Below are 267,181 nucleotides of genomic sequence, written 5' to 3'. Positions count from 1 at the left end.
GCTCCTAACGATGAGGAACATGGAACTCCCTGGCACAGTCAGTGCCGACAGCGATTGTGGAGGGAGCTGAAGTATTGGCACCAGCTGCTTTTATGCCCAGTTAGCAGATTGTTTGGTCTTGTCTCTGCTGGTGTTAGACACTCATACTGAGGCTTGGCATAGACCAAGTGGCAAGGGACTGCCACCTGAAACTGGATGCCCCTGAAATTCAGATGGCTGGAACGGACACACATCTGCTCTACCAGGTATCTGCAGATATTGGGGATAACATGTGGTAGCATCACTACAAACATCACTACAAACAGCTACGTGGCCTTATGACCCGGCCTGAGGATGTCAAGCAGAAGGAACCCCCATGCAGCACCCTGCCAGGGCTTTTGGTTTTGCTTTTGAAATACCATGCAAATGGCAAGTGCAAACAGAAAAAAAGAACGTAGAGAGTTTTCTCATGAGAAACACCAAAGCAGGTCATATGGCCAGGGTCCATCTTTCTGACACGTGCAGAAAAAAAATGGGGGGACATTACGCCCATTTCACCTTTCCTGCCTTCATAAAGAGATGCACTACAAGCCCAGAGACTGCCCTGTCAACTGTGATTACTGAGAGGTTTTTGAGCTCACTCATACATGTCTGCAGAACACAAATGTCAGCAGAATCCCTACAGGTAGGCCCTTCAACAACCACTGCCAGTCAAATCAAAACATTCAGACAGCAACAGTAACTCAGAGTATGCAGAAACGTGAAATTACTACTTTAACTGCTTCCACTTTCAACTGAATTAGAAAAACAAGAGACACAGACAATCTTAAGGAAAGGCTGTGAATCAAAACCCATTACTCCTAAAGTAGGTTTAGGAGGCTTAAGGGTACAACTTTGCAATTGCTTTGAATGAATCTTAGAGCAAGATCCTCCCATTAATGCTTACAAGCTGGAAGTTCATCTTCCCCCTCATCCCCTCGGCATGGCCACAACCACAGAATAAACTGGATCAATTCCTAGACCTGGCTCAGTAAACAAGTGTTGCTGCCAGTATGAAAAAAGGAAACAGAATCACCATTTAAAGCACCTGGAAAACTGAACCTTAAGGGAGGACTGCCTTACCAACCTGTCTGAAAAGATCCTTGCTGGAGGAACACTAATGAACTTACAGGAAGAGCCTTTTATGTTTTTTTTCTCTCCCCCAAGTAAAAATATGAGGTGAGGAACTTGCCTTCATTATCAGCTGTTTTAACATTTATAAGCCCAGGCCACAGACGTCATTTAACTTGATTCCCTGCATAATGCAGACCAGACCTGCGTTAGTCTTCTGCTGCATGCCAACACTACCAAAGAAATCGCACTGCTGTCCGGAATCTGACTGAGACACCATGTCACATTGAAGCTATCCACACTTGGACTGTGGATGGAAAAACAATCCAAGTATAGGAGCCCATTGGAACAGGTGGAAAGGGAAAGACAAATGAGGAAGGGGAGTTCTTCCTTTTTTGGAGGGAAAGAGAACAGGGTGAAAAGAGTGAATGGAAGTATTGAGACAACGCTAACAAGACAGAGGTTTTCAGTTATATTCCCTGGGAATGGAAACTCATGTTCTTACAACAAAACACTCTCAAATACACAATTACCTATGCACTTTCCATTGCCTCTGTACATACCAGAATCTTTTATACAAATTTGCTTTTTAGCCTAGGAGATACTTATTCACTGTCTGAACACAGGTAGGAAGACTAAGTCCATCAAAACAACTGAAATCACTGCAGCTATATTAAAAGAATGCCTTACCCTTTCCATGGCATCTTGGTTGTAAGACAAATAATATAAGCACATGGAGACTCCTGTGGCTGCCATGGAAGGACGAGGAATCTCCAGCAACTTTTGCACTCCTCCATGAGCAACAAACTCCGTCGCAAACTTGTTGTGCAGCAGCAATGATGCCAAATGCTAAAGAAAGATCAAAGCAGATTAGAATGGAATTTTTCAAACCGTAATTAATTCTACATTCCCTCTGCAGAAAAGCAGACTGCAGAAAAAACAAGGTGGACAAAGCATGGCGTGCTTATGCCCTCCTCCCATTATATATAACTGCAGAATGTAATATGTTGCCCATGTATAACTCTCTTTATATGGTTTATAAAGTAATTATGTACCCCTATTACAAATATCATGAGTTTAATCAGTTGTTTTGCTTGACTAATGACTGAAGGGACTGACTTTTTTTTTTGTCAGGGTGCAATTTAAAGGAAGCCAAGATATGAATTTCTACTCTATAGACAGGAATTGAAGAGGCTGCACAGTGCTGAGATCATCAGCAGACCTAACAGAAACTAGTAAATAACCCTTTCTCCTCAACTAATCATCTGTTGCAAATTTGGGGTATGGGTTTGTATGAACTCTGGTCACTAAATATAGTTCTTCCTTTCTAGTGGAGTCTAATCCATCACAAACCTATGCTGTCCAAGTCTTTTCCTTCTTCCTCACTCTACTTCTGCCCCTTCCCTTGCACCAGCATTATCATTCATTAAAGAAGTAACTAAATTAATGCTGAACTGGTCTAAAAAGTAATTGGCGGGGTGGTGGGTGGGGGGAAGTGAGCTACTGAGCTCTAATCCATATTGTTCCTTATTCAGTTCACTATGTGGCTATATGAATGTTATGGCAGGCACAGAGAGGAGAATGATACTGCAGACATAGGGATTAAAAGATAAAAATCCAATCCTTTTAGGATACAGAGCTTTTATTTACTTTCTGAACTGCTACTCATTCAGTGAACTTGAGTTGGCAGTTACAAAAGCTATGACTCCTCTTTTTTGGTCTGAAGAGTTCCCTCTTCAGTACACAGAATTAGAAAAGCTTCTTGGACAAAAACAAATCTGACCTTAAAGTCCACGTGTCATGTTTGGCACATTATCAGTTACAAATAAGGAATGTTACTAGATGCTCCTCGTATGAATTATTTACTCATAACATAATCAAGAAATAAACAAAGAAAGAAAGCAAAGAAGGCAGTTATCACTTAGTTTTACAGATCTTGCAAAAGAAATACAAGAAAAGCAGAGCAACTCAGAAATTATACGATGGGCCACTAAGTCTTCCTATTCTTTCTATATGATCTCACTTTTTATCTTACTATGAAATATTCAAGTCTGCATTCATGCTTTGTATATACCATACTGCTGGCAAGGAGAATTTTGCAAAATCGAAGTTAAAGGCTACTGTTAAAACTGAAGTCTGCAGCCGACTGAAGGTTACTACTCTTTACTTTTCTGTATTATCAACACCTTAGGAGGAAATAAGAACCATTGTAAACTGCACCCCAAGTTGAGGAAACCTACACCTTTTGTAGGAACACTTCTGCTTGGAAATAAATTTGCAGACAAGTGACAATGAAAGGTAGAGAAAGATGACACTGGAGGCAATACCAGAGGCAGAGGAGTTACTGTGAAAGAGTAAAACAGTAAAATCTGAGTAAGCAGAAACCAATAACTTGTGCTGCTGCATTGCAGGTTTGGATTGAAGAGGGTTATTTTTTATTTTTTCTTGTGTTGGGGCAATAACCTGCAATAATCTTGTGCAAGCAATCTGTATTACAAACATTAAGCTCAGAGATGTCATGCAGGAGCTTCCGGGAATAAGATGCTTATGCTTCTTACCCCTGACAAACGTCCCTCGTGAGGACAGGCAGCATAACAACTCAGGAATGCCATCTAAGGGCAGCAGTAACACAAGCACTCGATCAAAAAAGGAATTTTTACCATCTTCAGTTACACAAATGGCAGAGGAAATTAACGGTGCTTCCCCCACAAACAATATCTTTTTACTAACATCCCTCCCCCTTTAAAAAAAACAAACACTCGAGTTATAAAAACAAATACCCAATGCAGTTGAGTCAAAGCCAAAGTCAAAGCCAGAGAACCCCACGATATACACAGGCCTAAAGGAGGTGAGCATTTGTCTTTCATGCATGCAACAGACATACTCAATGCTTTTCCAGTGTTGACAGCACGCTTTTTTTTGGTGCTATGAACATAATTTACCTTAAGGGCTTCAAAAGTGAGCAGCACATCATTGGTTCGCTTCAAGTCAATGTAGTACATCATCAGCTCCCTTGATCCCAGTTGCATGAAGATGGGTAGTAGCTGAGAAAAGTAACATTGAGATGCTAGCTGAATGTTTCATGGGAAATTCAAGGTCTGTTTTGTTTTTGTTTAACTCTCTCAAACCCCCAGTTATCCCCTACTGGCAGATACCTGTTATGAGAGGTCAGTGGTAACCAGCTCCATCCATAGGAAGCAATAAAGGTTAACAGACCTCTTGTAATACATCTGCTGACTGCAGCAAGGTGCATGACAGCTGCCACACGGAAATCTTAAGACACTCCTTCAAGTGCGGCTATGGCAAGTCCACACAGATACCACCCTGGCGATAGGTTCCACTTTCCATCTGTGCAAAGACAACTACCCAACAACTGAACAGAAAAAACAGGAGAGCAGGGCAACAAACCAAAACCCTTTGCACAATTCTTTGTGTAACAGGTTTATGGTATTAATTCCTATTTTTACATCCTATTACAGCTGGCGCATGAAGTGATTCAGTCAGCATGCAAGCTATCAGGGGGATAACGGGTTCTTTAGTTCTCACAGAAGCACGGCACACATGTGCACACACACAACGTATACGGCAAACCAAACCGCGTTGCTTTGTTGCATCTCAAATTAAGTTAAACCACCTAAAAATGATTAAAGGGAGATAAAGGTGGCCTGCAGACTTACGCTTAATTGAGGCTTATGATTTTAAAAAAATGGGAAAAGGAAATACTCTGGTAAATCTTACATGACCCAACTATTTTGTCCAAGTAACAACAGCTCTCAAAAGCATCTACATAGCACAGGCACTGCCATTTCTAATGAGAAATACCGCAGAGGTTATACAAGCCATTTCAGAAAGAATTTCAAAAGCCCACTGTTTCCTCAGATTTTTAATGCTAGAGTCTATTAACTTCCCCAGAGTAATCAGAAAAAAAGGTATGCATTTCAAACAAAGCGACTTATCCTGTATCATGTAAACAATCCCTACAAGTTAACAGAAGCCAGGAATAAAACTCCCAGTGCCATGCTCTAATTACCAGACCACACACCTGCTAAGTTCAGCTTTGAGTATTACCTGCTAGGTAGTATTTAAATTAATGACCTCATCAACTTGAGAAATCAACAACAGCTCAGGAAAGGATCTTAACCACACCAGGAAATATCAACAAGTAGTCCTCAAAACTTTTCCCCAGAATACCACCAATAGTTTTGTCAGGAGAATTCACGCACAGTCCTCCCACCTTCATATGCTCACCTCTTGGTACTCCCCTAAGGGAGTCAGGTATTGAAGAATTAGCCTCTGCTCTATGGCGGGGGTCAAAGGGTAAAGTGTATAGTTAGTGCCAATCACCCACGGGGACATTTCTGACCAGCTGCTGTTGGACAGTTCAACAAACATCCGCTCTGGTTCTGAAGCGGAGAAGCCCAGCTTTTGCTTGGCCTTCCGGAAGCCGTCTCTTTCGTGCTGTTTCCCTGATTTGCTTTTTCTCAGTCCCCCATCGTCTAGCTTTGTAGCAGAGTTGACTCTGCTACTGGTCTTGTGACTTGAATCAAGATGAAAGGAGATCTCCATATCCCCAGCCACTTCTTCTTGCTCTCCATCTACTGCCATCTCCCCATAATCCATATCCACAGCCTCTTCATCTAGAGGCAGCAGAGGATCTGACGGCACTTTCCGAGGACTGGGACGCTTGTTTTCTTGTTTTGTAGTCATTTCAGTAACCTGTAGCTCTCGCAGCCGTCGAAGCACCAAAGCTACCTGTTTCACAAAAGAAGCGTGCATGACAACACAATTCCTGCCTCGATCATACAACCCACATTGGCCATATTTTTGCTGTTACCATATAAACAACTCTACTTCATAGAATACCAGGCATGCTGAAACGCGTGTTTGCCCAGAGAAATAATGATTTCAAAGTGCCTAAGACAATCCCAATTATTTTTACTCTAATAAATCATCACCCACTTTCCCAAAGGAGAAAGAAAGGACCTGAAAGCCATTAAGAGCAGATGAGCTATCATGGTGCTAGAAGAACCACACACCATCTTGCAACATTCTTCCATCATCTCCATGTAGCCTGGGATAAGGGCAATGTTTCCTTGTGAAGCTGCAGCTTTGAAAAATTGCAGGTCTACAAAAGCTAAAGGCTCACTTCTGCTCCAAAGGCCTTAACTGTGCAAGAATTAGAAGAATTAGCCTATGGTTTGACACACTGTAAATGACATGCTGTGCACTGTCCTGAGAGCCAAATTTGCTTAGCCTACCTTCTTCTGAAAGTCATCTCAATTGCTGATAAACATCATACTGGTGAAGGACTTAGAATAAAAACGTCTAATTATAATAAAATTTCACATTAAGTTGTCCCTATGTTGATTTACCTTTCATTTCAATGTCTCTGCTCCATATATAAGCCACCATATGCAATCGTTACGGATGCAAAGTTTCCTCAGCAAATTCAAGGTCAGGAAAGGATGGAAAGCATGAGCTACTGACTCTTACAGATATTAGTATAACCACCACAAAATCATACATTAATTTCTAAACGTGAGCTCCACCACGCACACTCTCAAAGAAAAAGAGGTATCTGTTCTCTAAAGGAAAACATGCATCGAGATATCATTACCAATTGTGAATTTTCATCCCTGTAATTCGCAGCAATATCCTGGTTTTCCATAGCTCCTCCTAATAGCCCTGTTGCGTAGGTCCTTAGTGGCTGATCAGCCTCTCGTGCCCACTTAAAGAGATTTTCAACTATGCCTTCCTATAACGAAGAAAATAAGAAAGCAATTCCAACAATTACACTTCATTTTTCCTCCTTTGGTCCCAGTGTAAGCACCTGTTGGTAATTCTCCCTATCCCACGTAATGACCAAGCTAGATTTCCTACCAATTACGTCACGAATCAAAATTTTAAAATACTTGGAAGCAAAAAAAAAACATTTTAAGATGCATAGAATTATTTCCAGGTATTAGATATTTAGAATCAGGATTAGTGAAAAAACAAACCCACAGCTCCTGTAAGGTTCGCTAATATAGAACTCCAGCAATTTAGTAGATCTCAAAGAAGCAGTGTTGAATTTTCACCCAGTAAAACAGAATTTTGCTAAATTTCTTCCATTTCTTTAACAGCTTACTAGAGCCAAATTGAAAAGTCACTTAAACAAGCAAGCTACCTGGTGCCAGAGGAACTCTTTACATTACTACTCTTTACATTACTACTCACCAAAAAAAAAAAAATCCTCAGTCATAAACCCATAACGGTTGGAGAAGAAAGGAATGCATGCAATTATAACAATCCATATATATGAAAATCATGTTAAATATTGTTTATATTTTTAACAGCGAAACTCAGTGTTTGAACACAGTCTACCACACAATTTTTCTTAACAAGGCTGAGTGAGTGTTAATTAAAGTTAAAACAGGCAATTAAAAGACTATGTGTTAGAATGAAACATGTTTTCCTCCAAATTACTATCTGATTTTGAAACATCATATCATAAGATTCATGTCACGCTAATGAAGTGTTGAGCATAAATTTGGGCCGTGGGTACAATACAATAAATGTTTAAAAATAATGAATAGACACAAATTTCAATGAGACCTATCAGCGTACAGATTTTGAAAGAGTTGCCTGTTCTATATTTGATTAAAATTGCATTATTATTAAATTGCTCTTATGTCATTAACAAAAAAATCAATGAGATGTGAAAGCCATTGGCCGCTAGAGGGCCTCTTTATGACCAGAATAATACACTCTTCAAATAGTGATTTGTTATCTGACCTAAAGCCTCCTACATACAGGAACCCAAAAAAGCAGAATAGAACTATATATTCTCTAGTGAAAAGAAAAGCCCCTAAGTGCGAAACGTAACTTTAAAATTTAATTTCAGTTTACACAGTTTGTGTCTCAAGAAAAAACTATATTCTCCACAAATAAGGAATCTATTATTTTAACTTTTTTTGCCTCAAAGTCTCAAAGCCTTAGCCTTTGGGCAGACCACAAAGACCACACTAAATTAAATTCACTCCTTCAGAAAGGGAGCTCATTATTCCTTCCTTTTACTGTGTCTTAGAGTTCACATTCGTATTTCTAATAGCAAAGAAACTCATTTGGAACTTTGATATAAAGCATTATCTGATTTTCAAACTTGAGAAAAATACTACGCTAGTTTTACAGATGAAGAAAACGGGGCTCAGGAGTGAAATCTACTTCCTCTTCACTTTCAACTCTTTGTGCATTCCTTCAAAAACCACACTTGCCAACATACAGAAGTCTGATTCAGCTGTCCATTGCAATTCCAGATAATCCCTATGAAGCATGTGGATTTTAGACTGCTTAGTTAAAGTATGACTTGTTTATCATTTAGCTCGAATAATGCTATTGCTCTGCTGTAGTTCTGAATTACCTGGCGAGAGTCCTACCAGCAGGTCTTAACATTCTATACAGCCTGCTCCATTCATAGGCCTATAAAACAATTCAAAGTACAAGACTTCCCATAACATTAATCTGCTGTTTTAACCAGTCCTATTTGAACTTACAAGCTGTGGAATACCCAAGATTTGATCAGCTGAACAAGCCGTCATCAAAAAGCCCCAACCCATTACTAAGGCTAAACAGATTGTCTCTCAGAGATAGGATTTCAATGTTCCTTTTTACTGGTTTCTCCTGTGGGAGGAACTGTTGGAGTACATAATACACCGAGTTTATAAACCAAGCATCAGTGTAAACAATACCTTTTCCTGAAAGACGACAGCAGTTTCCAGTCCTGGCATGATATCCAGAAGAAGCCGACAGGCAGCAGTGTTTAACGGAGGTTCTCTGCTTGTCATCACATAAGCATTCACTAGCTAGAGAAGACCAGGAAGAGCATTGGTTTGAAATTCAACTGACCAAAACCAGTGCAGTGAAGTCCTTGCAAACTCCCACATCAGCAAAATGATAGAGTAAGAAGTGCCAGTATGTAAGCCCTGAATCTACAAATGACTAACCCGTTAACCTGGTCTCTTCAGTGCTTCCAAAGTTGAAATAATTCCCCTGACAAACAGAATTCCCCTCTAATCTGCTGTTCACTGACTAAATACCTATCTTGAAGTGATTTGTAAAGACTAATGCCTAAAAAAGTTATAGTTCAATAACAGTGTAAATATGCAAAGCTAATAGCTGAAAAAAAAATAAAAATTAAAAATATCAAAAATACACATCTTTAATGACATCTATGTTTGCTTATCACTCACAGTTTAAGGCAGAAGGCTACATGCAAGCAACCTGGCAGAACCCTTACAGAAACACGTACTGATACAGGTGCTTGCACTGAGGTGAGGGCAACAGAAGTTCTAGCTATTAACTCACATTAGAATACAGCAGCACAAGAGGAAAGACAGACTTGCCTCTAAATCCTCTGCCTGAGCCCCCTAGAGCTGATATAAGCTGCTCTTACAGGCAGTCCAGCATTTCCAAGTGTTTGGAGACAAGGCACTGGAATTAGTGGTATTACTTTCCATTACACAAATTAATTATGCTTTTAAAACTTTCTTTAAAGAGATTGATAAACCTTGAGAAGAACTAATTCAATTGTTACTATGCACATTTCGGTACTCCTGAACAGCTCATGAACTCCCGTTTCCTTGGGTCACTTCAACAGTAGCAAGCAAGTTGCGTTTAAACACACTTCAAAAGCCACTGCTATGGAAGAAATAGTCCCACCACCAGTAAAATTAATATTAAACAGGCACAAATACTGACATCAACTAGCACAAAGTAAACAAAAAACATAAGGTGTTGAGAACACCTGGCAGAGGCAGTTCTCAGAGCAAACCTACCGCATTCATGAAATCATCATTCTTGAAAAGTATCCTTAGTAAGTGACCTAACATGCACTCAGGGTCTGCTCGACCTGTAGAAGAAGCAGGAAAAGACTTATCTATCTGCTTTGGGACTTCGAGATCATTACTAAACTACTGTCTTCAAACTGATTGTGGAATATTCTAGTCAGCAGGACCTTTCTCAGAAAGAAAATGATAGAAGAAGTCATAAATTATTAACCAAGTTAACATTTTTTATTGTAGGCATTACCTCCTCAAAACGTCTACTGGTCAAAGCACAACACATCGAAGTGGTCCAACAGCGTTGCATTGTTAGTTTTATAGACAGTGAAGATACAAACATCAAACTGTCTCAGTAACATGCTAATAAGTCACACACACACAACCCCAAAAGACAACCCACAAATTAACGGTAATAACATAAAAAGCATCAGAAGCTACATGAAACTACTGCAAAGCGCTTATTGAACAACAAATTCAAGATAATCTGAGACAGTCCTCTCTGTCTATCTCACACCCAGTACATCAAACTAACTACAACTTGCTAACACAACTGTACCCTTATTTCATAAGTTAACCCCTGAAATACCCTTCCAAAACTCTACCCAGGGCCCCAAAATATTGCAGCAAACATCAAAAGATGCCAGCTATCACCACTACAGAACAGACTCAGTGAAGAAGCAGTTATCAGACCTTGATCAGCAGTAGACACATTCAAGCTAGATTTTGCTTACTTTTAAATACAAATAACTAGGTACCAGCTGATACTGTGCTAGTGCTGCCAAAACCGTTCAGAATGTCTTACCCGGGTGTCGGTCATCAAATGGGTCTGGATCCCCTTTGCGGTACTCTTCAGTCTCCTTCTCAATCAGCTCAGACATCCTACAGAAGGAACAACATGCAATGAACCTAATCCGCTCTGTCTTGTTCCAGCACACAGATCCTCATGTTAGCCTCTTTGTCAAAGTGTTTTCAAACAGCTCATCAACTTCCATTTGAATGGCGTTTGGTGTTACCAGGGGATTTCACTGTCCACTCAGAAGGGTGAGAAAAAGAGACTTGCCTCTAGTATTTTATTCTTCACCAACCCTCCAAAACATGCTGAACCAATGTCAACATCCCAGTGATGCACAAGCATGATGCTCTGGAGGAACCAGTATCTTTTATTTACCCATGTCAGAATCACGCTGATGTTCTACAACACTTACTGTGAAGAGCTACAAGAACTAAGGGGCCCAAGTAGAACTTCTCACCATCACGGTCCCTCTCTTGCAGTACGGTAACTCCTGAACGGGTGATTCAGTCCTCTTTCCTATTTGGACTGCGTAGAGGCACCCATTTGAACTACTTACGTTGCCATTTGTATCTATTAATTTTTAATAGAAATGTGTAATAATAAAATATTTAATGTAGTATTATGTAATCTCTGTTAAGCTTACCCCTTCAGCTACAAGCTCAACCTTTTGGCATGTCAGTTACCACTAAGGATAGTGCAAGGAGAAACTCATCCAGTTTCCTATTCATAGACCTTCAAAATACATTAAATGGTCCTGTCTACCAGAATCCCATGCTCCAATTCACTTAGAATGAGCAATAAAAAGTAATTCATTTCCTTATTTAAACAAAATCAAGAAGAGGGAGATTATCTAATAGTAAAGCAATAATCCCACAGTCCTCTACCATCTTTCTCCAAGAAGTGTTAAAGCAGAAATACAAGCAGTTTGAGGTGAAATAAAGAGCAGCATTCAAAAAACATGAGCAAATTAGTCTGATTTCCTCAATATAGAACCTGATTCCCTCCCCTCCGCTGAGGTCTAAAGATGGGTGCAGAACTCACAGGCTGCACAGAGGTGAGACCTTACATCAAGGTCTTAGCACCTCCAGGCTAGTGACCTAAAGACAGTGTTGTTTTTGTTTTTTTTTTTTAATAGAGGACAGAAAATTACTGGAATACTGCAGCAATCCCTGGAAAAATATTCATCTTTCACAGCGGATCTCACTTACAGAAGGCCACTGACTTCTGTTTCATTCTTGTTACTTTCCAGAAAAATATCTTGTGATGCCAGGATCAATCGGAGACAAAAACACACTCAAATCCACGCCTCTGTGAACTACACTGACTTGCCAGAAGGGCAGAAGATGTTATAAAGCCTGCGCAGGTTGCAGGAACACCAAATTAGCTTATTGGGGATGAGCACAGAACTTCCTTGCTTGTCTCTGATACAACAATTAACTTTCAAACTGTTTATCCTGTGTGGTTCTAATATTTACTTTCAGTAAGCCTGAATGTGAAGAGATGCAAATTGCATCCCTTGCTAACAGGTGGCACAGCTCGAGCTCTCACGGATTTCTGGCAAAAGCTGGTTACTTAAATACTCCGCTGCCAGCTCCTCTTTTTTTTTCCATGGGAACTAATAGCTTGAGGGGTACCTGCTGACAGACAGCTGGGAGTCGGGAACCCGAATCCTAGATTTGTTAGGTCTTTTCAGGTGATAATCAGCATGCTGAACGTGTGCCAGAAAGGACTGACAAGCAGCACAGAAAGTGAGCTTAACATTCTCATCAGTCCGTCCTGTTTAGGTAGGCAGCCAAGCAGCGTGCCAGCTGAAGCTGCTGAGCGGTTCCAGGGATGACAACATTATCACAGCCTAGACAGAACAGGCACACGAATCACTGATTACAGGGTGTTTGTTTGTTGAGACAATTAGGCACAATCATTTGATCAAAATAAAGCACTGCCTCTTTTAAATTGACTTTCAAAGAGAAAACAAGTAAGATTAAGCTCACATATAATACCTTTCTAGCACACAAAGAGTAACTGTAAAGTGACTTGGATGAATCTGTCTAGATCAACAGCTTATTCAACTCTCCTATCACTCCAGGACTGACAAACCAACAAAGCTCATTCCCACCTCTTAAAAAGAGGCACTTGACACACAGGGCTTTAACAAAAAACAATTCACAAAAACACTGGGCTTTCACTCAGGTTTCAAGATTTCCCCTATTCACTTGATAAAATATTGGCTCTCTACCCACTTGAATCTGCAGACAAGATCTAGGTTCTGCAGGCAGTAAGTGGTCTTCACTCCTGCTTTTGGCTTTTTCAATTTTTTGCCAAACCCTTTACAACTGTCTTCGCAGATAGTCTTTGAAAACTGTCAGATCCTCATCTTCACTTGCCACAAACATAAGGCTCAACTTGGGGGTGAAGAAAGAAGGGGCAGTGGTAGACAGAAGTACACAAACTTTGCAACACTCCTGCTGATGTAAATGGCACAACATAAAGAGCCCTAATGCTGCTCTGCGCCATCATTTGGCACCAACGACCAACCTGCGCCTTTACAACAGGCTACAAACAACAAAAGATGCTCCACAATCCCAGACTGTAGCACACTACGTCCCAAACTTGGGTTGTGGAAGTGAAGCCAGAACATACGATGTTGAGCTGCTGAGTCAGTCCCTTTATGTAAGGGGCTCTTGGGATGCTGGGAAGGATCCAACCCCCAGGACTCTCCAGTACAGTTCAACATGATTTGTGCCCACCCTACAAACCATGGCTCTTGCAGGATTGTTTCAATTCACAATTTTTTGAGAAGTATCTTTATTTTGTTGAAAAACCTGCTGTTTGCTGACACTGCTTCCCAAGCAATTTCTTTGATTGACACACGAGTTTGTTAATCCAGAAAACTAGCTTATTTAGAAGCAACAATTCACCTGTGGCCTATGACCCACAGTGCTCCTGTTCCTGTCCAAACACACACTGCTGCACTCTCACATATGCTGCCTCAGAATCACATTTGAACAGGCCCCCGTCCACACAGGGAAGTTTTTCTTCTAACTAGTTCAGAAGGAAGTAGAAAAAAGTCACTCACCAACAAGCACGACCACAGCTTCCTCTGCCGTAAGTCTAAACCAACATGCAAGAACACCGCTGTGCCTCCAGACACCAGCTAACGTCAGTTCCAGCTGGGGAGGATCCCTAGCACCTCTTCCAGCAAATTCTTTTTAAACATATGCCATATCTAAAACCCAGGACTCCAAACAGACAGACAGCTTCCACTGACACCTGAAGCACTGCAATCCCCTTGTGATCTACCTTAAACAAATCTGCGTTACCTCCACTAAAGCCAAAATACCCCAGCTCTTACCATCCATAGTCACTCTGCCTGCTGCACGTAAACCCTGAAGAACCAAAGGAGAACTATCAGATTTGTTTGGGCATAAATAATGTAGGGAACTCAAGGAGCTGAGGGAGTAAGGAGTGCCAGACTGCTATCAATGGAAGAAAATACATGCTGAATTCATATTTCTTAGAATATATTAAGTTTCTGGTGCTCATGCCTGCAACAAAAAGCCTGGATGTGTCACATATGTTTCCTTCAAGACATAAATCAGATAGCAATACACAAAGAAACACCGAAATGTGTCTTGATTTTTAGGAGACCTACACAGTGTTTAGGATCATCTTTTTGCTGCTCATCTTCCTCTTCCGTGCTGCTATTTTTAAAATACAGTAAAAAGAACAAGATATGACCACAAGGTGAGGAACGACATAGATCCGTGCAAAGAAGCTCCAGCAGATTTCTGCTATTTCCATCCAACGCCAGCCCAGGATCTGTGCACTAAAGTGTCCATCCCAACACCGCAGAGCAGTGTGGTACCGAAACCTGGATCATTCCCCACGGGCCAGTAAGCACAGGAAGTCCTGCTGCGGGGACTAGGCAGGCTACAGCTCTGAGGGCAGAGCGGTGAGGAGGAGTTGGGTGGAACTTCTGTGGATCTCCAGTTGTAGTAAGGATGTTATCAGTTTATCCCAGAGAGGTCTGGCTTGGGAAACTACAAATACAATTGACATTTTGAGTGTTCCTCTGGTAGCAGAAGTTGCCTTCTAACAAATGGTGTTACCGGTCTCTCTCACATAAACCGACCAATGTCTGCTCCATCGCAAACCCCATACCACTGCTCTGAAGAAACAACATTCTTGTAGATTTGTTTCGATCAACATTTCACAAGTTGCAGGTGCGCATACTGAAGTTATTTCATCCATTTAATGATTCCCCAGACTTTTATTAACTCAGAGAATTAAATTCATGTTTTAGAAGCAGACTGTGTAAGATCTTTGCAATATCAAATTCTTAACAAAATCATATGTAAAATTAAATACTGAAGTCATAGTTCAACTTACTGACAAAGAAAGTTAATTACCAACAGTTTATCGGGTATGTAAAAACTTCAAACAAAAACATGGTAAAAGCTGCTCTCCAGTAATTTCTGATATTCAGATTTAGGAATTTATGTAATGGAACTCACCTGGTGAGAATAGGGACCATGTCTTGCCCACTGCCGTGTTCTTTCTCCCATTGCTCCAGCAAAGTAGTGAGCTCAGCCTTGGAGTCCACATGACCAGATCCTGAAGTCATGGCTTAGCCTAAGGTGGCAGAAGAAACAACAACAAAATAAGCAGGAAGATGAGCAAGAAATCCCACACAATTTTACTACATTCGCTGAAATAATCTAAATCAAAGATCAAAAGCCACTTGGAAGAGGCAAGTAAATATTCAGCAACAAGGAGTGAGGAAGAGAAGACTAAGCGCCAAAAAAGCGCTGAACTTCACTTGAAAAGCTGGAAGTTTCCTTTTGGTGCTTTGCCTGAAGAATAAAGAACGCGTGCACACTGAACACAAGTCTTAACTGGTGCACACCAACCCTGACCACGAGGGAAGCACGCACGACTCACCACGCGCCCAGTGCTGAAGCTGATCAACCCTACCTCCACCGGGAGGCCTGAGTTAGGCCCCTGCTCGTGATCGTGATTTATTCACGAAACAGCAAAGCTAGGACAGCAAGTTATGGTCTATGCCGTGACTGCAGGTTATGTGGCCCGCAGGCCAGCACCCTCTGGACAGCAGTGAAAGCACCAAGTGACTTGCGAAGGCACCATCTCACGAAGGGAGCTCTCACTCTGGGTTCTGTTTAAGCCGCTAAATTTCCAGGTGTCAACTTTTCTTCTAGTAGATTTTTTTTTTTTTATCACTGACACATCAACAGATCAAACTAGAACACAATCTGTCTCAAAACAATGCCATGCCCTTAAGCATTCAAGCATTTCATTAGCTGTAACATGGCCAACATCTATCTGTTGCAAGATTAAATATCCATTCGTCACAACTGATGCAGAGAAGGAACTTTCTAAAACCTCGTTAAATACAGATAGGCCATTTTTGGGGCAGTCACATACGCATAAACCCCTGAAATATGTATTCAGGAATCAGCCAAAGAAGAGACAGCCACAGTTCAACATAGTTACACGCACAATTGCAGCAGGTTCATTCTGAAAGGGCTCCCCACGATCAACTGAGAGCTGGATACCTCTAATTCGCTGACAGCCTCTGCTCACCCAGGGAATGGGCGAGCTCCCTGCGGCTCTGCCTCCCGTCCCACAGGTGCTTCCGCAGGAACGTACCGCAGCTGCTCAGCTCGTGTGAGCCTCCAAGGGAAGGCCACCCAGCTGGAGTCAAAATGGGCACAAACTGTGCCAAAATCATCAACCCAAAGACTATGAGAATAACCCCGGAACGGTAAGACAGAGTCCGAAGTACACCGCTTTAATAAGTACTACTTAAAATGAGCGTATGCTAACAAAACAAAAAAAACACCTACTCATAAAGAAAGGTGATGCTTTCTGAGTGATAAGTCATTACAGTCTTATCTAGAGAATTCACTATTTGTTCACCATAGAATTAGACTGGGAAATTTGATGCGCATGCATAAGTTGCCCTGGCAAAAGCACTCCCTGAATGCAGGCAACAAAACATGCTGAGACCGTGCACACACAGACAACGCAACGCCTCCGACAAGGGAAGCTATTCCCAGCTCAGGAAGGTCCGTACCTTTTTTCATCAACGCAACAACACTTGCCAGCAGCATTTCTCAGCTTTGAAGTATCACAGAAAAAACATCTGAGTTTCAGAATGCAAGCGCTGTACCGGTAACTGCATTCAACCACTCCAGGCATCTCCACCTTCATTCTATACCCGAGGCATGCAGAGAAAGACGCCCTGTGACCCCCAGAGCTTGCATAAGGCCGGTACAGGCTCTTCTGCAACCTGCAGAACAGCTTACTCCCCCTAACAACTCTTAATTGCTCCAGCTAGAAAGCGAGAAGCTCTGCTTTAGCAATACCAGCAACAGGTGACCGAAGCTCCAGCCAGGAAGATCGGGGAAACGCTCGCCTTGCCCCCTGGGACACACGGTGCTACCGCAGCCACGCGACAGGAGGACGGGACGACGCTGGGTATCCCTGCAGCCCGCAGCATCGCCTCACTTAAAGCACACCCTGCGTCCAGACAGCCCGTGTTGATACACAGCCGCTCCCTGCAATAAAGCTGAAGCACAGACCTGCCGCCCTCCACACGGGCACGCAGCAGCGGAAGGAGGTGCCTCTCCCAGGCACCTCACCTCTTCCCAAGGCTTTACCCCTCCCGGCGTACCCAAAGAGATCTGACTTCTCCAGGTGGCGCTGCAAAGAGCGGCAACGACAGAAACCTACCTCAGGAGCACCCAATTCCACAGGAGCTGTGAAATATATATGGGTGGAATATTATGGCAGGTAAATGCCTTTTGAAATACAAGAATCAAAGCGACTCCTGCTGCGCTCACTTCTTTCAAGAATGCCATCTTAAACCAAAGTGAAGAACCCTGCAGAAAGGACAAGACCACCAACGGTACGAACTGACCGCTAAATGTCACAGATGTCCCCAGCCTGCTGGCCAGGAAGGCCTGCAGGGGAGCTCTGCTTCCCCTGGACAAGCTGCTGAACTCACGCAACCTTAAACTGCTTTCCAGGAACTAGGAGAACAGGGACGGACTCAAATCCAGGATTTAAAAAAAAAAAAAAAAGTTTTGAAAAATCACACTCTACTACAAATTTCAATTACATTATCCAATAAGCCAGTGGTTGGGATGTTTTATTTTTCCTAAAACTACTACTGACAAAACATCATATTTAGATCCAATAGAACTGGTACAAACAAAACCAAGAAGTTACTCAAGGGATTTGACTTGGACAAAGGACAAACATTTACAACCTTGGCAGTGACTCACTGTGAACACTTCCACTGAAAATCCACACACCTCTGTCAGCGCACAGAGCAGCACGCGGCGCTGCTTTAATGCCAAACACTAGTTAGCATTCCAGTATCACAGCAGCGTTTTTGGGAACATTTTACTCTTCTGAACGAAGATGTAAAAGCTTGACAGAAAAGAGAAAAAAGGATAAAGTGTTACTGAGGCTCAGAAGCACTGACGTGAAGCCTCGGACACCTTGATCAGACACCTCTACACAACTCAGGAATACGGCTCCCAGCGGCCTCTTACCACAGACCTCGATAAGGGCTCGGTACGGATCAAGCAGTTCAGCTTCACCTTTTTGTTCCTCACGCTGACCACAGGAACACCACCTGTCATTCACTTATTGATCGTGTCGTGCTCATGAAAAGGGTTATAAGGTTCTGAACAGACTTCAGTACGGATAAGCATTTTTAAGTGTCCAACTTCTTAGGTGACAATAGATTTATTTGTTAAGTCTGAAAGTCTACAGACAACTTGGTTACTTGGGAAACAAGCTGAAAATCCATGTCTTGATTTAAATGGAAAATAAGAGTCAAATAAGAGTCACATAGCAAAACCAAGAACACTAACTTAGGAAAAAAAAATCAATTTTAATCATCTTCGTCGAAAGAGTGCACATTTGAGTTTATGTGTAGACAAAAATTACAAGAGGATTTGTACACCCGCACATATAAAGCCAACTCAAATTCTAATAACTATAGTTTGACATAGCTTAAATAATCAAGTTCCATATGCTATCTAAATACGAGTTGAAGTACAGTGAAGGAAACAATATAGATGGGAAATCTAATGTAATCGATATAACCCCATATGGGAAAATTAAGAACTCAGCAATAGGAACCTAATTAAACGCACAGCAAGCGAATCAGCAAATCTGTATGTTCTGTCTGTGTTTGTTCTTTAACGCGAAGAATTCTTCAAAAAAAAAAAATTCTCTTCTACTAATTACAGTTATTCTTTAAACAGATGAGGTGCAAGTCAGCTATTTGCCTCAACTTGTTGAGTCTGAAACAACCATGCCAAAGTTAAGGCTGAAGCGTACTGAGCTGTCAACGCTCAAGTTCACTCGCGGAAGGGAACCGGCCCCAATCCGCGGAAGGGAACCGGCCCCAATCCACCCCAATCTTCCCAACCTATGGGGAACAGAAGTCCCGTTTCCTTACTGCACCTGAGGGAAGCTCTGGGGGAAGTCCCCATTTGTTCAGCCTCCCCCTTTAACACCCGGCGAGCTCCCGGCTGGCGGCTATCACAGGACACAGCCCTCACGCTGCTCTCAACGTTTCTCCAGAGAACGCGCACCGGTGTAAGAGCCTTTAGGGCTACAACACTTCCGAGGCCAGGGAAAGCCACCAAGCCCCGGGCCGTGCCGGCCCTCCGCCCTCACAGCAGGCCGTGCCCGATGTGCCGGGGCAGGCACGAAGCTCAGGAGCCGCCCCCTGCTGCCCGCCGCCCGGCACGACGGCCGGGGGGGGACGCGAGGGCCCGGCCCGCGGCGCTGGGGGCCAAGGGGCCGGGCCGGGCCGGGCCGGGCCGGGCCGTGCGGGCAGGAGGCACCGCGCCAAGCCCCCTCCCCCCCACCCCCCCTCATTCCGTCAGGCACCCCCCGCCTGGCCCGGCCCGGCCCGGAGGCCGCGGCCACAGGCCAGGCCGGCCCCGTTTGGCCCGGCCCGGCTCCACTTGGCCCGGCCCGGCCCGGCCCGGCCCCGTTTGGCCCGGCCCGGCCCCGTTTGGCCCGGCCCGGCCCCGTCCGCCCCGCCGCCGCCGCCCCCTACCTGCCCGACGCCCCCCGGGTCGCCGCCGCCGCCGCCGCTGCCCCCGGCCCCTGCGCTCGGCCCCGCGCACCCCGCGGCGGCCGCGACTGCTGTGGCGGGCACACGCTTTGCGCGTCACCGCGCGGGGCGCGTCACGGCGGCGGCGCGGGGAGCGGGGGGGGGGAGGGAGGGGGAGGGGGACGCCGAGGCCTCGCGCGGAGGCCTCACGGGAAACGGAGTTCGCGCGGCGTGAGGGTCTCCGCGCGTGCGCCCCGCCGGCAGCGGCGCCGCGGAGGAGGCTGGGAGTTGTAGTTTGCGGCCCGGCAGGGGCTCCCCAGGCAGACGGATAACGTGCTCCCATAGAACCATCAGCTGATGGCCACAACAACTAGAGGCTGAACCAAAGCTCGAACTTCCTTGGACAAAACAATTGCTTCTCATCTCTCCATCACTGTCATACTTCAGACCACCTCACGATACTGCGAGAAGATCAGCAACGTGTAAGGAGAGGATAAAACCACCTCGCCAGGTTGTAATAAGCTTCTAGACTTGAGGGCTGATTGCTGAATCAGAGGAGGAACAACACTGGCAAGAGAAGCCAGAAAGACACAAGCCGTGTTGCCAGAGCTCACAGCACACCTCAAGTGCAGCTAAGGGCAGAAACGTGTGGCTGAGATGCCTCACCCGCTCCCAGCTGCTGGCAGAGAGCCCCAGCCCGAGCCTCCAGGCGGCAGCTTCACCTTCCTGCCTGCTCAGACCTTTATTCCGAGGGTGAGAACCAACTTTGTGATCAGGAAGGTTATAGCATTTGGAGAGACTCCCAACCTGTGGCTGCTCAACAAGCTAAGGACAAGGCTTTCAGGAGAGTTAATCGCCCACCTTGACCTCCAACACAGATCTATATTGACTAAATTTATTGACTTCCTGCACTTCACCTTTATTAATTGCAGTTACCTGCTTGTGGGAGTCAGTTTGCTCATTAACATGTTTCTACTTGCAATTCAGTTTCTGCTATAGCATAGCTGAGAGAATAGTTACTGACTTAGCAGTCAACGCTGCTGTTAAGTAGTTACTGACTTAGCAGCCAACAGCCATCACCAACCTCTACAGGGTAATTTTGCTTCGTGGCTCACGGCAGGTGAGTAGTAACACCAGTAACAGAGTTCAGTCCTTTCTCAGCACTTGTGTGTATCACACTGCTGCTGCAACTGCACACAGCACCCAGTTCATTCCCTGGCAGCATGTGGAGACGAGCACAGTGCCAGGAACCAAACTGCTGAGAGGGTTTGGACCTGCCCTGCGAAGATGCTCGTAAACCAGGGTGTTTCTCTGCAACTCCCATGCCCCAGGCAGGGGACTACGTGAATCAGGCGGAAGGTCAGACGTCTGGGGACCTGCACCAGGGAATGGAGGACATTTTCCAGGAGTGCAGTGGAGGTCAGTTCAACCATGATGTGCTCTGCTGGAGAGTGCTCTCCTCCTTTGCACCCTGGCACTCACCTGAAGTGCCCGTGGGCCCATGGTGAGTGAGCAGCAGACACAAAGCTCTCCCAGGAAGCCTCAGCTCCAGCCTTGGTACCATCTATCACTCTGACAGCCTTTATCTCCCTGGATAGTTCAGGGGTTGTTTTATGAGGGGTGATGCAGAGCTGCAGCAGTCTGCATCTGCAAAAATATCCCTCGTGCCCCAGGGGCTTTACACACTGTCCAAACTCCCCAGGAGCACTTGTTTGCTATCTATATAATAATGCTACAATTTTACATGCCATGCAAAATATATTGATTGAAGGATTAGATTATGGCCGTGAATATCTGCAAGCTGGCAGGCAAAACATCATCAGCAAATGGTCTGCCCCTGTTCCTTGCCTATACGAACAAGGATGAGAGAAGAGAGACAGAAAGTGAGGTCGAGTAGAGAAAAGCAGTGCAGAGGGACTTCTCTGCCAGGACAGACTGAGCACAGCGGAGGGGTTGCAGACATTGCCACAGGTTGCCTGCAGTGCAGGTGACATGGGCAAATGGGGCCCAAATGTCCGTGCTAGATGTTGTGCAACAGGAGTTGCAGACTTGTAGAGAAGACAACAAGAGTCCAGTCACTAGGTGGCACACCGGCATCATCACACCAGACCAGCATCTTGGGAAGATGGGAAAGAGAGCAAAACAACCCAAAACACAAATTAACAAGCAATTAACTTGGCCTGAAGTGCTGAGAAAAAGACACTCGTGCGCACACACATTGAGCAAAAACGTCCAACAACAGGGTGGAGAAATAAAATGTAGAAGTGCATACAAAATTTGTCCACTCATTCAAGTTCTGCCTGGTCTCCTTTGCCATTTCCAAGTGACAGGAGGCAAGGCAGGGGAGCCCAGCTCATACACGGAGTGTGAAGAAGAAATACAGGGGGCAGCAGAGCTGGAAGCTGTTCTAGGGGATGCAAATACTGCCTCTTTTGAGAGCTGAGCCTGCACCTGTGTGCTGAGAGCAAGCATTTGGGTTTTCTCTCTAGCAGAGGAGGCTAAGCAAAGAGAAGTTTCTTGCAGCAGATCAAGCTTCTCTGCTTCCCAGATAGAGAATTTTCTTTGAGCTGGAGCTAACACAGCAACACAAGGTATTTATGAGGAGGGGCTGGGGAGAGATCTACGTTTTGGAAGAAGCCCAGCTACCATTGTGCATTGCTGTGCTACTGTAGGCCAGTAGAAGCAGTTCACTGCCGAAATCACCGAGGACATGGCCAGCTCTGCTAGCTCTCCTGGGTGCTCGCAGGGTCCTCAGGACTTGCCGTCAGGCACCTCAGGCTCTCAGAGTGTTTATATGGTTTCAGCAATGCAGACACAAGCTCACCAGTCAGCTTCCACCTGAGCAATGGTTTGGCTGAGAATTTAGCCCAGAGAAAACAGATCTGTATCTAGGAACACAGAAATGCAAGAGAATATTGTTCATCAGCACTGATACTAATGAGCAATGAGCAGGCAAACAGCTTTCTTCCGAACAGGCCGGTGCCAAATCCCTTCATCCTGACAGTCTGATGCCAAGAGCACATAACTGCCTAGTTAAGCATCTGAATGGCTGCACACCTGTGTTCCCAAGCTAGGAGCCTACAGGAAAGTTAAATAATACAGACTGACCACTGTTGGGGGAAGTAAAGGGTCATGCGCTGCCACAATCCCAACCGTGTTGTCGTAACGCCGCATGCGACCCGGCACCGGGCAGAGTCTTGCTGAGAGCTTTATCCACAGATTCTCATGGTCATCTAGCAGCTTCAGGCAGATATTCAGACCTCTCCTCTCCCCCAAATCACTGTAAGGTGGGGTTGTTGCTGCGCCCTGTGTTGTGCGGGTTGTATATTGCCCAAAGAGATGACTATATGCACCCGTGATCCAGCAGTGAGGAAAAAAACATTCGGAGAGTGGAAGTGCAAAGATAAACCATGTGCACAAGATATGAAAGGGAGAACATAAAGAAAGGGATAGTAAATATGAAGAAAGTGGCATTAAGGCAATAGCATATGTAGTTGTCTGAGTAAACTCCAACTGAGAATGAATTAAATGTTCATTTCAGGCACCGTATGAAATCCCTTGCTCGTTTTTGTGGTTTTACAAGAGTTTTTCTTTTTTATCTCTTTTGTTACTATAGGAAGCAGTCACTCAATCAGCAAAGAACACTCTTCATACTGAAAGAAGGAAGAAAAGATTATACACAGAATACCATGAGATGCCTGCAAGACACACACTGGGAATATAAACGAATTCCTCCTGATACATTGCAGCAATAGGGATCTTTGGGATTAATCGTAACAACAGCAGCTGACTAGCAAAGACTAAAGAAAACCAGGGAAAAGGATGGTTTTAAGACAACTATCCTTTTAAGAGGAGGGAGAGCTTTTTGTTTGTTTGTTTGTTCTCCTCTAAAGAGAGATTATCAAGCCTTAAGTGCAGGTTCTATATCTGCCCTCTTTTCTCCATGACCTCTCTACAAGAGGTAACTGGGTGAGGTGTCTGTATGTGATAGTTTTGACGCATGCAGAAACAATAAGCAAATCGGTGAAGATGGGCTATAGCACATACAGGCACTGTAGATGCATGTTAATGTTGTTAATATTCATTAGTTGTTTTATCACCGAGGGTCTTAGTGATGGAATATTTGTGATGTTCTGCAATATGTGGTGAGCCTAATCTGTAGTTTCACAGTGGTCGTGTTTGCAGCTCTCAGAGCTCTACCAGCTATCAGCTCCCAGCAGCCACACGGCCTCAGCACCACTGCAGCTGCTACTGATACGTTTGGACCTGGACCACCGATCACTCAACTCACACCTAAATTCAACCACACATATAAAGAAGCCCTGAAGCTGCCCTAGCAGCAGAGAGTATTTAACAGACTTTAAAGTCCAAAAAATTATCAGCTGAAGGGAGGTAATGTAAAGCTACAAAGAGGGACAGGCTGCAGGACCTTGTTCTGTGACTTACCCAAGACACTTGCCTTAAGTTTCCCTCTCCCATGAAGCAGTTTGTGTTTTTCAGCCAAAAGGACTAAATTCCTCTGCCAATACCTCTCTTCATGCTGCCCTGACTCCGTGGCCCCAGAAATGCTGCCAGCAGGACAGGGATGTCTCAGGGCAGCTTACTGAAGCACTGAGCACCACCAAGCCCACCTACCTTGGAGACACAGGCAGGCCTGGTGCAGGACGTTAACAGCCACCAACCCAAAGGATCTTGGGTGACTTCATAAGGTGCCAGTTCTGCTGCTGAACTCAAAATTCCAGGCCAGGATGGCGACCCTGGCCCCAGGGCTCTTCCTCTCCCTCTTCCTCTCCCCCGCACCCACCTTGCACAGACAATGCTGTCTTGTCTCTCCTCCAGCTGCTTCAAAATCCTAGCCCACAGGGAGGGTATACAGCAAGAACAAAACTTCATACATTTATTTGCATGAACAAAACAGAAGTGCTTGAAGATGCACTTGGGGTGGAAGGGGGAGGGAAAAGAGGTAAATTTGTAGGAATTCAACCAGGTGCCAACCCACAAAGGAGAAAAATGCCACTGCCTCACAGGGCACTCTGTATTGTGTTAGCAATTGCAGAGACATACTCATGGGCTTTGCTCTTTGGGGAGCTTCGTTTTGAACATTTAGTTCCATTTATATGAGCGAAGGGATTTTATATAGCCATCTATTCCTCTGGGATGCAGATCCTTATTCTAAAGCCAGAATTGGCAGATGCTAAGCAGAAAAATATCCAAACATATTCTCTGCTTCTGGAGCTGAGTATCTGAGCAGGCAGTGAACGATACACTCCAGCATGTAAACACGCAAATGCTCAGCAGTAAAATGGGCTGTTGGTGTGCATCATTCACAGCCTGCTAATAAACCTGCCACAACATAGCGAGTCATAGTCAAACATAGTTTGCAGGGCACCACTCAAACCTGGCTCTCAGGAACACTGTCATCACTTACGAAGTGGCACCTTACTGCAGGCCACATTGCCATCTGTGAGGTGTACCTGCTGTAATAGGATTGCTAAACTGTGGTAAAATGCAAGGAATTATGAAGCAGGGGTATTTTGGAGGAATAGCTTTGGCATTCCCCACTGAGAAGAATAGACAATTTATTATTTTTTTTTTAATTTTCTTCCCCCTCTGTATTCTTTCTGCTTAAAGTCTTATTCAGAGGAAAAGATCCTTCAGAACTGTTGGGCCTATCAGACCACCAGCACGACTCCTTTCATAGCACTGACAAGAATTTTCCCTTTACTACCTTATTTTACAATTCAAGCCCGATGTATGTTTGTGCTTAATGTAATGTTTGTATGCTTGTTGTAATACAATACTACAATTAATACAGTGCCTGGACAGTAATCTTATGTGCAGTCTTGGATGGAAACACTGCTTTAGCCCAATGAGAAGTTAAAAGGATAGGATGAAGTGATTAGATACACTTATGGCTTTACAGGCTGTTGGCACAGCACAACTCACAAGAGATTTTAGCAAAACAGACACAAAGCTGTGAGCCAGGAGGGAAAAGGGAGGCATGTTTAACCACTTTTGAGGCCAGGATGCTATTTCCTTATTCACATAAAGCAGAGTTATGGCTGTGTGTACTGAGGTTTACATTCTTCTTTCTTTGGATCATGGCAGCAAGATCCCTGAGTCCATGAAATATGAGGGATGACGGTGACTGAGATAAAGACAAGATTTCACCACAGACATTTTGAATCACCTCCGTACCAGCTTCTCTCAGTGTGCTGGCTTGGGACCATTCCCAGCTGGTTTCGTAGCAGACAAGTCCATCAGGCCACGCTACCTCCCTGAGGAGTTGCTGGTGATACACAGTCCTCTCCTAGCTGCTGCTAGCGAGCGTTACATTCTCTTGGACTACAGAATACTGCCCACGAGCAAGGGGAGCAGCAGTGGATGAGAGAACCTACTGAAAGATGAATCTCCATGGGACTGCTGCAGTTGCACAAAGTTTTACCAACACGCTGCAGTTATCTGCCATACAGGAGATTAATATTTAGTGCTTCTATTAGAGCAACATCTCCAGATCTAGCCGTGTAACTCCCATTATCCCAGCACTGGGAGCATCCTGGGGGCTCAGGCAGTAGTTGGGGGGCAATGAAAGGTTACTGGGGGTCCCCAGTAACTCCTTTTAAATATACTCCCAGTGACACATCAGTGATGTCTAGAGCCTCCTAGTACACTTCAAGTGCCCATCAGTGCTATCTAGAGCTTCCCAGTGCCACCAGTGCTGTCTGTCTAGAGCCCCTCAATAATCTCTATGTCCTCTCTAGGACTTTCTACACCCCCAAGGATCATGAAATGAAGATTTGGGCCATCAGAATGGGGATTTAAGCTCTATAAATGAAGGTTTGAACTAAAAAAGGAGGCTTTGAACCCTGAAATGAGGCTTTGGGTCCTAAAATGATGCTTTTTGCACTCAGAATGGGGGGTTAGACTGAAAAGGGAATCTTTTGACTGAAATGAGTCTTTGAACTCTGAAAACATGGCTTTAGATTCTGAAAATGGGGGGTTGAGCCCTCAAAATGGGAGACTGGCCTGAAGAAGGAGGATTTGGTTCCTGAAATGAGGCTTTGGAACCTCCAAATTGGGGTATAAGCCCTCAAAATGAGAGCTTGGACTGAAAAATAAGGTTTGGGCTCTGAAAAAGAAAGAAAGAAAAGAAAGAAAAGAAAGAAAAGAAAGAAAAGAAAGAAAAGAAAGAAAGAAAAGAAAGAAAAGAAAGAAAAGAAAGAAAAGAAAGAAAAGAAAGAAAAGAAAGAAAAGAAAGAAAAGAAAGAAAAGAAAGAAAAGAAAGAAAAGAAAGAAAAGAAAGAAAAGAAAGAAAAGAAAGAAAAGAAAGAAAAGAAAGAAAAGAAAGAAAAGAAAGAAAAGAAAGAAAAGAGAAAAGAAAGAAAGGGAGGGAGGGAAGGAAGGAGGTAGAGAGAGAAAGAAGCACTTAAACTCTGAAATGAGGCTTTCGCTCCCCCCAAATGGATATGGTGGAATGAAAAGGGAGGCTTAAGACCCCCAGAACTGGAGTTTATGCTCTATAAATGATGGTTTGGAGTGAAAAAGTAAGCTTTGAGCCCTGAAATGAAGCTTTAGAACCTAAAATGAGCCTTTGGGCCCTCTAATTGGGGGTTTGGACTGAAAAAGGAGGTTTTGAATCATGAAACAAAACTCTGTCACAAAAATGAGGCTTTAAGTTCTCAAAATGGGGTTTTCAACAGATAAATGAGTCTTTCTGCCCACAAAATAGGGGTTTTGAACTGGAAAAGGAGGTATTGAACCATGAAACAAAATTCCATGTCCTGAAAATCAGACTTAAAGTTCTCAAAACTGGGTTTTTGATAGGGAAATGAGGCTTTGGGCCCTCAAAATGGGGGGTTTAAATTGAGAAAGGAGCCTTTAGACTCTGAAATGAGGCTTTGGGTGACTCATATGAGGCTCTGGGTCCTTCAAATGGGGGGTTGAGACCTCAAAATGGGAGTTTGAACCCTCAAAATGGTGGTCGAGCTGACCTCCCATTTCAATCCTCAACATGAGGTTTAAAGCTTACAAAACGAGTATTTTCACCCTAAAATCAGACTTTGGGTTCTATGAATGAGGCTTTGTACCCTCAAAATGGGTGTTTGAACACTTAAAGAAGGATTGGGACTGTGAATGGGAGGGTTTAGGCCCAAACAACTTGACTTTGGACACCAGCAAGGATTGTTTGGTTAACAAAAAGGAGGTTTTGAACTCTTCATACTACGTTTTAAACCCTAAAATTACACCTCGGGCTTCAAATCGAGGCCACGGGCCATAATGACGGCGTGGGTCGTAAAACAACGCTATGGGCTCTGAAGATCAGGCCTTGCCTGGCTTCCAGAGGCAGCGGGTGTGCGCGGGGCCCCGAGGCACGCTGGGAAATGTAGTCCTTCAGCACGGCGCCCAGAGCGCCCCACCCCGGCAACAGTGCGCGCGCGCACTGCCCCGTGGCATGCTGGGCGATGTAGGCCCGGAAGGGACTCCCCGGCAGCCTGCGCTCCCCGGGTCTCAGGCGCCATTCCATCCGCCTTAGGCCCCAAAAGGAGACTTTGGGCCCAAAAATGAGTTGGGGGCCTAAAAAAGGCGCTTGTGCCCTGAACGTATCGACCATAAGAATGATTCTATAGACCCAAAGCTCAGAGTTTGGCCCCTACAGACACTTGAGGACCATAAAGTGAAGCTTTGGGCTCTTAAAATGGAGAAAGTACCTTGAAGTGAGAAAGGAGGCTTTGGGCCCCAAACGGAGGCTTTGGGCCCTCTAAATGGGGGTTTGAGCCCTCAAAATAAAGCTTTCATTCCTCAAAATAGAGGCATTAAGCGTCACTTCAGGGTAAAGCTTCATTTTTCAGTCCAAACCTTCATTTTAAGAATTAAAAGCCTCTTTGAGGGCTCAAAGCCTCAGCTGAAGGACCCAAAACCTCATTTCAGGGTTAAAATAGTTCTTTTTAGTCCAAGACCCAATGCTAAAGGCTCAAAGCCCCATTTCCAGAGCTCAAAGCCTTGTTTCAGGGTCTGAAGCTCAGTTTTTCAGTCCAAAGCTCAGTTTGGAAGACTTGGGTCTATATTGTGAGGGCTCAGAGGCCTCAGCACCACCAGTCTACTTGCTGGCAGGGTGCTTTGGGAAAGCGAAAAGGCCGTGTCTGTGTAAGCACTGCTCAGCAACAACTAAACCATCGCTGTGGCATCAACACCGTTCTCATCACAAAACCCAAATGTAGCACTATTCAAGCTGTTATGAAGAAAATTAACTCTGTTCCAGGAAAAAAAAATAAATCTGCACCCCTTATTCCATACAATTTACATCATGCTCAGGTCCCCCCCATCCAGTACATCCTCATTGATCACCACCACCATTCCCGTCCTTCAAAATACAGCACTCAGCGGTGCCGTGACTCTGCTCGGCCCGCTGATAGTCCACGTTTACACCTAGCACTGCAGCCTTCCCCTGGGCATCAGCCTCTAGAGGCAACTGGAGATCACACTCTGCTCTCATCACCTGTGACAATAAAATACGGTTTTATTTACTCCTTGGCTCTTGTGTCCGAGCAGCTATGGCTCCGTAAGTGAAACGCACCAGGTGCTGCTCAGCAGCATTTGTCCTGACTGCTGCAGACAGCCAGGCCTGGGGCCCGTGCTGTGATTTCATCACCAGTGCAATCCCAGGCTCCAGTATTTGTATTTCAGCCCCCAAAGACAAGGCAGAAGCAGCTGCTCTACCCTCCATGTCACAGTGATCTCCCGCAGCACCCAGGTGGGATTCTCAGCAATGCACACCCAAAGGCAGTTGGGCTGTGCAGGATGCCTGTGCTGAGGATGCTCTTCCCAGCTCTCCCAGCCTCTCCTCCCAGGAGAGAGAGACTGGTGCCTTCAGCATCTTTGTGGCCCTTCCTTGGGCTCTCTCCAGTCTGTCTGTGGCTTTCTTGCCAGGCCTGGCCTTTGCTGAATCTATCTGTGGTGAAGAGAGGGAATTGTCTGTGCTCCGTTTGCTTTTTTGCCTCATTTTTAATAGGAACAACAGATTTTGGGCTGCCCAGTCCTCAGAGCTGGAGGACCATGACTGCGGGAGCAATGATTTTCCATCTGTGGTCACCAAAATTGAAAGGAAACAGCTTTATGACCACTAACCCCAAGCCTAACCCTAACCTCAAACCCTAACGCAAAGCACTAGCCCTCATGGATAACCCTAACCCTAACACCTATCCATTAAACCTAACCCCCGACCCTAAAGCTAAACCTAACACTAAATGCCAACCCTAACCCTAGTGACATTAACCCTAACCCTAAACCCCATCCATGACCCTAAACCTAAACCTAAGCACAAAACCTAATGCCTTACCCTAAAGCTAAACAAAGCCATAAATATAACCCTAATCCTAATGATTGTGGATACCCCTAACCATAACAGCTAACCACCAAACTTAACCCTTAATCCTAACCTTAAAAATAAACTAAACCATAACCCTAAACCTAACCCCTAACCTTAACTGGAAAACTAAATTTCGATCCTTAACCTAACCTTAAAGCTAACCCTAACCATAACCCTAACCCGCTCCCTTAAACCTAATTGTAACACTAAATGTAACTCTAATCCTAACCCTAGACCCTAACCGAAGCATTAACCCTAATCCTTTCCCCTAATCTTACATCCCAAATCTAAACCTAAGCCTAATTCAGTCCCCTAACCCTAATCCTAACCCTTACTGTAACTCTAATGCTAAACCCTAACAGCAAGCCCTAACCTTAACCATAAACCTGTTAGCATTCATGAAGACACATAATCCACAAAGTGATTATATGAAAGTGCTTTATTAGGCGCCGGAAGTTAGGGCATGCCTGCCCAAATCTAACTTCGTCCGATTTGTTCACTCAGCTCTCTTTTATCTCCTAAAATATTACATATGCATTAGGTTTCATAACACATCTATGCATATTCATTTCCTAGCTCCGCCTAGCCCCGCTTCGTATGCTAATTATCTTATCAGTCCTTCTGCGCTTGCGTATTACTCTCTGGTGGTCGTCCGGGTGGTCGTCGGGATGAAGTAAGATGTCTTCATCAGAGATGAACTTTTTAACCTTTTCTTATGCATGCTCTCTAAGCCCTTTGTCTCATACCAAACCGCAAGGTTGGTTTGATCCAGTTCCCGGGGTCCGAGAGGCCCCAGTTATCTAGATGTCTTGCAAATTGGGCATTCTTTTAGTCCTCCTCCTTACTCCTCATCATGAATCGGTGCGTTCTCTCATGCTATCCCTGCACATATATTTTGTATCTTCCAAGCGCAGCCCCGGAACAGTACATCTCAAATGTAACACATATTAAGCAATATTGTATATTTCATCTTCTATTACCAACAAACCCATCCATAACCCCTAACCGTAACACTAACCCTAACCTTAACCACAGCCCTAACATTAAAGCTAAACATAACGTTAAACACTAACCCTAAGGCGTTGTATCGCAAATGGAGGCCCTGGGCCCTAAAAATTAGGTTTTGTGCCTCAAACTAAGGCTTTGGGCTATTAAAATGATGCCTTGGACCCTGAAAAGGTGGCTTATGGGCTAAAATTGATCATTTGGACCTTAAAATGATGGCTTGAACCCCCAAAATGGGGCTTTGAGTTCTCAAACAAGGGGGCTGGATGCTAAAATGATTCTTTAAGCTTTACAAATGGGTGTTTGGACCCTGGAAGAAGGCTTCAGGCGCTAAGGCTCCACAGCTCTGACCCCCTACCCCCGCCCCGGCCCGGCGGCCATTTCGGGCGCCTCAGCCCGCCCCGCGCTGACGTCACTGCGCGCTCCGGCCGCCAGGGGGCGCTGTGGTGGCGGGGCCGGGGGCGGGGCCTGGGCCGGGGGCGGGGCCGGGGGCGGGGTCCCCGGGCCGGAGCCGCGCGGGAACCGAGGGCGCGGGGCCGGCGGCGGCGGCGGCGGCGGGTGAGCGGCGGGGGGGGGCTGGGGGGGGCGGCTCCTCCCCGCCCCGGGACCACGCAGCGGGGGGGGGGGGGGCGGCGGGAAGGTGCCGCGGGGGGGCTCGGCAGGGGCTCGCCGGGCGGCGGAGGGAGCGAGGCGGGCCGGCGGATCCCCGGGGGGGGCGGGCACCGCGGGGCGCTCCCTGCCGGGCCGGGCCGGGCCGGGCGGCGGCCGGGGGGCGGCGGGGAGCGGCGCTGCTGCATCCCCCCCACCCCCCGCCCCGCCAAGGGCGGCTTGTGCAACCCGGCCGGTCGGTTGGCACCGCGCTTCCTCTTGCCTGCGGCTTCGCCTGCGCAAGGGGGGGCGGCTGCCGGGACCCGCTCCTCTGCCCTGGGCACGGCTCGGCACGGCTCGGCTGGGCACGGCACGGCACGGCTCGGCACGGCACGGCACGGCTCGGCTCGGCTCGGCACGGCACGGCACGGCTGGGCACGGCACGGCACGGCTCGGCACGGCACGGCACGGCACGGCTCGGCTCGGCTCGGCACGGCACGGCTGGGCACGGCACGGCTCGGGGACCGGGGCTGGCGCGACGCGGGGCACCGCTGGCTTGCAGCGCCGATGCCACCGAGCCCCCCCCCCCCCCCTCCGTGGCGGGCGCTGAGCTGCCCCCGGTCGCTGTCCCGGCAGTGCGAAGAATGGGCTCGGTGCCGGAGGAGCTCAGCCTCGTCCCCCTGCACCGGCGGCCGGAGCTGCTGGAGGCCTGCGCCGAGCTGCTGGCCGAGGAGTGGGGCAAGAGCCGGGCGCTGCGGCTCCACGCGCTGCAGCGCTCCTCGGACGCCTTCCCCACCTGCCTGGTGCTGCTGCGGACCCCGGGCCCCGCCGAGCCCCCCGCCGCGCCGGGGGGTCCCTGCCGGCTGGTGGGGCACGTCCGGCTGTCCCGGGTGGCCGGCCAGCCCCACGGCCTCTTCGTGGAGAGCGTGGTGGTGGCCCGGGCGCTGCGGGGCGCCGGCTACGGGCGGCAGCTGATGGAGGCCGCCGAGCGCTACGCCCGCGCCCGCGGCTTCCGCCGCCTGCACCTCAGCACCCACGACAAGCAGCACTTCTACGCCCGCCTGGGCTTCGCCCTGGCCGAGCCGGTGCAGAGCGTGCCCTTCCTCAGCCCCGCCATGCCCGCCGAGGTGCTGCGGGCGTTCGCCGCCCCTGCCAGCCCCGCCGCAGCCGCCCCGGGGGGGCTCCCTGCCCCCCGGCCCCCTCTGCCCCCTCCTGCTGCGCCCCCGCCACCCCCTCTGCCGCCCCCGGCCCGGGCAGGGGGAGGCCAGGCCGAGAGCTGTGGGCAGAGCCTCCTGGAGACCCCGCACCGCGACGCCAGGGGGCTGCCCGTCTTCTGGATGAAGAAGGACATCTGAGGGCGGGGGGGGCGAAAGCCGGTGATTAAAAAGCAAGCGCGGGCGGAGGCAGCTGCCCCCTGTGCTGCCTGGCTGCTGTTCTTACGGGCTGCCTCCGGACCCCCGTCTGCCCCTGGGGTGGGGATGGGGGGGTCCTCGCGCCCAGTCCGAGCTCGGGGCGCTGCAGCACAGCGTGCTGGGGCCGGTGAGCGCTGCCCAGTGCCACCAGTGCCACCGCTGCCCAGGGGGCTCGCCGTGGGGTCGCTGGGGCTGGCCTCCATCCCGCTCGCCTGTCCCTGTCCCTGGGGAAAGCGGGGTGTGCGCTGGCTTGAGTGGTGCCAGCCTGTGCGCAGAGCAGGGAGCAGGGGGCAAGGGCTGTGCCCGTGGGGGTCGTGTCCCCCCAGTACAGACCCCGTGAGGGGGCTGGAGCTCTCTGTGATAGGAGGCCCTGGAGCACGGGCAGCAAAGTGGATGTGGCCCCGAGGTTGCTCAGCCGCCTAATCCCCGGCTGCCGGCCTGACCCCTGCCACGGGCACAGGGTGGGAGCATGCAACCCCCTGCCCGGGCTGGGGGCTCCTGTGGGGCACAGCCCCCAGAGGGGTGCCAGGCTCAGCACCCCATCAAATGGGGATGAGGTGGTCGCAGTGCTCCTGCTTGCAGCAGGGCTGGAAGCCAGGAGGGGAATTGAGGCGGGGGGCAGGCGTGCCGGGCAGGCCCTGGGCTCTGTGGCTGGCAGAGCCGTACCGCGGGAGGGATGGAACGGGAGACGGGAGAGGGGAAGTGGGATTTTTGGGTGGGCAGTGGTGCAGCTGTGCATGCTGCCAACCCCGCTGCTCTCTCCCCACAGGCAGCGCCCCATGGGCATGGGGCCAGTGCTGGCGCTGTGGGTCTGGCTGGCACTGGGGGCAGCAGGTGGGAAGGGCCCAGCGCCCGCACCCCTGGCGGGCGGGCAGCCCTTCGCCGTGGTCTGGAACATCCCCACAGGCCGCTGCCAGCACCGCTTCGGCGTGGGGCTGCCCCTTGCCGACTACGGCATCGTGGAGAACCGGGGCGGCCACTTCGCCGGCCAGAACATCACCATCTTCTACAAGAACAAGTTCGGGCTCTACCCCTACATCTCCCCCGGGGGCGTCGCCCACAACGGGGGCATTCCCCAGCAGGTGCCCCTCCGCGCCCATCTCGCCCGGGTGGCGGACGACATCCGCCTGCGCCTCCAGCCCGCTTTCAGGGGCCTGGCCGTGGTGGACTGGGAGGAGTGGAGGCCCCTCTGGGCCCAGAACTGGGGGGCCAAGCGCATCTACCGGGTGGCCTCGGAGGAGTGGGCGCGTGAACGGCACCGGGGGCCCCGGCTGGCCCGGCGGGCGTTCGAGCGGGCGGCGCAGGCCCTCATGGAGCAGACGCTGCTGCTGGGCAGGAGCCTGTGCCCGGGGGGTCTTTGGGGCTTCTACCGCTTCCCCGACTGCTTCAACGGCAACTGGGCCAAGGTGGCCAACTACACCGGGCGCTGCAGGCCGGCTGAGGCGCGGCGCAACAACCAGCTGGGCTGGCTCTGGGCCGCCTCGGCCGCCCTCTACCCCAGCATCTACCTGCCGCTGCCGCTGCCGCCCGCCCTGCGCCGCCACTACGTGCACCACCGGCTGCGCGAGGCCCTGCGCATGGCCGCCCGCGGGGCCGCCGGCCGCCTGCCCGTGGTCGCCTACTCACGGCTCTCCTACCGCCGGTCACCCCGCTTCCTGGAGCCGGTAAGGGCTGGGGAGGGCCGGGGGCACCGCTCAGTGCTGGGGCACGTGCGTCCCCCCCCCAGCCACATCTCTGCCCGCCCTTGCAGGCCGATCTGGAGCACACGATCGGGGAGAGCGCAGCCCTGGGGGCAGCTGGAGTCGTGCTGTGGGGGGACATGTCTTACTCCCGCTCGGCGGTGAGTATGGGTGCTCGCTACCCCGCCATGGGCTGGAACCGGCTCAGGAAGCAGCTTGGGAGTGGGACAGGCTCGGGAGGGGAGGGGAGGCTGCAGGGACCCCAGGCTGCCCCACAGGGCTGGTCCTCACGGCAGCCTCCCCCCCTCAGGAGAGCTGTGCCAGCCTACGCCGCTACCTTGTGTCCACCCTGGGTCCCTACGTGGCCAACGTGACGGCGGCAGCGCGGGCGTGCAGCCTCGAGCAGTGCCACGGCCACGGGCGCTGCGTGCGTCGGCAGCCCCGGGACCTGGGCAGCCTCCTGCACCTCGGTGCGAGCCCGTGGCTGCCCTTCCGCTGCCACTGCTACCGCGGCTGGGCCGGCCGGGGCTGTGCCCAGCAAGAGCGGCCCGACCCTGCCACCTGCCCAGCACCCACCCGCGCCCACAGCCTCTACAGGCACAACGGCCTCCAGCCCCCCGACGCCTGCCTGCCGCGCGGCCTCTGGGGCTGGTGACCAGGGACCGCCCCAGCTGGAGCAGCCTGGTGCGTCCTACGGTCTCGTTAATTTAAATAAATTGGCGCAGTGCAGCTGGCATGGTCCTCGTGGGCAAAGCTGGAGGGGGTCCTTGGTGCCCCCAGGCCAGGTGCGCCATGGGGCAGAGCCCCCACTGGGGCTGAGCAGGGACCCGCCTCTGCCTCAGTTTCCCTATCCCAGCTACGCCCTGGGGGAAAGGGAGCACGGGGGGGGGGGGGGAGCCGGTTTTCCCTCTGCCGTGCTGGCTCCGCACTGCCGGCGGCCTTGATGCAGCCGCCAGGCCCCCCTCCCCAGGGCTATTTTTATCCCCCCAAACACATTTCATCCTGTCCTATTTTAAGCAGAGCAGTTGGCGCACCAGGAGCCCAGCGCCCGGCTCCTGGGGGCCCCAGACCGCCTCGCTGCCCAGGGGAGCGGGGCAGGGGAGCCATGCCCAGGGAGGCTGCAGAAGGTAGGCTGGGGACAGGCGAGGGGCTGGTGGGGACACTGGCACCCGGGGGGAACCGCGCAGGTTGGAGGCAGCAGCCAAGCTCTCCCCGCACCGCGGGGCTGCGGGCAGGGATGCCAGCCCAGGGAAGGGCAGGAGGGGCGCGGGGGGCTGTGGGGGCAGCAGCTGGCACAGCACCCGGCCAGCTGCAGGCGTGGGGGCGCTGGGTTCCCAGGGGCGGCCTGCAGCAAAGGGCAGGGACCCACAGTGCCTGCGGGGTGCCTTGGGGGCGGCCGGGAGCACCCAGCCCCAGAGGGCACGGCCCTGCCATGCACCAGTGCTGCTGGAGGCCCCCACAGCCACCGCTGACCCCAGGAGCGGGCACGGGGCTACCCTACCGTGCTTGGCCACAGGCACAGCCCACCAGCCCTGCCCCCTGCCCCAAACCACACAAACATCTATAAAATCCCCCTTCCCTCATCCCCAACTGCTTCCTGGGACAGCGTGGACCCAGCTGGAACCCTGCGTGCTCCCCAGGCCCCCTCGCCATCCTCCGGGGGACACGCCACCGCAGCGTGGGGCACCAAGTCCCCGTCCCCACACCTCCAGCTGTGCATCCCCAAGCAGCACCCGAGCGCTCGGGCACAGTGCCTGCAGGGACAGCCAGCCCTGGCGGCAGCCTGGCACGGGGCTGCCTGTGCCCACAGGGAGCCGGAGGGGGCAGGAGCACATTCCTGGCCCTGGGCGGCTGCCAGCCCCACTAACAGGCTCTGGGACCGTGGCCACCAGGCTCCCACTTACTGCTCCGATGACAGCGCGCGGAGGCTGAGGGGACAGCCAGCTCGCCTGGCCCTGTCCCGTCTGCGGCAGCTCCATGCCAAGAGAGCACTGGGTTGGCACCAGTCAGCATCACCACCGGGAGGGGACACGGGCAGGTGGGGGCCTCTGGTCCCCACAGGGGTGCCCGGGCTGCGTTCACCCCTTTCTCTGCTCCTGGCAGACGGCGCGGGCAGGGCGGAGGGCGCTGCACCGTCAGAGCCTGCCGACCCCGAGGGGGCTGATCCCGGAGCCATCAGCCTGCGCCCCGTGGAGTCCATCAGCGACCTGCACTGGGCCTCGGCTGGGCACAAGGGCACCGAAGGTGAGAGCGGGGCAGCGGACACCAGGGCACTGCTGCCTGGGGGGAGCGGGGCCAGGCACTGACCCTGCTCTTCTCCCCACCGCTGCAGGGAACGGCCCAGCTCCATCCGGCACCCGGCTGCACTGCCTGCCCCACAGCCCCCCACACCTGCCCACGCTGCGCCCCGTGCCGGCTACCACCACCTGCCCTTGCCCCGGCCGCCCCCTCTTCCTCGCCCTCCTGGGCCTCCTGGCACTGGCCAGCCTGGTCCTGGCCACGATGGCCATCTACCTGAGCGGTACGTGGGACCAGGCAGGGCAGGGGGAGGTGGATACGGTGCCACACGGCGCCGGGGGCTCGGGGACGGCTGGTGGCCCGTCCCCAGCATCCCCTGTCCTCCCCTGCAGTGCTGCAGAGCCAGTCGGTGCAGGCGCTGGCCCAGTGGCTGGAGAGCCAGGAGGACGCCATGCGTCAGCTGCGGGCTGCCAGCAGGCAGCTCTGGGCTCACCTCAACGCCAGCGCCGAGCGCCGCTGAGCCGCCCCAGCAGAGGAGGAGGAGCCCCAGCATTTATCGCCCCGTCCCGCTCCTCCCTGGCGGCGTCACCCCCAGGGCACACAGGGGCCAGCCTGCCCCTGCCGTGCGCCGTCGGAGAAAGGGAAGGGCCTGCAAGGACGGGCACCTGCCCCGGCCCTTCCTCCACGAGGCAGAAGGCACCCTCCCGTTAATTACCTCCTCTAATCAAGTCTTAGAAAATCACCACCGCAACCACATTCCCGGGGTGGCCAGTGCTGCCAGCAGGCACAGCCCCAGCCCAGCTGCAGCAGTGCCTGGGGAGCGGCGCCAGCCCGACCCCGGGAGGCACAGGCAGCACTGGGGGGGCCCCTGTGCCACCCACCCGGCACTTGTGTTCCGCAAGAGGACTATGCCACGTGAAGCATCTGGCACGACAAGGGGCCGCAGCGGTCCGCTGGCCCTGACACAGAGGAGGCACGCAGCAGCACATCACTAGCTCCCCGCCTCGGCTCTCCTTTTATCCTTTCTTTGGTTAAAAAAATAAAAGAAGGGGCAGCCCCCTGTGGGGCGGCTCCAGGCATTAAATACTCTGCTGTACACGTATAAAAGCCCGAGGGCTGGGGCGCTGGCCCCTCACAGTGCTGGGTCTGCAGTCCTGAGGGCCGGGACGCTGCCCTGCTCCGCCATCACAACACATCCGCACGTTTGTCCCGCACCCGGCTCCGGGCTTTGGTGCGGGCTTTGGAGGCAGCCGAGTTGTAGAGGTGCTGTGAGGAGAGGGGAGGAAGAAGAGGTCAGAGGTGCCCGCGGGCCACCCCTACCAGCACTCACCCAGGGCCCTGGGGGCACAAATTTGAGCAGCGGCGCCCAGCACCCGGCACCCACCTTCTCCAAGCGGGAGACCTTGCTGGCCTTCAGAGCAGCTGCGTCCAGCACCACGGGAGGCCCAAGGCTGAAGATCTCCCGTAGCAGCTCGTTATTCTGCGGGAGGAGAGGCCGTCAGCCCCTGCCAGTGCTGTCCCTGTGCCCCTGATGAGGCTGCCAGCCCCTACCTGGAGGTGGTGGCAGATGCCGGAGCCCAGAACCTCTCTGAAGGCTTGGTACGTCCGCTGGCGTGCCCAGCTGTCTAGGTACAGGCACTCCAGGCCAAAGCGGATGGTCTCCTCCGGGTGCTCCCCGCTCTGAGCGGGCAGAGGGGCATCAGCCACAACCCAGGCATCAGCCACGACTGTCCTGGCTCTGAGCAGGGCGTGGGGAACCAGGCGGTGCTGGGGGCAGTATCTCGATGAAGCGCAGGACATCTCGGAAGACGGAGCGCTGCTTCCGCCGCTCTGTCTTGGCTCGGTGCTTGCTGTTCTCGGTAGCCAAGACTTTGAGCTGGGCCCGCAGGAACTCTGTGTCTCGGTGGCACAAGCCCTCCTACCAAAGAAGGGGGCTTTGGGAGGGACATGGCCCCGCTGCCATCGCCAGGACTCGGGGCGCATGCTGGCGGTGCCAGCCGCAACCCCCGCTCCCACTCCAGCTGCTTGCCTCCGCGCAGCACCCCACCGCACCTCCATCTCCTGGGCCAGCTCGAAGACCAGCGCGATGGTCTCCCCGGCCACGATACGCAGAGCGACGCTATTGCTGGACAGCAGCGGGGGCAGCTTCAGCCAGAGGCTGCGATGAGAAGGCACAGCGGAGGGTCAGCGCACCCGAGGCTCATCGTGCACCCTGCTCAGCGGCCGGGGACCGGGTGGCTCCACGCCTCGTGATGGTGCCCGGGCCGCCCGTCCCTGCTCACCCACCTGTCCAGGAGGCTCCTGATGTGGGACGGGGGGCAGATGGTGAGCAGCAGGGACCAGGCCTGGAGAGCGCTGCAGTGGAGGGGTCCGTGCTGGGTCAGCCCCGAGCCACCCTCGTCTGCACTGGGGTCACTGAAGATGCCTTCCAAGCAGGACAGACATGAGAACAGGTCCTGGAGAGGGAAAAGCCACCCGTCGGACCCCAGCTGACACCAGGACAGGTCCACATGCCAGGTGGGCGCAGCGGAGCCCAGGGCTGATCCCACCAGATATCCAGGATCCCCCGGGGCACGAGGGGCTCGTCCACTCAGGACACCCCAGCTTGGCGGTGCAGCTTCCCACCCCGCCCGCCTCCGTGCGGGGCAGGGGACGCAGTGACAGCCCAGCGCCCTGCTGGCACAGGGGCCAGGCTGCGGGGCAGCCCCAGCGCCGTTACCTCGGGGTCGGCTGCAGCGACGTAGCAGCAGACGCCCAGGGCCGTGGCGCACTGGCGAGAGATGCGGGGAAGGGGCGGTCAGAGGAGGCCGGTGCGGCACCGTCCCCGCCACCCTTCTGCCACCGCGGGGGTCCCGGCCGTCTCCGAGCCGGTGCTGTCGGAGGCGCCGGGCTTACGCTCTGCCGGGCCGGGAGGCCGGCCGCGCCGTCGGTCAGGACGCTGACGAGTAGCGGCTTCGTGCTGCGAAACACCTCCTCCCCCTGCGGGCCGGGGCCCACCTGGAGGCAGAGGAGGGCGAGGACGGAGCCCACCAGCGCCTGCTCCTCGCCCGTACCTGCGGGCGCAGACAGACCCTGCTCAGGGCCCGGCCCCGGCCCCGCCAGCCCCCGGCCCCGCGCCCCGCGGCCGGACCTCTCCTCAGGCTCCTCTCCAGGCCGTCGGCCAGCGTCAGGCGCCGCTCCAGCAGGAAGGCGGCGAGGCTCCGGGCGGCGAGGGCCCGCCGCAGGCCCTGCAGGGCCGCCCGCCGCGTCCGGGCGCTGCGGGGAGAGCGGGGCCGTGGCGGGGGGCCGGCACCCGGCGGGCGGCACCCGCGGCCCGGGGCGGCGAGCCCTCACCTGCCGGCCTGGAGGCCTCCCAGGAGCTCCGCCAGCCTCCGCTCCTCATCCCCCTCCTCCTCCTCCTCCTCCTCCTCCTCCGCCGGGCCGGGCCCCTCGCTGCCGCCGCCGCCGCGCTGGCTCAGCGCCTCCCCGGCCGCCTCCTCCCCGCCGGCCCTGGCGGCCGCCGCGGCCCCTGGGCGGCACCGGGTGAGCGGTACCGGAGGGGCGCCAGCGCCGCCCGCCCGCCCGCGGCCGCCCCCCCCCCGCCCCCGGCCCGGCCCGGCCCCGGCCCCGCTCACGGCGCGCGGCGCGGCGCGATCGCGGCATGGCCGTCACGTGGCCCTCCCGCCGCCGGCACCGAGCCCTGAGGCCCCGCCCGCCCCCGGGGCAGCCCCCTCAACTGCGCATGCGCCCCTGGCGCGGCCCGCCGCGGACTACAACTCCCGGCGTGCACCGCACCCCCCCCCCCCCCCCCAGTGTCCCTGTGCCGCCCCGGCCCGGCCCGCTCGGTGCCCCCAGGACCCCGGCCCCCCTCCAGCCCCGGCCCCCCGCTCACCGGCCCCGTCCCACCCCTGTGCCCATCCCTGACCCGTATCTGTCCCCTTCTCCATCCCGTCCCTGCCCCAGCTCCATCCTATTCCTGTCCCCATCCCTGTCCCACCTGTGCCCATCCCTGTCCCCAGGTCCGACCCTATTCTCGTCCCACCCTCGTCTCCCTCCATGTCCCGCCCCTGCCCTGTTATCGGTCTCCATCCCTGCCCCATCTCCATCCTATTCCTGTCCCCATCCCTGCCCCGTCTGTGCCCACACTTGTCCCCAGCTGTCCCCAGATCCCGGACAGTTGCACCAGATGATCTCGGAGGTGTTTTCCAAATTTAATGATTCTGTGATCCTATGATCCTCTGCCCCAGATCTGACCCTATCCTCATCCCATCTCCATCTCCTTCAGTGTCCCATCCCTGCACCATTTCAGTCTCCATCCCTGCCCCAGCTCCATCCTATTCCAGCCCCATCCCTGTCCCCTCCCCTGTTCCCAGCTCTGTCCCAGCTCTGTCCCTATCCTCATCCCATCCTCATCTCCCTCAATGTCCCATCCCTGCTCCGTTTCAGTCTCCATCCCTGCCCCATCTCCATCCTATTCCTGTCCCCATCCCTGTCCCATCTGTGCCCATACTTGTCCCAGCTCCAGCCCTATTCTCATCCCATCCTCATCTCCCTCCACGTCCCATCCGTGTGCCTGTCCCCATCCCAGCCCTGCTTCCCCCGCTGTCCCATCCCCGCCCAGCCCTGTCCCTGTCCCTGACCCCGTCCCCAGTTTCGGTTTCCCCCTCCCCGTTTTTCCCCGCACCGGGGGCGGGGTCCCCCCGCAGTTTCGTTTCCAGCCGCGCCGCTGCCGCCGTCAGAGACGGAAACCGAAAGCGGAACGGAGCCGAGACCGAAACCGGCGGCGGCTGCGGTTAAGGCAGCGCGGGGCCGGGGGGGGGGCTCCGGCACCCCCGGTGCCACCCGCTCCGCCCGGGCCGCCCGGCCCCGGCGCCACCGGCCCCGCTCAGCGCCCCCCGGCCCCGCCGCCCCCCCGGGGGACGCTCAGCGGGGGGAGAACGGGGGGGGGGGGGGGGGGGATCAGAGCCACCTTAACCGGGGGCGGTGCCGCCGGGGGGGGGGGGGGGGGGACGACCCGGGGGAGGGGGGGGGCCGGGCGGGAGGGTTTAAAGCCGCGGCGAGCGGGCAGCGGCGCTGAGCTGCGGGAGCCGCGATGGAGCTGCGGGACGTGCCCGCCAAGCAGCTGGACGGCTGGGTGGCCAGCACCCTGCAGCCCAGCACGGCCTTCACGCTGGCGGTGAAGAATACGGTGCGGCAGATCTGCGACTTCCTCAAGGAGCGGTGCTTCGAGGATGGAAGCTTCGAGGACAAAATCCGCGTCTTCAAGACGGTCAAGGTGCGAGCTGCCCCCCCCCCACCCCGGGACCCCGTCCTGCCCGTGCCGGGGGCTGAGCGGCCGCTGTCCTCCCCTCCCGCAGGGCGGCTCGGCGGGCAAGGGCACGGCCCTGCGCAAGAACTCGGACGCCGACGTGGTGCTCTTCCTCAGCTACTTCACCAGCTACCTGGACCAGCGGCAGGAGCACCCCAAGATCCGTGACCTCATCGAGAAGCGGCTCCTTGAGTGCATGCAGAGCCTGTCGTTCACTGTCAGGATCAGCCCGCCCCGCTACAAGGGCCGCTCCCTCAGCCTCACGCTCTTCTCCAACACCGAGTCCATTGACGTCGACATCCTGCCCACCTACGATGCCCTGGGTAGGGACTGGGATGGGATGGGGCAGGCAGGGGGCATGGTGCGGGACAGGGGTCAAGGTCCCTTTCTCCCCACAGGGCAGGTGACAGAGGATGGCCCGCCGGACCCACAGGTCTATGTCGAACTGCTGAAGGCGCACAGCAGCCCCGGGGAATTCTCCACCTGCTTCACTGAGCTGCAGAAGAAGTTTGTGAAGCGCTGCCCCGCCAAGCTGAAGGACCTGCTGCGCCTGGTCAAGCACTGGTACAAGCAGGTGAGGGACTGCCCAGCCCCACCGTGCCCACACAGCCCCCACCCCCTGCCAGGGACCCCCCTACCTGCTGGCTCCCCACCTCTGTCTCCCCCCAGATGCTGAAGCCACAGTACCCCCGTGCAGACCTGCCCCCCAAATACGCCCTGGAGCTGCTGACCATCTATGCGTGGGAGCAGGGCACAGGCAGCAAGGAAGCCTTCAGCCTGGCAGAGGGCTTCTGCACAGTGCTGAAGCTGCTCTGCCGGTACCGGGACATCTGCGTCTACTGGGAGAAGTACTACTCGCTGCAGCATGAGCAGATTGGCACCCACCTGAAGCAGCTGCTGCGGAAGCCCCGGTAAGGACCCGCACCCCTGCCCTGTCACGCTGCTCCCAGCCCCAGTTCTGTGCCGGGCTCCCCGCGCCAGCCTGACAGCGATGCCCCGTCTGCATTCACAGCCCCATCATCCTGGATCCCGCCGACCCCACCGGCATCCTGGGCCAGGACAGGCAGTGGGACCTGGTGGCCGAGGAAGCCGCCCGGTGTTGCGCTTCCCTGCCCTGCCTCACCGGCGTCAACCCCTGGAACGTGCAGGTAGGGCTGCCCACACCCACCGGCCCCGCGGCCCCCAGCCCTGCTGCCGCTGCTCACCCGCAGTCTCTCCTGCAGCCGGCCAAGCCCGTGACGGTGGAGGTGAAGGGGCTGCAGGGCGCCAGGCTGCACACCACCGTCAGCCCCAGCACCACCATCTGGCAGATGAAGGAAATGATCGAGCGGGAATGGAGAATCTCCCGCTACCAGCAGCGCCTGTCCCAGCAGCCGGCCGGGACCCCCCTGATCCTGCAGGACAACAACAGCCTGGCCTCCTACGGCATCTACTACGACACCACGCTGGTGCTGCTGCAAACCCAGCCCCGGCAGATGGACATCTTTGTGAAGGACATCAAGAACCAGACGATGACGTACACTGTGCAGCCCACAGACACCGTCTTGCAACTGAAGACAAAGATCAACACCCGCCAGGGTATCCCCGTGCAGCAGCAGCGCCTGACCTACGACTCCAAGAACCTGGAGAACCACCATACGCTGGAGCACTATAATGTCCAGCCCAAGAGCACTATCTTCCTGCTTCTGCAGCTACGGGGGGGAGTGGGGCCCCAACACCCTTGCTGCCAGCCCTCCTGAGCACCCCCAGGCACCAGCCCACTTTGCTGGACCCCCCCCATCCCATCCCATCCCATCCCCTTTTATTTCTCCCTGGAAATAAAACCTTTGAAAGACCCTTGTGCTGCCGGTGCTTTGGGAAGGGGGGACGGGACAAGGAGGGGGGGGGGTGACAGTGGTGCCCAGAGTCAGGGCTGGTGTCAGTGTCACTGCAAGGGAGGGGACAGGTGTTGGGCACGAGTTCATCTCCCTGGGGCGGTGGGGGGGGGGGGTTGGAAACCGCCGCACTTTGGTTTTAATTCTGTGGAAGTGAAAATAGGGTGGGGGGAAGAGCCCTGGTGCCATAGGTGCCTGGGGCTGCTAGATCCCAGGAGCGCCTGGGGGGATGAGGACACGACACACACACAGGGGGCACGCTCACGGGGCCCCTGTGCTGACTCCTCTGCTTTATTGAGCTCAATTAGTACAAGAGGGGGGTGACTCCCACCTGCCCCCCGCCTGCATCGCCCGGGCCCCCCCCTCCGACCCTGCAGTGCGGCTGCCCCCACGGCCCCCTTGCCATACTGGGGCCGCCTCGGCCAGGTGCGCGTCCGCTGCTACCAGCTGTTAATAAATAGAGCGGGGCCCGCGCCCGGCTGGGAGCCCCCCCACGGCCACTGCGGGCCCCTCTCGCCACACGGCAGCGGCAGAGCCAGGCCCGGTCCCCGCTCCTAGGCAGCGCCCGGTGCCCGGGCCCGGTGTCACCAGGGGGAAGCGCTGCGGGGGCCCCGTGGCCCTCCCCGGGTGCGGCGGCGGCGGGCGGCCCGCGGCTCCTCGCCGGGCCGCGCGGGGGGCCCGGCCTGGGTGCGGGGGGACCGCGAGCCGCCCCTCGGCCCCTCGCAGGCCGCCTCCGGCCGCTCCAGCAGCTGGAGGAAGTCCCGGTACCAGAGCGTGCGGGAGGGCGCGGGGGCGCCCGGGGACAGCGGCCCTGCCGCCCGGCTGGCGGCGATCACCTCCAGCGCCAGGCGCAGCAGGGGCTGGGTAAAGCCGTGCTCGGTGGCGCGGCACAGGTAGAGGCCAGCGTCGGAGCGCTGGACGCTGCGCAGGAGCAGCCCCCGCTCTGTCCAAACCACCCGCTCGTCCGGCTGCACCTGCGGCACCAGCAGGACGTCAGGGCATGGGGGGGGGGGACGTAGGGAGACCCCCCCAAGCCCCAGCACCTACCTCTTGCTGGGGAGCATCGGGGCTGTGCTGGTAGGTCCAGAGCACGCGGGCTTGCAGGGACCTGGGCACGCACTCCAGGAAGGTGCTGCTACCCTCCACTGCGTAGAGCTGCCTCTGGGGCACGCGGCCCCGCCGTGGCTCTGCGGGACGAGGCCTCATGTCAGCCCCCAGCCCGGCAGGGCCGCCGTGCCCCACCGGTCCCCCCCTCACCTTCAGAGCAGAGCAGGTTGGGGTCCCCATTGCGGACGTCCTGCCGGCGGGAACGCCTGCGGGAACGGAGGGAAATGGGGAGCTGCGGCGGCAGGGCCTGTGCCTTGCCCTGGTTTTGGGCAGGTGCCCCTGGCGGTGCCTACCTTTTGGTGCTGGGCACGTAGCGGGTGCAGGCGGTGCCGTCCCAGGCACAGTACGGGTCCCTGGCCAGGCAGCACTCGGCGCAGGCTTTGCCGTAGGCACCGCAGCGGTGCAGAGGCAGCTGGGCCACTGCCGTGGTCGAGCCGGCATAGAGCTGTTGCTGCAGGGAGAGGGGGGCTCAGCACCCCCACTGGGGGACACAGGGACCCTCCCCACGGGGCTGGCAGCGTCTCAGCCCCCTTGCCTGCTCCCCTTACCCGCTTGGAGGAGAGTTGCAGGCTGATGATGGGGGACGCATCCTGCCAGGAGAGCAAAGGGTGGGTGTTGTGGAGAGCTGGGGGCTCACTGGGGGTGGGGAGCCCCGAGCAGGCACCCCCAGCGATGGGGGAGGGCAGGCGGCTGCCCCTCACCTGGAAGACCTGCAGCTCCTCCAGCAGCAGCTCCTCCATGCCATGCCACCTCTCCTGGGGCACTGAGACCACCTTCAGCACGGTGCTGACATCTGTGGGGAGGGTGGTGAGGCGGAGGTCCCAGGCATGGCCCCGCAGCTGCAGCTCTCACCCCTTGGCCCAGGGCAGCACGTGCCTGTGCCAATGAAGAGGACGTCGTAGTGGCCATCGGCGGCAGAGACGCGGTCAACGGCGATGCGGGTGAAGGTGTAGGGCACGCCGGCTTGCAGGAAGAGGGGCCGCTGGCCGTGGGGCAGCACCGGGTTGTACATGAGCGGGTGGTGCCGGGCAAACTGGATCACCTCATCTGGGAAGTCCTTGGTGGAGCTGAAGGTGCCGAAGGTTTTGCTGGGGCACTGCAGGAGGCAGCGCTGGGTGAGCGGGGTCCCACTCCCCACATCCAGCCCCCCGCCCCCCCCCCCGGGGCAGACTGGGTGCCACCCGCCCTGCCACGTACCATGCCTGGGCGGGGGTACGGCACACGAGCCTGGTACGGCACCCACTGGTAGTTGGGGCCCTCCTTGTGCGCAAAGGGCCCCAGGAAAGCCCGGCGGATGTCAGCCATGGTGTAGACACAGACAGCCGAGCCCTGGAAGACGGAGCTGGCGAGAGAGACAGGGCGATGTGAGGGGTGAGCACGCCTGGGACACACGGGGGGGGGAGATCAGCTTTACCTGGAGGTGGAGAAGACCGCATAGACCAAAGGGTTGCGCTTGTCCCTTGTCTGCAGCAGGAAGACGTCACCTGTGGGCAGGCAGGAGGAAGGGACAGCGTCAGCGTGGCCACCCTGGCCCTGCAGGGCGCAACGGGGCCTACCTGCTGGCCACCCTGGCGAGTACTCACGGAGCTCGTCGAAGTACGTGTCAGCACCGTCAGCGCCCGGCACGGCACAGACCAGCCGGGCTTTCAGGAACGTCGTCCACTTGTTCACCAGGCTCCTCTGCCCACCCACGTCGTTCTGCCGGGCGAGGGGCAGCCGGTGGGTGAGCGGCGGCGCCCGCACCCCGGGCACCACTGCCCCGCCGCGGCTGCCTGCACCCACCCTGCAGATCTGGCCGATGCGGGTGAAGCTGGTCTTGCCCAGCCCCTGCTGCCGCTCCACCGCCGTCTCACGGAAGAAGAAGTAGATTTTGTCGTCGTCAGGGTTCTCGCTCTCAGGCACCCAAAAAACGTCCACGAACTTGGGCTCTGGGGGCAGAGAGGTGCCACATCCAGAGCCTGCAGGCACCTGGTAGGCACAGGGACCCCCGGAGCGCTGTGGGCAGCGCTCCCACCCCGTCAGGCCCCACAGTAGGAGAGGACGGGTGCAGCGGAGCCCGGTGAGCTTGTCACGCGGACGGCTGCATCCCGCAGCAATGCTGCAGCGGGGTGCCCAAGCCCTCCCGCCCCCTGTGCCCTGTACTGACCGTTGAGCCAGCGGGAGTCGTGCTGCTCAGTACGGACGGACGGGCGCGGACCCAGGCTGCGGAAGATGGTAAAGTCGCGCCCCATCAAATCGGTGGCCACCCCGGAGTAGAGCTCCTCACCTGGCAGGCACCGAGGGCAGTGTCACTGGGAGCCCGCTCCCGCCGACCGCTGCGACAGCCCCAGCTCCTCCCTCGCTCCCCTCCTACCCACGAGAACAGAGGCGGCCGTGTGCCGGGGGTCATAGGGGCTCTTTCCCTTGCCGTCCTCAGCGTGCCGTGGGTCCAGCTTGAAGACATGGTCCTGGGGGAATGGGGTCAGCGCCGGCAGCCAGGGCCATGCCGTGCCATGCCGTGCCGCGCCGCGCTGCAGCTCACCTCCGTGTGCTGGCCGACCTCCACGAAGGCACAGGTGGGGTGGAAGGCGCCGGTGCCACAGGCATACAGGTGGGTCCGGTTGTAGGCGTGCAGGATCTTCACGAAGTTCATGCACTCAGCCTGGGGGGACAGGGGCGGCTCTGAGGCCCCTGCTTCACCGGCACCTCAACCAGCACCCTGCCCGCCCCATCCTGCACTCACGGTGATGTCCTTGCCAGCCCAGTTGCACTCTTCTCTCCACTCCACCGGTGCAGGCCAGTAGATCTGCAGGTGGGAGGGGAATGGTAGCAGCTCCCAGGACCCAGACGAGGGCCACCAAACCCATGGCACATCACAGGAGGCCGCCTCCACCCTGCTCCACCCTCCCGGCCCCGTTACCTTCCTGTCCCGCTGGCTGATGTTGTCCAGGCTCAGCGACACCAGGTGGTTCTTGGCGCCCACGAAGAGGCGGCCGCGCTCCTCGTCCAGCAGCAGGGCCTCGTAGCAGCACGAGCGCTCCAGCTGGAAGAGGCGCAGCCCGTGGCGGGCCCGCAGCTCTGCGGAGCCAGGCCACCCTGCTCAGCCCTGCCCGCTGCAGCCCCTGCGCTGGAGGGCACCCAGGGGCCCCCCAAGCGTGCTCCCATCCCGTCCCACAGAGGACGTGGGGGTCCTGGGGGACCCGCAGCTGCCCCCACATCAGCCCCTCTGCCGGAGCACGGGGGCTGCGGCGGAGCTCAGTGCTGGGTCCCGTGAGCTGCCGCAGCCAACGCGCCTGGAGGCAGTGGGGTGCCCCAACCCCCCGGGCGCCCCAACACCCAACCCAGGTGCAGGCAAGCCCAGGGCAGGGCCGAGAGCCCAGCCCCAGCCCCACGGTGCAGCCGCGTCTCCGAGGTGCCTGGGCAGGGGCCGCGGCCCCCCGCCGCCCGGTCCCATCCCCCAGACCCGTCCCACCGGCTTTCCCAGCTCCGCCGCCCCCGCAGCGGCCCACCATCCATCTCGGCACAGCGGGCGGCGGGGAGAAAGGGCCTTTTCTCTGCCCCGCGGAGCTAATCCCTCGCGGCAGGAACAAACGGCTCTTTGTGATGGCCGCTCACTGGGACCCCGTACCCACGGCTGGGGGCACCGGGGTGACGCCCCGACCCGGCACCCCGGTGCCGGGAGCCAGGGGGCCGCGACACAGGGTCCCCCGGTGGGCCCAGCGTCCCCACGCTCCCCCGTTGCACCTGCACCGCCCCTGCTCGGTGGCTGCGGTGCGTCCCGTCGCCCGGCCCACCCCGCCGGTTGCCCGCACTCACCCGGGAAGGCCAGCCTGAGGCGGGGGGTAGCGGTGGCGGGCGGGGGGCGCCCGGCGGCCGGGCCGCGCAGCAGGAGCAGCAGCAGGAGCAGCAGCAGGAGCAGCGGGCTGCTCATGGCTGGTGCCTGGCTCGCAGCCCCTCGGCTGGAGGCAGAGGAGGGGACGTCAGCTCGGGTTACAGCCCCCTCCCCGTTGGCCCCCGGGGGGCTCCCCCCCGCCCCATGCATGGCTGGCAGCGGTGCCCCCGGCCGGACCCCTCTGGTTTGGCCAGCGCGGGGACACGGCGAGGGCGAGGGTGCCCTGGGCATCGCCATACGGCGAGCCCGGCACAGCGCGGGGGGCTGGCTGAGGGGACCCCCTTGCCGGGTGCCGGTTGGGGTGCGCAGGTGGGGGGGGTGCTGGCCGGCTGCCCGTCGCTCCCCGCATTTGGAAGCCCCGCCGAGTCCGACCCCAAACGTAACGGGCTCCGCGAGCCCTCGCCCTGCCCTGACCCTGGGGAAACTGAGGCAGCCGCCCCGGCAGCACAGAGCCGCCCCGGGAGGGCTCCGCGCTGCCCCGCGGGGACGGGGCGAGCACCGGGGCGGCGACAACCGCGTCCCCCTCCCGTACCTCAGTTTCCCCACCGCTGCAGCCGCCTCTGCCCTTCCCGGGGGGGGGGGGGGGGGGGGCTCCGCCTGGCTGCGGGGCCGAGCAGGTGGCACGGCCCGGCACCGGCACCGGCCCGCGGGGCCCCACCGGGGCTGCTCCCTCCGGGCCCGGCCCGGCCCGGCCCGGCTCGGCCCCGCTGCCGCCGTCCCGGCGGAGGCTGCGCGAGTCGGCGGCGCGGCCCTTGACCCCCCGCCCCCCCCCCCCCGGTCCGGTCCCGTCCCGCCCGGGCGGCGGCACCCACCTGGGGCTCGGCGCGGCTCGGCCCGGTCCCGCACGGCCCCGCCCCGACCCGGAGGGCGGCGGGGCGGCCCCGGCGGGGCGGGGCGGGGCGGGGGGCGGCCCGGAACGGCCCGGCCCGGCCCGGAGGGCGGAAGGGGGGCACGCACGTGCTAACACGTGCAGACACGCGCAAACACGCGGGCACCTGCAAGCACCTGCACACGCACCTGCGCGTGCACGCTCGCAGAGGCGCACGCCGTGCACCCCCCCCGGGCACCCCCCGGCACACGCCTCTGCCCGCAGCAGCAGGGCCCCGGTGCTCCCCGGCACGCCCGTCGCACACGCACACGCACACGCCACGCCAGCGCCGCTGGCACGCACGTAGCCACACGCCGCGCCGTGGCCGGTGGCACCCGCCCGTGTGGCCTGCGGTGCCCCCACCCCACGGCGCCCCCGCCCCCAGGTGAGAGCTGAGCACCGCCACGCTCAGCGCACCCACGGGGGCAGCTGCGGGCGTGAGGGCTTGGGGGGGGGCCGGGACCCGAGGGGGGCCCCGCTCAGCTGCAGCCCAGATGTCTGGCCCGGGCCCAGGCTGCAGCAAACAAAATTCCTCCGCTGCCTCCCATTTTCCAGCCAGCGCTGCCAAGAATAGCAAGTGCTGAGAGGTGCCGGCAGCGGGTCCACGCGCGCCTCGGCCGGCAAGGGGGGCCGGGGAGGGACACGGGGACTGGGCTGCCCTTGGGGGCCACCCCCTGCCTCGTCCCCCCGGCCCGGACGGGTGCAGAGGGCTTTGCTTGTCCGCAAGACTTTGCCCGGGCCGTGAGGCGCCGCGGGACTTCGGGCTGGGCAGAGGGTGGCTCCAGCCAAGGGAAAGCGCCGTGGGGGGGCCTGTGCCTGCTGGCCCTGCCATCACCTCCTGCCTGCCGCACGGTGTCCTAGGGCTGGCCATGGCAGCGGGCACGTGGGGCCCAGTGCCCCCCACCGTCCCTGCTCCCAGCCGGGAGTGGGACGGGACACAGGGAGCAATGGCGGGGGGGATGTCACCCCTCCCCGGGGGCCGGGATGGCTCCCAGCACCATGAGGCCCGGCGGGGACGTGGCGAGGTGGCCCGAGGGCAGCCAGTGCCAGCACGGCCCGAGCCCCGGAGCGCTGCAGGGCCCTGCCAGCAGCGGCTCCGCCTGCAGAAGCCATCAGGCGTCACAAGGGCCGTGGCTCCATCCCGGAAAAACAGCGCCGGAGCTGCCAGGGCCGGGCAGTTGCGGGGGGGGGGGGGGGGTGCGCCACGTTGCCACCAGCCCCCCCTGCTCCACAGCAGCTCCCTGTGGCGGGGTGACAAGGAGCGGGACTCCCAGACAGCCCAGGAGGACACGGGACAGGCCTCCTCCAGTTCCAGGATGAGCACGGTCCCGTGTCCCAAGTGACCCTGGAAGGGCGCCTGGCGATGCTGTGAGGACCCCTGGGGACAGGGTGCTGGCTCTGCCAGGGGGCAAAGCTGGGAGCCAGCCCCATGCGTGCCCTGAGAGATGACCAGGATCGCACAGATTTTGTCTGTGGGGCTGTGCCAGGGCCGGTGCTGTGGGCCAGGGAGACCGTCCCCACGGCCTGGTGTGTCCCAGGGAGCCGTGCGGCCTCACCCCCCCGCTCCTCCCCATCCCTAGCAAAGCAGGGAACTCATCAATTTTCCACCACACTGCTTTTCAGCCCGCGTTTTGTCTCCTGTTCCCAGCCAGACCCCAGCAATGGGCTTTGTCTGTGCAGCGCGGGGGGGCCTCCCCGAAGGACGGCCACCGTCGGCCTTGCCGTCAGCGTGGGGACATGCCAGCCCCAGCTGTAGTCCCCCCTGCCTGCAGGGACACCCATCGAGAGCCCCCCGCCCCAGGTCCTCGGCCACGGCATGGGGAGGCCATGGTGGGGACAGGAGCAAAAGATGGGCTTTGTGCAGTGGGGCAGCCAGGTGGCCGTGCTGCTGTCCCTGTGGCACCGCTTCTTGGCCAGGGGGAGCACACGGAGGCAGGAGAGGCCTCCTGTCACCCACCTGCACCGCAACGCTGGGCACCCCAAACCCCCTAATGCCTTGTGATGGCACAACAGCGGTGGGTTTGGAGCTCATCTGGCACACAGCAAGGGCAGGTGGCACCCCCAGCTGCCATCTCTCCACCTCCTTCCCCCGCCATCCCGAAGCCAGCTCCCATGCCCTGGCTGGCACCGGGCACCTTGGTGTGAGCTTTACCTGGCACCGGGATGCAGACGTGGCCGTCTGCCCCCGCAGCGCGTGGGGGGCTGTGCCAGGGTTGGGATGGAGCCCCCGGCGCTGTCCCTCACCCCAGAGCCAATGGAACAAGCAAGGCCCCCGCGCATTCCTGCCGGGATTAGGTGGCAGCCCCGGCCGCGCCAGCTAATCCCCCCATAACAGCCCCCTCTGTGCTGGGCCGAGCAGGGCCCACGGGGCTTTGGGGCATCACCACCGAGCTGTCCCTCTGTGGGGGCTACGGTGAGCCCTGGGGCGGGTGGTGCCAGTGTCCCCCCCCCCTCAAGGCACAGAGGAAAGAAGTTTGGGTCTCGACCCACCAAGCCCCCACACAGCCGGGGAAATGCACAGGCCCTTTGCCCACTCCCGCAGCCCCACGCTAACGTCAGCCCCTCACTACCTGCTCGCTCGTCCCCCACCCCAGGCCCGGCCGCGGCTACCCTGTCCCTGCGGGACCTGGTGGCTCCCCGTGGGCCTCGCACAGCGCCACTGCGGCGGGGACGGCTGGGCCGGGCGGCCACCGCGCATAAAGCGGCCATTGATGGGCACTGTGGTGGCCGCAGCGGCACAACGGGGCCTTGTCCCGGCCCGGTGCCCCACTGCTGCTTGGGCTTGCCCCGGTGTGGGGCTGAGCCTCTGTCCCCAAGCCAGCACCCAGGGGTGCTCTGAAGCCCCCCGAAGCTGCAGTGCTTGCAGAGCCTGCCCCCCAGCCCCCCTGGCCCCCGGCGCAGCCCCACAGCCGTTGTCTCACCTCCGCCTCCTCGCCCGGGATGTTTTGGGCTGGGGCAGCGGCTGCCGCCCGCTCTTTAAACCCCAAATTGCTGACGGGTGCCAGTCCCGAGGGCGGGGGTGGAGGGAGGGACGCGGAGCCTGGTCCCTGCCGTCGGGACCGGCAGCAACAAAGGGCGCTGTGTCCTCCCCACCCGGAGACGTCCATCGGGACCCGGGGGGCACGGGAGCACCCGGTCCTGGCGGCCAGGCTGGCCCCGGTCCCTTGACCGCAGCGGCCGGGAAATGTCACTGCCCGTGTCCCGGCAGCCCCCGAGCATCTCGGTGACCCCAGGCCCCTGGCACCCCCGGCTGAGGGTACGGGACCGCTTGGGTGGCCACGGAGCATCTGTAGGGCAGAGGCCGTGGCCACCCCACGGGTGCCGGGTGGACACGAGAGCCATCCCAGGCACCCACGGGGGAGGGAGACGGGCAGCGGCGGCGGCAGTGCCGCGTCCAGCGCCGCCTCGCCCCGTCACCGCCACGCAGGCCGCGGAGCAGAGCGCTGCTCGCAGCGGGGCCGCGGAGGGCGGCGGGGCTGGGAGGAGCGGCGGAGGCCCCGGAGGCTGCTGCTGCGGTCCGGGGGGACCCGGGCAGGCCGGAGGCGCGGGCCGGGAGAGGCTTCGCCGGGACGAACGGCGCCGGGCCCCGCAGCCCTGCTGGCCCCCGGCCCGCCCCGTGCCCCGCTGCCACGCGGGGCCCCCTCCGGCACACGGGGGCGACCCTTCCCCGCTGCGCAGCGCCGGGGCGGGGCCGGGGCGAGAGAGCCGCGGGCGGGCCCGGGGGGAGCCCCCGGCCGGGGGGAGCCCGGCCCCGGCCCCGGCCCCGCGGCGGCCACCAGGGGGCACCCGGGCCCCACCGGGAGGCGGCGGGGGCGGGGGGCGCGGCCCCTGCCCGGGGCCCCGGCACGGCTGCGAGCCGCGCTGCCCCCGGCGCGTCCCCGGAGCGTCCCCGCTTCCCGCGGCCCCCTTACCCCCTGCCCACCGCCCCCGGCCCCGCGGGCACTGCCGGCCGCCGTCCCCCTGTTTGCTCGGCCGCGGGGGGGGCCTCGGGGCCGGCCGGAGGCGCGGGTCAAGGCCGGTGCCCGCGGCCAGCGGCAGGCAGGGGGGGAGCGGGCGGCCCCCCCCCCCCCCCCGGCAGCCCACGGGAGAGAGGGGGCGATGCGCACCCCACGGCTGCCCCACGCATCCCCCCCTGCCCCGCACATCCCCCCCCCCCGCCCCGCTAAACATTAACCTGGCGTCCCCAGGGCCTCGTGTCCCGTGCCCGACCCAGCTGCGCTTGGGGACACCTGCGGGCACGGGTGTCCCGCGGGGGCGGGCAGGGACCCCCCCGGCCGGGCGGAGCGGGGCTGGGCACAGAACCGGGGCAGCTTCACCAGGAATTCCCCGAGCGTCCTCGGGGCACCAGGAGCAGTGGCAGGGCTGCGTGGGGCAGGGTGGCAGACCTCCCGCGGGACAGGGGTGCGGGAGGGGTGCTGCCCAAGCCCAGGCACGCTGCTCGTCCCCCCCCCTCCTGGGACTCGGGCGTCCCCCGAGCGGTGCATCCCAGCGGAGCTGGCGCGCGGCGGCCTGGACCGGGTGGCCACTGCCCCGTCCCCTTGTCCCGGTGTCCCTCGTTGCAGCGCCGCAGGACGCACTGAGGGGGCAGGTGATTGAGCAGCGATAAACCCACCCTGCCAGGTCCGGGGAGCCGCGTTCTGCTCCTGGCTTCTGTAAAGTTAATTGGTTTAGAGTTTCCAGGAACAAACGAAGGAGAAAAACACTCTCCCGGTGTGTGGGGCCATTGAATGCTCTCTGGCGAGTTATAATTGCAAATCATGTTTTGAAATCACATTAACCAATTATTCCTTGTTGTTGTTGTGCCCAGCCGCAGGACAGCGTGTGCATGGTGGTGGCGGCCACCGAGGCGAGGGGGAGGCCGGGGAGCCGTGCCTGTCCTACCAGCGGGGCGGCCGGTGATGCCTGGCACCAGGGACCAGAGGCACCCACTGGCTTTGTCCCCAGCAAGGACGAGTGCCTGGAGGCTTCTTGCTCGAGAGGCCGTGTGGCAGCGCTTGGGAGAGCTGCTAGGGCCACGGCTAAAGCCGTCACCTCAGCCATGTGCTCCTGGGATCACCGATCTTGGCCCCAGGAAGGTTGTTCGGCAAGGAAGCCGAGCGTGACCCTCGGCGTGCACCCGGCCAGCCCCCGGCGCCCTGCGCCCGTCCTTCATGGCTGAGGATGCTCAGATCCACCCAGGTCCCCGTTCCGGCCGCCTTCATCCAGCGCCAGGCAGGGCTGGCTCCCAGGGCCGTGGCTTTCGTGGGCTGGCTGAGCCAGGGGACGCGCATGGCTGCGGCTGCACGAGGCAGTGGCTGCGGGTGGCACAGGGCAGACAGAGGGGAACTGGGCGCGGGGAGCCTTGGGGAGTGCTCCAGTCCTGGGGCTTGGTGGCTTTTCTCCCTCTTCTTCCTACTGCCTGCTCCGATTTTCCACAAATCTCCATCTGGGTTTGTGTGCACGGTTTGTGTTCATCTGCCCAGCCGAAAAGGAGGGGAGGGGGAGAAGCACGCTGTGTGTCAGGAGACAAGGGAGGGGATGGCACAGTGGGGCACTCCTTCATTTTGTAACAAAAGGAGACGGAGGATTTGGGGACCAAGAATCACCGGTGGTGTTTCTAAGTCACTGGGTTGCAGAGGAGCAAGACCTCTCCCCATCCCCGTCCCTCTCCCCATCCCCATCCCTGTCCTCGTCCCTGTCCCTGTCCTGCCACTGAGCGCAGCCCGCGGGTGCTGGCTGCTGGGGCTGTGTTTGCGCTCTGGGCGGCTGCTCGCGGCTGCCGTTTACAAGCCCCGGACAAGGCTGTGCGCTGCCGCCCGTCCCCGGGGAGCGCGGTGCCACGTGGCTGGCGGGTGCCCGCCCTCGCCGGGGTGGGGAGGGTTAAGCGGATGGAGCACGGCTCTGGGTGCCCTGACCCCCCCGGCGCCGAACCTGGCCGCCTCGCCCCGGCACGCCGGCCAGCGCTGGTTCAGCACTTACGCATGATGCTGTTATTAGAAATTAGTTAATGGATGTCTCCGGCCGAACGAGAGCGGTGGTAACACGCACGGGAGCAGGGGGCAGAACCAGCCGTGGCTGTTGGTGCGGTATTTAGCAGCTGCCCCAGTGCGCCCAGGCAAGCCGGCACTGCTGCCGCCCGCTGCGCTGGGGCCGGGCACGTTCTCCTCCCCATGGCCGGACCCCGATGCTCACCGCCAGCCGGAGGAGCCCGCCCGATCTGCTCCATCAGGGTTTATGTACATCATGTATATATGTGTATATGTAACCTGCTGTATGTATATGTAGCTGTATATGTAAATCTGCCCCATCCGGGTTTATGTACATCATGTATGTATGTAACATAAATACAGCATCCTAGGAGAGTGTGGGGCTGGGGGGCATGTTTTTGGGGGGGGTAGCAAGGTGCCTCGCTGCTGCTGCTGCAAGCCACAAGGTGTTCAAGGAGAAAACCCCCAGAGTAGCCAGCCCATTGGGTACAACGACACAGGGCTGTTCTGCAAGGGGAGAAACATTCATGGAGTCCCCCATCACCGCAGCGTGGATCCAGCAGATTTTCCCCCTAAGAAAAACCCCGTGGGAACCAGCGGGGCTCAGCATGCCCCAGTGTGGGCAAGGGGGGGGCTGTGCCTCACGCGGCACTCAGGCCCCCCGGCGTGCCAGGGGCAGCGGCAGGCTGGCAACCAGGCTCCCTGGGCATCCCTGCAGCACGCGGAATGCTCCTCAGAGAGAAAAAAAAAAAGAAAAAGAAATCCCCTTTGGGGCTCCTTTGGGGCTCTTTTGGGGGTCAAACCCCACTATTTTGAGTGGAAAAGGCAGCTTCAGCGCGGGTTGGAAAGCTTGGAGGGTCCCGCCCTGCCCCTTTTATCCCCACGGCGGAGGCACCGGCTGCCCCCCTGAGGGGCAGAGGGCTGAAAACGTGCCCTGTTCCCCCTCGGGAGAGAAGCCAGTGCCCAGCCCCTCGCCGCTCTCGGGCCTTGGGGTGGGGTCGGGGCGGCTGAGCCAGCCCCAGCCGTCGGCGCTGGCCGCTGCGGGGGCCGCGGGTGGCCGTGGCCGTGCCCGGTGGCGGCGGGGCCGGCGGGGCCGGCTGTGCGTGCGCCTCCCCCTCGCCACCGGCCTCCCCAGCGCTTCGCACTGACTCTGCCCCGGCTGCGCAGAGATTGGGAGCCGTGGCACGGGGGGCGGGCCTGCGCTCCCGTTTAATCCCCGCTCCGTCGGGATTAGGGCCGGAGGAGGCTCGGTAATCTGCCGGCGGCTCGGCGCACACCCGGCGCCGTTGGCTGGGCTGGCAGCGAGGCGGCACTGAGGGGACGGGCAGGTAGGTCCCGCGGGACCCGCGGCCCCACGCTCTCCCCTGCTTTCTCCCGGCCTTTGCTGGGGTCGAAGGCTGCAGCGGGTCGCCCCCCCCCTCGCCCCCCCCCCCCCCCCCCGTGCCCCCCACCGCGTCAGTTCGCCCCAGCGCCGGCGCACGTAGCCCCCGGCGCCCGCTCACCTTCTCCTCCCCTAACTTCCAAACTTGCTCCGAGCCCCGCTCTCGCTGCCAGCTGTTCTGCTGGAGGAGGACGGAGCCGCTCAGTCTTGCCCCGAGCTGCTGGCAGGAGCGCGCCCCACGCCGCCCCACGCCGCCCCACGCCGCCCCACGCCGCCCCACGCCGCCCCACGCCGCCCCACGCCGCCCCACGCCGCCCCACGCCGCCCCACGCCGCCCCACGCCGCCCCACGCCGCCCCACGCCGCCCCACGCCACGGCAGCTTGCAGGTGGCAGAGCCGGAGCGCAGGGGCTGTTTGCTTTGCCGTTGCCTTCCTCTTCCCTCTCCAGCTGCTGAAACCCTCCCACAACGTATAAAAAAATCCTGCGAATGCTCATAAAAAGGCAGAGCCTGCCTTGCCGGAGCTGAAGCCTAACGCTCACCGCCCTCCGTGGCACCACGCTGCCGGGGGGGGGGCCCTGCAGCCACCCCACAAGTGTTGCCCCTGGCTTTGCCGATAACAGCCACCCCCGAGCTCCCCGTTTTTCCACTTTAATTTTTAATCAGCTGTGGCAGCCGCGTATGTTTGTTACAGCTGGAAAGTGCCGTAGCGGGATCGGGTGTCAGGGCGTCACAGGGGCTCCCGGGCGGCGGGGCCGTGCGTGCCGTGCCGCCAGGGCCGGGTATTTTTAGGGCAGCGCAGCCAGGCGGGAGGCTCACGGCGTTCCCGGGCGTCTTGCGCCGGCCGGGGAGAAACCAGCCGGGGGAAACTGAGGCACCGCGCGGTGGTGGATGCCGCTAGCACCGTGTCCGCCGCAGGGCCGCAGGACAGCCCCGGCTCGGGGGGGCCGGGGGGGTCCCTGGGTGCTGCGCCTGGGCAGGGGGAGGAGACGGGAATTTTCCACTGGCATCTGGATCAGGCCCAAGCAGAGCGGTTGCATCGGCCGGTCCGGCAGCGCGCCGTAACCCCCGGCTGTCACCGCGGGCACAGCGCGGCGCTCCCTGCGGCGCTGCCTGTACCCCCCCACCCAGCCGCCAGCGGCCGGGGTCCGGCAGGGATTCTTGGGCAGTCCGGGGGGGGGGGGGGCATCGGGGTGCTGCCCCCACGGGGAGCCTGGCCGAGGTGCAAAGGTCCCCGCAGCGCCTGGCCGGGCTGCAGCTGCACTCGCACGCTGGGGCCGCGGCCACGGCAAACAAACGGGCCCCGGCAGAGGCTGTTTTCCTTGGCATGGGGGTACTGGGGGGAGGACTGGGATCCCACGGGTTCCTCTGGCTGAGAAAACAGAGGCCCCTGCCCCTGCCCTTCTCGCCGCGTGGGTCCTGGCCGCCCCCGCATCCCCCACCGCCACGGGGCTGCTGACGCAGGGCTGGGGCCAGCTGGGTCCCCCCCAAATCACAGCCCACAGTTTGGGTGCTGAGCTCCTGGTGGCGTCCCGCGAAGGCACGTGTGCTGTAGGGAGTGAGCTCCTGAGAGACATCTCGCTTCCCAGGAGAAAGGCGCGAGAGAAAAGCTAAAATAGTGTTTTCAGGTGTTTTCTGCCTATTTAATCCCTGCGGTGGCGCCGTCCTGTCCAGGTGACACCAGCCCCATCACGGGCTTGGCATCCTTGTGCTGCGCCCCCACGCTGTGCCTCGGTTTCCCCGTTACCTGCCAGAGGGTGGGTGATGTGTGGCAATGTTTGGCTTTGCCTCCCCCTGCTCACGGTGTCCCCGACCCCGGCACATCCACCGCTGCGGGACGGCGCTGGGGCTGGTGACAGCAGCGAGCCTGTCACTTGGCACAGACACGGGGGCTTTGCTGGCTGGAGAAGGGACCTGGGGCTGCTGGCATGGGGCTGCCGGGGGATGTGGCATTTGCGCACCCTGTCCCCAGCTGCCAGCGGTGACGTTCTGCTGCGCTGAGCCCCGGGGCTCATGGTGGTCTCCACCAGAGCTCTCTGGTGAGGGTCTCCAGCAGGGCTGTCTGGGGAGGGTCTCACCTCACCCTGCTGTCCCGGCGCCAGCCTGCGGCCCTGGGCGAGGCCGTACTTGCGTAGTCGGGAGGTGGGAGCGCAGCACGCAGCTAAAAGCAGGGCTGGGTGCTAAATTTAGGAAGGCAGGTCAGGGGAAAAACACAGGTCTGCCTTGTGCCGGGCTGCGGGAGGGAGGCCCGGCTGCGGCGCCTGGGGGGGGCTCTGCTCCTGGCCCCGGGGGGCTGGCGGGACTGGTGGCCGTGCCCTCGCCCCACTGCCGCCGCCTCCCCGAGCCAGGAGCTGTGCTGCGATGCCTTCGAGGCCGGCAGGCACAAGGAGGGCTGCGTAGCCCCCAGCCCGCGAGGCGCAACGCCTGGCTGCCCGTGTGCAGGCCGGCAGCTGCGTCGGGCTCGGCGCTAAAGCCGGATTACAGCCGCCAGTGCTGCATCCCCCGCCCCAAGTGGGGCGGATTAGCCGGGATGGGGTCTGGGCACTGCATCCCTGCCTGGGGCAGCGCCTGCATCCGCGCAGGGCTTTGGTGGCTTGGGGCACCCCTGCGCTTGGGGCCCAGCACGCGTCACTGGGACGTGAGCGGGCTGGCTGGCAGTGTCAGTACCGTGTCTTCGAGCTCAGCGGCACCGGGAACGGCCCCTAGGCAAGCGACAGCTGAGCCCAGGGGGTTTGGTGGCACTGCGGGTGGCAGCCCTGTGCGCTCTGCTCAGTCCTCCCCCTGCCACCGGTCCCCAAACAGGGCACTGTGCCACCGAGGCGCCCACCGCCCCGCTGCGGGGAGCTGTGCGAGTCCCCGACCTGGGGGCCACCCCGGGGACATCCGTTGCGCCGTTTATTTGCTGTTCTGCAGAACCTTATCGCAAAGCAAATAACACCCACGAGGGGCACGACCGAAGCGTCACGGGTCCCTCGCCCCTTCCCCTGGTGCCACCGGGCAGGGACCAAAGGCCGGTCTGGCCGCCGAGGTGGCAGCGAGCGCTGGCGGGGCCGTGCCAGCTCTGCCGGCGGGAGGAAGCCGGGCGCGACGCTCACCGCATAAGAAACAAGCCCGGCCGTCGCCTGGCCGTGCCGGGAGGTGCTGGGGGAGGCTGGCGTTCCCCGGGTTGCAGCCGTGGCCCCTGCAGGAGGAGGGGGCTGCGGAGGGGAGAGCGGGGGGCTTGGGGACCTTGCGGCCTGGCACCGGCACCAGCGAGGGACGTGTCCGTGGCGGTGGGAAGGCGCGGAGCTAACGGCAGCGCTGGGACGTGCTGGCAGCCCCGTCCGTGCCTGGATGCGGCCCAAGCTGAGGCCCAGTGGAGGGGATAAATCATCGCCCAGCGGCCGCCTGCGGTTCACTCTCTTCCCCCGCATGGCTCGGCCTTGCCGGTCTGGGGCTGGAGGACGTGGCCCCCGCTGTGCCTCAGTTTCTCCACGTGGGCAGGTGCCACAAAAGGGGGGGGGGGGGAGGAGGGCGGACGTGTGCCCCCACCCCACGGCTTAGCCTCGCCGACCCCCTGAGGGCTGCCTGTTGCTGTGAGCCACCGCGTGGCCTGGGGTGACCCTGCCAGGGCTTCTCATCCCCCTGGCAGTGGGAACAGGGCGAGAACCGTGGGGGCTCAGGGGTGCTGGAGACCTTCCCCAGTGCAGCCAGTGGGGCTGCTATCCCCGCTATCCCCCCCCCCCCATCCCGGGGTCTCAGCAGTGGGCAGAGCCACAGAGAGAGCCACCTGGTCCCCAGGGCCACCATGGGACCCCAAGTCCCACAGGACTTGGACCGCAGGTCAGGACCGCAGGGACGGCTGCAGCCCCCGCTCCCCGTGGGGACCTGCAGCCCCGGGCTGATGGAGCCGCTGCATCCTCCCGGGGCTGGGACCGCGCTGCATCCCCCGGGGCCGGTGACACCTCCCGTCCCGGTGGGGCTCCGGCACGGAAACCCTTGGGTGGCAGGGACAGCGGGGGGGTGGCGGTGGTGGTGGCAGGGGACGGTGTGGGGCAGCGGGGCCGTGCCCCGGCTGCCAGCCTGCCCCAGAAAGCGGCCCTGTGCCGTTTCCCAGCGGGGCGGGGAGGGCTGGGCTTGCACAGAGGCGGCTTTGTGCCGCTTGCCAAGGCGTCCCCGCTCGGCAGCCCGGCCGCCATCCCCTGCCAAGGACTCGTCTCACAGCCCCGCGCTTTCCTGCTCCGCTTGCCAGCCCTGACGTGCCCCTGAGCCCCCCTGCCGCAGCGCCCGGCAGTGGTGGCAGCGGGGGGTCCCCGAGCTCCCTGCCCCGTCCCACGCCGCCTCCCCCGAACCACCGGTGCTGGGAGGGGAAACTGAGGCTGGGAGCCAAGCCCTGCAGGGGAGGCTGGGCCACCTGAGCCGGGAGGTCCCAGTCACCGCGGGGATGCGCCGGGGTGCCCGTCCCTGCCCAGCCACCCGTGCTGGTGCCGCCTCGCCGCCCTGCTGACGTGGCCCCCGCGGGGACCCCGCCGCCAGGCCCTGCAGCTCCCACCCGGAGCCGGACCCCGCGTCTCGCCCAGCCTCGAGGAGCCCCGCGGCCACATCCCTGCCACCTGCCATGGAGGCCCCGGAGCTGCCCGTGCAGGCAGAGATGGTGGAGCTGGTGCCCAACGGGAAGCACGCGGCCGCGCTCAGCACCACCGCCCTCCCCTCGCTGGCGGGTGACAGGTAGGGCTCTGGGGACAGGCGGCTTCCTTGGCCGGGGCTGGGCACCCCCATCCGCTCCTGGGTGCCTGCGGCCTGGCCCTGCTTGGGGCTGGGGGCTCTGGGGGTCCTGGGGGCTCAGGGAGATTGGGGGCTTGGCGCACTGGGCGTGCAGGGAGCTCGAGGGGACTCGGGGCTCTGGGGACTTGGGGCTTTTGGGGTGCTTGGGGCTGCTCATGGGAGTTGGGGGGGCTCAGGGCGCTCGGTGCTGTTAGGGGGCTGGTGGGGCTCAGGGCACGTTGGGGGCTTGGGTCTCTCGTGGGGCTCAGAGCACTTGGGGTGCACAGGGGGCTCATGGGTGGGGGGGAGCTGCCCCGGCCCCAGCCCTGGCCCCCATGCCCTGGCGCTGCTGGGGGGGCCGTGGCGTCCCCGTCTCTGCTTGGCCTGCCGCTTCCCCCGCTCCTCCCTCCGGCGCCCAGGTTTGACGAGAACCAGCGCAGCGCGGAGATGGAGGAGTTCCTGCCCCACGGCGCTGAGAAGAAGCAGACGCACTTCACCGACGTGAGTGGCGGCACGGGCCCCCCCCCAGACCCCCCCGGCAGCATCCCGCCCGTGTGACCGTCCCCCCTCGTGTCTCGTGTGCGCAGTTTGAAGGCAAGACGTCGTTTGGGATGTCCGTCTTCAACCTGAGCAACGCCATCATGGGCAGCGGCATCCTGGGGCTGGCGTACGCCATGGCCAACACCGGCATCGTCCTCTTCCTGTGAGTGGTGCCGGGCACCCAGGGGGTCCCTGGGTTCGGGTGATGGGAGGACTGGTGTCACCAGAGGCACGGTGGCCAGCGCTGGTGCCGGGGGGGCCGGCTTGTTGACCATGCTGTCCCCCCGCAGCTTCCTCCTGACGGCCGTGGCCCTGCTCTCCAGCTACTCCATCCACCTCCTGCTGAAGTCTTCGGGCATCGTGGGTGAGCGCCGGGACCCCAGCAGCCGGCGGGGCTGTGCCCGGGTCCCCCCTCAGCCCTCACCGCATCCCCTCTCCCCACAGGCATCCGTGCCTACGAGCAGTTGGGCTACCGAGCCTTCGGCACGCCGGGCAAGCTGGCTGCGGCCATCGCCATAACGCTGCAGAACATCGGAGGTGAGGACGGGGCAGCGGGGGGCCCTCTGCGGGGTGGGGGCACGGGGACAGGGGGCACAGGCAGCCCCCACCACGCTGTCCTCGCTCTGCCCCACAGCTATGTCCAGCTACCTGTACATCGTCAAGTCCGAGGTGCCCCTCGTCATCCAGACCTTCCTCAACCTGGAGGAGAAGACCGCGTGAGTGTCCCCGACCCCGCTGCGGCTCCAGCCGCGTCCCCCCTGCGTCCCCGCCCGGCAGGCGCCCTGGATTCCTCTCCAGCTGTGCAGCCCCTGGCGGGATTTAGTGGCGTTAAGCCACTGCTATTTTTGATCGCTGTCAGCGCTGAATAAGCCCCTGGGTGGGATTAGACCGGGTTGAACTTCCAATCCCCGCTCCTCGCCCCCCAGTGGGATCAGCCCACCTGTTCCTCCTCCCGGGGGATGCCAGCTCGAGGGTCCCCAAGGAGACCCGGGGAACCCCGGGGGTGCCAGGACTGCGGTCTCCACGTGAGCACAGAGGTCTCTGTGGCCTCAGGGGACGCGAGCATCCCCGGGGACACCAGCATCCCTGCGGACACCAGCATCCCTGCAGACACCAGCCATGGGGTCCAGAGAACCCAACTTTGGGGTCCCCGTGCTGATGCAGAGGTCTCCGTGGATGCCAGCCTCAGTGATCCCCGGAGGTGCCATCTCAAGTGTCCCCAGGGACGCCAGCACAGAAATCTCCATGGCCTCAAGGGATGCCAACATCCCTGGGGACACCAGTTCAAAGGTCCAGGGATGTCAGTCCAGGGGTCCCTGGTGCTGCCAGCTCAGGGCCCCCCCCAGAAGGCAGACAGGTCCCCCGAAGCTCATGTCCCCCCCCCCGCATCAGGTGAGGCTTGTTCCCCAGCTGAGCGGGGCTGTGAGCAGCCTCTGCTTCCAGGGACTGGTACCTGAACGGGAACTACCTGGTGATCCTGGTCTCCGTCACCATCATCCTGCCCCTGGCCCTCATGAAGCAGCTGGGTAAGTGGGGGCCGGGGGGGGCACGGGGGGCTGGGGGCGGCCCTGTGCCCACCACTGCTCTCCTGTCCCCCCAGGCTACCTCGGCTACGCCAGCGGCTTCTCCCTCAGCTGCATGGTCTTCTTCCTCATCTCGGTGAGCAGGGGACGTCGCTCCGCCACGCGGCACCGAGCACCCCTCCGGCGGCTGGGCCCCGCCACCCCGCTTTTTGCCTGGTTTTGTTTATGCAAGCCCGGGCAGCTGACATGGTGCCCCCCTCCCCTCCTTCCCCAACCCTCCCAGGTCATCTACAAGAAGTTTCATATCCCCTGCCCTCTCCCCGAGCAAGGGGGGAACGGCACGGGCGGCCTCAACTACACGGCAGCCAGCGGCAGCGGGCACTGGGACGGCTCCGCGGGCCTGCAGCCCCCCGAGCCGGGCGCCTGCACCCCCAGCTTCTTCACCCTCAACTCCCAGGTAGGGCTTCGGGGGCTGCGGCGGGGGGCGCCCGGCCCGGGGCAGGCTGCCCGTGCCCTGCGCTCAGCCTCCCCCCCCCCCGCCTCGCAGACGGCCTACACCATCCCCATCATGGCCTTCGCCTTCGTGTGCCACCCCGAGGTGCTGCCCATCTACACGGAGCTGAAGGAGTGAGTGCGGGCGGGGCGGGCGGGGTGCCCGGGGGGGTGCCTGCTGCCCCCAGGGGGCTGCGCTGACACCCACCTCCCGCAGCCCCTCCAAGAAGAAGATGCAGTGCATCTCCAACATCTCCATCGCCGTCATGTACCTCATGTACTTCCTGGCCGCCCTCTTTGGCTACCTCACGTTCTACGGTGAGCCCCGGGCCGGGCGGTGCCGTGACGCCCCGGGGGTGTCCCTGGGCCGGATGTCGCGGTGGTGCCAGCGCTGACCCCGCGTCCGCGGTGCCCCCAGGGCGCGTGGAGTCGGAGCTGCTGCACACCTACAGCAGGGTGGACCCCTTCGACGTGCTGATCCTCTGCGTGCGGGTGGCCGTGCTGACGGCCGTCACGCTCACCGTCCCCATCGTCCTCTTCCCGGTGAGGGGCCCCTTGGGGACGCCGGGCTGCCCCCACGGCCAACCTCCGGCCTCAGCTCCAAGCGCTGCGAGGAGAAACTGAGGCAGCGATGGGGACGGGGGGGGGGGGGGGGGGCGCGGGGACAGGGCTGGGTAGCAGTGGGGCTGTGGGGGTGGGAGGGGATGGGATGGGACAAGATGGGAGGGGAGAGGATGGGGATGGGATGGGATGGGGATGGGATGGGGATGGGAGGGGACGAGATGGGAGGGGATGGGATGGGGATGGGACTGGAGGGGACAGGATGGGATGGGGATGAGATGGGATGGGAGTGGATGGAATGGGATGGGGTGGGTGGGATGGGAAGGGAGGGAAGGGGAGGGGAGCGGACGGGATGGGGATGGGGACGGGATGGGATGGGAACGGGATGGGGACTGGATGGATTGATGGGATGGGATGGGATGGGGGTGGAGTGGGATGGGGATGGGATGGATTGATGGGATGGGACAGGAGGGGACGGGATGGGATGGGGATGGGATGGGGTGGGAGTGGATGGAATGGAATGGGGTGGGTGGGATGGGATGGCAGCGTATTGTTTGGGAGTGTATGGGATGGGTGCATATGGGAAGGGAGCATATGGGAGGGGATGGGATGGGGTGACCCCTGGCTCCACGGATGGAGCGTGACCTCCCCTCCCTGTGCCCATCCCCAGGTGCGCCGGGCCATCCAGCAGATGCTATTCCATGGCAAGAACTTCAGCTGGATCCGCCACGTCGCCATCGCTGTGGTCCTGCTGACCTTCATCAACCTCCTGGTCATTTTTGCCCCCTCCATCCTTGGCATCTTTGGCATGATCGGTGAGCAGCAGCGCTGGCACCCGGCCCGCCCACGTGCCCCCCGCCAGCAGCCCGCAGCCCCGTCCCTGTCACCCCGGGCTGCTCCCCAGGGCAGGGCAGGACCTGGCCAGGGCTGTAGGGCTCACCCTGCCCGCTCCATCGCCGTCTGCCGCAGGTGCCACCTCTGCCCCCTGCCTCATCTTCATCTTCCCGGCCATCTTTTACATCCGCATCATGCCCAAGGACAAGGAGCCCCTGCGCTCCACCCCCAAAATCCTGGTAAGCCCTGGGCCCCCATCCCTGGGTGGTGCTGGGGGAGGACAAGTATGGGGACAGGGTCAGCCCTTGCGCCTCAGGGATGCGCCAAGCTGCCCTCCCCTGCAGGGTGACACCAGGGGCTTGAGGACGGAGGAGACGTGGCTGAGGTCTCCTGAGTCTTCACTGGGGTGGGGGCCCCCTGGCCCCCCTCCTGGCTCTGCCTGGGGCGGTGGGTGGTGGTGGGCAGCCCCCATCCTCTGCTCTGTCCCCTTGCAGGCAGCCTGCTTCGCTCTCCTCGGGGTGCTCTTCATGATCATGAGCCTGAGCTTCATCATCATCGACTGGGCCACGGGGGGGGGCAGGAGTGGCGGCAGCCACTAGCCACCCTGGCTGCCCACCCTGACCCCCCCAACCCTGCCAGGACCCCCCCGGGGCCCCCACCTTTGCCTCCTGCCCTTGCCCTTGGCTGGGGGGGGGGGCACGAGACACGGCCAGCATAGGGGACCCCAGCCCGTGCCCGCACCTCCCTGCTCTGCGCCTCAGTTTCCCCATCTGTGAAACGGGGAGAACAGCGCTTCCCTACCTCACCAGGGGACGGAGGGGTCGGGGGCCAGCCCGGCTCGTGGGCAGCCTCTTGTCCTCCGCTGGCACCAGAGCCCTGACGGCAGTGTCTGCGGGGCTGGTGGCCAGCCCTTGGCAGTGCCCGAGCCACCCGCCCTGTCCCCTGCTGTCCCCGTCCCCTGAGAGCCAGCTCCCCTTCGCCCCCCGTGGCACCCGGCACGCCGTGGCTGGCGGTGCCCAGCTCCTGAGCTCGCCGGGGGATGGCTGGCTCCTGTCAGCCCAGGTACCCAGGGACTGTCCCTGTCACTTTGGGAAGGTGACACACACCGGGGGTGGCTGCCGCTGGCGTCTGTAGGTGCTGCGGTTTGGCCACCGGTAGCCGCCACGCTGGGGACATGTTGCTGCGCCCCGGGGCAGTGCAAGCACCCTGAGCCCCCCCGGGGTGCTGGCCGGGGTGCACGGAGCAGCGTGGCTTGGGGACGGCTTGGTGGGTGGGGGGAAGCTTTGGAGCTGCTCCCTGCACGCATCCCCTGATGCCAGGGTGACGGGCACCGCCCAGCCCGCGCCCTTCTCCTGCCACCGGCCCGTCTGTCCGTCCGTCCGTCTGTCCGTCCGTGCCATTGGGATCGCCCAGCCATGCCGAGGTGCGGGGATAGCTCCCTCCACGGTGGGCAGTGGGGACGTAGGCGGGCAGAGAGTGAGGCTGGGGGCTCGCCAAGTAAATAAGAGACGTATTTTTTTACGGGGGTGGTGGAGGCTGGGATGCTTTTTATAAATACTGTATATAAGAGTAGATCTTTTTTAACGCGTTGCGTGGCTCTCGGTAGCTCTGGGCCGTGTACGGGATCGGGGTGGCTGGCAGGGCACCAGCCCCAGCACCCCTGCCCGTGCCCAGCGTGCCGGGCTGCCCGGGGACGGCGCTTTTAAATTATAAGCGGGGGTTAGCGCTGTGCTGGAGGAGTGCGACCGAGGAAACCCGTGCGAGTAACAATAAAGAGTAAAAGAAGGTGTGAGACGTGCCGGGGTGGCTGCGGCGGGAGGGGAGCTGCCGGCTGCGGGGGCGCGCACGGGGGGACGCGGGGACAGCGGGGCCGTGGGGACATGGGGACAACAGGGACAGGGGGACAGCGGGGCCGTGGGGACACGGGGACAGCGGGGACAGCGCCAGGCTCCACGGGCGCACGGCGGCGCTGCGCCCACGCCGACGGCCGCGGCCGGCCGGGCTCATGCGCGGAGCTCCGCGGGCGCCGTGGGGCGCTGCCGCCCTGCCCACGCGGGCCGTGGGGCTGCAGCACGGCGCGGGCGATCCCCGGCTGCCCTCGGGACGCCGCGGGGACGCCGCGGGGACCCCTCAGCCCCGCGGTGCCAGCACCCGGCCGGGACGCGGCCCCCTCCCCGCGGCTGCCCCGTGGGCCCCCCTCCCACGGGAGGCGCGGGTCCTGGCAGCCCGCGGGGCTGGCACAGCGTGGGACCTCCCACGCGGGAGGCTGTTTTCCCGGAACAATCCCCTAGGAAAGCCCTCGATGACAACTGGAAGCAAATCCGGATCCCTGGCACCAAACAACCTCACCAGTGGCTGCAGCTGGGAGCCACGGGGGTGCCGCAGGGTGGCCGGGGGGGGGGGGGGGGCAGACCCCTGCGCGATGTGTGTGGGGACACGTCTTCCCCCCAGCGACAACGGGGGGGCTAATCTTGTGGGTCCTTGGTTCTGGGAAATGAGGGTCCCCGTGGGGAGAGCTCAGCCTGGCACCAGTGCTCCCCGCAAGCTGGGGGCACTGGCAGTGGCACGTCAGGAGTGTGACCTCCCGTCCCGAGCCACGCGGGGCCCTGAGCAGCAGTGGCCATCCGGCTGTGTGGCACATGGGTCCCCAGGTGCTGAGCCCCACGGCCCGTGACGGGAACAGCAGGTCCCCAAGCTCGATGTTGCCACCCAGTGCCACCCGGTCCACTCTGAAGGCTGCCTTGGGACACGGAGACACGCACTGCCGGCCCCAGGGCCGTCCCTACCTCACTGTGCCCAAAGCACCCCAGCCCCCAGGTGGCCTAAAATGCAGCGCCCAGGCGCTGCCTCCTGCCCCACACCCCCAGCTCCCCCCCCTTGGGATGCAGGCTGGCCCCACATCGCATCTCCCAAGGGAGCTGCAGGGACGTCACAGGATACACAGTCCTCAGTAGCGTCTGCAGGGCCTGGGGCAGAGTTCCTAAACAGGGACAGCACCCAAAGGCTGAGCACCTTTGCACGCATTCTGCTCCCACACATTGCATAGCATCCCTGGGCCAAGCAGCATAGCGCATGGCACCATGAGGACATGGCACCCCCAGGGCAAAGACTGGCCCCATGCAGAGCACCCATGGGACATGGCAAGAGCCAAGCTGGGGCCAGGGCAGGAGGCCCCAGGTCACTCCATGCCCCCTGCACATCCGCCAAGGACACACCATGCCCCGTGCGTGTCTGTTCTGGGGCACAAGGCACAGCGCACATCCGTACTGGGGAATGCGATGTCCCCGAGCACAGCTGTCCCAGGCACACCGTGGCCACGTGCACATCTGTCCCTGGCACACCATGGTGCATTGCACATCCGTCCAGGTGCAAAACACGGATCGATGCACAAGGTCCTGGGGCAAATCGCGCCTCAAGTCACATCGGTCCCGGGCACAAAATGCCCATGTGACCGTGATCCTGTGCACCTCTGTCCTGAGCCATACATGGCCTGTCCTCAGGAGCACGGTGGCCCACTGCATGCCTCTCCCGGGGAAGCGATTTCCCCCCACACCTCTGTCCTGTGCACCCCACAGCGCTGCGTTTGTTTGTCTGGGGGCACCTCACGGCCCCGTGCATTGCTGTCCCAGGGAACACCATTGCCACATGCACGTCTGTTCTAGGGCACACCATAGCCCCCTGCACACCTGCTAAGGGGCTCCCCGTGACACCCCCCGTGTCCTGAGGCACATCGCAGCCCGCACACATCCGTCACGGACACTTCGTGGCCCCCTGCACGGCTGTGCCGGGGCACACTACGGAACAACGAGCAACGTCCTGGGGCACACCAGGGCCCTTTACACGTCTGTGGGGCACACCACAGCACCGTGCACCTCCGCTTGCGCGCACGTGAAGGGTGGTGCGATGCACGACCGTGCTGGAGCGCGCCGCGGCCCGACGCACACCTGTCCCAGGGCACAGCATCGCCCCGAGCCCCTCTGCGCTGCGCGGGCCCCACGCAGCTCCTTCCTTGGGCGCGGGATGGCCCCATGAAGCCTGGCATGGGGCACGCTGGGGAGCAACCCACGGGTGTCCGACGGCCCCGGGCACGGCTGGGCTGGGCGCCCCACGGCCCCGCACCCCACGGCCCCACTACCCGCATCCCGCACCCCGCACCCCACGGCCCCGCTCCGCACCCCGCACCCCACACCCCGCTCCGCACCCTCCCGCTCCCGCCCCTTCCCGCGCCCGTGGCCCCGCCCCTTCCCCATGGCCCCGCCCCCTCCCCAATCTGGCCCCGCCCCCTTCCCTCCAGGCCCCGCCCCCCATCTGGCCCCGCCCCTTCATCTGGACCCACCCCTTCCCTCCAGGCCCCGCCCCCTTCCCTCCAGGCCCCGCCCCCTTCCCTCCAGGCCCCGCCCCCCGGCCCCGCCCCGCCCGGCCCCGCCCGCGCCGCGCAGGGCAGGGCAGAGCCGGCGGAGCGCGGAGCGGAGGCGCCGCCGCCATGGGCTGCACCGTCAGCGCCGAGGACAAGGCGGCCGCCGAGCGCTCCCGCATGATCGACCGCAACCTGCGGGAGGACGGCGAGAAGGCGGCGCGGGAGGTGAAGCTGCTGCTGCTGGGTGAGCGGCGCCCCCCGACGGGCATCACCCCCCCCCCCCCCTTCCCCCCGTGCGCCGCCCCCGCCGGCATCACCCCCCCCCCCCCCCCATCCCGGTACCCCGGGGCACCCCCCCGCTGGCCGCCGCCCCCCCCCCCCCCCCCCATCCCCGGTATCGCCCCCCGGTACTTCCCCCCCCCCTTCCTTCCTCCCCCCCCAGCCCCGGGCATCCCCCGGCTGTGCCCCCGCCCTTCCCCGTGACTCCCCACCCCCTTCCCTCTTTTGGGGGCCGGCCCGCAGCCGCCCTGCGCTTCCACCCCCCCCATCTCCTGGGACCCCCCCTCGCAAAGGGGGCGCTGCCCCCCGCCCCCCTCCCCCCGCCGTGCTGCCCCCACCCCCCCAGCGGCGCCCATCCCGGACACCCCCAATCCCCCCCCCGGCTCGGTGCGGGGCGCCGGGACCCCCCCCCCCCGCGCACCCCCTTCCTCCCCCCGAGCCCCCCGCGGGGCCGCTCCCCTAACGGGACCGGTGCGCCGGGGATGCTGCGTGGGGCCCTCTCCCCGCCTCGCCCGCACGTCGTTCGCTCGCTTTCGGGGCTGCCGCCCGGCTTCTCTCCCCCGGGGACCCCCCCAGCCCCGGGCACGGGTCGAGCCTGGAGGAGAACCCCCCCCACCCCCCGCCTCCCTCCGGCTGCCTCTTGCCAGCGGCCGCCGTCTTCTCGTCGCCCTCTTGGAGAGAGGAAGCCGAGAGCAGCAGGAAGTCATGGTGAAATCAGGCAGCCGCTTATTTGTGCAGCCGCCGCCTGCCCCGAGATGTCCGGAGGTACCGCCGCAAGGCCGGCGCTTCATCGCCGCGATGCTTGGCCCCGCGCGCCCCTTCCCGCGGGGCCGCGGCTCCCGGCTCGCTGCTGCCCGGGGACGGCTCCGGGACTTGGGGGGGGTGGGCTGGGGGCCGGGGGCTGCCCCCGCTCCGTGCGAGCCGGCAGGAGGCACGGGCAGCCCCAGCCCCGCTCGTTTCCGGGGAGGGGAAGGCGCTGGCGGAGCGAAACCCCGCGGGTGTTGCAGGGCGGACACGTGGTGCCTCCGTCGCGTCGCGGCGGTGCCCGATGTGGCCCCCCGTTATCTCCTCCCAGGGGAGAGCGGCGGTGCTCGGGCGGGCCCGGGGCACCCCGCGTGGCTGCGGAGGGCAGCCGGGTGCTTGGCGGCGGCGTGCCCCTGGCGTGGGGTGGGCGATGCGGGAGCGGCGCTCCCTGCTCGCTGCTGGCTGGCCGGGGCAGCGCGGGGTGGCCGAGGGCACGCGGGGCAGCGCCGGGTGCCCACAGCACTCCCCGGGGCTGGGCACTGCGCTGGCCCTGAAGTGGAGCTGAGGAGGAGGGCAGTTACGGGGCCAGTCCGGTTTTCTGATCTCAGTGGGTTTCCAAAGCCAAAAACAGAGTGAAACCACTTTATTATTATTATTATTATTATTATTATTATTATTATTATTATTATTATTATTTTCCGCCTAGCAGCTGTTCAAGTATAAACAGTGCTGAAGCCCTCCGCTGTTATTGACCATTTCTGAACCATGCGCCTGGAAAACGCTCCGGAGCCCGCCGGGGTGGCACCTGCCGCGGGGTCCCGGGTGCTGCGCAGGAGGAGCTGAGAGCCCCCCCCGGATGGGGAGGGCGACGGGAGCTGCCCGCCGCCGCCAGCAGACACCGCGGCTTCTGTGCGTGCTGGCGGGGCTCCCGGCGCTGCGCCCGCAAATCAAAGCCCCTCAGTTGCCGCCTGGCGGCTCCTCAACCGCCGCGTCCTCCTCCGCGGGCGGGCTTCGCGCTGCCTCCACCCGGCCTCTGCAACGCAGGGCGCGAGCCTCTGCCCCCCCCCCAGCACAGGCTTCGTGTTCCTGGCTCGTTCTGCCTGGCGCGAGGCAGAAGTGAAACCCTCGGTGCTGCCGAATCCTCGCTGCTGCCAAAAGCGGCGCTGGGCGTGCGGGGCCACCGGCCCCTTCCTCCCTGATGGCTTTTTCATTCTCCGCCTATTTTTGTGTTAGTTTGGTGAAGCAGACCCGTGTGCGCCTCGGGGCCTGTCACTGAGGGCAGGGCTTGCAGACAGCAGGAGAAATACAGTTAAGAGGGAGACACCCCCCCCCCCCCCCCCCCCCGACCCACCCCTCAAACTCAGCGGGGTTTGGTTTGGGGTTTGGTGGGGAAGACGCATGTGGTCCTCGGTGCTCCTGCCGCCCGTTCCGACGTGTTGCTGGCGGTGGACAAGCGGTACCCCGAGCGAACAGTCCCTAAACCATTTCCTGCCTGCTTAGGATTAAGAAGGAAGAGGGATTTCTTGGCTGCCAGCTCTCAGGCTGTAGCACGGAGGTGATCCGCGCCTCTCGCCCGGGTTTCGTGGGAAGCCCCCGCAGGCGCCGCTGGCAAACCAAAGCCCTGCCCTGTGCCCTCCCCGCTGGGAGCTGGGTGCTCCCTAGCGCCGGCTCTCACTCGGAGGCCTGCGGCGAGCTGGCAGGGGTGCTGCGTGTGGCTTCGGGGTGCTGTCGAGGTGATGCCGTCCCTCGGGGTGACGGCGGCTCCGTCCCGGGCTGGGTGACGGCGGTGCCAGGCCCCGGGTTTGCTCCCCAGCCGGGCCTCGCCGGGGAGGTGGCTGCGGCACCCGGGCTCAGCTACTTCTTCTGCTTGCACAAAAATAGAGGAAGGGAGGGACCAGCTGCGACTTTCGGCGGCGGCGTTTCCCCGGTGCTCACGGGGCTGCCGCTGGCTCGCGTGCCTGCGGGCAGCCGGCCCTGCAGCGCCTGCTCCTGCCTCGCTGCTTTTCCTTCCTCCCCGCCCTGCGCCGCTCGTCGCGGTGTGCGCAGGCAGGGGGAGGCGGCTGGGCCCGATGGGGCTGCGAGCACCCCGGGGCAGTGCCCGCTGCTCCAACCCGCGCCGCTCTGCGACCTGGGGGCAGCGATCGGGGGGCACCCGGCTGTGGGGTGGGGGCAGGCTGGGGAGCGCCCAGCGGGTCTGAGCGGTGCCCCCATGGGTGCTGGGTGCGCCCCGGGCACCCAGCCTTGGCCTTGGTGCTTGCCCACGTCTGCGGTTGTGTTGGTGACATGGGCGTGCAAACCTGCTGCAGGTTACAGAAACCTCCCCGTGCAGCACCCAGAGGTGGGTGCTGGTGGCCCTGACCCTGTCCGGGGCAGGACAGCTCGCTGCCCCACGTCCCTGCAGGGGCACAAAGGACCCGGTGTCACCGTGGCCCCGGGGGCAAGAGCGTGAAGATGCCGGTGGGATGGTGGGAGAGAGTTGCTGTTCTGGGATTTCAGAGGCAGAAAGCAAGAAGGAAAGTTTCTTAGTTCCTGGAAAAAAGGCACAGGAATAGTTCTGTCCGGCTTGTAAACGTCAGCGTCCCTTGTCGGTGGCAGGGGGGTGTTCAGAAAAGCTGTTCCTGGCCCAGACACTCCTCCCCTGCTTGCTCCGAACATCCTTCCCGCAGAGGATTTTTTTTTTGGTGTGCTTTCAGCACTTTTTGCCAGAAAGCCACAGGCTGAGTCGCGTCTCCATCGGCTGCCTGGAAGTGGATGGCGTGGCTGGATGCAGCTGCGGTCCAGCCCATGCTGCGTGTCCAGGTGCCCCCGAGTCGCCCTGCACCCCTTTTGAGCCCCAATTCAGCACCTTCAAAGTCAAGCTCTGGTGCTTGGCCCCCTGGGACGGGCTGGGGGGGGCACGCTGGGGTGCGATGGGGGCACAGGGGGTGCTGTCCCCTCCACCCTCTGCTCCGAGCTCTGTGCAGGCAGCCCCGGCACGGTGCTGTCCCCTCTCCCCTCGTGGCACATGTGTGGGGGGCACGTGGGGACCCCCGGGTGGCAGCACCCACCCGGCTCCCCTGGGGCTGGCAGGGCCCTCCTGGAGAGTGGCCAGCTCTGTGCAGCAGTCAGATGGCCGCTTGGAAAAACACTCGGCGTTGCTGTGGCTTTTTTTTTTTTTTTTTACATGCAATTATTTTTAAAGCAATTTTCCATCTATTTTAGATAGCAAGGAAAATGTCGAGGGGAATCTTTTTTTTTTTTTTTTTTTTAAAGTCTTTTTCTCCCACCCATGGTGACTATGCTTTTAATGAAGAGCTTTGAAAATCCCATTCAGTGGCCAGTCTGAGGGACCAGTCCCTGCTGCCCCTGTCCCTCGCCTGCCCGAGGGGTGCACCCTGGTGGCTGCCCAGGGCTGGGGATGTTTTCCAGCCCTGCTCCCGGTGGTGCCGGGGTCCCCAGGAGTGGGCTCTGGGGCTCTCTGAAAAGAAGCTGGATCCGCAGCTGAACAAGTTTCTTCTCGGCTGGGAGGTTGTGTTTTGGAGCTGGCCATCTGCTTGCTTACTTTTAAAATTTTAAAAGATTATTTTCAACAGGGAAAAGCAGCCCAAGAGCGCGCGCTCTCCTCCTATTTTTGTAGGACGGTCTGGGAACGAGCGCGGTCGTGTCCCAGCGGCCGTGATCCGGGCCAGACCCAGCTGTGACAGGGCGCGGGTGGCAGCATCACGCCTCCGTCCCTGGGGCCCGTAGGCAGCACGCAGGCTTGGGACCCTCTGGAGTGCACCGGGGGGGATGCAGCCAGTGATAGCAGTACGGGGGCACCGGGCAGGCCGTTTGGGCCGGGCAGGAGCATCCTTCCTCGCCGCGAGGAAGCCGCCCCTCTCTGGAAGCGCGTGCGCTGCCTGGCCCCCTGCCCGCTGGTTGTGTTGGGGCTGGCAGCCGGTGGCCGGTATGGTACCTTCCTCGGGGGCCTGGAGCTGTGGACAGGGGGGAGCTCCCAGCCCGGCCCCAAGGCTGGGCTGCTCGGCAGCAGCTTCCAGGGGTGCCCCGAGCCCTTGTGCCGTCCGTGTGGGGTTGCGAGGGGACGGTTTGGCTCCCCATACCTGCCCAGCGTCGTGTGACGACTGCCCGGTGTCCCCGTCCCAGCTGCTGTCTGCACGCTGGCAGCAGCACCCGGTCACACCGAGTGCAGCTCCCAGGCAATTACAGGTTCATTAGGGAAAGGAGGTGATTTGGAAGGGAAATTGGAGGGGGAGACTCATTGCGGTGATCCCGGTGTCCTGCTGGGTGCTGCCGCACGTGTCCGAGGGCTCTGCCCGTGCCGAGCGGTGCCCAGGTCTGGGTGCTGTGTGGTGCAGGGGCCCCGTCCTGCCCAACGCTGGCACCCCCACCTCTGGAGGCACTGCTCAGGCTGGGATTAGGCTGTCAGAGTTAATGAGGTACTAAAGTGCTCCTGCTAAATACAGATTACGAAAGGAAAAAATGCCTTCCCCGCAGCTAACGTGACTCAGACTCAACGCTCGGTTTGAAAACCGGCTCTGCACGTGTGCGCTCGCGGCCGGGCTCCGTCCCTCCCTGCGCTCCTCCTGCCACGGGCCCTGCTGCAGGCAAGGGTCACGTCTGGGGAGCAGTTGTGGGGCCCTCGAGGCCGTGGGGAGAGGAGAGCAGCGATGTGCTGGCAGGGAGCGGGCTGGCTGCGCAGCCCCCGCCACAGGGACACCTCTATGGGCTGCAACAGTGGGCTTCGGGGATGCTCGGGGTCCGTGGGGACGATGCTTGATGCCCTAGGCCAGCTCCTGCTGCCACGGTGTCCCCGCATGGGGCCGGCACTGACGTAGCTCCCAGGACCCTTCTCCGTGCGTGGGGCGCTTGCATGGCCTGGGGTCCCCTGGGGCCGGGCGCTGTCCCTGCGTGGGGACCTGCCCTGCGCCGTGGCCCTGCAGCCAGCCCGTCTGAGCAGGGATTTTCCGCGTGGCGCGGCTGGCTGCGGGGATCCTTTTCCAAAGGAGACGGCCTTCAGAGACGGGGGAAGCTCTGGGTGGAAAGAAAGAAAGAAACCCGATCCGCCTCTCCAAACCAAGTACAGTTTTATTTCCGTCGGGTCAAGCCTGCGAGGTTCCAGCCAAATTGTGTATTTTGGGCCAAATGAGAAACACGTGTCATCTGCGGAGCCCCGTAACCAAAGAAAGATGCTGCAGATGCGTGCTGGGTCCTTCCTTGGGTGCGGGGTGCTGCTGCCTTGTGGCCCTGCAGCACGGGCTGGAGATAGAGGGATGCCCTGCCCGGCAGGTACCGGGGTGTGACCCTCGCTGCTGGCACTCGGCTTAGGGGACAGCAGTTAGGGTTAAGAAGGACGGTGGCTTCAGGGACTTGGATGGGGGAGAGCAGTGGCAGCGTGGGAGATGCGATAGGGGACACCCGGGGCAAGCGCCAAGAAAAGCATCGTGCTTTTTGTTGTGAGCAAGCGTTGCAGGGGGATCGGGGTGCGTGGTCCTGAAGGTAGGCGGACGGGCACGGCGTGACGCTGGCTGTCCAGGGCGGGAGGGGACAGCGGTGGCTACGGAGGGGCGCTGGGCTCCTGCCCTGCTGCGCTCGCAGCCACAAGTGCGGCGCTGCCGCGTTTTCGCAAGAGCGGAGCAGCTGAAGCAGGCAGCGGGCTCCCAGTGCTGCGGCAAGCGTATAACCCCTGTGTGGCCTCGTTGTACCTGGGCTGTGTGGGGCCACGCTGCTCTCCACAAGGGCACACGGCTGTCACCCGTGAAGAAGGTGACGTCTGCCCGTGCCCCTCGAGCCGCCACTGCCTTGCTCCCTGCTGCTGCGTCTCAGCCGCAACCACGAGCTGTGCTTTTGCAGGTTAATTTTAGCATAATCTCCATTTTTTGAGCTCCTCTGTAATCTCTCTTCCCCCTCTGTGGCCAGCGGCAGAGCAGCCCTGCTGTTGGCTGCTTGGGGCCCTCTTTAAGGGCGGCTCTGCGGCCACCGGGACCTTCCAGCAGTGCCCGGGGTGCGAGCAGCCCATGTGGCGGGGGGCCGGGGCCAGGCCTGAAGCGTGGCCCAGGCTGGGGGATCCCCAGGGAGGGCTGGAAGAGGCTGCCCCAGCTGCCGTGCTGCTGGGACCTCGCACCGGAGGACCCCGGGGCTTGCATCCCACCCAGCTCTGCCGTTGGCATCCCCCAGCGGTGCTGCTCAAAGCCCCCGCGCTGGGGGATCGCTCCGGGCGGTTGTCCCAGCCCAGAGAAGGGACAAGGGATGGGCAGCGTCCCTTCGAGCTTCCCCTTTCAGCTTCCCCTTTCTGCAGCCAGGATGACTTCACTCCTTCCGCCCTCCCGGCCCGGGGAGGGACAGCCTGGCGGGAGCTGCACGTCCCCTCTTCTCGGGGCGGTGGCGGAGCTGCCACCGAGGGTGACACATCCCCGGCCAACGCCAGACCAGCCTGGGTTTTCCCCAGCCATGCAGATGACCCTGGGTGTCACGGAGTGGCCCTGTGCTGGGTTCTGTGCCCCCGGCCCTGCTCTCCTGCTGTTGTAGTGCCGCCTCAGCTGCGGGACAGCCGGGGTCCCAGCGTGTGGTGGGGTATCCGCGGTGGCAGGGGGATCCCTGGCTTCAGGCTGCAGCTCACAGCTCGTCCGTTTGTCTGTCCCCTTCCTCTGCAGGTGCCGGCGAGTCTGGGAAGAGCACCATCGTCAAACAGATGAAGTGAGTAGTCCGCAGGCCTGCCCCGTCCCTCCCAGTACCCCAAGGACTGGTTACTGTTGTCCCCAATGTCCCCAGCGCCCCTGCCGCCAGGCTAGTGCCAGGGGGGTTGTTATCCAGCCAGCTGTCCTTTGAATATTTCATCGGGCGTGCAGTTAGAGGAGGCGGTGAGCTCAGGTGCCTGTGGCTCTGCCGGCCGCAGAGCGCCACTGTGAAAGCCAATACCTGGCGGGGAGGAGCGGGGCAGCCGGGAACGTCCCCGTCCCTGGTGGGGCACTGTGGGTGCCACTGGGTTCGTCCTCCTGCCTAGCGCAGGTGGGGAGGCTGGGGGGAGCGCTGTCCCCTCCCGCAGCACCGTGTTGCCCCGTGTCCTGTCCCCAGTACGGGAAAGGCTCCGAGCTGGTGGTGCCAGCCCCCGAAGTGGTGCTGGCCGCTGTGGTACTGCGGCACTGAGCGTGTCCTCGGTGTCTATCTGAGGCGATGCCGGAGCTGGAGCAGCTTCCCAGGCTTGAAGAGGCTGTGGGAAGCCCCCGGCTGCTGGCGCCACGCTCAGGGCAGAGCCTGACCCTGTCCCCTGCCCCCAGGATCATCCACGAAGATGGCTACTCGGAGGAGGAGTGCCGGCAGTACAAAGCCGTGGTCTACAGCAACACAATCCAGTCCATCATGGCCATCATCAAGGCCATGGGGAACCTGCAGATTGACTTCGGGGATTCCTCCAGAGCGGTGCGTGCCCCCATGTGTGCCCCAGTCCCTCTGGGGAGCAGAAGCTGCCAGCACTGGACCTGGGCTCAGGGTGGCCCTTCCCAAGCTCTGCTGTCCCCTGGGCTGTGACCTCCTGGCCCTGAGGATAGGGTGGGGGGACCCGAAGCATGAACAGTGGGAGGAAAGGGGAACGCCACGGGCTTTCTGGGTTGGGAGAGGTGATTTTTGCCAATCTTGTGTATTTTTCCTGCACGTGTCTGCGATGGGCAGCCTTGGCGTGGGGCAGTGTCCCCAGGGCTTGCGGAGGGCGGTGGGGCTGACGCCTGGCCCTGTTCTCCTGCAGGACGATGCTCGCCAGCTCTTTGCGCTCTCCTGCGCCGCGGAAGAGCAGGGCATCATGCCCGAGGACCTTGCCAACGTGATCCGGAGGCTGTGGGCTGACCACGGGGTCCAGGCCTGCTTTAACCGCTCCCGTGAATACCAGCTGAATGACTCTGCCGCCTAGTGAGTACCCTTCTTCCTTCTCTTCCTCTTTCGGTGGGGTTTAGGAGCAGGGTTGGGGCTGTGCCCCCCTGTCACGTACTCACGCCAGGTCCCTGCAGTGTCCCCGCTCCCCAGCCGGGACCCTCCTTTCCAGGCTCGGGCCCCTCATCCCGCTCCATGCTGGGCGCAGGGTTTCTTTGCGCGGGTGCTGCTTCCAGTGCTGGTTCACCTTGCAAAGAGATGGTTAGTGCTGAATTTCTTTCTGGGTAGAGGTTTTCTGTTTTTTTGTTTTGTTTTTTTGCTTTTCCCCCCTTGCTATGGTCCCTTAAATGGGAAGGGGAGAGCCTGGCGAGATGGCTCTGCCATTCGGCGACCAGGGGTTCCTCCTGGTCGCTTTGCCCCCACGGCTGCTTGTCTGCATGGGGAGCGAGTAACCACGCAGGGACAAACCCCAAAGAAACGTGGGGATGCTTGTTCTGAGTGGGATGCACAAGACAGCTTCTTTGGTTTGTTGTTTTTTTTTTTTTCAAATGAGTTCATGTGGGAAAAAATTGGCATTATGCTAGCGTATTAGCTGGCAAACTCGTGCTTAGATAGGTAAATTGACTGCATCTGGTTCAATTTATCCCTAAAGAGATTTAATAAATAAGTTAAGCTGCCTAAAGCATGATTGCTCTTCTGCGCTGGGATCACCGGCACAAATGATGCCTGAGAGCCGACCGCCGGAGCCGGTGCTGGAGGAGGTGCGGTGGCGGCCCCGTGCTCAGTCGCAGGCACCCGCCGCATTCGGTCCCTCTGGCAGAGGCGCCAGGCCAGAGCCTCCCCGCCGTCCCTGCAGCTCCAGGGACGCTCAGGCCTGCAATTCATGCACGCGTGTCTTCCGAACGAGATCGTCCTAACAGCGTTCATGCCGCATCCAGTGTGTTACGAGTGTCGGACTAGTGTTAATTAAGAGGCTTCTCCAGCTCGCGCTAGTGAGCTGCGGTCTCGGCCTTTACCCGGTGGGCCGGGGGCGACGCCTGCAGCAGGGCACCGGGCGCTGCGCCGTGCGGTGCCGCGGGGCTGGGGACACCGCGGGGCTGGGGACGCCGCAGCTGCGGGGCGCGGAGGTGGCGGCAGGCTGGGCGCCGGGTCCGAGCACCGCCACAGCCACCGCCACGGCCCTGCCTCCCCAGCGCTCGTTTCCTGTTTTTGTGTCAGCCGGAGGCCGGGTGCGTTTCCGGCTGTTTTTCGAGCGCGCCGGGGAGGTGCGGCCTGGCTCCGGCTGTGCCTGTGCCACGCTGCCCGCACCCACCCCAGCGCCCCCCGGCCCCGCAGCACGTGAGGACGGCCCCGCGCCCACCGCGGCCGTGGTGCCCGTGAGCTCGGTGCGGCTCTCCCCAGATTACGGGGGGCCTAATTTGCCGAGGGGAAGCCTGCTTATCGTAACCCAATTAACTTGAGCCGGAGCGATTAAAGCTGGCGGCCGCTCCGGCGGGGAGCGGGGACGTCCCTGCCGGGAGCCGAGGCCTGTGCCCGTTTCCTCCGGGGATGAGGCCCTTTGTGTTTGTTTTTTCTTTTTTTTTTTTTTTTTGACTATAAATGGCACGGCGCCAGAAATTGTTTCCGCTGGTGCTGTGGCCCGTTGCCGTGGCGATGAATACTTTCCTCTTTCCGTTCCCCCCCCCCCCCCCCCCCCGCCGTGAGCCGGGGAAGCGTTAAGGCTGCGCGGGCCCCGGTGCCGCGGCCTCGTCTCCCTGTGTCCCCTGTGTCCCCATTGCTGCGTCATCAGGTGGGGCTGGCGGCTCCCCGGGGGGCTGCACGGCCCTGTCCCCGTGTTCCCAGCCTGCAGGGGGTTCTCCGGGGTATGGGTGGGGGGTGTCTCTGTGCCGGGGGCTCAGCGTTGCCCGGCCTGGTTGGTGCAGGCGCCATGGGGGTGCCTGGTGCCACCCCCGGGATGTCCCCCAGCGCGCGGGATGTCCCCTGCCCCACCACCCGGCTTACACAGCGCCCTTCTGCTCCCTCCCCAGCTACCTGAATGACCTGGAGAGGATAGCCCGGGCCGACTACATCCCCACCCAGCAGGATGTGCTGCGGACCAGGGTGAAGACCACCGGCATCGTGGAGACCCACTTCACCTTCAAGGACCTCCATTTCAAGTACGCCCAGCCCTTCCTCAGACACAAGTCCTCCTCCCCTGGCCTCAGAGGGCTGAATCCTGTTTGGGTGCTGGGGCCAGCATGCCCCAGCCTTGCTGGTGTGCAGGGCTGGTGCTGAGCTTCTGGTGGTGGTGATGTTGGGGTTGCTCTGGGATTGGGATGGGAGCACATCTGCCGAAACGCCCGCCTCAACCAAGGCTGCGCAGTGGCTGTTCCACACCGCTGCAGGGCTTGGAGGAGCCAGCAGAGACGGGCAGAATGGGTCTAGGGTCCCTGGGGGGGGGGGGGGGGGGGGGGGCACAGCAGGGATGGAACCCCTCCAGCAGCCGAGCAGTCAGAAAAATCTGTCTGTGGAGGACGCAGCGCTGCCACCAGGCTCTGCTCCATGGAGCCAGTGCATCCTCTGGTGCCCAGAGTGGGAGAGGCACATGGTGCACTTCATCCCGTCCGTCATCCCATAGGTACGTCCCCAGCTCTAGCCCAAACCCAGCAGCACCCACTCTGGAGCGGGTCTGCGAGGTCGTCTCCTGGAGGTGGGAACACGGCTGTGATGCCTTCAGGCACGGGCGGCCTGATCCTGCCCCTGTTTGCCAGGGGGAGCGGCGCTGGCTGGGAAATAGGGGCAACGCTTTGATGGACACCTTCTCCTGGGTCTGCTGGGGAAACTGAGGCAGGGCTGGGGGTGCTGGCGGGGCCCGGGAGTGCTGCCTGCCCACGCTGCCCCTGCTCCGCAGGATGTTCGACGTGGGCGGCCAGCGCTCAGAGCGCAAGAAGTGGATCCACTGCTTCGAGGGGGTTACGGCCATCATCTTCTGCGTGGCCCTCAGCGCCTACGACCTGGTGCTGGCTGAAGACGAGGAGATGGTAAGTGAGGGGGGCTGAGGTCCAGGTTTGGGATGGTCCAGCTTTGGGGTGCCCTCTCCAGGAGCCCGCCATGCAATGCTGGACCCCGTGCTCTGCTCTGGTGGCCACGAGTGTCCCAGCCCAGCCTAGTGGCCAAGTGGAAGGGAGGTGGTGCGGTGCGCGCCCCTGCCTCACATGGTGCTGTCCCCTGCCAGAACCGGATGCACGAGAGCATGAAGCTGTTCGACAGCATCTGCAACAACAAGTGGTTCACGGACACGTCCATCATCCTCTTCCTCAACAAGAAGGATCTCTTCGAGGAGAAGATCGTGCACAGCCCCCTGACCATCTGCTTCCCCGAGTACAGCGGTACGGAGCAGGCAGCAGCGGCTGCGCGGGGGCCTCCTCTGCTAGGGGAGGCTGGCGGTGGGCTCGGCGGCGGTGGTCCCTGCCCAAGAAGCCTTTGGGGCTCTGTGCAGTGAATCCGTAGGGCTGGAGGAGTGTCCCCGCAGTGCGTGTGGGTGGGGTCCTGATGTGGCCATCATGCCATGGGCCCTGGGGAGCAACGCAGTGGCCCCTGGCAGCGTGGGGTTTGGTGGCGTGTGGGGTGCAGTGGGGACGGGTGGGTTTGGGGTTAGCCCAGGCGGGTCTGCGTGAGGGTGGCTCTGCCGCTGCTGTGTGGTGCCGTGGGGCATCCCCAGCCTCACTTTCCCCTCTCCAGGTGCCAACAAGTATGACGAGGCAGCCGGCTACATCCAGAGCAAGTTTGAGGACCTGAACAAGCGGAAGGACACCAAGGAGATCTACACGCACTTCACCTGCGCCACCGACACCAAAAATGTGCAGTTTGTCTTTGATGCCGTCACTGATGTCATCATCAAAAACAACCTGAAGGACTGCGGGCTCTTCTGAGGGTGGCGAGGTGGGTGCCAGCAGGGACGGGAGGAGCATTGCCCTCAGCCCTGCGTCCCGTGTCCCCCCCCCCCCCCAACCCCAGTCCCCAGCCCCGGTCCTGCTCACGGGTCTCTCTCTCCCTCAGGCCGTGCCGACGAAGGAAGGAGCACGCTGCCCAGCGACTTCTGCTTCTCCTCTTTGGTTTCATCCCCCCCCCGGCCCCGACCCCCTAAAGAGACGTTTTGGTGACGACTGTGGCAGTGGGGTGGGAGCGCGCTGCCCGTGGCGCCCAGCCTGGGGCCGTCCCCACCGTCCCCCGCAGCCGCCGGTCCCTCCGTCCTCCCCCCGTGCCCCCCCCCCCCCCCCCCCACCAGTGGGGCCGGGGGCAGGGGCTTTTCCCTCGTGGTTGCTAACCGGTCGCCATCACCCCAGCCCCTTTTTTATTGGGTTCCAGGAAATCACTTCTGCACCGTTTACATCCAAAAAGTCGTGCTCGTGGGATGCTGCGGGGCTCCCACCACCGCAGGGGCCGGTGAGGGGACCCCCCCCCCCCCCCCAGGGAACCACGACTGATAACATTCCTTTTAAAAAACAGAAAAGACAAAAAAAAAAAAAAAACAAAAAAAAAACCACACACACAAAAAAAACCCAACCCACACACCGACAAACACCAACACACACACACAGACACACACACGAAGCTTGGTTTACGTTGCTTTTTAAAGAAACCTTTTTAAGAAACTATTTAAAAGCGCTAAGTGGTCGCGTCGTCTTGGTGCAGGTAATGCCGAAACCGTGTGCCTTGTGGGGGGGCCCCTCCGGCGCACGGGGGGGCTGCGTGCCCCCCGCCCCCCCCCCCTTGTCCGGCGCTGGGCCAGGGGGAGAGGGCGGCCGCCCCCCCAGCCCCTCTCTAATAGAGCCTAGTGCATAGGTCTAGCTGCGCTGGCGGGGGAGACCCTGCTGTACAGAGCGGCCCCCCTCTCTTCCCCCCAGCTCTGTCCCCCCCCGTTCCCCCCCCCGGAGCCAGGCCCTGCTTTTCCCACGGGATGTTTTACCGAATTGTTCACGTGGTTTGAAATAATAAAATGTAGAAAGAAAAAAAAAAAAAAAAAGAATACCCCCCCCCTCCCTTGATGTGGCTGCTTTCCTCCTCCCTGGGGAGGGACTGGGGGGCTGAAGGGGGGGGGGGGGCAGAGATGCAGGAGGGGGCCCCTGGGGGTGGGAACTACGGACCTGGAGCCCCCCAGGTTGTCCCCACGTGGTCGGGGGTCCCCCAGCAGCGCTGGCTGCCGCTTTGCTGGGGGGGTGCTGCCACGGTGCTGCAGGCGCCCTGCGGTGGGACAATGGCACCCAGGGGTCCGCAGCACTTTGGGGACGTGGCTCCAGGGGCATCCGGTGACCTGCGGTCCCCAGGGAGATCCATCACCCCGGGCACCTAGTGCCCCCCCCAAGGACCCCAAGCCCCCAGTGTCACCCATGGTGCTCACAGCTGGGGGGGTGACCTCGGGGAGGGGGCAGGGCTGTGGCCCAGGCCCAGGGGGGCTCTGGAGCTGCGCAGGTCACATCGCCGGCATCTGGGGACGAGCAGAGGCGGTGGCAGAGGGGGGTTAGGGGCACCAGCGGGGTGGGGGTGTGGGAGGGGGTTGGTGGGGGCTGGGGCTCAGAAGAGCCCGCAATCCTTGAGGTTCTCCTTGATGATGATGTCGGTGACGGCGTCAAAGACGAACTTGACGTTCTCGGTATCGGTGGCACAGGTCATGTGCGAGTAGATCTCCTTCACGTCCCGCCGCATGTTCAGCTCCAGGAACTGCAGCTTGATGTAGTTGCCGGCATCGTCGTAGGTGTTGGGACCTGGTGGCAGGCAGGGCCGAGTGTCCCCCCCCACCCCTTCCCAGTACCCCCCCGGCCCAGCCTGCGGGAGGCAGGCCCTGGGGCAGGCGCAGCTCGCGTGGGGTGCTGGGGACACCTGGTGGGTGCCCCTCAAAGGGTGCTGGCACCCAAAGCTTCACCACCCCCCTCGCTGCCTGCACCCGGCGGAGGAGCCACGGCCGCCTCACCGTCATAGTCGGGGAAGCAGATGCTGAGATGGGCCTTCTTGATCTTCTCCAGGAAGACGTCCTTCTTGTTCAGGAAAAGGACGATGGAGGTGGTGGCGAAGTAGCGGTGGTTGCAGATGCTGTTGAAGAGGTGCAGGCTCTCGTGCATGCGGTTCTGTGGAGGGACACGGCCCCATTAGCCCCACGGCAGCCCTGCCAGCCCCCCGTCCCTCCCCTGGCACAGCCACTCACCACTTCGTCGTCCTCCACCAGGACCATGTCGTAGGCGCTGAGGGCCGCGATGAAGATGATGCAGGTCACCCCCTCGAAGCAGTGGATCCACTTCTTGCGCTCCGAGCGCTGGCCGCCCACGTCGAACATCCTGGGCAGGACGAGGAGGGCTCAGCACTCCCCCACCCCGTGACCACCACCATGCTGGAGCCCCGCGGGGGGGGGTCAGCCCCTACCTGAAGTTGAGGTCCTTGAAGGAGAACTGGGTCTCGATGATGCCGGTGGTTTTGACGCGGGAGCGCAGCACGTCCTGCTCCGTGGGGACGTAGCCGGGGGTCACCAGGCGCTCCAGGTCCGACAGGTAGCTGCCCAGGCACACCGTGGGCATCAGACATCTCCCACCAGGGTCTGCGCCCCGGCACCCACGGGTGCCCCCCGCCCCCCAGCACATACTATCCAGCCGAGTCGTTGAGCTGGTACTCGGAGGCACGGTCGAAGCAGGCTTGGATGCCCGCGTCCTTCCAGAGCCGCCCAATGATGTCTGACATCTCCTTGGGCATGGTGCCCTCCTCGATGGTGTCCGAGAGGTGCAGCAGCTTGCGGGCATCATCCTGCGCGGGACAGGGACTCAGCAGGGCCGGGGGGGCTCGGTGTGGGGGGGTCCCTGTGCCCTGCGCTGAGTGCCCCTCACCTGGCGGGCCGAGTCGCCGTACTGGATGTTGAGGGTGGTCATGGCCCGCACGATGGCCAGCATGGACTGGAGCGTGTTGCTGTAGATGATGGCGATGAACTCCAAGCATTCCTCCAGCGAGTAGCCATCCTGGTGGATGATCCTGGCCGGGACGGGGGCGTGGGGCTGAGCTGGGCACCAAGAGGTGGGGGGGACCCATGGGCTGCCCCCCCACCAGCCCCCCAACACTTACTTCATCTGCTTGACAATGGTGCTCTTCCCCGACTCCCCTGCCCCTGTGGAGACAAAGCAGGGTCACAGCGGTGGTCGCAGCGGTGGTCGCCTTTCGGGGGGGGTGCTGCGTGCACAGGAAAGCATCCTGCAGCCCCCGGGTGGGGAGGGGGTCACGGTGGGGTCTGGGAGGACACCAGGGTTGTGGTGATGCTGCAGCCCCCGGGACGGGGCGATGGGAGCTGTGGGGGGCTCAGCTAGGGACATTCTGGGGGGACCGGGGTTGGGGTTGGGGGCACGGTGTGGCAGTGCAGGGAGGGGGGAACACCCTGGGCCTGGACATGGGGAGAGACAGCACCCGTGGGAGCACTGAGCACCAGCGGGGGACCGGGAGGGACCCGCAGAGCTGGGGGGGCACAGGGGGGAGACCCCGGACCTGGAACCGTGGCTGGGGGGGACTTGGGGGTGTCTCAGAGCAGCGGGGGGCTGGGGTGGGTTTGGGGATACCCAGGAATGTGTGTGGGGTGCTTGGGGGGGGGGGGGGTAGAGGGCAGTCTGTAGGGTGGGCTGGGTGAGTTTAAGGGGTGCTGGGGAGCTTGGGGCTGTTGGGGTGGGCTGTTGGGTTTAGGGGCGCCTGAAACGGTGGCTGTTGGGTGGGCTGCGGGGCAGGCTGGGGGGGGGGGGGCAGGAGTGGATGGACGGATGGGACAGATGGGACGGGTGGGTGGGTGGCTGAGGGGCTTTGGGGTGCTGGGGAGCGCGGGCACAGCTGGGGCTGGCCGATTGTGTGTGAGCGGGGCGATGGGGAGCGGGTTTTGGGGTGTGGGGCTCTGAGGAGTGCTGGGTGGAGGTCTGGGCACCCCCCCCCCAACCCTCACCCCCCAACCCACCGCGAGGCCGTGCCCGCCTACCCAGCAGCAGCAGCTTGACGGTCCTGGCATCCTTCTCAGCGTCCTCCTTCAGCTTCTTCTCCAGCTCGCGCGAGTGCTTCTCCTCGGCGCTGGCCCCTGCGCCCATCCTCGCCTCCGCCACCCGCCGGCTCGCCCGCTCGGTGGAGGTCAGCACCAGGACGGGCAGCGTGCGCCAGCCCCCCGCCGCCTCCAGCGCTCACCCACCGCCCGACTGCCGCCGCCGCCGCCGCCCCAAGTGGGCCAAGGACGGGGACAAGGAGCTCGGCTTAAGCCAGGCCCCGGATAAAGCCCCGAAATCTGCCCCGGGCTGAGCTCAGCAATCCCCTGGCTCCCAGCGTCAGCGCTTCTGCCACGGGGGGGGGGGGGGGGGGGGCACCCAGCTGTCCCCTCCGTGGGCATGGGGACGGTGTCTTGCTGCCCCCAGGCCAGCCCCGTGGCTGTGGGGGCCCCGTGGTGGGGATGTCCCTGTTGTCCCCAGGCTCAGGGAGGTCCTGCCCTCCCTCCCCAGGCTCCCTCCATGAGCCATCCGAGTGCCCCCCCCGATGTTCCCAGCACCCACCCAGGTCACCCCACCCGTGTCCCTTTCCAACCGCCCCCAAGCTGTGTTCCCAGTGTTCCCCTGTTGCACTCCCAGTGCCCCCCAGCAGGCCCAGTGACACCCCTCCCTGCCCCTCTCGGTGTCCCCAGGGCCCCATCCTGCACCACCGGGGACGCCCCCATTCCCCCCCCCCCCATAGTAACATCCCCCAGTATCCTAAGGGGAAACCCCAGTGCCCCCCAGTACCCCCAGGGACACCCCAGTGAGCTCGATGTGTCCCCCTCCCCCCTGTCCCCAGCAGTACCCTGTGCCCCGTGCCCCCCAGCCCCGTGCCCCCCAGCCCCGTGTCCCCCAGCCCCGTGCCCCCCAGCCCCGTGCCCCCCAGCCCCGTGCCCCCCAGCCCCGTGCCCCCAGCCCCGTGTCCCCCAGCCCCATGTCCCCCAGCCCCATGTCCCCCAGCCCCGTGCCCCCCAGCCCCGTGTCCCCCCCCCACCCCGCGCTGTCCCCGCTGTGTCCCCCCCTCCCTGCCGACGCCGATCCTTGGGCTCCTGCAGCGCCGATCCCGGCCGCCAGGGGGCGGAAGGACCCAGCATAGCCCAGTACGGCCCCGTATAGCCCAGCACAGCCCAGTACAGCCCAGCACAGCCCAGTACAGCCCAGTACAGCCCCATACAGCCCAGCACAGCCCAGCACAGCCCAGCACAGCCCAGTACAGCCCAGCACAGCCCAGCACAGCCCAGTACAGCCCAGCACAGCCCCATACAGCCCAGCACAGCCCAGCACAGCCCAGTAAAGCCCCATATAGCCCAGCACAGCCCCATACAGCCCAGCACAGCCCCATACAGCCCAGTACAGCCCAGCACAGCCCCATACAGCCCAGCACAGCCCAGTACAGCCCAGCACAGCCCCATACAGCCCAGCACAGCCCTGTACAGCCCCGTACAGCCCCCATAAAGCCCCATACAGCCCCATACAGCCCCATATAGCCCAGCACAGCCCCATACAGCCCAGCACAGCCCCGTACAGCCCAGCACAGCCCTGTACAGCCTAGTACAGCCCCATACAGCCCAGCACAGCCCCATACAGCCCAGCACACCCCAGCACAGCCCCGTACAGCCCTGTATAGCTCCATGCAGCCCAATACAGCCCCGTACAGCCCTGTACAGCCCAGCGCTTCCCTAGTATGGCCCAGAACTGCCCAGTCCATCCCAGCACCACACCCACTGCCCCCAGCACCAGCCAGAGTGCCGTCCGTACTGCCCATTAACACCCACCACCACCACCACGCTCCCAGTACCACCCAGTACTGGATCCCAGTACCAAAACCCAGAGCCCCGGTCCTTCCCCCACTACCAACCCCGAGTGCCCCCAGTGGTGCCCCCCAGTACCACCCAGTACTGCTGCCTCCCCCCCTGTACCCCTGTGCTCCCAGCACGACCCCCTACCACGCGGTGCCCTGGTCCCCTCCCTGTCCCCCTCCTCAACCCTCCCCCCCCCCGCTCCCCACCCCACAGTGCTGACACCCCCAGCCGCCTGCTCCCTGTCCCCAACAGAGCACACGCAGGCGCCCGCATCCATCCCAAAGCCAGCATTTATTTGGGCGTGCTCCAGGCTGCGGGGGGTGTGGGGGGGTGTGGGGGTGAAATGATCCTTGTGGCCATCCCCACACTCCTCACCTACAACTATGTACAACGCCAAGCAATGGGCAGGGTGCTGCAGCACCCATGGGTGCTGGAGTCCGTCCCACCGCAGCCCTGTCTCACCCCTCCTGGATGTGGCCCCGCCATGGCACGGGTCCTGTCCCCAGAGGGGGCCGAGTCCACGTCCCCGTGCCCGCAGCCGCCTTGCCCAGCCTGCTGCCAAATAACTGGAGAAACTGGGAAAGTGGGGAAACTGAGGCACTGAGGCCAGGGACAGGCTGAGTTTGTCCAGTGCCACCTCTCCCCCGTCCCTGGCTCGTCCCCCCTGCCCCTGGCTCGTCCCCCACTGTACCCCCCCCAAGGGCATCACCCCCTCACGAACCAGGCCCTGGCACCCAGCCCTCGGCGGTGCAAGCCGGGATCCTGGACCCCATGGGGCTTCGGGGGGGCAGGGAGGAAGGATGCAGGATGCGCCCCCCCCCCCCCCCCCCCCCCAGGGTCCTCCGCTCTGCCCGGTGCTGGGAGGTGATGCTCGTGTCACCGAGTGGCTATGTACAACCTGCAAATAAATACCGCTGTCAGCGGGGGGGCCGGGGCGCATGCATGCGTGTCTGCCTGCATGTGTTTGTATATATATATATATTTTATATATATTTATTTATTTATAGATATTTTTAATATTAAAAGGGGGGAAAATAGACCACTGTGCTAGCAAAGTCCCTGGCGAGGGGTTCATGTGTGCCCGCAGGTCTCTGGCGGGTGATTCCGGCGGCTCCGTGGCTTCTTCTGGTCCTGCAGCTCCTTGGCTTTGAGGGCAGCCAGTGGCTCGGGGGGGCCGGGGGCCGGGGGCCGCCAGTAGCCCTGGCAGTACTGGTCGAGGAGTCCCAGCTCAGGGCGGCTGAGGAGCTGCAGCAGGTCCTGGTAGCGTGGCGTGGGGGCTCCCGGCAGCCCGGCGGGGGGCACCTCGGCTTGGAGCAGGACGGCGTGGACAGCACGGGCGGCCAGGACGCGGAGCTGCACCCTGGTCACCGTGTGCTTGAAGTTGTTCTCGGTGGCGGTGCAGGAGTAGAGGCCGCTGTCGGAGAGCTGCAGGGCGCGCAGCAGCAAGCCCTGCTCCGTCCGCAGCACCCGGCCACCCTCGGTGCGCAGCTGCGGGGGGACGAGGGGAGCTCAGCCGGCTGCCGTGGCGCTGCCGGGCCCAGCCCTCGGCACCCGGCTCCTACCTCTTTCCGCCGGTCGCTGTTGTCCTTCTGCAGCAGCCACTTGACGGTGGCCTGCGGCGAGCGTGGCTGGCACTCGAGGAAGGCGGTGCTGCCCTCCACCCCGTACTGCACGGCCTCCACCGCGTTCTTGTTGGCTGCGGTGGCAGGGCACGGCATGGCAGTCTGCTCACGCGCGTCCCCATGCCCCACCTCCCTCCTGCACGTATAGCTCTGCCCTGGGCAGCACCAGCCAGGGGTCTCCCTGCTGCCCGCCCACCCAGCCCCTGTTAGTGCATCCATGCACCCACCCATGGTCATCCTCTTCTGAAGTGTCCATCCATCCACCTATGTTCTTCCTCTTCCCCAGTGTATCCATCTGTCTGTCCGTCCATCCATCTATCCATCCATCCATTCATCCATCCATCCATCCATTCATCCATCCATCCATCCATCCATCTTCAATCTCCAACGTTACTAGTCGTTCATCTACCCTCCTGTCCATCCATCTGTGCTCACCTTCTTCCCCAATGTATTCCTCCATCCGTCCGTCCGTCCATCCATCCATCCATCCATCCATCCATCCATCCATCCACCTGTGCTCTTCCTTCTCCCCAGTGTATCCATCCATCCATCCATCCATCCATCCATCCATCCATCCATCCATCCATCTTCAATCTCCAGCATTTCTAGTCATTCATCTATCCACTTGTCCATCCGTCTGTGCTCACCTTCTTCCTCAATGTATTCCACCCATCCCTCCCTCCCTCCCTCCCTCCCTCCCTCCTTCCATCCTTCCCTCCCTCCATCCATCCATGCTCGCCTTTTCCCAATACATCCCTCCACAATACATCCATCCTCCCTCGAGGACACCCGCTATCTGGCCATTGCCCGCATTCCCCTGCCTCCTACCCCCATGCCCTCCCAGGGACTGCCCCCCATCTGCCTGCCCCGTGCCCCCCACCCCGTGGGGCTGCGCCCCATGCCCCTCACCATTGGAGTTGTAGCCCCGGCACTGGCGCATGGGGTTGCCGTGTCGGATGTCCTGCCGCCTGCTCCGCCTGCAGGGAGGCAGGAGGTGACCTGGGGAACCTCCTGGGGACCCCCGTGCCCACCCCCCCCCCCAAATCCCACCTCTTAGAGGATGCCGAGTAGCGGCTGCAGGCCTTGCCGTCCCAGGCACAGTAGGGGTCCCGCGCCAGGCAGCAGTCAGCGCAGGCTTCTCCGTACACGTCGCACCGGTGCAGGGCCAGGTGGGTCACTCCTACGGCCGAGGACACGTAAAGCTGTTGCTGTTGGGGGGACAGAGAGGACAGGGTAAGATGTTCTCTGGCCGCGTGGCCTTGTCTCCAGCCATGAGGGACCAGCACCAGTTAGCTGCGGCCTCCCAGTGCTGGGAGCAGTGGAGACAGCTCAGCCTGGAGCCACCCGGCGCCAGCTCGCCCTGGGGCCACTTGCAGGCCTCCCTGAAGGCCGCTGCCATGGGATGGTGACAACAGGCAGTGCTGCAGCCAGTGCTGGTCCCCAGCCATGTGCTCCACTCACCCTCTTGGAGGAGATGGTCATCGTCTTGATGGGTGCCGGCACCTAGATTGGGGCAGGAGCAAGGGACATGGGAGGGGCCCGGCCTGATGCCGGGTGCCCAGGGTGGGCACCCCAGACCCACCCTGGGCAGCTGGGGAGGACGAGGGGCCAGCAGGCAGAGGGATGATGCTGCACGTCCCCCTGAGCTGCCCAAAGGACTGGTTGGTGCCAGCTGCAGGCAAGGGGTGGAATGGGGCACGGCTGGGCTGGGGATACTCAGCGGCAGGAGCAGGACGAGCCAGCCCTTACCTTGAACACCTCAATCTCCTCCAGCATCAGCTCCTCCGTCTCCATGTCGTCCCGGGGCAGCACAATGACTTTCTGCACTGTGCCCCGATCTGCAAGACACCAGGGTGCCTGGATGCTCAGTGCCACCGGCAGGGCACCCGCGCCCTCCCCTCCTAGAAGGGGGTCCCTGATGGGGCCAGGGATGTAGGGAAGGACCCCCCGCCCTCCAAGCACATCTTCATCTGCCTCCTTCTGCTGCCATGGGTGTAGTGTGCCACTCGAGTCACTGTTCCCAGCGAGGGGCTGCCACTGCTCAGGGCAGGGGGACAGCTGCTGGGGATGGACACTGGGTCAGGGGAAGGACCGGGATAGAGCACGGTGGCCCTAGGATGGGCAATATGGAAGGGGAAGCACCAAGCTGGATGATGGTGCCCCCAGCATGGGGAATGGGGCTGGAGAGCTGGGTCTGGGAGGTGGGAGGGACCAAGCTGGATGGTGGTGTCCTGGGGTGGGCACCGGGGCAGGGGAAGGGCAAAGCTGGATTGCAGCAACCCCAGGACGAGCAGTGGGACAGGGGAGGGACCAGGACGGATGGCGGTGTCCTAAGATGGGCAGTGGGACAAGAGAGGGACCGGGACAGATGGTGGTGTCCTAGAATGGACACCAGGGCAGGGGATGGGCCCTGACGCTCACGGGGCGCACGGCACAGGGCTCTCAGCCCCTCGCCCTGCTCCCACGGGGGTGCCAGCAGAGGGCCCCGCATTCTGGCCAGCCCTTGCGGTGCCCGTGCCCTCCAAGGCCGCGCTGGAGCATGCTGCGTTCTCTGCGGTGTGCGGCGTGGGTACCTGTGCCCAGGAAAAGCACCTCATAGCGCCCGTCTGCCGCGTCCACCTGGTCGACAGCGATGGTGGTGAAGCGGTAGTTGACGTTGGTGCGCACGACCAGCGGCTGGCGGTGGGTCGGGTACACGGCGTGGTACATCAGCGGGTGCGCGCGCATGAAGTTGATCACCTCGTCGGGGTAGTCCTTGGTTGACTTCATGGAGGGCGTGAAGGTCCCCCCGGGGCACTGCGGGCAGGCGGAATGCAGCGGTGGGGTCCCAGCTGCCCTGGGACAGGCGGAGGCACCGGGTGCCGTGCCCACGTGTGCCCGGGGTACTTACAGTGCCTGGCCTGGGGTAGGGCATCTTGCCCGTGTAGGGCATCCACTGGTAGTTGGGGCCCTCCTTGTGCGCGAAGGGCCCGTTGAACACCATGCGGATGTCGGCCATGGAGTAGACGCAGACGGCTGAGCCCTTGAACACTGACCTGGCAGGAGTGGCATGGCCTCATGGACCTGCGGCCACCTCCAGGCTGACCCCCCCTCACCCCGTGCCCACCTCAGCATCCCCAGGACCCCCACCCACCTCGGCAGGAGCCCCCTAGCCCCAGGGACCGCCATGCCACAAGGGCACTGTGCTCACCCCGATGCGGAGAAGACGGCGTAGATAACGGGGTTCTTGGTGTCCTGTGTCTGCTGGATGAAGACGTCCTCTTGGGACAGAAGGAAGAGTGTGTCACCACCAGGGGATGGGCAGGGACCCCTTGCCGTGGTGCTGGGTGAGAGGGAGGACGGTGCGGGAGCAGTGCCTCGCTCCTCTCCCAGCCAGGACCAGCAATGGGACTCCCAGACCTCCCAAAGAGAAGGGGCACCGTGCCCCCTCCCCAGGCTGCCCTGAAAGCCTCCAGGGGTGCAGAACGACCACCAGGGTGACCCAGCCCCCTCCCACAGCGCCCACGTGCTCACGGAGCTCATCAAAGTGCGTCTCAATCCCATCGGGTCCCGGCACTGAGCAGACGAGACGGGCCTTCAAGAAGGTGCTCCACTTGTTCACCAGGCAGCAGTGGCCCCCATCGTCGTTCTGCGGCACAGGGACGATGCTCAGCCCGGCGCGGCTCGGCACCGGCACCCTGCCCGTGCCACTGCTGCCCCGCCGCACGCACCAGGCAGATGCGCCCGATGCGGGAATAGACCCCCGGGCTCATCGGGGCATCAGCGGACTTCTCGCGGAAGAAGAAGTAGAGTTTGTCGTCGTTCCTCTCGCTGCTGTCGGGGATGAGCTGGGCACGGATGAAGGCTGGGTCTGCAAGGGCACGGGGCAGTGCCGTCAGCCTGGGGGCACCCCCAGCGCCCCGCTCCTGCAGAGCCACAGGCGTGGTGGCATGGGGAGACCTGCCAGGTCTCTCCAGCGGTCATCGGCTGGGGGGTCCACGCTGGATGGTGGGAAGCCTCTCCTTGCCATCCATCAGCCCGTGCCCCGCCGGTGCTGACAGCTCCCCCTCTTCAATCCCTGCCCCGGCAGCTCCCAGGCCCAGCAGGACCATCCCATCTGCTCTGCTCTGTTTACTCAGCTGCTGCCCTGGGGCCGGGGGTGCTCCACGGGGGCAGGAGGAGCGCTTGGGGTCACTGACTGCAGGCGACACGGTTGAAAGCTCAGCCCTGCGGAAACCCCCGCACAGGCTCCAACAGAGACAGCCCTGCTGGATACTCCCACCACACTGCAAAGCCCCAGGCATATCTGTCACCATGCCCCAGGCAGGTACCCCTCTATCCATCTGCCCTAGATTTCGATCTATCCATCCATCCATCCATCCATCCAACGAGCCATCCCACATCCATCCATCCACCCATCCATCCATCACCCACCCATCCATCACTCATCCACCCACCCACCCATCCATCCACTCATTCACCCGCCCAGCCGTCCATCAGCCACCCACCCATCATCCATCTGCCCACCTATCCACCCACCCACGCATCTGTCCATCCATTCACCTGGCATCCATCCGTCCATCCCCTACCCATCTGTCCCCCATGCCTGCACGCATCCATCGCCTGTCCCGCACCACCACGCATGCACCTGCCCACACTGGCTACCGTCTCTGCGCGGGGAGAAGGACGCAGTGTGACACACTCCATCGCATCTCTAAGGCTGGAGCCATGGGGTCCCTGAGGAACCTGGGCCAATGCCACCCCCTACCAACCATTGAGCCAGCGTGAATTGTACTGGTCCGTCCTCATGGCCGTCTGCTTGCCCATGGTGCGGAAGATGGCTGCGTCGGTGCCCATGAAATCAATGTATACGCCGGCATAGAGCTCTTCATCTGCAGATGGGGGGGGGCAGAGGTCAGCCAGCCCCCAGACACCCCTGTCCACCCACCTTCTCCCACTGCCCCCAGGCTCCATCCAGCCCTGGTCAGGAGTCACCAGGCCACCAAGAAACGCATCCCGGAGAGCACTGGAGGATGTGACTGGTCTGCAAGGAACCCCCAGTCTGCAGGACTGGAGCCAGCCAGGTGCCCAGTGCCACCACTCGCGGCCAGGGTGGCAGGAGCCGGAGCCCAGCTTCTCGGGGCCACGCAGGGAGTGCTCCCTCTGCACATCCACGGGCCCTGGGGAGCCACAGGACTCACTTATTAATGCAGAGACGGTGTCCACCTTGGGGTCATAGGAACACTTCCCTTTGCCCGACTCCAGCTTGTCCGGCTCCAGGTAGAAGATATAATCCTGGGGAAGGAAGCAGAACAAGGAGCTTGTGACATTTTCCCCCTCTGTCCCCGTGGCACCTTCCGAAGCAGAGGCCTCCTCGGAGTGGAGCACAGCGGCCACCAACGCTGCCCGCTGAAGATGAACGTGACGGGACCACAGCGGTGTCTGTAGGACTCCCGAGAAGCCGAGGTCTCCAGGAAGTGCTCCGCAGGTGTTGCTGGATGCTGCTCTGTGCCCTCCGCCGCGCGGGTCTGTCACCGCTCGTCTTGGACAGGATGAACGCGGGGCGCTCCCTAGAGCCGCTTCGTGGCCCGCTGGCACGAGGGTGGCCCGGCCATCGCGGGGCTGCTGGGACCACTGGCATCGCGCTGACTCCAGCCACTGGTGGGCAGGGCTTGGCTGCAGGCACAGCTTGGCTGCCAGACCTGGCAAGGAACTCGGCACGTGTCCTGGCAAGGACCCATCTTCCACCAGCATCCACCACGAGCTTTGGGGCCAGCCACCCCGCGCTGCCAGGAGCCGCTCTCTCCGCTGTCACCGCTGCCCTCCCCAGGCCACCACACCCCCGTGCCAGGGCGAAACACAGCCTGCCTCCCGCAGACCACGCAGAACCTCCTGCCCTGCCGGCCAGGACACCCTGAGTGTCCCCAGAACACAGCTCTGAGGACAGGGCGAAGCAGCTCCAAGCCGGCACCCACCGGGCAACCCAGCATGGCCGTGCCTCGGGTGGTACGGTCCCTGCACGGCAGGAGGGGCTGGGGGGGACAAGAGGGTCACTGCAGAGCACCTGGGCTCTGGGAAGGGCAGGCCAGGCCAGGGACACTCGCCAGAGGGGTGCTACCCACAGGGACACTAGCCACAGGGACACTAGCCATGGGGACACTAGCCATGGGGATACTGGCTGTGGGGATACTGGCTGTGGGGACGCTAGCCAGGGGGATACTGGCCATGGGGACACTAGCCATGGGAATGCTAGCCATGGGGATAGTGGCCATGGGGATGTTGGCCATGGGAGCACTAGCCATGGGGATGCTAGCCGTGGAGATGCTAGCCACGGGGATATTAGCCATGGGAATGCTAGCCCGGGAGACGCTAGCCATGAGGATGCTAGCTATGGGGACACCAGCCATGGGGACATTAGCCATGGGAACGTTAGCCATAGGGATGCTAGCCATGGGGACACTAGCCATGGGGATGCTACCACAGGGGCGCTAGCCATGAGGACACCAGGCATGAGGATGCTCTACATGAGCACACTTGCTGCAGGGATGCTCGCCGCAGGGACACCAGCCGTGGGAGGTTCTTCCTCTCCCATCTTCTCCCTCTGCAAGACATCCTCTCACTAGCTCCTCCTGGCACCCGGGGGCTGCCAGGGCACCCAGCCCAGCACCCAGAGGTGGGCATGGGCCTGCTGGGACGGCCCCGCTTCCTCCAGCCCCATCGCTGCACCACATCTAGGTTACCTCCTTACCCTGCCTGGCACCGGCACCAAGACCTCTCTGGGGACAAGCCCTGGTGGTGCCACGTCACCCTCCCCGCCAGCAGGCTGCGAGCCCTCGCAGGTGTGTGCTGAGCACTGCTGTGTCCCCCACGGGCAATGGGGGAGAAGTGGTTCAAGCCCCCGGCACGGGGCAGGAGGTGCCTGCAGCTGCCGCGATGCTGGTGGCTGAGAACATCAGGCTGTCCCCCCCGAGCTGACAGGGATGTTCCCTTTGGAGAGGAGGAGACGGGGCAGAGGGACGCGTGGGCAGGATGGGGCAGGGACAGGGACAGGGAGGACCCAGGCTGGGGGCCCCATGCCCATGCGCTGACCCATGTTAGTCCAAGGGGGGGGGGACACTGTCAGGGCAGGCTGGATGCCGGCTGTCCCCAGGAGAAGCTGGGGACACCACCACCTCCCCGAGCCTGCCGCCCACTCTGGTGCAACGAGGCCCTCTCCCCAGGCAGGGCAAAGCAGATGGACGCTGGCAAGGCAGCTGCTCAGCGACACTTTTGCAGACCCTACCAAAACACCTCCTGCACATGGCCGTCCCGAGTCCCCTGCCTCTGTGGACAATCGGATTTGAAGGGACACAGCGAGCCCAGAGACGGGAAAAGCCAGCAGTGGAGGCGGGGGGAGGACTGCCATCCCTGACAGTGTCCCCTGCTGGGACGCGTGCGAGGGGGAAGGAGTTAGTGAGAGCAGGAGGGGGGAGATGCCGGGCCGTTGCCGGAGAATGCTTTGCAGAGAGGAGGGGAGGCAGCGGGGCGGGGGGGGGCACGGTGACAGACCCCCAACCCGGGAGCTGCTGGTGGGAAGGAGAAGGAGCCCGCGGCTCCGGTGCGCCCGGGGAGAGGTGGGCACGGCTGCGGCGGGCTCCCAGACCCGTTCCCACCTTGCTTTCTGCCGGTCTTGGGCTGCGGGGGCCGTCGGCGGCTCTGCTTTCCCGGCCTCCCGGAGGGACGGGCTGGCTCGGCGGAAACCCCTGGGGAAAAGGAGCAGGGCAGAGAGTTAGCGCCGGGGGGTTGGAGAGGGTCCCCCCGGGCTGGGGGCTGCGGGACGGCTCTGGCAACCCCTGTCCCCATGGCACAGTGCTCTTCACTGGCTCTGCACGCAGCTGGAGGGGACAGCAGCAGCCTTGTCCCCAGGGCTATCGTGCTGTCCTCGACTGCGTGGGCATCCCTGGTCGTCCTCGAGTGCTGCAGCACCCATGAAATGTCACTGACGGTTGCAGTCCGGGGTGGTTTAAGCCACGTCAGCCTCTCCCTGCACCAGTCCTGGGGGGCACTGGGGCAGCCCCCATCCTTGTCTGGCACCACACGCCTCCCTCGGCTCGGCTCGCCGAGCCCGACCTGCTCCACGTGGACAAGACGAGGACGCGGTCGGGGGCTGGGGGTGATGCGGAGCTGGGGCTGCCCCCGCGGCAAGCAGAGCCCCCCGGCCACCCTTGCAGTGTGCCACAGCGGTCACCCTGGAACTGCTTCTTCCACTGCACGTCCAACCCGGCGGGGCTCCGACACCACCCTCTTGGGTTACTCCACGGTCATCGGGGCAAGGTGACGTTGTTCTCCCTTGCTGGCAGCCGAGGGTCCCACGGCGCATGCCACCGCTGTGCCTGCTCACCCGTGGCACCGGGCCACCACGCTCCTCCTTGCAAAATGCCAACGCTGGCATGGAGTCAGGCGTCTTCTCCATCTGCGCCACGGGGTCCCCGTGAGCCAGCGCATCCCTCGCGGCGGGGCAGGAGGGCACGTCGGAGCGGAGCCCGCGCCGGGTCCAGCCGATCCAGGTGTGAAGACGAGTCCTCGGTCTGCAGAGGTGGCTCGGCCACGCTCAGCATCGCCCCACCGGCGCTCAGCGTGTCGCTGCCCCCCGAGCCCCCTGGTGCTGGCCCCCGGGACCTGCCCGGCAGCAGGACCGGCCGCAGCCCCCGTCCCTCCCGCCCCTCACCTGCGCTTTGCGCCCGCGGTTGATGAAGGCGCAGATGGGGTTGTAGGCGCCAGTGCCGCACACGTAGAGGTGGGTCCGGTTCCAGGGCTGGATCAGGCGGATGAAGTTACCACACTCCCCCTGGGAAGAAGAGGATGGGGTGGCAGCCACGCAAAGTGGCACTGGGCATGGGCTGGCACAGAACACGTGCTGGTGTTGGGCACGAGCTGGCACGGGTCATGGGTTGGCATGGGCCGTGGCTCTGGCACACCTGGGGGCACAGCTCTGCCAGGGGGATGAAGCCACGTGGGGAGCTGTGCCTCCTGCTCGCCCACGAAGGCTCCCCTGGACGTGCCCGGCTGGCACAGAAGGGATGGCAGGACACGGCGACACCTCCGAGTGCCGCCCCCGTCCCAGCACACCCAAGGCACAGCGGACCCCGGGGATGCCTTTTCCAAGGGAGGACACGATGGCACGAATTCCCCTCAGCGTGGTGGCCACCAACCCCTCTGCCGCTACCAGAAGGGGGCTCACGGTGGACACGAAAGCCCCGGGGACGGCTGGAGTCACCAACAACACAAGGACTCGAAAGCCACCGGAGACCCAAGCAGGGCCTCGGAGCAGGACGCCAGCTCCAGAGACAGGGTGGGAGCAGCAGGGGCAGCTCGGCGGGCGCTGGTCGCACTTACGTTGCTGTTCTTGCCGGACAGGATGCACTCCTCAATCCTCTGCGGGGGGGCAGGCCAGTGGATCTGCAGAAATACAGGAGATGGGGAGTGCGGGGCTGCTGGCCCCTGCCCTGTCCCCTCCCAGCCCCAGCACCACCACGCAGGACCCTCGGGACACCCAGCCCCACGTCCCCGCCGGGCCCCCAGCCCTCCGTCCCGAGCGGCGGCAGCTTACAATGAGGGGCTCGCGGTTGATGTCGTGCAGGTCCAGTGAGAGGACGTAGTCCTTGCTGCCCACGTACATGCGGTCATGGTCCTCGTCCTTCAGCAGGATGCGGTAGTCGCTGGAGTTGAGCAGGAAGTTGAAGAAGTGCGCGGTGCCGGTGGCCTTCAGCTCTGCAGGGCGCGGGGCAGCACGTCAGCACCCTGCCGGTGTCAGCACCCGGCCCCAGCGCCGCGGAGCATCCAGCCCTGCCGGCCCGGCTGGGGACACCGGCTGGCACGGGGGTGAGCTGGGACGGGGGCGAGCTGGGACGGCCAAGGGCGGCCAGGACACGGGGCAGCGCCGAGGGCCAGCCCCCAGCAGCAGAATGGGGATGCCCACTGAGACGGGGCACGAAGGGGGCTGGTTGTCCCAGCCAGGAGCCTGCGGCTCCTGAAATCTCTGGCATCAGCACTGTCCCCCTGCTCCAGTCCCCTGTTGAAGTGTCCCCACGTCCCAACCCCTAGGACAGGGGAGCAGGGACCCAAAAGAGACGACTGCCGGGTGTGTGTGTGGGGGGGACGGATCCCCCCCCACCCCGCGCCCCCCTTTGGGAGTTATTTTTAGCCTGAGTGTGGGAGAAACGAGTGAAAGAGGATAATGAGGGTCATGAATATTCACAAGTGCAGCGAGGCAGCCAGATGGAAGGCAGAAGTGCTGCAGATGATGTGGGACGGTGCCAAGGACCACGCGGCAGGGGCAGGGCACTGGCGAGACTTGGGGGGGGGGGGGGGGGCAGAAGGAGGAATGCTGCTCCCCCTGCCCCCCCCCCCACCTCCCTGCCCCCATCCCCGGTGCCAGGCATCCCCCAGCACCCGCAGAGCACAAGGGGCTGGGGTGGCTCTGCCACTACCCCCCCAGGGATGCCGCCTGTGCATGCCGCCTGTGCCGGGCGCTGCTCCTTCGGGAGGTGCCGCCCCGAGGGCACGCCACCAGCATCCGTCGGAAGCCAACTCCAGCAGATGCCAGACCCGGTTGGCGTGTGATGGGTGCTGCGGGTGGCCCTGTGGGGCTGGGGGCAGCCCCCCGGCCTCCCCTCCCCGCAGGGCAGGCACGCACACAGCGCTGGGTCTGCTCCGGGAAGGAGCGAGCTGGCTTCCAGGCACGGCCGGGCACGGAGCCAGCGGCCGGCGGCCGCTCCTGGCCAGGATGCCGAGCGCCTGAGACCTCCCCGACCTTCTGCTCCCGAGTCCCGCGGGGCGCCGGCCGCGTCCCAGCGGTCCCCTCCCATCCCAGCACCTCCGGGACGTGGGGGGGGGGGGATCTCCCCTGATCCTCTGCTTGGGGAGGGGGAGCCTCCGGGCAGGGGTGCTCGCCCACCCCTGGGGATGCCCGTCGGGGATGGGGGGGTGACGTGACGCGGCCCCATCCTGCTCTGGGAAACAGCACCACGGGAGGCGGCACCCCCACGCCCCAGCGATCACGGCCGGGGGGCTGCACCCCTGCGGTGCTGCCCACAGCCCCGTGACACCAAGGGCACGCGCGGCCCCTCGCTCTGCCGCTGACGGGCAGGGGGGTGAACCCCCCCGCGGCCTCCGACCTCCCGCTCCCGGGGCCCCCCGGCCCCCAGCTGGCAGGGATCCGGAGGAGCCAGCTCGTTAGCGGACACACCTGATGAGCACACCCCGCTCCCGCCTGGCCCTGAGCTTAATCCCCTTTTAATTGCCTGCAGGCCCCCGCCTGGGGGCGAGCCCCCCCCAGCTGCCCCTTACCCGCACAGGTGGCCTCCCTGGGGACGGGGGGACCAAGCCCCCTTGCGCGGCACCGCAGGGCGGGCTGCTCAGCGCCCCAGCCCTTTCTTGCCACACGGGCCTCGTGGTGTCACCTTGGTGTCACCTCTCCATCGCCGTTACGTGGCTGGGAGCACGAGATTTAACGACCCCGGCCCACCAGAGATTTAACGACCCCGGCCCACCAGCGGCCACAGGAGACGCCAGCAGCCCGGGAGCCGGCCCGCTGAGCGGCGAGGAGAAGCCGGGAGCAGCGCAGCCCCATCACACGCTCCGTAAAGCCCAATTCCCCTCGGTTTTGTCCCATATTTACAGCTCTTCCTCGCACCTAGCGGCTGCCGCCCACGCGGCCAGGCGCGTGCCCTTGTCCCAGCCGGGAGGAAGGAGCTGTCCCCAGCTCCGAGGGGACAGCAGTGGGGTGGCACGGACCCCCGTGCGCCGTGGTCGTGGTCCCCGAAGCACAGGTGAGGTTTTGCAGGTCCCTAAAAAGCAGAACTGGGCACACCCCGGGGGTGGGGGGCTGGTGCAAAGGGTTAATCCCATTAGGGACAGGGCGGCCACCTCCCCAGGTGCTCCATCAGCCCATCCCCTGCGCCTGCGAAACCAATTACACCCGATCTCACCTAATTAGTTTCTAATTACGGGCTTGTAGTGCATTCAACATAATTAGCATGTAAATTACACGCCGTGTTTATATTCAATAACCGCTCTGCCCGCTCCTGGCAGCAGAGATGACGGTGCCTTTTGGGAGCCCTTTTCTTTATTCTAATCTGGGGGAATGAATTTAATTCACGTGCCGACAGAGCCGCCCGGCTGCGCTGCGATGCCTGCACCGGTCCCCAGGGAGCGGAGACAGCTGGGGACAGGCAGAGCGGCCCCAGCGGGGCAGGGATCAGTGCGGGGCCGTGCCGGGATCGGGGCCGACGCAGCGCGATGCCGGCAGCCGGGGGCACGGCCGCTTCCCACGGACCTGCCCAGAGCCTTTCGCCCTGCCTGCTCCCCACGTTTTGGGGAGGTTTCTCCAATTTCCCCAAATTTTTGCAGGCTGCTTTGCGGGTGCTGCCTTCCGGGGAGGGTGGAGGGCCCAAACCAGGCTGGGACAGGGACCAGGGGACCAGGGTGGGTCTGGATTTGTCCCCATTTGTTGTTATTGGGGCTGATCAAAGAGCCGGGTGGGTTGCCTTATGAAAGCGGAATTGCTTATTTGTTTGAGCATCACTTCGCTACCCCTTGATGGGTTATTTATGATGTAATTAAGCTAATTACATGTAATAAGAGTTTCCGTGGCCCCGAGCCAAGCTCTTTTCCCATTTAACCGACTCACAGGTGGTAGGGAGCCGAAGGAGCCTGACGGGGGCTCGGAGATGAAATGGCTCCGGCTCCCGCGCCACCGAGCACGGCGGCTGCCAGCGCTGCTCGCTGTGCCCGTGAGCCGCTCGCAGCCCCCTGGGGACGGACCCTGGTCCTCCCCGTGACAGGTGCCGCGGCACCCGGTCAAGCCCCGCATCAAAGCGGCCAGCTCCAGATTTGGGCACGGTCCAAAAAAAAAAAAAAAAAGGCAAAAAAAAAAAGCTTTTTTTTTTTTTTTTTTGTCAGCCAAAACGCTGATTCATCCCCAGCCAAGAGGGAGCGGGGTTTTGGAAAGCCTAGCTGAAAAATGACCCCTGGAAACCTACTCGGCGAGAGCCGCCGCCACGCACCGCCTTCGCTGCTCCGTGGTTTTGGGAAATCTTGGTTCCCCCGGCCCCGGGAGCAGCCGGCCCCGGCGCTGCGCGGGAGCGCCGCGCGTTTTTCCAGGCAATTTGCTGCCCGCCAAAAAGGCGGCGGGGAAGGAAGCAGCTCAGATTGCTCCAGGTAGGGGGCCGGCGGCGGATCCTGCCACATTTTTCAAGGCGGTTGGATCCTTCCCCTTCTTCCAGCGGTATCAAATTCAGGACCATTCACCGCCGCTGCTTTTGGGGGGAAAAAAAAAAAAAAATCGGTGGAAGGGCAAAATATCAGAGGGAGGAGGCAGTGGGCGAGGGGACAGGGCGCTGCGGGAGCCTGGTGCGTCCCCGGAGCTGGCTGTCCTTGTCCCTGCCCGCGCGTCCCCCCCATCTGGCCGTGTTTATTTGAAGCCGCCGGCATCACGCGCGTCCCACAGCTGCAGCAGCTTAGGCGGGCGCCTGGGCGGCCCCGGCCCCCGGCCCCCCTCCGGCCATCTGCCACCGGCAGCCCCCCGGCGGGCACGCGGCGTCCCAGGACCCGGGCAGGGAAACTGAGGCAGGGAGCGGGCGGCAGCGCGGTCCCGCTCCGGGACGTGTTTTTTTTTTTATTATTATAATTTTTCATTTAAAGTGATTTATTATTTTTTTTTCCCCCCACTCAGATGGGGGAAATAGGTGGGAAGGAGCGGAACCCGCCCTGCTGCCCACCCAGCCCTTCCCGCTGCCCGGGTGGGACGGTGACCCCGCCGGCTGGGACGGTTCCCAGAGGTGACAGCCGTGACCGCCGGGGACAGCGGCTCCCTTTTGAAGCCCAGCCCGGGGCCCTGACCCCACAGGCGCCCCGCGGCGCTGTGCCTTCCTCCCCGCACCGCCGCCGCTGAATCACCGCCACCTCCCGCATCCTCTCCCCATCACCTCCTGGGAAAGCCCAGCCCGGGGAGCTGACGTCCTCGGTGCCCGAGCCCACCCGGCCCGGAGGAAACCGGAGGAGAGGGGGGCAGCAGGATGCGCCCGGGAGAGGGGGAAATTGCTAGCAAGAAGATGATTAAAAATATCCACCCTATTTCTGGCCAGCACGGAGCAGAGAGCCGGGAAGAGCTGTTGGCAAAACAGAGCCGCTCCGCGGCCTCTCCCTCTTCCAGGGAAGCACGGGACCGCGCTGTTCTTTCCATGCTGGCCACCTTCCTGCCCGGCCACCGCGGCCGCGGGGACGCCGGCACAGGAAAGCCTTGACAGGGAGGACGGGCAGCGGAGCCGCAGGGTCCCCACCGGTCCCACCCCAGGGCAAGGGACGCAGGCACCAGCCCCTTGACACCGCAGCCTTTCCTTGTTTTTTGTTTTTTTTTTTTTTTCCCTTTCCCCTAAGCACTACGAGCACAATTTAGTAGAGGATGACGCAGGCCCCCGGGAGCTGCGACGAACGCCACTTCCTCCCCGAGCGAGCGATAACAAGCGAGGCAAACAAACCCGGAGATGCTCCCGGCGCTGGCCGGGCTCCAGGCAGCGCGTCTGAGGCCGGAGGGGCGGGGGGGGGACACACGGGGGTGCCGCCAGCCCCCCCAGCACTCCGCAGGACCACATCCAGCCCCGGCAGCAATGCTCCGGCCTCCGACGGGCAGCTCCGGCCAGAAGGATGCTGCGGGCGGCGGTGGCACCCGAGCCCGCCTCGGCCCTGTCCCCTTCCCAGGGCTGTCCCTGGGGGCACGTCCCCGTCCCCGTCCCTGACCCTGTCCCCATCCCAGCAGCGGCCCCAGCCCTGCCTGAGGCCCGTTCTCCTCCGCTGGAGCTGCTGCAGGAGCGGGGCTTGGGAAGGGACGGGTGACATGTCTCTGAGACCCCACAGGTAGCGGGCCGGGGCTGGACGTGCGCGTGAAGGACCCAATCCCACGGCACACCCGGCCCAAGCCGTGCTTATTCGGGATTAATTTGGCTGCCTGGGGCTTGGCAGGTGGCTGCATAGCAGCGACAGGCGTTAACGCGCACCGTGCCAGGCAGCAGGAGCATGTCCCCGGCTTCCCCGGGAGCCTTCCTGCGGGACAGAGTGGGGCGAGGACGTGGACCCCTGCCTCAAAGCACCCCGCTCCCTTCTGCCAGCTGGGGCACCCCAACGCCCCTGACCTACCTGCAGCCCGGGGGGGACACGAGGATGTCCCTGCGCCGGGGGGGTAAGGACGCGTCTGCAGGTGGCAAACAGCAGCACGGCCTCCGAACGCCCCGGCCTTGCCCTGGCAGCGGCCAAAACCCCTCCCGCGGTCTCTTCCAGGCGGCCCTGCCGGGTCGCGGGGTGCCTGCGGGACCCGGCTCAGCCGCACAAGCAGCAGCCAGCCCCGCTCTGGGCAGGAATCGCTCCCTTGCCTCTCGCCCGGGCTTGTCCCCGGCCTCTTCATACCACAGATTTTCGTGCCGAGGCCAACCTTCACCTCCAGCAGCCCGCCCTGACCCGCTGGGGGTTGCGGCTGGTGCCCTCCGCTGCTTCGCTCTGCATCCCCTGGGGGGGGGGGGCTCTGCCGGCCCCAGCAGGCGGGGGGGCTGCAAGGCAGCGGCTGCAGCCCCCCAGCACCCTGTAAGCAGCCACCGGAGCCCGTAACCCCCCCGGACTGCAGGGTGGGGAGAGCCGGGCGCACACCCAAGCCCTGACCGGGAGAGCCCGTTCTGGGGGGGTCCCCGGGGTGCAGAGTCTGAAGAGACGAAGAGCGGTGGGGACAACGTGCTTCGCAGCCCCCCCGGGACGCAGGGAGGAGGGTGCGGGCACCCCGGCCCCCAGCCCCGCTCCGTCCATCACCTCTCCCAGCACAGGCTGGGAGCATGAAACTGGATCCATCCCACCGCCCCCCCCAGGGTGAGTCAGGAAGCACCTACGCCCCCTGGTACCGAAGGGTTAACCCCTTCCCCCCCCCCCCAATCCCCCCGGCTCCCTGCCAGCTCCAGGCGTTAATACCAGCTTGGGGTCGGCATCAAGCTGCTGTCTGGCCCCGCCAGCCACCGTGCTCCACGCTGGGGCTCCCCCCGCCCAGCCACGGAGCCCCTCCAGATGGAGGGGGGCACCCAGCCATGTGCTGGGGGGGGAGAACGGCACAGGAACCCCACAGGGACGCGGATCCCAGTGGGATTTCCCAGCAAGGAGATGCCCAGAGAACGGTGGCCCCGTAAAGGGCTGCGGGGGTCACCTCCCACCCTCCCCTTGCCCCCCCCCACCCCCCCGCCTGCTGCTCTTACCTTTGAAGGAGAGCTGCACCCTGGGGGTGGCAGGCACGTAGTCCTTGGCGTGGGCGGCCCGCCAGCCCAGAGTCAGCAGGGTGGCCCACAGGAGGACGCTGACCACAGGCATGGTGTGCGCACGCCGGGGTCCCAGGGCACGGGGCTGTCCGGGGGGGGCGCGCCTGCCGGAGAAGGCACAGGAGGGTGGACGTCAGTTCAGGATGCCGTAGGACGGAGCGGTGTCAGGTAGACAAAGCCGGCATGCCGGCGTCCCCGTCCTCGCAGAGGTCCCCTCCCAGAGCTGCAGCACGAGCCTGGAGGGAGAAGGCAGAGACCCCGCAGTGCCCACCCAGCCCGACCCCACCGGCAGCGAGCAGGGGGCACCCTCCCCACGGAGGGGGAAGCAAGCCCAACGTCCCCCCACCGCGCTCATCGCCCGTCCGCACATCTCGTCATGTAGGAAGGGCCCCTGAGGGCGAGGAGGGGGGGGCAGGTGGCAGCCAAGCCCCACTCTGCAGCCTGGGAGGGGGCAGAAATGGGGGGGCTGGCTCACCCCCAGCTGCAGGCACAACGCCAAGCTGCAGGGCGAGGCGAGCGCAGCGGCGAGCACTGCGGCACGCTCCCGTTTCGCCCAGGTGAGGAGCATCCCCCCCCCCCCCCGCACCCCCCCGCTCCCTGGGGGTCCCATCCCCATCCCTCCTGCCCCCCCATCTCCTCCCAGCCCCAAGCAAAGGCGCAGCGAGCAGAGCCGGGATCAAATCTTTCCAACATGAGGGAAATCTGGACTTCATTATTCTGAGAACGAACACACACACCAAAAAAGAAAAAAAAAAAAAGGATTTTTTTTTCATAAATAAAAGAGGAAAAAAAAAAAAAAAAGCCCTGCCTGTGTGCCAGGCAGCTGGACTCCCTGGGGCTCCGGCACGGAGCAGAGTCCGCCAAGCTGCCTCCAGCAAGCCACACACGCACCCGGCTCAGCACGCTGCTCACGATGTCCCCAGAGCCTGGGGACCGTGCCCCCGGCGTGCGTCCCCCTCCTGAGGTGACCAGGGTGACCAAGCATCGTCCCCGTGCACTCCGGAGCCTGGCTTTAGGATTTCGGAGGCATCTGGCGGGAAGTCCCACATCTGGGGCGGGGGCTCGGCCACCTGGGAGTGCCCGGGGGGTCTCTGGGTGGCGTGGGGAGAGCGCTGCCTGTCCCCTGGGGACGTGTCCTGCAGCGCTGCGACATCGCAGACCCACCTGGGGCCGGGCAGGCTGGACGGGCAGGCGGACGGCCACCGGCCCCCGAGCATGGCTGCCCCAGAGTGAGAGTCACGCCGGGAGAGGGATGGGGACCCAGTCCCCGACGCGAGGCGGTGGTACCCCCGGGCTCCTGCCCCGCACGGGGCGAGGGCAGCGGCTGCAGCGCCGGTGGCCAGGGACGGAGGGGATGCGCGAGGGGCGGCCGGGCTGCGCGGCGAGGAGCTGCCTCTCCCCAGGGCTCCATATTTTTCTCACTATTGCCTTTGGAGCCGGTAAATATTTAGATTTGCTCGTCTCCCCGCGCGCACACCCAGCTCCGCTCCATTGTGCTGGCATTCGGGCCCCGGCCAGGCCCCCGCCGCCCGCCCGTTCCCAGGCTCTGCCCTGGCCATCACCGCGGTGCCCCCTGCAGCCGGGGCAGGCGGGGACCCCCCGCTCCTCCACCAGCTAAACCCTCAGTTGGTTGCAGTTAAAGAGCCCCCCTCCCCAGCAGCCGCCCCCCAACCCCCCCCCCCCCTCCCCGGGCAGCTTTTCGGAAATAATTCTGGCAAATCCCACTCTTGCACTTGGATGGAGCTGCGTACGCGTCAGAGACAGGGAGCGAGATGGCAAACAAAGGAAAAGAGGGAGAGGAGGGGAGAGGAGAGAGCGCACGGCGAGGAGGGGAGGAAGGGGACGGCGGCGAAGGGGGAGCCTGGGGAGGGCCGGGGGCGCCGAGGCTGGGCGAGAGGAGGCCGATCCCGAGGGGGCAGCGGGGGAAACGGCTCCGGCCAGCGCACCTCGGCCGGGAAACCTTCACCTCCAGGGTCATCTGTGCTCCGGGGAAACTGGAAACTCCGGCGCCGGGAGGGGGGGGGGGGGGGGGGGGGCCGCATTCCTGCCCGCCAGCGGCCCCCGGCCCCGCCGCCCGGCTCATTGTGGGCTGCGCGCCCCGGGCACGGCGGGGACGGGAGCGCGCCCGGGACGCAGCCCCCCGGGGCTCGGCCGCTCGCAGGCAGCCGGGGCGGGCGGCAGGGAGCGGGCGGGGAGGAAAAGCCGCCGGAGGGGAGCGATCCCCCCGCGTGTCTCCGCCGAGGAGGCAGCGGGAAGGGGGGGGGGGGGGGGGGAAAAAAAAATAAAAAAAAAAAAAAAAAAAAAAGAAAAAAAAAAAAAAAAGGAAGAAAGGAAAAATCGCTGCAGACCCGAGGAATAACTTTGCACAACTTTGCGCCGCCTTTCACCCCGGCGCGGGCCCTCCAAGCAGCCGGGCCCTCCCCGGGGAGCTCAGCCCCCAGCCCCGGGCATTCCTCGCTGCTCTCCCCGGCCCCGTATGGATGGGGGGGGGGGGGGGGGGGGGGGGGAAGGTCCCGCGGCCGCCCCACTCGTGTCCGCCCCCTCCGCGAGTGGGTGCCCGCCACCCAGCCGCCTCCCGCGCGGTGCCGCCGCCGGCTCTGCGCGTCCCTCGCTCTCGCCGTGTGCCCCCTGATCCCGGCCCGGGGCGGGACGGAGAGCAGCGGCCCCGCGGCCCCGCTCGCGCCCCGGGGATGCTCGCGGCGGGGGGGGGACGGGGGGAGGGCAGCGGGACACCCCCGGAGCCGCCCGGCAGCGGGGTGCCGGGCCGGGGGACACGCGTGGGCACGGCGACACGCGCGGCCCCGCGCCCCCAGCCCGGGACGTCGCGGGCGAGTTGCGGGCGGCGGAAAGTTTCCTGCTGGGGGGCGGCAGCCCCCGGCCGCGGCCCCGTTGCGGCGGCGGCACCGGAGGCAGCCCCCCCCCCCCTCACCTCCCCGATCCCCCCCCCCCGCGCTTACCTCGGGCGGCGGGGGAGGGCGACGGCGGGGCTCAGCGCCGCGCCGGGCACCCGCGGCCCCCCGCCATGTCGCGGCCGCAACTACCGCCGCGTCCCCGGCCCATGGAGCGGCGGCGGCGGCGGCGGCGGCGGCGGGGCGGGGCGGGGCGCGGGCGGGACTCGAACCCGCGGCGGGGCGGGCCGGGGGCTGCGCGGGCGGCGGCGGCGGCGGCGGCGGCCCGGCTCCGAGTGGGCGCCGCAGCCCGTGCGCTCGCCATGGGGCTCCGCGGGCTCGTTTGCATAGCCCCGCCCCCCGGCCCCGCCCCGCCCCGCCCCGCCCGCCCGCCGGGGCCGCGGGTTCGAGCCCCGCCCCCGCTCACCTCCGGCTCCTGCCTTTTGTTGCCCCGCTCCGGAGCCTCCGCGCCGGGCGAGGCCGGGGGGGGGGTTGGGGGGGGGGGGGAGGCCGGCGGCGGCCGCCTCCGGGAGCCGTCGCTGGGAAGGGAAGGACCGGGACCGCGCCGCCCGCCCCCCGCCCCCAGCGCCACCGCCACCTCCTTTGTCTGCAGGGCCTCGGGGTGCCGGGGGCTCCCCGGGCGCAGCGGGAGAGGCGCCGAGGCGGCGGCAGCGAGCGGCGGGGCTCCGGCTCCGAAACCAACCCCGACAAAGAGCGGCCGGGCAGGCCGGCGGCCGGGCTCCTTCCCCCCGCGGTACCGCTGCCGCTGCGACCCCCGCCCGGGCTCCCCGGAGAGCCCCCGGCCCGAGCAGGGGACAGGAGCCCTGCACAGCCCCCCCCGGGGCCGGCCCCAAAAGGCCCCGAACCCCGCTTTGTGGGGCAGGGGTTTGGCGAGGCAGGGCCGCCCGAGCACCCCCCCCGGGCCTGCAGCGGGGGGGAGCCGGGCGCTCGCTCTGCTCTGCTCCCCTCCCCGTGCCCAGCCATCCCCCGGTGCTTTTTTCCTTTGGTTTGCCTTAAAAACCGGGAGTTTTGTCACCGGCTCCTCACCGCCGGCCGGTTGCTGCGGGCGTGAGGGTGCGTGCCCGGTGCCTCCCAGCAGCAGCGCGAATACACGGCACGAAACCCGACCTGCGGGAGCTCCCCCGGGCTGAAACAAGTCGGAAGAGGAGCTGGCGTCTCCCCCCCGCCCCCCCGGGAGCCCCCCGTCCCTCGAGGCCGGGGCTGAACAAAGCCTGCCCTGGTTTCCCCCGCTCCCCTCCTCTCCTTGCCGGGACGTCGGGCTGCCACCAAGCACCGGGCAGGAGCCCCCGTGCCCCCCGTGTCCCCCCGTCACCGCTCCGGAGGTGGTGACCCACATTTGGCAGAGGAAGAAACTGGGGCAGCCGCTGCCGCCGGCTGCACCCGGCTCCCCCCCCCCCCCTTCCTCCCCAGCCCCGGGGGCTCTGGGTGCCCGTGGGGGGTGCCCAGGACCTGCAAAGGAGCTGGGTGCCCCCGGCCCAGCCCAGCCCCACATCGTGGGATGGGGCTGACCGCCAAGCTCCGGTGTATCATTAACCCAGGACTGAGCCATTAAGGGGCCCAGCCTCTCCCAGGTCCCCGGTGCTGTAAATCAGCCTTCCTGCAGCTTCCCTGCTCCACTTCAGGCCTGGGGCTTCCTGTCCTCGTTCAGTGCCGAGGTTCATTGGTCCCCCCCCGGTCTCTCCATGACACCTCCAAGCCTCGCCACGGGTCACCGTGTCCCCCCGTCGGGCGGCTGATCCCCCCATCCCTCCCAACGGGAAGGGGGGGACAGCCTCCCCCGGGCCCTGGGAGCCTGGTGTCAGCGCCTCGACCCCTGCCCACGGGCCCCAGGTGGGCACCCACCACCATCCCACCGCCCTGTCCCTGTCCCCATCCCCGTTACGGTCCTCATCCCCATCCCCATCACCTCCCTGTCCTCCCCGGTCCCTCTGAGTGGAGGTGACAAAGGCACGAGGCTCCCCCCGATGCCACAGCCCTGATGCAGAGGTGGGGGTGACAAAGGAGGATTTGACGAAGGCGGGATGGAGCCCAGGGCTGGTTCCTTGCTGGACTCCCCCATGACCCCACCCCCCCCGCATATTTGGGATATCTGGGCCTTTGCCTCTACAGCAAGGGTGTCAAACGCTTTCTTAAATGGGGTTTTATTATTGTAAGAGCCTGGAGGTGGCTCTGGCCAACTTTCTGCCTGGGGACAAGCCAGCAGCCGACCTGTTCCTCCCGGGGTCCCCTCTGCACACCAAGGGGCTGGGGACCAAAGCATCGTCCCCCGGCATCCCAAGGATGGGCAAGGCCCCGGGCGGGGAGAGAAGCAGAGAGCACCCATCCTTCGCTCTGCAGAGCCGGGGTGCTGAGCCCCACCGAGCCCCGTGGCGGTGCCAGGGGAAGGCTGCCCCGCGCACCCCACCGGGCTGCCGTGATGGATGGCCAAGGCGCGGGGCTTGCCAAGCCCTGCGTGTTTGGACGGCGCCGTGTTTGTCTTGGCAGGGGCAAGGATGTCATCTCCTCTGCCTCGCGGGGTGACGAGCTGGGAAAGGCGGCGGGGGGCTGCGCGGGGAGGGTGTCCCCAGGGGGCCTGGGAGCCACCAAGATGGCCCGGGAGCCATCGGCCCTGGCGGAGAGCAAGAAGCCTGTCCCACCACGTGCAGGGACCCAGGAATATGGGGCCACGGCTCCCACTCAGTAGCCCCATGGGTGGGGATGCCCCCAGCAGGTCTCGCTTGGCCCATGAGGAAACGGAGGCAGGAGAGGAGGGGTTCAGCTCCCTTCACTCCCACTGCTGGGCACAGCCTCGTGGCTTCTGCTCCAAGCGCTGGTGACGGCGCCGGGCTCTGCGGCATCTCCTGCGGGGCCAGGCGCTGCCGTGGCTGCTCGCTGGTGCAGCGTGAGGAGGAGAAGCTCGGGGGAGCAGCGAGAGGACGGCCCAGCTGAGCTTTTCCAGGAACTGGAGGCAGCAAGAGCATGAAAGGCAGCAGCTCTTCCCCCAGCAGATCGATGCTGAGCCCAGCTTGGGAGCTGAGCATGTTCAAAGAGCGGGTAATGGAGACGCTCCGGGCGGATCGATAGCCTCCTTCAGGGGCAGCAGCTGATCCTGGCAAGGTGGGCAGCGAGCTGCCTGGCTTGGGGCACAGCTGGAGCCCTTCCCAGGCTGGGGACACGGGTGGGACACCCCAGCTGCAGTTTGGGCCAGGTGTGTCCATCCCTGTAGCCACAGGGTCCTTTCCGGGCTCCCTTCCGTGGAGAAAGCAGCGCATTGCCCAGACGCGCTGGCCAGCTTTTGGGGATGCAGCAGCTCTGAGACACCGAAGTGCCATGTAAGTGGGTCAGTGGCACAGCCGTGGGCATCGGCGGGCGCCGAGGAGCTGGAGAGGACACGCGAGTGGCAGCAGGAACAGCTCAAGGGCTGAAAGAAACTGGGACACCTCCGTGCACGTGGGTCCACGAAGAGAAGTTTGTCCAGGAGCTGGATGAGAGCATGGGGAGGAAAAAGCAGCAGCAAACGGTGGTGCTGGGGATGTGCTCAGGGACGGCCACCCGACCCCAAACCTGTGCTGGCACTCGGCGTTGTCCACAAGATTTTGCAGAGGCCGAGGCATGGCGCCAGCGGTGCCCTCTGCCAGCTGCTGCCACCAGGACCCCTCGGTGCCCACCTCCGGGGGAGTTCTCGGTCCTGAATCCGGGCTGTGGGACTCAGCGGCCGCCCCCCAGGACTGCTCGCCAGGGCTGCCTGCCTCCCCCCCTTCCCCTGCACGTGGGTAGGACGCTGCCACCACGGCCCGCCGCCCGCAGCATCCTTCCGAGGTGGGGGAAAGGACGCGCGGGCTCGGCGCAGAGCCGTGCACAGCACCTCCGACGGGGACACGGGGGGGGGGGGGGGGGGGGGCCCTCCTGGCTCCCCATCCCCTGGCTCCCCATCCCCTGGCTCCCCCCCAGCTTCGTGCCCTCCCCTCCCACCTCCCCTTCCCCGGCCGCGCACCAAATCCCCGTGGAGGCGATGCTCCGGCAGAGGCGGGTCGCCCTGGCAACCGGCGCGGGGGCTGCGCAGGATCTGGCCCCCGCTGGCCGCCGACCCAGCGCCCCTGCAGCCCCCCCCCCAACCCCTGCCCCGGGCCCCAGCGGAGGGTCCCGTGCGGCGCCCCGGGGAAGCCGCTCGCCCTGCCCGGCCGTCCCTGCCCGGCCACCTCCGGCGCTTCCGAGCCCCCCGAGGACAGCGGCCGGGAGCTCCCTGCCTGCCTTGCAGGGCAGGGGGGATGCTTTGAAAGCCCCCAGCCCCTGTCGCCTCCTCCGCAGGGTAATTTCCATTTTCAAACCCCAGTGAAAAGGAGCCTTTTCCCTCTTTGTTCCTCTTTTCTCTCTCTTTCCTCTCCCCCCCCCCCCCACCTCCCCAGCCCCGTCTTTGCCAGCTAAAAAGATGAAACCCACCAGGGAGGGGGTGGGCTGGGGGGGGGGGGGGGGGGCGCCGCACCTCGACCCCTTCCCACCCCCTGTGTGGGGCCGGGGGCTGGCCCCGATCCACCCCGCCGCTGCCCAGCACCGAGGGGAAATAAATCCCTTGGGGCCACGGGGGGCGACGGGCCAGGCCGCGGTGGGTCACGCAGAGCTGCGGGCGGCCGGGCTGGGGGGCAAGCAGCCGAGGAAGCAGGCGGGGGGCTGGCAGCCCCGAGCCCCGGGAGCACTGCGGCGTGTGCCCGGTGTCGGCTGTGCCGCAGCAACCGATGGAGGAGAAAAACAGCCCGGGGCGAGCCGTGCCGGGAGAGGCTGCGGAGCGGGAGACAGCCACAGCAGGCGGGGAGATGAAACGGGGAGGAAGCGCTCACCTGAGCCCTGCTGCTGCTGCTGCAAACGTGCCGGGGAGGCAGAGCTGCCTCCAGCACCGCGAATGCAAACACACCCTGCTAGGAACGGCACTACCGCGTTCCCGGCTCACAAAGCCTTGGCCGGGTTTGAAGGAAGGTCACAAGCCCCGGTGCTGGCTTATTTTATTTTTTTCCCCACCACCAACGTGAGCTTTGCAGAGACTCGAGGTGGGAGAACTCCTCGGGGGGCAGTTAATAACCAGCCGAGGCTCTTCCCCCAAAGACCGAGCACCTTCTTGCAGCTCCCCCGGGGCTGAGGGCAGGCCGGGAGACATTGGCCTGGGATACCGCAGCGGGGGTGCCTGCAGCATCCCTGGGGAAACACCTGTTTTGGAAGCAAACCTGGCTCGGAGGCAGGAAGGAAACAGTAGGAACAACTTCCCCGGGGCGAGAGGAGGCTAATAACCACGCAGGTGTGGGGCAGGGTATTTATTGGCGCCCTGGGAGGGAGGTGGTGAGGCGACAGGGCGGTTGGTGACAGGCAGCTATTTCCCCCCTTCCAGCCTTGAAAAACATGTGGGGGCCCCAGGAGGCACCGGGCAGGGATGCTTGCACAAGTTTTGTCACCCCTTCCAGGTGACAGCAGGGCCAGTGGCCGTGTCCCAGAGCCCCTCTGCCCCCCAAGCGTGCCCCAGGCGTCCTCTGGCTTGGCTGGAGGGAGGCAGGGGGGTGTGCACTGCTGGGGGCGGACGGACAGGCGGACGGACGGACAGCTGCCTGGGTACCACGCTGGCAGCACAAGAGATGGGTGGGCACGACCTGGGAGGGACAACAGGCTGGGAAAAACAAGCAAATTCCCTGGGCTGGTGGTCTTAGGGACTGGGGAGGGTCGGTGGCACGGCACGCGAGTGAGCCCGCTGTGGGGGGTGAGCACCCTCGGGTGGGTGAGGGTGCGGGGGATCTGCTGGCATGGGGCGGGCGGGCGGCTGGGACGGACAGCCGGGCCCTGTCCTCTCTCTGGAAGGAGGCCCCGGGGGCTCTGTGCTGGGGCGTGGGGAGCAGGGGGCTCCCTGGCGGGCAGGGAGCTGCTGGCACAGCACCGCCGGGGCGCAGCGCGTGGGGACAAGGACATCCCGGCTGCCGGCCCGCCCGCGCGCCGGGGCAGGTGGCGTCGGGTGTCCGCAGCTGCGAGGCCGCCTTTCATCTCCGTCCAGGCCGGGTCTCGCTTTCCCGTCACCTGCTGCCCTCCCGGACGGAGGCCAGGAGGCAGGCGGGCAGCTCGATGTGCGCGACGTGGCCGCGCTGCCTGCCGGCCCCGGGGCAGCGACGGGCGCAGGAGCAGCGCCCTGCACCCTGCTGCCAGCGCCACGCGCCCCGGACGCGTTCCCTCCAAACTTCCAGATGCCCGTCGGCTCCGTAACGACTGGCGGTGGCTGCGGGGGAAAACGCCGGGCCCGCTGCTGTGCCCGTGCGGCTGTGCTGAGCGGCGTGCGCAGCCCTTCGCCGAGGCGCTGCTCCGGGAGTGCAGCCTGACGAGCTGGAGCGGCGGAGTTAATTGGGGGGACAGGCGAGCTGAACTCATCATTAAGGAAAGCGCTGCAGCAGGTACCGGCAGCGAGAGGCTGCCTGCCTGTCCCCCCAGGCTGACAGCAGCCCCCGCGGGGGGTGGTGACAGCCGGGATCCCAGGGGGGCGGCTGGCGGCGCATCCCCCACGCACGCTGCAGCCCTCGCCCGGAGCTGCCAGTCCCAGGAGACCCAGGAGCGGCCTTTGTCGGGGGGCAGGATGGAGGTCGGGGCCCCGCTGTGCGAATTTGGCTGGAATAACATCTCCCGGTGAGCACTGTCGTTGTCATTGTCATTTCTCCTGGACACTGGGGTGGCGGTGGCAGAGCTGCTCCTGGGGACATCGGCGGTGCACGGGCCCTCTGCTCACCACCTCCAGGACCCCCAGTGGGCTGGGTCCTTCCAGGGCCAGGAGGAAGCAGGAGGAGATCCAGCAGCGGCAGGAGACGCCCGAGGAAGATGGCAGCAAGCACTCAGTGCAATGAGATTCACAATGCATCCTCCACCCCACCGACAAGGTCACCTGGCCCTTCCCCTGCAGCAGGACCTGTCCTGGTCCTGGGGGCAAAGTGGAGCAAGGTGGGCTGCTCCCCCCTCAAAGCGCCTGTGGACCCCCTCAGGAAATTGTCCATTGCTATGGGCGTCATGAGGCTGGGGGACGATTTCTTCTGTCCTTACAAGTAAGCGTTCACTCTGAAACCTAATGGTGGGGCACGGTCCTTTGGTATCCTGCTGTGTGTTGCTGGAAGCAAGCTCCACAGGGTTTACCCTGTGCCTCATCCCTCCCAAGGCCGTGGCCTGTCCAGGCGTGGCTCACCTCCCACCGCTGCCTCCTCTCCCCGCTTGGCTCTGGCGAGCGCAGCACAAAACCCTCCTGGAGCCCACGTCCCCAGCCAGTGCCGCAGCCGCCTGGTGGGGGACGACGGGCTCGTTCGGGAGCTGCTGGCTCCCATCGGGGGGACCAGTGCGTTTAACGAGTCGATAACCTAATCGCAGGCACATTTCTAATTAAGTTTGTTAGTTCTTCCCAATAAACAACATATGGGCTGGGGCCACGTGCTCCCCAGCAGCCGTGCCCCGCTGGGCGGTGCGGGCAGGAGGAGAGGCAGCTCTGCGCCTGTGCCCGCTCTCCCCCCAGCCCCTCCCCAGGGACCACGCTGTGACGCCCCCAAAGCACCAGGGGGGACCCCCGATACCGGGGTGCGGGTACCGCCGTGGCCAGTCCAAGACCTACCTCTGGCTCCTGGCCGTGGGGTCCAGGAGAGCAGGAGGGGGAACTGCAGAGCGTCCCCCGGGGCCCCGGGGACGAAGGCACGCCGCGGGCTCTCTGTGGGGAGAAAGGAGGGGGCAGCAACCCAACCTCCTGCCGAGGCGACCCCCAGGGGTCCCACGGGGCCCACCACCCCATACTCTCCTCGTCCCTCCGCCCACCAGGCACCCGCCCGTCCACATCTGCCCGCGTCCCCTCGTCCTTCTGCCCCCCCCCCCCAGCTCCCCTCGAGCCCGGGGTGCGCGAGCAGCCCCCCCGCTGCTCGTTAGGTACCAGCACACGTTGCCGAAGCCGGGCCCAGCACCGGGGCACCCTGCTCCCCCCTCTCAGCCCCCGCCATCCCCAGCTCGGCTGCTGCCGGCGCTCGTTATCTCTGAGATCCCACCTTGCCGGCGGAGGAGCGAGGCAGGACGCCGCGTCCCCCGGGAGCGGCAAGCCGAGCGATAACGAAATCGCAGCGGTGAGGAGAAATTACCTTGCCTGAATTTTAAAAACTTCTCCCCGGGTTGCCGTGGCAACCGGAAAGGTGCATCACGTTGCTGTGACAACCCTGAAACACCCAGGTTTTGCCTCGAGGGCTCCAAGGCAGCGGGTTTTGGGGAGGGAGCGGGTGGAGGGCGGCATGCCCACCCTCGCCGCCCGGCCGCCCCACCACCACCTCCAGCCCTCGGGAAGGGCTCGGGAGGACCGCGGGGCTCCGAACCGAGGCGTGCAGTGGTCCCAGGAGGTGGCAGGGAGGTGCGATGCGCCCCAGGTGCCCCCAGCCCATGCTGGTTTGGCCACCCAGGCCCACGGGGAACACGCGACAGCCAGCTGGCACGGGGAGCCCCTGCTCGGGGCGGGGGGGTGGGGGGGTCCGGGTGATGCTTTTGGCTCACAGCCCCCAGATGACCATGGGCAGCATTGTCTGAGCGCACGTAAATCACTTGGCCACGGAAATAGCCCCAGTGGAGCAGAAAAATAGCAGGTGACTCACGCAGAGGCAAAGGGTCCAAAATAGCCCCTCCGGAGCGCGCCTAAAATTAGTCTCCCTGCCGGGAGGTCCTGGCTGCACGTCCTTGCCAGGGCACAGCCGTGGGGCGGGGGCTGCAGCGGGCTTCCCCCCGGGGCGATCCCATGCCCCCCCCCCCCCCCCCGGGCCTGGCACCAGTCTCAGCGCCGCAGAGCCGAGCTGCCCCCTCGCTGCGCCCACCCACCCCATGGCTCCCCAAAACCATCCCCAGGCGCCGCTTATCCGTGGCCTGCACCCCAAAGTCGGTCTGCGGGAAGGGTCCCCACAAAGGTCTCATCCTGCTGCAGGATGCCCCACGCGTTTGGCCCCAAGCGAGAGCCGCAAGCCCCAGCAGATGTCGGTCTCGGGGTCTGCAGGCTAACGGGGAGACAAGGACGTGCCCCCAGCCGGCCTCGGGGGGTACCCTCTGCAGGCTCCCCAAGCCAAGTTCGCGGTTCCTGGTTAATTAGAGGAAGGGATGAATAATTCCTTTTTATAATGCAACGTGGTGCGGCAGATGCCGTCTGCCTCGTCTCCGCGCGCCGCACGCGGGAGCCCGCGTTATTATGCTCTCAGCAGAGTTATTTATACACTGGGACATTTTTCAAAGCGCTGCTTTGATGGTCTTCCACCAGCTCGGAAAAAAAAGTAGTCCATCCCAAAATAACCCGAGTGAAAGTCACAGCTCTTCATTACGCACATCTTCAACCGGGGGGCTCGAGAGGCAGAGAACAAAAACCCGTCACATTCCTCCCATCAAATCCACCCTTTTCAAGTGCACTTCAAATGGGCTCGAACCGCCGTGCCGGCTAGAGGAGCGCTAATGATGCCGGAGGCGCTCCCAGCGCAGCCGCTCCCCATGGGGAGCCCAGGCAGCAGGGGCAGAGCTGCCCCCCCCGTCCAGGGGTGGGGGTGGGGGTTAGCAGCCCAGGCTGTTTTGGGGCGCCCTGTTCCCCACGCCCAAAGCCTCGCCTGGCTTTTCGCTGCACGAGCCGAGCTGCAGGAGCGGTTCTCCCCCCGCGCCAGGAGGGGAACGAGCCCCCAGTCATTCCTCCCAGGAACCGGAGCGAGACCCAGCCGCTGCTTCCCCTGCGGCGCCTGCCCACACGCCCGCGCGTGCACCCCTCAGCCCTGTTTGCTGTTAAAGGGGGGGGGGGTGGGGGGAAAACGTTTGTAGGTGGTGACAAATCCCTGTGAAAACGTTTCTGACACGGAGCCGTCTCCCATCCAAGTCGCTCCCCACACCCGCGCCTGGCAGAGGGCCCGGCTGCGCATTCGCATCCAGCCACGGGACCCCGGCATGGCACCGCCGCCCCTCGCTGTTGTCGCTTTCCTCGCCTGTCAATCGCTCGCCCCGGGTCCCCCCTGCCAGCCCCCGGCCCCACCGAGGGGCTCGTGCTGCGCTGGGTTTGGCGGAGAAGTGCCCGTGGGCACCCCGAGTGCGGGGCCCCACCGTTTTCCTCACCCCTTACCCTGCTGCCCTCCAGCCGAGGGGCTCAGCCCCGCAGCCCGCGTGCCTGGCAGGAGAGGGCTGGCGGGGAGCCGGGGAAAAGAAAGGATGGGGCACTTTCCTCGAGAGGAGAGCTCTGTGGGGAGGAGCAGGAGCGCTCTGGGTGCTCCCGTTCACTGCAGTGGGATTCTGGCTGGAGCTCTCCACCGGGGACACCGCTTGTTTGGCCTCCGGATCCCGGAGCATCTCCCCCAGCGGAGCCCGGTGCTAGATGGAGCCCGGGACGGGTGAGCCCCGAGGCCAGCAGGGCCCCGGATCCCAGCACCCATCTGCTTTCAGTTTCTTCAAGCAACACCGGAGCCCCCCGCTCCACCCCCTGGGCGGGAAATTGCATCCACATTGCTGCACATGGCAAGTCGATTAAAACCATCTTTTTTTCTGCCTGAGCGGGGGAACCCAAAGCAGGCGATTCCCGAGCCTCTCGGTCAGAGCGGCACGCCACCGCCTTGCTGCTGCCAGCCCCAGGTGGGGAAACTGAGGCACGGGGAAAGCTGTGGGGAGACCCCGGGGCTGCAGCACAGCATAACCACAGCCCTGGGGAACTTTCCCCGACCCTCTGCCGAGTGCCTGGCTCCCATTCCCCTTCCCAAACCCCTCCGTGCCTGCAGCCCGCACCCCTTCCCCGTGAGGCCGGGATCACTGCAGCTGAGCCCCTCCGCTGGGGCTGGAGCAGGGGCGGCTGCGGGGCATTTGGGCGAAAAATATTGACACAGAGAAGGGAAAACCGCTCCGGTGTAACCCAACACCGCTTCAGCCACGTTTAGCAGGAGGAGCGGGGACACAGCTGTGTTTAAACTCCCTGCAGCGGTGAAAGGTGACGGAGGGGAACCCTGCGCCACCCCCCACAGCCCTCGGAGGGGGGCAAGGATGCTCACGTGCGGTGCTGGCATCCGAACGCACGTGTGCACGCGTGCACAGGGGCACAAGTGCACACATAGGTGCCCGAGCACACGCGTGCAGCCCGAGAGCTCCGAGCGCAGCCCCAGCCCCCCCCGCCCCTCATCTCAGGGTGCTGGGCACAAACCCCCCGGGGATCCAGGGACGAGGCGCGGGCCGAGTGGCGCTGCCCGTCCCCGCCGCACGCCGAGCTGCGCCCCAGGTCGGCGGTGCCGGTGATTGATGAGCGCTGCAGGGAGAGGCTGCCTGCGCGAGCCACTTGGCCGCTTTCCTCGCCTCAATTAGCGCGCCAAAGCTCGCGGCGCGAGAAGGCCTCCTGGAAAGCCGGGGCACATCAGGCTCAGGAGCGTTAACGTTAGTAATTCTGAATGCCAGCCAGAAAAAATCATAAACCTTAAAAACAAGACGAGAGTGACCTTTAACTGTGCGTGTGTAGCGCTGGAAGGAGCTGCAGCCTGGTTGAGCCCAAGGCCGTGGCAGCCCTTCCTCTTCCTCTTCCTCTACAGAGGCCGCTGCTCGGCAATAGGGAGAGCGAGGCGGGGAGGGACGGGGACACGATCCCCGCACCAGCGCAGCCCTGCCCACGCAGACGTGGCCCCCGAATCTTTCCCCACCGCCCTGCTGCCCCTCCTCTCAGCACCCCCCTCGAGCCCTCCCACGTGGGCCCAGGTCCCCGTCACACACAGGGGACCGCAAGCGGGGCGCAGCAGCTCACGGCCGGACCCTGCTGGCTTCCCAGGGGGGGTGAGCTCAGCAGGAGGCAGAGGCAAGAGCCCAGCGGGAGCTCCTGGGTGGTGCAGGGGCAGGAAGGGCTGGTGGCACTGCGTAATCAAGGCCTTCCTTGTCGCATGCTGCCTCAGTTGGACATTTGGGGACGAGGTCCCCAAGGAGGGAGATGTTCCCTGGCGTCTCCCAGAGCTGCCCCACTTGCACCGCAAGGGGGGGGGGGTGCAGATTTATCCCTTTCTCCCAAGGGAATTTCTCTCTCTGCATTCCCAGCTCCTGTACATCCCCCCACGGAGCAGGGGGAGCAGGGATAAGACCCCCTGGGCCTGGGTTGAGCAAACCAGCGCAGCCCCAGCTGGCAGCGACACGGGTCAGGATCAGGCCAAGGGGCCACAAGGGCCATGAGGGCTCCCCTCTCCTCCAGGGTCCTGCCCCACCAGGGATGCCCTTCAGGGACCCATTAAGCCAGTGCCACGTCTCTTTCTGCCCCACGGATGAGGGTGTTTGAGAACGGCTCCGGAGCCCAGGGAAAGCCCCGGGGACCCGGCCGCCTCGGCACGGGAAGAATGACAGAGGATGGCCAAAAACAACGACAGGCTGCAAAACAAGGCCCAAGCGCAGGGCAGCATCCTGGCCCCTGGGATGGGGCACGTGGTGCCAGGCACGTCCCTAAGCCTGCTCCCACCGTGCCCACCAGCCCACGTGGCTTCTTTCCTCCCAGAGACGGGTCCCCAGGGAAGCAGGGACACCAGGTCCCCCCGAAGGCAGTGGGCCACAGCGCATTCACTCACGCACAGACACATTTCACTGCCTAAATTGGAGCTGCGGGCACCGGCAGGCGCTGGCAGCCCCGTGTCCTGTTGGGGCCGCACGCTGGCCTGCCCCCTGCGGCAGCTTGTCCCCTCCCGACGGGGCGAGGGGACACGGGCTCTGCCCCTGCCACGGCAGCTCAGGGAGGCTGCCACGAGCGCCCGTCCTCTTGCAGTGGGGTCAGGACCTCGCTGGGTCCCTGCTGCAGTCGCCCAGTGTGTCACTGCCCAGCACGTCACCGACCAGAGGACGGCTGGTGCCAGGATCTGCTCGCCCCGCAGCCAAAGTCCCGTGCCTCGGTTTCCCCGGCTGGCCTCAGGCAGTGCTTTAGCATTGAGCATCACGGCGGTGGGTTCTGCGGTATGGTCAGCCCAGTGGGGGGCGGTGAGGGCTTCCCAAAGCCCCTCTATGGGGGTGCCCCATCTGGAAAGAGGAATCAAGGCACTGAGGCACACGGCAGCACAGCCTGTGCTGGGTTAGGGTGACCTCTGCGCCTTCAGGCTCTGCGGCCTGGACCTGCCCAGCTGCAGCAAGGCTCTGGCTGGGGATGGACGGGCAGGGAAGGCGCTGAGCTGCAGCGATGCGCTTCATTGATCCACGAGCGCACACGCCGGGAAACAACTCCTCCCCCTGAGAGCCCAGAGCAAAGCACTTTGCAAGGCTGCCGGCTGGGACACGCAGGAAGGGGAGAGAAAGGCTGCACCAGGCCACACAGGGAAACTGAGGCACGCAGCTGGCCCTCCGGGGCTGTTTCTACCCCCCTGGCTTCCTTGGCAGATGGGGGAGAAGCCCCAGGGCTGCTGAACGCTGAGGCTGGCGCCACCCGTCCTGTGGGCGACAAAGGCGCCCGGGGACCTTGCGCCCTGTCCCTTCCCACGCAGGCCAGGAGAGGACGAGGCAGGATGAGGGGCCCAGCCCGGTGCCATCTCCCATCCCCGGGGCACGAGGGCTGGGCCACGCCTGCCACCTGGTGGCACGGCCCCGTTGGCACAGCCCAACCCCAGCAGCACCCAGCAGGTTTCCAGCCACAGCCAACAGGCAGCCACCCGTACCCCAAAAACGAGGCAGCAGCCACCAAGTGCCGCGGTGCCCAGAGAGGGACGCGGAGCCACGCCATGCAGGATTCAGTCACCGCTGTGAAGCCACAGGTCATGGGGAAGAAGCTGCTCCTCCACCACCAAAAGCACGGGGCAGGGCTGAGCCCACCTTTCTTCGCTCGTTGTGGCCACAGCAGACACACGGGTGACAGGCAAGTGGGCTCAGGAGGCTAAAACGCGAGCACCAGGGGGAAGGGGAGGAGACGTGGTAGAGCTGTTGTTAACTAAGCAGCTGCAGGAAGGAATAACCTCTGTCAGAGGAGAGGAGTTTTGTGGTTACCCAGCCTCGAGCAGCTCCACCCCCACGGCCCAACAAGCCCCAGGCAAGGCTGAAGGACAGAAACCCTGTGCTAGCCGCAGGGGTTCACATGCAGCAGCAGCACGGCCTGCCCTCCCCCGGCCCTGCCTCAGGGCAAGGCTCCCCTCACAGGGACAGCCGGAGGGCAGCCCCGGAGCGAGCTGCATGAGCACACAGGGGGGGGGCTCTGCCCCCGGCCCCACAGCAAGGGGAGCTGGGGCTTGGGCCTGCCTGGAGAGAGAAGTGGTGCAGAGAGAAGAGGTGCTGCCTGCCAGCCTCCGTGCTGGAGCTGTGCAGACACCGGGGGCAAGGTGCAGCACAGGGTAGGGGTGGAAGGAAGGAGGCAGAGTGCTGCAGGGAGAACCCAGGACGAAGCCTCATGAAGAAAGAAGCAGAATCAGAGAAAGGACGAACAGCGTTGGCAGCTTATTCTTCATTCACCCACCGAGAAACAGGAAGAGAAGCACTTTTGGATGTATTTCATTTGGAAATGAGCCAAACTGGCACCTAGAATCCAAGTCTTCAAAAAGTCTATACAAAGATGTATCATACAAAATGTACAGGGAAGTTCTCAAAAAAACAGACAGACAATACAACAAAAGGAGAGCAGAGACGGTGTGAAACCACAGCTACCACGTCCCAGCCCTGCTCTGGAGGGCAGGAGCAGCATCCAGACAACACGCTCCAAACACAAAATACATTACACTATATACACGACCGTATAAAGATCAGCATCCCCTTTGGTCTAGCAAGGAGCTCTCCAGCATGAAGTTGGGGCAGCTTGGACGATCTGCTCATGGAAGTGTAACATGCTGAGAGGGAAAAAGTCCAAGGGAATGAAATGGTCAGCTCTAACCCATAACCAGAATACAGCCAGGCCACCAAGGCTACAGAGTTTAACAGTCAGTTCTGGCTAACAAGTTTACTGTTGACCGAGGAGCCAGAGCACACTACTCCATCTCTGTGAAGCGAGCGAACATGGCTTTCCGCACCGCATCTTTGTACGAATCCGCAGTAGAGACGCCGTACGAGCTGCCCTTCGCTCCCAGGCCGGCTCCTCTCATCCGCACCTGGGCCTGCAAGGGAACAGACGAGCGTCAGCTCTGGGGTGAGAGGCTAACCGCCTGCCCTCCCATGCACAATCCCCTCTCCAGAGCGGTGAGGGAAATGCTCCATCAAGCCAGCGTGATGCATCTCGTTACAGACCAACACCAGACCGGACTGGACGCTGGGGAAGAAATCCCACGTTTGTAGCCTTAACACCACTCTCACCCCACCCCAGCAGCTTAAGGGAAACCGCACAGGAACATAGTTCCTAGCAGCGCAACCCAGAGAGGGACCTACAAGCGAAGAGGCCTTTCCCACCCCACCGAGGATGCTGCCCAAGAGGAAGACACTTGCCCTGCCCACCACACAGGGGGCAGCTTCACCACCAGATGGGACAAAGAGGCAGTGGCAGCACGGTGTCTTCCAGGGATCTCAACAGCGAGTGCTTCTGAATATAAAAAGGCACCAAACCCAGCTGAGCAAACATCCATCTCTACTTACCTCAATCGGTGCAGTAATGCCCTGACATTTTCTTCCCAAGCCTGAACCTTCCCTCCAGCCCATGGCCTGGAGCATCTTGTTGCCAATATTACTGTTGTCAAGGCCATCTTTGGTGGGCTGCTCATAATTACTGCAGAAAGAAAAGATCAATTAATGACACTGCTTGTCAGAAGTTGATGCAATCACCGAGGAGCTTGCAGATACATACACTGTGCCAGCATCATAAACCTTCTTGCGCTTTGGCTCAGGGGGCTCTGGAATGCCGTACTTCTCCCGCCTCTCAGCTGCTCTGTCTCTGTATTTCATCTGTAATGACGTAACCAGATTTAGCAATGGTTTGAAGTTGCTTATATTTAGTATTTACACATGTGTACTTATATTCAGTATTAGTATTTATATCAATACTAAATATTTATACTGAAGATACACAGCTCACCTCTGAGCTACAGAAGTACACTCGATGCCCGCTCTTACAGAAAGCTGAGCACTGCAGCCCGCCAGCGCACAGGCCTGACCACCACCACCAGAAAGCAGAAGGGGAGCAGCTCCCCACGCCTGCACCCTCAGCTGTATCACTGCCACTGCAAGGTCACCGGCCCCAGCACTGCTACACCGCCCCTGAGCTGGAGGGGAAGGCCCCTTCCTGATAAGCAGTAGCTGTGCTATAGGAGACACCTCCCTCCACTTAACAGGACAGCTCTGAACCTCGACCCAAGAAGGGGTTGGCTTACAAGGCTTATCTCATTAGCATCAAGTCAGGATAAGGAGAGCTCAGCATTATCTGTGCAAGCCCTTTTCCATGAGCCACTCATCTGTTCATTTCAACACTGACCTCTCTCTCACGCAGCTCCAAGGCTTCAAGTTCCTGCTCTGAAAGCTTTGATCTCCTATAGATATCCATGTTTTGCTGCAACAAGAAGAGATTCACATTAACAAGGTGAGATGCAGAACACCTCAGCAAGCAGGCTGCGCAGCAGCTCTTTTTAAGTAGCTGACTTCGAGGAGAAAAGCGATCCACCTGCAATTATTTTTTGCAGCAAGACAAAACGTATTCTGAACAGCAACATGCAGCATCACTTGGTTTACAAGGAATCACAGCAGCCAACTACCTTCCTGACAGCACCGGACTCACCTTGTGCAAGTCAGACAGCTGCTGGTGCCTAATCAGCGCATCTTTGTTTGGGAACTGCCTTCTACACAGCAGACAAGCCATTTTCTTCCAGTCAGTCAGCTTCTCTTCCTCGTTCTCCATTCTTTCCAGTAAGTCCTCATCATTATCGCTGTCGCCACTGTAGGCAGCCACAAGACCACGCTGGAAAAGAAGGATAGCATTAAGGTGAGTGCAACAGTGTCATCACAGTTAAGAAGAGTCCAGAAAGATAACACAAAGGCTGTTACATGTGTTTGTTGTGCAGGAGAGATGTCACTTTCTGGATGCTAAAGGATGAAATGCAGCTCAGAAGAACCACTAGTTACAGTGGCTGCAAGCCTTGCTCCTGCTAGCCAAACAGTAGTCTGAATACAGAGGTTTTGGAAACCTCAGAATATCAACTGAGCCTTTGAGGCTAGAGGAAATCACAACTTCTCCCAGCATCTCTCAACCTCCCAGCCTACTGCACTTGCATGGAATCACTGTAACAACCACAGCCTTCTACAGAGGATGCTACGGAAATCCAGGCTGGAAAGCAGGCATCTGCCAGTCCCCCTCTGAAGAGTGTTTTACACGTGCCCATCATCTTTGTGAATACAGGAATCCCACCACTTTCAGCCACAAAGCAATCCACCTGCTATCTCACGCTCACCTTCAACGGATTTTCATCTTCACCATTCTTCATCACCTCTGGCAAGATCTGCTGTCTCTCAGACAGAGCACCCTAGATGAGACAAGAACACAATGAGCACTAAGCTCTGCCACAACACGCTCTGCCACACACTTCTCACCTCCCTTACCTTTTTCTCAAAGAGGGCAAAGCCTGCATCTGCAGCCGCTGATTCTTTCCGTTCCTCCTCCCTGGTGCTCAGTGGCTGGAAACTGTTCTTGAAGTTCTCCTTCTGCTTGTTCAAACTCTTTGCCCAGCGCTCCATGTCTTTAGCGATCTGAAATAGGCGCAGAGTGGTTTCTCAGACAGCTTCCTTCACGGATACCCATCTCCTACCACACTGACTCGATCGTTCCACTTGCATACACATTCCAGAAAACAGCAACCCACTACTTTTTACACTGAACGTAGTGCAGCTGTTTCCCTGGACACAGCATTCAAAAACACTGCAGTTTGCCTGTTTCACCCTGTGAACCCTTCTATCAACCCACTCTAAGCAACAGCTCAGTTATACTCCCACTGCTCCTGGCATGATTTTGTACGCGTTTCTCTTATGCAGTAGTTATTTCTGCACTGAAGTCTTTGCCAACTCCGCCTCTCTTCAGCCCTGCACAATGCCTGCAACCTGCTGGTATGCATTCACCAAATAACTAGGATTGCCTTTGTCACCAAGAAGGCAGAGTATAATCTCACTCCACAGAAGATGTCAGCCCAGTTATGATCCTATTTCATCTTTTACCTGTTGAGCTGTTTTACTCTTAGGCTTCTCTTTCTTCTCCTTCACTTCTTTGGTGGTGGTTGTGGTCGCTGTTTGCTGATACGTGATACCTTCTGCGGCAGGCATGTAGGTCTCCTTTTCGCCATCCCAGTACAGATATTGCTGGGTTAAGGCATTGTAGTAATACTGACAAAGACAGAAAGAATCACAAGTTACACACTTCATAAAACCTGACCGTCCAAGAGAGAACCCAAGAAAGCTGTTTGATTCAGACTAATGCATCGAATGAGGAGCTTTCCAGAGCATCCCAGGCCTTCGCAGGAATCAAAAGGCACAGAGTGACTGAAACCTCTGTCCCCAAACACAAATGTTGTGCACAACAGCATGATGGAGAACTTTATCGCCTCTCCTAAGAGTGGACCCACCAAAACCCAGAGGTGGGTGCACTTTGCTGGATGCTTCACAACGGAATAGCTCACTGACAGTATCTGTGACAAGTGATAACCCTCCCCAGGCCAAACCGGGAGAAAAATTGAGGAGAGAAGAATTAAGCACTATAACCAGAGGGAAGTGAAGTCACAGCCCCTGCTGACAGTTATCTGCTACAACAGGTATTTTGTTCCCCTCAGAGTATCGGTTTCACTCATTCGGTAACAAATACCAAGCTAACAGACATCACCAGCTAAGACAGGTGGTTAGAATTTGTGTTTACCTGGGAGTTAGGATCATAGTAGAGCCCTGTTACAGGATCATAATAATATCCTGAAGATTCATCATATTGGTAGGTAGATGTGTCAGGGACAGCTGCAAAAAACAGAGCAGGGGACACAGTCATTCCAGTTAAATTCAGATCAGCACCTGAGATTAGCAGCAGCTACGAGGGCAGACATGTCTGCAAAGCACTCGTACAATCCGTGCAGAAGCTCTCCGGGGACAGCTTCACCACGGCCTTACAGTGGTGGAACACTCAGCCAAAGCAAAGTCTCTCTCCTGACAGACAGGAGAGAGACTGACAGGGAGACACCTGCCCCCGCCAGCAAATTCCTCACAACTTACCATACTTGGTTCCAGGGACTACACCAGTTGGGGCAGCCGTTTGTGCCTGAGTGCTGGTGGTAGCTGGTGCTGCTTGTGTCTGGAAAAAAAAGAACAGAAGTAACCTCGATGAGAAAAATCTGTCACTGAAGTTCAGAAGAACAGGGACAGTGAGCCAAGGCATAAGCAACCCACACTACGCACACGAGAGCTAGCTCTTCTTCGTCAGTACACTTAGTACTCGCCTTTAACAAAGAACAGAACTATCACAGAAAAGAAACGGCAGATGACACTGTTATAAACACAAGCGCTGTGACTAACTTCACCCGTGGACACTTAACAGCTCTGCTGTACCCACACCCACTGAAACGAGCAGAGGCCACAGCTAAGTCAGATATCCCACGCAAGCATTGCCCTGGCACTGAAAGCGAGGAGTGCTGTAATTACCGGAGAGTCAGGTGAGTTTGTCTGTTGATTATATAACTGAGGACTCTGGGACACAACTGCAGCTGTGGTGGTAGTGACTGGAGCTCCTGCCAACATAGAGAGCAGTAGTGGATAAGCCAAATCATTTGTAAAACAGTACTTCATCCTAGGGCTAAAATTACTCTGTTTACAATTTCAGCTCCCAATTCCAGCTCCAGCAGCCAAACAAGGCAATAAACATTCAAAAGGAGACAGATACACAGTGGGCATTTTCTACCCAGACAAGGAATAGTTTCCTTTTCGGGAGGAAGTTTTGCTCTCCAAGCCAGTGATTCCTGGCCTCCAACAGTTGCCAGTGCTGAGAATCTGTCTAGAGCTGTTTACACAGTTCTCATGAGTTCAAGGCTTTCTGTCAATAGTCTGATACAGACGCTGTACTCTCATCCCACAGACTAGAGGTCTCACTTCAGCAAACAGGCAATGCTCCTCTAGTGACACGCACTCATTCACACATCCTGACAAACAGTATGAGGCAATCTCCCTTTACACAGGTAACTAACACAAAACCTAAGATAAAACACCACTCTTGCAAATCATCACCACCAACAGCGCCTCCCGCGTGTTGGAAGCACTACCTGATATGGTAGCCGAATCTGTGTCCAACACGCCTCCTTGATTTTGGTAGTACTGCTGATAATCCTGGGAGTACTGCAAAGGAAAATGAGTGACAACACAGGGTGAGCAGATGCCCGAATTGTAACAACCTACCAGTTACAGCGCAACGGCCACCGCTAACCTGAGCGTACTGCGTGTAGCCATCCTGTCCTGACTGGAGGTAGCTGTAGTCAAGGGTGCTGCCTTCTCCAGTCTGCGGCTAAAATTCAAGCAGGTTATTATTATTATTTTTAAATCAGTGAAGGTAAGAGTTATTGCATTTAAGAATTTCAACACTGGTTAGGCTCCAGCCTAACTATCACAGCAGATCTCAACTTTCATTTTTAAGGAAAACAGTACTGTGAGCAACAGTCTCCAAACCATACCTGAGTGGACGACCACTGCGCTGCAGCAATGGCTGTACTTGCCACAGAGAAGGCGCTGACCCTGTTACCATCGGGGAGAAGCAAGTCTCTGAAACCACAAAGATCATGCACCTGAGTAAGCACTGTTTTTTTCTAGCATGGCTACTACACGAGGAGGTAGGGTCTGCCCTTATGTGAGGATTTCTTTGCAGTTCTTAAACTTTCTGATTGTAATGAATGAGCCGAAGAACTGCTTGGCAGGTAAGGGCACTTCAGGCTTGTTGTTGTGCAGTCAATAAGCAGTCACTAACTTTCCAGTGAAACCACCGTGCTGTGTAAGCAAGCAGTTACAACGGCAGCTTCAGCAGACTGGAAATAGAAGAGCGGCGTTTCTTACTGTCTACTCTTCTCACAATGAGGACAAGGACCATGCAACACGAAACACTTAAGGGAAGAAAAACTCTGGAGTGACAGTAATCTTAGCAAAAGCCACAGTGACAACTACGGATCTTTAATATAAAGAATAAGGAGGTGGGGGAGGAGAAATCAACTGCTACCACAACTCACTTTCTGGCACTCTTTGCAAAGTCAACACCAATTGTTTTGCCATCAATTTTTAATGGTGGCTGAAGACTTTGTAAAATCTGCAACAGTTGAGAAGCATCCTACAACGAGAAACACTCATTATTATGAAAGGCAGGTTATCAAGGAGGATTCAGAAGTTCCCAGAGTTTCACCTTTTCACAAATACATCACCAAAACCAGTTAAAGCTGTAAAAACACCTCCACCTCCTCTCATACTGTACACGTTCCGAGTACAACGGGACCGACTACTGCCCACGCACAGACGGTATGAGTTTCACTGACTATTCAACATCTAAAAATCTTAGCTTTATAAAGCAGCTATTTGTTTGCCCCAAGTTACTCCAAAAGGCAGGCCAGCAGAATCAGATCAGCTACCCACTTTCATCCAGTATCAAACTGTTCAACCCTGCTGAAAGCAAGTCCGAACAGACCACATTGCTCATCAATTTGAATATCCCCAGCAATGGGGGTTCCGGCACCCCTCTGGGGCCCATGTCAACTTCCCACCTAGTGAAGACATTTTCCTTGTACCTCACTCCAATTTCCCATGCCTGCTGCCTACTCTGCTTTCCCTATCCCCTCCCTCTGGATGCTGCAGAGAGCAGCAAGATCCCCCCCCCTCCTTCACCTTCGCAAGGCAGAAGCAGCCCAATTCTATGCACTTCCTCATACACTGTATGCTCCAGCCATTTTTTCTGATCCAAAAGTGACCCCAGACCATTATTTGTGACCCAAATATGAAGCTAGCCTTCAATCCAGAACAGCACTCTGCTACGGAAGACGTTTCCCATGGGTTCACAACATCCCCCCACCTCTCTTCCGAGCAGCAGCTAACGATGAAAGGCTTTGACACATTCGCTGTGTGTCTAATGATCTATTAACCCTCAGGGAACTAGGGCAGTCCACAGCACAAAAGCTCTAACTGCTTCAGCTACAGAAGCACATCAACAAGCTGTCTCTCTCCAATACACCAGCAAGGCCCTCACCATGGCAGAAGACAGCTGCACAAATGCAAAGCCTCTATTTTGCTGAGTCTGCTTGTCTTTGATAAGACGAATATTATTGACTGCCAGAGAGGCATACGGAGACAAGGCAGTCATGATGGATTCCACTACTGTGTGAGGAGCAATGTTTCGGAGAATGATGGCTGAGGAAAAAAGAAAGTAAGACATTAGGTGTGCACATAAAGGCTTTCCAGAGTACTTCAACGTCTTCAAAGAAAAAAAAAAGAAAACCCAGCAGTTTTGGACACAAATGTGTTTCCATGTCAAGAGAACAGTGTTTGCGGGGTTTGCGGGAAGAACCTGCTTCACTGGGAAGACGGGAGGGGTGTCAATACCCTTCCAAAGAAAGGAAAGAACTTCCCGAGCAGAAGCACTTGCCAACATTTGCACATTCCTGCCTACAAATCAGGAACAACCTAACAGTTGTGAGCACCGCGCACTTAGGAGAGTTCAACGTGGGCTCCAAAGGGCAGTCTGAGGCACGACAAGGACTTCTGTGCATGCTTTCACATGGCACTTCACACAGTAAACCAGAGATAACTTACTATCACAGTAATAATCCACAGACTGAACGGCTTCTGCTGCTCCAGGTGGTACCTCCTGTTCTGAATCTTCAACGGAAAAAGAAAAATTTTAGTCATGACATTGCTCAATTGCTCAAACACATCATTCCACAGAACAGCCTAGGACCTGCAGTCTCCTCCAAATTCAAACACAATCTCCACAGAGACGAACGCAACTTACCAAATTTGTCCGCTCCACAGCGGAAGCATTTTAGCCTCCTTCTGAAGTTGTAAAGGCAGCACTATGAGAAACAAGAGAAGGTCTAGTAAGAATTTAGTTAATTTGCAGCAACGGTGACATTTGCTGTGTAATACCGAAAACAAGACATTCAAACCAAGTACAACAACAAAGCTGAACCTCCTAGAGCAATCAAGAACAGCAAAACCTGTCCTCATCTGTATCACAGCTGCTTTTCAGAACACCCCAGTTACCTTTCTTTGTTCAAGTCAGTAAAAATATCCTGAATTGTTTAGCTACTTTAACTGCATGGTCAACTTACAATCCCAGATGCAGTAAAGAGCATGACATTAAACCAAAGCACAGGCTAGAAAACGAATTATGTTTACACAGTTGAAGCACAACTAAACAGCCTGGTTTTCATCTTGCTGTACGTATCTCCATTTAGAGGGGGTCAAACAAATAGAGCACAGCAGTAGGAGCAGACCCCCAGTTCTACACTAGACCAGCAGTCACCCTGGGAATAGAGAATTCACCCAGTGACTTCCTGTTCTAGTACAATTCACTGCCTGATCTTTGTTTAAAGCAAAGATGACCGTGTTCTTGTTTCTGTCCTACAATATGCACACAGCCACCAGCAGGAGCTGAAGGTCAAACTACGGCTGAAGTAGTATTGATTTTCTAAGTAGAGGCGGCAGACTCAGGAGAATTCCCTCCGGATGACAGCTGTTCTACCAGCCCAGGTGTGAACAGTAAGTATACTCTCGGAAGATATGCTCTGGATCAATCACCCATTAACGGGAACACCGCACAGCTTCCCTGGTACAGCCTGTGATCCGCTGCAGATGGCAAGTACACCACTTAGCCCCAAGCCTCAGCTTGTGGCCCAAGACCCACGTCATCTGGTTAAACACCGCCATCACTCCATCTATTTTTTGCTATCAGGTTTACAAAACCTTTTCATTCACGTTTTAGTATTCCTCTGTAATTGCAGGGACCAGCAGGATAAGCATCGCTTTGTTCAAATCACTGAGCTGGTGAAAGGAACTGAAGCAAAGAAAAACTAATAAAAACACGTGCTGTACCTTGTTGCAGAGCCAGTCCTCAAATTTAGGCCTGGGATTGCTGTAGTGCATCGCGATCTGCTTCCCTTGAATCACGAGCTTTTTCTGCAAAAAAAGTGGTTTCAATTATTCCTGGATCAAGGCACACATGTTCATTTTCCCATGGCAGAGCACCCTTCGGAGGAATCAGTGCTCCTGAATTAAATGGACAACATATGGGGAGGATGTGGAGGACAACCACCGCCACCTACACCCTGCCCATCCAATCCTGCAGAGAGGAGGACGAGGGCAGTAAGAGAATGGGATGTGGAGCAAAGATAAACGGAATCAGGGAGTGTTGAAAAAGTTGCCAAACACTAAACGCTGATATGGAACCAGGAAGTGTCTCGAAGGAGACAAAGTCCTAACCTGCTGTGTTCAGGACTGACACATTTTTAGGAGTCTCTTTGCCCCGTTTCTATTCACTTCTGGTATAGTATTGAGCGACTTTTTAAACATGTCGTTAGGTGACTGCTTCACTTCTTCCCCTACTCCAAATTCCCCAGACCTTTAAACAACCACATTTGGATTACTTTTCCAAGCACTTTCTTCAGAAGTGTCCCTTTGCAAATACAGTAATTCCTCCCAAAGGGACCCTGGTTAGAGTTCCCGGAGGCTGGATTACAAGTGCCATCAACTGAAATGTAACTCAGAGTGGTTTCCTTTGACAAAAGCATCAGTTCAATTGGAAGCCTGCACAAGAGGTTTGTGTTCTTCATTCAGGCAGGAACTCTCCAAAATGGGTAACTAGAGTGAAGCTTCTCCAGGGGTAGGAAAAGTTCATAATGCTTTCAGCTTATCCTCTCACTTTACAGGAATTAGGAATTTTGATTTATTTTAGAAGTCTCAGCTCTCAGCCTCACACTTTGCCAAGTGTGGGTATGCAGAATGCCCTTTCAGTGCACGGACATCAAAATATTTCAAACAGGTGCAAGTGTCTGAGGAAACGTGCATTAGAGGCCAACCCCCAGACATTTTAAAACAGGAACTATTTTTATGACAGGCTGGCTTATTGCAGAGGTAACACAGGAGCGTCAGGACCAGTGGCTTTTCTTGTAACAGGGTCTGACAGATAGGTCTAGCATGTAGCATGAATAAGGCTCTCACATTCTGCACAACTAAAGAGGGCAAAGCCATTTCTCCTACCGGCAGGAGGGAGGGTTGGAGGGCCCAGCACTCACTGGATATGCACACATAGAAACAAAGCTGCTGGCACAGCTGCAATACATCATTCTTTCATCTAACAGTCAGCAACCGGGCTGCTGGGGAGATTCTATGTTTTCCCTACTACTAGGGTGGCTGGGTTACTGGAGTGAATTTGAATATTTGCTTCAATAAATTATGCATCAATACAGCTTTGTATATATTAAAATTATCTTGTTTCTGAAAACATGCTCAGCATTAATTTCCTGACCTGAGTCTTTCCGCTGCACCCACCCAACCAAGCAGCACATCAGAGAACAGAACTTGAACCACACCATGGGAAGTTACCCGTGGTACAAGACATGGGAAGGCCATTCCAGCACAGGTCACACAGCAGCTTCCATCGGCAGGAACTAACTGCCTGCAAAGCTGTTACAAGGCCACTCCTTTGTGCGTGAAACCAACACAGCCCAATTCCATTCCTCGTGCTGCCCAAAGACTTTCACAGCACATATTCAGATGTAAAAAAGTGGCTCAATAAACTTCGCTCACTTCAAGAGCACATTTAAGATCTGTTGTTAAAACAGATTATGAAGACCCCAAAATGAGCAAATCTAAACATATTTATGGTGCAACAGGAAAACCCCACTGGAAAGAAAACTAGAGGACTCTTTGCATTTTGGCTCCTTATCAAGTCATACTCCAGAAAAGCCAAAATACACAGAATAACTTTTAAAAGAACTCAGTTTCTATTGGATTTATTTGGAATAATCATGCTTTTTTCCCCTCTAGAAGAGCCATTTCTCTTCCTTTAACTCCAGGAACACACCATTCTGATGAACTGCCACATTTTTTCTGAACTTTACTCAGGGTTACTACCAATGTAATGCAATGATTGTGGTATCTGGTGCCGTTTCTGGCAACAAAGGAAATACCAGGTGGAAATAGGTTAGACTTTTCTACAGACTACGTGCTGTATGTTGAAGAGCCAATTAAATTGGCACCCTGTAATTTAGTACAACTGCACATATTATGAAGGAGTGCTCAAAATAGCTGATTTTCTCTCCTAACATTACCTGTTATAAATTTTAATATATACAAAGCTTTTATTCTTTTAAATCACTGTTATGGAACAAACCACTCCGTCCACCTTTATTTTTTCCTTTTTTTTTTTTTTTTTAAACTGTACAGACTTTTTCCATTTTCAGGAATATCTAGACTTGGTGAGTGAAGCAACCTGATTGGCTTCCATCCAGCTGGTAGCATCTTGAAAGTGATAAAACTCCACGAAGGCGAAACCACGGCTTACACCTAGAGACAGCATTCAGATATAGACGGGATACTTGTGTTAGTCAGTTCCTTTAAAACAGGTGAATCTCTCTCCAACTGCTTCATTACTTCATGACAAAGCAGCTTTACAAATGCGACGTCAACTGCTGGGATCTGCTTGTTATTTTGCCATGGCAAGGAACCAAGCTCCCACAACTGGCTACATTTCACTCGATTTGAATCGATGTTTACAGGTAACCATGCAACAGACTACATACTACTAAACAGGTTTATACTAATATTACTTACCAATACCTGTTAACAAAAACCCCTGTAGACAGACTTCTTTTTAACATGATGACCAGCTATCTAAAGTCTTCCAAAAAGCCACATTCCTTAGCCATGGCAAACCTTTTTTTTTTTTTTATTGATTGCACGTGCTTGCAGTTTGGGGATTATTCTGGATACTCTTTTGGGCTGGGGAAGAGGAAGGTGATGTCAAAAACTGGATAAGAGCTCTCACCTGTCTTTCTTTTCATCAGCCTCACGTCTGCAGGCTGAGGACCTTCAAAGGACTCAATAAGCTCCCGAATCTGCGTGAGATTTTTAAACAGACAGTTAAGGTTTCAGATCTTGGCAGACAGCTAACAGATACAGAAGCAACCTCGCTTACAGTACGTGCAAGGAGAACACAAACATGGAAGTCTATACACCATCTTAGATAAAAGGAAAACCTTTAAGGAAAACTTAGCAGGATACCGGCAAGCATCAGAGAACCCACGTAGTCCTTTGCGACACTAAAATAATGGCCACCCTCACTTAGCCCACAGAATCATCCAGAATCTGAATCACTATGATCTTGTATCGCAAGGCTATTTGTACAAAAATCTGGCAGATACTGTGCTCGTTCCAAAGTTCTTATAAAGAACACCATTAGCATCCCTCTCCCTGCACATGTAAATACATCCAACACCTAGAAGAGGTAAACAGGAACGCAGTACTACAAGGCTCCATGATACATGTATTAAGTCTTAAACTATGGTTGTTGTCCTCCAAGTCCTCCAACTGTTTTCCTTGTGCTTTTCAGAAAATAAGCTAGATTTATGATTTATTGTCAAACACCATGCTAAAGGGACATCAGGTCCTCAGCCACAACAAAGCTGCTTAAGTTGTGTCACAAGCTAGATAAATTATTGTGGAGAAGTAGCAGTAGAAAGAAACATTAACTTTTTTTAAACGTAAAAGATGATGACAAAGCGAGATTTTTCAGTAGCTCTTAGAGAGCTCAAACTACATTACATACAACAATGCTGTTCAGCAGACAGGACTCAAAACCGATCTAAAGATGCCTGTTCATGTGCTAGGTGGAACTGACCTAGGATCTTAAATTTAAGTAGCTTTTCATGAAAAAAGTAGAAAAAGCTGGAAAACGTGCACAACTACAATCAGAAGCACCAATAAGACACTAACTTCAGTGGAAAGAAGACAGCAGTTCTAAGAAGCATTATCTAAAGATGAGTTCAGAATTAAAGTTACGTTCAACTTTCCCACAAATTACAATGCAGTTATTTCCACAACTGTAAAACTACAGCATTAATACTTCAGCAACAAAAATTGTTTTAAGGTGTTTCACATAATGCCTGACAGGGTTCCATCACTTTGACGCAGAAGCCTATGCTTTATCCAGCCCTTAGCCATAAAAGTACACAGCGATTAAAAAAAAGAGTATTTATATTAGCAGAAAAATAAATAATCCAAAAAAAGGCAAAAAAAAAAGTCCACTGCACAAGTGGTGCAAAAGGATTCTCTATGTTAGCAACTGATGCACGAAGATAGAGTCAGAAGGGGAGTCTGCCTGAAAAAAAATGATACAGCTTAGCTTTTACAGGTTTTTTCCCCTTCAGATAGCAGCTTGTATCTCGGTAACAAGAATATTCCACCGAGGGAGGAAAAAAAAACACAAATGCAAAGCTGATCACCTTCAAGGTCCTTCTATCAAAGTTAGATGACCACATACCAAGCTCTTTCCTACTTCCTCCGTCAGCTCCGCAGCAGCCATTTTATGACTTCCACAGCTGTACCCACACAAAGCAGTTTTGTGCAGGGCTGTGCTTAGCTGAGGAGCTCTGCATCTGCTTACAACTCCTAGCTTCAATAATAACACCAAAAATAAAACTAAAACGCCTCTCCAACTGCCCCCCTCCCCTCACTCTACCGGGGGGGGGGGGGGGGGGGGGGGGGGGGGGGAATGTCTATAAACATAGCATCTCCCATATACTAAACGGAAAAAGCAAAAAAGAACACAACATAAAATCAATGAAATTTTAGGGGAAGCATCCAAACGTGCATGAAAATAGACTATTCAGAGACAGTTCTGTTTAAAATTAACAGCTTAACATTCAAATGACCTGTTACTTAACAGCGACAGTTTGAATCCTTTCAGGATTCAAAATGGAAGCGCTACCAATACGTTTAAAAGGGAGCCACCATGATGCAGCTTTTAACAAAATGGCAGCAGCAACCACACAGACGTGCTGATACAAAGCCGCAGACTTCCCCGTGAGCAAGAAGAGAGAAGCCCCTTGCTGGCTACTTACATCGTTCTCTGTAACCGTGATGGGAAGGCCACGCAACATGATGGTCTTGCTTTCTTTCTCATCGTTAATGTCGTTCCTGTAGTCGTGCTCTCCATAGTCACCATCAGAGTGGTATCCATCTTCTGATTTATCACTGTTCCTGCGCTCCCGCTCCCTCTGAGAAACCAGTGCCCAGAATTAACCGCTGTGCTTTCCAACAGCACGCCAACACCGCACCGCTAAAACGAGACACCGCTTCCACACACAACCACCTTTCCTTCCCAGCCTCAGACGCAAACCCCAAGCTCGACCCCAGGCTCTCGTGCTTCCCCCACCAAGTCCCGGAGACACAAACCCGGCTGTGCCCCGGGGCCCCCTCGGCCCACGCCCCCGTGCTGCCGCGGGGCCGCCGAGACCAGGGCCGTCCACAGCAGGGGCGGCCCCGTCCCAGCCCTGCTCCCCCGCCCCGCTCACCTCAGGACTATCGTAGTCGCGGCTATCGTAGTCTCTGTCATAGTCCCGGCTATCGTAGTCTCGGCTGTCGCGACTATCGTAGTCTCGGCAATCTCGGCTGTCGTAGTCCCGGCAATCGTAGTCGCGGCTGTCGCGGCTGTCGTAGTCTCTGCAGTCTCGGCTATCGTAGTCCCTGCAGTCCCTGCTGTCGCGACTATCGTAGTCTCTGCAGTCCCGGCTGTCGCGACTATCGTAGTCGCGGCTGTCGTAGTCGCGGCAGTCTCGGCTATCACGGCTGTCATAGTCTCGGCTATCGTAGTCCCGACTATCGTAGTCGCGGTAATCATCGTAGCGATCGCCGCGACGCTCCTCGCTGGACCGCTTGTAGTCGGAGTCCCTGCGCCGGCTCCGGGACTCGCGCTCGTCGCGATCCTCCCTCTCCACGATGGAGCCGTAGCGGCCGCTCCGCTCCGTCCTGCTCACGCTGCGGGGGGCACAGGGCCGGGCTCAGAGCCCGCTCCCGCAGCACCCCCCCACCTCGGCACCGCACCGCCCCCCACCCTCCCCGCGCCCCCCGCACCCTTCCCCCAGCACTCACCGCTTGTCCGAGCCCATGGCGCCGGCCACGATCCGCAAAGCCCCCGCACGGCGCTAACCGCCACCACGGGGCGCCCAGCACACACGCGCGCACCCCCTCGCTCCCTCGCCACAAAATGGCGCCGAGGCGACTGGCCGTCTTCTACCCAGGGGGCACCGCGCCCGCCGCCTGGAAGTTTCCAGGCGCCGCGCAAGCGCAACGGCAGCCGCCCGCCGCGGGGCACGCCGGGAGTTGTAGTGCAGGATGTCCCTCTGCCAGGTTCATCCCCAGCGCAGCTGGGGGCCTGCGCTGTCCTTTTCATGTTGTGCAATGCAATAACAGCTGCTGCTGAGCCCTCTGGAGCCCTGGAACCGTTCCCTCCACCCCAGAAGATGGCTGTCCCCCTGTAGATCCAGCAGTGAGCTCCTCCCAGTGCAGGAGGACTGGGACGGGCTGGGGACAGGGCAGCAGGAGGCTGAGAGTCCTTGCGAGAGCTTCGAGCAGGGCTGCAATAAGCCCCACAGTGAATAAACCAAATGCCACATGTTCTTTGTTGTGCCTCGCTTCAGTTTTTACTTGCAAAAGCAAAACACGCCCGGTGCGGTGCCCTGCGCCAGCTCCTTTGGCGCTGCTCCCCAGGAAGGGAGCCAGAAACCACGGGTACCTTCCTTCTGCGGCAGCTCCTGGGGAGGGAAACAAGGGGGAAATCCAGGTCCTCCTCCTTCATGTCGGATTTCTGGGAAACAAGATGAAACCCCTGCTTTCCCCAGGCAGGTAAAGGCGTGCGGCTCTGCACGCTGGGTCTGTGCTTCCAGCTAAGGCAACGGGCATACAGCTGGGGAGCACTCACCTGGTAAGCAGCGCTTCTTGCTCCTTGGGTCAGCATGGCTATGCTCCATGACGGGGTCTTCTGACACCTCGTTATAGCAGCACAGCCTCATCCACCAGCTGTGTTGGTAAAAAGCCCCCTGCGAGTGAATGCGAGCAGAGCTGGAGCACGAGCAGGATGCGCCCCGGCTCCAGAGTGGGGACCGAAGCGGATCAGAGCAGAATATAAGTTGCAGGAAGAACAGCTCTCACTCAGGGAATTTATCTGATTTACAGTCAGTAAACACAAACTGTAACTTACTGATTCAGGTGTCGAGGAACAAAGAAGACAACGTAAAGCAAGCACTAGGGGAAGGAGCTTTCCTCCCCCTTCCCCAGGCTCAGCTTCAGACCGCCACCACCACCACCCCGCTCTCCAAACAGGTCCTTCCCCGTCCCTTCCGTGAGGCAGGTCAGGTCAGAGTCAGTGCTCTTGGTCCCCTCCTGCTGCTCCTGGCTTCTTATCCAACGTGGGCTGCAGACCTTTTGGGGGGTACCTGCCTTGGTAAGGTTGGGCCTTGGAAACAAATCGCCCTCTCTGTCATGCGCTGCCCCGGGGAGGACCTGGGGCTGTCCCCTTGCTGGTGTGGGCTTCGGCTGTTGTGAGCTGGGGAGCTCCAGAGCCACCCAAGCGGCGCTGTCCCCTGCGTCACCTTGGCAGGAAGGACAGCACTGCGTTTTGCAGATGTTAGAAGTCCGCGCGGCACGTCAGGCTGTCGCCTGTTGCTGTCTCTGAACGGTCTTCAAACCCGAGACCAGCTGCCAGCAGCCAGAGGGGCCTCCAGGATGCTCTGGGCAGGCGCGGTGACACTGTTTTGCTGCCTGTCCCCTGGGGAGCCGGGCTGCCGACTGACAGAAACCAGCTGGGAAGTGTTCCTGCGGTCATTTCTCGCCTCCCGAGGTACTGAAGAGAAAGGAGACTCCACCTGCAACACACAGCTTCGGCACAAGCACGGGTTTTGGTTCCTTGGAGGCTGTTTTCTGAACGGCACCGAGGGGACTGCTGCCGGAGGCGTGCTGGCCTGCCTGCTGATTCCGCTTGTCCTTGGCTGCTGCCTGCTTTTTTGGGGGGAGTGAGAAATTTTGGCGAGGGCTGCCCCTCCCCTCCCCTCGCTCCCCTTGCTGCCCCCAGCACCCACTGCGAGGAGGGGAGAGGACGGCACAGGTGGCGAGGGGCTGTCCGAGCCCCCCCGAGCCCCAGCACCTCGCCCTGCAGGGCGCTGCGCTGCGATTTGGGGGGAGGCATTTCGGGGGAGGGAGGGCAGAGCTTGCTTTCCTGCGGGCACAGGGCTCGGGGACCCTCTGGGGCACGCTCCTCTTGTTGGGGACCCCGGTGCCCCCTCTAGGCGAGGGGCTGGGCAGGGCTCCTTGGGCTTTCCCTGCCGCTCCAGCAAACTCTCTCCCTCGCCCAGCTCAGTTTGCGGCGCCAGCAGCCGTGGTTCCCCGCAGCGAGCCGCCCCGCGCCTCCTGCCTGGGGAATCCGGGATCCCCGGGGCAGGGGGGTGCCGTGGGGCTCGGCCCCCAGCCCCAGCAGCTTGAGGGGAGCCCTGCAGTCTCCCCTCCTCCTGCCTGGCCGGGCTCCCCGGCTGTAGACGTAGGGCAGGCAAGGCATAGCCCAGCTAGACTTTCCCGGAAGGGCACTCGCTATCCCTCACGCCCCACAGGCTCCTGCTCGGAGGCTGAAGCCCCACGGGGGCAGCTCGCCCATGGGCCCCAAGCGCCGAGCTCCCCCCGCTCCACAGCCCCCAGGCGGGGGCAAGAAAGCAAAGGGGAGGAAGGAGGAAGAGGAGGAGGAGGAGGAGGATGCCTGGAGCTCCACGCTGGCTGCCCTGAAGACGGCCCCCGAGGAGAAGCCCCCAGCCACCATCGATGGGCTGTGCCCCCTGGGAGCGGGGACGGGAGCACAGGTGAGTGTGGGGTGGGGGCACCCGGTGCGTGTTGGAGCTGGGGAGGGGGTGCGAGGGGCAGGGAGGCAGCCCCTGCCCTGCTGGCATGGGGGCAGCCCCAAGTCCCCTTGCAGACCCCCCCGTCCCCAGCTCTGCAGAGTGCCCTCTGCCCCCCAGATGCCACCCTGGTTGCAGCCCCAAGCCTGCTGCCTGCTGTAGGTCTACGAGGACTATGACTGCACCCTGAACCAGACCAACATCAGCACCAACAACAACAAGTTCTACATCATCCAGCTGATTGAGCACGGCGGCGCCTACAGCACCTGGAGCCGCTGGGGACGCGTGGTGAGCCCATCCTCCTGCGGCCGTCCCCGCAAGGGGAGCCGTGCCCAGGGTCCCCCAGGCAGCTGGGTGCTCCCTGCCTGCTTCCCCATCCCACCTTCCCCGTCCCGAAATGAGAGAGCGAGTGGCTTTGCCACAAGTCCTCCTTGGGAGTGGGGGCATCAAGGACATGTCCCCAGGCTATGTGACAGCTCAGCAAGGACGTCAGGCACCCGCGGTTCATGCTCGGTGCCCCTGACGCCGTGTCTGCTCCAGGGGGAGGTGGGCCAGTCCAAGCTCACGCCCTTCGCCTCTCTGGAAGCTGCCAAGAAGGACTTTGAGAAGAAGTTCCAAGAGAAGACCAAGAACAGCTGGGCGGCACGGGAGAGCTTCGTGGCCCAGCCGGGGAAGTACACGCTCATCGAGGTGCAGCCGGGGGCCGGGCAGGAGCTGGAGGTCACCGTCAGGGTGAGCAGGCAGCCACGGCATCGCCCAAGGGCAGTGGTTCTTCACCGAGAGGGTTGTTGTGCACTGGAACAGGCTCCCCAGGGACGTAGTCACGGCACCAAGCCTGTCGGGGTTTAAGAAGTGTTTGGACTGTGCTCTTAGTCATATGGTCTGCGTTTTTGGGTAGACCTGTGTGGTGCCAGCAGTTGGACTCGATGATCCTTGTGGGTCCCTTCCAACTCGGGATATTCTATGATTCTGTGAGTGAGAGCTGAAGCAGCCCACAAGCAGAGATTTGGGATGATGGGTTGAGATGGGGTGGGAGGGGGCATGCCTCTCTCTGGAGCACCGTAGGCATCTGGTGGTGTTGGTCACGGCAAGCGGGCAGAGCCTGCCCACAGCCTTTCGCAGCTCAGCGAAGCTGGGGGCTGCACCCGCAGGCAGATGGCGTGGCCGGGGAGAAGGTCTCCAAGCGGCGTGTGCTGCCCTGCACCTTGGACAAGGCCACGCAGGACCTGGTGGCCCTCATCTTCAGCAGCGACATGTTCCGGGACGCCATGAAGACCATGAATATTGGTAGGAGGTGCCGGGGGGGCGGGGAGGGACCCTGCTGGTTGCGGCGGAGATGCTGCTGGTCTTCAGAGCGTCCCCTTGGGCAGCCGGGACCACGGCGATGCTGGGAAGAGCACCGAGGGAGGAGCAGGGCTGGGGGGTGCCTGGTGTGGAAAAGGGGGTGACGACATCCCCTCTGCCCCTGTCCAGACGTGAAGAAGATGCCGCTGGGGAAGCTGAGCCAGCAGCAGATCACGCGGGGCTTCGAGGCGCTGGAAGAGCTGGAGGCAGCGCTGCGGGAGCAGCCCCCCCGGGCCGCCCGCCTGGAGGAACTCTCCTCCCGCTTCTACACCATCGTCCCCCACAACTTCGGGCGGGCACGGCCGCCCCCCATCGACTCCCCCGACCTGCTGCGTGCCAAGAAAGACATGCTGCTGGTGAGATGCTGTCCGGCCAGTGGCGACTGGCATCCGTCCCCGTGGGGCAGGGAGGCGGTGCCATGGCAGGGTCCCTGGTCCCCCGTGACGGCGTCCCTTCTCGGTCCCTGCCAGGTGCTGGCTGACATCGAGGTGGCACAGTCTGCAGGCGCAGAAGGCGGAGGAAGAGGAGGAGGAGGTTGCCCACCCCCTGGACCAGGATTACGCCCTGCTCTGCTGCCAGCTTTCCCTGCTGGACCCGGCCTCCCGGGAGCACCAGGTGCAAAGGTCCCCACGGGCACGCAGGGACCACGGGCACTGCGGGGAGCCCGGCTGCGCACAGCCCTCTGAGTGCCACCTCCTTGGCAGCGTGGCAGGGACACGGCTGGATGGCTGCCTGCAGTGACACCGCGTCCCTGCCTCCCTTCCCGGCAGGTGATCCAAAACTACGTGGTGCAGACAGGGAACAAGGCCTGCATCCTCTACATCTGGGCGGTGGCCCGAGAGGGGGAGGTGAGAAGAAGGAGCTGCTTGTCCCCACCTGGGGAAAGCCCGGCTGTGCCCCTGGGACTGGGCTTGGTCTGCAGGAGGCATCTCTGGTCCGGGGGGGTCTTGAGCTGGGGCAGCCCCACGTCCCCTGCCCTGGCCAGCCCTTAGCTCCACATCTCTCCAGGACAAGTCCTTCAAGGCCCACGACCACCTGGAGCATCGGCGCCTGCTTTGGCACGGCACCAACGTGGCGGTGATCGCGGCCATCCTCAAGAACGGGCTGCGCATCATGCCCCACTCGGGTGGGCGCGTGGGCAGGGGCATCTACTTCGCCTCCGAGAACAGCAAGTCTGCCTGCTACGGTGAGCACGCCAGGCCGATGGGGATGCCCGTGGGGTTGGTGCAAGCCCAGATCCCCGTGCCACCCACTGGGCTGAGCCCCTTCCGTGCTGGGCAACAGCTGGGTGGGACTGCTGGTGCTGGCGCCATCATCCCTTTCCCATCCCTTCCCTCCTCTGGTGGCAGTGGGCTGCACAGCCCAGAGGGTGGGCATCATGTTCCTGACGGAGGTGGCCCTGGGCAAGCCGTACCGCATCACCTGCGACGACCCCACGCTGTGCCAGCCGCCCGCCGGCTACGACAGCGTCCTGGCCTGTGGCCGCACCGAGCCGGGTGAGACTGGGGCACGAGGGGCTGGGGGCATGGGGCGGACAGGCCGGGTCTCGGGGCTGACGCGGTGTGGGGTCTTCTCGCCCAGACCCCGCGCAGGATGAGGAGGTGCTGCTGGATGGGAAGGAGGTGCTGGTGTGCCAGGGCAAGCCCATCCCCATGCCCGCCTACAAGGAGTCCTCCTTCAGCCAGAGCGAGTACCTCATCTATCAGGAGAGCCAGTGCCGGATCCGCTACCTCGTTCAGCTCCGCTTCTGAGGGCGCCTGGGCTCCTCGCATCCCCCTCCCGGCAGCGGCGGTGCCACAAGCCTGGAGCGCAGCGCTCCGGGCTCTCCGGTCATTCCACCGGGGTGAGGGACGGAGGGGCCCAGCCTGCTCTGGACATCAATAAATCTGCCGTGCCCCGTGCCCAGCGGTGCCTTGCTTTCCTGCTGGGTGTGGAGGGGGCAGAGTAGGGCACCCTGGCTGGTGTCACCCCGCAGCATGGGTGGCTCCGGGAGGGCCACAGCCTGTCACAGCCACCGGTGTCGGCAGACTTGAGGTGAAATCCGATGGCTTGGCCAAGCGGATCGCCCTCGTCACTGTAGCCGGGCTGGTGCCCACCACCGTGGTGTCAGGGCTGCAGAGGGGACGCGGACAAAGGTGACATGCTGCTGTCCCTCTGCATTGCCCACGCGTGGAGGAGCCTGTCCCCATGTCAGCAGCGCCTGCCCTCCCTTTGGTGCAGTGCCAGCCACGTTGGCCCCACCAAGCCCCTCTCCGTACCCTGAGTCCCCCCAGGAACATGTCCCCATGTCCCCACGGAGACACCTGGCTGTCCCACCCCGATGCCCAAGTGACATCCCCCTGCGTGGGGGACACCCTCCGGTCCCCCTCCTCGGCGTGCCGCCCTCCCACCCTTTGCTGTGCACTTTGCTGAGGGAAGGGCCCCACGGGCTGGGGACCCTTGGGTCCCCCCTGCCCCGGCACCCGCCGGCTGCTAGGACCCAGCAGCTCTCCCCGTGGGACCGCTGCTGCCAGCGGGCAGGCAGAGCCCGGGTGTGACAGCCGGTGCCATCCGCGGCAGGCAAACACGATGACTAACGGGTGACAGCCGCGGGGAAGGGGGGACCGGGGGGGGACGTGGCCTCCGGGAGCCCCAGTCCCGCCGCGGGAGCAGCGCCGGCGAGGAGGAGCGGCCCGGCGGCGAGGGGAGCGTCACCCATCTCCCGAGGAGCAGAGGTGCGTGGGTCCCACGCCGCCACCCAGGGACCCCCGGCCGCGAGGAGGGGGACCCAGAGAGGGGGTTGCGGGGATGGGGCACGTGGGGTTTGCTTTGCCCCTGGTGGGCAGGGGGACAGGGTGGCCGTCAGGCCGGCCGGGGTGCCAGCGGGTCCCGGCAGTGCCAGCCCTTTGCTGCCACCTCCCCGGGCACCTCTCCCTGCTCCAGCATCTCCGGGGCATTCTGGAGACCCTCCATGGGTTTCTCCACAGCTCTTCCTTGTTCTGCTCCTTCTCCTTCACACCCCTCTCCCCTCCCCAACAGGCAAGGGGCCTGCTCACGAGAAGACAGTGGCCATGGCTGCGGTGGGGCTTCCCTCCGCGGGAGGCAGGAGAATTGTCCCTGTGACACGGGCACCAGAGCTGCTGGCTTAGTCCTCGGGTGGCATGGCGAGCCGGGTGGGGCCCAACACCACAGACGGCCTCGAGGCGCCCCCCATCCCAGAGCAATCCGCCGCGCAGGAGGTTGTCGGCCTCCTCTGCATGGTGCTGCTCACCATCACTGCCTTGGTGGCCAACGTAGTGGTGATGGTCGTCATCCTCAAAACCCCCCTTCTCAGGAAGTTCATCTTCGTCTGCCATCTCTGCGCGGTTGACCTCCTCTCTGCCATTTTCCTCATGCCCCTGGGGATCATCTCCAGCTCCTCCTGCTTCGACAGGGTCATCTATAGCATTGCTGAGTGCCAGGCCTTGATATTCCTGAACGTCTGCTTCATCAGTGCCTCCATCCTCACCATCTCCATCATCAGCGTGGAGCGGTACTACTACATCGTCCACCCCATGCGGTACGAGGTCAAGATGACCATCAGGCTGGCAGTGGCCGGCGTCGTCTTCATTTGGGTCAAGTCCGTTCTCATCACTGTCTTAGCGTTGGTGGGCTGGCCTCAAGACAACGGGGCCACCAGTGCAAGCCGGTGCACAGTCTACTGGAGCCCCGGGGCCCACAAGAAGGCGTTTGTGATCATCTTCAGCATCGTCTGCTTCGTCTTGCCCACCATCATCATCTTTGCTGTCTACTGCAGCGTGTACCGAGTGGCTCGGCTGGCGTCCCTGCAGCACGCGCCCATGCCGGCACAGGCGGCTGTCCCGGGGCACCGCTCCGGCTCCGCTGCCAGCCAAGTGACCATCGTCACCGCCAGGAACCTGCCGCTGCCCAGGCTGTTGCCCGAGCGCTTTTTGGGAGGCCACAAAGCCATCCTCACCTTGGTCCTCATCGTGGGACAGTTCTTGTGCTGCTGGCTGCCCTTCTTCGCTTTCCACCTGCACTCCTCCGTCACCGCTGGCGCGGTGGGCGGTGGGCACGGGGAGATGACGGTCACCTGGATCGCCTACTCCTCCTTCGCCATCAACCCCTTCTTCTACGGGCTGCTGAACCGCCAGATCCGGGAGGAGCTGGCCCGGCTCTGGCGCAGCTGCCTCAACCGGCCCCTGGGCCAGGAGCTGTGTTTGTCCGTCTCGGAGGCCTCCGTCCAGGAAAACTTCCTGCAGTTCCTCCAGCGAGCAACGTGCACGCTGGAAACCCGCTCCAGCTGCATCGGCCCCAGCCCCAGGAACAGGCTGGACCAGAGCAAGGTGGGCTTCCCCATCCCAGGGCAAGTTCCTGAGGAGAGCGGCTGAGGAGCAGGGAGCCCTGTCCCACCACGCCGGGCAGGGACTGATCAGCCCTCTGGGACCCAGCCCCTTGGACCTGGGGGGGGTCTTTGGCCAGGTTTTGCCTCCCCTCTGAGCTTGCGTGGTGGAGGAAAGTTTCCACACCAGATTTCGTGAGCCTTCATCTCCCTTCTGCACGCTGGGAGCCGCCAGCACGGCCCAGCTGCGTGGATGTGGGACGCGGGAAGCTGAGGGGCTCCCACACGGACCCCCCATTGTCCCGTGGGACCCCTGCCAGGGCGCTCGCAGCAGGGAAGGAGCGGGCCCCCCTGCACCCTTCCCCGGCCCAGCTAACACCACTAACACCAGTAACACCAGCGCTCTGGGCGGCAGCTCGGGAACCCTCCCTTGGGGCGGGGGATCAGGCCCCCAGCACCTCCTCTCTTGAAAGAAAGGAGTCAGGGACACTGAGGGGACGCTGGGGGGACACATTGCCACCCAGAAGGGGAGACCCCCCTGCCCCCGTACTAACTGGGGGGAAGCTGCCCACGGCAGGGAGGGGGCTCTGGGAAGACTTTCAGAGAGCTTGAGACCAAGGGCCAGCACCCCTGGCCACAGGGCCACCGCCACCCCTCTGGAGTCACCCCCAGAACTGGGGGTGTCTCCCCCGGGGGGATGGAATTTTTTTTTTTTTCACCCGTAAATTTTATCTTTTTATTAAACCATTGATAAGTTACAAAGGAGGAAAAATATAGACTTATATATACAGCATTTCCAAGCCAGCAGGCTCTCGGAGGGGGTTGCTGGGAGGGAGGCGACAGCCACAGGGCAGCCAGGGGAGGGCCCCCCCACCACAGCCGAGGGATGGGGGACCCCAGAGAGCCCAGGCAGCCCCTCATCAGCAGGATCTGGCCTTCAGGTGCAGCCCACGGGGCCAGGGATGGCAGGAGAGGGGCAGCATTGTGGGCAGGGGCATGGGCAGGAGGGCTAGGGACACGGGACAAGGGACACCTGGCACTGGGAGGGTGGCCCCCCTGATGGGGACAGCCCCCCACCAATACCAGGGGACATGTAGGAAAGCTTGGGGGGGGGGGGGGAAGAGGGGGCACAGTGCTGCCAGGACGCGCATCAGAGCAAACCCTTTGCTCCAGCAGGCATCGACCCCGGGAGCGCCATCCCCTGGGCATGGGACGCTGGGGTGGGTGCCTGGCAGGGGCTGGGGGACAGGGTGGCGGGCAGGGGGTGTCCTCGGCACGGGGTGGCCCCAGGACCCCCCCTTTTCCACCCGCGGAGGGGCTCAATAGGGGGAGAACTTCTGCCGGTCAGCTTTCTTGGTGCCGTTGGCCGCCGAGATCTTGGTCGTGTAGGTGGCGGTGCCGCCGTTGGCACCCGCCACGGAGGACGGGGACAGTGCCAGGAAGGAGACCGGCTTCAGGCCGATGAAGTTGGAGAGGGAGAGGGCGTAGGGGGTGCCCAGCAGGGCCGGCGGGGCGGCAGCCACGGCAGGCAGGGCTGCGCCGGAGCCCGGGGCGAGCGGCTGGGAGAAGCCCACGCCGAGGTCCACGGAGCCAGGGCCGGGTGGCACCTGGGAGGTAGATTTGGCCGTCTCTAAGCTGGGGGGGGGGCAAGAGGGAGGGACAGGGTGGTGAGGGTCATGGTGACAAAGGGGGGGGGGGTCACCTGCCCGCTGTAGGGCATGTAGACCCCGCGCCCCATCCCTTCAGGCACGGGTCCCTGCGGCGCATCCTGGGCACCCCGCTGGGGCAGGGGGGCTGAGACCCTGCGGGGTCCGGGGCCCTGCCCTATTGTCTCAGGACCTCAAGATGCCCGCCTTCACGTGTGGGGGGTCCCCAAAAGCTGCGGTGCTGGGAGGTGCCACTCTTGCAGCCAGCATCCCCCCCCCCGCCCCGCTGCTTTTTGGGGGGTGGGGAGCTTACCAGGCGGTGATGAGGTACTGAGCCAGGGTGATGCTGACGGGGGACCCGGTGATGGTGACGTGCCGCTCACTGGAGCCCTCGGTCTGGTTCCCGATCTTGATGTGGGCGCCCGACATCTGCCGGATCTCGCTGATCTTGCTGCCGTGCCGGCCGATGATGCAGCCGATCAGCTGGGGACACAGAACCAGGCTGAGCGGGGCCGGGCGTCCCGGGGGAAAATCGGGACTTTGCGAGGCCGCGCTCTGCTGGAGCAGGGAGCTCCCAGGGGCTGCGGAGGGGGTACGGGTGGGTGCAAGCCACGCCGCCACCCCCCCCCCCCCGCTGGTCCCAGGACCCACACGTACATCGTTGGGCACCAGGAACTCCTGGGAGCTGCTCTGCGAGCTGGAGTCCAGGCCTGGAGGGAGAGGTGGAAGTGTTAGGGGGGGGTCTCCAGCAGCCCCGTGCCCCCCAACCCCATGCTGGCCGTGGGGACAGACCTGAAGGAGCCGTTGGGAGAGGCCGTGGGGAGGATGGGATGTGGGCACTGGTCTCCTGCCATGAGGCTGGAGGGCTCGGGGCAGCATGGGCACCCCAGGAAACCAAAAAAAGGGGTCTTGGGGTGGGGAGGGCATACCAAGGAGATGGGACTGGGGAGGGCACAAGGGATGGGGACCCCCCTGCCATTGCCAGGGCCAGGAGTAGGTCAGAAGGGGCATAGCCCCCCAGTGCCCAGCCCCGAGGGGAGCTCACCTGGCACCATGGAGGGTGGGTGGCCCAGGGACGTGAAGGGCACCGTGTGCCCCGACAGCTGCTGCAGCTTCGTGACCTGCCCGGGCATTGCGAGGAGACAGAGGCGTCAGGGGTGATGGCAGAGCCCCCTTATCCCCCAGGCCGGGCTCTGGCACCCGTGCAGCGCACAGCCTGTTCCAGCTGGGGGCTGGCACACACCTCGTGCCCACGGGGACATCCCCCAGGGTCCCACCTGTGCCCCAGCACGGGGGACGGGGACAGAGCTGCACCCCGTGTGCCAGGGGGTGGGAAAGACTCACCTCTGCTGGAGAGACCCCTCCGTACTGCCCCTGCATGGAGAAACCCTGGGGGGGACGATGGGTGTCAGCTGGGGGCCACGGGGGGACCCCTGCCCGCACAGACAGGGGACAGCAAGGAGACCCCCGCCCCCAAGCCCCGAGCCCACCAGAGCTACCCCTTGCCGGCAGGGGCTGGGCCCCCCCGCCCCGAGCCCCTTACCTGGTTGGCAGAGAGCAGGATGGTGCCCAGGGAGAGCCCGGGGTGGTAGGGGATGGTGGCCCCCTTCGGAGGCGACTGGAAAGGGAGGGAAGGAGGTGGAGGGGATGAGATAGGGTCGGGTGACCCCCCCCTCCCCCCAGCACCTACGGCCTCCCACACCGTCGGCAGGCTGGGCAGGGGTGCTCCCGCGGGCTGCCGTGCCCGGGGCTGGGCGGCTACCTCCAGGATGACGGCGCAGATCTGCCTCACGCACTGGATGATGGTGTCCGGCACCCCCGAGACGGTGACAGCGCGCTCAGTGGAGTTGGGCAGGAGGTCGCCAGCCACCTGCACCTGAGCCCCCGTGCTCTGGGGAGGCAAAGGGGGCTGCTGGGGTGGGGGGGGGGGGCTGCGATGCCTCTCGCTCTCCCCCCAGCCCCTCCCGGGACCTTTGTGCGGCCCGTGGGGTGATGCTCTGGCTCCTGCATCACTCCTCGGGGAGCGTGGTGGCACCCGAGCCGTGGGGCGGGCGACGGGGCCTCCCCCCGGGGCCTGGCCTCCCCAGCCTCACCTCCCGGATCTCTCTGATCTTCGCTCCGGCCTTGCCGATGAGCGAGCCGCACTGGCTGGCGGGGATGACGAGGCGCAGCGTCACCGGCGCTCTGCCCGCCGCGGCCCCCTCGGCGCTCCCTGCTCCCAGGTCCTGCGGAGGCGAGGAGGGGGGGGGGACGGACACGCGTGGCATTGGACCCCCAGGCATTGGAGGGGGGGGGGGGGCGATCCCGGCACCTTGCTGGGGAAGGGGGGGGCTGCCCACCTCCTCCAGCTTGAAGGCGATCATGGAGACGGCACGGAAGACGGCATCGGTGGAGCCGGTGATGGTGGTGATGCGCTCGGGGCAGGACCCCTCCGAGATGGTGATGCGTGCGCTGCTCTGGGGACGGTGGCGCGCCCTGTCAGGGGGGCCTTGTGCTCGGCCAGCACGGGGCGGGGGGCAGCACGTTGCAGGCCCTTGGGCTTGACCTCCCCCCTGGCAGAGAGCTCACCGGGGGCTTCATCCTTGATGCTGCCCCCCTCCGGCTTTTCCTTTCCCCGTGCCCCCGGGCTCTCCCCATCCCACCGCCCCGTGCGTCCAGCTGGGGTGCCCGGGCTGGGCAGGGACCCTGCCAACGGTGGGAGGCACCGGGACAGAGGACCCCGCAGCCGCCCGGTACGCCCTTACCTGCTCTCGTATCCTCTTAACCGTCTCTCCTTTCTGCGGGGAGAGGAACAGGGCCGGTGGTCAGGGCCAGGAGCCCCCAGGGCCAGCAGAGCCCGGGGCCCCCCAGCTCTTACCTTGCCGATGATGCTGCCGATCTCCTGCGGGAGCAGAGGCCAGGGCAGCCCCGTTAGTGGGCAGCGCCCCAGCCCGGCCCCGGGGACACGCGGCCGGTGACACCGGGGCAGAGCTGGCAGGGGCGAGGAGAGCCCGGGCTTAGGATGGGGGCAAGGAATCCTCCTGGAAACGCTCATCCCTGGGGGGTGGGCGCTCCAGCACGGCCCCCCCCTCCAGCAGTTACCTTGCCGTGCATGAGCATGCGCAGGGTCAGGGTGATGCTGAGCTCCGGCTCCTCGGGGCCACCCTCCGCGCCGCTCAGTCCGTCCGGCGATGCCATGGCCTGGGGGACACGGGGGGGGGGGGAATCTCCTTGGGGGGGGCAGCCGGGGACGTGGCCGGGGTACATCCCCCCCCGCCACCACACCCAGCGGCCAGCACCGGGGATGCAGAGGGGTGGCCTGGCGCGCCGTGGACCCCCGGGCGGGGGGGGGACCAGCCCTGCTCTGGCTCCTGCCCATAGCCGGGGGGGGCGGGGGGGGGGAGACCCAGACTCTGCTCTCCCCCCCCACCCCCAGAAGAGGAGAAACTGAGGCAGGGGCCGGCTGCCTGCGGGGAGCGGGCTGCGGGAGGGGGTCCGGCTTCGCACGCCCACCCTGCCCAGGGGTAACCGAGGCCGCCGCGGCCCCCCCTCCCCCCAGCAGCACCCCGGGGGGCCCGGGGGCGGCTCGTCCCCGCGGTGCCAGCAGGGGAGGGGACAGCAGGGGAGGGGACAGCAGCGGAGGACAATCGCCGCGTGTCCGGCCGCGGGTGGGCGGCCCCGGCTGGCTGCCGGCGGCGATGCCAAGCGGGCTGGGAAACAAAGCACCCGTGTCGGGGCCGGGCCCGGGGGGGACGGGGGGGGGGGGGGACGGGATGGGGGGGGGCACGGCTATTTCGGGGGCTCTGCCAGGGCTCCCCGCCGACCACGGCACATCGGGGAAACGGGATTTTTTTTTTGGGGGGGTGGGGGGGGCGTCTCTGTGCCCCTGGGTGAGCGGCAGCGGGGACAAAAGAGGGGACACGGGGGCGGGGGGGGGGGAGTGTCCGTGTCCCCCCGCCCGCCGGGGGGAGGGAGCGGCGGGGCCGGGGGCTGGGTGCCGATGGGCGCCTCCCTGCCCCTGTCCCTGTCCCCGTCCCCGTCCCTGTCCCCGTCCCCTGCGCGGCGTCGGAGCTGCCAGCCCCGAGGGGGGCAGGAGGAGGTGGTGGCGAGGGGGGGTGGACACGACAGGGCGGGCATCCCCCCCCCGCCCCCATTTCCCAGAAGGAAACGTATCCCCCCCCCGCCCCCCGGGTGCCGCCCGTCCGGTACCTTTCCGTGCGCCCGCTGCCGCCGCCGGCCCCGCTCAGTGCCACATCGCTGCCGGTGCCGCCGAGTGACACCCGGGGCAGGGACAATGAGCCGCTTGACGGGCTCGGGCCAGCCTGGCAGCCCCGGCCCCCACCCCGGCCCGCTGGGGCCCCCCTCGCTCTTCCCCTCTCCCACATCCCTCCCTCCGGGATCCTATTACAGCGGATAAGAGACACTGGGAGGAACAATGCACCCTGGGTAAGGCCATCTGCCACCGCTGGGGACATTCCTGCCCCCCCCCTGCCCCCCCCTTGGCTCGCACATCGCCCCTCTTTGTAATTGCATTTTGTTTCCTGGAAGCCGATCAGCTGGCAGGGCTCAAAGGGCTCAAGGGCACCGGGCGGGCGGGCAGGGCCGCGGATGGCGGCCGGCACCCGAGGGCCCTCCGGCACCCAGGGGTGCTGCTGGGAGCGCCCTGGAGCCCGTCTGGACGGCGGGAGAGGGATGTGGTGAGGACCCCCCCCCCAACACCACGCCGGACCCACCGAGGGCAGCAGGATGCTAGGAGGCTCCCGCCCCCCGCCCCGCGCCCCCAAGCAGGTGTCCCCGGCGCGGGCGGCCGCACGCTGCCACCCTGCCGGTGTCACCCCCCCGCCCCCGCGGCCCCACTAAATCCTCCTGGGCCCTGGCGTAAGCGGCTAAAGCCCAGGCAGGCTTGGAGGGGGAGTATGGGGAGCAGGGGGGCTTGGCACCCCGCTGCTGGCCCCATCTGCACCCCGAGCGGCCGGCTCGGCAGCTCCAAGGGGGGAAAGGCAGGTGGTGGGCACGGTTTGTCCCTCCGTCTGTCCGGCCAGGCGTCTGTCTGGCCTCCCCGCCCCTCCATCTGTTCACGGCAATAAATCCCCTGGGTGCTTGAACACGCTGCTGCCGCCGTGGGCAGGGGACAGCCAGGGCTGGCAGTCACCTTTTAAGCCCCTTCGGATTACCCTGGGTGTGGGTGCGCGGCCAGAGGGGTGGGAAGAGGAAGAGGAGGAGAGGGAGGAGGCGGAGGAGGCCGGGACACGGGAGCAATGCCCTGTGGCCAAACACCCGGATGTCCTGGCCCTCCTCGGTGGCTGTCACCTGATGCGCGTAACACGGTGGCCATGGAGGACAGTGGAAGGCGAGGGGGGAACCGGTGAGAATGAAGCAGGAGGGCAGCAGCAAAGCTCGCGGCTTTATTTGGTCCTGGTGGGGGGTGGTGCCAGGCTCCCCCGCTGGCCCCGTGCCCCGTCCCGCTCACTCCAGCTGCTGTAGGAAGGCCAGGAGCCCGCGGTGCCACTCCTCGGGCTTGTCCAGGTAGCAGGCGTGCCCGGCGCCCTGCAGCACCAGCACCTGGTGCTCAGGGAGGTGCCGCAGGTTGTTCAGGCTGGCCTGGCCCAGCTCCACGTCCTGGTCCCCGTACACGATCAGCGTGGGCGTCTGCAGAAGGGAACACACTGAGGATGAGGCAGGGAGATGCTCGCTCTCCTCCGTGCCCACCAAAGCATCGTGTGGACGGCACAAGCATCTCCAATCTCTGTCCCCCGGGAGACGGGAGATGGGGACGGGGAGGGGGATGCTCCTGGCCCAGGATGGAAAGGGGATGTGCTCCCGCCCCCCTCCTCGTGCCCCCCATCGCCCTTACTTTGATCTGGGCGTACTGCTCCACCGGGAACTTGTCGGTGCAGATGGGTGCCACGGGCACGTAGGCTTTCACCAGGTGCCCGTGCTGGAAGAGGAAGGGCAAGGAGTACATGCCGCTGAGCGAGGGGCTGACCACCACGGCCGGGCTGAGGCTCAGCGCCTCCACGACGGCCTTCAGGAAATCCCCTGGCACCGGCTGCCCCACAGGCGCGGGGGCCACGGCGTCCTTGGAGCGCCCCAGCCCTGCGGTGCGGGACAAGAGAGGGGACGTCACCCAAGGGCCCGTGCCACACGTCGCCCACGGGACGACGGGCGGCAGCGGCGGCTCGGGGCCCGCCACCGGGCACCGGCACGAGCGGCCTCCGCCTGCCGGTGCTCGGCGCCGCCCGCGCCTTACCGGGCAGGTCGATGGCCACGGCTCGGTGGCCGGCGTCAGCCAGCACGGCCAGCGTCTGCAGCTGGAGCCAGGTGTCGGAGGAGAAGCGGATGCCGTGCAGCAGCAGCACGCTCAGCCGCGGCGCCCGCCCGCCCGGTTGGGCCTGCCGGTAGAAGAGGCTCTGCCCCGCCGCGGCCACGGTGCCCTCGGTGAGCTGCGGGGCCGCCATGCCGGGGGGCCCGGGGGCTCGGCGGCGGGGCTCGGCTCCCCGCTGTCCCGTACCCCCGCTCCTTCGCCTCCCTCCGTGCCCCGCTCCGCCGGGACAGGCCCCGGGGCCAAAGGGCGGCGGGGGCGGAGAGCGGCGGGGCCGGGCCCGGGGGCGGGGCGCCGCCGGGGAGCGAGACGAGCGCCGAGCCGAGCGCTAGCCCGAGCCGAGCCGAGCGGAGCCGAGCCGAGCCCAGCCGAGCGGAGCCCAGAGCCGAGCCGAGCCGAGCCGAGCCGAGCCGAGCCGAGCCGAGCCCGAGCCCAGCCGAGCCGAGCCGAGCCGAGCGAGCTCAGCCGAGCCGAGCCGAGCCGAGCCGAGCCGAGCCGAGCCCAGCCGAGCCCAGCCGAGCCCAGCCGAGCCCAGCCGAGCCAGCCGAGCCGAGCCGAGCCGAGCCGAGCCCAGCCGAGCCGAGCCGAGCCGAGCCGAGCCGAGCCCAGCCCAGCCGAGCCGAGCCGAGCCGAGCCGAGCCGAGCCGAGCCGAGCCGAGCCGAGCCGAGCCGAGCCGCCCTCCGGGCCCCATCCGCTCCCTCGGGGCCGGGCGGGGGCAGCCCCCGGGCTGGCACCAAGGGGGGGGGACCGGGGGTGCGGGGGGGCCGGGCCTGGCTGCGCCGCCACCGCCCCTCCAGGCGGGGCCTGGGGCGGCGAGGACCGGGGGCGCGGAGGAGCGGGGGGGCTCTCCCCGCAGCGCTGCCATGAGCCGCAGCCGCCCGGCGCTGCTGGCCCTCGGGGCGCTGCTCGCCTGCGCCCTCGTCCTGCTGCTGCCCGCCGCCCGCCGCCGCCCCCCGGCCCCGGGCCGCGGCGCCCCGGCCAACAGCACGGTGCGGAGGGGGACGGCGGCTGGGGCCGACCCCGCCGTCGCCTACCGGGAGGCAGCCGGGCCCCGCGCCCCCGGCCCCGGCAGGTGGGTCGCGCCCGCGGGCTGGAGCCCCGTGCCCCGGGGGCTGGCGGCCGCCCGGTGCTGCGGGCACGGCCCCGTGCTGAGCCCCCTGCCCGCGTCTGTCCCCTGCCGCAGGCCGGACGTCCTGTTCCTGCACGGCCAGGCCTTCACCTCCGCCACCTGGGAGGCCTTGGGGACGCTGGCGCTGCTCGCCGGAGAAGGGCACCGTGCGGTCGCAATAGATCTGCCCGGTAGGACCGCGGGGCTGCGCTCATCACGGGCCGTGAGCGGGCTCTGGAGCTCTTTAGGGAGCTAGGGCTGGGCCGTCCCCGCGGGGTGTCACCCGCCCGGCCACACAGACCCTGTGTGACACTGCCTGGCGCTTCTGGGGCTCGCGCTGGTGCCCGTTTTTGCCCAGCTGAGCCTCAGGGGCTCCCCAGCCTTGACGCCAACCTTGCACCCTTTGCCCACGCCAGGCTATGGGGACTCGCCCCCCACGGGGACGGTGGCCACGCAGCAGGGCCGGGTGGCCTTCCTGGAGCGCATCCTGGAGGAGCTGGGCCTGCGGAGGCCCGTCCTCGTCAGCCCGTCCATGAGCGGCCGCTTTGCCCTGCCCTTCCTCCTGCTGCGCGGGGACCGCCTGGCGGGCTTCGTGCCCATTGCGCCCGTGGGCACCCGGGACTATGCCGTGGGGCAGTACCAGCAGGTCCAGGTGAGGTGGCTGAGGTCGCGGAGGATGGGGGTGCGCTGGGTGGAGATGGGGAGCTGTGCCCCCGGCTCGGGGGGCGCTGGGCTCTGCCCTCCCTCAGCTTTCCGGAGGCCTGCAGGCTCCTGAGGCGACGGGTAGGGATTGGCATCTCCCTCCCTGACGTCCCGTCTCTCTCCCCTCTTCTTCAGACGCCCTCCCTGATCCTGTACGGTGACCGGGACACTGGCCTGGGCCACCAGGCCCTGCAGAGCCTCCGGCACCTCCCCAGGCACCGTGTGGTCGTGCTGCCTGGCGCTGGCCATGCCTGCTACCTGGACAAGCCGGGGGACTTCCACCGGGCGCTGCTGGGCTTCCTCGGCCAGCTGCAGTGAGCGATGTCCCCACGGAGCGGAGGATGGCGGGGTGGTGGCGCCCTGCTTTGTCACACAGCTGGGCCGTTCGTCCCCGTACCATGCTGGGTGGCAGCGCGCCCGGCCCTGAGAGACAGCAGGGAGCTGGGGGCGGCTTCTCCGAACAGCACCCGCTCTGCAGCAGCACCTGCCAGAGGCATCCAGAGGTTCCACGTCGCTTTGCCGGATTTTGAGAGACGTTTCGCAGCCACGGGGCATTCCCAGGGGGCTGCCCGCTGACCTGGGCAGGTCCCCCCCGGTGTCCCCTTCCCCGGCACCGTGGCTCTGAGCGCCGTGGCTTGGGGCGATGGGGACGGGACGGAGACGGGACGGGACGCGGCCGTTGTCTTTTGGGGTGCCCCCAAGGGGGCCGAGAACGTCGCCTGGAGGGGGGACGGCACATCTGGGGGCGACACGCGAGGCCAATAAACCGATCTGCTCCGGGCTCCGCTCGCCTCCCCGAGCGCTTCTTCGGACTGAGCGGCGGGCACCGGGCTCCCGGCCCGGGGGGGGGGAGGCGGAGCGGGGCCGGCCCGGGGGGGGGCGGAGCGGGGCCGGGCGGAAGCCCAGCGGCGGCGGCGGCGGCGCGGAGGTAGGGCCCGGTGCAACGGGGGGCCGGGGGCCGGCAGCGAGCGGCGGCCCCGTGCCCGTGCCCCTCTGCCCTTGTCCCCACGCCGCGCCCCCATCGCGGGACCCCCCGGCCTCGCCGCCCCGAGCGCGGTGCCCCCGCTCCCCGCCGTGCTGCCGGGGTCCGTCCCCCCCCCGCTCCCTGCCCGTGCCCCCTTGCACCCCCCCCGCCCCCCCTCCGCAGCCTCGGTCCCCTTTGAGCGCAGCCCCGCCTTGCAGCCCCCCCGCTCCGCACACCCGCGGTGTCCCCCTGTGCTCCCGCTCCCCTGTGTACCCCCCGCACCCCGTGTGCACCCCCCCCCCCCGGCCGCCCCGCGCCCCTCCTGTAGCCCCCCGCAGACACCCGCATGCCCTCGGCCACCCGTGCTTTCCCCGCACCCCCAGCCCCTTTCCTTCCCGGGGGCATTTCTTGCACGCCGGGGCGAACTTTGCCCCACGCTTTTAACGACAGCGGACTTTGGAGGGGGTGGTGGGTGATTAACCACCCCCTTTGCTCTTCCCCCAGAGCTCTGCAGCCCAGGAATGGCACCCGGGAAGCCAGGGAAGAGTGCGGGGGCCTCGGAGGACCCCTCGGTGACGCTATTCCGGGAGTACCTGCGGATTGACACCGTCCACCCCAAGCCTGACTATGGTGAGGAGGGGACGGGTGGGACAGGGGGGCGATGCGGGCGGCAGGGCTGGCGGCACGGCTCCTTCCCTTCCACCAGGCTTTGGACTGGCCTTTGGACCCACCTGCCTGGTTCCTTGGGCCAGGCCTGTCATGATCCAGGTGTAGGGGAATGCAGCTGCGCCTTATCTCTGCTGGTACCTGCGGTTTGGGGCCCTTGCAGGGATTTTCTTCCTCCTGTGGCGTGGCAGACCCACGGCCCAGCCTCCTCTTTCCATGCTGCCCTGGCTCCGGGACAAACGTTTGCGTTACCCCTACGTACCTCTCTCTCCTGTTAGTATTTCCAGCCTCCCACAAAAGTGCGTCAAGATGTTTGTCTCAGGCACCTGCAGGCGACGGGCTCCCCCGCTGGACTTTGCCTTACGCAGGGCACTGCCACCCTTGCTTTGTCCTGAACTCGCTCCCTTCATCTTTTTGTCATCCCCAGATGCGGCCATCCAGTTTTTGGAGCGCGTCGGCACCGACCTGGGCTTGGCCAGCCAGAAAGTGGAGGTGAGCGAGGCAGCACCGGCCCTGCTGCCGCTGTGCCTGTCCCATCCCAGCCCGGCCGTGGGGCTGTCCCCTCCCCACCACCCAGGAGATGGGCAGGAGGTGACTTCCCTGCTGCTCCTAATCCTCTGCTGACCCGAGTGCTTCCTTAAGCTCCTCTTGCAGCCTGTGTTTCTGCCGGTCCCCGCTGACCTTGATGGCCGGCTGTGCTATGATTAGCCGGGGACCGGGCAGGGCGATGTTGGCTGAAGATGTCCCTCATGCCTGGCTGGCACAGGGGACGCAGAGGGGCTGGGAGCCTCCCCTCAACTCTATCTGAACTGCAGCCAGGAGCTTGTGGCCGCTCACGGCCGCAGCCAAGGGGCTCTGGTGAGGGGACAAGTGTGCCCCAACCCACCGGGTGCCCCTGTCCGCACCCTAATGACATCCTGCCTTTGCTTGCAGGTGTGCCAGGGCCGTGTGGTGCTGGTCCTCACCTGGCTGGGCACGAACCCCCGCCTGCGCTCTATCCTGCTCAACTCTCACACCGATGTCGTGCCGGTTTTCGAGGTACGGGTACGGGGCAGGCTGGGCACAGCGGAGAAGGCGCGCGGCAGGAGGTCATGGCCGTTGTTCCCTGCAGGAGCACTGGACCTACCCGCCCCTCGAGGCCGTTAAGGATTCGCAAGGCAACATCTACGCCCGGGGTGCCCAGGACATGAAGTGCATCTCCATCCAGTGAGTGGAGGGCTCGGTGCTGGCTGGACGCGGCCTCGGAGCAGGGCGGGAGAGGATGCTGCCTTCCCTTGGTGCTGAGACGGAGCAGCATGCGGGTGCCACCTGGCTGGGGTGGCCCAGGGGATGCCAGCCCCTCTCCTTGCACCCAAGCACCCTTACACCACCCCCTCCCCACAGGTACCTCGAGGCCATCCGAAGGCTGAAGGCAGAGGGAAAGTGCTTTGCCCGCACCATCCACCTGACCTTCGTGCCTGGTAAGTCCCCAGGGAGCGCCCTGTCGAGGGGACAGGGTGGGCCGGCAGCCGGGTGACACTTTGTAGCTCCTCACAGTCTGGCATGGGGGACTTCTGCCTCCCTGCTCGGATTTTGGATTCTCCTAGCTCAGGGCTGAGGGGGTGCCCAGCTCTGAGGACAGCTGGTGGCAGCCAGGCTGGTGGGGAAGGAGGGCCCAGGGGTGCTGGGCTGGGGGACGCATTTATCCCCACCAGGCTTCTCCCTGCAGATGAGGAGGTGGGCGGACACAAGGGCATGGAGATGTTCGTGCAGCGCCCGGAGTTCAAAGCGCTCAACGTGGGCTTTGCCCTGGATGAGGGTGAGTGGCGGCAGGGTTGGCGTGGGACCCCCAGGGGATCTTTTCTCGTCTGGCACCCCCTGCACGTTGGCATCACCCCCAAGGCAGGGGCACCCAGTACGGCCTCTGGGGTCCTACTGGGGCACCCCAGCCAGTGACGCCCGCAGTGCCAGCCTCCTGCACCAGGGCCGTGTCTGTGCCCCTCTGACACCTTTCTGTGCCCACCACAGGCTTGGCCAGTCCGTCCGACACCTTCAGCGTCTTCTACGGTGAAAAGAGCCCTTGGTGTGAGTAATCACGTACCCACCGTCCTGTCCCTTGCTCTGCTGGGTGCTTCGGCATCGGGATGCCGGGTACACCCTGGGCTTCTGCTCAACGCCTCTCCCTCGTCCCCCGTGGCGGCAGGGATCAAGGTGAAGTGCACGGGCAGCCCCGGGCACGGGTCCCGCTTCATCAGCAACACGGCGGCCGAGAAGATGGTAAGTGAGTGGGGACAGCGGCGTGCCCTGCGGGGGACCCAGGGGTGGGAGCACCTTTCAGGGTCCCTCTTGGGATGGGCACCTGGCCTGTGCTTGGGAGCTGCTCTTGGGGCTGGGGATGGGCGAGTGGGGCTCCTGCAGGGCTGGAGGGCCGGCTGGGGCATGGTGCTCCCTGCCCAGCTGGTCCCGGGGGCGCTTAACCCCTGTGTTTGCCTCCCCAGCACAAAGTGATCACCTCCTTCCTGGCCTTCAGGGAGAGCGAGAAACAGAGGTAGGACGTGGCCACGGGGTGGCATCAGCTTTGCTTCGGTCCTTGGAGGGGCCCTGCCCTCTCTTGGCATCTCGGGGACCTGAAGGGAGGCTCAGATCCAGCACCGTGTCCCCTTGCCTCGGTTTACCTGTGTGGGGGTGGTGGCAGGGTGCACTTTCACTCCTCCTCCAGGGACGGAGGGTGACTCTCCCCTGTGTCCCCGAGGCTCAAATCTGACACGAGACTGACCCTGGGGGACGTCACCTCGCTCAACCTGACCATGCTGGAGGGGGGCGTCTCCTTCAACGTGGTGCCCTCCGAGATGGCCGCCGGCTTCGACATCCGCATCCCACCCACCGTGGACCTCAAGGTGGGCACGATGCTGGCCCTGCCGGGGGGGGCTGGGGCTGGGGGTGCCCCCACTCACACCGCTCCTTTGCTGTCTGCCGCAGGCCTTTGAGAAGCAGGTGGCCGGCTGGTGCCAGGCGGCTGGGGATGGTGTCACTTATGAGTTTCACCAGGTGAGGGCTCAGGGATAAAGGGCTCAGCACACTGTGCCCGTCCCCCCCTTGCAGCGTGCTCACCCCTTCTCTCCATCGCTCAGAAATGCATGGACCAGCACATCACCTCCACCGAGGAGTCTGACCCGTGGTGGAAGGCCTTCAGTGGGGTCTGCAGGGACATGTGAGTAGTGCCGCCAGGAAGAGAGAGACGGCGGGCACCTGGGGGACATCCTCTGGTCCGCAGGGCGGGGGGGGTCCTCTGGCGTCACGGAAGGGTTGGGAGAGAGTGCCCTTTGCTACGCCAGCATCTCACCGCACCCCATTTCCCCTGGAAAGGAGAGGATTGAGTGTCCCGCAGGGCTCATGGCTTAGGGACCTTTCTGGCTTGTTTTTGTGGGACCCGGCTGCCCCCATGCCGTGCTGACACCGCGTCTCGCTTTATAGGAAGCTGCAGCTCAAGCTTGAGATCTTCCCAGCTGCCACTGACAGCCGCTACATCCGAGCAGTGAGTGCTGATGCCAGCCTCCCCGCGTGTCCCTGGTGCTTGTCCCAGCCCCATTCTCACCCCGCTCTCCTGTCCCCAGGCAGGACACCCGGCCATCGGCTTCTCGCCTATGAACCGCACCCCGGTGTTGCTGCATGACCACAACGAGTTCCTCAACGAAGACGTCTTCCTGCGGGGCATTGACATCTACGCCCACCTCCTGCCCGCCCTGGCCTCTGTGCCCCCGCTGCCCGCCGAGGGCTAAGCCTTTAGGAGGGGACAGGGACGGGACCGGGGGGAGCAGAAGATGCCGGTCAGCACGCCAAGGAGCCTGCAGGCATCGTGCCACCTCTCTTAAGTGTCCCTCTACTGTGGCTGTGCAAAGGGCTGGCCTGATGGTGACACGTGTCCTGGCTGTGCCCTCGAAGGCTGGGTCTGGCCATTTCTAGGCGCCACGCTGAGGACCGTGTCCCCTTGCCCACGTGTCAGCGCAGCCCCAGGTGCCTCCTGCCCCGTGCCACCACAGCCACTGGGGCTTGCGTGAGCCCTGGGCTGTGTGCCCACGGCTTGTCCTGCTTCCCTGCCCGCTGTCAGGGGTGCTGGGGCCGTGCCACCCAGCCGGTGCCTCCCTGTCCCCACCACACAGATTCACTCAATAAATCTCCTTGGTAAGCAAGGCCAGGAGCAGGGGGGTCTGTCCGTCTGTCCAGGGGCAACTCCAGCACCTCGGAGAGGCCGGGCACGGAGGATTTTTATCTTCCCCTGCTTCACCTGGGTTCATCGGGCTGGGGAGGGGGAAGGGGCTGCGCTGGCAGGAGCCTGCCCGGGCAGGATCCGGCTCGGCCTGGGGCACCGGGGCGGGGGGCAGGAGCAGCTGGCGGTGCTGAGGTTAATCCTGCTCCCTTCCTACGGGATCTTCCCAGGGTGGCTCCCCAGGACCCTCGGGGCATGGAGCGATGGGCGAGCCTGGGCAGGAGCCTCCGCCCGTATCTGCTAGAGGTGCTTCGGGGCTCGGATCTGCCTCTTGCTCCCATCCCCGCCCCGTGCTGTGCCCCAGCACCCAAGGTGCTACGTTTGCTCCAGCTGCTTGCTGTGCCTTCCCCCGGGGAGCCAGGCCAGGGGCTCGCCGAGCTGAATCGGGGCGGTTTTGGGCAAGCTGGGGCTGGCTGCGCTGCAGAGCTCTGCACGCGCCGCGGGGTTCCCGCCTGCTGCTGGGTGCAAAGGGTTGGGGGCATGGCAGAGGGCTCGGGGTGCCCGGCCCGGGGTCAGGCGGTGGGGACTGAGCCCCCGAGGTCCCCTCCCGTGCCCCGCTCCCCTCGTGTCCCCAGCTGGTGTGGGACCAGCCGTGCTTGGGGAGGGGAGCACCGTCCTCGCTGTCCCTCGTGGGGACAAGCCGGGGGGGGACACCCGCCTTCTCCCTCCTTGCTCCGTGTCCTCGACGTGGGGGGAACCGAGGAGGGGACCCTGGGGCTGGGCAGCTGCTGCTCCCCGCCGCGCAGCCGGTGCCAGGCGACACTTGGCGGGGGGGGGCTGAAGCAGCGGGGACATCGGCCGCCAGCCCCCTCCCCGCGCACCCGTTCCCCGAGGGATGCGGCCTCCGGGGCGCCCCCAGCGCCAGCTCCCGGGGCTGGGGGGGGGAGCGCCCGGGGCCGGGGCCGGGGCGGGCCGGGGCGGAGCGCGGCCCCATAAAAGCGGCGGCCCCGGGAGCCGCGGCCCCGGGAGGAGGATGCGGGCGGCGGCGGCGGCGCTTTGCTGGCTGTGGGGCTCGCTGCTGGCCGCGGGGCGCAGCCTGCCCCGGCTCCGCCTGCCCCACCGCGGTGAGCCGGGCCGGGGGCACCCGCAGCGGGCCGGGGAGAAGGGGGGGGGGGGGGGGGGGAAGGGGGCTTTTGGGGGCCGGGGGGGTGGGGGGGATCGCACCTCGCCGTGCGGGCTCCGCGGATGGGGGGAACCAAGGAGGGCGTTTCGGGGGAGTGGGGAAACTGAGGCACGGGGCGAGCGGGGGCTGCCCTGGGAGCGCGGCGTGGGCGCCCCCCGGGTGCTCTGCTGCCGGCAGCCCTGGGTGCCAAGCGGGCGCTGCGCCTGCCTGGTTTTAATTCAAACCCTCCCCGCGGTCCTGCCCCTGCCTCATGAAGCCCCCGGCTTAACCCCCGGGCAGGTTGGAGCCCGGCTCGGCACCCGGGCAGGGGGCTGGAGCGCCCGGGGCGCATCAAAGCGAGGAGCCTCTAAAAAGAGAAAAATAACGACCCTTGCATAACGGCCGGGGAAGGGAAGGGGCCGGGGAAGCCCAGCTCCTGCAGAGCCCCCGGAGCTGCCCAACGCAGCCCTGTGCCGAGGGAAAGCTGCTGCGGGCCCCCCGGCCAGGCACCGGGGTGGGAGCGGAGCCCTGGGGTGGAGGCTGGCTGCGTCCCGGCTCCTTCTTGCAGCCACCCCCCGGGTAGGAAGGGGGAAACTGAGGCACAGAGGGGGCTCCTCGCCCCAGGAGGCGACAGGTGCCCACGGCGGGGTCCTGTGGCTTCGGGCTGGGGTTGGCAGCAGCACGGGGAGGTTTCAGGGCCCCCAGCAGAGCTGGGCTGTGGGGTTTGGGTGCTGCTTCGGTGCCTGATGGGCTCCGGCACGAAGTCCGTCCTGTGAGAGCTCCTGGGGACAGGCGGGCTCCCCAGGGGAACGAGCAACCTTTTGAAGCTTTTTTTATTTCTTATTTTTCCTTCTTAAGTTGATTGCTCTGTTCCTCTTCCAAATTGGAAGCAGAAGCTGAGATTTCCCACGAAACAAACGAACATTTCAATTAAAACCATTAGGAGCCTCTGAACAGCCTCAGAAACGAAAACTGGGCAAAACCGAAGCTGCTTTCACTTAGTTCGTCAGCCCGGGGTGCGCTTGGCTCCGTTCGCAGGAGCGGCTTTTGAGGTGGAAAGAGGGGAAGTCTCCGTGCTCCGCAGCCGGGGGGTGCCGGGATGTCACCTCCTCCGGTGGCATTGCTGGGGTGGCGGTGGCCGTGTCCCCAGCTCACCCTGCTGCTGCTCTAAGTCACCCTTTTCCTTCCGCGTTGGCTTCCAGCAGCGGGACCGAGTGTGGAGAAGGGCAGGTCTCTGCTGCACATCCCAGCACGTCGCAGCCCCGAGCTCCCTGCCGTCCCCTCGAGGGGCTCCCGTCCTGCCGTGGTGGTGCTGGCAAAGACGGGGGGGGGGGCTCCTCAGAGCTTCCCATGCTGGGGGAAGGACGGGGCATGGCAGGGTGATGCTTTTTTGGAGGGGAAGGTGCCCGGCGCCAGCATAACACGAAGCGCAGGAGGAATTTGCTGGGGCTGGGGAGAAGGGAAAACCTTGCTTGAAACAATATAAGCAGCCTGACGGCTTTGCCAATGTTATTCTGAGCTGGGAAAATATTATTGCTGGGCAAGAATAGAAGGAGACGATGGTGTTTTCCCGGGCTGGGCCCAGGGAAGCAGGAGGAGCAGAGATGCTGGCACGCACAGTGTGTGCTGGGGGGGTGCTTGGGGGCCGAATGACCCGGAGAGATGGGGCTGGGGCCACCGGGTATCCCGGGCTGATGGCATTCAAGCTGAGTGCTCCCAGTGCCTCCTCTGCTCGTGGGGACAGATCCGAGCCATGGGGGGGGACACCCCGGCTGGGGACAGGGACTGCAGCAGCTGCAGGCTCCCCCAGGGCAGGCTGCAGAGGGTGCGGTGCGTCTGGGGACAGCCGTGCCCGTCAATGGCTCTTTGTCCTCCTCCTCCTCCTCCGCTCGGCAGTCTCGGAGGCCTGGCCCGGGGTCGGCGCCGCGGTTTTGGGGCCCGGTGAAGCTGAACCACCTCCCCTTGCCCTCTCCCTCCCAGCTGGGGGGTGCCATGGTGCTGAGCTTTGGCAAGCCTCCACTTCCCCATTCTGTCACCCCCGAAATCATTTCCTGTTGTCTTGGCATCCCATGGGATTCAGGCACGGACCCGCTTGGGGAGCCCGGAGCTGGTTGCTCTGGGCCGAGTGGCAATGTCCTCCCCCGGGATGCGGTGTCCCCATGCCGGTGCCTTCACCCCGAGCACCGGCCCCATGCCATGGTGGGGAGGAACCCGTTGCACGCCCCCGCTGTGAGCGCTCCCACCACCCTCCCGGGCTGCAAGCGAGCCCAGCTGTCCCATGCCCTGGGACACCTCCGCCATACGCTGCGTTGGCCCTCTCTGTTCTTCCACGCCACGATGCCCCTTTGCTCCAGCATCCTCCTGTGCCCTGGCTGCTGCAGCCCCCCGCAGAGCAGGGGGCTCCTTCCCGGGGGCGGGAGCGCTGGTGACACCAGCCAGGACCCTGGGGGCTTTCGGGGCCGGGGTGGCTCCTGCTGATGCTGCCTTCCCTGCCCGACAGAGCTGCTGAGCACGAACCGCTCCGTCCTTTTCTTTGGCCACCGAGGCTTCCTGGGCTTCCGCTCGCTCTACCTGGACGAGTACCGGGACCGGCTCTTCGTTGGGGGCAAGGACGCGCTCTACTCTCTGCGCCTGGACAGGGCCAGCACCGACACCAAGGAGGTGAGCTGCGTCCCGCACCCAACAGTGGCGGTCGGAGGGCAATTAGCTGGCAGTTAGCTGTGGGTGGCAGCCGGGAAGGTGCAGGCCACCCGCAGCTCCTGGGTGCTGAGCAGGGTCCCGGCAGCCTGGGGATGTGGCTTCACAAGGGGTCCGCGCCTGCCGTCCCCTCCACCTGCCCCAAAAGGCGCTTTGTGTTCCAGATCTACTGGCCGCCCCTGCCCGGGCAGACGGAGGAGTGTTTTCGGAAGGGGAAGGACCCAGGGGTGAGTCTCGCCCCACGCCCCTGAGCTGAGGGGGTCCCCTTGTACCCCACCCTGGAGCTGGTTACTGCTAGGACGGGATGTGGCACCACGGGGCTACGGCGTGCCCGGGGGAAACTGAGGCAGGGAGCTGGTGACCGGGCCTGGCGGTGTGTGATGCTGGCACTGGGCTCTGCACGTCCCATCTCTGCGGCCAGGGCAGCCCCAGTGTGGATGCCCCACGCAGGCAGGAGCAGCCGGGCTTGGAATCCTGAGCTCAGGGGGTCCCAAGCCCCGGTCCGGGAGCTTCTCTGCATCCCCGTGTGGCGGAGTACCCGTGCGCCGAGCTGTGCGTGGTTTCAGCAGGGAGCTTACGGAGGGGGGTGCGCCGTGCTGGAGGGAGAGCTGGCCATCCCGGCCATCCCCCAGCGATGGGAAATCTGCAGCTCGATCCAGTTCGGTGACCTCATTCCCCTCTTTGCAATTACTTTGCGTCCCCCCTGCCCTGACGTGAAACAGGAGTAAGGCAGGGGGGAGCCGGCCAGAGCCCCGAGGCTCCCCCAGCCCAGACAAATCACTCCCAGCATGTTTATTTTCCAAGCTCTGACAGATCCAAGCTGGGAGAGCCTCGACTCTTTTTTTCCTTACATGTATTTTTTTTAACTCACCATTTCAGAGGCTCTTTGCAAAGGGAAAATAAACAGCGGGGAGGCCGGGGACCCCTGGGGCAGCTCAGTGGCGGGGCTCCCAGCAGACGGGGGCCTCACGCCCTGCGCAGGGGACCACAGAGGAGGGTGGGCAGGGCTGGGCAAGCAGCCGAGCAGAAGGACAAACTCGATGGGGACCATCCCACCTTGCCTCCCCTGTCCATCGGTCAGCCCTGTAGCCTGGCCCATGACACGAGCTGGTTTGGAAGAGGACGGTGGGTACTGGGGTGAGCTCTTTGGGGGGCGCAGGGGATACGGCCGCGGTGTGGAGGGTGAATTCCTCATCGCTGGGCCCCCACGACGGCTGGGAAGGTGTCCCCAGGGAAGTCATAGCTGCCGGTCCCCAGAGGAAGGGACCATCCCGGGCGGCAGCGACAGGGGTTGCCCTGTGTCCGGAGGCAGCTGAGGGCGGCCGTGGGGCTCCGGCTCTGTCTCCCGCATTTCCTCCCTTTGTTTCCTCCCCTTCACCCAGTGCGAGCAGGAACGCGATGGGGGAAGGACCAGCGAAAAGCCCGGTCCCTCTGCAATGAGCCTGGGGCTTCGGTTGGCAGAGCCCACCCCCGGCCAGCCCAGCCGGAGGCGTGAGCTGCCCTCTGGCACCTGCGGGTGAAGGCAGAGCTCGGAGGCCCTGTGTCGCTGGGGGGGGCGATGCAGCAGGTCCCTGCAAGCCTCCCCCCTCGCGGCCCTCTCCCCAGACCGACTGCGCCAACTACATCCGCCTGCTGCACCCCTACAACCGGACCCACCTGCTGGCCTGCGGGACGGGCGCCTTCCACCCCGTCTGCGCCTTCGTCTACGTGGGGCACCGCGGCGAGGTAGGGAACTGGCTCGGGGCGGCGTCCTCAGACTCCTTGTCCCCATCCTCCTCCTTCCCGGGGGGTTTTAGGCTGCGTGGGGATGCTGGACCTGGTGTTTGCCCCGGCCAGGAACCGGCCCTGTGTTGCCCTTGCCCTTCCCCACCTCTCAGGCCATTGTGTCCCCTTGGTGGCAGCGGCGTGGGTGGCGTTTCCTCCTGTCCCAGTCCCCAGCTTGGGTCACAGCATGTGGACCATGCCGGCTGGGCTGGGAGGGCAGGGTGCTCCTGTCACCCCCCGCAGCCTGGGGGGGGGGCACAATGGTGCCAGGCAGGCTCGCGAGCCCCTCCAGCTGCCGCGCGTCCTTGTGGAGCAGCCGGCAAACCCGGCTCCTGCCGGTGGGCATCAGCTATCCCAAAAGGCACAGGCCCCAGCTCCAGGTCCCTTTAGGCACGCTGGGGAGCCTGCGAGCCGGGCAGGGACCGGCGTGAGCCCCAGGTGGGCCCCCCGGCGTGTCCCTGTCACAGCCGCGCTGTCCCCGACCCCAGCATGCCTTCAGCCTGGATCCCGCCACCGTGGAGAGCGGCCGGGGCAGGTGCCCGCACGAGCCTGACGGCGCGTTCGCCAGCACAGTCATCGGTGGGTTGCCGTCCCCGGGGACCTCGGGGTGCCGGGCGCAGGGACTGGGGCCGGTCCCCGTGCCACCAGCTGGGGGTGGCCGGGGGCTCTCAGGGTGTCTCTGCCAGGTGGGGAGCTCTATGCCGGCCTCACCGCGGACTTCCTCGGCCGAGACCCCGGCATCTTCCGCAGCACGGGGACGCGCTCCGCCCTGCGCACCGAGGTGGACCAGCGCCTGCTCAACGGTAACGGCGCCCCGGCCCCACGGCACAGCCTGGGGGGCACAGGGGGGAAGCCCTCACGCTGGGCCTTCCTCGCCCATTCCCCGCTGTCCCGCGCGGTCTGGAGGCGGCAGCCGTGCCCCTTCTCCACATGTGATGCTCCTAGCTCTCTTGTAGACCCCAAATTCGTGGCGGCCTACCTGATCCCGGACAACGACGACCGGGACAACGACAAGGCCTATTTCTTCTTCACGGAGAAGGTGGTGGAGGCAGATGGCAAGGAGCACGCCGTCGTCAGCCGGGTGGCACGGGTCTGCGTGGTGAGACGCCAGTGGCACCGCCGCGAACACCGCAGGGGACGGGGATGTGACAGCGGTCCCCAGCTCACCCCTGTGCCTGCTCGGCGCCCGTTTTTGGGGACGGAAGTCCTGGGATGGGTTTTTGTAGTGGTGGCTGTATGCGGAAGGTGGCGCAGAAGGCTGGCGGGTGCTCCCCACCTAGGGGGCTGCCGAGGGGCTGTCTGCTCAGTCGTAGCGGTGGCCCTGACGCTCCCCGTCCCTGCAGAATGATGCTGGAGGCCAAAGAGTGCTGGTCAATAAGTGGAGCACCTTCAACAAAGCCCGCCTGGTGTGTTCTGTCCCTGGCCCCGGCGGCATCGACACCCACTTTGACGAGCTGGGTAAGGGGTGGGGAGCACCCCAGGGACCCTGCCGGTGCTGCTCCCTCGTTTGGTGGCTCTGGGAGGCTCTTGGGCCACCAGCGAATTCCAGGGCTTGGGTTTCTCCTCCCCAGAGGATGTCTTTTTGCTGAGGACAAGGGATGGGAAGAGCCCGGAGATCTACGCCCTCTTCAGCACCGTCAGGTGGGTGGCTCAGCCCCAGCCCCTGGGGACACCCAGCCCTGGCCTGCCCATCGCCACGTCGCTGCGGGCACGGCAGCTTGCGTGGTCGCCCCCGGCAGAGCCGGCAGAGCTCCACCGACGTGCCTGGGTCTGAGCCCCCTTTGCTGTCCCCTTTCAGCCACGTCTTTCGGGGCTCCGCTGTCTGCGTCTACCGCATGGCCGACGTCCGCGAGGTCTTCAACGGGCCCTTCGCCCACCGGGAGAGCCCCCTCCACCAGTGGGCAGCCTACGAGGGCCGCGTGCCCTACCCCCGCCCAGGCGTGGTGAGCAGTCCCTGGGGGGCTGATCCCCTCCTCCAGGGAGGGGGTGATGGGGCCGAGCCCCCCTGCCCCGATGGGGTCCCTACGGGATCTGCCCCGATGGGGTCCCTGTGGGATCCGCCCCGGGATGCCCGAGGTGGAGACGATGGATCCCTATTTTGGGGAGAAACCCAAACAGTTCTCACCAGGTCGGGCTGGGCGAGCGGGGTCCCTCCTGTCTCCGCAGTGTCCCAGCAAGACCACCAACCAGCCCCGGCGGCCGTACGGCACCACCAAGGACTTCCCCGACGAAGTGCTGCACTTCGCCCGCGCTCACCCCCTCATGCACAAGCCCGTGCGCCCGCGGCACCGCCAGCCGCTGCTGGTGAAGACCGACCTGCAGCACCGCCTGCGCCAGCTCGTGGCGGACCGCGTGGACGCTGAGGACGGGCAGCACGACGTCCTCTTCCTGGGGACGGGTGAGCGGGGCGGGCAGGGCGGGCGGCACGCAGGGCGATGGCGCTGGGGTTGCCCGCGACGGCAGGAGGTCGCGCCTCTGTCCCCCTCCTGGCAGATGCGGGCTCGGTGCTGAAGGTGGTGGTCCTGCAGAAGCAAAACTCGGCCGTGACCGAGGACATCGTCCTGGAGGAGCTGCAGGTTTTTAAGGTGAATTTTGCTGCGAGGGAAGGGAGCGGTGGGGTGGGCATGGTGGGTGCAGGTGGGGGATGCACGCGGGGATAGAGAGCTCGGCTGGAGGGATGTCACCGTGCTGCTGGGCACCGGGAGGCCTTGGGACAGGGCAGCTGCGGGTTCCTGTCCTCCCCTTCCCCGGGGTGGCAGAGGTGCCCACCCCCTCCAGGCTCCAGCAGCCAGAAGGGGGGGATGCACAGCATTTTCTTCCCTCCCCCCCAAATCTCCTGGTGTCCCCCAAAGCCCCAGAGACCCCACATGCGCAGGGCTCCCTGGGGAGAGGCTCGGTCCGGCCTCATGCCTTCATCCCTCCCCTGCAGGCGCCTGTGCCGATCACCCAGATGGAGATTTCTGTCAAGCGCGTGAGTACATTTCTCCCGGGGCTGGGGGGCGAGGGCGGGTGGCTGGGAGGGGCCGGGTGTCACCCGGCCACGAGGGAGCTGCCGCCAGCATCGCCGTGTCGCTGCTGCCCTCCAGCAAACGCTCTACGTGGGCGCCAGCCTGGGGGTGGCCCAGGTGCGGCTGCACCGGTGCGAGAGCTACGGCACCGCCTGCGCCGAGTGCTGCCTGGCCAGGGACCCGTACTGCGCCTGGGACGGCACCGCCTGCACCCGCTACGTGCCCTCGGGCAAGCGCCGCTACGTCCGCCACACCAGCCCCGTGTACCAGTGTCTGGACCAGAACCTGACTGGTGAGAGGCCTGGGGGGGGACGCTGGGGTGAAGCGCCCCTCATCCAACGTGCCCCAAGGCGTCCCAGCACGAGCAGCTGGTGCGCAGCAGGGCTTGGGGACGTCACGGTTGGGCTGGGGGCACCCAGAGGGGCTTGGGGGCATCATAGACGGGCTGGGGGCACCCTGATTGCCACAGCCCGCGGTTCCCCCCAGGAGAAGCTGGGGGACCCTGGGGAGCTCTGTTGCTGGTGGGAGACGGGCACTTAAGCCACAACCCCCTGTCCTGCGGAGGTGGTGGGGTGCACGGTGGTTTGGCTCTGTCCCCACCACGTGCACGCCCCTGTCTCCGCCCCAGTGGATGATTTTGAGCACGTTGAAGAGAAGGTGCTGTACGGCATGGAGCACAACAGCACCTTCCTGGAGTGCGTGCCCCGCTCCCCGCAGGCCAGCGTGCAGTGGTTCGTGCAGAGACCCCCGGACGAGCAGCGGGACGAGGTGAGGCCCCCAGCGCCTGCCCTTCCCCTTCCCCCTGCCCCTGCCAAGGACCCAACCTCACGGCCGTGGCCACCAGGTGAAGACGGACGAGCGGGTCCTGCAGACGGAGCGAGGGCTGCTCTTCCGCCAGCTGCACAGCCGCGACGCCGGGGTCTACTACTGCAAGACGCTGGAGCACGGCTTCACGCAGACGGTGGCCAGGACGTCCCTGCAGGTGCTCAGGGGCGAGCAGCTGGCCCGTGCCTCCCCCCGGCAGCGCGAGGATGAGCGCCCGCCCTGCCCTGAGCCCCGGCTGGCGGTGCCAGCGCCCAAAGCCTGGTTCAAGGACATCCTCCACCTCGTCAGCTCGGCTGACCGGCAGCGGGTGGAGGAGCAGTGCCTGCGCCTCTGGTGTGGCCACCGCAAGGGCAAGCTGGCCAAGGGCAAGCACGCCCTGGCCGGCTTGGATGCGGGCAAGAAGGTGCGCACAGCCAAGCCCCAGGGCGAGAGGATCCGCGTGCCCCGGCAAGCCGCGGCCACTTAGAGCAGGGGACCTGTCCTCGAGCGGGCTTGCGGCTGCACGAAGTCCTTCCATCCCCAGGGCTGGCTCCTGGGCAGGCCCCTGTCACCTCAGGGGCTGCAGGGCCACCTCCAAAAGGGGGGTGTGTGGGGGAGATGCGATGGCACTGGGCCCCTCGCTCTTGCCAGGTGCCACCGGTCGCCTTGGGTGGGTATGGAGCCACGGTCGGTGGGGTGGCAGTGACCCCAGGGAGCTTGCTGGCTTTCTCTGCAAATAAATGGGCCGAGCACAGTGCCAGCCCCCTCTTCACCTGTGGGGCGTCGCTCCAGGCTCTTTCCACACCGCCGGCCCGGAGCCTGGGAAAGACACTTGCTCTCGCGGGTAAAAACCGAGCCCCATCGGCTGGACGGGGGGAGCTGGGGCCACGCTGCGGCGGGTGCAGCGTGGGACAGGGGCTCTCACGGCACAGCCCCTGGCCCGAGCCCAGCCTCTGTGCTGGGAAGCAGAGCGGCCTTTGTATGAAAGGGGAAAAGCAGAACCAGGGCAGGCATGGGGCCAGCGCTGCTGCTCCCGTTCCTGGAAAGGGATCGCAGGCTCATCCCCAGCCCTCCTTCAACCTCATCTTGCCCCCGAGGGAAACCGCAGACCGTTTTGGGGCTGGGCAGGGTCAGGGAGGGTGGCAAACGGCTGTGGGCACGTTAGATCCATCCCTGGGTAAACATGGGAGAGGCTTGGGGTAAGGTCCCGCAGCCAGGGTGTAACTGCGCCAGGACGGCAGGGGGCACAGGCAGAGGGGGCGGTGGGATGTGGGGGGTGGCTGCTGAGCCCCAGGGCCTCCCCGAAACGCAGGTGCCCTGCAGAACTCTGCCATGATGTGGGTGCTGCAGGCCGCTGTGGGTGAGGCACTCGCCTGCTGTGAGCTCCGGCAGCCGGGCTGATAAGGATCTCCCCTTTCCCCAGGCAGCACGGCCCCACACAATGGTGTGAACCGCGGCCCCGCCGGGCCCGGCATTGTTCGAAGGCAGAGGAAGGGGAAAGAAAATAATAATAATTAAACCCCAAAATAGCTCGCACAAAGCCCGGGCTGGGTGATATCATCGCTCCTCCCTCAAGAGCTCTGGTGCCGCAGCACAACGGCTGTGTGCGGAGCCTTTGGTGGGGGCAAAGTCCCCGCGTGCGCTGCCCTGCCCCACGTGTGGCTGTGGGGCTGAACTGCGGGGCTGAGCCGTGTGTGGGGCTGAGCCGTGTGTGGGGCTGAGCTGCGGGACTCAGACCTGCGTGGGGCTGAGCTGCGGGACTCAGACCTGCGTGGGGCTGAGCTGCGGGACTCAGACCTGCGCGGGGCTGAGCCGTGGGACTCAGACCTGCGTGGGGCTGAGCCCTGTGTGGGGCTAAGCCACCTGTGGGGCTGAGCTGTGGGACTCAGACCTGCGTGGGGCCGATTTCCCCGGAGCGTCCGTGAGGGGCTGCCCCGGGGTCCCCGCCCCACGCTGCCCCAGCGGGCAGCGCCGAGGCCTAGGCCCACACCGTAGGCCGCAGCCCCGCCCCGGGCCGGGCCGCAGGGCCCGGCGCCGCGGTGCCCGGCCCCGGCTCCGCCGCACGAAAGCCCCGAGAGGCCGGGGAGGAGAAGGGGGAGGCGGGGGAAGCGCCGGGCCCCGCCGCTGCCCAGGCCGCCCGCGGCCGCCCCCCCCCCCCCCCGCGTTTCTGTGGCGCCGCCTCCCGAGCCCGGCGGCGGCGGCGCGGTGACGTCACGCGGCGGCGGCGCGGTGACGTCACGCAGCGGCGCGCGGCGCTGACGCGCGGGGCCGGAGGGGCCCGGAGCGGGGCCGGGCGGCGGCGGCGGGGCCGGACGGGACATGGCGGCGCGGGCCGGGCCGCGGGAAGATGAATAAGGGCTGGCTGGAGCTCGAGAGCGACCCCGGTGAGGGGAGCGGGGGGCTGGGGGGGGCTCGGAGGGGTGGGAGGGGCTGGGGGGGGGCCGTGAGGGGAGTGGGGGAGGGGCTGGGGGGCGGGCTGTGAGGGGTGGGGGGGCTCTGAGGGGGGGGTTGAGGGGGCTGCGGGGGGGCTGTGAGGGGCTGGGGGGGCTGTGAGGAGGGTGTGTGTGGGGGCTGTGAGGGGGCTGTGAGGGGAGTGGGGGCTGTGAGGGGGGGCTGTGAGGGGCTGTGTGTGTGTGAGGGGGTGTGTGGGGGCTGTGAGGGGGGTGTGGGGGCTGTTTGGGGGGTGGGGGGGCTGTGAGGGGGGGGCTGTGAGGGAGGTGTGGGGGCTGTTTGGGGGTGGAAGCACCGCCAGGCCCCGATCGGCTCAGGGGGAGGCCGTGGGGTGGGGGAGGCGCAGCGGGGCTGGGGGGGGGGAGGCGGGAGGCAGGGCCTGGGCGCTGTCAGGGTGCCTCGGGGGGCTCTGAGCCCCAGGGGGGGCTCTGCGGGGCGCGGCCGTGGGGTGTGGGACGCCGCCGGGGCTCGTCGGTGCTCCGCGAAACGGCCCCAAAGAGGGGAGGGGGCGACTCGTGTGAGCCAGGGGGGGCCCTGGTCCTGGGGGTCCTGCCCCCAGCCTCGCAGGTGACCGGGGCTTGCGAGGTGGCTCCTGCACCCCGCGCGTGTGGCTGTGGGCAGGCAGGGGGAGAATGCCATCTCCCCAGGGAAGGTGCCAAGGAGCCGGGCACGGTGCGTGTGTGTGTCTCTGCCCCTTCCCGCTGTGGCCGAGCAGCCGCTTGTGCGGTGCCAGCATCGGATCCGTGAGCTGGGATCCGAGCTGGGCGTTGCTCCGGGGCCTTCAGGCTGCTGCGGCCGGGTGCGAGCCGATCCTACGGGAGGGTGCAGTGGGGAGCTCTGCGTGGATTGCTGAGCTCGTGGGTGACAAAACCAGGCTACCTGCACGGCGTTCGCCTTGGCTGCGCTCAGCAGAGGGTTCTGCGTGCTGTAGGTCTTCTGTCAGCCGAAGTTTTCCTGTTCTTTACCCGTTTACTGATGCTTAGCGATAGCCCACATCATTCCCGTCTTCTTCATCGCGTGATGCCAAAAGCAGGACCCTGGCATGTGGCAGGGGAGGCTGTTTTCTTGCGAGGGAATCCTCCCCACGCGGCATCAGCACCGGCTCCTTACAGCGAGCTGCACGCTGGCTATTTCTGCCCCGCGGCTGAGCCCTGCTCCCCGAGTTTCGGGTGCGGACGCCCGGCGGTGCCGGCAGATCAGACCCGAGCACGCTGCCGGGGTCCGTGCTGCAGCTTCCTGGCTGCGTCCCCTTGGGTTTGCTGCAGGCAGGCGCCGGGGCCGGGCCCAAAAGCTTTGCAGGGGGAGGAGGTGTCGCCGCTTTGAGGCGTGTTGTTTCAGTAGCACGCTACCTCCCGCTGAAAATACTTCAAGTTTCATCTCATAGCTCCTGAATGCGAGTGCGAGTCCTTCGGCTAAATTACCGGAGGTGTTTTTGCTCTCAGGAACTTTCTCCCTGCTTTAGTGACTTTTAGCTTTGGTGGTGAAGCCCCCAGGGTCCGCCCTTCTCGGTTAAACCGCTTACATCGGGTTCCTTAAATCCTCTGCGCATACAGCTGTGTCTCACGCTTGAATCCTTACTGCCGGCTTTCAGCAGCCCGTTTCAGGACGCGGGTTTGTTATTCCAGTCCCGAGCTCGCTCGCCCCGCGTGCAGGGGGAAGTGCCTGGGAGCCGGGCCGAGTGCCTTCGCTGTGGCACCGCGGTGGAGGCTCCTGCTTGGTCGCTGGTGCCTGGTCGTCCTCCCCTCGTCCCCGTGTCGCCCGCCAGCCCCTCTGTGGTGGGGGTGTTGCAGTCGCTGGGGGTGGATGCGGACCCCAGGAGAGAGAGGAAGAAGCCGATGAGTCTTTTGGCCCTCGGGCCGCTCCTCTGGCTGCACCGGGGCCTGGGACCGCGCGTGCCCTCCCTGGGCTGGTGGTGGCCCCCTCCGCACTCTGTGTGGTGTTTTTTGGCCAGAAGTAACCTTTGGGTTTTGTCCCTTTCCAGGTCTCTTCACGCTCCTGGTCGAAGATTTTGGTGAGTCCAAGGCGCCCCCCTGGGAAGCTGGCTTTGTGCTTGATGCTGCCTCTCGCCCTTTCTTGGTAGCCTCGGTACCAGCTTCTGCCCTTTGTTTCCAGGGGTCAAGGGGGTGCAGGTTGAGGAGATTTACGATCTGCAGAGCAAGTGCCAGGGGTAAGTCACAGGCTCGGCGGGGGTTTTGTTAAGCAAAACGTGTCCGTGGGCCTGGGAGCTCCTCGCCAGGCGCTGGGAAGGGCGCGCGCGAGGCCGTCGGTCCCAGAGGTCGGCGCTGACAGCGAGGAGCCAGGAGCGTTGGGGCGGGCGGGCTCGTGCTCTTGTGGGAACCCGGCCGGCGCCGCGGGCTGTGATGGCAGGCTGGCCCCAGGCACAGAAATGCACAGAGCCAGACCTCGTGTGGGGCGGCCTTCAGGGATTAACCCCTCTGCCCCGGGGAGAGGTCCGGTGTCAAGCCTGCGTGCCCGGAGTGGGGGATTTCTCCCCGTCTCGGTGCTTTGAAATGGCTTCATGAGTTTCTTAAAAGCTGCAGGCCGATCTCCTTTCGAAAAGGAGTACCAGGTAGTTACAAAAGAAGGGATTGTTTGGTGGCCTGGCACTGTTCTGGAAGGCAGCGAGTGCCCAGAGGTGGGTCTCTCCTCCTATTTCTCCGTCGTGAGCCTTGTAAGAGCCGTCAAACCTGAAAACTTTTCGAGCTTGCCGTTGTCCAGAGCATCAGTTCAGGGGGGTGCCCTGGGTAACAGGGGGCTCGTGGCAGGGATGGGCGCTCCCAGTGGGACGTGGCTGGTGGTTCTGCTTTCCCTGCCTCTCTGCCGTGTGAGGCGACGGCCGCGGCTCCGGGCAGAGCAGCCCCACCGGCGTGCTCTGCCCAGCGCGGTGCAGTCGCCGACTCCTCCCCGCAGCCCTGTGTACGGCTTCATCTTCCTGTTCAAGTGGATCGAGGAGCGCCGGTCGCGCCGCAAGGTCTCTACCCTGGTGGATGAGACGTCGGTGATCGACGATGACATCGTTAATAACATGTTCTTTGCTCACCAGGTAGGCTGGGGGCAGCGATCTCCCCTGGGTGGTGAGGCAGAAGGAGCTGCGGGTGGGGAAGGAGGAGACGCCAGCCTGACGCTGGGGATTTGGGGGCGCCTTCAGAGCTCTGGAGGGCGGCCAAGCGGTCTCAGTGGCAGCGCAGCGCCTCTGCAGGGCTTGGAGTGCTGCGCAGACCCCGCTGGGTGCTCGGGAGGAGGCGGCGCAGCACCGAGCGGCTGTGCTGCTTTCACCGTTCCTGGGGGTTGCATCTCCTTCCCGGGAGTCTCTGCCCTGAGCCGCAGGTTGGAGGGACCCAGGGAGGGCTGAGAGCCCGCCTGGGGCCCGCGCTGCCAGCAGGTGCCCACAGGGGCACGGTGGGGCCTGCTGAAGGAGGCCGATCTCCTCTGCCCGCCCGAGAGACCAGCTGTCCCTCAGGTCGCTGTTCTACGAGCGGTTCTCGCGTCGCTGCTTTGCTTTGGTTATTGGTGATGGGGGGGTCGTCAAACAGTTGCGCTGTTCCTGCTGTTGAGAAGTCCTTGTGTCGCCCCCCCCAGCTGATCCCCAATTCCTGTGCCACCCATGCCCTGCTGAGCGTCCTCCTGAACTGCAACAATGTCGACCTGGGCCCCACGCTGAGTCGCATGAAGGATTTCACCAAAGGATTCAGCCCTGAGGTAGGGGCAGAGGTGTGCAGGGCTGTGCGCTGCTGCGGCCCTCTCCTGCTCCCCTCAGGACCGTGCTGTGGCGAGCTGGCTTCTCCGCAGCCCTTCGTGGCTGCCTGAGCATCGCCTCCTCTCCTGGACCTTCCCACCACGCGCTGGTCACTGGGAGGCAGGGAGCGTCTTCTGCTGTGTCGTTCCCTAGCCCAGACGTGCTGAAGTCTGTGCTCAGATGCACTCCTGCCTTCAGACCTAGCTCAAAGTCTGTGCTCTCCGCAGCTGTAATCCCCCCCACGTCTCCTCCACGTGTTCCTCTCATCACGGGTCTTTACCGTGTAACTCAGCAGAGCACGGTTACGAGCTGCTGGAGGCTGTTCTTAAAGCCCTGCGTGTGGATGGAGGGAGCGGGGAGCTGGTGGGTGGAGTATTTTATTATTTTCTTACCGCTTCTCCGTTGTTTCCCTCTCCTGCTCTTCGCTGCAGAGTAAAGGCTATGCCATCGGCAACGCCCCCGAGCTGGCCAAGGCCCACAACAGCCATGCCAGGTGAGCGGGGATGCCTCTTGCAGCTCGGTTCCGCTGGGGTGGGCTCCCCGCTGACCTCCTGCCTCTCTCGCCCTCGCAGACCAGAGCCGCGGCACCTGCCGGAGAAGCAGAACGGCATCAGCGCTGTGCGAACCATGGAGGCTTTTCACTTTGTCAGCTACGTCCCCATCAAGGGACGGCTGTTCGAGCTGGACGGGCTGAAGGTCTATCCCATCGACCACGGTAAGAACCTGCCTGCCACTGCTTGTTGAAGGGACACCCTGGCTTGCCCACGTTTGCGTTGTTTTTCGATGTCAGTGAGCGTTAGCTGGGCTCTGTGGAGAATCATTCCAGCGGCTCCCAGGTTTGTCCTGAGTTTTGATAGCTCCTTTTGGAGCCTCTGTGTCGGAGTCTGTGTGTAGAAAACAATTATTTCCAAGTGCATCGCATTGCTGTTTTCCAGCCGTGCCGTTTTCCTCCGCAGTTGCTCAGGGCCATGAGGTCCTTCTGCAGCTCTGCGATGTGGCGTCACGAGCAGAACCTGTCCCCTCCTTGCCCACCCCTGTGCCAAATCACTGCTGCATGCTGAGGCCTGAGGTCCCCAACAGATCCCAGCAGCACTGCTTGGGTTGCTCCTCTTGCAATCTGACTGCTCCGTTCTGTCTTTCAGACACTTATTTATCCCTGCTAGGGCTTTGCTTCTGTTTCTCAGGCCCTTTTGTAAGGCAGCCGCTTAGAGAAACCTGCTTGGGTTTCTTAAGGACAGCAGCAGATCCAGTGCCAGGTGAGGGCTAAGCTCCAGAGCTGGGATTTCCTTGGATTTTGTGAGTGCAGAGCCTGTGAATTCCTTGCGTTCGATAGGGTTCAAAATCCACCTCGCAGCCCTGCAGGTAACTAACGGTTTCCGTTCGGCAGACGGAGGCAGGGTGTTCCACGTATGGGCTGCGTGGTGCTGGCAGCGAGGTTGGTCCTTCCGGCCCCTGGCCCCCTTCTTGACTGGGTCTCTTGTTCCCTGCAAGGGAGCCGTGAGACTGCCCGGTGGGAACGGCAGGGTCCCTGCCTGTTGCTGTTCTGAGTCTGAAGCAGGAGCCTCGGCCTGCGCTGCTAATTCTCGCTCTGCCTTACTCCAGGGCCGTGGGCTGACGATGAAGAATGGACAGACAAAGCCAGGAGAGTGATCATGGAGCGCATCGGCCTGGCCACTGCAGGGTAATGTCCCGGCCCTGCTGCAGGCTCTGGCTCACCTCCGCTGCCCCTGGCTCATTTCTGCTGGTCTCTGAGTTGTGGGGGGGAGAACGTTGCTTGGGAGGGGTGCGGGTGCACTGCCTGTTCCCTTTCTCTGCCCCTGCCCTGGAGCGTGCAGAGGAGCCGCGCTCTGTGCGGCGCAGTCCCTGCGAAGCGCCGTGCAGGACAGGAGTGGCCGCGTCAGGTCCCTGTTTGCTGAAGTCCGTGGGAGAGAGAATGGGGCCGCGGGTCCTGGGCCGGGCCTCCTGACGTGGGCAGAAATCTGAACGCTGCTGCCTGCAGTGTGGGGAGGAAACACGAGGAATTAGAGATCTGTGCTGCAGGGCTGCGGGCTTGTTGGGATCATGGAGGTGTGGTGGGGCGGCTTGCGTGACCGGAGTGCTGCGGAGGAGAGAGACGGGCTCAGCGGGACAGGCAGAAACGACGAGGGGAGCGGGGGAGCAGTTGAGTGCAGGGAGCTCTGCCTGGGGGTGGGTCACGAGCCAGCTGAGAGCTCGAGGGACAGGATTGGAGAGGAGGTGGGTATGGGTGGCATCGCAGCGGGTGTCAGCTGTGGGCTGCCTAATCAGGAAGACAAGTGGATGAGGCCTTCCCCAGACAGCCAGAGGTAGCCTCATGTTCCCAGGCCTTGGTCCTCATGGGGGACTTCAGCCCTCCCAGTGTCTGCTGGAGGGCAGGTACTGATCTCGGCAGCTGGGGGAGAGATTTGGGGACTGGAGGAAAGCAAACGTCACTTCTGCCTTCAAGAAGGTCAGAGGGAGGGCCCAGGGACCTGCAGGCCAGTCAGCCTTACCTGGGCGCCTGGAACTGTGATGGAACAGCTCATCCTGGAAACGAGTTCCAGCCACGTGAATGACAGGAAGGGGATCAGAGGTAGTCAGCGTGGAGTGCGCCACGGGGCAGTCGTGCCTGACCTACCAGGTATCCTCCTGTGATGAGGTGACTGGCTTGTGGATGAGGGAAGCTTGTGGATGAGGGGAGACGTGGATATTCTCTGCCTTGACTTCAGCAAGGCTTTTGATCTGTCTCCCAGGAGATTCTCGTAGAGAAGACGATGCATTATGGTTTTAGATGAGCGGGCAGCGAGGTGGTTTGAAGCCTGGCTGAACAGCCAGGTTCAGAGGGTGGTGGTCAGGGGCACGGTCTTGTTGGAGGCCGGGAGCTAGCGGAGTACCGCGGGGGTCAGTAAGCGTGATGTGTGCCCTGACTCCCTGCAGGGAGCCGTACCACGACATCCGGTTCAACCTGATGGCAGTAGTGCCTGATCGGAGGATGAAGTACGAGTCCAAGCTTCACATCCTGAAGATGAACCGCCAGACTGTGCTGGAGGCCCTGCAGCAGGTAGGAGAGCCCAGGTCCCGAGGGAGTGCACGGTTCAGATGGTAACAGGCTCTGCTATCGGGGGATCTCGCTGTGCTGTAGGCACCCTGCATGGTTCTTTTTTTTTTTTTTTTCTCTCTGTGAGACCTCCTCTGGGAAGAGGAGATATCCTCGTTGCTGCTTGCCCTTTTGCTGCTCACGTGGGAGGTTATCCATAAAGTTGGTGGTTGATCGTGTGCGCGGGTGCTCAGAGGTTGGCTTGCCCTCGCAAATTCTCCTTTGGTGATGCCCTAGTGGGAGCAGTGTGGTTCGGGTCGCCCTGGTCCGGTGCTCACTTCTGGTCTATCATTTGCCTTCAAGCTTATCCGAGTCACTCAGCCTGAGCTGATCCAGACCCAGAAGTCTCAGGAATCTCAGCCTACCGAAGAGGCGAAGCCAGCCAGCAGCAAGACCGTGACTCCAGAGAGCACCCATCCAGGTAGGTCCCCATGCCAGGGGTGTTGCAAGCCAGCGTGGCCTGCTGTGAAGCGAGCACATCTGGTCACAGGCTGGTGATGGTCTGGCTGACCCGGAGCTTGAGAAACTTCTGTGGTTGGCTTCGTTTGTTTCTTTTTTCTCTGGCCCCAGCTCCATGTGCAGTGTGCTGGGATGTGGCTGACCAGGTCTGCTGTAGATGCCTGAGTGCCTGGGAGGAGTGTTGGAGGGAAAGGGAGCTTGAAAAGGGGGGAGGGCTTACGTTTGGGGACACTGGTGACGGCTGGAAGCGGAATGGGAAGTAGCTGTGATGCTCTGCTGATCGTCTGGTGGAGCATACGAGCTCTTCTGCTACGTGGGACAGGAAAGGGGTGGCAGAGGACACTGAGTAACCAGCAGTGGATGTGAGAGGCTGCGCGGTGCTTGTGTTGCAGACAGCACTGATGAGCCCACGAGCCAGGGCCACCCCGCGGCCACACAGAGCCCACCCACCCGATCCAAGCCAGTGGTGAAGACGTCAGCAAGCACCATCAACGGGGCGCCTCCAGCAAACCCCAACCCCATCATGCAGAGGTTGCCAGCCTTCCTGGATAATCACAACTACGCCAAATCCCCCATGCAGGTGGGTTGGAGCTCCAGGCTCCAGTCAGGGGTACTGCTGGCCTTCCACTTCGAGTCCCCCACCTCCAGGGGATTGCTGCTGAGCAGGTCCCGGCCCTTTCCCTGCCTCGCAGCGTGCCTGCCCTCGTGCTGCTCAGGCTGGAAGGGCGGAGGGTAAAAAATGACCCGACAAAAGAGGTTTTGAGTTGCAAAAGAGTTGCACGGGGGGCAGCTGTTCCTCAGGGGCACAGGGGCAGCGATTTCCAGCCGAGCAAGCATACACAAGAGTTCCTGTCCGCGGGGCTCTTCCTCCTCGCCCAGCCGTCGGCAGGCTGTCAGTGATGGTATTTTGCAGGAGGAGGAAGACCTTGCGGCAGGAGTGGGTCGCAGCCGGGTCCCAGTCCGACAGCACCAGCAGTACTCGGATGATGAGGATGACTATGACGATGATGAGGAAGAGGAAGTTCGTAACACCAACTCGGCCATCAGGTAACGGCTCGAGCTGAGGCAGAGGACAGAGGGAGGCTTATCTTTGTGCCCGGCTCTGAGGGGTGCTGACCTTCGCAGGACTGCCTGCAGTGACTTCCAGATCTCTTTCCTGAGCACGATTAGCTATGTTGCAGTATGTTACAGTCTGACTGTAACGTGTGTGCAATTCGGACTGTTTTTTAGTTTGCCTGGCATTTTACTGTTCACTCCTTGGATTTTGTGAAACCCTTCTGTTGCTCTTCATAATCAACTCTGAATTTTGGCTGCCCTGAGTAACTGTGTATCTGGGGCTCCTCTGCTTCCCCCCTGCTCCAAACATTCCCGGACAAAGTGAATGGGCCAGCACTGGGGGGCTCCTTCATAGCCTGCCCAGCTTTTCTTTCCTTTCTCCTAGGGCTTTTCTGGTTGCCGTGTGGGTGGTGGAGCTCGATCTGGTGAAGGTCACCTCATGGCTGATAAATTGCCGTGCTTTTTGGGCAGAGGGTGTCAGCTGCGCATCAGGGTGCCTGGAGGTTGAGGAAATGTGGTGTGCTCTGCTTGGGGGGCTTCATTTTTTCACCCCTCTGTAGGGGTACCTGCAGCTGAGCAGCTTGGTGGGGTGGGCTGCTGCCAGAGATGCTGGTGGCAAGGAGAGCAAGCTAGAAATGTTCCAGGCCTCGCTTCGTCCTAGGACATGGCCTCAGGTGCTGAGTGTGGGGCTGGCAGTGCCTGTGCTGCCGCAGCTGGGCCCCCCAGCTCCTTCCCCCCAGCTTCACCTTCCCTTCTGCATCCCTGGGCAGGTACAAAAGGAAAGGGCAAGTAAAGCAAGAGCATGCAGCAGGGGCTGCGGATGGCCAGCTCTCTGTCCTCCAGCCGAACACCATCAACGTCCTGGCCGAGAAGCTGAAAGAGTCGCAGAAGGATCTCTCCATCCCCCTGTCCATCAAGACGAGCAGCGGCGGAGCTGCCGTGGCGGTTGTCACTCACTCCCAGCCCTCTCCCACCCCCAGCAACGAGAGCACAGACACCGCCTCCGAGATCGGCAGCGCCTTCAACTCCCCGCTGCGCTCTCCCATCCGCTCGGCCAACCCCACCCGCCCCTCCAGCCCCGTCACCTCCCACATCTCCAAGGTCCTCTTCGGCGAGGAGGACGGTCTGCTGCGCATCGACTGCATGCGCTACAACCGGGCCGTCAGGGACCTGGGGCCCATCATCAGCTCTGGGCTGCTGCACCTCACGGAGGACGGCGTGTTTTGCCCGCTGGCTGTTGCAGGTAGGTGCCCGCTGTCCCTGGGGGGTGCCCTGGGGTGATGGGGCTGTGTCCTTCGCTGTGGCTCCTAACGCTTTTCCCCTGCGCGCAGATGGGGGGAAAAGCTCCCCCTCGTCCATCAAACCCGGTGAAGAGGCCCAGGTTGCCATCAAACTGGAGGAGAAGGAGGGCAGTGAGGCCAGTGACAGCAAAGAGAAGGTGGGACTTGGCAGGACCAGTGATCACCCTGGGGGGGAAAAGTATTCTCCCAAGGTGAGTTTTGTGCTGCGACAGCCCTAGGAACATGGAGCCCCCTGTGCTCGCCCAGAGACGCAGCAGCACTGGCAGTGACCGAACCATGCGTGCACGGCGTCCCGCGCACGTGCGGCCGCAGCTGTGCCTTGAGGCACAGGGCAGTGCAGGTTTTGTGCCTTGTATCGTCTTGGGACGCCCGTGTTGGCAGTGGGTAGAGCCGCTGCTTCCTGCAGTTGAGATGTTCTCTGTGCTCTACTTTGGGACCCTGCTGAGACCCTGCCCAGGTCCCTTGGCACCCCAGCTCCCAGCCTGCTGTAACTTTATCGCCCGTCTCTGCCCCCTAGCCAGCAACAGGACCAGGCTTGGGCAGCACGAGCACACGGAGGTCTCCCTGCAGGATAGCTGCCTGGAAACGTCTTCTGTTTTACTCAGAAGGGAAATCCTCAAGCTGTGTTAGTGAAAAGAACCAGGGCTGGGCTCAGGCAGAATATGCCTGTGAACAACAGCTCACCCATGGCTAGCCTTAGCACCAGCTGATTGATTATCCTGACTCAGATGTTCCCTATAATGAAATGCATTTTTTAAAATTTTTTTTCTCCCCTCTGGCAAGTGTTTTTTTGTTTTGATGAATCCTAGCACAGAGAGGAACACCCCCAGCTCACCCCTACAGCTCTAGGGCTGTGTGCTGGCAGGCACGGGGTCCGTCTGCTCACGTTTGCTCTGCTTGATCCTGTCAGGAGCTGCTGGCGCTGCTGAAGTGTGTGGAGGCAGAGATTGCAAACTACGAGGCCTGCCTGAAGGAAGAGGTGGAGAAGAGGAAGAAATTCAAGGTGTGTTTGTTGCTGCATCACTTGTGTTGCTGAGTTAGCTCCCTGAAGGCTTCCATCTGTGGTCAAGCTTATGTCAAAGTGGAGGGAGGGTGGTTCAGCTGAGAAGAGCGATGGGAGCATCTGAGGTCTCTTTCCCGTTACCAAGCAGCCAGGTACGGGAGCACTCCTGCTGGGGCAGATTGAGGCCCCTGGGCAGCCTGGGCTGGAGGAGGGCGGAGGAGCTCTGCAGCTGGGACACTGCTGAGCATCAGCACTGCGAGGAGGAAGGGTGGGCACCTCTGTGCCTGGAGGCCTGGCAGGGTTCCTCCTGTGCCTTCTTGTGTGCTGGGCTGGGGGCTGAGACCTTTCCTGCTCTGTTCCCCTCAGCCTGGGGATGGGCCAGGTACTGCACCGGTTCTTGGCCCCGTGAGCTCTCCTTTCTCCCTGCCCCGTCTGTAATTACGTATGAACTTGCATTCTATTTGTAGATTGATGACCAGAGGAGAACCCACAACTACGATGAGTTCATCTGTACCTTCATCTCCATGCTGGCCCAGGAAGGTGAGATGTGGAAACAGAGCGTTGGGTTCAGGTTCAGCCTGGGACCTCTCGGCACTGAGCTGCAGGGAGCTCCATGGGCTTTGGGTGAGAGAGAGCGCTGTGCTCTGGTGTCAGCAATACCAGCACCCAGCACCCTCTCCAGCGCGTGGTGGCTGTCTGCAGCACTTCGTTACAGCACCTTTGCTGCCTCTGTCCCTGCAGGCATGCTGGCAAGTCTTGTGGAGCAGAACATCTCCGTCCGCAGGCGGCAGGGAGTCAGCATCGGCCGTCTCCACAAGCAGAGGAAGCCCGACCGCCGGAAACGCTCCCGTCCATATAAAGCCAAGCGTCAGTAGCCTTGGGGTCAAGACTGTGAGGAACTGGCCCTTGGGGCTTTGGGCAGTGGCACTTGGATGTATCTTACCCTTTGCCCGAGGAAGACGGACCCCAGTGAGAAGCCCTTGGCTGAGGTGGAGCCTCGGGACAAACAGAAATTGGGTTTTCTTCTGAGCCTGAGTTGTGAAAGGCAGAAACGCCTTGTCTCAAGGGGGGACCCTGCAGCAGCAGGCGAGCCTGAGCTGCCGGACTGGGCTGTGGCCAGGTGCAGACGCCCTGGGCCTGTGTCTGCGTGCCGTGGCTGAGGACTGCGGCAGGAGGGGAAGAGCCCACCTGGTAGTGGTGGGCCCGGTGTGGGGACACCGGCGATGCTGGTGTGAGGCTGTGCTGGCCGCAGCTGGCTGTGGCTTGCATGCTCCTGTGTGTGCAGGCCTTCAGCTCTGTGCTTCCCCAAGACAGTCACGTCTGTTTTCTGTTCCTCTCCCTCCCTTTACAAAATCTATTTTCTGGTTCTGATCCACACTTTGGCTGTTGCTGAGCAAGGTGGCTCCTGGACAGAGCTCTTCTCCAGCACGGCTGGCCTGCATGAACACAGCTCCGTGCTGCTCGGTTCCCCGAGCGGGCTGATGCTCCAGGGGTGGCAGTGCCACCTGCCCACACAGCCAGGCTCCCCCTTGGGCATTGCCCCCGTGGGTGGGCTCAGCCCTGGCGTGGGGCCTTGTCCCCAGCCCAGTGGGGGTGCTGGCGGGCCCTGCTTCCACAGCTGCTCTCCTAGGGGCCAGCTCTGTGGCCCTGGCCCGTGTCTTTGGGTCACACAGGGTTGCTCCAGACCTTGTCCCAGGTTGGCCTTGGTGCTGTGGGGCGTGGTGCTGGGGTGGAAGCCGGATCTGGAGTTGCTTGGTGCCCTTGACGGAGCCTTTCAGCGTGGAAGAGGTGACAGCGAAATACCCAAGGCACAAAGCTTCAGTGGCAGGCAGAAACTGAGGGGAGCCCAAAGCTGCTGCTCCTGCCCAAGCCGCTCACTGCTTGCTACCCAGGAGCTTGCTGGTGTGGGCAGCGCCGTGGTTCGTACTGCAGCACACTGGCACGGCCTGCCTACCCGCCCCGTCAGCGCTCCTGCACATGGCTTTCTCCCCCATCCTCAGCAGCCTGGCAGAAATCTCGGAAGCCAGAGGTTGGTGCCTCTCCCCTGAGGTGAAGGCAGCAGCAGCTGAGATGGGGACAAGGGGAACAGACACAGGAGGACTGAATTTGCCAAACGTGAAAACTTGTACAGATCTTCACTGTGGAATGAAACTGTCTTTTTTTTTTATTATTTGTTGAAGGAAAGAAAAATCCTTCTACTTCTTGCTGTGTCTAATACCAAGTGCTGTACATAATGGATCTGTCTGAAGGAATAAAGCTATCCTGTAACAGCCATCCAAGGGAGTGGGGCGTGAGGGAAGGGTGAGGCACCTGCATGCGCCTGTGGGTACTAGCGCTGGGTCTAGCGCTGTATTTTTGACAAACTGGCAGCTATTCTGTGGCGCTAAAAAACTTGGTGCAATTGTGGGGATTGCAGCAACAAGTGAACGTGTTGCTGGTGGAGCTGAGCTTCTCAGTTGTAGTGAAGGGTACAAGGAGTAGCTCACGAGGAGGGGCAGTGGTTGTTACCTGTCAGCGCCTGCCCCTGCTGCTTACCCTGCCCGCGCAGGTTCCCCAGCTAGAAGTCCAGGGAGCAGATCAAGGCTGTGCCCCGTCTGATCCAGTGCTGCTGCGGCTTGTCTGTGGGGAGCTCCACAGCGATCACGTAGTTGGTGGAGTGGCCTGTGGTCGACAGTGTTCCTGTGATGGGGGGGGAAGCAAAGGAGGGAGGGAGGTACTGCAGCCCGGCTGCCGGGGCAGCTGCAGCAGTCCTGTACAAGTGACCCCCATGTCCCATCCCAGTGCAAGGTGGCAGGCTGAGTATTTTAGGGTGAGGGCTTGGGGCCAGCTGTGTCAGTAGGGTGCCTGGCTACACTCTCCACAACCAGAGCAGGCACAATCCAGTTTTTTCCTTGCTCCAATGCCAGTGCACAGCAGGAGGCGGAAGAGCTCCTGAAGCCTCTCCTGGGCTGCCTTTCCTAGCTAGTTCTATGGTCTCCTTGGTTTTTGGAGGCCTGGCTTCACGGCACCTACCTGCACGAGTGAGCGTCTTATAAATGGGGCACAGGTAGATGCCGTTGGCTGGAGGCTTGCGACTGGGGACAGGAAGCAGCCAGATGACCGCCATCTCGGTGTACAGCTCCTTGGGACGGGACTCCGCCAACTGAAACGCAGAGGGGTCCCAGCGGGCGCCTTCGAGAAACAAGCCGTGGATGTAGCAGCCTTCGGCGGGAGGGCGCGAGAGCTCGCTTGCTGACTCCTTCATGACCTGCGGTGGAGAGTGGGCCCAGGGCTGTGAGCAAGGCACAGCCGTGGAGGCTCAGCCCCCCAGGACCTCCCGTGAAACCCCTTACGCTGCTCTTGGCTAAGTCAGCGCTACCAAAGGGGAGCCTGCCCCAGCTCTCGGAGGTGCTGGCTGGGTTTTCCAGCAGTCTGAGGAAAAGCCTGCGGAGAGAAATGCGAGCAGGTCTGGAGAGATGGAGAGGTCTCTGGTTGCCTCGTGAAGGTGTCTGGTGGTGGTGGTGTATGTATCTGAGCACATCGCGGATGATGGGCTCCACGTGCAGCAACCGGCTCCACTTTTGAGCAGGTTGGGGCTAGAGCTATGCCTGTGTGCTGCTTTGTTCTATCAATCAGCAAATTCCGAAGCAATCCAGCAAAAAATCTGGCTGCCTCACTTACCTTGAAGCTAAATGAGATAGTGTCGATGGAGATAACAGACTTCCTGGCGAAGTTCTGCAGTGTCCCTGTGAGGAAAGCCTGCGGGAAGAAGAACCCGCTGATCCAGAACACGGAGGGGATCCCGTGGTTGATCCATTTCTTCAGGAATTCAATCCGCTGCACCAAGTCGTTCACCCAGGATGCCAAGGGCTTCAGTGACGGGTAGGCCTGTGGGGGACCAACAGGGGAAGGTGGTGAATTCATACAAGGATACCCTAAACCTCGTGCCTGAGTTGCTGACAGCTGCCCAGAGCCCAGGGATTCATCCAGCCTAGGGCTGAGAACTTCCTGCATGAGGCAGGGGACATCTGCAAGCCCCAGGGGCAGGAGTCTGTGCTGTGTGAGACAGCACAGCCCAGCTGTGGAATTTGTCCAGCTCACCCCTGGGTCGGGTGAGCTCCCCTGGGCAGCTGGGCTGTACCTTGGTGTTCCACATCGCAGGGACGGCGTTGTTGTACAAGCTGTTGGCCATCAGCTCTAGCTGAGAAGACATCACAACCAGGCCCTTGAGAGCTTTCAGCAAATCCTTCAGCGTCTGTGCAATCACCTCCAGGAGACCGTTGTACCTACAGAGGAAAAGCTGGTATTTCTGCAGAGGGATCAGAGTGACCCGGTACAGGGCTTCATCACCGCGTCTGCCCAGAGGGTCTGGCTCGCTGTACGATGAGCGAAGCCCTATGTAACCTCCGTCTTCCATCCTCTTGGATGGGGTCCTTGTAACTGCCTCCCTCCCCAAGCCCTGGACTGCTGCCAGTAGCAGATAGGGACACGGATCAGCCCCTGCACAACAGGGAGCAGCTGAAGGCTCTATCTGGGACAGCGGAGTCATTACCATTGCTGCCACCTCCCTGCCACGCTCAGTAATGAAGTTCCTTGGGGAAGGGAGCGGGGGGGGGGAAGCAGGGGCGCGCACATCCCTGCCGTTCCCCAAGGGCCCAGCAGATTGCTGGCCCAGGACAGGACCCCACAAGGGGTTACCTGATCACCTCCTGCACCAGCACCGTGTTCATGGACTCCTCATAGAGCAGCGGGTATTTGCGGATCACCTCCTGCAAGTCCATGGGGGCAGGCAGCTTTGCCAGGATGTCCCTTGAGGTCTCCTCCACGAGCTGGAAAGCAAGCAGCAAGCAGGTGAGTATCCTGCCAGCCGCAGCCGCTGGGAAGGGAGAGAACCACCACCTGGATGGCAGTGCCGTTGGCTGGAAGGTAGCGTGGCGCTGGCGTTGCTCCCGTGGAGAGCCGGTGTTCCTGTGTGTGCCGCTCACGGAACCGCACGGATGGGAAGGGGGCACCCACCTCCTCCCTGCTGCGGCCGCCCAGCGTCAACATCTTGGGTTGCAGCTGCATTATGGCCCCCAGCAGGGCAAAGGTCTCCTTCTGAGCAAAGGTGATGTTGGCGTTCTCATGTAAACCAAAGAGCTCCGGGCTATCGTTGAGCGGCAGGCTTCTGATGTACTGTAGGTACCCCTGGAGAGGAAGCCACAAGGGCTGTGAGGCAGACGGCAGGTCTGGGAGCCCCGGAGCTGTGGTACCCTTTAGGGCTGCCATGGGCCTGGTCAGAAAGAAACAACTAAAACCAGGGCTGCTTGATGAGCTTAAACCCAGCAGACCGCAAACCTGCAGGCGCAGGTGGAAGCTACTCCTTGTCTTAGGGCTTGAGATTCTGACTTTTACACAGCTCCTTGTCTCCTGTTCAGCCAGGAAATGTAACTCCCAGCTTTGAATCAGGGGCAGCGGCTGATGCAGAAGGGGACGCTGAGGGAGTTGCAGCTCCTTTGAGCCAGCTGTAGTGGCTGAACAAAAGCTATAGCCCTAGTTCATGGTTTGACTGGGGAATTAAATCACACTTGTGTCAAAACAAATATATTCTACAAGAGTGGACAGCTTGGCAGTGAGCCTCCTGTAGTGGCCTCTGCACAAAGCTCTTCAGGCACTTTAGGTATGTGACATCAAAGTGGTTCAGAGTATAACTAACTGCCTTCAGATGGGGAATTCTGGCAATAGCTACAACTTCCTCCTGTGCACATGGACAAGATTTTCTTCCTGTTGCTTAAATCAGATGCAGCTTCCCGAAAACCGCTGATGATCCCCAGTTTCTTACAAACTTATATTCCCCCAGGGAAATGGAAAAGCTGTGGGTTTCAGGGAAAAGTACAGCCCCACTGTACTCCGGTGACATCCCCACCCAGATTTATGAAGCTGCGTACCGTTACTCAAGTACTTACATTGAGGTCTGAGGAAGTATTGATCTGTTTGTAGATCCCAGACTCAGAATAAGCAAACTCCGGAATTAGAACCTCCGGCTTGTAGAAGTCTTCCAAAATATTCATGATGCAACGCCTGTCCCAGTCATCAGTCACGCGGCCGCCGTAGTTGATCTCCCCAGCCGTGTACTTCAGAACCTGTGAGGGACCCCACAACGGCTGTCCGTCCCGTGCACGCTTCGTGAGCCTGCTCTCTGCCCAGGAGGGGCCAGCTCACACACCCACCTTGTACGGGATATCTGTGTATTCACTCAGGAACATCTCTAGTTGGCTGATGCAGATGCGGAGGTCTCCATCTGTGAACTCATAGGGGATGTTGAATCCCAGAGGCCCAAACTTCCTCCTCTCCAGCATGTTCCCGTGGAAGAAGCAAAGTGACAGCAACAAGGATTTAAACTCTGTGACCTGTGGGAAGAGAAGCAGGGAGAAGAGGTGCTCAGCTTGGGAGGAGATGTTGTTGGATGAGGTAAGCTCCTGCTGGGACCTGGTGGCAGGGAAAAAATGACATGCACCAACTCAGCGTGGAGCCCGGAGAGGTAGAAACCTCAGACAAGCTGCTGCACTAGGGAAGGTTGTGGGCCTGCTCCCTTGCTTAAACAAATTTGCAAGTGTCTTCACCAGGCCTCCACAATACTGTTGCTTCTGTTTCTCATATTGAAACTTCTAATTGGTTCCTCATGGAGTAGGTGTAGGCTTACGAGAGCTGCCACCAGCCCTCTTCTGGCATGTGAGAGCTCTAGGAGAGAAGATCTGTACCCAAAGAAAAGCAACAGCTGGGGGAGTACGTGCATAGGAGCAGGCACAGACTGGGAAGCAGAACCTGGGCCTTCCTTACCTTGGAGCAGGAATTCAAGAAGTCATCGCTGAAACTACTGTATGACTTGAGCAGGTTGGCCTTGACCCCACGGGGGGGCTCAATGGTCACCTTGGAGCTGTTCTGGAGGATGGACACAGGGAAGCGGTTGCTCGGCAGACTGGTGAGCCAGAGGCGGAAGTCCTGCTGCACCTAGAGGGTCAGAAGGCAGTGAGTGCTCCCTGCACCGATGCCCTGGTTTGTTGGGGAACTTGTGGGTGGGCTGGAACTAGGTCTGGGCTCCTCCTGGTGCTCCAGTCTCCCTCTCAGAGGGGAAGCTGCCTGGTAAAACAGCTCAATGCAAGCCTCCAGTTGCTGGAACCCCAGGACTGTGTGTGACACCAAAGGGCCCAAAGACTGGAAACCGCAGCAAACGGCTACAACAGCGGCAAAGCTGCAGTCCTCTGTGAGAGGGGAGATGCAAACGTCATGTTCCCCTGCTCCAGTGGCCACCAGGTGAGGTGGTTTCCTTTGGTTCGCAGAGCGGGAGGAACAGGGCTGCTTGCAAAGCAATGCAGCTGGAGGAGGAGATCCCAGGGGGGCACAGCAAACTGCTTGCTGGGCAGCAGAGCCACCCTGTTGTGTGGGGTGGGAACAAAGGTTTTCCTCAGCCAGGGGGTGGGCGTCACCTTGTTGGGGTTAATGCCTTCGATGAGTCTCTCCAGTGAAGGCATCCAGCTGGGAGCCAGGTGGCAATTCTGGAAGAAGACCCAGTTGCCCTGCTCCATGGCGCTGTGCATCATGGCTTCAGCACGGGGGCCCTGAGGGGGCAGATGAGAGGAGATCAGGCCCCAGCCCATCAGGCTGCATCCTGCTGAGCTGGACAGAGAGAATGCCGCTGGGTGGCAGGACCCCTTTCCAGATCGATAGCCTGGCTTTGTCCCTGGGGCGCAAGTGAACCACCACCACCTGCTGAGGGTGCAGCAAGGGCCCTTCACAGCTCACCGAGTCTGTGGGCCGTGGTGTGGGAGGGTGCAATGGAAGAATTCAGGATGGATTCAGGAAGTTGGAGGGCTCTACCAGGGGAACAGCTGCAGCCCTCCCTGATGAATTGGCTCCTCCAGCTAGCAGAATATTGGACAGTGAGGGCCCCAGGGCAGGAGGATGCTGTCACTGTCCTGCAAGAGCGTTTGGCCTCCTTGGAGCCAGGTGAGATCACAGGGGTGCTAGCAGGACAGTCCTGTCCCAGGTCACCACCAGCAGTTTACCTGGCCTTGGCCCAGGGAAATGGCAGAGAGCTTTTTGGAGAACTTCATCTCTTCAGCAAACTTGTAAAGGTCGGCAGCTGGGTCAGTGCCTGGGGACAGCACAAACACGAGCGGGGTGGTGGCGCTGGACTCCCTGAACACGACGGAGAGGTCAGTGGTCTGCAACACAGACAGCTTGTTGTAGCGGAGGGACTGTAGTGGGAGCGAGCGCCATGGCTGCGTTGTGGCACCACGTGCAGCACTGCCTCCCCCAGCCTGACACCCAGCTCCTCTCTGTGTCCCCAGCGTGGTCCTGGGGGCTGAGGCCAGGAGCACGTTCAGTAAGGGCCTGGTACAGCTCTCCTTTGGGCAGGGTTACGGGCAGGGCAGTGACTACTTTCCCATTTGCTGTTTAAACTCTTGTACACCTGCACTAACTGCTCTCTCCCAGCGCAGTTTAACTTGTGGACAAGAGGCAGGATATCCTTCCTCTCAGACAGAAGTATTCTCCAGCTTTGGGGGCTCTGTTGGTGCAGCCCTAACTCTATGTCTGGAGAGAGGCACGAGCAGCTTCACTGCAACTGGGAAATGCTGACGGCCACTTTGCAGCCGGCTTGAGGCCTCCTGCTCTCCTCCTGGCCCCAACATTGCTTCCTTCTGGCTGGTACCTGCGGCTCAATGAAGGTTTGATCCAGGTTCAGCGCCACAAAGTCCTGCATGGCATTGGTGATCTTATCTCCCCGCAGACACCGCAGAATCAGCAGCCTCTGGAAGGCATCAAGCCTAGCATCCCACTTCTGGGGCAGGGGCTCTCTGCAAAGCAATTAGATGTATTTTGGGGGGGGGAATGCATCAGATCCTGCAGCTCCTCAAGAAGCACCCAAGCTACCTGCAAGAAGCCACGGGGTTTCAGGAGGATCAAGGACCATCCAGCCAGTTGGCTGAGGTTGTTGTCCATAGCTTTGAAACCGTCAGTGGCCAAACCAGAGCCACAGCTGCTTCTGGGCTCTGCCGTGGGCAAGCAACAGGGCCAGAAACCCAAACCCCAGCCAGGCCTGCACAGGTAAGCTCTACCCTTAAGGAGACAAGACAATGCCTCGTCTTCTCCCTTGTGTGGCACTATGAGTGGAGCAGGCTGGATCAGCTCCTCGTGCTCTCCCAGGGATGCCATTACATGCCAGGTGCAGTACAGCAAGATCAACAAAGCACGCGATACTTGCCTGTGAGGCTCAGGGCTGTCAAAAATGGCCCTGAACGCTTGAAGATTAGCTGCAAAGTCATCTGCAAAGCCAGAGAAGTTCTTCAGGTTGCTCAAGGCCAGGATGTCTCCCCACGCTCGCTCACACAGCCAGTCTGGAGCTGGGTTCTCCCGCATCTCCTTTATGGCTCCCCCTGACAGCAGGTACCGCCACTCCTCCTGGGAACAGGTCAGGGATTGCAGCTTACCTGCCTGGACCCGGAGCATGTGGGTTCACGCCACGTTTCAGAAATATTCTGTAGCAACTTTCTGGCCGCCTCTCCGGCCAGGGGAGTGTGTGGAGGCATAAGTGAACCAGAAGGTCTGGTGAGATCAGTGTTGCCATTCAGTCGCTGTTAGCTTTCCTCTGCGGTGCTGCAGCCTCGAATCCCTGCCTGCCCCTTCTGAACTCACTAACTTTAGCAGCAGACTGGCAGAAGCTGCAGTGGTTCAGGCTAGGCAGCCTGCATATAGGCACAGGGAAAGGTTTGAGCTCTTGAATGAACAGAAAAGCCCTAGGTTTGCCCACCAGCCTGTCGCATCCATGCCCAGCCCCAGGGAACAAGGGTCCTTTTCCATGCCAGCATGCTAAGCGAGGGAGCTGACCACCTGGGCTTGAGCTGCCCCGCAGGGATCATATTCAAGGACTGGGGTGACTTGCTCACCATATCAATCTGCCCGTCATTCATCAGGATCCGCGCACAAAGCAGGAAGGCAAACATGAGCTTGTGCTTCTCAAAGAGGCTACGGCACACGTTGCTGTACAGACTGAAGGTGATGTAGTTGTTGATGTTTGTGATTCGCTCCTTCACGGTATCTGGAAAAAAGGCAGCAAGCAGACAAAGGTGGTGGGTGAAGCAGAGGGTGCGCTGTCAGTGCAAGGGTGCTGTCAGTGCCCGGTCACAGGGACACAGCCACTCTCTGCCTAGGAAGAAGAGATGTTGCCCTCAAACACAGACTTGGCACAGAAACCCCTGAGAAAGGCTGTAAGATTCAGCGTGCCATCCAGATGTGCCAGAGGTTTCCTGGTGTGGGTGTGTGATCACTGCATGGCAGAGGAAGGGCTCGGGACAGGTGTCATACCTGGAGAAAGCAGCCCCCAAAGGGGTGTTTTCTGCAGGTGGATGAAGAGGTGCTTGCCTCTGCTCTTGCTCAGGAGAGAGCTGGCATGGAAGAAAGCGCTGCCCCAGCACCGGGAGAGAGTCACTGCACCACGGCAGGCTAAAGGGGCCCAGCCACCACGATACCCCCTTGCCTAGGACACACAACCAGGCAGGGGAGGGCTCCTGCAGCCTGACAGCAGCAGCCAGAACCTGTGCGTGGAGGCAGCTCCCTGAGAAGCAGAACCACACCATGCCAGGATGGCACGCAGCTTGTGAGTGGCACTAACACCTCTCCAGCCTGGTCAGCCGTGGCAGCAGAGTAGTGGGGAAGCGAGTGGAGGGCAGGCTGAGCCCACAACTACCCTGCTGTGCGGACACAACCACGGGCAGCTCTGAGCCATGCCGAAAGCCGAGGCAAGTGGGCACGTTTGCCTTTACTCTTTAGGGCCCTAACTTCTAGGCCAGGAACATGGTGTGATGAAGAAGATGACGTTTCAGGCAGGCACCTGCTCTCTTGGAGTTACTGATCCCCATGAGGAAGATGTTGAGGAACCACTCCAGTGAGTACTGGTACATGGGGTCCACGTTGGACAGGTCTGAGACACAGAAGTAGAGGATCTGTGTGCGGACAGCGACAGGTGCGTACTGCAAGCGTGTGGCGTTGATGTCCTTCTCTGTCTGCTCTGCCACCTTCACCTTGGCCTGAGGGACACAGGAGACATCACGGTTTGTGCAGTGCTGGCAGGGGATGTGCAGCTGCAGGGGAAGAGCACCCCTATCTCCTACCTGGATCTCCCCTGCCTTGAGCTTGGATGCTTCCAGCACTTTGATGAGCTCCAAGTCATCTACAGGGTTTCCTTCAGAAGAGCTGAGCCGATACAGGATCTGGTCTTCTATCTCCTTCAGCTCCTGATGCATCTCAGCATTGCTAACAATCAGCTGGTTTCGAGCCTCTTCTAAGTCAGGCCGCTCCTCAGCCACCACTTGTCCCAGCAGCTGGTCTTCCAAGCCACTGCACCAAAAGCCACAGGGACGAGGGTAGGGACAACAAGCCCAAAGGCTTGAGGACAGTGAGGAATGAGGCTGCGCAGCTACAGGAGTAAGCACGTACCTGGGCGAGAGGGTGAAGTTGATGAGGGTGAGCTTTGTGGAAACTTCGGGACTGTAATGAGGGTTTGGCAGGTTGGTGGTGATGTACAGCTTGAAATCCTCATGGTAAGGGATCACCGTATCCCCCAGCTTCAGCACTGTGTTGCCTTGCTGTTTGTAGGTCTGTGTCAGAGAGACAAAGGCAGAAGGGCTGGGACACCTACCTCTTGTGAGGGAAGGCACCTCATTGTGTCCTGGGCTCTGTGGTGAGGAGAGAGCCTGAAGAGATGGGCAGAGGAGCTCAAAGGTGCCTGGAAGACCTGAACCTATATTCCACATTTCATGGCCCTAACTGCCAGGCACAGACAAAATGCCTGCTGGCAGGAGACTGGGGTGTGAGGGAGGCTGCCAACGCATCGGAGCCCTGGCCAAGACATATGAGCACTGAAGAGGGAGCACTCAGGTGAAAGCTGCCTGCCCAGGGAGACCTGCAAACCCGCCGAGTCCCATTGCACCCAGGGCAGGAAGCCCCCTTCCAGCCTGGCCACCACAGTCACCCCTCACCACCGCAAGATAAAGAACCTGTTTCAGCAAGACGGGCTCGAGGGCTGGATCCAGCTCCTCGCCGACGTTCTCCAGCAGGAAAGGCTTCCCAAAAGTAATGGCTTTTTCCAGACTGCAGAGAAAGTCCCGGTCGCTCAGCTTGGCCACCTCCAGGCTGTTCACCTTCTCCTGAAAAGCAGCAGGAGCAGGCAGGGATGGAGAAGAGCACGGTGCTGTGCAGGTGTTCTGCTAAGGGCTCTGTTCCCACCATGCTGAGGAGATGAAGGGTGTATGGGGGGAATGGCACACCTGGGTCCTAACTTTGAGGCCAGGCCTGCAGCATGTTCGCTGATGGGATGTTTGCTCAGGTGTGCAGGCTAAGGCTCAGTCAACCAAGGGCATCTAATCCCATTTCTGATGCGCCTTGCCCACCCTTCACATGCACTGTACACCTCTTGCTGGGCAGATTTAACTCCCCAAAGCAGCAGAAATTATACATCTTCTTGCTCAGCTAGTTTTTTTGCTATTTTGGCAAGTTTAGCCCACTCACAAGGCATCACCAGACACTACACACAGCCCAGCTGGGCAGCAGAAATGGCGGGGGGGAGGGCGCTCAGGAAAGACTCCTTCAGGCAGCTCTGCCTCTGCAGAGCCCTGTACTGGCAACTCCCGCTTCATCTGTCTGCAAAGTGAGAGCAGGTGGGTGGGAAAAGCCCATGGGGGAGCACAACGGGAGCAGCTGTCAGTCTTCCTCGTAGCCCTTTAAAAGGGCAGTGGGTCGCCCTCTGGAGGGAGAGAAGAGGCAGTGGCCTGTGTTCCTAGCGGTCTGGCAGCAGCTATTGTGCTCGTGAGTTGGGTAATGTCACCCTGAGCCCTCTGTCCTAGAGGCTTTAAAGGCTGTTATGGGTCATGCTAGTATTGTTCTGTTTTAGGGTAATGGTGAAGAGTGTAAGGTTCCCAGAATCAGAGGCCTCACTTGCTTACAAAAGCCCAAGCCTGCTTCCCTGTGCTGATTTCCCCAAGCAGGGAAATTCAGCTGGGATGAATGCAGTCCCTGCCTGGTATTGGAAGGGCCAGGCTGGGGCAGTAGTGGGGGTTCTGGCAGCTCTGCAGCACAAGACCTGAGGCTGCTCTGCACAGCTCCTAGCAGAAAGCTGCTTCTCCAGTTCTGCAGGCTTGGCTTTCTGCCCCACAGCTCTTACCAGGTTCTTGATCCACTTGTTTGCTTGTCCTTGGGGATCTATGTAGTGAGTCCAGCGCTGGGAGAATTGGGTTATTACCCCGTTCTCCACAGACAGGGTGTCATTGGGTAAGCCAGCAATCTGTTTGGGAAGAAAAGTCTGTTTGCTGGGAATGCTTTGAAATGTGGTACAACTCATCTAACGTTTCAGATGCTAAGTGGCCTGTTCTCCCTTTAATGTGTGTGCCTGCTGTGAGTATGTTGGATTGATTCTTGGGCCCAGATTCAGGGAGTTCCAAGCATTCGGGCTCTGTTTAGTCATCCAGGACGGTAGCTGTGATACGTAATAGGGCCTATCCTGAGAAGCTCTTACTACCCTGGTGCCTGTGTGCTAGTGCTTGTGGCTGGGTGGGGGATGATGGTGGGATGCTGGTACTGCAGAGATGCAGTTCTGCCTGAAAAGGGGCTGAGCCACGGGACAGAGCCATGCTTGTGGAGTTAGGCATAGGCATGCTACGGCCAGGGCTTTGCTCTAATAGCGCACTACATAAAGCATAAACCCAGTGCACTGAGGTGTGTGATGCCCCCAGAGCTGCTGCTGCTGCCCTGGATGCTGTTGGTCCTCTCCTGCTCGTTGTACAAGGAGCCCTGGCAGCAATTGTTGAGCTGTTTGGTTTGGAGTCTCTCCTCTGGTACAGTAGCTCCCAGTGAATTGCACGCTGAGTGTTTTAGCCTTTGCTTGAGGCAGACCTATCCCCTGCATCTTCAGTCTGGGGTGTTTGTCTTTTCTGCAATTTACCTGCCAGGAGCGGATTTCCACGGGGTCTCCAAGTGTGCTGATCAGGTTTGGTTCCTTGGTGTGAGGAATGTTGTTTTCTGAGAGCTGGCTTAGCCACTCCTTGCACAGCGCTATGCGGTAGTGTCCCTGCCACAAGAAGCACAATCAGAGCTGTTCTTTTTGTAGCAGCTATTATACTGTGTGCATTTCATTCTCCTGTTTCTGTTCAAGTGTGATTCTGTGTAGCCTCCAGCACGAATGGAGAGATCCAGGAGGGATATTGCATCCTTTTGCCCTATTCCGTGTGCCCTGCTTGAAGGGATTATGGTGCTACAGCTTTGACCTTGCTCAGAGCACACAGTGAGGATGTGCTAGCAGACATCCTGTGCAACGAGGTTACCAGAGGGGCTGGGAAGTGCACCAGGTTGCACCCTGCTTTGGGGTTAAGAGCTGACAGAACGTGACCTGCAGCCCATCTGGCCAGGAAAGCAGAGTGGCTACTGAGCCCCTCGCAGGAAGCACTGCACACTTACTGTGAAGGGGCCCAGGTAGGCAACAAAGCCAGCCGCGACCAGCACATCCCCAGCAATGTTGTTGATCTTGTAATCCAGGTTCTCGACGGTGTCCTGCCAGCGCACCTTTTCATCGGCCAGGTTGTTTATAAGCTGTGGGATAAGTTACATGGGTGAGAGCTGCTCTGTCCTGGACCTGCTAATCTCTGGGTAATACTGCAGGTGACTTTAGGGACCAGAGGTGCCTGCATATCCTAAATTCTGTCCCCAGCTTTAAGCACTTTGTCCTGGGTGTACTGGGATGCTCTTGGCTGTCCCCGGAGCCCCGCTGCTAGCTAAGAAAGCTGTGGCATGGGGAAGCTTAGCTTCACCAACCCTAATGTGCTGCTGAGATCTGGCCAACCAGCTCCAACCTAGTATTGCCATGACCCGCAGGCTGTTGGAAGTGGCAGGCACAGGGATTTTCAGCACTGTGCTCCTCGGCCTGAAATCCTGCTGTCTCATATAAGCAGGAAGAACCTGGTTGTGTCCCCTACCGTATCAGCACGGTCCAGTCTCTGCTGACATTGCTCACACTTCATCTCCAGCTCTTCCTTCTTGGCTATGCAACTCTTGTACTTGGCTTGCAGCACGGCAATACCACTTTCAACATCCCTCAGGCGTTCCTTAGCTGCCTCAAGGACCTGCTGAGTGGCACGCAGGTCCTCTTCTGCCTCCCGCCAGGCTCGCTGAGGAGATACACAAGCAGACAGTGGATATGCTGAGCATGTGGCCAGGCTCTTCCCCGGAAAGCCAGAGATCTTAGAGCAGAAGCTGGTTTGGGGAAGAATTTTTTTTTTCCCCCATAAGGGCACTAGCTGGAACTGAGATCCTTCCCTGTACACAAAAGGTTGACCTGCTGAACTCTAATGTCAGGTTCTGCAAGCCCAGAAATAAAGACAGGTGTGAGGAAGACTTTTCTGTATAGCTCCAAAAAAAACAGCAGCCTGTGTGAGCCTACACAAGTTCAGGATGTGGCCCACTGTTGAACAGAAGGAAAGGTTCCTCTGCTTGCCCCAAAATAACACAGAAAACACTAGGCTTGGAGAGAATTAAGACTGAAGCACAAGTGCAATGTGGGAATGACTCTGGAAGCACAGGATTAACTCTGTTTCAGTGTGTCCTAAGCTGAATTCGTTAATCTAATGGGCTTTTGGGCCTGGTGGCTTTGCCAGGGCTTGATCTGAGTGTAAGCCCTGACTTGTACAACACAGCTGGTAACTCTCAGCACTGCCTGCAGGAGGGGACTGCTAGTCCTGCATTCCCTAACACCAAGAGCAACCCAGCCATGTTGCCTCTTACCCGCTTGGGCTCCACGACCTTGGCCACAAAGTGGTACTTGTGCATGGCACGCACCCACTGGCAGATGGAGGTGCAAGCTTTGGAGACTTTGGCGATGGCGGCTGGCTGAAACTCCTTACTGTCGATGTATGGCTGGATGGCCCTGATCACGGTGTCTGCAATGTTGTCCTGTGAGGAACGGTGGGAGACAAAGGAGACTGGAGATGAGGGTGCCGGAGATCTGACTGAGGGAGGTCAGAAAAGGCTTCTCACAGTGACTGCAGCCTGGTCCAGGACCTGTCAGGGTGGTTTAGGCATCACGCTGGAGTGAGAATCACACTGCTGTGTGCTGAGGCCTGGGAGACACTGCTGTAGGGTTGGGTAAATCCCTTCCCATCCCATGTCAGGATTTCTATCCAGCTCCTCCAAGCAGAAAGAGCAGAGGGAGAGAAGGGGAGGACCTGTGTGTCTGGGTCCCATTGCCCAAATTCATGAAGAGCAGTCAGCTGTCATGAGGACTTCCAGGCCAAACACATCCCCAGTGCTGCTGAAGGGTGTTGCCTGGAAGGAGCTTTAGGCTTCACTGTTGTGAGGAGGAGCTGTGTAAGGCAATACCTGATCCCTAGTCACAGATTCCCTCTGTCACCACTTACCTTATCATACTTAAACAGGCTATCCAAGAACTTCCCAGGGTCCTGAAGAAGGGCCCTGCCTGGCTCCCAGTAATCATCCACCTTGGAGCCCAGTTTTTCTCCTGCCACTTTTTTGGGCTTGATTTCTTTCATGATGCACACTGCTTCAATCACCATTTTCACACCAAGGGGAGGCCGCTGCATTGCTCGTACCTTAAATCCAAACAAAGAGAATGGGTTGGCCTGGTCCTCAGTGAGATGGGGTGCTCAACCTCCTCCGGACCAGAGGAAGGACACCTAGAGGATGCAGCACACAGGCAGGCAGGAGAGGTAGTATCAGAAGAAAGAGCTGATTATCACAAAGAGCATGGAGAAAAATGTGAGTAAGCTGAAAAAGCCTGTCCTAGTGCTCTGTGATGGGTATTTACAGGATGTAGGTGTCTTAATAAAGAAGCCAGAGCTGTACAGCCCTGGGAAGGGGGCAGTACAGACACAGGGCATGGGCAGGCTTTCTCCCTTGCTCTGAGGGCTCTTGTTTGTCTTGTATCCCACCCTGGAAATGCTGCAGGGCCTGCGCCCTGTGGTCTGCAGCAGTTGCGGAGAGACTGATGGAGTCTTTCCTCAATCAGACTGGTAGGAGTGCTGCTAGAGAACCTTTGAGATGGATGTGGGAAGAATAACTCCAGCTTTGTCCCTTCTAGTGTTGGCCACCTTGCCATGTTCGGCCAGAGACGCACCCAGACCTTCCTGGACACAGTCAACAGAGGAGCAGAGTTCGTGAAAACCCTTCAGCTGGTCTACCCTCAGGCAGAAACCCTTTGTGAGAGTGACTTTGACTGGCTCTTTGACTGTCCCGAGACAGAGCAGTTCCTTGAGTGGTTCTGCAAAACAGTGGGTGAGGAGAACGTGCTGAGCCCAGCTGAGGTGCAGGCCTACGATGCGCTGGTGGCTGCAGGCAAGCCCATCCTGGAAGGTGATGAACTTGAGCAGGCATTGCAGAAGTGTCACCGGGTCCCACGCGTGATACCAGAGGCTGAGGGACCCTCTCTAGAGGCCCTGGAGCGGGAGGTCCAGGAGCTGAAGGACTATCGTGCGCGTCAGCTCTGGCGGCACAACAAGCTGCAGGTTTGGGCAGCCGGTCTGCAGCAGGAGCTGAGCTATTTGCAGAAGGAGGAGAAGGTGGTGAAGCGGGCCTTGAGGAAGGCTCAAGCGGACCTGGAAGTGGAGGTTTTCCAAGCCAGTGCTGTTCTGAACCAGATCAGTGAGGTTGCAAAGCAGCTGGTGAATTGGCACGGGGAAGTGGACAAAGACCGGTCACCAGCGATGCTGTACGAGATGGACCTCAGTTCTTACATCGAGCTGGAACAACTGTCGGCAGATGTGTTTGAGCAGTTCTTCCAGCAGGTCCTGCCACGGACTGCCCAGGCTCCCGATGCTCAGGGGGCAGATGTGCGGAGAGAGAGCAGTCTGCAGGAAAGGCTGGAGGCTTGGACAGAGATGGACTTAGCCTGGGAAATACTGGAAGGGAGACAAGTAGCTCTTTGTCCAGAGTGTGCAGAGACACAGCAGGTGGCAGCAGAAGAAAGCCAAGAAATAATAGTCCAAGGCTCAAGGGCAGAACTGCTAGCAGAGGGGAGCAGTGGGAGTGAGATGCCGAGTATGGGGGATGTGGAGAAGAAAGGTGGCAGCCAAAAAGCCCCAGAGAGAACAGACACCAAGCAAACAAGGGTGGTGAAAAGCCTCAGGACCAATGTAGATGAGCTATCAGGGAACCAATGCAGTTACTGGAAGGAGCTGAAACAAATGGAGAACGCATATATCTGTGCCCAGAGGGAGGTTATAACCATGACGGCCAAAGTGGAAGGCCACAGTGCTGCGCTGCAGTGGGCCCAGAAGACTCTGAAAGCTATCAAGGAAAACAAGGTAGGGTCAGTGCTCCTTCCCAACCACGCTCGTTGTGGCGCGGTGTGACTGTGCCGCAGCAGTCCTCCCACCAGATGCTGGAGCACTGCAGGTGTGTGGAGTCTGTGGCTGGGCTAGGCAGCGTTAGCAGCGTGCCCTGACACTGCTCTCCTTCATCTTCCCTCACACAGCGTGCAGTGGAGGCCCAGCTCCAGAGCCATACCCCCATGCTCCAGGAGCAGCTTTGTGCCCTGCGCTGTGACATTGCGCACACCCATGCCCAGCAGCTGCTGCCCCTGCTGAAGGCAGCAGCCTGCCTCTTTCTCCTGCCCGTCCTGCAGGCGCAGCTCAGCCTGGAAACCGCTCGCCTGCAGGACATTGCCCAGAGGCAGGAGGAGGCAGCGGCGTGGCTGGCGAGCCAGCACAGCCGCCTGGATCTGTTGGGGCTCCAGCTGAAGCAGGAGAGAAAGGAACTGGACCAGAAGGCTGCTTGGCTGAGGGAGATGGAAACTCTCCTGAAGGATGCCCAGACCAAGCTGCAGGAGTATCACAACTATTTCAAAGAGGCTGACTCCTCCGTGAAGGGTTGTGTACGCACACAGACAGAGCCCAAAGACCTCACCACCATGCGGTAAGGACCTGGATATGTGTGTGCATGGGGAACAAACTCCACATGGAGGAGGTGGCATGGGAACAGGGAGGGCATCTGGCTTGATACAAGCTACCAGGTAGTGCTCCGCTACCAGTGCAGAACACTCCGACTTCTTGGTGGTATGAAATTCCCCAGGAGATGGTAGCCAGGAAGAAATGGATGTCTTAGGGTGAGCCCTGCCCTGATAGCGGATTCCCGGTCCTTCTTGCACTGCTCTGCAGTACCTGCTGTTGGTGTCTGCCAGCAAGGAGTCCCCGACTATAAAAGCTCAGCTCTTGAGTCAGCTTGGCAATTGTCCTCTATGGTGCTCTTTCCAAATCCTCAGATCATGGGCTGCTCATAGGGAGTGGCTGTCCTCTCACTGTCATGTCATGACCACTGGCATCCTACTCCCATAGCACACCATCCCCCTGAGCCCTGTTTTTCCTCAGTGCTGGCAGATGCTCACACCTCTGGCTGGCTGTCCCCTCCTGCAGGCTCTGGGACGTGCTGGTGGGGCAAGATCGGGATGAGCAGCTCTTCTGCAGCTACGAGGCCATAGCAGCCCGCAGTTCCCAGTTGGTCAAGGATCGGAGGGCACTGGAAATACAGCTGGCAGCTCCTATGCCCCAGCTCCCTGCCCTGGAGTCTGCCACAGAGAAGCTCTACCGGCTGCTGTACAACAACTCCAACCAGCTGCAGCTTTGCTCTCCGGTAAGCGAGGATCTCTGGTTGCCTTCTGTTCTTCCAGGATGGCACAGGGCTGCAAGTCACAGCTGGCTGTGCCATCCTTCTGGGCCCACGTGGGTGGGTACTTACTGCATCTCACCCTACTAAAGGGGAAGAGGATGGCCTGATCCTTGCCTTGTACAGAAAGCTACACAGTGAGGCAGTGGCTGAGCTGGTCAAGAGTGATTGTCATTGCATGGGCTCTTAACTATAGAGACTAAGGTGACAAGGTGGCCCAGTAAGCCACATCTGTTCAGAGAGGCCTTGACCTGGATATAGGTGGAGGTGAGGATCAGGCAGGTAGTTTGTTTCTGGTGGACTGAGATGTTCCAAGGTTGGGAAGAAATCCCTTCTGTGCATCCAGATGCATTTGCGTTCTGCCCCTCAGGAGACCACTGAACTGACGCACCAACTGATTGCTATGCAGGACACGCTCTACCAGAAGTTGACAGACCTCCTGAGTGACTTGAAGGTCAAGCGCAGATCTCTGCAGAACCCTATCCTGCAGGTGGAGCGCAACCTCTACATTTATTTTTTCTGCAATGAGGATCGGCTGAGAGAGGTGGTGGAGGAGCTGGAGAAGGAAGTGTTGGCTTCCTCCAAGAGGCTGCTGATGGAGCTGCCCAACACAAAGGAGTAGGCCAAAGGGGTGCTTTCTCCTTGCTGTAGAGGTAGCGTTCTCTTCTGGTTGGGCTGAGCCAAAAATCTTGGACTGGGAGAGATCCCTGGTGGTCCTGGCTTTAGTGGCAGGTCGTGGTGCAGCAGCTAGGCTTAAGATAAGCGTGGGGCTCAATCCTTGAATTTTCCTGAAACCAATGGGTGGGTTTGATGTGTAAGAAACTGAAGCATCTTGTGAGTTGGTATTGGAAGCTCTGAATAGTTATGAGACTTTCCACACCAGCTCTGTAAGAGGATTGGTGCTGGGGGGGAAGTGGACTGACACTGTGTCTTTCCCAACCTTCATGGGGAAAAATTGTGCATGTTTTGTGGGGAATAAAAGTCTGTTATTCACAGTTGCAGAGCAATAAGCCTGTTGTTCTCCTTCATAGCTGTCATACCCTATGCAGTGAAAACTCATACCTTATATCTACCAGCACCATTCCTTGCTGATCACTGTATTTGCAGCTGACAGTTGTTGAGGTTTCTCTAAGCTATGGGTATGGACTTTGCCACTTCCCACTGCAGACTCAGGACCACCTTCTTTTCTCTGACCATCCTATTTCAAGCCAGATTTCCTTGAAGTCAGTCCCCTGGCCCTTGCCTCTTTCTCTTTTCTGGTGGTGGATCCCCATTCTAAAGAGCTTGCTGGCTCAGTGTGCTGCTAGATCTATATCCATGCCATGCAGTCAACACTCAGGGCCACATCATAGCATGGCCTGCCACTTACCCCCATGGACAAGGACAGCCCTGCAACTGACTACAATATGACTTTCTCTGTAAGACAGGGAAGTGAAAAAGAGGTGGCTGGTGGAGGATGTGTAGATGGACAAGCAGCCCACTGCACAAGCCCAAGGGAAAGGATGGAGATGCTGAAAAAGGCTGTGGATACTGCAAGCTTATAGAAGAGGAATTGCTGCAAAGTACTGTTGAGATCAGCTACAGCAAGAGCAAGCTATGTGCAGTGCCTTGCCAGCCTTGATGCACCTCAGAGATGTCCTCCATGAACACAAGCACCTCTCCCCCCGTCCCCCCCCCCCCAGTCAGTTACCTCTGTAACATCATTTTTGTTTAGCTTCCTCAGGCTGGCCAGAGCAGCATCTAGGGCTGGGAGGGCTTCAGCCAGGTCCTTCTGAGCATCGTCTGCAATGGCTTGGGCTTTCTGGGCTTTTTCTTTGGCCTTCATCTCCTCAGCCTGCACAGCATTTCTTGTCTCTTCGGCCACAGCTGTGTCTACCTGCAGCAGCAAAGACAACCTCAGAAGCATGGCTGGAGACAGCACCTATTTGGTGCTCTGCATTGCTAGGTAAGAATCACAGCTGTCCTGTCAGGTCATGTGTTTTCTTCCAGCAGGCACATGCTGAGGCCTAGCTGCTCCAATCTCCAGCAGGAGATTGTAGAGATGATCCATAAGTTCCAGCTCTGCCTGCCCTGGAACAGTGTTAGCCCTGCAGGAATTATCTGCTCTACCCATTTTTCATGTTAGCATAGGGAATGGATGTGACAGCAAGTGCATAGGGATATGGAGGAACAGGAAGATGTGCTGAGGCTTTTGTCTCTGTAACTATCACTTCTGCCTGCCCCTAAGGATTAAAGCACTACCAGGAGGTGCAGAGGGGATGTGGAATATAGCCAAACCTTATTCTGTGAGTGGATCAGACCACCTCTGGGAAGTGTGAGAGATGAGGAAGTGAAGACTTGTGTGTTGCCCCCCCCACAGAGTTGTATGGTGTTTGTGTCTCAATCTGGCCATTCTACAGTGGGAGACAGGCAGGGAAGGGAGGAACACGAGGAGGGAAGATAATTGAGAGCCCACAGAGGACAGTTCCCTTTTCTGCAGTGATATGAGTGGCTGTGTGATGGTCTCTGAGCTTTGGGCTGGCAGGAGCAGGCTGTAGCTGGATCAGCTCCCTGATGTTGGGATGCACAGAAAGGAGATCTTGCATGGGCAGCAGTCTGGTTTTAGAGCTGCTCAGGCCACCTCGGGACTGAGTTAGTAGTAGTCTGTGTCTGTGAAGAGCTAAACCAGGAAAAGGAGCTGGTAGTTTGGTTTCCTGCTCCACTAGGCTGTGGTTTCATACAGGGGCACATGAACCATTGCTTCTGCTAGCAGGCTGGGAGGTTGTGACTGGTACCCACCAACAGCAGGGCAGGGTCCTCAGCAGGAGGCTATTCTCCCTGGTAGTGCTGTTCTGCACAAATACCTGCTGTACTAATCTGGGGCCCTTACGCTTTCAGATCAAGCAGAACTTTATGCAATCCCTGCAAGGCCTCCCTGTGTGCTGTGCAAATCTGAGCAGTCAGATGTGTAAATTGCAGGGCTGCCCAGCAGCAGTACCTGCAGCTGTTCCATAGTTGCCAGCGTGTCCTTGGCTGCCTGTGCCAGGAGAGGGCGGGCGGACTCCAGCTCCTCCTGCATCCTCGCTACATCCTCTGCTGTCTGCTGGAGCTGCAGGAGCAGAACAGAGTGAGAGCCCCAGGGAAGGTCTGTGCTGCCCTGGTGGGTGCTCTGTGGGAGGCATCTCACTGCATCTCTGCAGCTTTAAAATCACTGCTCAGAGCAGTGGTTGTGAGGGACAAACCTTGTCCAGGCCACTTCTCATCTTCTTCCTGGCTGTCCTCAGCTCCTGTTTCTTCTTTCCAATCAGGGAACTGAAGATGCTGAGGAAATCAAGGTAGCTCTTGGGAGTGACGTAATTGTGTCTGGCCAGCTCCGCCAGGTACACTTGACACTTCCTTGCTACACTCTGATGAATTTCTACACACATTTGAATCTACAAGGAGAAAGGAAATAAACAATCTTATCCAGAACTGCACATTACGCAGGCCTATGAGGTGCCCATAGAGAGCCCAGGGCTAGGATTACAAAGAGCTTATGTACACATTCACAGCAGAGCTAGTATGTGCACGTGGGCTTCAATGACACACAGCAGGTAAGAAATGAACATGGCCATTTCAAGGCATCCAAAAGCTAACTGAGTCTGGATTTGAATGAAGCAATTAGGAAACATTACTACTACTAGAGCAGAGGACTTTTCTGCATGTGTCTTGCAGCTGTTGCCCATCTGCGTACATATGGAGAGGTGGCACATGAGCATACAGTTGTGCTCTGTGTGTTGAGTGTAGCACCTACCATCCCATTAACAACTTCAGTGCTGGCACCAAGATGTGGAATCTGCTGCAAGAAGGAGGAGGCAACACACTGCAGAGCTTCAGCAGGCCACTCATTAAACCAGTCAATGGTACAGCAGTTCACGAGAGAGGGGAACTGTCTCAAGCGTGCACGGAAGACTTCTCCAATAGGGCTGGGTGGAAAGACATGCCAAAAAAAATGTTATAACTACCTATAGATAAAAAGATAAAGTAGATTTCCTACTTCCCTAGAGCAATCCTGATGTCTTACAGCATAAGAAGGAAGGGGGTATACCTGAGGGGGGAGGGAGGGAAATAGGGAATGGAAGTTTAGGCAGTATTCCACCATGTCTACCATCCACAGATAACTTCTTGGAAGTCCTGGTTATATTCTGGAATGATTAAGATGGTGGTGGGGTGATGTTTTCTAGGTCCCTGCCTAGGGAGAATATGCAGGAGGTAAGAAATAAAACAAGATTTGAAGTCCATATCAAGAGATGGACTATAGAGATCACATCACCAGACCAAAATAATGGCCCTGATTCTTCTACATGTACATGTGCTGAGACCACCCTGTATTTTCATGCAGCTTTTCTGCAGGCAAGCAGGTAAACTGCTCATGGACTACACACTGCATTCATGATTAAACACAGTGCAACTGGACCCCAAATTTAAGCAAGGTATTTTTGTAGCAAGCACCTCAATGGCACATGAAGGAAGGAGGAAGCTTATATTTAATCCGAATCACATACAATCATATTCTTAAACTTATCAAGCTTCATCTTAAAAATCAGAAAAAAAATATATATATATATTAAAAAGTATCTACTCCTAGAGGAGAGTGGTATGCAGATGTGACTCCTCCTCCAGAGTCAGAGGCTGAGAAATAAAGCTCCCCTGACAAAGAGTGATGGAAGACAGAGAACAACAAGGGAATAATTAACATTGGCAGCATAGAGTTCTACCCTTGAGCTATACCTCATGCACAGAACCACGTGGATATTGCTGCGAACCCGTCCTGTGTATGCAGCCATCAGGTTGGCTTTGGTGGGCTGCTGCCCTAGTTCTCGCACAACAGGCTTCATAGCTGTCATGATCTGTTCTTGATCATCAGGGCTGTAAATGTTGGGAACGTCACCTGAGTTGAGCAGGTTGTTGATATCTTCAAGGAAGGATTCATTTTTAATCTAAGTAGACGAGAGGGGGAGGAAGAGAAAAAAAGCAGTTTCCTAAGTCATCAGAGAGTCAGGTTTCCACATGCCATGTAGATTACTTGTGGATAAATACAGACCTCAGCCTCTGCTAGAAGAAATAATTTCTGTGGTCACTGAGCTCCAGTAAAGCATGCTCTGTCTCACGGCCAGGATTTACAATTGAACAGCCATGTTCAGCCATTTCAGGGGTGGGGTGTCTGGAAACAAGTACTCCTTCTGCTCATTCACTGTTTTCTTACAGATAAATAGCATTCAGGGTCTAGCTCCCTGCCTCGTCATAGTGACTCTAAGCAGGCCCCAGTTGACCGTGTGCTCTAGGTCTTTGTTCCTCCGGCACAGCAGAATGCTTTGCCATTAGGATAAAGCTCATCAGTACAGGAGGCAGAGTAATTGTAGGGACGTGTCAAGTCTGTGGGATGATTCCCCCTCCAGAGATACACTTGCCTCTCTGTCTTTACTAAATCAGTCATACACAGCATCCATCTACTTGTCTAAATGTACCCTCCAATGCCCCCCCAACCTTCGCCCACATATGCTTCTCCCTGCAGGGAAAAGGATGAGTGAACAAGCATTTGACAGATGCTTATCTCACTGCTTAGGGCACTGCCAGAAGCAACCTGGTTCCTATGATAATGAAGACAGTATAAAAGCCTATTGGGAGCATAACCATGAACTCCAGAAGTTGGCTTAGTCATTAGGAAGCGACACTTTACAGTAACAAGCCAATGTTATCCTGGATCAAGCTCCTCAACCCTCTTCAGGGGCATTTCTTGAACTTGGAGGTATATTCCTGACTCCTCATGAGAAGGAATCAATCATGCTAACACTCCCATACCTGTGTGTCTACAAATAGGAAGGTTTTGGGTAGACTTTCAAGGCCTGCTTTCATCATGATCTTCTTCATGTCATCTCGCCATTCAGTCATGTCGTAATTTTTGGACAATTCTATCTGGAAACACTCATAATCTGCCCTAAAGGAAAGAGAAGTTACATCCAGTGGAAGTCTCCTCTTTTGTCAACCCTGAGCATATCATGGACACAGAGGAGAAGACCCAACCATGTTGTTTTCCTACAGAGTGCTAAGCACAAATCTGTCCTTGAACATCTCTAGCTACCCATCCAAAAATATGTTTTACTCACAGTAGCAATACCTGAGCTAGATAGGAAGCTGAAATATAACTTCATTAGCTAACAGCATCACACTGTACGTGTCCAACTGCAAACCCTTACACAGAGCCTCACAGTAAAAGAGAGCAATTCACCACTTTTTTTTTGTGATGTAGCACTTGGAGGACGGTGTGCCAGGGCACCATGGCTGTGTTTTCTGTGTTCACATCCTATATTCAGGACTGGAAGAACTTGCTTCCCCAGCGCATTTCCCTGGCTCCCAATATTCACAGATGCCACTTGCCAGGCTGTCAGTGTCAATTGATCATTTGTCACTAGGAGCTCCTGTCTTTGTCTTCCTGCTGCCTGGCTCCAAGGAAGGAGCCCCCCCATCTCTCCCAGAACTATGCTACACAGGCCCTTGAGTTGATGTGGACTGCATTGTATTTGCTAATTTGCTGCATGCACACAACAGTAACTGAACTACCAGCAAGCAAAAGTCTAATTTTTCTGGTGTAGATGTGCGTGTTAACTGAGCCCTAGCTCTTGACTGTTGTATCTGAAGAGTCAGCAACCTCAAAAATGTGCAAACAGTAGCAGAAAGGGCAGGAAAAGAGAATCTCTGGAGGCAGCCCCGATGGAGCTGCTCCACTTTATGTGAATGGAGCCCATCACTTACATGTGAGATGCCAGCCTGGTGAGAGACTGCCTCCCACTCCCCCCAACACCCAGGAGAAGAGCATTCCCTGGGGCCTGCCGCAGGATCCGGCTGATTCGGCAGATGTGCTGCACTGCATCCATGAAAAGCTCCAGCCTCAGCTCTGTGGTGTGGGTTTGATTGTACTCTTCCAGGTAATCCTCAATCACAATCTTCAGCTGCAGGCAGAAACAGACACTTATGGCCAACAGATAAAAGCAATCAGTGGTGGGGAGGTGTGACTGTAATTGTGTGTAAGCACAACCAGCCCTCTGGGAGGACAGAGCCTGGTGCTCAGGGTGACCTGGGAGCAGCTGCCTCTGTCAGCTGCTGCTTGGGAGCTACCTGTAGGGAGGTGACGGCTGTGTTCACTCCGTGTTCCTACAGCAACTGCTATGGGACCAGGCTGAATTTAGCTGGTGGTGGCGAGAGCAACTGCTGAATGGAGACCTTAAACTCAGGCTAAGTGACTACAGTTTGCTGTTCCTGATGATGCTGTTTACCTGGAAAAGCAGCAAGGCACGGTTCAAATTAAAGCAGCTTGTGGCTGCCTGACCTGTGCTGTTCCAGGGTCTGCATCTGGGAGGGCTTCCTGGCTCTATAGCTGCCTCCTGCTGCAGGTCCTGCGGTCAGGGCAATAAAAGGGCAGGTGCTGGAAGAATAATTGTCTATGGCCAGCAAGGTTGAGAAGTGCACTCCTCTTGTGGTCCAGCCATTGCACAGGATAACCATATAACCAGTGCCTCCTGATTTTTCCAGGGCTCTCTGTAACAGCAGTCTCAGGGCAGAGCAGATGAGACAAAGATATCCAGGATTTGGTCATACTCCTTCAGCACTCTCGCTGTAAACCTGGGCAAGCAACATCAGCCAGAATTGATACAGCACTGAGGTCCCTGCCTAGGTGACCAAGTCCTTTGTACATCAGGGGACTGTGCAGCAGCTTGGGAAGTCTGGCTGTCTCAGCTGGGCTCACCTCACTGGGGGACAGGCCTACATCCTTTGCAAAAATGATTAGAAAGCTCAGTTAATTATCGGTCCTTGTCACACAGCTATCACAAGAGGGGAGATGACAGGATAATCATCTGTTTCTGATAATGAGCGCAAAACACTACTCATTGCCTTTGCTTAATTACCACTACCAAACTATTCACAGTATCTTCTCCAACAGGGAATCCAGCAATAACATTAATTAGTTGCAAAGGTCAATTGTGAAGGCTTTAATGGTAAATGTAGAATTGTTTGGGGGTAATGTGCCATTTCTTTCCAGCAAATTTCACTTTTTGTTCCTGAGTAGGGCTTATTTGGGAGACTTTGCATAGCAGACTGCCTCCAGGAAGGCAATGCAGAGACAGCTTGTTCCACCTCAAATTCCCATCTGTACCAAATGCAACCACTAGCCATGTCTGGGGTAGGATTTCACAGGAGAGCTTTAGGACGATGTATGATTCCAGAGACCTTCAGTTCTAGCAACCCCATGGTTATTAACTTCTTTCTTTTTGTTTGCAGAAGACTTGGAAGATGTGAACATAATTCATACTGTCATGATTTCTTAGGATCGTTACCTTTTCCTGGCTGTTGATTTCTTTGTACAGTCTGATATGGGCGTCTCGTTCCATGAAGTCGCCAAACAGAACTGGCTGGGAAGGGACAACCTCCTGAAAAGTGGTGCCTAGTTCCTCCATCATGCTTTTCATCAGGTTATCAAACCAGGTCTGGTCCTCTTTAGTGACCAGGCGATCAGAGAAGACCCGACAGCTCTCATGGTACCACAGTCGCAGCAGGTGTGATTTGTCCTGGTAGGAAATCCCAGCAAAACACCCTCATGAGAAAAGCAGAGAAGTGTTAAAGGCCTCTCTGTCAGGAAGGTTGGTTCCTGCCAGGCACATGGACAGCCCCACTCCTACTAGAAAGCAGCTGGAGTGGAGAAGAACTGTGCAGAAGAAGCTGCATTCCCTTCTCAAAAACAACTCTTGTCAAAACAGCTGCTCTGCAGAAAGCTCATTATAGCTGCAGTTAATACCCTATTAGTCCATCTGCCAGGGTTTCTTTGAGAAATTTAAGTCTCGTGTTTGTCCTAATCCTTCCTTCAGTATGACTTAATTTTTTACTGTTTTCACGAGTTCTTGTATTTTCTGGAAAGATCCTTCTATTCAGGTGTGGCACAGAACAAGATCCCCAAGTACTTTCTGTGATAAATCAACACCTACAGGCTAAGCTGGACCTACAAAGCAAGGTCCACAGGAGAACTGAAGGGACAGAAGCCTCCATTGGTGTAAGTTGGTTTTGCAGGACAAAACCTCTGTCCCTGCATGGTCCCATCTGGTCCCCTACGGCTCTGTCCAGCCCTGCAGGAATGAATGGCTAGGCTGGGTGGCGCTGACTCCCCATGGCCACGCACCTGACAGATAACACACCAAGGAAGGCTTGGGGTGGTCTGTGTACTGCCAGTACTAGGCGATATAACCAAAGGGAACATCACTAAATTCATTGAACAGTACAAAAATACAGTTTCAACAGGAAACTGAGTTTGGACTGGAACATTCCTGTTCTTCCCCTGAGAAGCACGACTGTGCTGCTGAGAGGACTGACCTCGATATTGCTGGACTCAGCCATGAGCATGCCCTGGAACACCTTGGAGAGGTCCCTCAGGTTAAAGGTGTAATGTGACTTGGCTGGTGTGGGCAGCAGCTGGGATGTGATGGTCGAATACACACAGATAGTGGCATCAACCAAGGGCTCATTCAAGTCTTTGACTGCAGGTGCTCCAGCTGTAGAGACACAGGAAGGTAGAAAGGATGTTAAGGTGGCAACTCTGAGACAAGAAGGTCCTAGCAGTGCAGACAGATGGCACCAAGTGGCAGAGGATTTGTTGCTAGGATTTGACCAGAACTGCACTTTTTCCCCCCTGACTTCCTATATGGAGACTGTGTGGGGCCCTGACAAAGTCTCAGCTCTTTGCAGTGGAGAACTTGCCAATGAGTTTCCCAACCAAATCGGAATCAGACCTGAGGAGGGAAGAATGCATCACAACAATTCTGCAGTGTTAAGAGTCTGTGCACCCCATGGAGAAAGGAGATGCTGCCATGCAGGTAATGGTGCTACCTGAAACACTCAGGTTTTCCTTCTCCCTCTTCGTACTCCGCCAGTGTAGTCTCAGATACTTTTAAGCTAGGTGTCCTTTTAGCTAAACCACCTGGCAATTCACTGAGCTCAGCAAATGCAAAGTCTCTGAGGAATGGCTAAGGGATGACTTCTTATGTGATAGTGGCAAGATTTAAACATAGCTGCCAGTTTCAGAGCACACAATAAATTTCTCAATTCTAATCAAGTTCATTACCAAAACTCCTGTGGAAGGGGAGCCCTGTGACACTCTAGCACTTCACGCTTTTTTGCATTATTTCCAAAATTCTTTAATTTTCTTTTAAAGTGAAGCTAGACACTCCAGTGTGTTCCTGAGCTCATAGCCAGGTACTGGCACTTGTGAATACTGCAAGCACTCAGAAAGCTTGGCTTTGTCTTCCCATAGCCCACTATTCTCACTCCTTCCTACTGGCAGATTTGCAGAGGAGGACACATTTGCAAAGATGATCCTAAATTCCCACCCTGTCAAATATAAGAGGTACACATTTCACTTCAGATGAACCCTTTTTTTCTGTGTGGCTGTAGCACCATGCTCAGATCCTCCCTTCTCAGCTGTCCACAGGCTGCAACAGATGGGAAGTAACAGAAGGCTTAGCTTCTGCAGAAAGCTGTTGTCTGGGGAAATGTCTGCCTGCCGAAAGCACAGGTAAACTGCGCCATGCTGTGCCCACCAGCCTGTTCAGTCTCTCTTGCGTCTTTCTGCTCTTACACACTGGATCTCTGTAACTTCTTTCTCCTAGGAGTCCAGATAGGAAACCAAGACAGAACACGAGTTCTCTGCTTTACTTGTGGAGGTGAAGAATATCTGCATCATCTATCACAAACACAACTCTCTCTGGAAGGCACAGGCTATGGAATATCTTATGAAATTCTTAGAGTCAAAGTTGAAGTTGGCTAGTTTGGCCCAGAGACTAGTGTATGAGTTCTCTGCCAAGGCTCAAACACCAGTTTTTCAAAAGCATCTTCAAATAACTAATGCAAGTTCCAGCTTCTAACCCTTTGATTAGATCACAAATATTAGTTTCTCCCCTTTCTACATCCATTACCATTGGGCTGACTTGAGATAACGAGGAGGAGGCTTACCCATCCAGCTGCCAAGGATGGTGGAGAAGATTGTCTTCTTGCTGCTGTCCTCCATCTCCGTGAAGGAGAGGTAATTGAAATGACGTGTGAGGCGTGGAGTAACAGCATTCCTTCCCCCTCCAGGAGGTCCCATGGCACAGACAAAATTAATATCTACCAGCTTCTTAAAAGTACCTTGAGGAGTATAAAAGCAGGAATGAATGCTGAGCCAAAAACCCTCGCCACAGATCTCCCCAGAAAGTATGTGTATCTATATCAACAGGCCAACTCTTGCCAGGAGTACTGGGCAAAGATCTGTGTCGTACCGATTTGTTTCCTGTCGTACCAGCCCTGGTGGTCCAACCACTGCCGCAGCAGCTCGATGGGTGGCTGAGCACCGTACGCCTCTGGCATGGGCATGTTCAAATCATCAATGAAAAATATGAAGTACCGCCCAACTGGAGGCCCAAACACACCCTTCCGCCTGTAAGGACAAAAAGATGCGTAAGGACACAGGACAGCTCCTATTGCGAAAGCACTCCTAACTTGTCCCAAAAAGCAGCTTTTCCTCTAGATGCTTCCTGGGTCAGCAGTTTCAGTTGTCTTTACACTTACGCTCTACACACGCCTTTATATATGGGCCTTTGCATGAAAAAGATCTACAGCAATGTCTGAGACATGGGCTTCTTTGCAATCACATGGGTACAATTTTGTCTACTTATGCACAGTGGCAATGGGAACAAAGAGAAAGCATGGGCTCAAGGCCATGAACATGTTGGAAATTTCAAACCATGGCTGGCTGGTTTGAAAAGGAAAAGGGAAGCTGCTAACCATGGGGGGAGGGTGGAGGTGGGACTAGGGATCAGTAGCCAATATTCTCCCTTCATTAGTTTCTATAAAGGTCCCACAGTGGGTTTTGCAAACACTTGTGTCATGAAATGTTGTATTTCTGGAATAACTAGGATTGGAACAATTTTTACAGACCCTCACTTACCCTTCTCACATTCTTGACAGCGTATCAGGTTATTACTGGATCTCTCAAACCCAGCTCAGCTTTGCTGTTTGTCCTGTTTCTTATCCACAGATCTATGTGATTGGAGCCCCTTCAGGTCTCAGGATGAAACTAAATGATCAAGCTGATGGAAATACTGAGCTCAGGGATGCCACCTTTGCAAACACCGAAAGGAAACTTGCCTCTTATCCAGTTTGCTATCAATGAGATCCTGGGTTTGGTTGGCAGAGGTGCGTGCAGAAAACATCAGGAAATGGGTGACGTATTTGAGAGGCAAGTTCTTCAATAGTTTGTCTGTAATTGTGAGAGTCTTCCCTGTGCCAGTGGGACCAATGCAGAGAACCTAGAAGAACAATCAGCAGTACTTGCTAGAGGAAAGTATCAGCAGTACTTTCTGGTTCCTGCCCCCTTAAGCTTTCAAAGGAGCAGAGAAGACAGAAGGCTCACTTCTTCAGTAAGGACAGCTGTTCGAGTTAACAGATCTCTTGGCATGGAAGGAATCCAAGCAGAGAGGTATGAAATGCAATAGCAGGAAACAGGTAAAGAGAGGTGGTGATGGGGCCATCACCCTGTTTGGGAGGGGATCTAGAAGTTGCTGCATTTTAACTGAACTTGTGAAAGTTAATATTCCTTTGGAGCTTCAGCATGGTGCCTGGGGTCTGAATGGAGAATTCTTGTTGCTTAGGCACAGCTCTTGAGCAGAGAAATGCAAATCCATGAGAGTGGGAAATTATCTAAAAGTGTCAGGTAGCTGTCAGGTTCTGATTGCACTGGAAGAAGAAAACATGCCCCACTTGAAGAGAAAAACATTGAATCCAAAATCAGAGACAAGGGTGGGCACATACCGGCTTACAGTTGATGAGCAACAGACCCAGCAGTTGGGCCATTCGGACTGTGTTCACTGTGGGCACAATAATGTCAGCAAAGTTGGTTTCAGGAACCATGGTGAACTCTGCTGTGGGGTCCAGCCACTTCTCCCAGCACACCTGAAAGTAGAGGTACATTTAGAGGGGGCAGCTGCATCATTCTGCTATGGGAATAGGAAAATAGTATTTCTGCTGTGTTTTCCCGTCACAGCTCCTTGTGTAGTAGCTCAGATTCTGACTAAGACATCAGGTTCTCAGTCCCTCTGTCTAGACACCTACACCTTTTTGTACAGCAAAGCTGTAAGCACTTGACTTGCTTCCTTTGGGAGGGAGGTAGCCTAAGAGCCCCAACAGCAACACACTTGCCCTTCCTTCTGAAAACTGGGATCAAAGGGAGACAGAGCATTTGTGATATTCGCAAGAAGTGGAAGTCTGTCCTAAGCTGACCTATGCTGTAAGTGCCCCCGTGGCAGAAGGGCAAAGAAGGCTTTGCTGGGATCCTGTCTTCATAGTTGGTGCTGTTGCACTCAGAGGCACACTGAGGTTTTGTATTTTACAGGACATGGATGACTTGCACTAGAATCAAGTCACAGGCTAATGTCTCACAGGCCACTATACATGTGAAACAGAGGTTTTGTCAGGGATATGCTAGAGAACGGTGACAGAAAAAACGTATTCCTGAGCACCCCACATGGCTTCCCCACAGACACTGAGACAGCCTTGGCAACTTTGCTAAGTATTTTACACTCACGTAGGTCTCCCTGCTTTGCCTCCCCTTTCTGAAATCAGAGCATTTTCCCTCTTGTTTTTTACTTCCAGCCCAGGGACTGGTGACTGTCAGTCAGCTGGGCCTTGCATGCCCTGCTGCTCTGCTATCTGCTGTGGAAAGGATGGCATATTTTTCTGCCCTGCTCCTCCTCCAGACTGCTGTACCCAGCTCTTCTGTCGTCGTGCCCTGCTTTTTAATGCAGACAAACCTTTCCATCTGGGCTTTTCCCTGTGGCAGCCACACTTGTAGAGCCCTCTCACTTTCCTGAGCATTGGCAGAAGCACACAGGTCTGATTTGACCAGCACTTGGTTAAGGTTTGAAAGATATGCTTCGCAACCCTCAGGGCAAGAAGCTGTCTTCTTCCTTTAATGAAAGGCTTGATTTCACTTGAAATATTATCACTGGGTTCCTATAGGCTTTTTTTATTTGCCCTTGATGAGAAGATTCTGTCACATCCTGCAGGACTGTGTTATTTACAGGTCCCTCCCTCAAATTTCCCAGCTTAGAGTTGGAAGTGAAATATTTTACCTCCCTAATGACATCCTCATCCAGATCATCTTCAGCATTGTTAAGTCCAGCATCATTCAGTTTATAGTCATAAACCAGTCCTTCTTCTGGGAAAAGTAACTGGATCTGTGGGAATAAAACTATGGTGAACGTAGCTGCCACTCATCTGAATTCACAGGAGGATCTACATTACTGCAAGAATTTAGTAATGGAATGCTGCCCAGGCCAGGGGGGTCAGCTCTCTCTCCTAGAGCTCCCAGCTCAAGGGTCCTTTGAATTTTTGAAGAAGATCTTGTATGCCAGATCCCAAAAAGAAGCCCATGCACATTTTCCAGCTATTCAAGAACCTCTCACTCCCACTCCTCATTACCACTTCCTCTATAATGAGAAAGTATCTGCTTTCCTTTTACTCACCTTTTCTTTTGCCATCTTCTCCCTCAGCCACATGCTGAAGGCCACACGGCCTTGGGAATCCCCAGTAGCACCCACGCTCCAGATCAAGGCAAATATAAACCAGGGCTCAATCAGCTCTCTGATACGAGCTGCCTTCTCCTGGGGAATCTTCCTAATGCCCTGGGAAATAGAGGACAGCAGAAGTAAAATTCTCAAGCAGGGTTAATGTGAACAAATATCAGGCACTTTTCAATGTGCTTGTAATTCTACTCAGAATACGTGTAGCTCTTTCTAGCCAATTTTACAGGCCTTTAAAAAATATTCCGAGGATTAAAATGTGCTATTTCATTTGTGTACTTAAGACACTCTGTTTGCTGAACTAAGGTCTCTCAACACGAGTTGGGAGAAGAATTTAGTTTTTTGTTTTTAATTTGAAAGCTTTCCAGCCTTCCTCAACATTATCTCTCAAAGAACCTGCAGTCTGAAGTGTTTTGCTGCACAGCTCTGATCTCTGCTTTCCACTCACTCTCCAATTCCCTCTGCTGTAAATAAATGTGAACCTCTTTTCTCCAGCCTGATAGGCCTGGAGCTTATCTTCTGCTTTTTCAATGGGTAAAGCGTAATCCTTTCAAGCTTACCTGCTCTCTGCAAGATGCGGTATTGCCTTCTGCCATGTAGATGTGCTATAGGGTAACCTTTCTTCACCAACACCTTGTATTCCAGTGATTAGCACTGCACGACTTACTGCCCTTAAGAGCTACAGGCGCACACATGCAATAGCAGCAAAACCTTACCTCAACAGGAATGAAAGGCTGAAACAAACATTCCAACAGCATGAGGAGGCTTCTTGTGAGGTTACCATCTGTTGAGGCAATTATCTCCTTCACAAATCTCCGGACAAAGCCAATGGCTTCCTGTAAGAAGAGGCGGGAACAGTTCAGTGTTACCATCCAATGCATTTGACTTCTACCTTCTAGGGTTCTGGTTTCTCCTTGCCTCCCTGCAGGCTACATTTAGCAGGGAGGGTACAACTGAGAATGCTGCCATTTCTCCCTGTGTCTCAAGTACCACTCTTTTAACTGCAGAGAATTACGTCAAACCACTTGGTTCACTCTTAAGTGCAAGAAGCCTTTGGGTCTGTCTTTTGAGTCTATGCAATAGTGATACACATCTTTTGCCATCACTGCCCTAAGTGGTTTTCTCCTTTCAGGACTTTTCTTTTGCAGCTCTGGGTTATTCATTAAACCAGTGGCTCAGGAGCAGAGTAGAAATATCAAAACTTGTTCTCATAACTTTCTCCCTGGAGTAACTCCACTGTAAGAAATAGAGCTGCACCAGGGATGATTTTATCCAGAAGGCAGTTTAAAAATAAAACATCCATAGAAGGTCTGGAACAGCATGGCAGCTTACCTTGAGGAATCTCCTGAAGAGGGATGCCAACTGCTGTGAGAAAGGCTGCATGACACCTGGGATTTTTTGCAGCCAGCACTCAGTGAAGGGCTCCAGCCCCAAGATGCTGGGTTCCAGGTAAACCATGCCACAGCGGGAGACTGTGGCAGGGGAAGCAACAGCCAAATCCTGGACTTCAAACATCATGGTCATGCTCTGTAAATTCCAAAAAAGAAGAAAGCAAGGATCTCTCAGCATAACTTGGTGCAGCTGCAGTCTCTCTTGTTGTTGCAGGACCCCCCTTTGAGCAGTTTGTGCAGCACTGCAGAGGTCTGGCCAGCACAGGGATACTACTGAGACATCGGTTTCTGAACAAGTCCATCATGTGCATTGAGTGGAAAGTAAAAGGCAAGTAAGACAGACAACAGGCAGCAAAAGGGAGAGGAATGAGTTACCTCTGTCATCTTGATGATTTCCCCTGAACTGAGACACAACTTCTTATTGTCATCCAGTACTGTGTTCATGTTCTCAATCCACAGAGCATCAACCGGCCCGTCAAACATGTACCACTTCTTACGAGCATCAGCAGCCATGGCTCCCCGCCGAATGAGTGAGGAAAGGATCCCATCTGTCCTGAAAGATGGGAGGAAAGCAGGGCTTGGATCAGTCTCTTTTTGCTGAAATCCATGGCAAAGCTTCCACCACAAAAAGCAACAGAGCCAGAATCTTACCTTAGTTCATGTTCCTCACCTGCTGATGAGTTGTATAAAGGTCCACCTCAGTCTTTCTTGTACTGAGACTCACAGCCCAGTCTGTGGCACTATGACTATCTTTGGCCATCAGGAGCTGGACTTCATGTCATCTAACTATAAAATGTCAAGTTTCCTTTTAACATCTCTGTCATCAGTGAATAGTGAAGAGGCCTCACAAGTATCAAGTACATGTCATAGGCAATTTACCTGCTCTCTACAGGTGCCTCTTTTTCACCACCAAATGTTAAAGGAAGACTCAGGACAGCTACTCTGCTAATGATTTTTCAGTTGGGTAACTATAGGTTAGGAGGACGAATCAATGCTAAGGAGCCTGACTCTACCCTCTTTATAACTGAAGTTCCCCATCTTCAGCTGTATCTGAATCCAGGTGGTGCTGGAGCTAATGAACAAGAGAGCAGACACAAAGAAAGCTGTCTGTTGACAGCAAGAACTTAATCTGTACATGGAAGCTGGAGTGCAATTTCTGCTAAGGTCCTAAACTCCACTCCCATTGTTAAAGAATTATTTTTTATTTATACAGTGATTGTGAAGTCCAGGGTATTTTACTGAGATCAAGGGAAAACATTCTGTTCTAAAGCTCAGCTGATTAAAACAGATGGGTTTATGTCTATAAATGCATTTTATGTGGCTGCCATATTTTTTTTGTCATGTTGATATGTCTGTACGCTGCCCTTGGGTAGAGTCACATCAAACAAACTATCGAGCTTAATTGGAATATCCTATAAAACATCCTTCAGTAAAGATACACCAGAGCCCAGGCTTGGAAGCTCTGTTCTCATCATCAGTAGTGTTTACTTACTTGCACTTTTCCTAGAGGCACTTGGTTTCTTACTCGTTTAGTTTCCCTGTTTTTATGGAACACACTCTATCATTTGTCCATAAGCAAGCAATGGGTGACAGGACCATAAGGAGTTTCACACTGGTTCTCACACCTCAGGTCACAAGTGGAAACTCAACCAGTAGGACCTGGCTATCAGGAATACAGCTGGGCTCTTGGTTGTTGCTTCCAAACCAGACAAACAAACAGGAGCCTTGACATTGGGAACGAAATGCCCCTTTATGCATGAAAGCTATCCCCGGCATACTTATACAGAACAATCCAAGCGTGCCACACACAGGTCACTTTTCTTCAGAAGCAAAGTAAGTTTTTAAGCTGTCTTGTCTCACAGCAGAGGAATTTGCTTCAAAGCAATTGAATTATTCCTTGTTATGCCAATGTTACATTAATACTGCCAACTGCGCTGCTGTACTGTCTGGGCATGTGTTGGCAGCCAGGCCAAGTGCACAACAAAAGATGTCAGCTTCAATTGTCATGACTGGCTACTGTAGCTTGGTGAGGGATAAGAACTTGACTGCTTTTGATTTTATGCCACTATCCTAAAGAGTTCTCAGCCTTGAAGAGAAGACTCTCAAGAAAAGAAGATAAGAGTTTCCAGACTTGAAGGAAGTTTTGTACTTTACCACTCATGCGTTAACAAGTTGAACTCTCCATAAAGCTGGCCCATGGTGATGGATTTGGGATTCAGTACAAAGTAGCTGACTGCTTCGTAATTCCCACCACTGGCTGCAGGCTGACCTTGCAGTGATGTCATTGCAGCTGCCAGGACTTCATAACTCTGCAAAAGCAGGAGAACAAGAGAATTAATTGCTATGGCTCCATAACAACAAGGCCATGTGCTCTCACAGCAACTGTATTTCAAGGGCAGTGAGAAAGGAAACATAGTGAAAGATAATGTTATAGCAAGGAGATGCCTAGCTGTATGCACAGAAATGCAGGTTTCCAGACGCAGGGGGAGGAAGTTAGATCTCCTGCAGAAAGCCTGAAGTATCTTGAGATGTCACATGATGCTGACTGCAGATGTTGAAGCTCAAAGTATGTCTCAGCCGTAGAAGTCCGCAGCAGTGCCAATAAGCCTCACCTTTGTCTCCCAGTTTTAAAGAGCAAGCTACTCATATACTTCCCCATGGCTACAACTCAATATTAAAAGGCACCACAAAAACACCTCTGTCCCCTGGGTTCTATCTGAGAGAAGCTAGAAATGCTGACGTGAGTCTTCTGTGAAGGTAAATCCTCTGCATCGCTACATAGGTGACAGTTTGCTGGGGCCAGTGCAGTGTCTCAACCATACCTTTGTCTTCCCAGAGCCTGTGGGCCCCACTAACATAAGGCCATGACGAACCACAGTGGTTTCATACAGCTGGATGCACTTAGTCACAAAACCTGTAGAGGAAGATGATGTAGACTGAGTCTGGGAGTATCCATCTGTTTCCTAGGGCACAGCACTGGACTAAAAGCACAGACCCAGGGAGAGGACTTGTAGGGAGCCTTTCCCCTCACCGTCAGCATCCTTTAGATTCTTTTCGATGCAGGCTTTGCGAATGGCTTCTTCCAGGATGCCATAATCAACAGGCTTTTCTTTGATCTTGGGAAATAAATCTGAGACAATACCATTGAAGAGCTTGAGGTCATCCTGCAGAAATTTGGGTATGTTGGCATCCCTGATAGCCCGCAGGCAGATCAGATCCTGCAAAGATTTAAGAATTTGTAATTTCAAAGATCCTTCCTCTCTCCGTGGCTGCAGAAAAAGCTGTGTGAGTCTCTGACAGTGTGAAGTACAAGCACACCTACCTCATCCATGGTAGGATTCTCTCTTTTCAGGTTGCCAGCTGTTGAGATGACAGTCTTTACAGCTCTCATTCCAAAGTCATAGTGGTCCTGGAAAAGGCACAGAGGAAACAGTCATCAAATACATAAGCATCCCCTAAAGGGAGAACCTATGCATGTAGTCAGTTAGCAGGTAAGAAAAGAAGAATTATGCCTTCAGAACAACCAATCTTCCATTCAAGTCTTCCTGGATCCTTCAAACAACTAACTAGTCCTCAGCTGTACAGACTCTGGATGAGGAAGATAAGAACAACCGAATGACAAAAAAACCCTTAAATGGAGGGAGAAGTAGGCAGGGCTGCTTGGCACAACTGTTCTGCCACTGTAATCCTAGCTAGGACTATAAGGTGAATACAAGTCCAGCCACAGAATGGGAAACAAGAGTTTAAAAGGTGGAAGGTGGATGAAGACTGGTTATTGAACTTTTTGTGATACACTATCACAAAGCACCAAGAGAACTATCCAGGTACTTTGTGCCTAGGCTGAGAAAGCATCACATATTCATAAAAACATATTCACGGATATTAAGGCATCTACCTGGGTACTGAGCTGCTCTGACAATAGTTTGAACGTTGTAGTGATCTTCTTTGCGAGGACTTTGGCTTCATTAAACCCAAATGAATATAGAGAGATCTCAGCAATCATGGAGTAATCTGGGACCATCATAGCCACTGGGCGGAAGAGAGCCTGAAATGTACAGTTCCAACACAAGATAAAACCACTGTTTTTTATTTATTTTTTCTTTTTTTTTTTTTCCTAGCAAGCTGAAAAGGCTGAGTTTCCATCACAGACTGCGTAGAGGACATAGCATGAGTGTGCTTGACACCCACTAGGTCAGCATCCCTGCAGACTGAAATATGAGGACTGCCATTTGCTTATGGATGTGATTCCAAACTGAATGTGATCCTAGAAACCTTCTAAAAACATTATTTCCTAATCCTTGCCATGGACACACTGGTGGACTGAATAGCATCCAGCACCTGTATCGTCCCTCTTCTTTCTGTCTGTGCAGTCTGCTCTCCTTACCTTGAGGTTATCAGGTAATTCAGTGCGTCCAGCATACCCTGGGTTCATTGTGATGAAGACTGCACAGGATGGGACTAGTGGGATCTCCATGCCTTCAAACATGAAACGATCTACCTAGAAAATGAAAAATGTGATCATTCTCAAAGACTGATTTGCAGAAAAGTAGTAGGATCTTCCAAAAGGAAGACGATGGCTTTCAGTAGTTAAATTATGAAGCACAGACACACACAGCTGTACACAATTGTAGTGTGCAGTTACAGACACTGCAGACTAGATTCAAATCTAGTGCCACTACAGGAATACGGTATTACCAGCAGTATTTTTTCCTGCTTAAGAAACTGGGCTCATTGAAGATTTATTGATACGACACTATTTTTTATTTTTTTGGCTCTTGAACAGACTTCTGTTCCTCCAGTTGTAAACAGGCAAACATCTTTTCATTCTTTCTGCAGGAGAGTTTGGACGTGAATTAATTTGTGGCAGGAAGGGCAAAGAGAAACCTAAATCCTTTTTAAATCCATGTAAGCAGTAATTTGAGATGGGTGATAAAGCAATGCAGAAGAATTCACAGACAGCAGGTTTCTAATTTCAAGCCAAAGTCAAGGAGATTCAGGTCTTAACCTCTCTGAGTCTCCAGGGGAGCAAAGCAGAGGCTGGCTGTCAGACTGGCTGAGCTGAGTCTCCATGTAAAGCCAACAATTTACTTTGCATTGCAACTGTGTGCACATGAGAATGCATTTTTCTGCACACATTGAGTTTTGTGAATCCACTAGAGCTTGAATAACACATTTAGATATATGTGGTACCAAGCAACTCACAGTAAAACAGTGGCTGCCTTATATCACATCTTCAATTTGTATCAGCTCATTGGGTCTTTTTCAAAGAGTGTCTCCCACACTGAAGTCTGCTGGCACTGTAGCTCAAGCTGAGACAGAACGTGGGCAACTGTGGTAGCACAGACTAAGGTGAAGTTACAAAACCCACCCAGGATGCCGAATATGTAATAACCTGATACGATGCACCACAGCTAGGGCATTACTCACGCCTCTCTGAGCTCAAGTATGTCTGAGCTGCACTTGGACAGTGAATCTGGTCCTCTGTGAAGATGCGTGCAAAGACAAGGACTTACCTAGACTAGCTCAAGTGGAGATGACTTTTTATCTGCCTTTGCATACCCCATGTTACTTACCCTCTGCTGTTGGGCTTTCTGAATAGTTGTGATCTGCTGAGCCACCACAGACAGCACCTCAATATCAATGCGGTTGAACTCATCAAAGCAAGCCCATGCACCAGAGCTGGGCAAGGAAAGAAAAATGAGGGAAGTCAGGAACATCAAACAGGAGCAAACTCACAGTTGCAGGTTCGTCTAGGTCTAGAAATTATAAATCCACATAATGAGGAACAAGAAACAAACCCACCCTTCCACACTCACAGTACACTGGTATAGTAGAAGGGGACATAGCCTCTCACCCTGACTATGCGTCCCAGGTCATGTGATGAACTAAAAGGTGCATGGTACTTGCAAGATCATGGCAATGTCTGACCCTACAGCCTGGCACAAATTTGGGCTTGAAAGAAGCGTAATGGTGAAGTCCTATTTTGTACCTGAAATGTAAGTGTAGCAGATACAATCACAGTGTACTGGTCATAGCTCATCATAGCTCATCACCCTGGCTATGTATCCCAGGTCAAATCCATTTTGTAAAGCCTGGAAAAGTATGTATAAAGCTGGAAGCATGTATATGAGAAAGGTGATCTTCCCACAGGGCATGGTTTAAGAAAGAAGTGAAATTACTTACAAAGAAAACATCTGAGAAAGGAGCATCAGTATCGGCTGGAGTAACTAATTCAGATTCACCAGCATGCAACAGACTAATTGGACCAGCTCTGTTTGATATGTAGAGAAGAGGGAAGTATCTCTGAGAGGATTCCTCAGAGCTTAAAACAGTCTCTCTTGGCTACTCAATTTTGGATACACTCTGCAGACTCTCCTTCTTAAGATTAAGCAGCTTGTGGGCTGCATCTCAGTCCAACGTGCACAATATTAAAACAAAAGTCAGAGCTGAAAACATTTTTACAGGTGTCAAACAGTGGATGGTGCAAGGCATTTTAATTTTGCTTTAAATTAACAGGATCTCTTTTTATCCTTTTTTTTTTTTTAATTGGCTCAACTGTCTTACTATTTTGGCAGAAGCTTTATAACTTTGCTCATTCTGGAACACAGCAACTCTCTAAGTAGGGCTTTGCTTGTTCTTCTGGGCTGTTATAAAAAATATCCACCTGGTGGATAAAAAATATTCCACCTGGTGGCCAGCATCCCCGTATCCTACTTGCTCCTTGATAATGACACACAGTATTTCACTGTACCTGGCTAGTCCCTTGAAAAACTTTCCCATTGCCATAAAGTCAAGCTGGTCAGAGCAGTTGAACACTACGGTTTGGATTGCTAGTGCTTTCCCCAGGTCTTTTGTTGTTTCTGTTTTGCCTGTTCCTGCTGGTCCTGCAGGTGCTCCTCCAAATTTCAGATGCAGAGCTCCTGTAAGTGTCAGGTAACACCTACAACAAATATGAGACCAGCTAATGAGAAGCATTCCTACTGCTGGTTTCAGTAAAGGAGACGTGATCTATCCATCTGGAGACAAGCAGAAATCCCCCATTTATTATTCTGCAGAACTGCTTATATATGCAGCACTTTGCAAAGGAGTTAGCTATGCGACCTTGATTAGTATTCATAAGGGCCTGCATGGATAAATCCTTCTGCCACTGCTGTAAATTTACTCTCTAGAAAAAGGACAGTTAAAAAAGGGTGTAACTATTATTACCACTGCATGTTCCAGAGTATTAGATACCTTGTACAGTGGTTTGCAGAAGAGCTCCTTAGCTATCAGGAAGGCATTTTACACAAGTCAGAGCACTACACTGAAAATCAGGAGAAAGTAAGCAAATCAGGGTGAGCACTGATCACTAGGAGCACAGTAGGACTCATGCAAGGATGTTTCTACACCCTCATCTCAAGTAAGCCTTCACTGTACAAATGGTTTCTATTTACATACATAAAGAAGTAAGCCTGGCATGCTCAGATCCTTAGTTTAACCCCTGATGAGGCTTGTTCATCCAGGAAAAAAAAAAAAAGGTACATTTACCACCCAGAAAAAAAATTTCCTTACCTGTCAGTGAGGGGTGTGATAACCAGACGGCCACTGTTCCCCAGATACTCATAGCCATACATAAATTCAGCGTTGACTGCTCTGATGTACAGGTCCCCCCTCGTCCAGTAGTATCTAATGATGAGTGAACATGACATCGGAAAGATAAAAACTTTCTGGCAGACAATACATGAGCTCATAGGACTACAGACCACGGATTTGGAGACCTGCATGGCATGGAATTTGCCTCTAGTGAAAAGAAAGGATAAGGTAACACAATGGGATGCCCAGGAGTTCTCACAGGACCTGAAATTAGGTGTTATATCAAGCACTGGACTCCTACCTGGGCCGGAGCATTCCCTTTTCAGTGAGGCATTTTAAGATACCATGGTATGGCATAGTCTGTATTGCCAAAGCGGATGTCACCAAACCTGTCTCAGATGCCTTAGAACTGACATCCTCCTGGGATGTTAGAGGTGCCTCAGGAATACTGCTTACAGATTGTGCAAACTCATTTCCATTTGTCATGGACACGGCTGATGGGTAAGGAAAACGAAGACTGGCCAGGGAGGCCAGGTGAGGTTCCACAGCTAAGTTCTCTACCTGAGCTGGGAGATCCACTCGAAATCATTCACGCTTGTCACATTCTCCTCAATCAGCTTTGCTGCAACATCCTTGGCATGGACCTCAATCACAATGAGAGCTGACAACACTGCTCGCTGCATCTTAGACAGCTTTCCACGGACCACGGCAACCAAATCACCCAGCTGGATAAGGAAAGGAAAGCACTCTGGAGCACTCCATATCCCAAAGACCCAGGCTGTACTAACACAATGCAATCAACCTTACGGCCCATTAAGTCCAGATCACAAGCTGTGTCCAGGTAACTTCTGCCTCTCTCTTGTCAGAGACAGGAATGACTGGTCAGCAAGCAAATACTGCTCAGGGCTGTCTCAGAGCTATTTTTTTGTAGAATCATAGAATATCCTGAGTTTAGACACTCCCTAATAGTTTTATGACCTTCTTATATTGTGGCACCCAAAACCGCACACAGTGCTCGAGCTGAAGCCACACAAGTGCAGAGTCAAGCAGGACAGTCACTTCCCTCGACTGGCTATCAATGCTGTGCCTGATGCACCACAGGGTACGGTAGACTTTTGTCTACACCCTTACCATACTCACATGAAAAGTTGCAGGCACCATGAAGCCCAGAAGCCCATTTCTCCCAGGTCTTAGGCCTGATTAGATGCATGGAATAGGTAAGAAGGATGTAATTACATTTTGATTTCTACTGTCCATCACTGTAGATCCAACTTCAGTCCTGTTCTTCCTGCACCCCCCCCCCCCCCACCACCACTTTTGACTTCTTGGGTGACTCTGGATATGTTATGTTTCACCCTCCTTCTGTCTTCACCTACTGATATTATCAATCCTGTACATTATTTGAGGTTTATGATGACAAATATCCTAACAATTAAAATGATGAGAGCTAATTACCGATTTTTAAGCTGTGCTACGCGGGATTGCATCTCCAAAAAATCCACTGTTGTGACATGCATGGAAATGACCGGGTTTTGGGAGCAAATTTCAGGTAACATATGTGCGGTGGTTTGGGTTATGACAACAAAAGCACAATCATTGGAAACTGGAGGTATAGGACATCAGATGACTTCTCCTATAGTATTGTCCTGCCTGTATTTATAAGCTATCTGATGATTGACAAATCCCCTTCTGACAAAATCTTACCTTTATGTTCATCTTCCTACCTGAGTAGTCAGCTGTGGGAAAAGCCTGCTGGACAAATCTCCAGCTTCCAGAGCTTCAGACACTTCCTTTGTCCAGAAAATCTGACAGCCAGCAATGGTCACTTGGCCAGGCCATTGCAAGACCCATGTAGTACGTGACATCTTAAAAACAAGTGAAAAATAGCGATAAGAATGATTTTTTAATTTCTAAGTTTTCCTGCTCTGAGATACATCATTAACAAATAAGAACTGAACTTGTTTAAGAGACTTTTTTTTTTCCTGCTAGTTGCTATGAGGGAATCTTCTCCAGGCATGAACTCCCTGGACGCTCGGTACCCCATTCTCTCTGCCTTGCCACTTGTAGATTAGTAACCAGTTGCAAGTGGCCAGCAGCAGGTAAAGAGCAGACATCTGTGTGAGCCAAAAACATGTTTTCCCTCCTCTGGCCTGTTCTAACTTCTCTAGTTTCAAATTTTTGGACTGAGTAGAAAACCGTAATGGAAAATATCTGAAGGCTTTTTTTTAAGGCTTTTTTTGTTTGTTTGTCTGTTTGTATCTCCCTAGATCCAAACAAAACTTAGATTTTCCACCAGTATAGCTTTTATGCAGAAACTAGAACCAAGATGCATCCCCTGTGTACACTGACTGTTGCCTTTGATGGCCCCTAGCACAGTGTGTGCGACATGAGAGCTGAAGGAGAAGACATAAGAGGGTAGATCCTTATAAGGAAGAAGCTGCCTGGAGAGACGAATAGAAATGGATTCATATAGGGCTGTTCTATGACACTGGAAAGTATTCCATGGTTGTTGAATCAGTGGTTTGCATTCTCTGGAGCATTAACCGTTTGCTGAACTGTGCATTCTGCACTTGATCCACACAGAACTAGATTAAAGGCTGTATTTTAAAACTAGTAGAATATCACGGATTCATCAGCTCCATCACTGGTGATCTCTGTGGCAAGCCTGGAACCAAGACACCAGAGACTGGCCAGTCTCTGATAAAACTCCTACCTCTGGATAAACACCAATTGATCTTTCGATGTTGTCCCGTATACTGGCCTTCATGGATTTCTCCACTTCCAGCAGCCAGTCCTCCACACTGTCAGTGGGATAGATGGGAGCAAACAGCTTCACCTCTTCTCCTTCAGCAGAGTACATGTGTGTGATCTGTAGGTCCTCCTGGAACTGCAGCTAATGAAGGAAGCACAACAGGAGACACGAATGGCGAGTTTCCTTTCTGCCCCTGCCTTCCTGCCACTGAGGGACAGCCAGGCTGTAGCACTGCATGCTTGCTATAAATTTGGTTGTCAATAGTAATAATAATAATAAAACATGTCACAGATGTGCAAAATGACCTCTTCAAAAAAGTGGAGGATGATTGTATGATAAGTGATTCACATCGCAGGCTTAACTTGAGTGAAGCATATCAAATTATATGTGGGAAAAAAAAAATTCAGTGCCTGTCTGGGATTCAAACCCTTGATTCCTGTTCAATTCTGTAGATTCAGATCATTTCCCTTGAGGTCAGAGTGCTTGGTTTTAAGAGTAAAATTTTAACAGCTTCTCCAGTGCCCCAGCAAATCATTGGAAGTTCCCTTATTTATTCCAATGACTTTGCACCAGATTTCCAGTTCAATTTCCTTTCTATTTTCCCAAGCTAATGACTAGGAGATTGGTTTTCATGTCTGAATATTGGTGGTGGTATGAGCTGTGTCTAGCCATGGAGTTTGAAGTCAGTTAGAAATAATAAAGAGGAAAATAGCAGGGTTAACCCCAGCTCCTAAGTCAGGATGAAAGAAGAAACTTAGTTCAGTTCAGGCTCATTTACTCCCTCCTGACGCTGCTAGCAAGTGTGGGATTCCACCCTAACCAGCTGTCTGTAAGCACAGCTAAGTCTGAGCTATTTATCAATTGGGCTATTGGACAACCTGATCTAGCGTCCCTACCCATGGCAGTGTGGCTGGACTTGACAATCTTTAAAAGTCCCTCCCAACCCAAACCTTTTGATGATTGTATTTCTCTTAGCCTCCATGGTGGGACAGACAGGCATCTCCAGAGGGAGTGTCCTCTCCTCCTAAGATGGTTATCTGAGACTTCTAGTAAGCTGCCCTTTGCAGATGCCTATTTTTCCCCTCACTAAAGGAAACAGAAGGTCGAAAAGAAAATTGAGGGTATCCAGTTCATAGGCACATGTCTGGCTCTGAAATGTCTAAAGTGAAGTTGCTTGAATCCCACTCCAGGGTAGCCAGTTAACTGTGGGGCACTGCTCTGCTTCCATGGACATGCTGGAAGTGTTTTATTCTGCTTTGCAGACTGGGAGTCTTTTATATCCTACCTCCTTTCTTAACGTTGTTTAGAAAGGGGCAGAATCAACTCAACTCTTTTATCCCACATGGAAAAGAGAAGCTGTCTCTAAAAATCAAGTTATTGTGTTTTCCTGATGGCTGAGCCTGCATCTTGCAATGCCTACATACAGTTACAGTTACAGGTTTTCCATTTCCACAGAGCAGAGCATGAACTCTCCTCCAGATCTCAGAATGCCTCTCAGTTCCCATGATATCAGCTTCCCAAAGGTGGGCCAAACCTCTAAGGTGCTTGCTTTGCCTACCTGTGCAATGTTCTCAAAGCATTTGCGGAGGTGAGGTTGTACAGCAGTGGGGTCCTTTGTCTGAGACAGTATTTCCAGCAGCTCATCATCTGAAAGGAAGTAGAACCTGGAAACAAAAAGTGAGGGGTGAAGGGAGGCTCACTTTACTGTGGCATCAGGGACTGAGTCCTCAGAAGATGAGGAACAAGTCCCATGTTTGTGACTGCTCACTGATCTCTGTGTTTGTGCAGGAGAGTAGCAGCCATGGTACAGCCATCTATCTCTCGGCAGAGACAGATTTCTTCATCTGCAGAAGTCAGTTACTCCCGTGAAAAGGAGCTTTCAAAGAAAAGTAGTATTCCTTCAGAGGTAAGAGAGTTAAATGGAGGTTTTCATTTTACTCCACTTAATCCTTTCTAGACGAATGATGACCAAAACACACAGATGTGCGAGACGCTACTGGACAGCCCTTAGAACATTTGTGTCTGCCTGTTTTCTCCCCATCAGATGGCAGCATTGAAAGGTACAGGCTTTACTGATGTTTGCAGTCTTCTGACAGTATCATAAGCATACACTTGTTTTGCTGTGCTCTTTCTTGGCAGAGTTAACTAGAATGAGCCTCTCCTTTCATAATTTCTGAACCAGGAAGTATGATACAGCGCACTGAACTTTGAGGTTACCTGGGAAAAGCACCTCTCTTGGTCTCCAGGTATTCACTCAGCCTTTTCTGTACAAGTTCTAGTAGTTTGTTACATTTTTGCAGGTTTTCTAGTAGTGCAGGATCAGGGCACAAAGACATCACCTATAAACAGAGCAGAGAACATAGGAAGCATCAGTATTGTGAGCATGTGGGAGATAAGGCAATGGAGATAATTTTAATCACAGAATGGCTGAGGTAGGAAGGGACCTCTGGAGGTCACCTAGTCCAACCCCCTGAAATGCAGGGTCACCTATGGCACTTTGCACAGGATGGCATCCAGGCGGGTTTTGAGTATCTCCAGAGAGGGAAACCCCACAGCCTCTCTGGGCAACCTGCTCCAGCACTCTGTCAGCCTCACAGTAAAGAAGGGCCCAGTTTGTGCCCGTTGCCTCTTGTCTTGTCACTGGCCACCACTGAAAAGCGTCTGGCCCCATCTGTTTGACACCCTCCTTTCAGGTATTTGTACACATTTTTAAGACCCCTCTGTCTTCTCTCCTCCAAGCTAAACAGGGCCAGCTCTCTCAGCCTTTCATAGGAGAGGTGCCCCTGCCCTCTCTCAGCATCTTCATAGCCCTCCGCTGGTCTCGCTCCAGCAGCTCCATGTCCCTCTTGTCCTGGGGAGCCCAGACCTGGACACACCACTCCAGGTGGGGCCTCACCAGGGCTGAGCAGAGGGGCAGGATCACCTCCCTCGACCTGCTGGCCACACTTCCTAAGGCACCCCAGGATCCCGATGGCCTTCTTGGCCACAAGGCCACGTTGCTGGCTCCTGGTCAGCCTGCTGTCCACCGGGACTCCCAGGTCCTACTCTGCAGAGCTGTTCTCCAGCAGGTCAGCCCCCAGCCTGCGCTGGTGCACGGGGTTATTCCGCCCTAGGTGCGGGACCCTGCACTTGCCTTTGTTGAACTTTACAAGGTTCTGCACTGCCCAATGCTCCAACCTGTCCAGGTCCCTCTGAATGGCAGCACAGCCCTCGGGGTATCAGCCACTCCTCCCAGCTTTGTGTCATCAGCAAACTTGTGGAGAGTGCACTCTGCTCCCTCATCCGGGTCGTTGACAGATAAGATGAATGAGACTGCACCCAGTACTGACCCCTGGGGGACACAGCTAGCTACAGGCCTCCAATTAGACCCTGTGCTGCTGAGCGCAACCCTCTGAGCTCTGCCATCCAGCCAGTTCTCAATCCACCTCACTGCCCACTCATCTATCCCCACACTTCCTGAGCTTGCCTATGGGGATGCCATGGGAGACAGTGTCAAAAGCCTTGATGATAATATGGAAGACGAGTGGTGATGTAGTAGTCCTGGGAAGTGGTAACTGGAGAAAAAAATGAGTGCAGAGCACTTTTACCAGGACACAGAAAGCAGACATGGGCAACAGAAGAGCCAAGCAACATCTCTAAATAGTTTTACAGAGTCAGACCTCAGGAGGAATCAAAGGAGATATCTTATGGTTAGGATTTAAGCTGGTTACAAGAGTTGTTGGAGGAAGGGACTCTGCATGCTGGGGAGAACTCAGAGGGGGTGGAGAGACTGGTGCAAAGCATCACAGAGATGTGAGCTTCAACACCAGAAGGAAAGGCCATGTTCCAAGAGAAGAAACACAGCACACCACCTGGGGCAAGGTCTCACAGTTTATACCCTGCTGTTCATGCCCAGACCACTACAAAAGCAAAGACTCATAGGCAACCCTCATGTGAGTACACGTCTGAGGAATTTGGGATACTTGCATTAGTTTTCATCAAGGTACACACCTCAGGATTTTCATTAGCATTCTTCATGATGATCCTCCAGTCCATATCCATGGCATGGTAGCGCTCACTTTCCACTGGGAGCTGTCTTTTGATGTCTTCTGACCTAAAGATGGGCTCCAAGTAGAGCCAAGAGCACTGGCATTTCAGCCATTCCTCTAGGACATCCTAGTGGGAAGGGAGAAGAGTACATGACACCACTCTGTGAACCTGTTTGACTAAATCAATCAAAACTGCGCACAAGAATGGGTTAAATATATAAATAAACAGAACAAAAAAGAAGTAATGCTGTGCTTAGAGCTTCCACAATTTTAAAATCTACTTGCAGAGCCAGGAGCTGGAAGTTCCTTCCCAAAAAATCAGCAATGCAATAATGCAAACATCCCTTCTACTGACTGTTGTCAGTAAGCATCAGAATCAACATTGACAAGTTTAATGGAGGCAGCTTAGACCTATGTATAAGCCAATACTAAAGCTCAAAGGGACTTTGTGGTGCTAGGTCAAATTTCTGTGGCTACTGTTTCTGTATTTTACAGAAGATACCACTTCTGTAAAGTGAGATGGTATTTTATTTTATGAAAAGAGCTTTATGTGGGGAGAAGAATGACAAATAAAATTCCTCATACTCTGCAGTTCTGCCATATCCTCTCTCCTGTCTCACATAAACCAGCCCCAACCTTGCCTACAGAATAATCCATGATTAGATTTTCAAGTAACACTCTGAATCAAGAAAATGAATGAAAAGCTAGACATTTAAGTTACACATCAGAGAGAAAATCCTGTTTATCAGGCATTCATAAGAGCAAAAATTAGGCTGGAAGAACAACCTCGTCTTACATTTTCAGCCACGGGAGACTGGAAGGTATAGGGAACCTGCCCAACGCTGCAAAGCAGTGTGTTTGACTGCGTTTCAGACTGCCAGAGGAAAGCAGCCTTGCTTACAGGCAGCTGTCCCCTACCATTCCCTGTGCATAGGCAGTCACTCAACCTAGCAAGACTGTTTTTTCTTGTAATGCAGACAACTGTGTTTGCCATACCCCATCAGCTAACCCAATAAGCCAGTTCCCAGAAGAGGCTTCATGGGTCTTTAGTGACAGGAATGAATGCAATCAAAAGGAGGAGTAAGAATGCAGGGTGAAAACACATAAAATATCTCAGTCAAAACGACACAGTAAATAGCTGAATTTCCCCATATCACTTTCTGCTTTAGGGCTTAGAGTAGCATTTCTGCATCCTTATGAGACATGACCAGCACTCTAGAAGCCTATGGCCCCAGCACACCCAGATGGTAAGCACCAATGAACAGAATAAGGCAGTGATGAATAACAGGTAACAATGCTGCTGTACATTTACATGGCATTTACAGAGAGTTATCCAGTAAGATACTTGTACAGGAATTTTTCTCCTGCAGCAAAGTGCTATTCTGCAGGTGGTGTCTTGCTGGGTGTTGAGCACTCAGGCTCAGGTCTGATGTGGAAGTGCTGGCACAGTCTGCCAGATCCTGTTCTGAACAGCAGTCTTCCACGTGTTTTCCCACACCGATGTGAATGGCATTCAGCCTTCAGCTTGACACGATTACCATAGTGCCTGTAAAGAATCTGTAAGGTCCACTAAGTGTAATGTTGTTAGAGATGCCAGTACGACAACACTAAAAGGTGTTGTCAAAGGTAGCAAAGGCCTGAAATTACATCACTTTTAATTGCAGAGTAAGGCGGTGAGATTAACTCCTGTACTAGGGTCAGAGGGCTTTAACAGACCCTCTTCCTCCACAGAGACTATCCTCTTGACAGTTGTCCACTCACAGTGTCCACATTAAAGCACAGACCAGATGCCTGCCTGCTCCATGCGTGTGTGGGGAAACTAATACCTGTGTCATCTTCAGCTTGTTTTCCCATGTGTTCATCCTATCCTCAAAAGCTTTCTTGAATGGTGAGAAGGACATGCTCTGAATCATGACAATATGATCATCTAGGAGCTGAGAAGCCTCATCAGTGTTTTTCAGGATAAAAGTGCCTGTGTCTTTGTAAAGTGACACAGTAAATGAAACAGAGCTCCATTCATTCTCCATCTTATTGAGTACCTGGAACAGAGGGATGAGTAATTTAATTTTCAAATACAACCTGTGCAGTGGTTATCCCACCTTCCACATCTCTCTTAATGTGCCTCTCTAGCAGGCAGACTTTTTCTCTCGGATTCCACTGAAAACTGTGGCTATGTATTTAATGCATCACACACTGAGCAACAGCATGTTTCCTCAGCATTGCCCACGGACTCAACACCTCAACACTGTCCTGAAAGGAACACCTTGAGGGGAGAAAGGGTAGTTTCCCTTTCAGACATCTACTGGATGCACAGAGGATGCCAGTGTAGTTCCAAGTAATGATTACTGTAATGATAGCTTTGTGAAAGGGGTTGCTCTCTACCTGGAACTCATCTGAGATTTCAGAGAACAAAAGCTGCCAGACAGTAATGACTTTCGATCAAGACCATCTTAGGTCACATCAGAATGTATGAACTGAAGCTGAAAGACTATCTAGCCTATGAATCTCCAGAGCCACCAAGTCCTCCATGCACATATTTACTGTGATAAAGGATTTATCACCTTGATTTCCAGAAACAGCTAATTTTCCTGACATGACTTTTGACTGGGAGAATGCAGACAATCAAATTATTTCAATTTAAACAGTTACTGATCACACACTGAGGTGTGGGAACCAACCAGTAGACTAGCATAACCATCAGACAATGCTGTTATGCTGTAACTGTAGATTCCATGCAAGGCAAAAATAACTTATTCTAGTGTGTGAATTCAATTGGGTGGTCACTGCTCCCATCTCTAAGGGCAGCAGACTTCTCATTTGTGATGCAGAATGTGCATAATGCTCTGAGAGAACACGAACACTACCCAAGGCAATGACTGCCTGCTCAACAGCTCAGCAGAAATCCAACAGAAATATCTCTGAAGACAACCAAAGAAACAAGTCACTCTCTCCTCCTCACATTCTCGATGGCATATTCCTTGCCAGCTATCTCAGCTACTTTGGTAATGCTCTCGATATGGTCCAGCAGGTTCATATCCAAGCAGCGACGAAGTGTCAGATCGGGTTCTAGCTTGATATCAATGTTAATAGCTTCTGACAGCATTTCCCAGTGCCGTTTTCTCATGCCAGGATTGTGAAGCCCTTGAATTAAGGGGATATATAATCTGAATTCTTCAATCTTGTCTCGGAATTCCATTGCTACAACCTGGCATGCTTTCAGGGAGAGAAACAGAAAAACATCAACGACAATAGCACGTGAGGAAGTTGTCTTAAGAAACTTCCTAAAAGTTGTTGTCTAAAGCCTGGTGTGCTTGTAGATACGGAGTATAGGGGTAAGCAGCAGGAGAGAGAGCAATGGAAAATGCAGGCTTCAAGCAATGAGGACACAAAGGCTCTCTCAATGCTGCTACTAAGCAAGGATACAAGCCCGCTCCCAGAAGTGGACCTGCCTATTAGCCTCAAATCTGTTACAGGCAAGTCCATGCTAAGAAGAAGTATGCCTTAGCCTAGAGCTCACCATGAGACTTCCTTTCTGAGACATGACTACAGCACGTGCCTCTTTTTGATTACACACTGAGTAGCTGCACTGCAGAGTCACAGCAACAATGTGAGCACCTCACACTCCCTGCTGGGTGGTATGCAAAGGCAAGGAGTCTGAAGACCAAAACACACATTATACCAGGTGCTAGGGAATATTGCAATGAATACGAGCAGGTATTCTTAGTATTTCTGTTTACCATAATGATTCATAGTTACTCATGCATCCACTCATCACCTCCTCCATTGGGGCTGATTCACAGCATTGTTTAAGAGAGAGTTTGAGTTAAAAAGGATGAATCAAAAATCTCCCACTGCAAAATATATTTCAATCTAAGCCATCTGGCAGAAAATTTTAGAATTATCTCTAAATGACCAATGCATCTCAGAGAAACATGGAATGGGAAGTTAAGCTATGACTGAAGGCTTAATTCCAGTTTTACTAGGAGCCATGATTAAAAAAAAAAGATCTTCACATGAATTGCATCACCTAAAATTCATACACGTTTGGGCAGAAAGAAAACAGTTATTACATTGCACAGGTAATTTCCAGACTTCGTAATTTTTTTTAATGAGATCTTTTCTGGCTTTCCACTAAATTAGTTGGCCAATGAAGAAAATAAGATTGGCCAAGGGAACAGCACTCAGATTCAAGTTCCTTTGCTGCCTGACCTGAGTAAGGGTTTAAATCTACACATCTCCGGTCACTTGCCACTAGGCTATATAATAATTCTCTGTGAGTAATCTGGATAATATTTAATAATTTGTATGAATTAGAATAAACTTCAAAGTAAGAGGATGGCTTTTATCTCAGTGCTGTCCTGGGAATTTGCAGCCTGGTTGTTTCCATGCCAAACTAGTACTTTATGCAGCAAACATATCTTGATGTGAATCATTATACTTTCACTTTTTTTTTTTCCTGGAAAACAATCTTGTTAGCAGTTTCTCAGCTGGCTCTAATATACACAACACATCCATATGACAGCCTCATATTCCCTGTTCTGAGCATTCTGTGACATCCCTCACATCAATATGCCAATATGCACCAACATCCTTTCCCCAGACTGTGTAGCTACCTGGTGAGTCCTTGAACTGCTTCACGCATCTCTGCATTGTCTTAAGAGAGTCATTGACATTCTTTTCTAGCTGTTCAGCCTCAATTTCAATGAGAGGATCATTCATCCAGCTCCCATACCAGCGCATCCAGTCTGACACTGTAGTCCAGAGATCACAGTATGGCTGGAACTCCTTAACCATCCCAGATAGTTTACTGTACTTTGGAAAGAGAGAAAAAAATAAGCATGCCAAAAGGCTATAAAGGGCACAGATCTTTTTTGAATCTCAAGTAATCAATGAGAAAATTGTACTTTCAAGAGTATGTATGAGACTGTTTTCTACCGGGGTCACAACGTAGATTCCAAGGAACTGCATTCAGGCAAAAATGCATCCAGTGGAGCTGTGCCTGCAGCACATGTATGGCATGAAAAGCACTCTCTCCCCTTGCCTTTACAAATGCTCTGTTGCGAATGACAACATTTTGATAGGCAGTCTATACACACACAGAAAAAGCACATGCTGCACATCATATTGAACATACTGAAATTTGGGTCCGTACAGCGAAGAAGTAACCACAGACAGAGGGGTAGAAAAGGATTATGTAAACTCTGCTCCTGCTCTGCAGCCAGACCGGGTCACATGTGGGTGACAATGATTCGCTGGCATCTGAACAGCTACAAGCAAAATGAGTCTTTGCAACTATATAAACTGTTGCCTTAGGAGAGAGAACATGGAGAGAGGCTACCATCTGAGCCCATCCAGTGAACTACACAGTGCTTTGCACATTGTCATTCACGTCTACACAACTGCAGTAACAGCCTGACAGAAATTGACGCATGTTAACTGTTGCATCAAGACCTTCCCTATCTAATTCTTCCTCATTAAAATCACTCGAATCTGTGCATGGACACCCAGAGTCTCTCACAGAAGGGGCAGTATCAGGCCCATGAACATTCATCTGGGACAAGCTCCACAACAGTGGAGTGATGGAACAGCATGGTCACTCTACAGGTCTATGGAGCCTCCCTAGTCAGTGTCAGAAAAAACAAAATAGCATGAAGGATTCCTCCCTGAGGAACTGTGACTCATTATTTGCTCTACTTATCACTTCGAAGGCCCAACAATAGTTAGCATTCTGTAGGTATAAGGATCTGACACTTACATTAGTAACTTTCATCCCAAATATTCTTTCCCTGTTGTTGTAGAGAACTGCCAAATTCTGAAGCTCCTTCAACTCCTTCCTGACCTGCCTTGCTTCGTTAGCCAAACAGTGAGCTTGGTTAATGTCCACCTGAACGGAAAATCCACCTACAGTCAGCTGGAAGAAAAAAACACAGTCATGAGGTATGGCTCAGAACCTGAGGGCTGCCTCTGGGAATCTCAGCTTCCTGGTGTGTTCTTTATTATACTCAAAGGTAAGATTTTTCCAAAACTCTGATATTATTTCAGGGTCTTCCACACAAAGTGAGTTCCCTGACTGGATGCTGTATTTCCCCCCTTGACGGCAGCACATCAAGGAAGATGCTCTGCAGAGAACTGAGTAAGCAAGAGAGGAGGAGCATGTGGTGCCTGACCACCAAGAATCAGAAAATTGTATCTTGCTGAACATCTTCCTGGTGAAAAGTCAGTGTTTCCTGCAGAGTACTGCAGGAAATACTGGATAATTTTTGGTCCAACAATATATTAACCTAAAAACACTAAACTGACATCTGAAAGTTTCCCTGGATGACCATAAGACCTTCCAGGCCCTCTTCTCTGGACAGTTTATTGTCAGAGGCTTAATACCTGCATCTCCTCCAGTTTCTCTTGAAAGCTGCTGTGATTCATGACCTGGATTTTGCGAAATTTGTCTTCATCCTTCATGTGCTGGAGACGAATGGACTCAGCTTGCATAGTTATTTTCAGGGGCCAGTAACTTGCAGTCCACCTGTACTCACATGATATAATGACAGAAAGAGAGACTTTTTGAGCATATGTTTCGAATGCTTAAAAGAATGAGAAAACCAACTCCCCAGCTCCCACCAAACAAGGAGGCTTTACAACAACAGAAACACATGTGGTTTCAACAAAGCATTTTCTTCCAGCTTTTCTTGTTGGTATGCAGTCCTTGTGACTAGACTATTGAATTGGAGTGGTCTCAGGAGAGGTGGAGGGCCTTTTCAAAAGGAACAAATCAAATATGTTGCTGAAAAGCTAGGACATGGCAAAATAACAGTAGGCATCCAGTGGGAATGTCTTTCTTTGACTGTATTCACAAGGAACTTGAAAAAATGGAGTGACAGTCTTGATTTGTGGCTTTTCAGGGCTCCTGAAAAAGCCAGCCTCCTATTAAGTAAGGAAATCAGTGGCCAGGATAACCCAGATAAAATGCAGAGTGCCCTGGGGTGTGATGCAGATACAGGAAAGGCTGCACAATGTGGCTGCTCATTTTAAGGCATGTTTCTTGGTTCTTGCTCAGCCACTGCCTACTGTTATTCCATTTGGACTTGTTAGTTTGTGTACAATGCCAAATAAAAGCTTTGCAGCATTATGTTCAAGGTCATACCCCTTCCAAGCACCTGGGAATGCAGTGATCTGCTAGTTCTGCACGTGCCAGTGGGCACACAGCTACATCTGTGCTAAGCTGTCCTAGAGCTGAGCCGCTTTCCTGTGCGGTTTCTGTGGGTTTCTTTCTTTATTTTTCCCCCACTGTCCACCCCATCATTCTAGTTTCAGAAGCATGCTGCAAAGACTCACTGAAGTTGTAGACATAATGGACCATGTCCATAACATATGAGAGCAGTTTGCAGGGCTGAGCTGACTTTAGAAGCTCTGTAACTGTGTGTGTGAGCTGACTCTGCTCCTGGGGCATAGTCAAGTCCCAATCTAAATAACATTTTCAAGGTAAAAATTAAGAGGAGACTGCACAGAGAAGAAATACAGTAACAATGATACAGGTTTATATTCCTTCTTATTCCTCAGCAAGTACTGGGAGTGTTTCTACCAAGACCTTGGAAGTGTCCGTTCAGTTTCAGACACACACTAAACCATGTAGTTTGAGATCTTGCAAAGGCCTCCAAAAAAACAAACAAACAAACAAAAATAAACAAAAGAGAAAAGAGGCTTAACATGTTAAATAGGTTAATAGCTACTAGTTTGCCTTGCCCCAGGCCTGAAGGCAGCATGAATCCACGCTTCTCTATAAGCTTCATTTTAAGAATTCAGTGATCATACAGCTGAGAGGCACTTAAAAGTTCTGCTGGAGCTCTTGATAGACACATAGACCCTGAAGCACCGAGAGTGGTAATTGCTGCAAAGTGTCCCACTTTAACAGTGGGAGGAATGATTTGTGCTCACTTTTGACTGAAGTCTTCTTCGGTGAGATTGTAAAGGAATTCCTCCAGGACCTTGTAATCTTCCATGACTTCACGAATCAGTTCCTGCACGTGGTGAGAGAAAGAGACAAAAAATAGGCACCTTCAGACCAGACTGATTCCAACTCTGGCTTATACCTCATTTTCATGAGGCACCTTTGAAGGGCCTTAGTCACATGAGCTTAATGTGATGTAAGGCTGCTTCTCTGCTGTGTAAACAGTGAGAATGGATTTCCAAGCCCTTGTTCTGCTAATGATCAAGTCATCGTATCACCCTCTGTTCTATATGAACGAAAAAAATTGTGCTGGACAGAAATTGAGTGTTATCCTCCAGGTTTCTCAGGTTTTCATTTTGCATGGACAAGTCAGTTTATAGATTGATGCCTTTGTTCCTCATGTGTTCAACTGGAAGGAGACTACCATCACAAATTGCTTTGAGGTAACTCACCACCAAGATGTCCTACTAGAAGAAATTAGTTAACAGCAAAACAAACATTTGGTAGCAGATACATTTTCTTGAAAACAGCATTACATTTTTAGAAGACAGATTTTCGATAAACAAATGCAGAACGCGTCATGAAGGTAGCAGAAAGCATATATAAGCCCTTCATAGAATCACAGAATGGCTCGGGTTGGAAGGGACTTTAAAGATCATCTAGTTCCAACCCCACTGCCATAGGCAGGGATGCCACCCACTAGATCAGGTTGCCAAGGCCCCATCCAGCCTGGCCTTGACACCTCCAGGAATGGGGCATCCCCAACCTCTCTGGGCAGCCTGTTCCAGTGCCTCACCATTCTCTAAGTGAAGAATTTCCTCCTAACATCCAATCTAAATCTCCCCTCTTTCAGTTTAAAACCATTCCCCCTTGTCCTATCATTATCTACACAAGTAAAGAGTCCCTCTCCATCCTTTTTATAAGAACCATTTAAGTATTAAAAGGCCACAATGAGGTCTCCACAGAGCCTTCTCTTCTCCAGGCTGAACACCCCCAGCTCTCTCAGCCTTTCTTCATAGGAGAGGTGCTCCAGCCCTCTGAGCATCTTTGTGGCCCTCCTCTGGACCCGTTCTAACAGGTCGACATCTTTCTTGTGCTGGGGGTTCCAGACATGGACACAGCACTCCAAGTGGGGCCTCACGAGGGCAGAGCAAAGGGGGTCAATCACCTCCCTCCACCTGCTGGCCACCCCTCTGTTGACACAGCCCAGGATACGGTTGGCCTTATGGGCTGCAAATGTGCACGGCTGGCTTGTGTCGAGCTTCTCATACACCAGAACCCCCAAGTCCTTCTCTGCAGGGCTGCTCTCAATGAGTTCTTTTCCCAGTTCATACTAATGCCTGGGATTGCCCCAGCCCAGGTGCAGCACCTTGCACTTGGACTTGTTGAACCTCATTTGGTTCACGTGGGCCCACTTCTCCAGCTTGTCCAGGTCCCTTTGGATGGCATCCCTTCCTTCTGGTGTATCGACTGCACCACTCAGCTTGGTGTCACCTGCAAACTTGCTGAGGGTGCACCCGATCCCATCATTTATGTCATTGATGAGGATATTGAAAAGCACTGGTCCCAAGACAGACCCCTGAGGGACACCGCTCATCACCGGCCTCCATCTGGACATAGAGGCATTGACCACCACTCTCTGGGAACAGAGATAGAACAGAATGGCCTGGGTTGGAAGGGACCTCAAAGATCATCTAGTTCCAACGCCCCTGCAGGGGGCAACATTTTAAACTGCTATTTTAGGTTTGTTGATGTAGCTATTTACATTAATGTTATATATTTAAAAATATAAATCTAATAACTAGGAATCTTACGGTCTTGCATACATTGACATATTCGCAAAAAGAGTGGAGTTATGCTTCTGAGACCCCATACATCGCACCGATAAGTTTTCTCCTTACTCCCCTGGGTGTACCCTGCCCATGAGGAGAGTTTGCCCTACCTTCTGCACAGCCAGCTGCTCAGGGACTCCCTTCATCCACTCCCGCAGCTCTGCCAGCTCCTCAATACTGTTTGGTTTCTCATGCATCTTCAAGCTGACGGCTTTGTATGCATCACAGATCTGCAACAGGACACAGCAAAGAAAAGAGCACCCCTACAGGTCTGCAGCTTCAGCATGGGGCTACCAAGCTTCATCAGTCTGAGGACTGATCTTTTCCATAAATAAGCAATGGCAAAGGTTGCTACGGTACTGAGCTCATAACCCCCCACTTGAGCCAACCAAAACTGAGGTAAGCAACACCTTTTAAAAATCAAGTCATTAATCACTAATGGTCAAACTGTAAAATGTGTCATGATCCACCCACTTCCCACTCTGAAGGTGGTCTACAGTTATGAGTACACAGTGCCGTTCTTTTTCTTTCCACAGTCTTGCTCCACCCACCTCATCTGAGGTCGAGTGAAAAGAGGTTGGGGGAAAAAAAAAAAAGAGGAAGAGGAATGGCAGGTATATGTTTGAAATGATGATGAAAACAGATTTAGACAAACCTCTGAAAGATGCAACTGTCTGTATTTCAGTTATCTTCAGAGCAATGAAAAGGATTTGCCAGCTGTCTAGCAGACAGATCTTTTCAATCCACAGATACTTTTTTTTTTATAAGACGGTAGGGTATTGACAACTTGCATCTCAACAGATTTTTTTTCAGGCACGTAATATATTCAACAGTCTGCACATCACCCTTCTTGTCATTTTTTTAACTAATAACTCCAATGCAACGTTTAGAATGTTCTCAATAACTAAGCCTCAGTTGTTGTCTCTTGGCCATCCCACAAACACACTGACTTCAAAAGCACGACAAGACAGGACACTGACAGGCAATATGGAACAAGGTAACTTACATTCTCCACCTGCAAATGGAGATTTTTAGCCAGTAAGTCCAACATGGAAGTGGCAAGTGCTTTGTATTTTTTGGACAAATTTTGCTTAACACCTTCCACGCTGACATGGAAGGGACCAATGACAATAGAAGTAGGCAGAGAGTTGTCCAAATTCTCCATTTCAGACAAGTGTGTGTTTACTATGGTCATTACATCCTGAGCAGATGGACATTGCTCTTGGTAGTCTCTGTAAGTAAAAACATCAACAAAAAAAGGTAAAATAGACCTTAAAATTATTTGAACATCCCTGCTGCTTGAAGGATGTCCAGACATGTCCACCTAAATGATCAACACATGAAATGAATGATGTGTGTGTTCACAGTTATTAAAACATACATCTGTTTGAATGCATGCAACTTTTGCAAATGCAGACTGAAAGGCAGTCAACTCCTTCTAGACCTTACAGCTGTAGATTTGTCCACATAGGACGTGAGGGGTGTTTTTAATATCATAGTAAAGTACATGAGCGCTAGCAAAGACGTCTCATGGGCTTTGGTGTAAAGTCCACCATGTTAGCAGAGGTAAGTCCACTGATGGGTGACCAGCCTGCTCAGAAGGCTCTGCAGTACTGTCTTCACTGCTACAGCTTCCACCTCCAAGCAGAGGAAGCCAGGCTGCCTGTGCCTACCTGCGTTACAGCCACGCACACGTAGCAAGGTAGACAGGCCCCCAGTTACAGAAGGCACACATACAAGACATCAAATTGGTTTGTAGCTGGATAATGTTACTGGGGAGAAAGGGAAGGGACAGATTCAACTCTGCAATGGATTTTAGAGCACAACAGGTGTGATGATAGGAAAACATGCAAAAAATAATTTAACTGTAGAAAGGGAGTGGAAGAATGATAAGAGAGGTATCAAGGCAAGAGGAAAGGGAGAGACAAAATGAAAGCACTGGTGTAAACAGGGCAAGATTAGGAAGCAACGTTTTCTGAGAAGACACAAACTTGTTAGATGGGATTTGTAAATTTCTGTAGTTGTAATAACAAAAGAAAAACGGCTTCAGTTCAACGGTTTGGACTGACTGGAAAAAACAAAAGGCACCAGAAAAAGACCATTAAAGTAACTGGAGGGTAAAGGACAGCACAGGTGTGAAGAGGAGTTTTGGCAGTGAAAACAACGAGGCTGAAACAAAAGAAAACATTACTTTCTACAGAATGCTATCAGCCTGAACAGACACTATTTGAAGTCAGAGTCAAGTATGCTGATTAGATTTTCAAACAGGATGAGTCATTTTTAGGGCCATTAATATCTCCAATTACACTTACAAACATGTCAGGAATGTGACTGCTGTCAGAGGTACAAAGAAATTCTCTCTGCCGCCATCAATTTCCTTTGAAAGCACGGACCACTGCCCATGGCAGAAGGCTGCCTCTGATGGATGTCTGATCTAACATATGAACATCTGAGACATGTCACACACATTTGGGGGCTCAAATCAGGTCCCACATTCTCACACACATCCCCTCAAAAGCTTTCAAAAAAGTCTCGTGTTTGTGTCAGAGGCACCCCTGTGAGACACCACTTACTTTAGCAAGTACTGGATATCATTGTTATTGAGCTCTAGGAACTTCTTGTATTTCCTGGCATAGGCTTGGAGAAGGATCAGTGTCTTCTGAATGGCAGACCACAGAGTCTCACGTAGTTCTTCCACTTCTGGTTCATGCAAGCCCACTGAGTCTAGCAAAGGTGTGCCCGTGATGAGTATGTTCTCTATCACATACTGGAAGAGGAAGAGAAAGAAGAGAGGTCTTTCAGGACTAGCAGAGCTAGCTGTGGCCCCAACAGGAGAGGCAGCTTCTTTTGGAAGTCATGCAGACCATCCTTAGTTGTGTCAGGAATTGTTTTATCAGTTTTAAGCTATTCCCCAAAGAAGGAAGATCTAGGGAGACGGGTCTTTCAAAATAACAGGGAGAAGGATGCATATGCAGAAGAGATCTGTACTACGCTAATGGCACTGGAAAAGGTGCTATTTCCTTTATGAATCTATTTTTACTAGCTGCCATGCGCACTGGACAAGCAGGCTACTTAGGACACGGCTCCACAGAACCTGCAGCACCCAAAGAAGAGAGAGAAACCATGCAGAATAGTTACAGAGATGCAGTGCACAGAGAAACACTGTTAGAACAGAGCTGCATTAGCACAGCACTGTGCCCGAATTAACTAAACTGGATTCCTAGCTACCTACTTCTGCAGCTCTCTCCCTCAGTACAAGCTTGTGGGTGTTTACGCCAAGCTGCAATGCGCTGGGGAGATGTGCACAGCTGGATCACAGCTGATGCAGAATAGTTACCTTCTCCAGCTGTGGGACAGTGTGAGTCACCAGTATTCCCTTGTCAAACAGAGAAAGGAGGGACTCCTCAAAGCTCTCCAGAGAGGGACTGAAATGAACACCACCGTCATCTAGGACAAGGTCTATTACAAAGATTGGATTCCTTTGAGGCCTGCAGTGGGAAGAGACGAGGAAGAACAGAGATGTTTTTTGAGAAAACAGCACACAACTATATCGCAGTGGTGTTGATACTAAAATTGCCTACTGCATAGCAGATGAAAGCAGAGGAAAGGAGGACTGATCCGTACAGATGAAGGTACGGGTAACTTCAGAATGCAGCGTTTTGTAAAAACACTGAGACCTCTCATCTGCCTAAGAAGGAACTGAGACCTCTCATCTGCCTAAGAAGGAAGTGGCAATCATGACCGAGATCCCCAAAAGACATAACCTTATGTTGAGAATTGGAGCAGCTTTACAGAAGAACCACATTCAGCATCTCGAATATACTCTAAAATGCCTTCCGGAAATTATATCGAGTATCTCCCAATCTCACGTCAGCAGCACAGCTCAGGATCAGCTGAAGTCAGTGTAAAGACTTCCACTGATTACAAGGTCTCTAGTAAGAGCCTCATGTGAGTGGCAGGTTTTTTTCTTTTCCTCCTGTTTTCAATTTCTAAGCCTTCGTTTTTTAATACCACAAAGGACAGAAATCCTTAAATCAATACTCCAGGGGGAAAAAAAAACCTAGGCACAATGACAGCCTGAATTTGGTATTCCTTAGAGATCCCAGGACAGATCCTAATCCTGGGCTTTAACCCAAGAACGAGGGGAATTAGCGCCCATAATGCTTCCTGGTATTCTTCTTCCTGGGCTCCAAAAAGAAGTTAGCAGTAATTACTCACTCCTTCCAGGATGCTGGAAGCGGTTAATCTTTAGAACAGGATGTAAAGGTAGCAGACCTTGCTTCTGTTGGGGTGCCTCACATCATTAAATCAGCAACTTGAAAGCTGTACTAACAGAGCAGCAAGCTATGTGTTGGTCTCACAGATGGTCTCAGTCAGATGGAGGGCTGGAGAAAACAGCCCAGCTTAAAGCTCCCATACAGCTCAAAACTTGCTTGCAAAACAGTAATTTGAAAGACAATGGCACTTTTATGCTATTTCCACCCTTTGACCTTCTTTTCTCTCCCTTCCTTACCTGTAGGAACTATTGATGAGGTCATCTCCCCATTCCATGTCCTCTGAGCAATTCAGGACACTATGGCAAGCATCCAGAAAAAGCTGAGTGAAGCTGACCAGTGATTTCTGGACCAGACTGCGCACAGAGTCCTGCATGATGAATTTGATGCGCTTCATCAGCTTATGTAGTTTGGACATCTGGTAGATATCCCAATTGCTCTGTTCCAGGTTGTACCAGCCTTTGCCTGCATTTCTCAGGCTGCTCTTTACTGCAGTCTTTAGAGTATTGATCCAAGTATCCTTGAGAAATGTCTGAACCTAGGGCAAATAAACAAAGCAAGCTGTGTAATCCTCTGAGGGCTGACAGGAAAACAGTATGGCCAGGTTTGCTGTGTCTGCTGGACTTTTCTCTGTGAAAAGTAACTGTTTAGTACTGTAACTCACAAATCCATACATACACTTGTGGCACTGAAGACCTGCTATACATCTTCACTGACAAAAGACCTACAAAATAAAGCCTGATATGAAAAAGCAGGAGTGCTCTATTCTTTCTTTTTATACATAGTCTTTCCTTTTTGTTCTCTTTTCTATAGAACAGTATCCCTGGAGCTGCCTGTGTCAGGGTCCCTTATAAAAAGTTGTGTAGACAGTATGATGAGCAAGTAAAGGACATAACGTTGTCTTCTCTTGACAAGTGAGGAGAAAGGGGGGAAGCAACCAAGGGCAGCAGCAACCTGCAGTGTTTTAATTTATTAAAATACCACCAAGTGTCACTTTTGCTCCACAGGCAGCTGCTGCTTGTGTACGATAACACACTCTCAGTCACCGAGTGGACGACAGCACTGCCTAGCTGAAACAGCATGGGACTGGGAAGGACTGGCACATGCCCTCTGCCACTGACTTACTGCATAACCCTTGGTAAGATGTGTAGCTACTCTGCATGGCCATACCCAGTGTGCAAAGTGCTGTCCTCATTTAGAGAGCACAAAAATCTTCTGGTGAGAGTTAGTACAGAGTTGCAATTTTTTGTCCTAGTCTGTCTATTGACAGTGCAAGCAGAGTAATCTAATTAAGTACATAAAGAACAGAGCGTAGAAAAGCATTACCCCCACGAGTGCTTCAGGAAGAATCTTGTGCCTTGCAGCAGAAGGGATAGGGGAAAAAAAAACAAACTAGAAACCTGTAAGTGCCAGCCAGGACTGTAATCTGCAGAAGATGAGGAGGGAAGAGGAGGGGCTGTGTAGCCCTGTGTGGCTGTTTGTTCAACACAGAACTAAGAGCATGGACAGCACTGGCTGAGGCTGACTAGGGGGCCTGTGGCTTCCCTCACCTGGGTGAAGGTCTGGATCTGGATCTCTTCAAACTCCTTCAAGCTGACATGCGTGGCTAAGGTTGAATTAAACAGAGATATGGTAGCTGCCTTGTTGCACTCCTCATGAACCTGTGCAAGCACAAGGATAACTTCTGGCTTGGTCAGGAGTGAGACAAAATTGAAGTCTGCTTGTTGTTTGCCAAAAGGGTAGTCTGGGATGCAGGTGAGCCCTGGCACCAAACAAAAGAACACATTATTACTTGCAACAGCAACTCAATTTCTGTTACAGAGGAAGAGTACAGCTCCTTTTAAGGGTAGGGCTTGTGAAAAGGACTCTTCTCCAGTGCATGAGCCTTATCATGAAAGCAGTTTCATCACACGGCTGAATGAAAGAGTGTCTGCCCTGCAGCAGAGACATTCTGCAGCCTCCCATTAGGAGCTGAGGGACTGTTGGTCCCTGACATTCCTGAGTCATGAAGTTTCCAAGACAAAGAACATAGGACTTGTGGAATCTTCTCATTGAGGCTTCAGAACACAGCTGGATCATCTCAAGCTACTTCTGAACCACCTCAAGGTGTTCCAATTTTTGGAAGATTTTAGTGCACAAAGTACCCCTCCCCTCATCCCTTTTACTGTGATCATTTCCCTCCAGTGTGAGGGCATAAAAGAGCCTGACTTCTTTCACACCTGAAGTATGCCACAGCTGAGCACAGCAAATAGAAGGCAGCCAGCCCTAGCATAGTGCAGAGTGAAAGACAGTTAATTATACTGCCATGCATTTGGTGCCATTAAAGGTGCAGACTTACTGCAGCTTAGCTGACGGATGGTAATGTGTTATACTGAGATAACATGAACATGCAAATACACTCTAAAGAAGAGCAAGCATACTCAAAAGTCTCATATCATCTCTTCCTGCTGTCCCTTATGAGCCCTAATCATCATTGTGAACCTGAGAGTTTCTGTAATAAAGTATAAAACCTATCATAGACAGACGTCCTATAAGCACACCAATTTCAAACTATTCCGCTGCATCCCATACCTTTCTCTGGTACTTTATTCTCCTCTTTGTCTGGCAGGGTGACGTAAGAAAACGTCTGAGGTTCGGAAGTGACGACTTTGTCAAAGATGATCCTGTTCATGGTGCGCTCATAGTCTAATCTCACTTCTTTCTCCAGACAGCCCATACAGTCTAACACTCTGTTACAAGACACGGGAACAATGATAACCCACTATGTCTAAGCAGAAGTGTGTCTGTAGCTTTAATGAAAGATGTATCCTTCACTCACTCCTGGATCTGCTAACCCAGAAGCTCACTTACTGCTAAATGTATTAGCACAGCTGTGCAGAAAACAGAACAGCCATCAAAGCTATCAACTCGACATTTAATGATGGAGGTAAATGGGAACCTAGAAGTAGGACTGCAGTCTTCTCAAATGTCTTTTCATATCCAAGCAAAATCTCTACTGGGGGCATGCAAACAGAGAAGCATTACAGAGGGGAGGGTTAATAACAAAGAGCTGAGGAAGCCAGCTGGCAATTCCGGAGAAGCAGGGCTATCTGGAGCATCTTCCCAACTGCCTCCTGCTGAACACCTCTTGATGTTAGCTTCCTTAGCCAGAACATGTGTATAAGTGCTGAACACCTGCTCTGCTTACCCTAGGAAATCATCATCATCTTTCACTTCAGGCACACATAGTACTTTTCTTTGTGCCTATATTTCTGTTCACAGAGACCAATTACTCTCCTACACTTCTGTTTAGGCTTGCGGACTGTATGGACCCTAACACCTTCCTGAGCAGGGCAATCAGTCATGGCTGATTCTCAGCAAAACCACTAATGGCTCATGATTCATCAACCCAGGAACTCTTAAAACGCCTTCCTGACATGAACTACATCTCAGAGAGACACTCGACTATATCCAGGTGGAGATCTCACGTTCTGTTTGCTTCACCCTGTGCAGATCTTTTGATTTGCTTTTTGGAGCTGTTAACAAGTAGAATTGTCACCAGAAAAAAACAGCCAACTCTCTGGAGGCAGTTGGTCTGCAAATAATTCAAAAATGACTGATCTGTGCACTGGAAGCACAGGGAGACAGCAAGGTCAACCAGGCCATTTCTGTCCAACTTTCTGCTGTTGAAGGCCACTTAACTGCATGTGTAAGCATGGCTCAGTGGATCTGCACGTGAAGTCTATCTCCTTCACCCAGATTACCCCATCCTGCACAGTCACTGGGCCTCCCATCCTACCTACTTCTGATGACATTCTGGGCAAGAGATGTGCACATGCTGGAAACCAAATGAGGCTATGAGTTGGCTGTTCAGGATCTGCCTCAACTGCCACCCACTTTGTATCCCTGTGAAGCCTTACAACGGTAATGGGCTGAAGGCTGAGACACAGGACATGTACTCGATATTTTACCTCCTCTCCTTCTTCAGTTTGGGAGTATGCAGAGCCCACAGCTTCATTCTCCCCAGGCTCTTCTCGCTGATGCTATTTAGCCCATCTGTGGGCATGCAGTCCACATACAGGTGATAGAGCATCAGTGCCTGTGTCTTTTCACGCAAGTTGTTGGCAGAAACTACCCGCTGTGCAAACACTCGAGGATCTTCAGCCAGAAATAGCAAGCAAACTCGTGGCACCCAGTACTGACACGACAGCAGTGGGGCTCTTCCTGGGAAATGAAAGTGAAGTTTACAAAAGTCTACAGGGAACACAAAACTCAGAATGGCTTGTGGTGCTGACAACATTTGATGGACAATGTAACTGCATTGGCTTAATGGAGATCAAAATGAGGGACCAATTCTGAGGAAAGAAAGAAGCAAGGAGCACGGAATTAGCAGTATCTCCAAGCCTTTCAAAAGGTGCAAGTTCATTTTAATCTGTCCACAACCCCTTCAAAATGACATTGGTCCAGAAAGACCGATATTTAAGTTGTCACAAAGGCAGGAAAGATAAGAGACGGAAAAAGCAAAGGCATCTCCGCAGGGAAGCCCTCAAATAGGTTGTCAAAATGAGGCATGGACTTCTCTCATCTGGAAGTTTTTCAGGACAGGTTAAACAGACATGTCAAAAGTGGTATCAGGGAGAGGATTAAATGACTTCTTAACATCCCTCCCATCTTTGCTTAGGACTAGTGTGGGTAGTGGACTGGCTTTCTGAATATATGCCAGATCCCCAAAAGCCTTACTTGAAACACACCTTCTGGAGTTTTTCCTCCATTGAGGATGGGTCTCCCTTCTTCATCACGCACCATCCCATTTTCATCTCTCTTATGGACCAAGTAAAGCTTTGTCTCCTTGTCATAATCCAGAACACCGACATCAATCCACTTGTAAATTAACTTCTGGCTTTTGGGGTCCTCTGAGAGAAGAATCAAGGATTAAAACATGGTTAGTTTTTCTAACTAACGGGTTAGGGGATTTTTAGCCCTTTTCCAGAGGGCTATAGCAAGCACTTTTCTGATAAGAGTGGTACGGCTACAGTCAAATCCATTTACTAGCTTCAGTCTGTCAATCTCATTTCTGCTGTGATCAGCTAAATAACAAACTCAGGTCTCACTGTTCAGCATTGCCAATTGTTTGCAACACCAGAGCCCTCCATTTCCCTCCTCTGGGTTGTGATCAGGTGTAGTGTTCCCCAGGGCAGCTGCACACAAACAGCAAGCAGAAATCAGTCATCACATGCTGGCTGCCCAAGAATTTACACAGCTTAGCTTTTAGACATTTTGGTTTTGCAGCCAGCCAAGCCTCCGGAGGTTACTCCAGAGCTGCAGTCAGTACTCGTGCCAGCTCCTATGCTTCTAAAGCTAGTGCATATGTGTTGATAGGAGCTGCAGTCACAACTGGACTCCACTATAGGTGTACCTAGTAATGTCTTCTCATTGGGAAGGCTCTGGGTGACAAGAAAACAACATACATTCACGTCATTTAATATACCCCAGATTTACCCCTTGGATTTTCACTGCAAACTACACTTGACTTCTGATCTTTCCTGAAATCCAGGCAGAACATAATATGTTCAAGCTAACTTCAGCCTACGTATCAATAAAGCAAAATTTTGACTGTACTGAATTCCAGGCACAGAAACAGGAAGGTAAAAATCAGAGGCTATTTATAAAATGTGCAAACAGTCAGTCTAGGGCAGGACTGACAGTCATCGAGATCCTTGGTCTCTTGCTCTGCTTTAACCTAGTCAGAATGAGCTATTGCTTTTCTGCTGTTCAGAGCTACATTCATCAGAATCTACGTTCCCTTCTGTGAAATGGGCCCATAATTGTTAGCACTGCCTCACTTGAACAGTAACTCATTCAAGCTTTACCATGTCCCAGCACGTCATCTGTAGGTAAAAGTGCTTTTCCAGGCACTGGCTTTCTATCATGACATCCTGGCTCCAGTCCTAGTGAGATCCACTCTTCTGGTGTTCGACAGTCATACTCTTCATTGTCAAATATCTAAAAAGCCAGGGCATGAGTGAAATTAAGTCTTGTTTCAGAAAGAAGAAAATACCTGGTACAAAATTTAATGAAAGAAGAAGTAAAACACAGAACATCTTGAGTTGGAAGGGACCCACAAGGATCATTGAGTCCAACTCCTGGCTCCACACAAGACCACCCAAAAATCAAACCATATGTCGGAGTGTTGTCCAAACACTTCTTGAACACCAACAGGCTTGCTGTCATGACTACTACCTTGGGGAGCCTGTTCTAGGGCCCCACCACTTTCTCAGTGAAGAACCCTTTCCTAATATCCAAGCTGAACTTGCCCTGATGCAGTTTCATGTCATTCCCTCGGGCCGTATCACTGTCACCAGAGAATAGATCAGTGCCTGCCCCTCTGTTCCCCCTCGTGAGGAAATTGTAGAAGTTTGCAGTTCCTAATCAGGCTACAAAAAGTAAAAACAGTTAAGGCACAAAAGCTGTGCTGATCTTTGATCAACAGTCTTCTCCCAAAGAGCAATATCTGCACCTCTAGTCCTCTCCAAGGGAGAGGCCACCACCTGGAGAGGTTCCATACAAAAATACTGTTGACTATTGCATCCAGAAGGAAACATGAAACAATACCTTTTATCTGAACACACACATGACAATGTGGAACATCCTCAATGAGGATCTAATGGAAGTTAAGGATGCCCTGTGGAAGATGCTCACCATCATGTAGATATCCGTCAGGGCCCGGTGCTCCAAAGCATTGCTTTATTCCTTGTCATATCAGTGACAGCTAAGCGTCCTGTGATTCTCAGAAACATCCTGTGGTATAAGCAATGAGACCACAAGTGCTAAATGTGTTTTCTTACCTTTAGCGGGAGGTAGGTAGGAAAGACAGGATCTTTTTTCTCCTCAATAGTTAGCATATTTTCAGAATCATGGTGCCTTGGCATCAGCTGATTGGAGTCTATCCCCTCACTGGCCAAGAGCTGAGCAATATCGAAGCTGAGATATAGTCGTCTTCTCCTGTTTTGAATTGGATAGGAGAAATAACCATTTAAAGCACCTAGAAGGGCTCCCATACCTATAACTCTGCACATCCTTGCACCGGGATGTTGCGGGCTTACCAGAAGGCATAAGAGGTCATCAGAGCTTTAAAATCTGACAAGCTGACACACTGAGAGCAGGGTTGCAGGAGGCTCCATTGCCAGCCTACTGCCGTTGCCAACAATAACTGCCACAGTTAGCTGTGTACACCAAGCTGAGCCAATGCGGAAAAGCATCTGGTTTCAGTCCAAAGCAACTGCTGTGGGGATCAGCCTCACAATGGCAGAGAACTGCTGGATCACAGAGCACTCTCAGGGACCTAGTGCACACGTGTTCCACTCTTTGTGGATCCTACCAGGGTTGTTCTACATAATTTTTCCAGCAGCAAGGCTTGCTTTCTTCTTCAAGATGACTTACTAGTTGGTGGGTGTTTTTTTTTTTTTTTCCCTTAAATGTGGATTGCCTCATTGATGTCAAGAACTCCCACACCCACAATTCAATTGGCTCAACTGGCAGGACAGGGACAAGCAGCAGGAGAACTGCAAGGAGCACTGGGGCCAGGAAGAACCAGGAACTGAGAAGCTTTTTTATCGCAAAGATGATTATTTAAGTCTAATTCTAAGTTACCAGTGCAGTCTGAGCACTCAGAAGTGATACAAAACCCATACAGCAGTAGTCTCCAAACTTTCTGATCATGCACCTCTATCAGTAAAAAGTTTTTAACACTAGCCCATACATGTCTATTTATTTACAAATTATATACATGTACTATTACATACATTACAAAACAAACAAAAATATAAATTAAAAAGGGATGAGAAAGATTAAATAAACACCATTTTAAATTTTTAATTTTATTTATTAATGGTACAAAAATATTCTCTTACTGCTCCTCAGTGGATTGTCTTGTACACCCTCTGGGGTCCACACACTGCCTTTTGGACACCACTGCCTTACAAGACAGTATTTTCCTAGGGATTTTTTATATGCCAGCTCATAAAAGCAGGAATCAACACCTTAACCTGCTGAGCCCATTCCATGATGAAGTCTTTAGCCACTATCTGCTTACATACCTCTCTGCTTCAATCCTCTGAGGGCACTGCCCTGGAAGCCTTTGGAAGGCAATCTGCACTTTGGGCTTAAATGACTCTACTGGGAAATCTGACTTGATGAGGTTCTTAGTGGTTGGTCCAGTCACTTGCGCATCCAGGACACTTTCAAAGTCCTCAGGCATCTTGAAGGTTGTGACTAAGAGACAAAGAGAAGTAAATATCTGAAATCACCAGACATCACTCCACTTTATATCCACACACACAGGAGCACTGTGCTATCTATCGGGTTATCTGCAGAAGTTGCTTCACTAGATTCGTGAGAGAGAAATCAAACAGGCAAAGGGGAAACAAACTTTAATGCCTCGGAGATGGAAGATCTTTTTGCCCAATGCAAGATGTCATTACGTTTTTTTACTATTAAAATGATGGCACAGAAGAAGCCTGAGACTGACTCTAATGAGCCTTATTAGCATGCAGGGCACTGACCTGGCTTGGAGGAGTTCCGTTCCCAGCTTTGCTACAGACTTTCTACGTGACTGTGGGCAAGGTTCTGTCTCTAGTGCATGGCTTCCCTCAGTCTCAGAAAAGGGTGGGATTCCCCTGTTTTGCCAGGTTGCTCTGAGAGCAAGGTTCAGTTGTAGCTTGCTCAAGCAAACCTCCTACTCACATCAGCAGTGGTGTGAGAAAAAAATGGGTTAAAGAGCTAACAATCTCACAACTCAGCCAAATGTTCTCAATGGAAACGTGGACTAAGCAAAAAGTATGCATTTCCAAGAATTGGCTGAAATTAAACCATGTCATTTACTCCATAAATAAACCAAACTGTTTGTATAGCTAAACAAGCTGCAAATAATAGAACAGCAGCAAACTGGGAATTTGAAGCTTAACCTAAATTAAGTAATTGCATGCAAGCTTTAAAAAGCACTATTCCCTAGACAGAGCTGAACGCTGAGCCAAAAAATAGATTTTGGTGGAATGAGAGCTTTTCATCTGATGAACTTTCACACTTGACCAAGGAGAAACTTAAGGTTCTGGTTCTTCAGTGTGTATTGTGGAAGTCAAGCTTTGGTCCCAGTCCTTCACCCTGCAACACGTGCTTCTGTCTGCATCAGGGCTGAGACCCCTTGAATTCAAGGTAATGGCGTAGAGCAGCCAACAGCGCTGAAAACAGACATTTCCTGACCCTGAGAGGGTCCTCTAATAAGGTCATTTGTTTGCCTTTCTTAAGCGGACCCCGACAGCACCCTTGTAGCTGTACACTGCCTGCTTAGGGACTCAAGAAGACAGCTGACTCCTCCCTCTATTCTCCTCTCTTAGGAAGGACTCCTCACATGGAATAAACAGGATCCTAAACATTTGCACTGTCCATATCAATATACAAGCTTATGATAATTTTGAGGAATCCCTAAAATGCAGAGGGTTTACTACTGCTCCTTTAGCCTCATGCACATCTCTCACTTGGGGTCTTTGCAGAATGGCCCTGATTTGTATTTGTTGTCAGGGAGCACAGCTGTTGCGATTTTGTCACTCCATTGTTGCAAAATCCACCGCACCATCCATTATGGCACTTTGTGCACCATCAACTATTTATGTCAATACTCAGTGTTTCATTTGCATTTACATTTCCAGCCTGATAGCTTCTTCCCCCTTGAAGAAGCAGCAGATCATAAATAGAGATCTGTCTGCACTTGTTAGGGATGAGTCTGTCTTGTCAAGATTCACTTGAGGATGCAATCATTTGTCCTCACTCATGAAAATAAATGTCACTTCTAAGCACAGGAAAGTGGTGTATATATAGTTACCATCTCTCTAAGACTAAAATCCTCTCTAATGCACACTTTCTCCCCACTCGCTGCCAGCCTATGATCCATACCCCCAGGAATGCTGTAGGGGCAGGGAGAGTGCCAGCAGACTTTTCAGCTATGCTCTGTGCCTGTATTTGAGCATCCATGAGACAAGAAGCTCTCGTACGCAGGTGGGACCAGCAGCTCAGTATGCACAATGATCCCTTGCATCAAAGAGAGAACAAGGCACTCGGGGGCGCACTTGGATGCAGAACGAATAAATGAGAGAGGATGATGATTTTGGCTACAGTACCCAGATCCCCAATATGGTTTTAGAGGGCAGGTCCCATTTCACCGCTCTGCATAACCAGGGAAGGGGCACTGCCAGCTCCACACCCAACGACAACGCACGTAAACTCAGCACTCTCCCGGCATATGGCACTGCTGAATGCCATATGCCAAACTCCACATGGGATTTTGGGACCAAACTCCCATGGACAGCAATGCACGCCACCCAGAACCTTGGGGGTAGCTACATCCAGGAGAAAAGGGAGCATGGTTTTACCACCCACACAGACAACATTGCTCTACCTCTACATGAAACTCATTTTTATGGGACGTTCAGGCAGCTCAGCACCTTTCCTGGCTGAGAGAGGAGAATGAAAGCAGTGCACTAACCTATAATGATCAGCCTCGTTCCTGGCACACTCAGTACAAGCACCCATAAGGCTCATGGCTCTGCTTCTTGCCACGTCACCTTTCCTCTCAGTATATTTACCTTTAGGGGTGTGCTGTTCGAGGTCCGCCTGTTTTACTAAAGCATGGTACATACGAGGGGCAGCAGAAACATCCTGAAATACAGTGACGGAAGTGTCAGAGATAACAGAGCACAGTTATAGCACAGTGGGAGGGTGGGCTTAGGTGTCTGAAGAGATGGTGAGACAATAAAACTCACTTTACCAGAGCTTTAGGGACAAATGAGACTGTTAATAAGTCAGAAAAGGCTCAGAGAGGCACACGACCCTGGGAACCTCAGTCCAACAGACAGAGAAGCAGGGGATTTGTCATCAAAGTGCAGCCTGAAGTCAACTTAAAATGTGGACTGATGAGGCAGGCAGTCACCAGGGTTTTACTTCCAGATATCTTCTGTCTGGTCTGCCCTGCTGCGCTGGTATCCTAAACCCAGCAGCACCATGAGGACCGAGACGGCACCGGCCACTGAGGAGAGCAGCACATCTGTGATCAGGAAGAGCCTTATGGCTTTACTTTGTAAGGGTCAAGGCCCTGCACAAAAGCCTCTGAACAAAGTGAAGGGCTAGGACCTGGAATGAAAGTTGTATTTCTCCACACCAGGTGCACCATAGGTACACTTTTTTCCATTTAAGGTCAGTGGTAGAAAAAGAATTGCTCTTTGCACTTACCCCTGAGATGCTGGAGGCTCCTGGAGTGATGACATCAGAGTAAGTCTTTTGTCTAAAGGCTGAGTATTTTTTTGCCTTCTTGTTGCAGCTATCGGGAAGCAACAAATTCATTCTTGGGCTGCTGTCCAAGGATGAAGCCGCATCACTGGTACAGGGAAGTTTGGGTCTACTACCCAGAGATTTCATCAAATCCTTTGTTGCTTTATCCATCTTCCAAGGAGAACAATGCTGCGATGCAACCCTGGGCTTGCTACTGCAAAAAGACATCGAGCCTGTTAAACACCATCCTTGGCACTCCTCCACACCCCCCCACTGTGCTGGATATCGTTGGCTTGCTAAGAAGATGAGTGGGTAACAAGGAAGGTTCAGCCCCCTGCTTTGGTACCAAGTGCTGCCTTCAAGACCTGGGGGGCATTGGTCTCACATGGCTGGCTGGCTGGCTCACTAACCCTGGGGAAAGAGAACATTCTATTATTCCACATGGGTTCTGGAGGGAAAAGCCAACAGTATGCACATGAAAAGCTGCTCTCCTGAAGCAGCAGGGGCTTCCCGGATCTGTGGCAACAAGCAGAAGGCTGCCAGGAGGATTTGAGTAAACTGGGACTACAACAGAAGTGCTACTTTTGCTGTACCAAACCCCCTTAAAAACCTTGTCACACTTGACTCCAGTGGGAGTAGGCTACAGCCTAGATACCAACACAGCGACTCCAATGTGAGGTCTGACTCTTTCATTTAAATAATTCAGGAGAGATGTTTAAGTATTGCCTGACGAATATTAAAATATAGCCAGAAGCTCCCCTCCCTATCCTCCTGCAGGGGATAATTTTGCTGGTGATCTCAGCTCACAAATAATTCCTATTCTTCCACTTCAGGAGCTGCAAGTCCAGGCAAGTATCACAGCTGCATGGCTATATTTTATAAAAACCTTCATGCACTGAGAGAAACTAATTAAGAGCAGCCCTCGGACTTTTGGCATGATGATAATGCAACCCTTGATTTTAGGCTTGTCTAAACACAGAGATGACTGGTGTCACTAATTAGTACAGCTAAAGTAACACAAACCCCTCCAGCCTGTACACACATGTGCTGACAGAACCATGCACACATAGCCGCATAGCTTATTCCTATAAATTATGAGTCAAAGCCCTCTGCAGAGTCTCTCGATGCTATTCTGACCATGATATGGCTTATTCATCACTTCCTGCTCAGGGCTAGACCCGGAGTCCTCACCTAGCCCTACGTGAGTACATTTGCATCCTGCACCCTTCCTAAGACTCACGCACCTGCCTCGCTTGCTTCTAGAGGCCAAGCCGCCGCAGCAGGATGCTGAGTGGGAGTCGTTTGGCTCGCTGCAGCTAATCCTTAGAAAGATCTCACCTGCTCCTGTAGGCCACTGCTGGTGTGTACCTGTCTGGTCCCACTCTGACTGTGAGGTGACGACACGCTGCCCCTTCCTGCCATGCCCTCTGCTCTGCTCTTCGACAGAGTGAAAACTGTGCCCAGCCTACACTCTGGATCAGATTTTTTTTCTAAAATTCACCTTGCTGTCTGTCTGCAAGAATGAATCAGGTACACATAGCAGAGAAAGCATTACATGCACGCCTGAGATAAGAGGGAATGACTGTGTGGGTTTATTACTGTAGGTTCACGCCAGTGCACAATTTTGAGAGGCTGAATCAAAAAAGAAATCGGATAATAAATCAAGGTTACCATGATGCGAATCCTTTAAGTGACACGGAGTGAACGAACAGATTGCAGAGGCTTGGGAGATGAGATCAATAATACTCTCTCCCCTCCTTCAAGCTAGAAAAATCTCAAATCCTTCTCTCAGCTTCTCTTTGGCATGGCAACTGGAACCTCATACCTTGAAGAATGAATTTTCCATGGAGGATTTTGTTTTTATTAGCTATTTTATGCTCTGGCCACATCTATTTTAGCAGCCCAGCAGGATTGATTGGTATCAGCCAAGATCCAAGGATTCCTGATGAATCGCTGCTGGACTCCTTGCCGGCTGCACTGGCACAGAGAACAGCAGCAATGCGGAACGAGCCCTGCTGCGGCTCTCCTGCCTCATCACCTGAGCATCCCTCCTGGGAGAAGGGGCGGAGGTAGCAGTGTGACTCACTGTGCTTTTACCTTTTAGGACCAGAATCCATAACCCAACCAATTCAAAAAAGCTATCTCCAAGAGGCAAGGTTCATCCAAACCTTTAGCCCATGCTCCTTTTAGCAGGTCTGGCAATATCTGCCCAGAACCCACAGCCAGGCTGCTGCAAGCTATGGCCAAGCACCCAAGACAGAGAAAGCATGCACTAAGCCTACCCACAGCAGGGCTACCTCTTCACTGCTTTGCTCCCTAGGTACTCACTCACACCTCTGTGCAGTCCCTCCTGAGCCCTTTTCTCACAGTTAATCAAAGCCCTAGTCGGTGTCCAGCTTGAAAACACCTGTCACGCTCTTGCAGATGCACCGAGAGAGGGCCCGGTGTTTGTAACTGCTGACACAAAACTGACACATACCACCCAAACTAAAGAACAAAACCAGGCCTCCAATGTTTTACTGTCAGACAGATGAGTGAAACAGCTTGTCTGAGCATGCTACAGCTGACAGAGATGGAGAACTGCTGAACACAAAGGGAATGCTGCTTTCCAGCCAGCCCACCACCACCAAGGAGCTTTCCCAGCACACGACTTGGTGCTCCCACCCAGCTCCCAGGAACGGGCTCCACGCTGGTTTAAGAAAAAGAGAGACCCCATCTCTTTCGCTCAACCTAGATGCTGTGCCAAGGGGTTTACTGTGGAGCATCGTGCTCTTCCCCAGCCTCTAGCTCCCCCAGAAAGAGGAACAGCACCCAGGCTCCGGAGATGTCCTCCCAAATCTCCATCCTGTGGTGACCCCGAGCTCCCATCCGTGGGCAGGAGGACTTGGCGTGGATTGTCAAGTCTGTCGGCTGCCTGAGATTTCAGCCAGATCTGCTACAGCAACCTCAGACAGTGTGAAACAGCCGGCACTTGAAGATTTCTTTGTTGTCGGAGAGATGCTGGAAAAGCAGCAAACCTGGCTTGAGCCCTGTTGGTGTCACACTCCAGCCACCCGCCACCTCTGCAGCTTTCTCTGCCTTCCCATTTGGAGCACTTCCCTCAGCCCCCAAGGGCCAGAGCTGCCCGCTGACAAGGCGAGGTTCAAAGCTGAGCAAGCAAGCTCACTGCAAAGCGATGAGATGTGGGGAGCTTTGAAGGTTTCTGCTTGAAAGCAGGTCCTCCACAGACACCAAAATCCCCCTCATCCCCGGCATCCAGGAGCACCTCCCTGCAATGGCAAACACCCGCCTGGCCTCAAGTCCTCCCAGCTTTAGCCACAAGAAGCTTTGAAAACCTTTTTCCTGCCAAAACGCACGTTTCCCCAGCTGCTCAGTCAGGGTCTCTCACACCTGAAAAGCGTGTTTCCTAGATATACCAGGTGCGCTGTTTTGGGCTAAATTGAGCTACTCAAAATGAGAGCATATTCTAATGGCACTGCTGACACAACATTAGCTACAGCGTCTGTGTGTCATCGTGGCAAAACTGTAATTACAATTTCTCAGTAAATCCAGGCTTTACGTATCTGAGAAGAAAAACTCCCATGTGTCTTTTTCAATGTCTGGTAAGAACTTTTGATCTGTTGCCTCTACTTCTATTCTTTGATGCAAAGCTTCAACAAAATGCTCTAAGAAAGCCTCTTTTCTTTCAAATAACATTCAAACCGGCCTAAAAATCGCAACAGAAGAGTACTTAAAAATAAGCTACCCCCTAAGCAAAGCTGTAGATCGAAACCTAACAGTCATTAATCTGAAATCTATTTATCTCTTGCTAGCCAGAACCCCAGCTACGACACCATCAGACATCGCCGTGCAGAAACTCTTTTTTGCTCTAATTTAAGCCCCACACTCTGAGCTCAGGCGAGTCGACGAGCTCTCAACAAACCTCTTTCAACGCCACCCCTTGCCCCAACCCTCCTTCTGCTTTAAAAAGGGAGCTGAAAGGAATTCGGAGTTTCGCACCAGCCTGTTCCCCTGGGCGCGGCGGGGCACCCCGCAAGGCCTCAGCCGAGCCCCCCACAACGGCCGGTTCGCTCCGAGCCCCCCGGAGCCGGGCCGGGGGCAGCCCCCGGGCCTCGGCACCAGCGCAGGCGGCTGGGGGAACGCCAAGCGCCAGGCGGAGGAAGCCAACCCGGGCGGCGTCCGCAGCGCCTTGGAAACCGCCCGGGGGACGCTGTCACCGTCCCGATCCCTTTCTCGCCCTCCGCTGCCCTACCCGCTCCTTCCCCGCCTCCCCCGGCCGCAGCCCGGGCTCGGGGCTTGCCCGGCGGCCGGTACGCACCGGGCCGCCCGCCGCCGGTCTCGTCCTCAACGGAGGGGCCGGGCGCCAAGGGTCCCTGCCGGGGGGCGGAATCCGCCGCGGGCGCTTGGGCTCGTCCGTGTGGCGGCCCCGTGCGGCCGTTGCTGCCAACGGCCGCGCTGCCCCACCCCTCCCCGGGCTGCCCCCGGCACCGCAGGGCCGCCACAGAGGCCGCCACAGGGGCCCCGGGGGCACCGCTCGAGCTGGCACCGCACAGCCGCCGCCACAGGTTCACCGCTGCCGCCGGAGTCACCGCAGAGTCCCCCCCCCCCCCAGCCAGTGCCACACGGCCACTGGTGCTGCCATAGGGTCACCTCAGAGCTGCCCCCACAGAGTGCCCGCCACCACCATAGGGCTACCACAGAGTCACCTCTGAGTCCCTGCTGCTACCAAAGAACCACTGCCACCAAAAAGCCACTACAGAGATGCCACTACCACCAAAGGGGAGCAATCATTGACTTCAAGCCACCTCAGAGCCACCATTGTCATCACTGAGCTGCCACAAAGGCACCACCATTACAGGGCCACCTTCACAGCCACAGAGCCACCACTGCCACAACAGAGCTGCCACTGCCACCATGGGGTCACCACAGAGCTGCCATAGGGCTGTGACAGAGCCACCATTGCCACAGAGACACCACAGAACCACTAGCAGAGGCCACCACCACCAAGCTATCACCAGCCTCTGCCTCCCAGGGCTGCCAGCCCCTGGGGTTATTTACAGATGAGTTTATGTACCCGTGAACATCCTAAGCCATCACATCTTCTGGGTCATGCCACCTGGGACTGGTTGAATAACCCTATGGGATGTGTCCCTGGAGAACATAACGACCACCAGATGGGCAGACACCCAGCAAGACGAGGGGCTGCAGGAGGAAGGAGCTCACCCTGCTCGCAT

General features: G+C 58.0%; 22 protein-coding genes and 1 long non-coding RNA gene across 38 annotated transcripts in view; 13 read left to right on the top strand and 10 right to left on the bottom strand.

Moving 5' to 3' along the window:
• Window positions 1–24,476, bottom strand: part of DCAF1 (DDB1 and CUL4 associated factor 1) — a 57,242-nt gene extending 32,766 nt beyond the window's left edge. For 3 of the 5 annotated variants that reach the window (XR_010833870.1, XM_067002958.1, XM_067002959.1), the window contains exons 1-9: window positions 19,808–19,959; window positions 15,216–15,333; window positions 10,711–10,787; window positions 9,903–9,976; window positions 8,817–8,930; window positions 6,707–6,844; window positions 5,338–5,841; window positions 4,032–4,133; window positions 1,780–1,938 (exon numbers count right to left, since the gene is read on the bottom strand). Coding sequence is in view for 4 of the 5 variants with exons in the window: in XM_067002958.1 (XP_066859059.1) it covers window positions 1,780–1,938; window positions 4,032–4,133; window positions 5,338–5,841; window positions 6,707–6,844; window positions 8,817–8,930; window positions 9,903–9,976; window positions 10,711–10,787; window positions 15,216–15,325 (1,278 nt within the window). In the remaining variant the exon portion in view is untranslated. The other 2 variants (XM_013191990.3, XM_013191989.3) reach the window with 2 other exon arrangements.
• A 7,171-nt stretch (window positions 24,477–31,647) lies between these two features.
• On the top strand, window positions 31,648–33,174 carry NAA80 (N-alpha-acetyltransferase 80, NatH catalytic subunit). Its single transcript, XM_067003157.1, has 2 exons — window positions 31,648–31,733; window positions 32,400–33,174. The coding sequence occupies exon 2, from the start codon at window positions 32,408–32,410 to the stop codon at window positions 33,116–33,118; it is 711 nt and encodes a 236-aa protein (XP_066859258.1). The 5' UTR covers window positions 31,648–31,733; window positions 32,400–32,407; the 3' UTR covers window positions 33,119–33,174.
• A 142-nt stretch (window positions 33,175–33,316) lies between these two features.
• On the top strand, window positions 33,317–35,583 carry HYAL3 (hyaluronidase 3). Its single transcript, XM_048073995.2, has 3 exons — window positions 33,317–34,839; window positions 34,926–35,015; window positions 35,165–35,583. The coding sequence occupies exons 1-3, from the start codon at window positions 33,913–33,915 to the stop codon at window positions 35,507–35,509; spliced, it is 1,362 nt and encodes a 453-aa protein (XP_047929952.2). The 5' UTR covers window positions 33,317–33,912; the 3' UTR covers window positions 35,510–35,583.
• Window positions 35,399–37,755, top strand: LSMEM2 (leucine rich single-pass membrane protein 2). The gene is made up of 5 exons (XM_048074012.2): window positions 35,399–35,538; window positions 35,875–35,981; window positions 36,958–37,098; window positions 37,187–37,375; window positions 37,485–37,755. Exons 2-5 carry the CDS (start codon window positions 35,960–35,962, stop codon window positions 37,610–37,612), a joined length of 480 nt encoding a protein of 159 aa, XP_047929969.2. The 5' UTR covers window positions 35,399–35,538; window positions 35,875–35,959; the 3' UTR covers window positions 37,613–37,755.
• A 325-nt stretch (window positions 37,756–38,080) lies between these two features.
• On the bottom strand, window positions 38,081–40,749 carry IFRD2 (interferon related developmental regulator 2). Of its 3 annotated transcripts, XM_067003156.1 has the most exons (11): window positions 40,707–40,749; window positions 40,426–40,600; window positions 40,223–40,347; window positions 39,988–40,145; window positions 39,812–39,862; window positions 39,379–39,548; window positions 39,145–39,250; window positions 38,861–39,010; window positions 38,644–38,772; window positions 38,477–38,572; window positions 38,081–38,358 (listed from the first exon to the last, which is right to left on the bottom strand). In XM_067003156.1, exons 1-11 carry the CDS (start codon window positions 40,732–40,734, stop codon window positions 38,278–38,280), a joined length of 1,269 nt encoding a protein of 422 aa, XP_066859257.1. In that variant the 5' UTR covers window positions 40,735–40,749; the 3' UTR covers window positions 38,081–38,277. The 3 variants fall into 3 exon arrangements, with proteins under 3 accessions (XP_066859257.1, XP_066859255.1, XP_066859256.1); XM_067003154.1 differs by having other exon boundaries at window positions 38,644–39,010; window positions 39,122–39,250; XM_067003155.1 differs by lacking the exons at window positions 40,223–40,347; window positions 40,707–40,749 and having other exon boundaries at window positions 38,644–39,010; window positions 39,122–39,250; window positions 40,426–40,571.
• Window positions 40,750–42,123: 1,374 nt separating this feature from the next.
• On the top strand, window positions 42,124–44,215 carry LOC106042804 (2'-5'-oligoadenylate synthase 1). The gene is made up of 6 exons (XM_048074148.2): window positions 42,124–42,346; window positions 42,429–42,702; window positions 42,778–42,953; window positions 43,049–43,290; window positions 43,392–43,527; window positions 43,603–44,215. Exons 1-6 carry the CDS (start codon window positions 42,164–42,166, stop codon window positions 44,116–44,118), a joined length of 1,527 nt encoding a protein of 508 aa, XP_047930105.2. The 5' UTR covers window positions 42,124–42,163; the 3' UTR covers window positions 44,119–44,215.
• Window positions 44,216–44,523: 308 nt separating this feature from the next.
• On the bottom strand, window positions 44,524–52,195 carry SEMA3B (semaphorin 3B). The gene is made up of 19 exons (XM_067003372.1): window positions 52,180–52,195; window positions 50,044–50,491; window positions 49,156–49,298; window positions 48,260–48,417; window positions 48,083–48,145; window positions 47,882–48,001; window positions 47,714–47,807; window positions 47,507–47,626; window positions 47,143–47,288; window positions 46,944–47,058; window positions 46,775–46,844; window positions 46,558–46,702; window positions 46,237–46,456; window positions 46,062–46,153; window positions 45,909–45,950; window positions 45,654–45,811; window positions 45,511–45,566; window positions 45,301–45,440; window positions 44,524–45,227 (listed from the first exon to the last, which is right to left on the bottom strand). Exons 1-19 carry the CDS (start codon window positions 52,193–52,195, stop codon window positions 44,838–44,840), a joined length of 2,736 nt encoding a protein of 911 aa, XP_066859473.1. The 3' UTR covers window positions 44,524–44,837.
• Window positions 52,196–57,215: 5,020 nt separating this feature from the next.
• On the top strand, window positions 57,216–67,927 carry SLC38A3 (solute carrier family 38 member 3). The gene is made up of 16 exons (XM_067003016.1): window positions 57,216–57,393; window positions 61,961–62,152; window positions 62,608–62,689; window positions 62,776–62,891; window positions 63,019–63,092; window positions 63,173–63,265; window positions 63,363–63,444; window positions 64,172–64,254; window positions 64,329–64,387; window positions 64,535–64,708; window positions 64,799–64,878; window positions 64,961–65,061; window positions 65,162–65,286; window positions 65,975–66,119; window positions 66,274–66,377; window positions 66,633–67,927. The coding sequence occupies exons 2-16, from the start codon at window positions 62,043–62,045 to the stop codon at window positions 66,735–66,737; spliced, it is 1,533 nt and encodes a 510-aa protein (XP_066859117.1). The 5' UTR covers window positions 57,216–57,393; window positions 61,961–62,042; the 3' UTR covers window positions 66,738–67,927.
• A 2,631-nt stretch (window positions 67,928–70,558) lies between these two features.
• Window positions 70,559–84,362, top strand: GNAI2 (G protein subunit alpha i2). Its single transcript, XM_067002956.1, has 9 exons — window positions 70,559–70,739; window positions 78,148–78,190; window positions 78,772–78,913; window positions 79,236–79,396; window positions 81,385–81,513; window positions 82,248–82,377; window positions 82,572–82,725; window positions 83,078–83,278; window positions 83,396–84,362. Exons 1-8 carry the CDS (start codon window positions 70,622–70,624, stop codon window positions 83,266–83,268), a joined length of 1,068 nt encoding a protein of 355 aa, XP_066859057.1. The 5' UTR covers window positions 70,559–70,621; the 3' UTR covers window positions 83,269–83,278; window positions 83,396–84,362.
• A 91-nt stretch (window positions 84,363–84,453) lies between these two features.
• On the bottom strand, window positions 84,454–88,091 carry GNAT1 (G protein subunit alpha transducin 1). Its single transcript, XM_048068804.2, has 8 exons — window positions 87,330–88,091; window positions 86,441–86,483; window positions 86,209–86,350; window positions 85,971–86,128; window positions 85,754–85,882; window positions 85,539–85,668; window positions 85,308–85,461; window positions 84,454–85,101 (listed from the first exon to the last, which is right to left on the bottom strand). Exons 1-8 carry the CDS (start codon window positions 87,433–87,435, stop codon window positions 84,911–84,913), a joined length of 1,053 nt encoding a protein of 350 aa, XP_047924761.1. The 5' UTR covers window positions 87,436–88,091; the 3' UTR covers window positions 84,454–84,910.
• Window positions 88,092–90,077: 1,986 nt separating this feature from the next.
• SEMA3F (semaphorin 3F) lies at window positions 90,078–110,280 on the bottom strand. 2 transcript variants are annotated; one of them, XM_067002955.1, is made up of 19 exons: window positions 110,055–110,280; window positions 107,038–107,201; window positions 100,359–100,519; window positions 100,145–100,207; window positions 99,477–99,596; window positions 98,422–98,511; window positions 95,971–96,064; window positions 95,542–95,661; window positions 94,501–94,640; window positions 94,304–94,418; window positions 93,981–94,050; window positions 93,681–93,825; window positions 93,364–93,586; window positions 92,540–92,628; window positions 92,252–92,293; window positions 91,841–91,998; window positions 91,700–91,767; window positions 90,731–90,864; window positions 90,078–90,656 (listed from the first exon to the last, which is right to left on the bottom strand). In XM_067002955.1, exons 2-19 carry the CDS (start codon window positions 107,147–107,149, stop codon window positions 90,240–90,242), a joined length of 2,361 nt encoding a protein of 786 aa, XP_066859056.1. In that variant the 5' UTR covers window positions 107,150–107,201; window positions 110,055–110,280; the 3' UTR covers window positions 90,078–90,239. The 2 variants fall into 2 exon arrangements, with proteins under 2 accessions (XP_066859056.1, XP_047929942.1); XM_048073985.2 differs by lacking the exons at window positions 98,422–98,511; window positions 110,055–110,280 and having other exon boundaries at window positions 90,082–90,656.
• Window positions 110,281–116,369: 6,089 nt separating this feature from the next.
• LOC106042821 (uncharacterized) lies at window positions 116,370–118,768 on the bottom strand. Of its 3 annotated transcripts, none has more exons than XR_010834058.1 (3): window positions 117,907–118,768; window positions 117,598–117,690; window positions 116,370–116,762 (listed from the first exon to the last, which is right to left on the bottom strand). It is a non-coding gene; the product is annotated as an uncharacterized lncRNA (long non-coding RNA). The 3 variants fall into 3 exon arrangements; XR_010834059.1 differs by having other exon boundaries at window positions 118,019–118,768; XR_010834060.1 differs by having other exon boundaries at window positions 118,109–118,768.
• Window positions 118,769–124,426: 5,658 nt separating this feature from the next.
• RBM5 (RNA binding motif protein 5) lies at window positions 124,427–140,160 on the bottom strand. Its single transcript, XM_048071091.2, has 24 exons — window positions 140,001–140,160; window positions 139,424–139,886; window positions 138,971–139,126; window positions 136,897–136,966; window positions 136,342–136,415; window positions 133,944–134,027; window positions 132,862–132,922; window positions 132,663–132,728; window positions 132,100–132,260; window positions 131,096–131,193; window positions 130,550–130,637; window positions 130,306–130,383; window positions 130,145–130,217; window positions 129,531–129,616; window positions 129,105–129,183; window positions 128,761–128,852; window positions 128,070–128,234; window positions 127,461–127,607; window positions 127,313–127,384; window positions 126,643–126,822; window positions 126,343–126,417; window positions 125,719–125,816; window positions 125,511–125,640; window positions 124,427–125,038 (listed from the first exon to the last, which is right to left on the bottom strand). Exons 1-24 carry the CDS (start codon window positions 140,015–140,017, stop codon window positions 124,913–124,915), a joined length of 2,739 nt encoding a protein of 912 aa, XP_047927048.1. The 5' UTR covers window positions 140,018–140,160; the 3' UTR covers window positions 124,427–124,912.
• An 852-nt stretch (window positions 140,161–141,012) lies between these two features.
• On the top strand, window positions 141,013–146,034 carry PARP3 (poly(ADP-ribose) polymerase family member 3). Its single transcript, XM_048071125.2, is given in 11 exon segments — window positions 141,013–142,753; window positions 142,952–143,077; window positions 143,330–143,551; window positions 143,974–144,076; window positions 144,263–144,489; window positions 144,604–144,629; window positions 144,631–144,748; window positions 144,904–144,981; window positions 145,142–145,319; window positions 145,483–145,629; window positions 145,715–146,034. Coding segments are annotated over 11 exon segments (1,596 nt in total). The 5' UTR covers window positions 141,013–142,552; the 3' UTR covers window positions 145,885–146,034.
• Window positions 146,035–146,511: 477 nt separating this feature from the next.
• Window positions 146,512–149,179, top strand: GPR62 (G protein-coupled receptor 62). Its single transcript, XM_048071115.2, has 2 exons — window positions 146,512–146,847; window positions 147,152–149,179. Exon 2 carries the CDS (start codon window positions 147,274–147,276, stop codon window positions 148,501–148,503), a length of 1,230 nt encoding a protein of 409 aa, XP_047927072.2. The 5' UTR covers window positions 146,512–146,847; window positions 147,152–147,273; the 3' UTR covers window positions 148,504–149,179.
• PCBP4 (poly(rC) binding protein 4) lies at window positions 149,177–154,493 on the bottom strand. Of its 2 annotated transcripts, XM_048071101.2 has the most exons (13): window positions 154,289–154,492; window positions 153,182–153,280; window positions 152,958–152,981; window positions 152,845–152,877; window positions 152,440–152,556; window positions 152,194–152,325; window positions 151,863–151,991; window positions 151,644–151,718; window positions 151,445–151,489; window positions 151,146–151,221; window positions 150,758–150,810; window positions 150,414–150,583; window positions 149,177–150,089 (listed from the first exon to the last, which is right to left on the bottom strand). In XM_048071101.2, exons 2-13 carry the CDS (start codon window positions 153,275–153,277, stop codon window positions 149,774–149,776), a joined length of 1,266 nt encoding a protein of 421 aa, XP_047927058.1. In that variant the 5' UTR covers window positions 153,278–153,280; window positions 154,289–154,492; the 3' UTR covers window positions 149,177–149,773. The 2 variants fall into 2 exon arrangements, with proteins under 2 accessions (XP_047927058.1, XP_066859573.1); XM_067003472.1 differs by lacking the exon at window positions 151,644–151,718 and having other exon boundaries at window positions 154,289–154,493.
• Window positions 154,494–155,463: 970 nt separating this feature from the next.
• On the bottom strand, window positions 155,464–156,687 carry LOC106042855 (putative protein-lysine deacylase ABHD14B). Its single transcript, XM_048071121.2, has 3 exons — window positions 156,330–156,687; window positions 155,934–156,175; window positions 155,464–155,728 (listed from the first exon to the last, which is right to left on the bottom strand). Exons 1-3 carry the CDS (start codon window positions 156,535–156,537, stop codon window positions 155,546–155,548), a joined length of 633 nt encoding a protein of 210 aa, XP_047927078.2. The 5' UTR covers window positions 156,538–156,687; the 3' UTR covers window positions 155,464–155,545.
• Window positions 156,688–157,045: 358 nt separating this feature from the next.
• Window positions 157,046–158,994, top strand: ABHD14A (abhydrolase domain containing 14A). Its single transcript, XM_048069988.2, has 4 exons — window positions 157,046–157,474; window positions 157,586–157,701; window positions 157,927–158,162; window positions 158,348–158,994. The coding sequence occupies exons 1-4, from the start codon at window positions 157,266–157,268 to the stop codon at window positions 158,528–158,530; spliced, it is 744 nt and encodes a 247-aa protein (XP_047925945.2). The 5' UTR covers window positions 157,046–157,265; the 3' UTR covers window positions 158,531–158,994.
• Window positions 158,995–159,042: 48 nt separating this feature from the next.
• On the top strand, window positions 159,043–164,019 carry ACY1 (aminoacylase 1). 2 transcript variants are annotated; one of them, XM_067003473.1, is made up of 15 exons: window positions 159,043–159,140; window positions 159,681–159,806; window positions 160,270–160,334; window positions 160,776–160,880; window positions 160,954–161,048; window positions 161,226–161,302; window positions 161,551–161,640; window positions 161,850–161,906; window positions 162,025–162,098; window positions 162,320–162,369; window positions 162,574–162,718; window positions 162,801–162,869; window positions 162,953–163,032; window positions 163,296–163,356; window positions 163,436–164,019. In XM_067003473.1, the coding sequence occupies exons 2-15, from the start codon at window positions 159,698–159,700 to the stop codon at window positions 163,598–163,600; spliced, it is 1,242 nt and encodes a 413-aa protein (XP_066859574.1). In that variant the 5' UTR covers window positions 159,043–159,140; window positions 159,681–159,697; the 3' UTR covers window positions 163,601–164,019. The 2 variants fall into 2 exon arrangements, with proteins under 2 accessions (XP_066859574.1, XP_066859575.1); XM_067003474.1 differs by lacking the exon at window positions 159,043–159,140 and adding an exon at window positions 159,150–159,297.
• Window positions 164,020–165,002: 983 nt separating this feature from the next.
• Window positions 165,003–174,235, top strand: SEMA3G (semaphorin 3G). 2 transcript variants are annotated; one of them, XM_067002899.1, is made up of 16 exons: window positions 165,003–165,152; window positions 167,691–167,851; window positions 168,052–168,114; window positions 169,493–169,612; window positions 170,140–170,230; window positions 170,338–170,454; window positions 170,608–170,750; window positions 170,995–171,109; window positions 171,223–171,292; window positions 171,450–171,594; window positions 171,818–172,049; window positions 172,145–172,236; window positions 172,581–172,622; window positions 172,738–172,951; window positions 173,288–173,427; window positions 173,504–174,235. In XM_067002899.1, the coding sequence occupies exons 1-16, from the start codon at window positions 165,062–165,064 to the stop codon at window positions 173,948–173,950; spliced, it is 2,283 nt and encodes a 760-aa protein (XP_066859000.1). In that variant the 5' UTR covers window positions 165,003–165,061; the 3' UTR covers window positions 173,951–174,235. The 2 variants fall into 2 exon arrangements, with proteins under 2 accessions (XP_066859000.1, XP_066858999.1); XM_067002898.1 differs by having other exon boundaries at window positions 170,119–170,230.
• Window positions 174,236–175,707: 1,472 nt separating this feature from the next.
• BAP1 (BRCA1 associated deubiquitinase 1) lies at window positions 175,708–188,837 on the top strand. 2 transcript variants are annotated; one of them, XM_067002901.1, is made up of 17 exons: window positions 175,708–175,847; window positions 177,896–177,925; window positions 178,027–178,081; window positions 178,825–178,957; window positions 179,494–179,613; window positions 180,082–180,143; window positions 180,223–180,365; window positions 181,253–181,331; window positions 182,585–182,708; window positions 183,048–183,165; window positions 183,596–183,783; window positions 184,117–184,250; window positions 185,030–185,502; window positions 185,591–185,697; window positions 186,471–186,563; window positions 187,031–187,103; window positions 187,305–188,837. In XM_067002901.1, the coding sequence occupies exons 1-17, from the start codon at window positions 175,811–175,813 to the stop codon at window positions 187,436–187,438; spliced, it is 2,103 nt and encodes a 700-aa protein (XP_066859002.1). In that variant the 5' UTR covers window positions 175,708–175,810; the 3' UTR covers window positions 187,439–188,837. The 2 variants fall into 2 exon arrangements, with proteins under 2 accessions (XP_066859002.1, XP_066859001.1); XM_067002900.1 differs by having other exon boundaries at window positions 175,709–175,847; window positions 185,591–185,751.
• Window positions 188,838–189,058: 221 nt separating this feature from the next.
• On the bottom strand, window positions 189,059–262,158 carry DNAH1 (dynein axonemal heavy chain 1). Its single transcript, XM_067002902.1, has 77 exons — window positions 261,909–262,158; window positions 261,266–261,338; window positions 258,725–258,899; window positions 257,474–257,630; window positions 256,499–256,631; window positions 255,380–255,541; window positions 254,600–254,852; window positions 253,221–253,378; window positions 252,200–252,411; window positions 250,889–251,187; window positions 249,713–249,863; window positions 248,949–249,142; window positions 247,382–247,607; window positions 246,486–246,605; window positions 244,531–244,613; window positions 242,980–243,121; window positions 242,357–242,512; window positions 241,215–241,413; window positions 239,561–239,814; window positions 238,428–238,640; window positions 236,564–236,728; window positions 234,791–234,912; window positions 234,132–234,237; window positions 232,535–232,714; window positions 231,546–231,686; window positions 230,383–230,546; window positions 229,801–229,914; window positions 229,001–229,189; window positions 227,823–227,928; window positions 226,634–226,747; window positions 226,145–226,294; window positions 225,572–225,658; window positions 225,281–225,467; window positions 225,072–225,163; window positions 224,404–224,558; window positions 222,625–222,802; window positions 222,191–222,385; window positions 221,575–221,694; window positions 220,802–220,960; window positions 220,409–220,513; window positions 219,090–219,230; window positions 218,427–218,587; window positions 217,559–217,716; window positions 217,254–217,427; window positions 215,619–215,797; window positions 214,592–214,822; window positions 213,012–213,208; window positions 212,061–212,196; window positions 210,990–211,198; window positions 210,013–210,184; window positions 209,462–209,653; window positions 209,218–209,328; window positions 207,931–208,116; window positions 202,982–203,173; window positions 202,350–202,517; window positions 201,545–201,736; window positions 201,030–201,161; window positions 200,518–200,643; window positions 199,741–199,860; window positions 198,578–198,727; window positions 198,018–198,178; window positions 197,693–197,918; window positions 197,413–197,608; window positions 196,469–196,620; window positions 195,783–195,983; window positions 195,235–195,375; window positions 194,588–194,746; window positions 194,009–194,140; window positions 193,362–193,532; window positions 192,752–192,931; window positions 192,488–192,664; window positions 191,559–191,729; window positions 191,241–191,371; window positions 190,684–190,828; window positions 190,224–190,430; window positions 189,576–189,810; window positions 189,059–189,242 (listed from the first exon to the last, which is right to left on the bottom strand). The coding sequence occupies exons 1-77, from the start codon at window positions 262,116–262,118 to the stop codon at window positions 189,121–189,123; spliced, it is 12,633 nt and encodes a 4,210-aa protein (XP_066859003.1). The 5' UTR covers window positions 262,119–262,158; the 3' UTR covers window positions 189,059–189,120.
• Window positions 198,560–207,660, top strand: LOC106042828 (HAUS augmin-like complex subunit 3). Of its 3 annotated transcripts, none has more exons than XM_013191962.3 (5): window positions 198,560–199,394; window positions 203,662–204,883; window positions 205,054–205,493; window positions 205,991–206,207; window positions 206,650–207,660. In XM_013191962.3, the coding sequence occupies exons 2-5, from the start codon at window positions 203,678–203,680 to the stop codon at window positions 206,860–206,862; spliced, it is 2,076 nt and encodes a 691-aa protein (XP_013047416.2). In that variant the 5' UTR covers window positions 198,560–199,394; window positions 203,662–203,677; the 3' UTR covers window positions 206,863–207,660. The 3 variants fall into 3 exon arrangements, with proteins under 3 accessions (XP_013047416.2, XP_047928529.1, XP_013047415.2); XM_048072572.2 differs by having other exon boundaries at window positions 198,560–199,385; window positions 206,611–207,659; XM_013191961.3 differs by having other exon boundaries at window positions 206,611–207,659.
• Window positions 262,159–267,181: the final 5,023 nt, after the last annotated feature.

This window comes from Anser cygnoides, chromosome 10, assembly GCF_040182565.1.
Source record: "Anser cygnoides isolate HZ-2024a breed goose chromosome 10, Taihu_goose_T2T_genome, whole genome shotgun sequence".
NCBI classification, from domain to species: domain Eukaryota; kingdom Metazoa; phylum Chordata; class Aves; order Anseriformes; family Anatidae; genus Anser; species Anser cygnoides.
The sequence above is the reverse complement of the archived record's forward strand: the minus strand, read 5'-3'. Positions and strand labels throughout refer to the sequence as shown.

What these genes read in the sequence shown, in the direction of transcription:
- NAA80 (XM_067003157.1), top strand. Translation starts at nt 32,408, where the DNA reads ATGGGCTCGGTGCCGGAGGAGCTCAGCCTCGTCCCCCTGCACCGGCGG.
- HYAL3 (XM_048073995.2), top strand. Translation starts at nt 33,913, where the DNA reads ATGCTGCCAACCCCGCTGCTCTCTCCCCACAGGCAGCGCCCCATGGGC. An exon ending in CACCCCGCTTCCTGGAGCCG is followed by an intron (nt 34,840 to 34,925) that starts GTAAGGGCTGGG and finishes CCGCCCTTGCAG; the next exon opens with GCCGATCTGGAGCACACGAT. An exon ending in TGTCTTACTCCCGCTCGGCG is followed by an intron (nt 35,016 to 35,164) that starts GTGAGTATGGGT and finishes TCCCCCCCTCAG; the next exon opens with GAGAGCTGTGCCAGCCTACG.
- LSMEM2 (XM_048074012.2), top strand. Translation starts at nt 35,960, where the DNA reads ATGCCCAGGGAGGCTGCAGAAG. An exon ending in GCCCAGGGAGGCTGCAGAAG is followed by an intron (nt 35,982 to 36,957) that starts GTAGGCTGGGGA and finishes TGCTCCTGGCAG; the next exon opens with ACGGCGCGGGCAGGGCGGAG. An exon ending in TGGGCACAAGGGCACCGAAG is followed by an intron (nt 37,099 to 37,186) that starts GTGAGAGCGGGG and finishes CCACCGCTGCAG; the next exon opens with GGAACGGCCCAGCTCCATCC.
- IFRD2 (XM_067003154.1), bottom strand. Translation starts at nt 40,734, where the DNA reads ATGCCGCGATCGCGCCGCGCCGCGCGCC. An exon ending in ATCGCGCCGCGCCGCGCGCC is followed by an intron (nt 40,601 to 40,706) that starts GTGAGCGGGGCC and finishes GGTGCCGCCCAG; the next exon opens with GGGCCGCGGCGGCCGCCAGG. An exon ending in AGGTCTCCCGCTTGGAGAAG is followed by an intron (nt 38,359 to 38,476) that starts GTGGGTGCCGGG and finishes CTCTCCTCACAG; the next exon opens with CACCTCTACAACTCGGCTGC.
- LOC106042804 (XM_048074148.2), top strand. Translation starts at nt 42,164, where the DNA reads ATGGAGCTGCGGGACGTGCCCGCCAAGCAGCTGGACGGCTGGGTGGCC. An exon ending in GCCCACCTACGATGCCCTGG is followed by an intron (nt 42,703 to 42,777) that starts GTAGGGACTGGG and finishes TTCTCCCCACAG; the next exon opens with GGCAGGTGACAGAGGATGGC. An exon ending in TCAACCCCTGGAACGTGCAG is followed by an intron (nt 43,528 to 43,602) that starts GTAGGGCTGCCC and finishes TCTCTCCTGCAG; the next exon opens with CCGGCCAAGCCCGTGACGGT.
- SEMA3B (XM_067003372.1), bottom strand. An exon ending in GGGCTGGCAAGGACATCACC is followed by an intron (nt 48,002 to 48,082) that starts GTGAGTGCAGGA and finishes CTGTCCCCCCAG; the next exon opens with GCTGAGTGCATGAACTTCGT. An exon ending in GCATCGGCCAGATCTGCAGG is followed by an intron (nt 47,059 to 47,142) that starts GTGGGTGCAGGC and finishes CTCGCCCGGCAG; the next exon opens with AACGACGTGGGTGGGCAGAG.
- SLC38A3 (XM_067003016.1), top strand. Translation starts at nt 62,043, where the DNA reads ATGGAGGCCCCGGAGCTGCCCGTGCAGGCAGAGATGGTGGAGCTGGTG. An exon ending in TGGTCTTCTTCCTCATCTCG is followed by an intron (nt 64,388 to 64,534) that starts GTGAGCAGGGGA and finishes CAACCCTCCCAG; the next exon opens with GTCATCTACAAGAAGTTTCA. An exon ending in TCTTCACCCTCAACTCCCAG is followed by an intron (nt 64,709 to 64,798) that starts GTAGGGCTTCGG and finishes CCCGCCTCGCAG; the next exon opens with ACGGCCTACACCATCCCCAT.
- GNAI2 (XM_067002956.1), top strand. Translation starts at nt 70,622, where the DNA reads ATGGGCTGCACCGTCAGCGCCGAGGACAAGGCGGCCGCCGAGCGCTCC. An exon ending in GGTGAAGCTGCTGCTGCTGG is followed by an intron (nt 70,740 to 78,147) that starts GTGAGCGGCGCC and finishes CTTCCTCTGCAG; the next exon opens with GTGCCGGCGAGTCTGGGAAG. An exon ending in CTGAATGACTCTGCCGCCTA is followed by an intron (nt 79,397 to 81,384) that starts GTGAGTACCCTT and finishes CTCCCTCCCCAG; the next exon opens with CTACCTGAATGACCTGGAGA.
- GNAT1 (XM_048068804.2), bottom strand. Translation starts at nt 87,435, where the DNA reads ATGGGCGCAGGGGCCAGCGCCGAGGAGAAGCACTCGCGCGAGCTGGAG. An exon ending in ACGGCGACTCGGCCCGCCAG is followed by an intron (nt 86,129 to 86,208) that starts GTGAGGGGCACT and finishes TGTCCCGCGCAG; the next exon opens with GATGATGCCCGCAAGCTGCT. An exon ending in CTCAACGACTCGGCTGGATA is followed by an intron (nt 85,883 to 85,970) that starts GTATGTGCTGGG and finishes GTGCCTGGGCAG; the next exon opens with CTACCTGTCGGACCTGGAGC.
- SEMA3F (XM_067002955.1), bottom strand. Translation starts at nt 107,149, where the DNA reads ATGCCTGTGGTCAGCGTCCTCCTGTGGGCCACCCTGCTGACTCTGGGC. An exon ending in CAATTCACGCTGGCTCAATG is followed by an intron (nt 94,641 to 95,541) that starts GTTGGTAGGGGG and finishes GTGCCCTTGCAG; the next exon opens with ACCCAGCCTTCATCCGTGCC. An exon ending in TACTCGGCATCCTCTAAGAG is followed by an intron (nt 91,768 to 91,840) that starts GTGGGATTTGGG and finishes GCCTCCCTGCAG; the next exon opens with GCGGAGCAGGCGGCAGGACA.
- RBM5 (XM_048071091.2), bottom strand. An exon ending in TCACGGTTACAGAGAACGAT is followed by an intron (nt 136,967 to 138,970) that starts GTAAGTAGCCAG and finishes AATCTCACGCAG; the next exon opens with ATTCGGGAGCTTATTGAGTC. An exon ending in TTTGCAAAGAGTGCCAGAAA is followed by an intron (nt 130,638 to 131,095) that starts GTGAGTTGTGGT and finishes TTGTGGTTTCAG; the next exon opens with AGACTTGCTTCTCCCCGATG.
- GPR62 (XM_048071115.2), top strand. Translation starts at nt 147,274, where the DNA reads ATGGCGAGCCGGGTGGGGCCCAACACCACAGACGGCCTCGAGGCGCCC.
- PCBP4 (XM_048071101.2), bottom strand. Translation starts at nt 153,277, where the DNA reads ATGGCATCGCCGGACGGACTGAGCGGCGCGGAGGGTGGCCCCGAGGAG. An exon ending in GCATGCTCATGCACGGCAAG is followed by an intron (nt 152,982 to 153,181) that starts GTAACTGCTGGA and finishes CTGCTCCCGCAG; the next exon opens with GAGATCGGCAGCATCATCGG. An exon ending in CCCACCCTCCATGGTGCCAG is followed by an intron (nt 150,811 to 151,145) that starts GTGAGCTCCCCT and finishes CTCTCCCTCCAG; the next exon opens with GCCTGGACTCCAGCTCGCAG.
- LOC106042855 (XM_048071121.2), bottom strand. Translation starts at nt 156,537, where the DNA reads ATGGCGGCCCCGCAGCTCACCGAGGGCACCGTGGCCGCGGCGGGGCAG. An exon ending in CGTGGCCATCGACCTGCCCG is followed by an intron (nt 156,176 to 156,329) that starts GTAAGGCGCGGG and finishes CCCGCACCGCAG; the next exon opens with GGCTGGGGCGCTCCAAGGAC. An exon ending in AGCAGTACGCCCAGATCAAA is followed by an intron (nt 155,729 to 155,933) that starts GTAAGGGCGATG and finishes TCCCTTCTGCAG; the next exon opens with ACGCCCACGCTGATCGTGTA.
- ABHD14A (XM_048069988.2), top strand. Translation starts at nt 157,266, where the DNA reads ATGAGCCGCAGCCGCCCGGCGCTGCTGGCCCTCGGGGCGCTGCTCGCC. An exon ending in CGCGCCCCCGGCCCCGGCAG is followed by an intron (nt 157,475 to 157,585) that starts GTGGGTCGCGCC and finishes CCCCTGCCGCAG; the next exon opens with GCCGGACGTCCTGTTCCTGC. An exon ending in GGTCGCAATAGATCTGCCCG is followed by an intron (nt 157,702 to 157,926) that starts GTAGGACCGCGG and finishes TGCCCACGCCAG; the next exon opens with GCTATGGGGACTCGCCCCCC.
- ACY1 (XM_067003473.1), top strand. Translation starts at nt 159,698, where the DNA reads ATGGCACCCGGGAAGCCAGGGAAGAGTGCGGGGGCCTCGGAGGACCCC. An exon ending in TGGCCAGCCAGAAAGTGGAG is followed by an intron (nt 160,335 to 160,775) that starts GTGAGCGAGGCA and finishes CTTTGCTTGCAG; the next exon opens with GTGTGCCAGGGCCGTGTGGT. An exon ending in AGTGGGGTCTGCAGGGACAT is followed by an intron (nt 163,033 to 163,295) that starts GTGAGTAGTGCC and finishes CTCGCTTTATAG; the next exon opens with GAAGCTGCAGCTCAAGCTTG.
- SEMA3G (XM_067002898.1), top strand. Translation starts at nt 165,062, where the DNA reads ATGCGGGCGGCGGCGGCGGCGCTTTGCTGGCTGTGGGGCTCGCTGCTG. An exon ending in CGTCCTCTTCCTGGGGACGG is followed by an intron (nt 172,050 to 172,144) that starts GTGAGCGGGGCG and finishes CCCTCCTGGCAG; the next exon opens with ATGCGGGCTCGGTGCTGAAG. An exon ending in TGGAGATTTCTGTCAAGCGC is followed by an intron (nt 172,623 to 172,737) that starts GTGAGTACATTT and finishes GCTGCCCTCCAG; the next exon opens with CAAACGCTCTACGTGGGCGC.
- BAP1 (XM_067002900.1), top strand. Translation starts at nt 175,811, where the DNA reads ATGAATAAGGGCTGGCTGGAGCTCGAGAGCGACCCCG. An exon ending in GCTCCTGGTCGAAGATTTTG is followed by an intron (nt 177,926 to 178,026) that starts GTGAGTCCAAGG and finishes CTTTGTTTCCAG; the next exon opens with GGGTCAAGGGGGTGCAGGTT. An exon ending in AGAAGAGGAAGAAATTCAAG is followed by an intron (nt 186,564 to 187,030) that starts GTGTGTTTGTTG and finishes TTCTATTTGTAG; the next exon opens with ATTGATGACCAGAGGAGAAC.
- LOC106042828 (XM_048072572.2), top strand. Translation starts at nt 203,678, where the DNA reads ATGTTCGGCCAGAGACGCACCCAGACCTTCCTGGACACAGTCAACAGA. An exon ending in AAGCTATCAAGGAAAACAAG is followed by an intron (nt 204,884 to 205,053) that starts GTAGGGTCAGTG and finishes TCCCTCACACAG; the next exon opens with CGTGCAGTGGAGGCCCAGCT. An exon ending in AAAGACCTCACCACCATGCG is followed by an intron (nt 205,494 to 205,990) that starts GTAAGGACCTGG and finishes CCCCTCCTGCAG; the next exon opens with GCTCTGGGACGTGCTGGTGG.
- DNAH1 (XM_067002902.1), bottom strand. Translation starts at nt 262,118, where the DNA reads ATGGATAAAGCAACAAAGGATTTGATGAAATCTCTGGGTAGTAGACCC. An exon ending in GAATCTAAAGGATGCTGACG is followed by an intron (nt 225,164 to 225,280) that starts GTGAGGGGAAAG and finishes CTTCCTCTACAG; the next exon opens with GTTTTGTGACTAAGTGCATC. An exon ending in CTGAGTCCAGCAATATCGAG is followed by an intron (nt 214,823 to 215,618) that starts GTCAGTCCTCTC and finishes ATTTCCTACCAG; the next exon opens with GACAAATCACACCTGCTGCG.